Source organism: Pelodiscus sinensis, chromosome 2, assembly GCF_049634645.1.
Source record: "Pelodiscus sinensis isolate JC-2024 chromosome 2, ASM4963464v1, whole genome shotgun sequence".
In the NCBI taxonomy this organism is placed as follows: Eukaryota; Metazoa; Chordata; order Testudines; family Trionychidae; genus Pelodiscus; species Pelodiscus sinensis.
In genome coordinates, this window is record NC_134712.1 from 192284790 (window position 1) to 192573147 (window position 288358).

The window sequence follows — 288358 nt, forward strand, 5'->3', positions numbered from 1 at the left end:
ACAAATGCAGTTATAAGGACCAGTCTGTAGAATAGTGATAGAAATGTAGCCGTGTTAGTCTGGTGTAGCTGAAACAAAATACAGGACTATGTAGCACTTTAAAGACTAACAAGATGGTTTATTAAATGATGAGCTTTCGTGGGCCAGACCCACTTCCTCAGATCAAATAGTGGAAGAAAATAGTCAAAGAAAATAGTCATATGGTTATAATAGTTATATGGTTGTATGCCAGCATGACTACACAACACACAGGCCCAATTTAAGTCAGTTCTGCTGATACTAATAAAATGCAATATTTACTCAGTTTCCACCCATATGACAGCACTTTTAATGAGCAATGACAGTCTAGGAATTTAACTACTAAAACACATGTCAACAGAAGACCATTATATTGACTACTTTTTTGTTTTGGCTCCCACCTGCAGGCTTCATGCTGAGCCCCATGTAAACACAAACTACACCGGGGGCCACAAACAAATGGGCTGTGTTGAGTAGCCCTGGTGTATACTGAACCCTGGTTGAAGTGGCCTGGAAAGAAAAAGTGTTAAACACCTGAAAAACTGTCTGTAGTGCCAGCCTCACTTTTCCTTAACGCAAAAACTGCTCCAACGCTCTTTCCAACAGAATCAAAAGACAGTGAATGAGCATACTCTTTACGATGTCATCATATTTCCACTTATCCAAGCAGAGAGCAGAATCAGTACCATGTCCAAGGTGACCAATCACACAGTAGTAATCACAATTCTTGAGTAATCCATAGGCTGCAATTTGTTTGCAGGAAACATTTACTGAATTGTATTGAATTATGAACACATTAATAAAAATTAAATCTATTTGCAAATAATTCACAGAAAAATAAAAGGTGAAATTCTTTGGACAGACTACCCGCTGCAAATAGTTCATATCTAAAATGTGTGTGTATACATTCTCCATATTATTTATATACATATTTACACATTGTGTGTATACACATACACACAGAGACTTGCATACATGAAGGGTGGGCAAATACTGGCCCACAGGCTGGATCCAGTTCACCAGGGTTAATCTCTTGCATGCCACCACCACTATATTTACCTGCGCTTCCATGGGTACAAGCAAATGCAGCTACCATTGGCTGCAGATCATTGTTCCTGCTGGCCAATAGGAGTTGTTGGAAGCGGTTTCCCAGTCTGCACTGCTTCCTGCAGCTCCCATTGGTTCAGAATGGTGATCCGTGGTCAACAGGAGCTGCAAGCTCCATTACTTGTGGAGGCACAGGTGGATAGAGTGGCGGCAGCCTGCCAGGGGCTAACGCTAGAGAACTGCCCCTATTTTATTGCTTACCCCGGCATACATCACACACAAAGATGGAGTCTAATTTCTCTGTTGTCTTCCATCTTGTGAAGCCTCTTATGTCAGTGCAAAGTGAATGTAAAACATGACACCGTCAGAATTCTGCATTCATATTGATGCATTTTACACACACCATGAGAAGGTCTAGCTGACTAGATGCATACTGTTCAAACAGTCAACCTATTCTAATTATCCATGATTAGATAAAAGATATATTCAGAATTAATTCTAAAACTATAAATAGGAAATGAAAGATAAAAAAATTTCCAACCATGACTTACTATGATGAAGAGATTGTAAGTATTACATATAAGGAGAATTCATACTTTGTTATAATTTGTTAACACTCTGGACACATCATTTTTCATCATATACTTTGAATGAGAAAAAGATACACTTTATAAGAATCCTCAATGCTTATATTACAGCATCATTCTTGCTTAATAGCCTTCTGGCTATCCACATGCTTCAGAGCAGAAATTATCTGCCAAAATCACTTAATTTTGGAGACATCGTGGGACTGCAGGAAAAAGTCCATAATATAGTCTGTCTTCATTTCTTCTTCAATTTCTTTATTTTTCCATTAATCTCTAGTGTTGATTCCTTAATCATGCCCTTGAGAATCTGCACCAAAAAAAGTAAAAAGTCCACAGATTGATTCTCAGTCAAATGTTTCAAGCATACTCTGAGGATCTTGTAAATCTTCTCTAATGCAGAATGGATCATGCAGGTCTCAAAATGTTTAATATAATCTCTCATATAACCAGCCTTTGGGACCCACAAAACTCATGACTGCCGCCCTCCCGCTAATTATCTAGGACTCTGTAAATGTCATGGCTAATCTTATTCCTGTGGGGATTTTTTAAGTTAGTTTCTTGCTCTTTTTCTTGAAGAGATATTTTTATTGATGCAAACCAAACACCAGGGAAGTTATTCACTGTAAATTTTCCTAAATATCCTAGGTTATTCATGGTCTTCATTCTCTCTACTTTCCCTCAGAAGAGGCCTTTAGATTTATGAAAATGTGTGGCTGTGTTTTAGGTGGGGTCCCGGATCATTTAACAGCTATTATTGGTACCTAGGGTTCAGACAATGGCACTAAGATGATTGCAAGCCCCCACCTGGTTCCTTGCCTGCAGATGAAATTTCTTCTTGGCTAAGAAGCTAGTACTGCCTTTGACCACAAGAAAGGGCAGATCAATAATACAAAGCAATGTTAATAGACTACGCAAGTGGAAGAGTAACGGGTTTCTCCATTTTAATTATGGATCTGGCATTGACTCCCCCTTTGTCATTGGCTAAGTCACCCAAAATGGAGTATTTCTTGCTTTGCCTTCTTGTCTACAGGTGCAAATTTAGACCAGCAAAACTTATTGCCTCATATTTATACCTGCATAAGAATTTGCACATTTCCTAGTTGCATTTCTACGCACCCGACTTTCACGGACTGTTAGTGAATGGTACACTTACTTGGATTTCCATCCATAATTAAATTGCACATGGGGGGGAGGGGGGAAAAAGGGGGCAGGTCTGAACTGTGCACACAAAAGACTGCAGTCCTGAAAATTTATCCCCAAATCAATGGTAGCTTGATGACTAGGATATCTTAAACATCACCTTTATTTGGAAAATAGTTATTTGAAAATCTTTTTAAAATCTTGACAACTATTCATAAAGAGACTCTATCTAAAAATGATTGGGTAGTCTGGAATCACAGGTGAATCAGGTGGGACCAGTGCTTGTGTAGGGATAACATATCAATGTATTAAAAATATGATTCCCCCAATGGAAGTGACCCCCCATAATTTGTTCCCCATAACTTAAAGTGTTTTAGATTTATTATTAATTCTTCTTAATATTATTATTATTTGTTAAGATTGTTAAATGTTTAGATTTATTATTATTATTGCCCCTTTAGAATATAATGTATTAGGTCATGTAACTTAGAACTGTTAAGAATATAATCCTATGTAGCCAAAAACAGAGGGGGGCTCTGTGCTCCAGGGCATGCTCAAGCTTGTGCAAGGGGCTGCTTGAAATTGACATTGCAGAGATACATTGTAACAATGCATTGTCAAGCCACTAACTCTGCTATGGGAGCCAAGCCCTGTAATTGACTAAGGGCATTGTTACATAATTGACGCCTGTTCTCTTTAAAACATTGTAACTTTACTCAGCACTCAGAGAATGTTTTAAGCAATGCCACCCAGAAACTTTTGTAACTACACCTTTTATTATTATACAAAATACTGTATGAATGTATGAGAGAGTGCTTGGACGATGAATGAATGGTTCTGAGAGGTGCCAGTCTGAGAATACAGCAACAAAGGGCTGAAGAAGGCGTTAGGTGCCAGTGCAACCAAAAGGTGTCAAGTGGAGAAAACCAAGTACTGGAGGTCCACCCAATGAGATCACTGACGAGCACCTGGCAGCCACCCTGGAGACATCAGCATGATGCAGCAATTTCCATAGACTGGCATAGGAAGAAATTCCTATAAGAACTGGACTAAAAAACTATGGAATCCGAGTCCAAGGTTCTGCTGCCAGCCTACCAGGAGCTTCAGATGCGCATCTGATCAGGACTTCGCTCCCCACTACCATCACTTGTGTACAGAATACCTGGCCAGTATTCTGTCACAAGCAACTTCCAGGCTGGTAACTATAACAAATACACAGAACCTGAATGAATTGATGAATGAATGTTTATTTATTTATATATATATATATATATATATATATATATATATATATATATATATATATATATATATATATAAAGTGTATAAGGGTTAAGTAGTGTTAGGAATAAGTAGTTAAACAACGTTGTTTGCTTCTATCTTTTCTTTATTTTTTTATTATTATCTTTACAATAAATGTGGCTTTTTGCCTTATCCCCCCTCATAAGATCCTGCTTGCTTTTATTGGTACAACATTTGGCACAAGAATCCTAACTCCATTATGTACTTTCTTAAATTCACAGTAATCAGATCTCATTGCCTTTATTGATCATGTTCCCTTCCTGTCAATGGTATGTCTAATATGTCCATCAACATAGTATATCCCGTCGAGTCTTAGGATTCTATGATTCTGTATAGAAACTAATTCAGAACATGGCTCACATTCATGGATTCATAAAGTTTTAAAACCAAAAGAGATTAGTCTCTAGTCATGTAGTCCCCCCTCCTGCATATCACAGGCCAAAACGTTTTATGCAAATACCCCTATGCTGAGCCTAAAGACTTGGGTTAAAATTAATTATTTTAGTCTTTGGGAGACTAAACAGTTGTGTGTCACAGAAAGAGAACAGGAGAGACAAAGGTACCACTAATGCCTGAGGCAGGTAAGCTGATGGGCAGGAAGAGGGAGAACAAAGGGGGCAGTTGCCCTGAGTCCCAGCAATTCAAAAAGGCCCGGGGCTCCCAGCCACCACTACTGCCATTGTCATTGTTATCCATCTGTACTCTCCTTAGAATGGAATCTCTAGCAAGTCGTGGCCCATTCTGGTCAATTACATGGTCACAGGATTTTAAAAAAATCATAAGGAGGGATAGCTCAGTGGTTTGAGCAGTGGCCTGCTAAACCCCAGGGTTATGAGTTCAATCCTTGCAGAGACCACTTAGGCTATGTCTAGACTGCAGGCTTCTTTCGAAAGAGCCTCTTTCGAAAGATCGCGTCTAGAGTGCAGGCGGATCTTTTGAAAGAGAAATCCGCTTTTTCGAAAGAGAGCACCCAGCGAGTCTGGATGCTCTCTTTCGAAGACGGCCTCTTTACATTGAAGAACGCCTTCCTTCGAAAGAGGAACTTTCGAAGAAAGGCGTTCTTCCTCGTGAAACGAGGTTTACCGCCATCAAAAGAAAAGCCGCGTTCTTTCGAAATAATTTTGAAAGAACGCGGCTTGAGTCTGGACGCAGGGGAAGTTTTTTCGGGAAAAGGCTACTTTTCCCGAAAAAAACCCTGAGTCTGGACACGGCCCTAGGGATTTGGGGCAAAAATTTGTCAGGGATGGTACTTGGTCCTGCTGTGAAGGCAGGGGACTGGACTTGATGACCTTTCAAGGTCCCTTCCAGCTCTCGGAGATAGGCAATCTCCATAAATATCATTACTTCAGCTATTTCACCAATTTCATGGTGTTGCAATTGTAAGGGACCTAGACCCCAAAAGTAGTTGTGTGATGGTCTCAAGGTCATTGTAGAGATGGTTGCAGTACTGCTACCCTTACTTCCGTATTACTACTAGCAGCAGCTTTGCCTTCAGAGATGGACAGCTTTAGAGAGGTGGCTGTTGGTCAGGAGCCAAGCTCTGAAGGCAGAGCCACTGCCAGCAGCAGCACAGAAGTTAAGGATGGCCTGGTATCATATTGACGCCCTTACTTCTGCACTACTGCCTGCAGAGCTAAGACCACAGTCAGCGGCTGCCATTCTCTAGCTGCCCAGCTCTGAAGGCAGCACAGAATTAAGGGTGGCAATACTGCAAGCCCTCTAAAATAATCTTGCAACCCCCTGCCTCCACAACTCCCTTTTGGGTCAGGATATCCCTAAATCAAGAATTGCTGGGTCTGCCCCAATAAATCTGTATAGTATAGGGTAAAAGTACACAAATGACCAGATTTTATGGGGGGAGACAAGATTTCACCTTGCCCAACATGTTTTTCATGGCCACGAATTTGGCAGGGCCCTACCAATGAGATATATCAGTTTTCTTTGGCTAGTTATAAGTTGTCCGAGACTTGGGCTTATCTCAAATCTATCTGATTTGAGATGGGCTGCGCTGGTTACACATAGATTAAACTACTTACTAAATGAAACCTCAGACAGTGCCCTTGAAACACTCTCATTGTAGCTTCTGAACCAACCCACCCCTCATTTTCCCACTGTCAACTTTTGGGGTAGAGTACAGCCACAGCTTGCATGTAGCATAGGTAAATCTCAGCCACGCATATAGCTAACCAACATTGTAAAAATGTGTGTAAATGCAGAAGTCAAAAAATCAACAGAATGTTTAGGATAATTAAGAAAGGGTTAGAAAGCAAAACAGAAAATTGCTTCACATTGCTTCTGTATATATCGATGGTATGCCCATATCTTGGATAATGGGTGCAGATATGGTCACCTCATCTCAAAAAAGATATACTAGACTTGGAAATGGCTCAGAAAAGGGTTACAACAATGATTAGGGGTATGGAATTACCACCATATGAGGCAAGATTAACATGACTCAGACATTTCAGCTAAGGAGGATATGATAGAGGTCTGTAAAATCATGACTGGTGTACAGAAAATAGATAAGGAAGTGCTATTTATTCCTCATAACATAAGAACTAGGGGTCACAATGAAATTAGTAGGCAACAGATTTAAAACAAACAAAAGGAAGTATTTTTTTCACACAATGTATAATGAAACCTGTGGAACTCCTTGCCAGAGGATGTTGTGAAAGCCAAAAATATAATAGGGTTCAAAAAAGAACTAAGTAAATTCATGGAGGATAGATCTATTGATGGCTATTAACCAGGATGGGCAGGGATGGTGTCCCTAGGCTCTGTTTGCTAGGAGTTGGGAATGGGTGGCAGGGGATCAATGACTTGATGATTACCTGTTCTGTTCATTCCTTCTGGGGCACCTGGCATTGGCAATTGTCAGGAGACAGGATATTGGGCTAGATGGACCTTTGATCTGATCCAGTATGGCCATTCTTATGTTTTAAAATATATGTACAGAAATAATCTCTGATGCAAAAAAGCAAAGCTGTGCAAAGGAAAACATCTGTAGGGGTAATAGAGCTTGCCAATGTTCCTACATGTATTACATTACAGCCTACATTACTAACACTATGCAACCATTCTATGCTGGTATAATAGTGAATCTGAGTGCCATTCAGAACTGTGAAGTTTCCTGATACAGTATATCTCCACTACAGAAACAAGCATGTTAAAAATAGCTTCATGCTGATCCAGTGTGAAGTGATCCTTAGCCTTCTAAATGTTTCATTTCTTAAATGGAGCTGGGTTTTATGGCTGCATTTTGTTCTGCTGTATAGAAGAGGCAGCAAAACATCTTACATTTTTTCTGTACTTCTAACAAGGTAGAGTACAGCTGCTTAATTACATACCCACATGTATCTGTCTCCATCTGTAAAGATGATTAACAAAGGGCCAAATTAGGATGAAGCCATCTGTACTTGTATCTAATACTGTCTATATGTCTGCCTTCCTATATGGTATACATGTGACGCTGCCCTTTACTGAAAATGATACCAAACCTGCTCAAGATGGTATGATCATGTCACACCATAATGGTGAATCAGTGGGAATTGAGTGTGCTCAGCTCTTCACAGGAGATACTAAGCACCTCAGCGGACTGGATCCTAAGAGACTGGAGGGATGGGATAGTAGTTTCAAAGAATGATCTTAAAGTCCACAACAATTCTTTCCAACAGGTATTCAAATCCCACAAACTGGGGAGAGGAGGCATTCTGGGAAAAATTGTAAAATTGGTCTGAATTCACCTAAAAATACATCATAGTGCAAAACTTGGAAAGAGCAGCAAGATGCATTCCTGAATCTCAGTGCAGCTAAAGGTAATTGCCAGGACAGATTTTCTGCCTCTGTCCTGGTTTGTGCTGTTTGAGCAATGCAAAGGAGCTGAAATCTCATTGTAGCGGCCAGGCTAAACATTCCTCCATTGAAGGGGAATTCTCAACAGATGTAAAAGATGTAAATCTGGCTCCTATACCTACTAGCCTCACCCCAACCTGGTAGGACATGTTGCATGTTGGAGTGGGTGGTAAGAGGGTAGAACTTTGCTACACTAACTCACCGCTCTGTGGTTCTTTAAAAACTAGGCAATGTTGTAAATTAGAGCAACCTAGGAGGCCCTGCTGGGGCAGCCAGAGATTTATACAAACTGGTTATGTCTCCCTGGCACCCTACTTCTCCTCTTTTTTTCCTGAGTGAATCTTAGTGTAGGAGAGAATATGACTCATTAAGTTTTTCCAATAGGTGTAAAAAAAGGCTCTTTCTGTATATGCAATAACATCTCAGACCTAAGGAAAGCTAACAATAATCTTTCTATGAACAACATAGTTTTGATCCTCATTCATTATTTTATCCACCCGCTCTTTTAACTGATTAGTCAAAGGCATACTCCTTGTTGACATCAAATGTGTGTCAAAAACAAGTGTATAAATGAATAATTATTTCCAACACTTGCAATGAGATTAAGCACTTATTGGATTAGGAAAATAACAGGATTTAATGGGGTCATTTATGCTGCAACTCTAGTATAAAGATGTACAGTGCATGCATGAACACCAGATTAATATCTCTATTTCCATGCCTGTACACCTATAGCCATGTAAATACTTTTCTCTTTTTTAAAAAACTGTATTTACAGATAAATTTCCTTGTGCACTTGTGCAATGAACAGAATGTTTCCATCACGGAAACAAGTTACCAGTACAATTATTACTTGCATAGTTGAAAAGGGACTTTTTGTTATGAGCCCCTATTTTCAGCCAATTATACCTTTCCTAAAACTTTTTAGGCCTCAGTTTTTCATGCATCAGTGACACTGGCTGTCTGCCTCCCTTGCTGCTTTTCCTTCTGCATTCTGTTTGAGCGGTCTTCTGTCTGTGGTCTGTCCATACTTTAACTCCTCCATAGCGCCCAAAGGCCAGGAAGGATGCTTTTGGTTAAATTTGAAATTGAAAAAAAGTTCACAATCAATCAGGAAGATAGAATTCATGGTTTCCTCCTCCTTCTTCTTTTCCCCATTCCCTTCCATCTCCATGTTAGAGGGAGATCTTTGAATGTATGCCATTTCAGATGAGGAAACTGGACCAACACCCTGAACTCTGGAATATAGCCAAAGCAAGTGGGGTGGGTAAGGATAAGAGACATTCTGCTGGAGACAGTTCCCGTTTCTGGATCTTTGTAGGACTTATCAAATCTCTGAATAGTAATCAGGGGAGGCCACAAAGCATAACGCTATAGAGCTAGATAGAAACTAAGGGCTAAATCCTGGTTCTGCTAAATCCATTCTGAAGTCTGCATTCAGGAAAAATTTCCAATGATGTCAAAACGGCTTGGGTCCTATTGCTTTATAAAGCCACAGTACAACATTCACTATTTATGTAATATTTATTTCATATTTTTAAGAGAAAAACTGTCAGGAAGAATCAGCAAACACTAAAGATGGCTGATCAACTACCCCACATCTGGATGTGTATGAATAAGATCTAATTTACCTCCTGGTTCAATTCTTAACACAATAGCAGCACTTTAATACCATATTATGAATTTATTTTAACTAAAAATCATCTTCCTCTCTATGGTTAAGGAAGCCAGGATTCCACTATTCAAATCCTTATGCTGCCTTTCACTTCCATTACACATATTTCTGAAACTTTTTCCCCTTAGGAAAGGAACTGCACCAAGTTTGGTCCCCTAGGCCCTGATTCAGCAGAGCACATAAATGTGTGCTTAGCTTCAAATAGCGCTTCAAGCCCCTTGAGTAAAACAAGATTATTCACATGCTTAAAGTTAAGCATGTGAGTTGGGGTCTAAGGAAACTTATGGTATTTTGTATGCCTAATTTGTACTGTCAGTCTAGTTTGACAATTGGTTCCTCAAAATAAGGTCTATGGTCATATTCCTACTCCCCCTGAAGTCAGGGGTATTCTTGCTATAAACTGCAGCAGATTCAGAATCATTCACACCTTTTGAAGCTTGTACTGGCTCTCATTAAATAATAGTAATTTGATCAAACACAATTAATTTCAAGTAGTTCAAATCTTCCTTTGTCTGGATTAATGATGTTTCAATTCATGACATATCAGTATCTCTGTTAAAATTACCCTGTGTTATTTAATAGAGACTAGATGGCGCTGGAAGACACAAACCACCACCAAACAGGTTGGGCAGGGGGGCTGTGGACAAAAACAATTAAGTATCCTCACCACTGGAACACTCTATAAAACAATACAAAAGTCAAATGGCCACATTTTACTTGTGACATTTATCCCAGTAGATCTAGTTACAACTATTGGTGTGAGGTGAGTAAGATTTGGCCCTCAGGCAGTGCCTAAAGAGCATTTTGATGGAAAGGCAAAGCAAGTGCATACAGCTATTTGCGAGATCTTCTAAACACAGAGAAAACTATTGTTTTTTTACACTTTAGGAAAATTCCTCAGATGTTTTCTGTATTCTCAGAATGGCTTGGTGTAAAACCTCAAGATAGGTACATACATATGTGAGACAACAAAACATGCATACAGAGATAGTTATACAGTGACACACCTTTATCCTTAGAACTCTTCACAGACCAACCCAAATCATACTATGTCTTCAAAACTACTTGAATTTTACTACTATAAAGATAACATCAGCAAAGGACCAGCATGCCAGATAAATTCTATGCTGTGTGCCAATCCCCATCCTACATCAACTCCTTTGAAAAAATTCCCACACTCTGGAACTGTGATTTAATCCAAACGTGCTGATTGCTGTTCAGTCAAATACAGATCTTTATTTATTTATTTCTTTTTCTATTTTCTGTAAAATCTAAATTAAATGTAACATGATATGAAAATGCAAAGTATTTTAAATGCACAAACGTTCAAACACAGCCCAGCTGCCTATACACAGACAGATCCCAAATGTAATAGGTTATAACAACAAAACCATACACTGTGCCTGAACAGGAAGTGGTATCTTAAAGTTGCTCTAAATAATAACTTGAATTTTTTTTTTTACTTCTGTGCTTTAAAACCTCAAAGCACACACTGAATTAATTTAGGGTTATTCGTGGTACATAGATACATCAAAGAATGATAAGTCTGGAAAAGTCCTTGAGAGGTCTTATAGTTCAATCTCTGCACTGAGTATTATGTAGGCCATCCCTGATGGGTGATTGTTTAGCTTGCTCTTAAAAATATCTGATGATGGATATTCAAACCATCCTAGGCAATTTATTCCAGTACCTATCTACCCTGTCAGTTAGGAAGTTTCTTAATATCCAACCTAAACTTCCCTTGGTTAACCTCCTCAGAGGTTAACAAGAACAATTTTTCTCTTTCTTGTAACACCTTTTTATGTACTGGAAAACTGTTACTATGTCCCTTCTTACGCTTGTCTTCCATTGACTAAACAAACACAATTCTTTCTATCTTTTCTTATAGGTTAAGTTTTCCAGACTGTAACTAATTTTTGTTAAGGTCTAGAAAAAATAACCTATAAGAAAAGATTGAAAGAATTGGACATCCTCCAATTTGTCCGCATCTTTTCTGAAATGTGGTGCCTTAACCTAGACACAATACTCCATTTGAGGCCTAATCAATATGGAACAGAACAGAAGAATTACTACATGTCTTGCTTACGAGACTGTTGCTAATGCATCCCAGAATGATATTTGTTTTTCTTGCAACCATATTACAATGTTTACTCATATTTAGCCTGTGGTCTGCTCTGACCCTAGATCCCTTTCTGCAGTACTCCAGTCTAGGCAGTTGTTTCCCATTTTGCATGTGTGCAGTTGATTGTTGTTTTCTAAATGGAGTACTTTACCATTTTTTTATTTAATTCTTTTCCCTTCAGACCATTTCTCCAATTTGTCCACATCATTTTGAATTTTAATCCTATTCTCCAAAGTACTTGCAACCCCACCCGGCTTGTTATAATCCACAGACTATATAAATGCACTATCTATGCCATTATCTATCCTTGATGAAGATACTGACCCGAACTGGATCCAGGTTCAATCTCTGCAGGATCCCATTTGATCAGCCTTCCAGCTTGCTTGTGAACCACTGATAGCTACTCTCTGGGAATGCTTCTTCCAGGAAATGGAATCTCCAGTGAGAAATGTTTAATATATTTGTCTTACTACATAGTTTAGAAATGTGCATCTGCCTGTCTGTCCATTCATGAGTCTATTTGTTCAAGAATACCTCCTAAACAGTAAGAGCTAGGGTCATAAAATTTGGTATGAAGCTTCCTCCTATCATAACTTAAAGCAAGGTCAAGGTCTGGTTGTGCCACACTAATTGGATGTGCTTGGAATGCAATTGTTTCTCATAAAATGGAAAGGGTGGGATCTGGCAGGAATGCAAAATGACCACAGCGGGGCAAGCAAGGGGCCAGAGATGGGGACCATAGAATCATCTAAACCTTGGACTGAAAGAGACCTCAGGAGATCATAGAGTCCAGCCCCCTACCCAAAGCAGGACCAACCCTAACTAAATCATCCAGCCAGGGATTTGCCAAGCCAGGACTTAAAAATCTGTAGGGATGGAGAATCCACCTCCTCCCTAGGCAACCCATTCCAGTGCTTCACCATCCTCCTAATGAAATAGTTTTTCCTAATATCCAAGGGTACGTCTACACTTGCTCCCTATCTCGAGATAGGGATGCAAATGTAGCTGACCGAAATTGCTAATGAAGTGGGGATTTAAATATCCCACGCTTCATTAGCATAATCTCGCCTGCGTGCTATTCCGATTGCCAGCTGATTCGAACCAGGAAGTGCGCTCCAGGATGCGTTAGTTCGAGTCAAACTCCTCATTTTGAACCAAAGATATTTAAATCACCGCTTCATTAGCAATTTTGGTCGGCTACATTTGCATCCCTATCTCGAGATAGAGAGCAAGTGTAGATATACCCCAACCTAAGGCAGCTATAACCCCAGCAGGGGGCAATAGTGGAGAAAGGAGACATATCTACTATATATTTCAGAGATTTTATGTATCTGTCTGTCCTCCTTTGGGGGAGGGGAACATACACTTCTCCCCCAGCTGTGCCCACTGGAGCTGTAGCAGCCATGGACAGTTCCTTCCTACCTTTCCCCTAAACTGCTGGGATGAGAAAGAGCTGGGCTGTCCTCTCTCCCCAGGGCAACCTGCATACTTAACCCCTCATCCCCAGCCCCACCTCAAAACAATGATTTAAAGGAAGAAAAAGAAAACTTATTTGAGTTAAGGACCTGAGCAATGTCGGGTTAATCTTCTAGTACATAAATAAACACAGACTCACAGACACATATACATGCTCAAACCCAGATGATTCAGAAATCATGAAAATTTGTAATTAAGTTCATTTCATGCTATCTATTTCATTACTCTGGAGGTGGGGGGGGGGGGGCTTGTGTATAAAATTACACACACACCAGTGTCCAAACTGAAAAATGAAAGTGCTAGTATGATCTTCTCTCCTAGACCAGACTAACCCTAAAAATACTTATCTCCCACTCTGGGCTACAGTTGACTTGAAAATTCCCCTCCCAGGTTGCAAGTAGCCTATGAGCTCCACCCTAGGCTTAAATTGGTCTCTCTTACTTTTCAGATCTTGTTGTCTTCCAGCAAATAAAATAAACTGTATAAATATAAATAAATCAAACTAAATTATTTCACCTAACACTTCCCTCTCTTCTTCCATATCTCTATCTTATGCCCATCTACATATTTTTTTTATATTTTTCTTTTCATAATTTGTCTCCTTTAATTATTAGGTCTTTTCTTTTTTCCTTTCACCCTGCCTTTTTGCTGAACTTTCCTTTTCTCCCTTCTCCCAGATGCTCCCTGCTTCCTTAATCTTCTCTATCAGGCACTACTGCACTGACAGAATCACATTAGAGTAGGCAGCAAAGGTGATCAGAAGAAAGCACTTTGAAGATCTCACCATCTCAATGGCCAAAGTACCTGCCCTCAGATCATTAAAAATCTCAGCATTCACTTTGACTTCTCTTAGGGTATGTCTACACTACAAAGTTAGTTCGAACTAACTTAGTTCGAATTAGTTAATTCGAACTAAGCTAGTTCGAACTAACGCATCTAGAACTAAAAACTAGTTCGAACTAGCGTTTTGCTAGTTCGAACTAGTAAGTCCACATTGAGTGGACTCTGAACAGGGCTTAAGGATGGCCGGAAGCAGTGCTGGCAGGGCATAAAAGGAGGACTTAGAGCATGGAGATGCTGTCTCAGGCTAGCCGAGGGCTGCGCTTAAAGGGTCCCGACCCCCACCCCGGACACACAGTTCTCAGGGGTGCCCCGCTTGCAAAGAAGTTCTGGCTTGGAGTGCCCTGAGTGCCCACACTGGGCACATCACACCACTCGGCCATCAGCCCGGCTGCACTTGCCGCAGGCTGCCATCTGGGGAGAGGGAGTAATTGGGGGGCTGCAGGAGAGCTTCCACCCTCAGAAGCCCACAGAGCCAGCCCAGCCCTCCCCATTGGGGGCTCGTACCCCATTCCTCCCTCACCTCCTTCCACTTACCCTTCCCTAGCCCCCCTTCTTATTGATGTACAAAATAAAGATAACGTTTCTTCCAACATTGACTCTGTCTTTATTGAAAAAAACTGGGGGAGACTGGGAAAAGGAGGTGGGAGAGGGGAAGAGAAAGGCTGGGAGAGGGGAGGGCAACTAACATGATCAGGGGTTGGGAACAGGTCCCAGATGAAGAAAGGCTACAGAGACTGGGACTGTTCAGCTTAGAAAAGAGGAGACGGAGGGGGGACAGGATAGAGGTCTCTAAAAGCAGGGGTTGGGTGGAGAGTGTGCATTCAGAAAAGTTCTTCCTGAGTTCCCATAAAGAAGGACTAGAGGACACCAAAGGAAAGGAATGGGTAGCAGGCTTGAAACTAGTAAGAGAAAGTTGTTGTTCTTGACAAAGCAAATAGTTAACCTGTGGAACTCCTTGCTGCAGGAGGCTGTGAAGGCTACAACTAGAACAGAGTTTAAAGGGAAGTGAGATAAAGTGATGGAGGTTGGGTCAATGGAGTCCTATTAGCCAGAGGGTAGGAGTGCTGTCCCTGCCCAAAGTTTGTGGAAGGCTGGAGAGGGATGGCACGAGACAAATGGCTTGGTCATTGTCTTCGGTCCATCCCCTCCAGGGTCCCTAGGGTTGGCCGCTGTCGGCAGACAGGCTACTGGGCTAGATGGACCTTTGGTCTGACCCAGTACGGCCATTGTAAGCTCAGGGCTCAGGGTCGGGGGTCTCAGTGGACCCCCTTGATTTTCATGCACACCTGGTCCTGGGTGGCCAGGCTGGCAGCTCTCCTGCCCTAGACGGCCACTTTCCTGTGCCTAGTGCGGAGATCGTGGACGAGGTCCACGATGTCCGCACTAGCCCAGGAAGGTGCCCGCCTCTTGCGGTCCAGGGCAAGCTCCCGGGAGCCGCCAGCCTGGTCCCGGCAAGAGGGGGTGGGCTGGGGGGCATCGGGTGGGTGGCTCTGTGCCGTGCCAGGTGCAGGGTCTGCTAGCTGGGTGCTGGCAGGCTTGCACCTGGCACGGGCACCGTAGCCAGCCCGTGCCCCTTTAAGGGGTCCGGGGCTGGGAGGGGGGCATAGAGTTTCCCTGGTGTTGGCCAGAGTGGCCACCAGGGAAACCTGGGGAGGGCTAGCCTCCCACTAGTTCGAACTAAAGGGCTACACAGCCCTTAGTTCGAACTAGCTAGTTCGAACTAGGCGTTAGTCCTCGTAAAATGAGGTTTACCTAGTTCGAACTAAGCGCTCCGCTAGTTCGATTCAAATTCGAACTAGCGGAGCGCTAGTGTAGCACCTATTAAAGTTAGTTCGAACTAACGTCCGTTAGTTCGAACTAACTTTGTAGTGTAGACATACCCTTAGATTCAGAAATTCAAAACAGCCATTGTCATCAGAAATGCTCTTTCCAATCAATGCTGTCATCTTAGAATTGGTCACAGTGATTCATGTGTTCATGACCTCCATGCTGTATTACTGTTGTTCTTGTATCTAGGTATGAAACCGCCAGCCTTAAAAATACTAGTTCAGATCACAACACCCATCTGCTGAATACCATCAGCTGTTGAGAACACGTCACTTCATTGTTCCGCTCTCTTTGCTGATTTGCTATTGAATTTAAGGTCAAACTCCAGTCTTGGCCCTCATCTTTGAAGTTATATGTAGCTAAACTGTAGCTGGCTCTGTGATCACAACCTTTCATGCCAGCCACATTCCATAAGAACAAGGGATCTGCCAGTCTTAAAATTGAAACTCAGGAGTACAGGAGACAGAGCTTTCATGGCAGCTGACCACATTCTTGGAACTCACTTCCAGAAGAACTCACAATGACCATGAACCTCACAGCAACATGCAATCCCATCCATAGCAGGATGTCTGCCCCATCCTGGCCAGAAGGGATTAAAGCAGGCAGGAGGGAGCCTGCACAAAGTCTTGGCCAATCAGAGAGGGGCTTAAAGGGAGCTAACGAGAGAGCACTTTGCTGGGTTGGCCCTGGTTATAAGGAGCAGTTGGGTCTTGACTGAGGAAGGTGGAGGACTGGTTCCCAGAGAAGCACTTTAGAGACAGCAATGCTGGGCAGGCTTAGGGGAGCTACAGAGAGAGTCTCCACAGCCTGATAAACTGCCAGGCTGCTGGCCTTGACACAAGGACCAAGGAGGTGCAAGGGTCACAAGGGAAGTGACTCAGGGAATAGGACAAAGCTGCTGCCAGAGGATCCCTGGGCTGGGACCCGCCCCCCTTCCTCTTGCATCACATCTAGCCAACATTAGTGTGTGACATGGACAGACTGTGACTTGCCCCAAGGGGAGGGGCTAGACTGAGGCCGCAGTTGGCCACGGTGGCAGGTGTACAGATTGAAGACTGATACCCCCAGAAGAGGGGTGGCAGACCAGTCTGGTTGGCAGTGTCAGAGGGCAGTGTCCTGAAGAGGATGCTGTGATCCTGGGAGTGATGTGGGCGCAGAGCAGATGATGCAGACTGCAAAGAGACATCAGGTGAGACGCTGGCCAGAAAGGGGAGCCCTGCTGAGGCCTAAGCTAATTCCCAAGGTGACCAGTAGGGGGCACTACAGCAGTGTGTCCCAATCTATTACATCATCTCTTTCCTTGAAGCTTTCCAAAACAAAAAACAAATAAGTGCAAATAGACAAAATCTACTCTGTTGACTGGAAAGCAAAACAGAAAATTATACTTTTTTTTTAATAGACTTTCTATAAATTTGGGAGGTTTTCACATACCACATAGACAAACAGAGATTAATAACAGCATAAAACACACGTAATTATATGTGAATAGCTGGATTCATGAACCATAAAACTATACCAGATATAGATTCATGAACAGGAAAAATTAATTGTGTTAGATAACTTAAACCACTTGTTCAGATTTTTAAAGAGCCTCCAGTTTTTCTGAGTATGTGCAAAACCCACAGTTACCCACACATGCAAATCAAGTCTTTCTGGGCAAAATAAATGGCACTCAATCATGCAATCCTATATACAGATCATGATAAGCTCCATTAATTTAAGAAAATCCAATCCATTTGGGAATACTTACTTAGGTATGGACTATTTATATAATAAAAGACAGAGTATGTGGGCTCAAGATGTAGGTGTGTTCATTTTGTTTACTATTTTCTCTAATTCATGTTTTAGCTTTGGCCTTAACTCTTGAATTCTTGTTCATTTCTCAGTAGAACAAATGTAAGAGAAATACAAATTGAAGTCATTCATTAAAGGAGATGTTTGGTTTTAATAAAAGGTTTAAAGTTCAGATCCAGGCTCTGTTTTTTGGCTTAGCTTGAACAAATCTGAGATAAGTGAGAAGTGATGTCATACAGCTGGAAACCATGAAGGAGATCAAACACGGAGTATGATTTGATATTGTCTCAGACTCCAAATAAGCAAATTAGAAAGGAAACGTGCAGTGATATAATTTTCTTAATGCCTCATGCCATTAATTTCAACAGGAGTTGCAGGAGGCTTGGCACTTTTTAGGATTAGGCCTATAGGGCCTTCGTGCTGTGAAATGCAGAGCATGTCCTGAGAAGTCTCCTCTCTCTAGAGGGAAGTGCTATCATTACTTGATACATTTGTAAACAAAATCCTAAAAGCTAACAGAAAATATAATTTATCTGAACACTGCTATGGAAATCTCAGGCATTTAAAGGGCATAATTGTGGTTTTCTGTTATTATTAGGCTACAATGATTTCCTGGTAGCATTTCCACCACTGTCCTTGGGGATTATATGAACTAACCTTAGCCATTACCCTCCTGTCCCTTCCAGAGCATGGGTTTCAAACACTACAGAGAATGGGGTCCTGGAGAAGAGATAGAAGGGGTCCTGGAGGCTATTGACCACACTCTCAACTCCCTACTCCTATGATGGGGGAAATCTGAATGGAGCACCACTTCTGTGCTACTCCCCTTCTGAGTACAGTTAGGTCCTATGATAAAATTATAAATGATCTCTCCATCTGCTTCCATTTCAGCTGAATCTGCTACCCTCTGTCACTTAACAGGCCACTGCTCTTCCTGAGTCTGTCTTTGAGAACTTAGCAGAACTGACTGAAAACAAACTGGATGCTGCAGTACAACACATTACCAAACTCCTTCTAGGAAACTGACCCTTCATTTTTAAAGTTCAGTCTGTTTCTTCTTTACCACTTTCTTCTTTCACTCTGTGCCAGTGAAATCTCCTCAACTGCACCACAGCATAAACAAGAATATATTAAGGTGCAGGTTTTAAAGAATACTTGTATTCTAAATTAAATCAGCACTTTGAATACAACTAAAAACGGGGGAACTCTGTAGCCCAGTATTGTCTTAATAAATCTCTGTCCCAAAACATACTAATAGAGATGTAGCCGTGTTAGTCTGGTCTAGCTGAAACAAAAAATAGGACTATGTAGCACTTTAAAGACTAACAAGATGGTTTATTAGGTGATGAGCTTTCGTGGGCCAGACCCACTTCCTCAGATCAAATTGTGGAAGAAAATAGGCATGACCATACATACCAAAGGGATACAATAAAAAAAGTGAACATATATAAAAAGGACAAATCAAATTTCAGAACAGAGGGGGAATGAGTGGGGGGAAGGTAAATGTCTGTGAGCTAATGATATTAGAGGTGAAACATCTGTAGAGAAACTTCAGGATCTCTACCAAGCATTTATAAACCTCAATTACCCACCTAGAGAAATAAAAAGACAAATTGAAAGGGCCAGACGAATACCCAGAAACCATCTACTTCAAGAAAGGCCCAAGAAAACCAACAATAGAACACCACTTGTCATCACCTACAGCCCCCAACTTAAACCCGTCCAACACATTATCAATAAACTACAACCTATACTAGAACAGGATACTACACTCCGAGAGGCTCTGGGAGACAGACCCATAGTCTCCTACAGACAACCACCTAACCTCAGGATGATTCTTACCAACAACCACAGGACATACCACACTAATACCAACCCTGGAACTTTTCCTTGCAACAAACCCCGTTGCCAGCTTTGTCCACATATTTACTCTGCTGACACCATTATTGGACCTAACCAATTCAGTTATAAGATCAAGAACACATATTCCTGCTCATCCAGAAATACAATTTATGTCATAATGTGCCGACAGTGTCCGTCTGCTATGTACATTGGACAAACGTCTCAGATGCTTCGCCAAAGAATCAATGCACACAAAACGGATATCAGACAGTATCACAAAGAAAAAACAGTTTCTTGCCATTTCAACCAGAAAGGGCATTGTCTCAATGACTTGATTACCTGCATACTGCTTCAAAGACATTTTAACACAAGACTTGAAAGAGAAACCTCTGAACTGTCATTCATGCTTAAATTTGACACTTTACGCCTGGGTCTTAACAAAGACACTAATTATCTTACCCATTACAAAGATAGCTTCCCCAGTTGTCACCTCTAATATCATTAGCTCACAGACATTTACCTCCCCTCCCCCCATCTCCCCTCTGTTCTGAAATTTGATTTGTCCTTTTTCTATGTGTTCACTTTTTTTTTATTGTATCCCTTTGGTGTATATGGTCATGCCTATTTTCTTCCACAATTTGATCTGAGGAAGTGGGTATGGCCCACAAAAGCTCATCACCTAATAAACCATCTTGTTAGTCTTTAAAGTGCTACATAGTCCTGTTTTTTGTTCCAAAACATACTGTGAGGAGAAGAAAGTGTTTCATTAAACAACACTGGCGTAAGACCCAGTTTCAACTGGACATAAGTGCCGTCAACCCAAAGCAGACAGAAAAGTGTGGCAAAACAAGATACACTGTTGCCATTTCTGATGCTCTTACCTCAATTCTTATAATATTTGATGATTTATGTAACTCTAACATGTGATTACATGAGAATTTCAGCCTTCATTTTCTTAAAGAAAAGTGTCAAGTGAAGAAAAAAATTAACATGCGAGCTCATTGCATCCTAATGGCTCTAAATCTAGAAAGTAATGAAGCAGAATATAGGTATTTGTTTTAATCTTATGATCTTTTGGGGACTGGGCTCCTGACTTTCGAACATGGGGTTGGCAATATTACATTAGGAATACTTTTAACGGTATGTGATAGAATCATAGAATACTAGGACAGGAAGGAACCTCGAGAGGTCATCGACTCCAGTCCCCTGCTCTCATGGCAGGACCCAGTATTGTCTAGACCATTGGTCTCCAACCTTTTTAAGCACAAGATCACTTTTTGAATGTAAGTGCAATCCAGGATCTACCTCAAGCCAAATACCCTTGCCCCACCTCCTTTGTGCCCCTTCTCTGAGGCCCGACCTCTGCTCACTCCATCTTCCTTCCCTCCCTCCCCGCATCCTTTGTTCCTTTCACCAGACAGAGGCAGAGGGTTGAGGCAGAGGCTCTGGTCTTGGGCTAAGGGATTTGGAGGGTGAGAGGGGCTCTGAGCTGAACCTAGGGCAGGGGATTGGGGTGTTGGAGGGGGTTCAAGGTACAGGATCTGTAAGGGAATTTGGGTCCAGGGAGCTCAGGGCTAGGGCAGAGGCTTGGGATGCAAAAGAGGATTCATGACTGGGGCAAGGTTTCAGAGCTGGCTCCAGTTGAATACTGCTTACCCCAGGTGGCTTCTGGGTGGTGATGCAGTGGGGCTAAGGCAGGCTCACCCCTGCCCAGGCCTACCCCTGCCCAGGCCCTGCACCACTCTCCAAAGCAGCCAGCAAACTCCCTCCATCCCAAGCCCTGTTGTTGTGCCCCCCCCCTCCATTTTGTAGAGACAGAATACAGAGTGGGAAAGGGGCACCCTGACATCAATGCCCTCTCCTCTCCCTACCCTGCTCTGCACAGAAAGCAGGAGTCTCCTGGGGGAGAGGAGGCAAGCTCTAAGAAGGGCAGGAGATCACAGCAGTAAGGGAAGGGGCAGTTGAAGTACTTGATAGCCTCTTGGCCAAACCAGTCAGGATCACTTGTCAGGGGCTCCAAGATCTACCAGTAGATTCCAATCTACTGGTTGGTGACCACTGGTCTAGACCATCCCTGATGGATATTTATCTTTTAAATATCTCCAGAGATGGAGATTCCACAACTTCCCTAGGCAATTTATTCCAGTGTTTAACCTTCTGATGAAGCAGAGAAACTGCCTGTCAGCATGTAATGAGTTAAAGAGAAGCTCTGAGCACAGCTAGTAACCAATGCCAGGCAGAGAAGAGAGAGAAAAGGAGGGAACCTGGCTCAGTTTGGAGCTGACTGGCAAAGACACAGGCGCTAGATACCCCCCTACCTGAGGGGAACGGTCACTAGCCTGCCAGACAAGGGAGTCACCAGGGAACAAGCACCATCTCCCTGGCCGAAAGAGACTGAAGAAAAGGCCTAGGAGCACCCAGACAAAGACAAAAATAGGCGACTGAAACCTTGGAGAATGTATGGGGTTATGGCCTGGTGAAATTTACAGCTGTCCTGCCTGGAGGAACCTGGGACTGCAGCAGGGCACCGCTTAAAGTCTACAAGTGGGCACCACTAGAAATAAGTGACTTGGATTATAGGACGATGCCCCATACTGAAAAGACAACAGCAGAAAATAGACTGCTGACTGATTGGACTTAGACTGATTGGAGTTTCCCTACTTAGGGGTTGACTTACATAGTGCCCTGAGCTGGGACGGATGGAGTAGGAGAGCCTAGAGCTCCTTAACTCCCCTCACTTAAAGACTGAGGTACCTTCATCAAGCAGGAGGATGGAAATCAATTCCTCCAACCACTAGGAAGCCCAGCCCTCCAAGCTCCCTGTTACACAGGGAAGTAAATCAGGTTGTGAAATAATGTGTAGAAATCCTGAAAGGAGCTGACATTTGATGGAATCAAGACAAATCTTTATTTTTACAAATGGGGAGTAGTGGTAGGGGAAATCCTGTATTTGTGCAGGGAAATGGGAACAAATGTGCAAGAGAAAATAGAAAACGTCCCCTTAAATAACTTTAAAATCTATTAAATCTTCGGTCAAAAATATAACCGCAATATGAAATGGAACATCAACGCGATTGGTATCCAGACTCACAGACCAGGCGGGGGAGGGAGGCAAAGGGGGCAGTTTTCCCAGGGCCTGGCCATTCAAAGGGGCCCAGGATTCTTGGCTACTGCCACTGCTACTGTGGCAGTCAGAGCTCCGAGACCTTTAAATCACCACCAGAGCACTATGCCATGCACTCTGTGCGTCTCTGAGGGCTGTCATGCTCCAGGCATTGCTGAGAGCTGACTGACCCCTTCTGCCCAAGGTCCCACACCTTGCTGACACAGAGTCCACCCCACGCCACCTTGCCCAGGGGCCTGCATAGGCTGTCAGCTACCCTGTTGGTATTGGTAAGAAAAGCCACTCTTACATACCAATACTATGCACAAGCTTTTGGAAATCAGTAAAGCTAATGGATTAGTTGAAACTATAAGTCTAAACTGACCTTGAGAACGTCAGACACACAAGACTCAGTTTCCAATAGCATAATGGAGCCACTTCTCTGGTGAAATATTTCTTGCCCTATACTATCCTTCGGACAATTCATGGGTTGTGGGAACAAAGTGAAATGATACGGTGTGTGGGGGGGGTGGGATATGAATTCTTAATCTCAAAGGCAGATGTATTTTTTTTAGCACTTCATGATGTATTTGCCTGTACCAGGAGATTTTGCAGTTTTTAAATATTTAAACAGGGTGACAAAGTTCATTTCAACCTCAATGACAGTCAAACCCCATGACATACCCTTTCCATAATGTGAGCAGAATTTTCTTTTCAGAAATATTCTGTCTCAAAGGGTGAGAAAAAAGTTTGATACTAACTTTCTAGGCTAATAAAAATCTTTGAAATGTTTTTCATTTGGCTACTTGCTCACCCCACCCTTTTTCTACTGCTCACTGTTTATTTTTAAAACCAAGGCATGTATGTATTTGCCTACAAATTAATCAGCTATTTCCGTGTAGAACTACAAGAGCACTGCTGATAATTCTCTGGCTTTGTAAGGCTACAGAGTGTTTAGTCTGAGCACAGGCCTAAATCACAGCACAGTTTCAGTTGAGTCTTCCTATTTTCTTAGTATAGTTTATAATTTGCCAAAGGGGTGTGCCTGCAATGCAGTAAGAAGAGATGAGGCAGCGCCTATGAAATGTGATAGAACAAGAAACACCAATGTTTTCCTCACCTCCTGAAGCCTCTGGGAATTCAGTTTATGCTCAGGCCATTCTGAACTGAGCCATCTTGTGGCATGTGAAGAGAATGACAAGTAGATGAAAACCAGCACATGACAGGGTATTTTTAAGCTTACACACACTTTTCAGCCTTGTTAGTTCTCTCCATTCCCTCTATTTACCCCTTTCTGTGACATTCTTCCAGCTCATTTAATTTATGAAGAGGTGAAATAGTCAGAACTGTCTTTCCCACCTCCCTTCCGTTCAGTATTGACTATCTTCTTTGTTGATGTCTTCACAGAGCAGACAGACCCATTGGTGATATTAATGGCGGTGCAATTTAATGTAAGCTAATGTAACTCAAACAGAAGGACGAAGACTGAGGTAGTGACGCAGGAAGAGCTACTACCAAAATGGTGCAAAGATAAAAATCACTCTGTACCTGACTGCAGTTCAGCAGAGTATGGCTATTTAGCTGCAGTCCTGGGAAAAGAGACAGTGCAGACTTGTCACAAAAAACCCACAGTCTTTTGCCATGCTGCTCCTTGTGCACAGGATTCTCCCCTAGCATATTGGCTTAGCTCTGCAGGACATCTCATAGGAATGGAGCCAGTCTGTGACCTGACCTAACCTCCTCCCAATCTCATTTCCTTACTCCTACTCGCGACCAACAGAACTCTTTGTGCTTGTGAGAGTATGGGTACTGCAGTTTTTCATGGGCCAGATATACCTGCATAAGAGAGGTGGAAGCTACTTGCTTACCTTTCCACCATTTTACCTTTCCACCATTTTATGTTCATGCACAAGCCACTCACAATACACCATGCTCTTCAATGGAAGATTTGCCTGAGTGGGAACTGACCATAGGAAAAAGATATTTGTAAATGAAAACTGTGACTTCATGTTCAGAAGTGTAAGTATATTAAAAGGACATTACATTTTACATTATGATAAATTCTTAAAATACTGACAAATATTCATGGGCAAATATACCCACTCTTTAGATTAAGATATGTTAAGTAAAAGCCAAAGGAAGTTTTGTCTGAGTAAAGGCTGCAGGATTTGTGACTCTGTCTGCTTCAACCAAAAAGACAGATAATTGTATGTAGGTCTTGTGGTTAGGAAAGGGACATGAGCCAAAGAGAGTAGGCTGGAGCTCTTGGATTTTTGGTTTTTAGGCCTGTTTCCAGAGGGTAAATCTGAAATCTTCTATCAAAGAAACATGTGAAAAGGAAACAAACCAACCTGTTCCTTCCAGAGCCAACGTCATCAGAACATTTGCAGTCAGCTTGCTACCATCTTGGTAAAAACTGAGAGCTTAAGGAAATGGAAAATTCACATAATTTGCACTTCCAGAGTGTTAAAATCAAGTACCCAATGGAACCTGTTTTTCCAGCACTGACCTATGAAAAATAGCTCCCTAAACAAACAAAACAAAACAAAACAAAACAAAAACAAAAATTCTCCAAGCAACAGCTCCAGAGCATACAAGGAAAGTGACTGAAGTAGGTGTATAGTTGGTAATTTGAAATGGATGCACATGTTGGCCACCTCCTCCAAAATTTGCCACAGTAGATGTGCTCTTTCACACAGTGGGCCAGATTGTGACTGACCCTAACATAGACATTCAGGGGGAAAAGACCCACAAGTTTGCTCCATTGTTCAACTGCACTAGAGGTACAGACATCATGGTTCTTAGCAGGGGAATGGTAAAGGAGCAGAGAGCATATTCAACACTCCAGTTCCCAAAACAGGTGAGCAGAGAAAGGATTGAGAGGAATGACAGGAATGGTAATTCCTCCCTCAACTCAACTGAGCTGGCAGGAGGAGGGGAGAAGTAAGTAACATTTTTTTTCAAAGCTGTGGTAAATAGAATGTGTAGTTAGGGCTCTAGTCTGTAACTTGTCGATATGGGTTCAAGTCCTTGCTTGACTACAGACATTTTCTGTAACCTTGGGTAATTCTCTCAGTGTTCTCATGCCTCAGATCCCCAGCTGTAAAATGTTAACAGTACTTCACTACCTCACAGGAGTGTTGAGAGGGTAGAAACATTAAAGTTTGAGGCATTCAGATACAGTGGTAATGGGGAGGGGGTGCAAATACATACCATAAATAGATACTTCTATTTACTTACCATAAATAGATAAATACCATAAATAGATATTCCTCCCTGATGCAAAGGGATAGCTGGAAATGAATTGTGGTTTTGAGTCATAATTCCTTCCCAAGATTCCTCTTGAGGTGTCATAGTTACGTGTACTTCCATATACAAGATTCAGAACTAAGGCGGTCTAGCCTCGTTCAATGATTTACATGAACAACTAGACTGAAAGAAGCAGTAGCTTCTTATTAAAAAACCCAATGAAGAACACAAAATATATCCATTGCCACAAGAAATGTTGATCCCTGGAAATGATGAACTGCATGATGTTAAGTGCAAACTGCATCAATGCCCTGTGCTCAAAAAATACTGACACCCCGCACTAAGCCTAAAGATATGTAACCACTCACTGGGAGCCATTTTTATAATCCGCCTCAGGGAGAGGCAACTTGATTTCTCACACAGGGCTCTCTGTGAAGTGGCAAGCAACACCCTCCATGTACATCTGTGCCAATTCTCACTCTCTAGTAACTGTGTTGTAGAAGTTGCATGTCCAGATCACAGTGATATTTTAACCCTGCTAAAATGGTATTAGGTATCATGGACTTATACCTGAAATTTTCTTCTTTGTATACCACACTGAGATTTTTGTGGAAATCTAGATGTCATTCTAATGTATTGCATCAACATGACCTGTCCAGTTAAGATTACCTGTGATATAAAGGCATATAATCAAGAAACATAAAATAATTATTTAGCTTTCAAATTAACAGACAGGCTTTTCAAAGTACACAGTTCCATGCCGACATACCTTGTTAATTGATGTCCATTTAATTCATATTTCTGTCTGTTGAGTTGATTATTGTTTGATATAAAATCAGCTCTTCAGTCATAGTGTTCATTTAATCAGAGAGACCTAAACTCAAATATATTACAATAACACTCCAGCATGTATGTATATACCATGGATGATGGGAAAAAAGCTTTCAGTAGCTGAAAAAATATCAGTTTACATTTCTCAGGGAATTATGATTAGGGCCTTGCAAACTGAGAATCTTAAGGATTCTGAACCTTTTATAAAATCATTATGATGATTTTCAGGATATGCAAGTTTAATTTGAATTTGCCACTTTTTTGGGGGGGGGGCGGTAATTTAAATTTATTTCTTTTCCAAGAGTACGTCTACACTTGCTCCCTAGTTCGAACTAGGGGTGGAAATGTAGGCGACAGAAATTGCTAATGAAGCAGGGATTTAAATATCCTGCACTTTATTAGCATGCTCTTGCTGTCGCGTTACTCTGCTCAATGGCTGTTTCGAAAGTGAAAGTGCACGCCAGGACGCATTAGTTCGAACCAAACCCCTTGGTTCAAACTAACGTTACTCCTCATTTTTTGAACAAATCCCTTGGTTCGAACTAACGTTACTCATCATTTTTTGAGGAGTAACGTTAGTTCGAACCAAAGGGTTTGGTTTGAACTAATGCGTCCCGGCGTGCACTTTCACTTTCAAAACAGCTGTTGAGTGGAGTAATGCGCCGGCGAGATCATGCTAATGAAGCGTGGGATATTTAAATTCCTGCTTCATTAGCAATTTCGGTCACCTACATTTGCATCCCTAGTTCGAACTAGGGAGCAAGTGTAGACGTACCAAGAGAATAGTTAGCCTCTTTTGAGAAACAAGAGACAGGAGACGGCCCCCAAGTAAGTGTGCATGCTGGTCCTACATGTTGTGTATATATAATTTCATTGGGATATTTCTGTCTCCTCACTTCCACACAAGTTTTCATATTGTGTGCAGATTTGTTTCCCAAGATTTCTTGCTTTCTTGGCTCTATTCTTTACCTTACTGTATCCCTGGATTTTATTCGGACTGCTCCCTTTTCAGCTTCTACAAAACAGAACCAAAAAAAAAAAAAAGTAAAATTTCATGTGCAAAAATTATGCCTGGATGGATTTGTAATTAGGTAAAATGAGTTCACCCATCCCTAGTTTTTTATATATAATATTCTCTTAATCATGAGAAATACCTTGACAGAATCCCTTTAATTAAAACATTTAACAAACTGACAGCCTGTGATAGCTGGCTTTGTGAATTTACACAGCAGTGGATGTGCAGTGGTTGGGTCAAATTCAAAGGTGAGTCTAAGCTGGTGTTATTTACACCTGCTTTCAGACCTGAAGAAGTTTGTTACACTGTCTTTGGGTATTTTTCAATGTATTTGGACTTCTTTAGATTTCCTTAATTAACCAAAATCACTTACATTCACAACCATTACCAATGTGTAATTTACATTCCAAACACCATTCATGTTCTCTGAATTTGGCCCATTGTTTTAAAATGTTCCAGTTTTCCTTTAAATAACATTATTGTAATATTCATGGCACTCTCAGTGGTGGTATAGGGATTATCTAGTGAATAATGAAAATATTGCAATTATATTCAGTTACAGAGACAAGTGACAATTTCTTTTTTTACGGATGATCACTATAGGTAAGCACTAGTCTGGTTTGCAACCTTGTTTCTTGGCATATTTCTTTAAAAATCGAGAAATATACATATAAAAATCAAATAATAGAATTAATCATACAGTTATTAAAGATTTTGTCTAGTTAATGACATTTTCATTTAGTAAAAAATTGTTCTAGATGGAAAAAGAAATCTTGCAATAACAAAGCTCTTTAAGCTGTTATGTCAATGTCCTCTAACCACAAATGATCTGAACTTCTTGGAAGAACTTTACTTAACTGTCATTAACGATGCAAATAAACCCAGAAGCGCAATCCTGCCAAAATTTATACCAGCCGCTGTTTATAAATGTGAAAAGAAAATTAGCACATCAAGAAAGGAAAAACACATCTTTGGTGTCAACCTTTCTGTGAACTTCTCTGAAGCTGTAACAGTTCTTTTCCCCATTTTTTGAAGAGGTGCGATGGGCAACGCAGAAGGCACTACGTCTGCAATGAATGGTGCAGCTGTTTGGAGGTATAGGTGGCAGCTGAGCTGGTTCAACTGAGTTCATTGATCGTGATTCCTGAAATGAGCTATTCTTGGCGGTTCAGTTAGATGAATTCTTTGAAAAAGCCACAGCCAGAGTTTCTGAGACAAGAACTGATAGTCATTCTGCAATAGCATGTAAGTTTATCATTTGCTCAGCAAAAGCTTTATGTTCCGATATATTTTTTAAAATGTTGGTCACCTCACTACTTAAGACTCTTTTATCATTGTTGTGGGACTCCCCTTAGGTCTCTGGACTTGAAGTAGTATTATCTTGAATATTAGATTTCAGTTGTTGGGGGGTTTTGTGTTTTGGTAGTGTCCAGAGGCCACAGTCAAAACTAGGACACCATTCTCTTAAATGCTGTATAAGTACATCAAAAAAGACAATCCTTGACCAAAAGAACTCACACTCTACCTGTTATTCTTATTAACAGTATTTTATATAATGTAGTTACAGTGCAAGTATCCTGCCTGAGTTTACAATCTCAGGGTGCGTCTACACTGCACCATAGCTTGAAATAAGATATGCAATTTGAGCTATGCAAATTGTGTATCTTATTTCAATCTTATTTCAAAGTAGCTTATTTTGTAATTTGGCGCTGTCCAATCAGATCCCTACACTCAGTGGTGGTGAATTGCACGAAAATCAATTTTCTAATGGTGATGAATTAAATATATACAAGGGCATCCTTGCTATAAGTCACCTCAGTATACATCCTTTCCTCACTAAAATCATTGACACTTGTAGAAACTGATGCCTTATATGTCCTCCCATTCCTTGTTCTTACGTCACGCAAAAAACCAATTTGCGCAAATGGAAGTCAGCGATGGGAAAAAATTCCTTGCTTTAAGTTGTTTCACTATAAGTCCAAGTTTTTTGGAACATATATTGGACTTATAGCGAGGATGACCTGTATTTGTACCTTCTACCTTGGAGAAAGAGAACATAGAGATACCATTGTCAGCAGCATGTCAGCAGCAGTTCAAAAAAATAATACAATTTCACCTACATTTACCACAGGGGTGGACACAATATAGCCTGCAGGCCAGATCTGGCCCACCAAACCTTCAAATCTGGCCTGTCACCATCCCACGGCCCAGGAGGACTCTTGGGAAGGCACCCTGTCTTTCGCGTCCCCAACCAGTTGTGGGGGCCATATGAGTCTCTGCACACCATGCACTCCAGGGGGGAGGGGATTCATGTGCTGACCCTGCCCCCAACATAATCTTGCATCTCCCATTGGCTGACTGACTGGCACTTCCTCCTGGTCTCTATGAGGATTAGCTCAAGGCTGACACTCTCCCCCCTGTGCTGGCTGGCATGCCATCACTGCAGTTGTCTGCAGCCTCTCTGGTAGCAATCACAGGGCCTTCTTCTTGCCTCATCCTTCCAGTGTATCGCACTCTCATAGTGCAGCCACACCCTAGTGGCAAGCGAAGGGGACTTCACTCTGGGTCAGGGAAGCTGACAGGATTGCTAAGCCCCTGGGCAATGTGGAAGAGAGCCCAGCTTCCTACTCCTGGAAGAGGCAGAACTCAGGTGAAGGGGCAGAGCTGGAGCGGCCAGTCCCCAGCACCACCTGGATGGACAAGTCGCCCCCTCCCCCCCCCCCCCCCCCCCCCCGAGCTGGCCAGAGCACATGGTTTGGGGCTCTGGAGCATGCCATGCAGCACTTCCATGGTGATTTTAAAAGGCCTGGGGCTCCAGCTGCTGCTACTGTGACAGCAGTGGCTGGAGCTCCAGGCCCTTTAAAATCACTGGGCCCTGGGGCAATTACCCTCTTTGCCCCCCACCTTGTTGGTGAGCCTGCACTGAGTCCAAGCCCAGAGACTCTGTAGATGGAAGCCAGGTGTTGTGTCTCCTCTAGCTGCTCATTATGTTTCCCTGGGCCACTTCCCTGTGGCCCCATAACCTTCACCTTAGGGTCTCGGCATATCAGTCCTAGTATAACTCACACCCCTTCTGAGTGTAGTTCGCTGTCCTATGTAGGGGGCACTTAGACCATTTACAGGGAGAAAGAATGAGTGACCTCTACAGCATTAGCTGAGAGCCAACTGGCTTTTAGTGCAAACTGAGCTCCAGAGATCCCCGATTCGGTTCTGCCAGTCAGTGTTACACTAGGAGCCAGTCAGAAGCTCCATCCTCCCTAGTTTCCACCGGCAGCTGCTCTGCTAATGAGGCCACAGCACTCTGAGCCTGAGACCCCACAGTGCTGAGTTCTTGAGCTCCCAGCAGCAACCAACCACCTCTGTGCCTGATAGGTTGCTCCCTGAAGCCTGTCCTCATTTGGCTGCAGCAAAAGCAACCTCTCTAGGCTGCTTGGAGGACTCACCTCCACAGCTCCCACTGGGATTAATAACTTTTAGATCTGCACAGGGTAAACATCTTCTCACTGAGAAATGGGCAGGTAACCAGCCTGAGTGAAACCAGCCTCTAACCCACATGTGAGCCAAGGTTGAAAGCATCGCTAAACCAAGTTAGAGGTCACTGTGCATAGATGGACAAAAGGACAGCAGCAAAACAAGAGCAATAGCCTGGCTTAACTCTGCCATGAAGACATACCCTTTCTTTTGCACTGTCACCTTTACTTACGATCAACTAGCGCCTTGCAACTTGCCTGTTGAGTAGTCTCTTTGGAGATTACTCATGAAGGAAACTATTACTCAATGTAAATACATTTTTCCCTTACAGTTAAAAAAATATGTAATTATGAAGCGATGCTTAGTTTTATTGCTTTCAGGTCAGGACTTTCAATGATGACACAGAGAAAATAATAAAAGGCTTCCAAAATCACAACATTCTTATGAAACTTTTGAATTAAGGATATGTATGTTTAGTGTATAGGTGATATAAGTCCACTGACTTGGGACTATGTTCATTTGAATCTTGAATTTCATGAACATCTTCATAGACCTTCATGATCAATTTACAGAACAAATAAAAAATTGGTTCTATGCAGCTATATAGATTAGCCTTGTCTTTCTATGTCACACATTATTCCTGTTTTTTTCCCCTTCAGACGATCCTAAAGCTGAAGTATCATCCTTCTAGAGCCTTTGTAGAATATTTTTTATCCTCCCCATGCAATGTCTTTGAAATATATAGGACAAACATTGATTAATCATCTTATGAAATTCTAAATAATTAAATAGAATAATGAAACACATTATGCTCCTTCAGATCATAGATTTTTAAAGCCAGAAGTGACCGTTATGATCATCTTAAATGATCTCCAGCATAACATAGGCCATAGAATTTCACCCAGTCGTTCCTGTATCAGGCCCATAATTTCAACTTGAACTAGTACATCTTTACTACATTTGCACAGATCGACTGTATGTATATGGTAACATATAATTAGATATGTGAAAATGTGTACAATGAGCAAAACCATCTGAGGCTGATTCCAAATTCATGGAGAATAAGTGAAACAGATTTTGAGTGAGGGCTAAAAGCTGGCACCTTAAAGTGACAACTATATTGGCAGGATACTTTTAAAAAAACTGCAAGATTGCTGATTTAGAGAAAGAAAGAATGCTTGTAATAATGAGAATACGGGCAAGGAAAAATATATTTACCCTGCTGATACTGCTTGCTAAGGCTGTCTCAACGTAGTTTAAACAGATCATTCAAAAACCACTAAATAATAGAAATGCAGAAGTGTGCATCATTTAAGAGAAACAAGCAACACTGGGAAGGAAGCAGATTACCTAGCAATAAACGCCTGTTTAAATGCTTTGTAGGGAGAGCTGTCAAAGCCAGTTCTCTTGCAATCCAAAAGAACAATAGCTAGGTCCTGTGACTATTCCTTCGATGAAATAGATTTGGGCAATGGCACTTTGGTTGCTGAAGTGCTTGCATTATAGTTAGTCTATTGTAATTCTCTCACTTTCACAATAATGCATATTATGCTATTTAAACTGGAAACAGTTTCTCAGAGAGACATCTCAGAAAGAAAAGGAGAATAGAAGCTGGTGGAATAAATCACCAGGAGTTTGACTTTATCTGTGCCCTGACAGACAAGGTAGTCTCTGCAAAAATTATAGGACTTTGACCTGCCTTGAGGACTGCAACTCTCTGCTATTCACTGCAGCATTACTTCCTGTGCAGGGGAATGCAGTTGTGGAGCAGCTGTTTAAAACTCCTTTTCAATCTTTGCTGCTTAGGAAGCTTGAGGGCAATTTTCTCATCTGTTTCTTCATATCACATTTGCTTTGTTTCCCCTGCTCTGCTTAAGCTGAAGCACGGCCTTCACTGATGTGGTTCCTGCTACTACTTTCTGTCATTGATTTCGAACTTGTCTGCACTACAAAGCTTTGCATTTATATTTTTCTAAATTCCAACTGGAAAATACCTGGCTTTATGTCTTTCCACCCCTCTCAAAAGAAAGCTAAGACAGTAAGAACCATTTTAAAAGTCTAATAAAGATAAACTTTACATGAGGTTAACTTTGCTCTTGTCTTGTTTTAAAATGCTTAATTTTATGACATCTATAGTTAATCAGCTATAAATCCCCTTTTGACTATTAGTATATAGTTAAGGAAAAGTTAAAGGGTCATGCAGATTTCTCCCTAACTCCCACTAAGATTAAATATGTATTCATTTGTGTTACTGTAGCACCTAGGAGCTTTAGTCATGGACCAGGACACTATTGTCATAGAATCATAGAATACTAGAACTGGAAGGGACCTCAAGAGGTCATCGAGTTCAGTTAGGGTTACCAGATGGCTTTCAAAAAAATGCTGGACACACATGATCTCAGAATGGGAAGGGGGGAGAGGGGACCGTTTGGGAGGGGAGGGTAGTGGGGTGGAGCTGGTCGGGAAGGGGTTAGGTGGATCGGGGCTGACTGTGGGGGGAGGGGAAAAGGACGGGACCACTCAGCAGGAAGCAGGGCTGGTTTGGAGGATTGTGGGGGGAGCCGAGTTGGCCAGAGGGAAACCAGCTGGTGGGAAGCAGGGTAGGCCGGGAGGGGGTTGGCGGGAGCGGGGCTGTCCGGTGGAGATCGGGGGCGAGGGGGATGGACAGACTGGCCAGCAGGGAGTGGGGCTAGCCGGGGGAGACTGGGGGAAGGAACTGGCCGGCGGGAAGCAGGGCTGGCCGGGGTAACTGACTGGTTAGCAGGGAGCAGGACTGGCTGGGGGAGATCAGGGGAAGAAACCGGCCGGTGGGAAGCAGGGCTGGCTGGGAGGGGATCGGGGGAGTGGGGCTGGCTGGGGGGGAACTGGCTGGCGGGGAGCAGAGCTGACCCGGGCGCACACAGATCCTGGGGTGCTGCCCATCCCGCTTCCCACCAACCCTCTTCCAGTCTGCCCTGCTTCCCACCCTGGTCCCCGTAGGACGTGTGGGTAAGTCCAGCCCCGGGGATTCCATCCCGCCCCCTCCTCTTGTCTCTACTGCGTAGCTGCATACTGCCTGGCTGGTAGACACGCTCACACAGCAACTATATACTGATACTCATGATAACAATAAAACTTAATTAGAAAATACCAGACATTTATATGTCCGGTATTTCCTCAATTTGTTTCCTGGACAGAAAGCTCAAATACCGGACTGTCTGGTTCAAAACTGGACACCAGGCTATCCTAAATTCAGTCCCCTGCCCTCACAGCAGGACCAGTCACCATCATCCCTGATAGGTATCTATACAATCTGCTCTGAAATATCTCCAGTGATAGAGATTCCACAACCACCCTAGGCAATTTATTCCAGTGTTTAACCACCCTGACAGTTAGGAAGTTTTTTCTAATGTCCAATCTAAACCTCCTTTGCTGCAATTTAAGCCCATTGCTTCTTGACCTATCATCAGAGGCCAAAGAGAATATTTTTTCTCGCTCCTCCTTGTAACACCCAGAAAAGTACTGTGGTCTAGACATAGCCAAAGCCTACACAATATTATTCAGCAGTGGTCTCCTCACACCAGTAGCCTAATAGTTGTCAAGCTTTATGCAGGCCTCAGAGCAAAACTGATTTTTCTAGGTTTTGCATGTGAATAATTAGTTTACAGGAAGCTTTTCCCAAGCATGAGGAGAAACACAAGAATTTGTACTGAACTTGTCAATATGGTAATCAGTGGTGTGGCAAGGGTGTTATGTGCTTAGCGGTAAAGGCAAAATTTGCACCCCCAAAATGGGCCCTCAGAGCTGGCCAGAGCACATGGCATGGGGCTCTGGAGCATGCCTTGCAGCACTTCCATGGTGATTCTAAAGGGCGTGGGGCTCCAGCCGCTGCTCAGCCTGAAACCCTGCTCTGTGTGCTGTCCCCACCAGGCGCTTTGCACTCAGTTTCAATTTCCTGCAGGTGCGGAAGTGGCTGGCACCTGTGAGGTCCTAGCGCCAGCCTTTCCTCCGCTGTCCAGCCGGCATCCTTCCCTTCATTGTCTGGCTGTCAACATAACTTTTGGCAGCTAAATTGGTGCCCGCTAGCGTGGCACCCAGGGGCAACTGCCCCCCCTACCGTCCTTCACTATGTCACTGATAGTAAGTCAACTGACAGAGAAGGTAACTACAACCTTTAATAAAGTTCATTCCTCTTAATAAAGATATTCCTGTGTGAAATGCTTAACTAGCACTGTCAGCTCTTTAAGGGGAAAATTATTCTTGAACATAGCTTCCGTATTTAATAACTTTTGAAGGAGTAATGAGTAAATTAATACTGTCCCTTCAACCCCTTCATCTGTTTTATTCAACATTTTTCCAGAGTTCCGAGCCAAGCCAATGCCACCAACTTCTTTAATTACTGAAAAGGAAGGAATTAAGGCTGATGTGTGGGAGAGAAGCAAAGGTATCATTTCTATTCAAGGAGTAAAATTTGACAAAAATCCAGAAAACTGCATTCATATAAACCTAAACCCAGTAGCAAGGAAAATAGTGGTCATTTTTCCTCATGGACAGAGTTGAGAATGAAATAGGAAGATGAAGATTGGCCCTAGTCTGCAATCTGACCTGTACTGAAAAATCCATTTTGCTTGGGTGGACCCTTCACTGACGGCAGACTGATGGCCTGCCCCAATAGATCAGGTCGCAGGGAGAATCTACTGTGATTCTCATTTCATCCTCTGGATAGATTACATAAATTTCCTAATAGTTTTCCTCCACAACTTCAAAAACCACAACCACAATTTTCTATAGAATTCTTCCACACCTGGACATCAATCTCCCAAACAGCATGATTAACCTCAATAATGGAACTGTACAGACAATATGCAGGAAATCCATGGATCATCACAGTTACCTCCTCAGATGCAGTAATCACACCAGACACACCAAAAAATCTGTTATTTACAGCCACCCACTCAGATACTACAGAAGGTGGTCTAATGAAAAAGTCCAGAATACACATCTTTACACACTTAAACCCACTTTATCAAACAGATACTTCACCTGAGAAGTACAGTGTATCATGAAGTGGATGACCCAAATACCCCAAGAAAGGCTGCTCAATACAGAAAAAATAAAACCCTGAAATCTTCTCAGTCCTAGTTGTTACCTCCAGCCCCACACTGGAATTTATAATTACAATTATATCTTGAAAGAACTCTTTTCTAAACCTCCTCTTCTGGGCTTCAAAAACAAAACCCCACACCTTCACCAGCCTCATCTTCAGAAGCAAGTTCACCAACTCAAGGCAGCATGAGGCCCTGCGCCATAACAACAGATGCAAAATCTGCTAACTCACCTCCATGAGTACAATGATTAATACCCTCCACATCCCACTTTCCAAAATCTATAGGTCTCACACGTTTGTCACAACATGTAGTGTACTTCATCCAACTCAAAGTGCCTCAACAACAGCCATGTGGGTGAAACCAGACAATCTGAGTTCTGGAAATGAAATCACACAGAAAGATTATAAAAGACAAAAACACCCAATTACCTATTAGCAAACACTCTTCACAAAACAGTTACTCCATATCCTCTTGATCCCTGTGCTCAAAGGAAACCTATACAACACCTTGAAAAGAAGAGCTTAAATTCGTAATTATGCTAGACACTACTAATCATGGACTCAATAGGGAATTTGGCTTTATGTCCTGCCACAATATGTATCCCACTAACCCTCCTTTGGCTTATGACTGTGCAGATGTTAGTGTCTCACTTCATTTTATATGGTCCCTTACAACTTGTGTTAACTCCTGAATTTGACAATTAGTTCCTCTTTGTATTTATCTGATCGCTTTCACAGAAGCAAAGAGAGTTGTGCAGCTCAAAAGGTTGTCTTTCTCTTTTCCAATAAAAGTTGGTCCAATAAAAGATATTATCTCACCTGCCTTGTCTCTCTCATTTTAAGACCTATCAGTTAGCCAATTTTAATGCATTTAACATGTGCTATGTTAATTTTATATCATTCTTGTTTTTTAATCAAGATGTCATGTGATATCAAGTCAAACACCTTACAGAAGAAACTGTTTCTCACCTTGTGCAATAACATCTGTTCTTCGAGATGTGTGTCCCCGTGGGTGCTCCACTGAAGGTGTTGGGCTCGTCCCAGTGCTGCAAACGGAGAGTTTTTGCCAGCAGTAGCTCTCTCCAGAGGACCGTGCATGCGCAGAAGTGCCTCGCGCCATTCACGCTCTTTTCTGCGTTGAGCAGTCCGACGCGCCAGTTCCTCCTAGCCGGAACATCTGTAAGATACAAACGTAAGAGTTCCGAAGCAGGGAGGAGGGCAGGTTGTGGAGCACCCACGGGGATACACATCTCGAAGAAGAGATGTTACTGCACAAGGTGAGTAACAGTTTCTTCTTCTTCGAGTGATGTCCCCGTGGGTGCTCCACTGAAGGTGAGTAGGAAGCAGTAGCCCAAACAGAGACGTCGTGCTTCGGAATTATCTGTGCACAGAAGAGAGAACTGCTTGAGCGACTGCTATGTCTGTAGCCCTGAAGCGATCCAGGGCATAATGCCTAGCAAACGTGGATGAAGACGACCAAGTAGCTGCACGGCATATGTCCCGCAGGGGAACGTTCTTCAGGAATGCAATGGAAGTGGACATGCTCCTAGTCGAGTGTGCTTTTGGTCTACAGGGCAGCGGTCTGCCGCGGATGGTGTAACAGCGAGTGATGCAATTCACAATATGTGAGGAGATGCGTTGCGAGGAGATCTGTTGGCCTTTAGAACGTGTTGCCAAGGATAGTAGTAGGCGTGAGGACTTTCGAAAAGAGCGCGTTCTGTCCAAGTAGAATGCGAGCGCTCTCCTGATGTCTAGTGTGTGCCAGCATGCCTCCTCGGAGTTAGCGTGTGGTTTTGGAAAGAAAATGGGAAAAACCATGGGCTCGTTGACGTGGAATGGTGAATTGACTTTTGGCAAGAAGGCTGGGTGACAGCGCAATGTGACCCCCTGTTGGGTGAATAATGTATACGGAGGATCGGCAGAAAGTGCTGTAAGTTCAGAAACGTGGCGAGCCGACGTGATTGCCAGGAGAAAGGTGACCTTAGTGGTGATAGTCTGCAAGTCACAAGTTGCCAGCGGTTCAAATGGTGGCCGAGTAAGAGTGTCCAACACCAAGGCAAGGTCCCAGGTCTCAGGAGTGGGCCTGTATGTTGGGTAAAGGTTGGTAATTCCCTTCATGAACCTCTTCGCTAGTGGATGTGCAAAGACAGAAGATCCATCTACGGGAGAATGGAAAGCTGAGATTGCAGCCAGATGAACCTTAAGTGAAGTTATCGCCAAGCTCTGTGAGCGTAAGTAGAGCATATAGTCCAGGATTGATTGTATAGGTGCACTTCGAGGGTCCGTGTCCTGTGAGTGGCACCACGTGTGGAAGCGCTGCCACTTGTAGGGGTAGGATCTCCTGGTGGATTGGCGCCTGCTTTGTATGAGGACTTCTCTGACTGCTTGAGAACAGGTTGATTACGGTCCTTGGAGCCAGTCAGGAGCCATGCTGTTAGGTGCAGCCAGTTGACACTGGGGTGGAGAAGGGTGCCGTGCTGCTGGGAGAGGAGGTTGGGCTGCCGCGGGAGCTGGAGCGGCTGAGAGCTCGACATGTGCATAAGTTGCGGCAGCCAAGTCTGGCGGGGCCAAAAAGGAGCGACCATGATTACTGTTGCTGTGTCTGCCAGTATCTTCTCTATCACCCGAGGAATGAGGGGAATTGGGGGAAAGGCGTATAGAAGACGGTACTTCCCCCAATGAAGCAGAAAGGCATCTCCTATCGATCCGCTGCCTATGCCAGCTCTCGAGCAGTAAGAACGGCATTTCTTGTTGTCTCGAGTGGCATAGAGGTCCACTTGCGGGTGACCCCATAATTGGAAGAGGCCACAGAGCTCCCATTCGTGTTGGGAGTGGAAAGATCTGCTCAGTGTGTCCGCAATGGTATTGCTCTTGCCCGGTAGGTAAGCAGCTTTGAGCATGATGCCGTGGCGAATTGGCCAGTTCCAAAGGCGTATTGATTCTGCACACAGGGTTCTGGATCTGGCTCCGCCCTGGCAATTGATATAGTATACAGTGCAGATGTTGTCCGTAAGAATCTGTACTGAGGCACCTTGAACAAAGTGACGGCATGCATTGAACACTGCTCTGAGCTCCAGAAAGTTTATGTGGAGTAGGACTTCTTGGTAAGACCATAGACCTTGGACCTGATGTTGTAGCATGTGAGCACCCCAGCCCACGAGGGATGCGTTGGTGGTAATTTGTAGAGATGGAGCTGGAGCGCGGAATGGGACACCGACAAGTACCTTGGTCGGATCGAGCCACCACGTCAGTGAGTCTTTGACACGAGCGGGGATGGATGCCAGCTTGTGTATATCGGTGATGCCGGGAGTGTATACCATCTGGAGCCAGTGCTGCAGACACCGCATGCGGAGACGCGAATGTGCGACGACATACGTCGTAGAAGCCATGTGACCTAATAACTTCATGCATGTGAGGAGCGAAACCGCCGGAGTGGTGCGCAGGACATTCACTAGGTCTCGGATGGCATGGGCTCTGTCCGTGGGTAAGTACGCCTTGGCGGTTATAGAGTCTATCCTGGCCCCAATGAACTCGATGGACTGGAACGGAATCAGAGACAATTTTGGTACGTTGATTACCAGTCCTAGAGCTTCGAAGATGTCTTTCGCGATGGTAACTGCCGTTCCGATCTGTTGCATGGAAGGGGCCCTGAGTAGACAATCGTCGAGATAGGGGAAGATGGTGATGCCAGTGCGTTGGAGGTATGCGGCTACAACTGCTAGGGTCTTTGAGAATACCCTGGGAGCCGCAGAAAGACCGAAAGGAAGTACGGCATATTGGTAGTGGTCGGTGCCTAGGGTAAAACATAGAAATCTCCTGTGTACCGGATGGATGGAGATATGAAAGTACGCGTCTTGGAGATCGAGGGACGCAAACCAATCCCCTTGATGTAGTGATGGTATGATGGAACCCAGAGTAACCATTTTGAATTTTTGCTTCCGTAGGTAGCGGTTGAGGCCACACAGGTCTAAAATTGGTCTCCAGCCGCCAGACTTCTTTCGCGTGAGAAAGTACCGGGAGTAGAAGCCTTTGCCTCTGAAGTGGGAAGGAACCTCCTCCACTGCCCCGGTAGTAAGTAGGCGCGAGACCTCCTGGCGCAGTAGAAGGTCGTGAGAGGGGTCCCTGAAAAGGGACGGGGATGGAGGGTTGGAGGGGGGGAGGGTGTTGAAGGGGATAGCGAGGCCAGAAGTGACTATCTCCCTGACCCAACGGTCCATGGTGATGGCGAACCAACGACAGTAGTAGGGCCTCAGGCGGTACTGGAATAACTTGGTTACCTGCGGGTAGGGTTCCAACAAGGGTATGGCGCGCAGTCCCTCGACAAGGGCGTCAAACCTGCTGTCGAGGTTGTTGCTGGTTGTGCGGCTTATTGGGTAGTTGGCGCTGTCGCTGAGGGCGCTGCCTCTGCCTGTGTTGCTCATATGGTCTAAAGCGTTGGGCAGTATAGGAGGAGGAGGGCCTCTGCCTGTTGTAGGGCCAAGCTCTCTTGCGTCTGAAAGGCGGGGTATACATGCCAAGGGTTCTCAATGTAGTTCGGGAATCCTTTCCCGAATGGAACACTTGATCGGTGTTCTGTGCGAACAATGAGGCATGGTCAAAGGGAAGTGTCCTCCACCTTGGGTTGTAGGTCTTTGGGTACGGATGCCAGGTGTAGCCAAGAGGCACGTCGCATGACGATAGACGTCGCCGTGGTGCTGGAAGCGGAATCAGCAATATCGAGAGAGATCTGGAGTGCGGTGCGGGCCGCTGTATAGCCCTCCTGCACGATGGATTTTAGTACCTCTCTCTTGGACTCCGGTAAATGATGTAGGAGGGGAGCCAGCTTAGAGTAGTTGTCGAAATTGCGGTTAGCGAGCTGGGCGGAGTAGTTGGCCATCCTCAGGGTGGCCGTAGCAGACGAATAGACCTTCCTGCCGAGGAGGTCTAGACGCTTCGCTTCCTTGTCCGCTGCCGAATTTCTAGATTGTGTAGACTTCGCCTTTTGTTGGGCAGCTTTAACGACGATAGAGTTGGGGGCGCGATGGGTGAAAAGAAATTCCGCATCCTTTGCATCAATAAAGTATTTCCTATCCGTGTGCTTGTTTGTAGGAGGTGTGGATGCTGGCATCTGCCAGATGTCATTGGAGATTTCAAGGATTGCCGCATCAAAAGGAAGGGCCAGCTTTGATTTGCTGGATTGTTGAAGGTTCCTAAGGAGCGCGTGCTGCTTCCGAGGTGCTTCCGAAGCATGTAGATTCTGTGAATAGGCGACCGTTTTAATAAGCTCATGAAATTGTTTATAATCATCCCCCAGAGAGGGCTCATCATTAAAAACTGCATCATCTGGGAAGGAGGAGGAGAGGTCTGTCGAGGAACCTGTAGGCTGTTGGTCTGATACCAGGGATTGAGGAGTGCCTCCATGGGAAGCATCACTGGTGGGCATTGGAGGGCGCTGCGCCGGTGGGATGGAGTCTTGGGTTTCTGGCTGTGGTGAATATGATCGACGCTCTTGCAGAGGTGAGGGTTGTGAGAGCCTTGTGGGGGAGCGTGAGCGGTCACGATAGTGTGAGGTGTCTCGCCGGCAGTGATAATCGTGGTGCGAGTAGACAGGTGAACGTGAGGTGGCGCTCCTGCGATGGTGATAATACGCGCAGGAGGGTGATTGTGGAGATCGTGATCAACAGGAATAGTGAGATGGAGACCTCGAATAGTATGAGTAGCGGTAGCGAGGTGAGAAGGATCGCCTCGAGAATTGCCGGTAGTGTCGAGAGGGAAAATGACTGCAGAAATGTCGTCCCCTATGACGAGGTGAGAGAGAAGGCTCAGGAGAGAAGACTGCTCTGCCCAGGCTGGAGGAGGGCATACGGACATGGTGTGTTTTCCTCTGTGCCTTAGTTGAAATACTCTTAGGTGGAGGAGCCATTGAGACTGGGCTGTCCTGGACCGATATGATTGAGACAGAATTGGAGAGGTGTGGTGACCTTGGCACCGAGGTTGGGGATGGCGGTGCCGTATCCCCTCCTGATGCACTAATTTGTTGGGCCGCGGGAGCAGGCTCCGCAGAGGTTGGTGCGACAGAGCTGTGCTGGTGTTCGCTCTGACGTGTGGGTTGCTCCCCAGTCTTTGAATGAGGCTGGGCTGGTCTCGACACCGATTGCTTTCTCGGCGCTGGGACAGATCGGCGCGCCTCTTGACCTCTCGGCACCGGGCTGGCTATCTGTGCCGTTTTAGCTGATGGTGCGGTGCCGCCCGCCGGTGCCGACTCCACCATCGCCGGCAGGTGCTTCGACGGTGCTGGTCGATGCCCCAGTGCCGTGGGCGCCGTGATGGCAAGCAGTGCCGCGTGGAGGCTCGGTGCCGTAGATGACGGTGCCGACTCCGGACGCACTGTCGGTGCCGGTGGTACAGAAAGCGTGGGACTAGGCGCCGATGTACTGCGGGCTTTAGGTGCCTTATCCGCTCCCTGTCTGGGAGAGAAGCCCAATGAGCTCTGTGCTTCTCCTGCACTTACGCTCCTAGAGGGAGCGGAGCTTTTTCCGTCCCGAGACTTACGTGGGACTGAAGCCTCCTGTTGCTCAGTTGACGGAGGTTGGAGCGCCTTATTAAAAAGCAACATCTTCAGGTGCATTTCTCTGTCACGCCTTGCCCTAGCAGTCAGCTTCGAGCAGTGACTGCATTTTTGTGGGATATGGCCTTCTCCCAGACAGCAGATGAAGCGGGAGTGGCCGTCCGAGGCAGGCATAGGGTCAGCGCAAAAGGCGCACTTCTTGAAGCCCGGAGATCCAGGCATGACCACGGCACTAGAGGGGCCGGTTGGTAGAGGCCTAGGAAGGCCGTTAATTCTAACTTTAACTTTTTTTTTTTTTAAACAATTAACTCACTAACTAGATAAAGCTAATAATACGGGGGAGGGGCTAACTGGGAATAGAACTAGTAATACTAATAATCTTAATAATAATCTTAATTCTCCTCAGAAAAGGAGGAGCGTGTTCTAACTCCGTCTGCGACCGTGGACGGTTAGGAGGAACTGGCGCGTCGGACCGCTCAACGCAGAAAAGAGCGCGAACGGCACGAGGCACTTCTGCGCATGCGCGGTCCTCCGGAGGGGGCTACTGCTGGCAAAAACTCTCCGTTTGCGGTGCTGGGACGAGCCCGACACCTTCAGTGGAGCACCCATGGGGACACCACTCGAAGAAGAAGTCTAAGTATATTACTTCAACAATATTATCTTTATCAACTTGTAATCTCACCAAAAAAGGCATCAAATTAGTGGCATCAAACTATTTTCCATAAACACAGATTGATTTGTATTACTTACATGAACCTCCTTTAATTTTTTATTAATCCAATTGCATATCAGCTGCTCCATTATCTTGCCTGGGACCTCTGACGGGCCTATAATTGCCTAGATTATCCTGTTTACCTTTTTTAAAATTGCCACACTTCTTCCAGTCTTCTGGAATTTGCACAGGGGTCCAAGGCTTATAGTAAAATATCAACATGAATGGTTCAACAAGTTGCTCAGCCATCTCTTTCAAAACTCTTACAATCAAGCTATCTGGACCTACTGATTTAAAAATGTCTACCTTCAGTACCTTTAATGAACCTCCATAGATACTAGTGAAAGGGAAGGAGTGTTATTATCACCATATCATACTATATAATCTATTTTCTCACCAAATACAGAACAGAAATATGTATTGAGCACACTTGCCTTTTCTACATTATTGATAATCCCATCATTTCCATCTAGTAGTGATCCAATGCCATTGTCAGGATTCTTTTTGTTTAAAAAATATATTATTTAAAACTCCTTCCTTGTTTAAATTCTGATGGCCATGGATTTCTCCTTATGTCCCTTTGCTTTTCTTATCAATTTTCTACAGTTTAAAGCATTTGATTCACTCAAGCACATTCATGCTGACTGTTGGGTAAATAGCTCTCTGCCCTGCCTCTGAGATTGGGAGATCACTCCATGGCTGCTCCTGAGCAGGGGGTGGAGAGAGGCAGCTGTTACTCATTATATATATAGTATCCTAGTGTCTGAGAGTCTGTAACACTGAAATGCTGGCTGTTCCCTCTGGGGGGCGCTGTTGCCTGAAATGCTGGCTGTTCCCTCTGGGCGGAGCTGTTGCTGAAATACTGGCTGTTCCCTCTGGGTGGCCCATGCTGCATGGGGAGTGTGAGGCCCAAACGGCCGCTTGTGCTGCTTGCTCCCCTGCGGTGGCCTGGCTCAGTGGCGCAGAAGTCAGCAGAGCACCTCGGCGGGAGGCGAAGGGGGGCAGGGTGGTGACGTATGGCGTGACAGCAGCTCCAGGCCCTGCCCCCTGGTCATGAACATCACCGCCCCGCCCCCCCCTTCGCTTCCCGCCATGGTGCTCAGCTGACTTCTGCGCCGCTCAGCCAGGTGGGAGCAAGTGGCACAAGCGACCATTTAGGCTCCACACCCCTCAGGCACCACTCCAACTAGGCAGGCATAGCATGTGGTGGAGCAATAAGAGGAAGATTCATAATGCTACTCTTAGGGCTTCAGGATGCCTTTCCTGTTGATTGATTATTTCTTTGCAGACTTGCTAGAAAGTTAGAACCGATTTTTGAGAGGTTCTGATAAACTTCAGCTCCCATTTGAAAAAAGAAGCTCACCATTTTACAGGAAATATATGGAGATTTTTTTTTCTACTAAAATAAAGAATCTTCTCCTTGAAAGTGCTGATTTTTTAAAAAAGAAAAAGTTTATAATGAAGTAGGCCTGCATTCATTCAGAATTCATTCAGAATTTTTTTTCTGATATACTTATGATGTGAATCCTGGGCACTATTGTCCTTCCAACCACTGCCATTTAGTATTTAAAACTTATAACTTATCAGTTATAAAGCAGGTACATCAGCTCCGTAGCAGGTAAGAAATCTCTTCTAGGTTGTTCCCTACCTATCCAGACCCAGCTTTTCCAGGCTGATGAAGAGGGTCTTAGGCTTGGTCTTTCCCCCAGCTTTTGCTCCCCAAGGAGGTGCAGGGACTGCTATTGTGGGAGACCTACATGCTGCTTCTCCCTTCCCGCTGTTCATTCAAGGGCCCCTTCTCTCACAAACTGACACCGGTGTATAAGGCCTAGTTATATGGACTTAGCTTTAACAACTGTAACTGACATAGTAAGCAGCACCTAGTTCTTACAGTCCATGCCGTAAATGGTTTTCTTATTGGGAGGCATTCTGCTCTACCTTCTGGCCCCTGTATTCTGATATGAAAGGACCATGAAAAGATCTGCAGCTTGCAGGGAAGAATTCCCCTTGCTCAAGTACTGCATAAGAATGGCCTGTGAAGCCTCCCTCACAAGCCCTGGTATAGGGTGAATGTCAAGGACAAGGCTGAGAGTAGGAATTTCATAACACAATGCAGAATGGAAATTTGGGGCACTTCTGGGTTGCAGTCATCCACAGATGGTCTAGCAATTGTGGTGGACAGCAGCTTCCTGGGCTGCCTAATTCATACCAAAGGCCATTTCAGCTGCAAAGCACGCTCAGAATCCAGCAGTCACAAGGTGGCTTTAAAGCCACATTTGCCTTCATATGCCTGAGCCTTGCTTCAGTGTGCTGTGTCTCCCAGAAGTCCAGAACTGAGTTGCACAAGGTTAGTTTGGTTTTTGGCAAATGGATGGAAAAAATAAAATATTTTTAGTAATGCTTACGAAACATCCGAAGAATAACACTGACTGCATCTTCCCAGCATTGACAATCACTGTGCAAACCTCCTTTCACAACGTTGTCGATCTACTTCACTCCTGACTGACATCTCTGCTTGCTAAGAGATGTGTTTTTGATTGCCAGAGGCTGCCTATTGTACCCAATATCTCATAGTGCTGTTTTGTGTTCTGAACTAAAATACACTGTGGAGTGGAACAAAGCTACCAATTTCACTTCACTTTTAAATAGAAATTGCAAGATTTAGACTTGTAGTTTCACAGGTGAAGAATTAACACATTGTCCCACTGTTTTACCTCTTGCTGTTCTTAAAAATATGTAATAAAAAAATTAAAGGTATTGCTCTAGTTCATGGAACCCTAGGTGTGATTTAAAGAATAGTGCCACAAAGCTTACTTTAGGAAAGTTCATAGTTAGAAAGTGGTTTTCAAAATGTTATTAGTAAACAATTGTATGAGCATAGTTTAAAAGTTAAAACACAACAAAAATAAAAGAAACATAGCAGAATATCTATTGTTAGAAGATTTGATTGTTCTCGAATTAAAACTACTATTAAATCTCATAGTTTACATTTTCATTTATGAGGCACAGTTGTTATTCATATTCAATCTTATTTACTGTTAAGTAATAAGTTAGGAAGTTGTCAATTGGAATACACCAAGCAGCAAAAATCACATTGAATCATATCATGAGAACCCCAGAGTTACAGAATAATTTACTGTTACTATTTTACAGCATATGGTAGGTTTAAAAGGAGCCCCTATTTCACGGGACAAAGGATGGTTAACACAAGGCTACTTAAAATGACTGCAGCTTCTAATGTAAAACTGATAAGAAGCTGGGCATATTCATTATGCAGTCATTCTCATTATAGTTTTCAATTTGTCAGTGCTTTACTTTCATGCAACAACTGAGCACTGACTGCTGTTGCTAGTTAACTTTGTTATTGCAGACAAGTTACAAGTCTTGACAAGAGACTGAAAACAGAGTCTACTTATTTTAAGATATAGATGACGAAAGGGTAGGAGGTTCAAAGTAAGCCATGATTTCCGGTGTAAGTCCCCATACTATCATTCAAAATTACTGTAAAAAAAAGTGTGTGTTATTACACCATAAGGTGAGAAGTCACTGAGGTGCTTCTGAAAGTTTTACTCTTTGAATATTTATCCAAACTGGCCCTGCAGCAAATGGTTATATCTAAATGTCTATGTATCTGTATTGCACTGGCTACGGTGCAGTAACTATTAGCTTTAGTTATGATGAATCCAAATTCTGCAAAAAAAGGTATAAAAAGTATGTACATTCTTAACTGTACATGTGTGTAATGGGACTATTTATGTGTGTAAAGTTCAGCACATGAACAAATGTTTGCAGGACTGGGTACGTATCTTGTATGTTTTCTGTAGCATTTGGTGAAGCTGACGTCCAAATGCTATGGGGAAAAAAAATTAGTACCTAAATTTAAAGAGCTCCAGAAACCACCACTCCCACAACCAACAATATAAGCTAAAATCCTATACATATATTTTCTCCCCTCAGAGTTACAAACACCAAAGTTATAAACTGACTGATCAACTATACATCTCACTTGGAAGAGCAGATAACATTAACAACAACAAAAAACCCAAATACAGTACAGTACTGTGTGGTAAATGAATAAAAAGTGAATGCAGCATTTTTCTTCTGCATAGTAAAGTTTCAAAAGTATATTAAGTGAATGTTCAATTATAAACCATTGAAAACCATTGTAATGTTTTGTTCAGCATTACAAACAGTTCAAAGTTATGAACAACCCCTCTACCTGAGGTGTTCATAACTCTGAGGTTCTACTGTAGTACTTTTATGGGAAAACCAAATGCTTTCATTATTACATTTGATTTCTCTACCACCTTTCAAAGCATTTGTAAACTCCACTTATGGCAGTTTATGTGCCTGTGTAAACTAAGAGTGTTTCTTTATGAATCATAAGGGGATGACAGCACCTTGACTCTTACGTAAAGTTCACAGACTTTTGAGAAAACTAAACCTTAAGGGACTTTTTGTTGGGGCTGTAAGAACAGAGTGACATTTAAATAGATTCTGTTTATACCTTACGCACAATGGTGGCTTATTTTTATTTTCTGACACAGCTCAGTAGCAGAGGTGAAACATTAGGAATAATTAGGAATAAAATGGAGTTGCGTACATTCTATCAAGCAAGATACATTTTTGTAAATAACTACCACCCGGCACTATACCAGGTCAATTCCACTTTCAGTTACATGGCTGATAATCCACAGCAGCTTTATTGACTTCATTAACTTTGGGCCAGTAGATTTACATAAACATTTTGGATGAGGAAAAAATTCAAAACAAGTCAGGTATTACTGAAACAAAGGGAATAGCGGATCTGAAGAATGGAGATGGCTGTTTCTCAATTTGTGTGTGTCCAGTAAAAGATGATGTATCACATTTGGCCATTCACTTTCCAGTGGTTCGGACTGAAATCCTACCTTTAAAAATGAGATGGTTGGGCTTTTGAAGTAACCTCAATCAGTAGAGGCAGTCAGTTTTCACATGGAAACAGGATTTACTACTTTCAGTTCTTGAAAGCTTCTATGAATGAAAATCAGATCTCTCAACAGCAGGATATTTGAGTTGTGTTCCCCTCCAGGGGGCTATGATTACTTGGTGGCTGTGTCTAGACTGGCAAGTTTTTCCGCAAAATCATCTGCTTTTGTGGAAAAACTTGCCAGCTATCTACACTGGCCGCTTGAATTTCCAGAAAAGCACTGACGATCTCATGTAAAATCATCAGTGCTTTTCCGGAAATACTATGCTGCTCCCGTTCGGGCAAAAGTCTTTTTCTGAAAGACTTTTGCGCAAAAGGGCCAGTGTAGACAGCATAGTACTGTTTTCCGCAAAAAAGCCCCGATCGCGAAAATGGTGATCGGGGCTTTTTTGCGGAAAACCGCGTCTAGATTGGCCACGGATGCTTTCTGCAAAAAACATCCTGCCAATCTAGACGTGCTTTTCCGAAAATGCTTTTAATGGAAAAGTTTTCCGTTAAAAGCATTTTCGGAAAATCATGCCAGTGTAGACGTAGCCGGTGTGTATTATCCATAACCAATGCAACAGGGAAACCAGAGATGTTAGAGACTGACTCTGTGTCCTACATCTTGGAAAGTGTTAGAAAGTGAACATACTCTGCATAGTGACCCAAAATTACATTCAGGAACGAAGCCAGGCACAGACTTGAAGGGAAAGACATTCATGTCATTTGAAGCTATATGTAGTTTCAGAGTCCTTGAATTGTGAGAGTATCCAGTCATCTAGGTAATCAAAGTGACAGGTAATCCTTTGCCCCTACCAGAATATAAGTAACAAGTGACAAAAAAAAGGCTTTTAGTCTATGCTCACAGGTCACAGATTTGCAGACTGAAGGAGATAGCATCAAGTGAAAAAAGTCAAGAAAGAAAATAGTGCACATTTTAAATGTCTCTTTTCATAATCAAGGAGGTGATCACAGCTACAGTCTGATAAAGTGTGATAATTGGAGGAGTGATCTGGTGCTCAGAACATGAGACTGGAAGTCTGAAGATCTGACTTCTGTGCTCATCATTGATTGATGTAAGCTATAACACTGATGTTCAAAGCATGTGAGAAAGGTGAGAGTTAAAATCTGCACAGTCTACTTTGAGAGACATCTCAATATGGTGCCACGAGTGGTCAAAGCTTGGCAGAGTACCCCCCACCATATTTTCCCTCAGTCAAGGATAACCCACAGGAGACCAGTGGGGTATCTGGTTCCTCCCATACTATACCGCAAAGGGAGACCAGCTCAGCAAGCCTGTTGGGTGTCATGTGAACCCTAGAGAGGGGGGCCTACAGAGCTGTATGGGGTACACAAGATCATATGTCATATGTTTAGTGTGAACACATCTCATTGCAGTGGAGCTTAGTTTGAGGATAGAGCTCACATGAGTACCACTTTTTTCACCTGGCAGAAATCTTGTGATAGGTGGTGACAGGTAGCATTGTTGTCTTCTGTGCCCAGGATGTGAAAGGCAGGCTGTATGTGCACTTCTGCCCTCGCTCAGCATTTTCACTGGGGAGAGGACAATAAGAACCAGAGAGAGGTAACCAGAAGGTCCTTCTTGTTCACAGGTCCTTCTTGAAGAACATGCCAGATAAGTCCATTTCATGTGGTGCAGGCCCAGCACTACAATTCACTTTAGGGCTGTGTTGACCAGTGACAGGCACCTCACATCCACAACTTTTCTCAATGCTGATTTACCTCTACAGAGAAGTCCTATGTTCTGTATTATTCTGGCAAAACTATACATAACTCAAGGCTGAATCTAGTCCATGACATTTGCAAAAATAAAGTGAAATCAGTTTAAGTAAAATACTAAATAAAGGTATAATGGTTTTAAAATGTATATCTTTTAGAAGTGTTCATTTAATCTCCCATAAAATATGCATTCCAAGGTTGCTTTGTACTTATTAAATTATTGCATAATTGTTATAATTGCTCATTGACCACTTCAGAAAAGATCAGGTCAAAAGAGGAGCCATTACAGGCCTGATCCTGCACCTCACCATTGTTCCCTCTAAGCTGCACAGAGCCCTGAGCCTCTGACTGGGTGGAGCTGATTAATCACCTGTGAAGCTGTGCCACTGCACAGCTTAGAGGGAACATTGCACCTCACATATAACTGCTTTGCCATACAAATACCTTATTTCTCCTGACAAAGTAATTGAGAACCATAGCAATTCACAGGAAAACATACTGTAGTGCTGCTGAGCTAGCTGGAACCAACAAGGACTGGGATACTCACCCCCACACCACCTACCAAATTGGGAGAAGGGGGTTAGTTTTCCCAAAGCAAAGCAGGCAGACTTTGGCTTCCATGGCAAGTACCAGACTCGCAAAATGTTGTTAGCCCTGCTTCTCTGGCTAGGCAGAAGAGGAGAGTGACCCCAATGCTCCTGGCTAGGAGTTTCCCTGCCACTGCTTTGTCAAATGAGGGTGTGGGCTGTATTTCTGAAAACCCATGTTGTCCTGTGCCTAGGGAACTGGGTCGTATTACTCTTGCCTTCCTACTCCTTCATTCCTGAAATGGAAAGATGATACCTTTCAAAAGGATTCAGTGTATGCTCTCACCCAAGCCAGGCTAGCTCCATGGGCCAGTACAGTGGGTAGACTGTCCCCTTTTTGATGTTTAAAGGAGGTGCAAACATCATGCAGTTCTCATGTTATCTCCCCTTTTCACAGTCTGGACCTTCATTCCTCCGACTCCCCTGCCCGTTAACACTTTTAAAAGAAACCTGACTGCAAATATTGTTTCAGACACACAATGTGTCTTTGTACTGATAATGGTTAATTTGCAGTGGAGACCCTTGTGCATTATGAGACTCTTGATTTGTTAAATTGAGCCGACTCCCTTATGAATCAGGTTTATGTAAAGGTAGATGGCAAGGTAGATTGTGAACTGCAAATGCTGCTATTGAATCTGTATGTACACCAGCATTTTGAGGGACTTTTAAAACATTCTATATTATCTTTTATAAAGTTATCAACTCCATCTGTTGTTTAAACCACACCCCATAAAATGCCAAATAGCGACAGCATTTACCAGGGAAACAGTAGAAAGCATAATACTTCCATGAATACGTAAAGCTGAGCATGAAAAAAAAACATTCAAATTGCAAAAGATAAGGCTCTAAATAGTGCTTTTCATTTCTTTTTAAATGCAGCCTCAACATTTTAATTAGTATCATTTACTGTGAATACAGTTTAGATTTGTTTTAACTTGTTCAAAACTTTCCCAAAAAAAAAGGATAAACCCAGATTCTTATTTCTTTTGTATTATTCTATTCCACTGCAGACTGAGATATGCAACACCAAAATAGCTATTTAAGAAATGAGATTTGCTTTTAATCTGTTAAAATTAAAAAAATGCCATGCAAAGACTTCTCTAAAAAAGAAGTTAATTTGGCAACAGCAAGTCAATGATCAGCAAATAATGAACAGTCTTGAATGGGTAACAAGCAACAAAACTCAGGAAGGGCCAATCCGAACTCAGAAAAATTCCTCTTGACTTTGGTGGGACTTTTCAGCTGTTACGCACCTACGTAAGTACCACATGCTCATGTCCAATATCTTTACAGATATTTCAAAGCATGAGTTGAATAACCTAGATGGGGAATGGACTAATTTTTCTGTCATAGCATCACACTTCAATCAAACTAATGTTGCTGCCTGGATGTGAGTGATCATGGTGCTGTCTTTTCCATTACTGTATGCAGACACAAGGAAATGTGTTCTGAAAAATACATAACATAACCACACCTAGCACAGCTTAGGTTCTTCAGGTCTCCTACTTCTCACAGTGGCCCCTGCCAGCTATCTAAAAACACTGTTTCAGGAGGAGAATCAATGTTCTCTTGCCTTAGGCCAGAGGCTCAGATAGTCTCCTCTCCTGATTCTACCTTTTTTATGGTTACAAGGCAATGAGTTTCCATCTCTCTGGGGAACACAATAAGAGTTGCACTCCTGCTGTTTATCTAAAAGTAAATAAAAATAACATTTATTTGGTGCAGGTGAAAACAAACTAAGCATTCTATAAAATCCAAACAGAGCTAGACTAAAGCATAATGAAGTGTAAAGCTAGACGGTCTCGAAGCTTAGTCAGGGGCTGCTCTAGCTATAAGCAAACTAAGCAACTATCTGAGGTGGCAATTTGGCCCGAAAGGGGAGGGCAATAATTTTTCATGGGAGGCCACTCCAAGAATGTGGAAAGTGGTGAAGAGCTGCACTCTTGGAGGAGGTGCAGGGTCTGGGATGGAGGTTGGGTGCAGAAGGGAGCTTACAGTAAGCAACTGGGGTGCAGGAAAGGGTGTGGAATCTGGGAAGGAGTTTGGGTAAAGAAGGCAGTTGTGACCTGGGGCAGGGCATTAGGATGCCAGGATCTGGGTTGTGACCTTGGGCAAGGGGAGATTGTAGCTTGGGGCAGGGAACTGGAGTAAAGGGGTTTGAGTTATGACCTGGGACTGGGGTTTGGGGTACAGAATCTTGGAGGGGATATGTGCACAGGAGCGGGGCAGAGGTTTTTGATTATGTGTGGTAGGGGGGAAAGGGTCGAGTTGCCAGAGTTAGGTTCTGGCTGGGAGACTTACCTTCAGGGGTCACGTGGCTTTTGAACCACTATGAGCCTAAGGGAAAACCACCCAATGGGATTGTGCTGGAAGTGGGAGCAGAACCTGAAGCCTCCCCACTTCCCCCCGGGCTCACAGCTGCTCAAATAGAACCCTGTAACGGCCACTTTTCTCAGCAGCATGCGGGGGACAGGCAGTGAGTCTGCGCCTGAGGCTCCCCACTGTGTCTGCAGGCTGGATCTGGCAGCTTTACGGGCTGGATCCAGCCCATGGAGGGTATTTTGCCCAGGCCTGGACCCAACCAAACATAAGTGGTTCTGCAACCTGGAACTTGTTCCCTCCCCTCTTCTGTCATAACTATGAAGCACCGCTCTCCACCACCACCACCCCTATATCCGATACACTCCCCTACTTGAGAACCTCTGATATAGTGGCTAGCAGGGGGCACTACTCTAAAGTTTTGCCTAGGGCAGAAAATCATATTGAGCAGTGAATCACTCTGAGTATGTTATCAGTTAGTTACAGAGAATATTGATTAAGGAAGATGATAGGCCTGTCTCTCTTAAGATGTTCCACTAGCTTTTATACCTCTACCCTTCTTTCATGCTCCCTTTGTGACTTAAAGTCTTCAATGCTAGTCCTGTAAATTCTACTTGCCTGAGTCAGGCAATGGACACTAGTGCAACGGAGCTCAGAATCTGACTCTCACTATGTCTGAGCAGACATTCTCCTTGATACGGTTTCTAGAAGCATGTTCAGGAACATTTCACACTAGCAGACAGATCCAATTCTAGTCTTTGTGCTACACCCAGTGGCTGCCCCAAGGGCCTGACCCAACACTCACTGAGAGCCCTTCCATTGATTTCAATGGGATTTAGATCAGGTCTCAATGGAGTAATTAAGGACTCCCTGCTATTAAGTCCCCTTTCTCAGTTTCCCCAGCAGTGAGGAGACTTACATAATAGGAGTGGGAGGCAACATGGCATTTCAGCAACTCCAACTGCACGGGAGGGGTCACTGAAACTTGGTGAAATTTCAGCACTAGAGATAAGAGGTGAAAACCAAAGGTAACTTAACTGCTCCATGTCTTCTCTCCTCCTCACTTACAAAAAGCTGAGCTTTGACATGGCTCAGGATCTGGATCTAAGGACAATTGCCCAGTTGAATACAGTTAGAAGATTAAGAGAAAATATGAATAACTCTTGCGTGTCGATATACCTATTTTAAAGCACATCAGACAGCAAGACATTGTATTGGTGATGATCTATAGAGCCCCTCATCTCCAGGTAATTAGTTCAAGTTTTGCCCAAGTTAGTAACTCTATGCAACTGACAGTTGCTACCACCTAAGAGTTCAGTTCCAAGTAAGCATCCACACTACAAAATTTCACCACCCCAAATGCTGTAATTGGCAGTCTCAGAAAAACAGACTAAGCACTGACTTACTTTCTTAAGAGATGAGGAGCAGTGGGGAAGCTTGCACTGCTGCTGCTAGGTGTACCCATTTTCATGGACAGTGGACATTGGCATCCAGGACTGTCAAGTCAACACTTTCAATGAGAACACATCCAAACCAGACAAAATGCAAGAACTAAGATGTATGGATAGTCCTATCTTAACAGAATTCCTATCAACTTTACTAGTAGTTAGTGTACAGATTCACTGAGGAAAAAGTATATTTATTTTGCATTGGTAAGATTAAGTACAAAACCTCAGCACGAAAATCTGTGTTATAACACTCTTGCTCACAAGTTTATTGTAGCTACTTACACAATTATTGTAAATCTTTCTAATACCCTGAATGTCTGGCTCCCAAAAACATTTTTATAATGAGGGTGTGGCAGGCAAAACTTTTCTCCCTCTTAATTTATTGCTAAATTGTATTTGCAAGTTTAAATGCCAAAGTGATGAAATCATAATAGTATTCATTGGATTGTGTTTGATAATTTTGATAGTGTGCAGAGAAGGTATCTATAAAATGGCATGCAAAGCAAAGCGACAGAACTGTTTTAGGGTGGTTCCTAAAATGATCTGCTTCACATATCACTTTTACTGTATGACTATCCTGAAAGATTTATGCTTTGTGTTTTGAGGGCCAGATTTCACAGTATTAAAATGTCTTCAAGGAATTTAAAAAATATATATTTAAATATAACTTTAAAAACGTGTGTTGGACCTTTGTGCCTTTCAAAGAGGTCAAGTTCAAGACATTTATAAAAAGACTATTTCCAGAGAGACTGCATGGGAAAGCCTATTAGCATTGCTGCTTTTCCTTTTACCTCCCCTTTGATTATAAAACAAGGTTGTGGGTGGTAGAAAAATCCTGAGTGGGCTCGTATACATTAGCCTAGCAAAAAACCAAAACAAAACACATAGCTGGGGCACAAAACAAGAGCCCATTTAAGTTAATTACGAGGATCTCTAAAAAATAAAAATATAACCTGAGGAGAGGAGTTAAACAAAAAGAAATAGCATTTTTATTCTGCTATGCCTAGTATTTTCAGCTAGATTTATTCATAATGTATCCAATTTAGTAGACTCATAAATGTTTATTGGACAGGATCAATATTTAGCATAAGAGACAATAAGAACCAAAATCTGCCTTCAGTCAAGGCCCTGGCAAATTGCATGGGTTATGATTTAAAATCTTAATTTCATAGGGAGTAAATCCAGCCTCTTCTCCACAGATGAGTTGACAGATGCAAGAGTGGCAGGAGAGGAAGGAAGGACATTTATTGGGTTCACATTCACTTCTTTAGCACACCTTAAGGAATATGTGGCCTAAAATACATAGTTACATTCAATACAGTCTGAGTACCAATTTTTTGTTAGTTACCCTAGTGTAAAACAGAAAAAGTTCTATGGTGTGATTTTCATTCACACTCAAGCTCCTTTACATCACTTTCTCTATGTGAAAGAGCCTTGATATACATAGGAATCACAGCTATCAACTTTAGTAGAATTAACCCTGTGGTGGATAGGAGTAGTGCTGGACAACATCCGGTGACTAAAGGGTTACATTTAGGTAGCTAGCAGGGAGCCAGAAGAACCAATGAAATACAGTGCTGAAATTTGAATTGCATACACATACCTTGCCTGCTGTTTTTGTGTGGGAATTATAAATTAAAGACTGGAAGGAGCAGATGCAGTGATCAGAATTACCATGCCTATAAAAATATTGGATATGGGGGTGAACTGAGCCTTCAAGTATGGATCATGAGTAGAGGAAAAATATATATTTAATTGTGATCAGGTTATTTTTCTTTATTTTGCTGTTTGGTAAAACTTCTCTGTGTAAAATCTGTGTGCTCTCACTCCCCACCCCACCTCACCTCTCCCCTCCCCTCCCCTACATTCACTTTTTAAGTTGTGCCCAGAGATATCATTTTTCCTCTGTTTTAATCTGCTCTTCCCTCAGTTTCTCTGTAATACCTAGCAATCAAGTATGCTTTATTAAGTATATCTTTTTGTTTGTGTTAATAAAATCACCTTTTTTTAAGGTGATGATTTGATTGTGTTCTGGAAGGAAACAAGTCTGTGTCTATGTATGCATGCCTAAGACTGACAAGTCAGCTAGCAGAGACTGCAGTTTGTTTTCTCTTTTTTCCAAGCTCTCTTGTGATAAAAGAGCTTTGGATACCCTCTGGAAGTTCAAGTGCTTCCTTGCTGGTTTCAAGAAAGGGGTATCTTTTGTTTCACTTGGTGGTGGCAGCTGCCTCCCAAGGCCTGGGAATTTGTGGCCTTGGGGAGTTTTTAAGCAGAAGCCTATAGGAGGCAAGGACCTATTTTTAAGGTCTCTTGCGGGCCCCCACATTCTGCATTTGTTGTGCCAGAGTGGGGAACAGCCCTGACATGGGGGCAGAGTCGTGGGTTCATTTTGAACAAGAAACACAGACCTCAGGATTTTAAAAGGACGCTTTTTTTCCTGTTTTGCTGGATGGAAGCTTTGAGACTTTTTTTCTCTTTTGCTGCCTGGGGGAGAAAAGGCACCCAGAAGGTTAAATCTTCACAGTCAGATAGTCCAAATAAAACAGTTCTTTGTTTATTGTTGTTGTTTTTTTACTAGCTTTCAGGGCAACTGGATAGCTAGGATAGAGTAGGGCAGGGAAGCAGCCCAGTGCATGCACTTTCGGTTGGGCAAATTAGCTCTGAAGCAATCAACCCTTCCTAGTGACATACTGAGGTGAAAACAGCCTCAGATCAGGGCAAGATGTCCCCCTCCAGGGAAGACTCATACCCCAAGGAGGGGAACAGGAGGATGTCTCTGTTCAGGAGCAGGAGGTAACACCCATACCTCTCTCCCACCCCGTCTTCAGGGTGGGAGAATGTCCATAAGGCAGGCAGATCTCTAACTCAAGCCGAGACGGAATTCTTACTGCAGATGAAGTGGTTGGAAAAGGACAGAGAAGTGGAAATGATGTTGTTAGAAGCTGAGGAGAAGCAAAAGCAAGTGGAAGTGGAAATGAGGCAGTTAGCAGTTGAAATGGAGAAAGCTAAGCAGCTGGGCAATCCAACTACACTAACTAACCACCCTGCTCCAACTAATGCTCCCAGTCCAGGAAATACCCAATGTACTGGGTAGGAGATGATGTAGAGGCTTTCTTAGAAAGTTTTGAAAGAGCCTGCATTGGGTATAGCATCCCCCAAGGCCAGTACATGGTGGGGCTGAGATCACAACTCAGTGGACCCCCAACAGAAGTGGCAGTTGAAAGGCCCAGGGAAAACATGAATGACTGTGAACTTTTTAAACAAAAAGTCAGAATTAGGATGAGGCTCACCACCAAACATGCCTGTCGCCACTTCAGAGCCTTAAGGTAGAAACCCGGTATGAGAGTGCCCCAAATTGCCTATGAGATTAGAAGGAACTGTGATGCCAGGGTATCAAGAGCAAATGCTAAGACTATGGAAGAGCTAGCTCTCTTGATGCAAATGGAACAGCTCCTAGATGCCCTTCGCAGGAGCTCCAGAGATTCAGCTGAGATAGGAAGCTTAAAGACATAACAGAGGAAGGAGAAACAGGAGCCAAGTGGATGGAGGTAATGAAGGAAAACAAAATTGACAGCCAGTAAAGAGATTATCAGAAGGGGCATTCAGAGATGGCATCCCACCACTGGGGGCAATCCAAGGGCCTACCTTGCAGAGAGGAATGTTTTGCACCACAAGGAAAGCCAAAACACCATTTCAACCCACCACTCCATTCTCTAGCAATCCAACTCGCTCCAGCGACAAGCAAGCTGGGTGATGTTTTAAATAAAATGAGCTAGGGCATGTGAAAGCCAACAACCGCAAAAGCATCAGCAGAGCGCTGTTCATTACACCGGGGTCACACCAAGAATCCTCAGGCCCAGATGCCTGCCATGCAAAGGTCCCAGCCCAGGGCCCTATTGACAGTGGAACGAGGTGTACCAGTAGTTCGGACTAGGAAGCCTAATCCGAATTACCTAGTTCGTGCCGCGTGTAGCCGCGGGCATGGAGTCCGAACTAGCGGACATTTAAAAATGGCGGCGCCCGGCAATATGCAAATGAAGCCCGGGAAATTCAAATCCCGGGCTTCATTTGCAACTCCGGTTGCCTATATTAACCACCCTAGTTCGAACTAGGGTGGCTAGTGTAGACATACCCATACTGATTTATAGTGCGGGACCAGGACTCCCCATTACACAGCCCAAGAGCCAGAATTGGATCGGACCCAACAGCAGAGGGCACCACCAAGCCTATAGCGGCAATTGCACAAGAGACAACACCGGAGTCTGCAACGCAACCCAGTATACCAGCCAAGAACGGTTCACCACCAGAAGAGACACCCGCATCACTTCCAGAACAAGCAACCCCAAGCATACAACCCAGCAGGGAGCTGATGTCTTCAGCATCAAGGGAGCAGTTCCAGGCAGAGCATGAAGCAGATGAGAGCCTCAAGGGAGCTCAGATGGGAACCCAGAGTGAGCCACTGCCTCTCAGCTCTTCTAACATGTCCAGGTCTATGGCAGAAAGAGAACTTTTATACGAAGAGAATCTTTCTGGTGGGCACAAGGAGGACTGGCATCCTCACAAACAGTTGGTAGTTCCAACTAAGTACAGGGAAAAGCTCTTGAGCTTAGCCCACAATCACCCTACTGGCCATGCTGGGGTAAACAGAACCAAAGACTGATTGGGAAAGTCATTCCACTGGGAGGGAATGAGTAAGGATGTGTCTAGTTATGTCCAGTCTTGTAAGGTGTGCTAACAGGTAGGAGAGTCCCAAGACTGGGGCAAGGCACCTCTCCAGCCACTCCCCATAATAGAGGTTCCATTCTAGCCTGCGGCTGTGGATATTCTGGGTCCTTTCCTTAGAAAGACACCCAGAGGAAAACAATATATCCTGACTGTCATATATTTTGCCTCCTCATGGCCTGAAGCAGTAGCTCTAGGGAACACCGCAGCCAAGAGCTTGTGCCAGGCACTAACAGATATTTTTCCCAAGGTAGGTTGGCCCTCAGAGATCCTTACAGACTCAGGAACTAACTTCCGGGCAGGAATCATGGAACTTTTTTGGGAAACTCATGGGGTAAACCACTTGGTTGCCACCCCTTACCACCACCAGACAAATGGGCTGGTGGAGAGATTTAATGGAACTTTGGGAGCTATAATTCGCAAATTCGTAAATGAACACTCCAATGATAGGGACCTGGAGTTGCAGCCGTTACTGTTTGCCTACAGAGATGTACCTCATCCCAGTTTGGGATAGCTCCCTTTGAACTTGTTTATGGCCATGAGGTTAAGGGGCCATTGCAACTAGTGAAGCAGCAACAGGAGGGGGCTACCCCGTCTCCAAGAACTAAAATTGTAGATTTTGTAGGCAACTTGCAAAACACCATCAGAGACTCTTTAGCTCTTGCTCAACAAAACAGAATGCTCAGCAAGAGCAGAAGTCCTCGTATGATAAACATGGCAGAGAGCGTTCCTTCAAGGTAGGTGAGCAAATCATGGTCTTGAAGGTGCACCAGAGCAATATCAGGATGAATCAGAGTAGTATTTCAGTTCTGAGTGTCTTCATCAGAAATCGGTCTTATGGAGATCCTCTTTGTGTTTTAAAAAGTATATTCAAAAGGAGATGAATAAAACTAGTTTCTCTCTCGTGAGTCAGTTGCAAGGAACATAGGCCACATTTGGATTTAGGGCTAATTAACTTTAGTAGGTCAAAAATGTTTAATGAAAGTTGGCATTACCTGAAGATGTCCAAAACTGCTGTCTGACTTACAAGCAAAAGGTTAAAACACAACTATGGTCCTGTAGCATGTTAGAGATTAACAAAAATATATAAACAGTACCATGAGCGTCAGTGGGCACAACCCACTTCTTCAGATGACAACCCATGAACGCTCATGATACCGTTTATATATTTTTGTTAGTCTCTAATTTGCTACAGGACCATGGTTGTTTACATTTTTTTAAGTTACAGACTAACACAGCTGCCCTTCTGACGCAAAAGGTTATTAAAAGTCATTCATCTGCCCTAGACTCTGCCCCCTAGTTCTCAGAGTTGCTTTCTCAGTATTATAACTAACTTCTTGTCATAAGGATGTGAGAGACTATGTGGACATGCAAATGTTGATGAGTCATTAATTACATTTAATTAATTAAGACATTTATGTCTTGGGCCTAGGAAGAAGTTTGCCTATCAACCCCTTATCGCATGGCGCTTTTTTGTATCCTATTTCCAAGAGACATTTACACTGTGATTATAATGAATTGTTGCAAAATATGTACATACTAACCTGGATTACTCAATTTAACTTCAAGATCAAGATGCTAGGTTATTCGCCCATGTCAGATTACATGTCCCAGGCTGTAACACCTTATTGGCTTGTGAATATATTGAGGTCACCACTCAGGCACAGTAAGGGCATATTGATCCCTACCAAAACATCCTAACTGTGTGAAAGGAAGTGGGGGGAGGGGGAAGAGTCTCTTGCATCACCACGGACATATGAAGTTGTAGCCTACTGTCTTCCCTGGACTTGCCATCCAAAGAAAGAGAGATGGAAGATTCTAACCATTGGCTAAGCCAACCCCGACGTTTACAACAGTGAGAAGAGACTGGACCCCCTTCTGCATTTGAAAAGCTTTAAGGCCTTCCTATCACTGATAGAAGTGCAAGTAAATATCAACTAAAGTCCACACTAAGACCAATTATATAACTTAAAGACTTTGAGAGGACAAATCCCTCTGCAGAGTAATTTGAAGATTCTCAAATTGCTCCAGTGCCCATTTGTGTGGTTCATAACAAACAGTTCCCCAAACTAGACACTAAATCACATAAATCCATTTTCTAAAAAGCAAGGTAACTCTGGGTTAAATGAAAGTTATCCTAAAGCTGATGAAGGTGTGGGTTTCTAGAAATCATTCTGTATCTGTGCAAGACTGACAGAAGAATATGTTGAAACTGTTAATTTTTAACAGCCATTTTAACAGCCATTGTGTTAAAAAGGGGCAAATAGATGAAGTAAACAAAAGCTAAGCGACTTCTGTGAACAATGAAGCATACAGGGAGAGAACAGCCAAAGGAAAAAGTTACCACCAAATCATTATAAGAGCAGCACTTCTTTAAGATGAAGAAAAGAATTGGCCTCTACCTTAAACAGACTGTGAGCTAAATGGCTTAAATCAGAGAGAACAACATCTACTCTTAACCTTCCTGCAAGACCTTAAGAGAATTGTTTTCCTTAAATTGTTCATTATCATTTGATGAAATTACTTATTATAGTAATTGGCGAACTAGATAAACTGAACTGATGTTATATTGATATTATTACAATTAGAACCCTGATTTGACTATTGCACTGTATTATCGTAAATTAAGTTAGGAAAACTATACATTAAATTAGTGACATTTTGCTTAAACTCATATTTGTTCTATAACTGCTTGCCTGATCTTTTAATGAATGTATGACGGATAGACCAATGCAGTGTCTCTTTCAAAACTTCAATGATATAAACAGAGGAAAAAAGTGAAAATTAAAAATCATTCCTCAGCCAAACGTATATGTAGTCCCCTTACTAAAGGTGCCTCTGCTTATTCTCTGGGAAGATCCTGTGAGCTGCAATCTAGTCCCAGAGACTACAATTCCCATGAGCCCTGGAGGAAACCAGGAAGAAAGTGACTTTTGTTTGGGAGAGCTGAGTCTCTCCACGTGTGTGAAGGAAGACTCAGCAGTCTGTGGACTCTTCCCTCTGTTTTTGGAGCAGAAAGGGAGCCAGGCTGCTGTGGAGGAGTTTGAGCCAGTTCAGGAGCTGGTATGTTGCAGTTACAGACTGGGACAGCGAGCCTTTGGAACTGGGATCTAGCAGACTGCTTTTGATTGCCCTAAAGGGGAGGCCCTTTGGCTGTACTTGTGGCTAGAAGCTACTCTGTATCCAGCAAACAGGAAACTGTGAGTAACTGGGCATCTTTGGGAAAATGCTGCCTGGGACAGACCTCAGAGATACAGACTAACTCTGGGTTCAAAGAGAGGCAGAGAGGCCAACCCTGTGAACCAGAGCTGCTGCATAGCTTGGACCCACATACTCACTACCTGTAGAGAATCTCCATTACAGCTGCAGTTCCTTCAAGCATGCCCATGCAAACAAGAGTCTGGGACTCTGAGTCCAGGGGTGTGCACGCTCTGGGGTGGGATAAATGTTGATAGTGCAAATGGCAGCTAGATAAGTTCATTTTACTTGTGTACTTTGTTAATTGATGTTATTCACTGTTAATTTGTTAAATCCTGTTTCTTTAAGTTAAGGTTGTTCATTCTAATGCAATCTATTAGATGTATATTATTTATGATTTGTAATTGTTGTTCTGGAGTTAAATCCAGTTTATTGCTGGAATAAGTTTATTCCTGGAGTACAGGGCCAGCCAGGTGGAGGCACCGCCATTATATGTTCTTTATGAGCAAGGGACTGCAGCAAAAGGGTGGATAAGGTTTCCCCAACTAAACAACATCACCACTGGGTTACTCAGGATCTCCTTTTATGTTAAAACCATCAGGTGCCCAGGCACACCTGTGAGTGTGACCTGCTCCTGAGTAACCCAGGGAGGAAAAAGGGGGTTACATACATATTAAATACTTAAAACAACACCCTGCACAATCCAGAAGCAAAGATTAGCAGAAGCAATCAGAACAGATGTTGCAAAATTTCAAGGAAATCTCTGTTCTATTGTGGGTTCAACCAGGATGCATCATTTGCATGTGCGATCCAACTGGTTTACTTTGTTCCCAACCTCTGTTTTGTCCTTCCTCATGACATAAAATTTTTTCAGGCAATAAAAAACTAGCGGTTTTTTTGCATGTATGTAACGATATCACTTACACATGTGGTTTAGCAAAGATAAATAAAATTAATTACTGTTAAAGTGTAGTGATATCTTTCTGCATAAAAAGAGAGGGATCTGCAGATTTTCCCTTATGATTTTAGCTCCATAATATGTGAGACCCTTGTACAATTGACCAAGTTTATGAATCCCACCAGCAGATATTATCATTTCCCTACTATGCTTCGGACATGACTGATGATACTAAAGATGGTAAACAATGTGGCTGGTGAAACAAAGGCTCCCTGGAACCAGTTAGCCAGCTCATAGGCACTGGCTTTCCATGGGGGGGAAAAAAAAGTGAGTGCACAGCACACACCAGTAGGGCTACCATATTTGTACTTTCAAAAAAAGAGGACACTCCTGAGAGGCAGTGTATCTGTATCAGTATCTACCAACTCACGTGTATTAATGTGTTATATAGTGAAGCCGTGTGTGTGTGTGTGTGTGTGTGTGTGTATATATATATATATATAAGCCCAATGTCTGTGACTCTGTAACGCTGAAACGCCGGCTATTCCCTCTGGGCAGCGCTGTTGCCTCCCACCGTGGCGCTCGGCTGACTTCTGCGCCACTCAGCTGGGCCGTCACGTGGGAGCAAGCTACATGGGGAGCGCGGACCCCAAATGGCCACTTAAGCCACTTGCTCCTGCGCAGTGGCCCGGCTGAGTGGTGCAGAAGTCAGCTGAGTGCCATGGCAGGAGGCAATAGCACCGCCCAGAGGGAACAGCCACGGGGCGGGGCCTGGACGAGCGTGCATCTCTGATGTCAGGAAAGGGCACCGGATTCAAAAGGAGGAAAGCGGAGCAGACACAGAGGATGCGGAGGAGACAGAGAGGAAAATGGAGGAGGCGGAGGACAGCGAGAGAGAGAGTGAGAGAGACACAGCAGGAGGAGGAGAAGAGAAACACAGAGTGAGAGGCGGGAGGTGGAGAAGAGAGAGAGGCAGAAGGCGGACAAGAGCTGAGAGAGAGAGAGAGCGAGGCAGTAGGAGGAGGAGAAGAGAGAAAGAGAGAGGCCGTTTGCATTGCTTGCTCCTGCTCAGCGGCACGACTGAGCAGCGCAGAAGTCAGCCGAGCGCCACGAAGGGGGGCGGGGCAGTGACGTACATGCCAATGGGGGGCCTGGACATGTGCATCCCCGACAGAGACAGAGGAGAGCGGCGAGATAGTGAGAGGCAAGAGGGAGAGAAGAGAAAGAGAGAGACGGAGAGAGAGGCAGAAGGCAGAGGAGAGCTGAGAGAGAGAGGGGGAGGCAGTAGGAAGAGGAGAGAGAGAAAAAAAGACATGGAGCGAGAGACGACCAACGTGGAAAAGAGACCTGAAAATCCCGTCTTATGACAGGCTAATTGGCTAGTGTGTATATATATATATATAGTATAGTATATAAATACATTAATTCTGTGTGAGTGTCCTCTTTTTTGAAAGTTCAAATATGGTAACCCTGCACACCAGCCACCTGCCAATAGGCCCGTCCCCTCCCTGCCATTCTACCATCATCCCATTCCTTCCCCCAAGCCTTGACCCTGCTCCACCCCGTCCTCCAAGTTCCCTCCACCATCAACATGAGCTGGGGATTACTGGAGGGGGTTTGATGTGGGGTGTCAGCGGGGGTCATCCCCCTCTCCCACACGCACCATGGTAGCAGGACCCAGAGAGACCCAGCAGCCTACTCTGCCATTTTCTCCCAGCCTGTCCCACTTGGCTTCACAATCAAGCTGAGCAGAGTGGGCTGGGCGAAGGTGACAGACAGAGCAGAGCAGGTGACTGGGTTGCTCCAGTTCCCATCACCACAGTGAGTGCGGTGGGGCCCAATCCTTGCTGCCACCACATCAGCTCACTCCAATTCCAGGTAATCCCTCTGGCCACCCTGGGACCCATCCATAGGATGGTTGAGGCAGCTGCTGCAGGCCTCCAAAGACACAGGGCCAGAGGCTGCTACTCTGAATCATCCTGTGGATGGGACGGCTCTGTCCACCAATCAGCTGTTTGGCAAGCCCCATCAATCAGTTCCTCCCTCCTCTCCCTCACGGACTCCCACCTGCTGCCAATCAACTGTTGGGTGCCAGGCAGGAATCACTGGGGGAAAAGGGCAGGAGGAGGAGTGGGAAGAGGCAGAGTAGAGGTGAGAAAAGGTGGGACAAGGGCAGAGCCTCAGGGGAGAGACTGTAGGCAGGAAGAGGCAGGGTGAGTGTGGGACTTTAGGGAAAGAGGCAGAGTGGTGATGGGCCTGGAGCTGAACAAGGAGAAGTACCGCCAGGGAAAGCAGAAAGTTGGCACTTGTGACCAACTGAATTTGGTAGTGGAGGGAGGCAAGTGTGGGGTTATGTGTTGCTGTTTATTTCCTTAACTTGCAGGTACTCTATAAAGAAGAACCCACCATGGGAGGAAAATGATATGTCACTAAACCATTGCTAACTCTTCCTCCTGCTGCACATGTGGGGTCCTCTCCCAGTTAGGCTGCCACCCAGGCACAGATCAGCTGGAAATGTGCTCTGCATATATTCCCACTGATGAAAGCCAGGCAAGGGGAGACCATTCTGTGTGAGCAGGGCCAGATTAAGGCATGGGCTAGCCGGGCAGCTGCCTGGGGCGCCAACCTATGGGGGGCACCTGATGGCAACTGTAAGCAGCTCCCAGTGGCACCCTGCAGCGGTTGCCTGGGGTGGGGGCTGCGTTAACCCCCACATCGCTAGCCAGCAGCACCCTTCCCCACGCGGCTGCAGAGACCTGCATGGCCAGGCTTGGTCCACCCCGGGCCACACACCAGTGGCAGTAGCCGGGCTGGGCTGGGCACATGCGTCCTGCTGCCGCCAGCTCCACGTGCCTTCCCCCATGCACCAGGCGGGGGTGGGGCCGCGCATGCGCCCTCTCCCAACCCGGAGCGCAATTAAACTGTCTGCCCGGGGCGCCAGAATGGCTCGGTCCAGCCCTGTGTGTGAGAGGCATGTGGATGGTGAAGTGCCTCAGAAATCAGGTTGAGAGAGCTGCAGGGGGATGTGTCTTATCTGCATAGCAGCTGGGAGCATGTGGTGTTGCAAACACTTTGGAGGACAGAGCCAAAAATCAAAGGGATCTGTATAAATTGGAGAACGGGGCTACAGAAAATCATCTAACACAAATGTAAGGTGCTACATTTTGGGAAGAAAAAAAAATCACATGCATGGAAGGTTAAATATCCTGGTAGCAGTACTACTGAAAAAGATCTGGCAGTTGTGGTAGTTTACAACCACAGCATGAGTCAGCAATGTGATGCTGTTACCAAAAAAGCAAATGCAATTTTAGGTTGCATTAACAGAGGTATAGCATGGGCATCACGGGAGGTGTTAGTACTCCTCTGTTCAGCACTGGTTAGGCCTCAACTAGCGTACTCTGTCCAATTTTGATCACCAATGTACAAGAAGGATCTAGAAAAACTGAAAAGGATCCAGAGGCAAGCAACAAAGATGATCAAAGGGCTAGACTGCAAGCCATGTGAGAAAAGGCTGAAAGAACTGGATATGTTTAATCTGGAAAAGATTAAGGGGAGCATGATAGTGGTCTTCAAATACTTGAAAGGCTGCCCTAATAAAGATGGAGGAAAGTTATTTTCTCTTGTCACAGTGGGTAGGACAAGAGGTTCAAAACACAGCATAGCAGATTTGTATTAATTCTCAGGAAAAAACTTCCTAACTGCAAGAAAAGAATAGATCGCCTAGGGAGGTCATGGAAACTCCTTCATTGGAGGTTTTCATAAAAGGGCTAGATGACAGTCTGTCCTGGATAGTTTAGACTCAATAAATCATATATCTCTAGTGGATCCTGGCAGTCCCTCCTAACACTGTGAGTCTGAGACTTCATTGATGCTCCATCAAATGAAAATACCTGCAGGATGTTAACCAAGTACAGGTGCTGCAGCAGTGCTAGAAGAGGAAGTGGCTTTTTTGCAAGGAGACTGATTGCTGACTACCTCAGGCAGCAGGCAATGCTCTACTCCCCAGCCTACTTCCCTACCCAAAGAGTTGAAGAGCCAACATGCCATACTGGCAACAGGAGATGAGGAGCAGACCTCAATGGCTGAGGACAAGGAGTCATTCACCTCCCAAAGCTAGGAGGTTATTACCCACTGCACTTGAGAGGAGCAGATGTTGGTGCTGGTGGTCAGAGACTAACTTATGAAGGGAAGAGGAAAGAGCACGATGAAGCAATTTTGGAACCATTAATGATTATCTCAGAATTCCTGAAGGATGATGGGTGAGGTCCCAGAAGACTGGAAAAGGCAAAACATAATACAGTCACTATATTTAAGGGGGAAAAAGAGGACCCAGATAATTATAAACCAAATAGCCTAACTTTTGATACCTGGATAGTGGTTCAAATTATAAACAATCAGTTTGTAATCACCTGGAGGATGATAGGATTATAATGAATATCCACAATAGATTTCAGAGGAAAAATCATGCCAAAGCAACCTAACATACTTCTTTGACAGGGTTACTGGACTAATGGATAAGGTGGAAGTAGTTTCCTTGAGTTTAGAAAGGAATTAACGTGACATTCTCATAAGCAAAAGAGAGAAATGTGGTCTAGAGTAAATTACTATGAAAGTGGGTGCACAACTTCTCAAACAGTGGAGACTGTGCTTATAAAATTTGCAGATGACACTAAGGTGGGTGGGGTTGCAAACATTTTGGAGGACAGTAGTAGAATTTAAAGACAAATTGGAGGATTGGTCTGGATTCAACAAGATGAAATTCAATAATGGTAAGAACAAAGTAGTTCACTTAGGAAGGAAAAATCAAACATACAAACACAAAATGGGAAATAACTGGCTAGGAGGTAGTACTGTGAAAAGAATCTCAGAGTTATAGTGGGTCACAAATTGAATCTGAGTTAACAATTTGATTCAATTGCAAAACAGGCTAATATCTTTCTGCACTGTATTAACAGGAGTGTTATTTGTAAGACATGGAGATATTTGCCCCATCCTACTCAGCACTAGGAAGGCCTGAGCTACAGGTAATGTTTTCAGTTCTAAGCTTCATACTTTAGGAAAGATGTAGACAAGTTGGAGAATCCAGAAGAAAGCAACAAACATGATTGGAAAACCTGAACTATGAGGAAAGTTTTAAAAAATGGGCATGCTTAGTCTTGATAAAAGAAGACTGAGTTGGGGCCTGATGATAGTCTTCAAATACATTAACACCTGTTATAAAGAAGATAGTGATCAATCATTCTGCATTTCCAATGATGGTGTGACAGGAACAACTTGCTTAACCTGGAGCAAGGGAGATTTAGGTTAGAAATTAGGGAGGAAACTTTCTAAGTATGAGGGTAGTTAAACTCTGGAATAAGCTTCCAAGGGAGGTTGTACAATCCCCAGTATTGGAGACTATTAAGAATGAACATATTCCTGTCAGGGATGGTAAATCCCACGTCAGTGAAAAGAACGCCATGAAAAAGAAGAAGGAGGCAGTCAATGAATCATAGAACTGAAAGGAAACTTGGGAGATCATCAAGTTCAGTCCCCTGCACTCATGGCAGGACCAAGCACCATCTAGAATTACTTGGTCCTCCTCAGTCCAGAGGGCTGTACTTAATGACTTTTTGAGGTCCTTTCTAGCCCTGTTTTTCTGTAATTATATGACTACCAATGCAATAGTTTGACTGCCTAGTTTTTAACATCTCACACTGCCATATTCATATTTGCCACTTCATTCTTGGTTATTGGACACACTGCTGATATTGGGTTAGCATAGTCAGCAGTTATGCTGCCTTCTTTTGTTACTCTAGTGCTTTCTAAGACTGAAAAATCTAATTATTTCAGCTCTAAAAATGATTCAACATCTATTGGCTTTTGATACTCTTCGCTGGTAGTCCAAACTAAAGCACTGTGTGAGACTTGGTGGCTTGTACTCAGAAAGGTTGGTAATGTAATATGGAATATTTTACATGCAAGTCACCAGGTCAAATAAGGCAGATATCATTAGTGGTTGACAGTTATTACTGTAAGACAACTGATCAGAGGCAGTTAGGTAGTGGGTTGGTGTTCATAATCCAATTACTACTGGACTAATATTCATATATAAATCCAATGCCACTTTTACAAGCAACAGGGAGTCTTGCTCAAAGGTTATCCATGGGTTGAATAGGCACAGAGACTGAAAGGTCTAACCCCATAGAATTGGTTCTTCTACAGTAGAGTTTAAAAGTGGCTCATTATAGGGAAGCTTGAACAGCTGTAATTTTGTTCAGTACCTTTCCTGTGAATTTAAAACATTGGTGGTCTTGGATAGCAATCTGAGATTTTCAAAAACTCCTAGATTTAAAAGAAAAAGAATTATTTTAAAAGAATAAAGCTTTGTGGAAGATTTTATTATTTTAGAAATTTACATAACTCTTTACTATGTGGTAATGTGAAACCCCAAGATGTCTTTACAGAACAGTACAAATAAAACACATGCACTGAGGAGCAGTGACTGCTGAATTCTGTTCTGTAGTATGAAATAAACATAGATGTTTACATCTACAGAACCAGTAACCATCTGATAAAAATAAAAAAATGCATAAATCTCAGGTTTCGCATAGCTCACTGTGCAGTTTGCTCCTGATCATTTGATGAGTTGGATGCAACAATTACAATAACCAGTCTCTTTCTAGAGAAGTAGCTCAACAACTTAGAACATGCAGGAATACTGCCAACTGATGAGATCTTAAAAAAGTTCATGCCCAGTACACTTGCCTCTCCTGAACTTCCAATGACTCTACCATACAAAGCTTTGGACCACATGGTTGGAAAAACAATTACTGAACACAGTTTTTCTTAACATTACTCTTTTAAAGCCTCACAGTTATGTTAGTTTAACATATGACATGATCACTGCAAATGCACCTAAGAAAATATATCTTAATTATTCCATCATAGTACTTTTCTGAGCCAGAGAACTTACTCAATAACAAACATTGCTTAACCTTACTTTTTAAAAGCAAATGAAACCCAATGTTGTAATTGTGCCATTTTAATGAATATAGAAGTCTGAATTGTACTGACACTGAAACACAAATGAAGCCGCTGATTACTATAATCATGGCAATGATTGCAAGACAGAAACTTCAGTTACAAGTGAGCATTGCAAGAAATGCACCCACTGGAACTTTCTCTTGTGCCACTAGGTTTTTCATAAGAAAAGAGTATAGTCTTTGAAGTAGAACAAAGAGCCCAAAAGGTTACATAGATCTACACTGTTTTAAAATGTGTTACTTTAAAAACCTGAAGATCCTGAGAAATCTGAGCTGCAGGACTTGCCAGTTTGTGAGAGATGTCACAACTGCCATGAACAAGGCATAGAGTATATATTCTAAGTCCTTCATTCCCTTTGTTTAGAGCAATTGTCTATACAGAAACCAGAAAATCTGCAGTTCATATTTCTCAGTTCATATGAAGGATGAATTCAAACTGTAACAGGTACAAAGAAGGGCCACTAGGTTGACCCGAGGAATGGAAAACCTGTCTTATGAAAGGAGACTCAGGGAGCTTGGCTTGTTTACCTTAACCAAAAGAAGACTGAGGCAAGATATGATTGCTCTCTTTAAATATATTAGAGGGATAAATACCAGGGAGGGAGAAGAATTATTTAAGCTTAATACCAATGTGGACACAAGAACAAATGGATATAAGCTAGCTAGTAAGAAGTTTAGATTTGAAATTAGATGAAGGTTTCTAACCATTAGAGGAGTGAAGTTCTGGAACGGCCTTCCAAGGGAAGTAGTGGGGGCAAAAGACCTATCTGGCTTCAAGATTAAGCTATGGGTTTATGAAGGGGATGGTTTGATGAGATTACATGATCTTGGTAACTAATTGACCTTTCATTATCAGTGGTAAATAGGCCAATGGAGGAATGATAGGAGTTACTATAGAGAACTTTTCCTGGGTGTCTGGCTGGTGGGTCTTGCCCACATACTCAGGTTTCAGCTGATAGCCATATTTGGGGTCGGGAAGGAATTTTCCTCCAGGATCGATTGGCAGAGGCCCTGGAGGTTTTTTGCCTGCCTCTATAGCATGGGGCACAGATCATAGGTGGAGGATTCTCTGTATCTTGGGGTCTTTAAACTAGTTGAAGGCTTCAATATCTGAGATATAGGTGAGAAGATTATTCCAGGAGAGAGTGGGTGAGATTCTGTGGCCTGCACTGTGCAGGGGGTCAGACTAGATGATTATAATGGTCCCTTCTGACCTTAAAGTCTATGAGTTGTTTGATTAACTATAGATGCTAATTACGGACAAAATCTGTATTCCAGTGCACGGCCAGAGCAGTCAGATAATTTGCTGGTGACAGTCCATGGGATTTGGAATATTCCATACTGCAGGATGCAAGGCAAAAGGGGAATGGCTATAATAGTCTTCTCCCTGTCCTAGCACTTCAGGTTGAGGGTGGGAGTAAGAGGAGTCCATAATAAACCCTTCCCCAAGATTCCTTTTTCACTCCCTGATATGTGCACAATGCTGCAAAGCACTGCAGACACCTTCAACAAGTTTATGTAGTCCGTGGTCCCTCTCCCTGGCTCAGCAGAACTAATCAGATGTGTTGTGGACAAGCCAAAACAGTACGCATAGGATGCAGTAGTTGCATTCTGAAAGCACTGCAATATTTCCCCCCTAGTTTTGGAAACCTATAAAACAAATTTTAAAAGTCAAGAAAACTGTGAACTTGGCTGTTTATAGGCTTTTGGTTCTATATCTGTTTTTTACTGAACCATATCTTTAGGCATGCCATCCACCTGTCCCAAACCAAAATGAGGGTATTGCTTTGCTAGCTCATCACAATACAGAATGTCAGCAAATCAAGAATTTTTATTTTAAATGTTTTACATTTTGGCCCACTCTCTGGTGCAGTTCTCAGAACACCGCTAAATACAATTGACAGTATAACACACATCAAATCAAGTACATTGTTTTTTCATGTATGAAAGGAACACAAAAATCATGTGGCATACATGAGCAGCATTTGCTACTGCCTTTTGACACTGCAGCCTTTTATAAATCACACTTAATTTTGTAAAGAACAGTTAATTGTTTAAAAATATTTATTTTTAGCAGGAAAACATGATTCTTTGACAAGCCAATAAATAACAAGTGCACAGGAAGTCTCTGTAGATACAGTCAAGTTGTTTAAGTTCAAATACACAAAATACCCAAACAGTTACACTGGCTAGGTGAAATACGTTTCTCACCAAGAGAAGATTGCTTTACACACACACTCATGTTCATATGCTTCATGAAGCCCAACTCTTGGCACAGAAAGAAACTAGTTGTAAGGATGGGTAGATGTCTCAAAAAAGGTGTTGGAGAGCTTAATGTGAATAACATTATTTTTCAATAAAGTTTCTAAAACTTAACAGAATGGTTACTAGCAAATATTAAACAAACTTCAGTGTACATATTATATGAACAAACAGATGTTGACTTTCAAGATTTAGTGACAAATATTGACTGAAACATCTTTGTACTCATCAAAATCTCTCATTTTTATTAATGTAGGAAAGTACCCATCATGTAGCCTCTGCATACCTAACAATATTTAAAATGTATATACTTAACTTGATCATTGTCATCACTGAGACTCATTTACTATTACACTACATACCATAACACTACATACCATAATTACATGTCCAGCTCAGCTTATGGTTCCATGAATTCAAGCAAATAGTTGGGAAGCAAGTTGTAAAATTAAGGACCCCTAAACTAAAAATGCCCTGACAATTAATGTATGCTATTCAATAAAATATCCTTCATATTGTTGAGTAAAATGTTTATTTTGACATTGATTAATTTCTTCCCACTGCCGGTCTTGCGAAGTACATTTGCTAGGCTCAGGCAAGTTTGATTTAAAACTTTGAATGATGAACATAGGCAATACATTGGTTCATCTTTATCAAAGAACTGTCCCTAAAGCCTAGTGGGGGTTCTCTAGCCAACTCCAAGCACAGCAGTGTTTTAGTGTTTAAGATGTCACCACTTATGGCATAGAGAGCCATTCACGTGCTTAGGACTTGGCATGTAAGTGAGAAAAAAGCTGAATTTCCAGTATTTCTTCTCCTCTTCCAAACCCAGTTATGAAATTCTAGTGACACACCTTGTGCCTTCTAGTTACATATTCAGACTAGTATTATCTAAATGAGTTTAAGTATCAGTTGAGAAATATATAAGTAGTTCTACAAACAGGGCTAGCAGAATCATGTGATTTAAAAAAAAATGCATAAATGTAAATCTGTATCTATTCCACATGACGTTAAGTTGAAAGGGAGGCCAGTCATTTAAGCAGCTAAGATAGATCAGGCACCAAGTGAAGAGACACAGACATATCAGCACAACTTAATCCATTTCTTTGATAAAAGATTCAAATTGACAGCAGGCCGAGGAGGCACTCAGAACAAACGAATAGGAGTTGAATGTGTTTTGTTTATGAACCTGCAGCAGGTGGATCTATCTTCTTTCAGCAGAAGATTGAAGAGGCAGTCTGCAAGATGCGACTGTCTTTCTAAGCAAATCAGAAGCATGTTCTGTAGTAGAGATGTTGACCAAAAGGAGGTTATTGTTTGGGGCTGTTGATGGACCAAGGAGATGTATAGAATCAAGGAAAGGAAATATGGTTCTCTTGGAAAAGAATGATTAGTGGAAACTAACACCATTTGGAAGAGGAATAACTAACCTCCTTATAGGAAAATGTTAGATCTCTCACTGAATGGGCTTTCCAGAGAGATATAATTCCAGTTGAGGTTAGTGTTCATCATCCCCACTTCAGAATAGCTGGTCCAATAAGATCACTCCAGCAGATTCCAGTATAGTAAAAGGACAACAGCAAAAGCTGAAATCCCAGTGAGAGTCACCTGAAGTCCCTTCCACTGATGCACTAGTAGGAAGGAAAAAAAATGCATGAGTTCTAATATTTAGTAGTTCATGTAGACCAGTCAGAGAAGGCTAAGCTATAGTAGATAACAATCCTTAGAACTGAACCTGTACTGTCCTGTTTATATGTTCAATACTCTTACTGGGAGTGGTCATTGTCTTACCACTTCATTAAGCTATCAAAACAGCTATGGATAAGTGTTGATATTGAATAATATGTTTGCACTAAGAGGTTTATGTGATGTTGCTTGGGTACTTCAGAGCAAGAAGCTGGGGATGTGGCAAGTCCAGGAGTCCAGGGCGCTCCCCCCCCCCCCCCTCCCCCGAGGCCAGCTAGGACCATCTGCCAGCTGCAACCTGAAGCCAACTCATGTCAGCAGGGATTGCACAGCCCTCCCCCCTGGCTGTTCCCTGGGGCCAGCCTAGGGCTGCACTGGCTGGCTGGTGATTGCTTTCAGGGGATGGAGTACTTGCTGCCCACACTACGGTCATTCTGGGATATAACTGTGCCCTAAGCTTGCTGCCCCGTGTCATTAGTAAGTATAGCTGTCCCTGCTATCGCACCCTTCCCTTTCCATTTGATGAGAAAGGATCACATTACACACACATCCCATTGTCTTGGCACAACCAAACCCTGACTTTGCTTTAAGTTACAAAAAGAAGCCATATACCAAATTTGGTGATCCTAGCTCTTACCATTTAGGAGGAGTTCTTGAACAAATGGACTCACAGATGTCTAGATGGACATACAGGTGCACACACTCTTAGATATATAGTACATTATTTCAGAAGTTCTAAACATGGTCAAAAAAGCCCAAGAGCAGCCATTTATTTTTAAGTATCAGAGGGGTAGCCGTTAGTCTGAATCTGCAAAAGCGGCGAGGAGTCCTATGGCACGTTATAGACTAACTGAAGTGTTGGAGCATAAGCTTTCGTGGGCAAAGACCCACTTCGTCAGATGCATGTAGTGGAAAGTATAAATATGCAGGCCAGAATCAGGCTGGAGATGACGAGGTGGATCCAATCAGGGAGGATGAGGCCCACTTCTAGTAGCTGATCTGGAGGTGTGAATTCCAAGAGAGGAGAAGCTGCTTTTGTAGTTAGCAAGCCAGTCACAGTCTTTCAAAGAGAAACTGCTGAGCTACAGTTCATCTTCAAGTTTGACACAATCAACTCTGGATTAAACAAAGACTGTGAATGGCTCGCTAACTACAAAAGCAGCTTCTGCTCTCTTGGAATTCACACCTCCAGATCAGCTACTAGAAGTGTGGGCCTCATCCTCCTTGACTGGATCCACCTCGTCATCTCCAGCCTGATTCTGGCCAGCATATTTATACTTTCCACTACATGCATCTGACGAAGTGGGTCTTTGCCCACGAAAGCTTATGCTCCAACACGTCAGTTAGTCTATAACGTGCCATAGGACTCCTCGCCGCATTTATTCTTAGATGCCAAAGGAAAAGCACAATGTGTTATTTTCAGTTTCTGGTATGCTGAGTTTAAATCAAATCACAGTGAGAGCAAGGAATCACAAAACAGATATCTTGAGCTAGTGTTTCTCTACTCTGGCCTCACTCGTACTTTAGGATCTGGGAAAAGAATCATATTTCTATTAGGCACAAATTGCTTGGGAATGATTCAAGCAATTCATTTGATTCAGGATCAGCTTGCACATTACTGAGGCTGTGTCTGCATGGGCAAGATTTTGCACAAAAGCAACTGCTTTTGCGCAAAATCTTGCTGCCTGTCTACACTGGCCGTGAGTATTTGCGCAAGAACACTGATGTTCTACTGTATGAAATCAGTGGTTCTTGCACAACTACTCTGACGCTCCCGCTCAGGGATAAGTCCTCTTGCGCAAGTGTTCTTGCGCAAGAGGCCAGTGTAGACAGGTAACATCAATATCTTGAGCACGAAAGCCCGATGGCTAAAATGGCTATCAGAGCTTTCTTGCGCAAGAGAGCGTCTACACTGGCACGGATGCTTTTGCACAAAAGCAAATCTTTTGCACAAAGGCACATGCCAGTATAGATGCTCTCTTGCGCAAATACTTTTAAGGGAAAAACTTTTTCGTTAAAAGTATTTGTGCAAAATCATGCCAGTGGAGACGCAGCCTGAGAGTTTTTCTTTGAGAGAAATTTGCTTAGCAGTACTATGGAGCGATGTTTGGACTTAAAATTATACTGAACATCTATAATGCTGGATAGCGTGGCCTTCTTTATAATCCAGAGTTCAACTTGTATCTTGAGTATACTTATAAATTAAGATATTTCTTATGACTTTTGATGGTCTCATTTCAGGATCCTGCCAGTGAAAAAATATTTTACTGCTCCCAAAATCTATGTGGATGCTAATAACCAGATGCTACTGTCAGACCAACCTTGATTGTATTTATATATCCCGTTAAGCAGCTGACAATGGCGTCTTCACTGAGGATCTGCTGGTTTCTCTTGCACATACAGACATCTGTAAATCAGTATGTCCTTCAGATTTATTATAGTAGAACCCCAAAATAGGGCATGTCTGACCAAAAATGGGTGGAGATGGCAAAAACAGTGTCTGACACAGGAAGAAATAGCAATATTTTTGTTAATGCCAGTTATCTTGAAAACTTTATACCCACAATTCCCTTTAGAAGTTTGGTCAATAGGAAACTCTGAATACTTATATATTTTTAATATCTATATGAAAAAAATCTAACACCCAGGAAGGGCTATCATATGGATTTGTGACACTCCCTGGAAGACTCTGAATCCATAAACTAATGAATGGATTAAGATAGGATTCATATGCCATTTTAATCTGTGGCAGATCATCTTATTCTAATAACATTCATGTTACTTAAACAGAACTGCTCCTGTTTCCCTAGCATCACTCTGACATTTCAAAAGATAAAATATAGCTCTCAACATTAGTAAACTGATAAATATATATGAACACTGACTTGCAGAGTCTCTTCTGAAACCTGCAGATTTCAGGGATGAGCAAGAGGAGAAGAACTTTCTGTTCATTCTTATATGAAAGCAAACAGAGAATGGACATTGCTTATACATACCGTGAGAGGAAATTTCTGTTTGTCAGTTAAATGAAAGTTATATTGTACACCTGCTTTTCAGGCATGCCATCTGTGCTCTGTCATACTGTAAAATAGTAGTATGATGGCACAGTCTCATCATGATAGCAGTCAAAAAGCATGTGATATGTTCTCGTTTCACTGATATGAAAGAAAGCTCTGTGAAACTCGCTGCGGACCTGTATGTTTTTCAGTGTTGTGAAACATTGTAAACATTTATGCTGAAAACATTGAAGGAGCCCTAACATATTATATATTTAAAGTCAATAGATACCTCTTGTTGCCTACAGATTAGCAACATTATGCTAGCCATAATATTGTACTGCAGTCAAAGGCCATTATATTGTTTAAAATAATCCAACATAGAGCAATCTTTCATTACAAGATCAAGTGTGCTTTGGATCATGTTTTCCCCACACCTGGGTCTTCTCTTTTCAGGTACAGGGAATCTCCGCTATATGTCCAAGGTATGTTGAGAAAAGTGGATGAGTAGACAAAGGACTTAAAGCAGGGAATTTTTTTCCCACGACTGACTTCTGTTTGCACAAATTGGTTTTTTTGTTTGTGAGATAGAAGAGCAGGGATCTAGAGGACTTGAAACAGAAGAGTTCCTACAAGAGTCAACAATGCTAGTGCAGAACCAACATATACCGGGGAGACTTATAGCAGGAATGCCCTGTAACAGAATCACTAAGGAACCCTTTCTGTATTTTGAACCCATATTGAAGAAACAAACAAAATACAGTCCAAAGAAAAACAAAACACAGTTCAACATACAGGGCAGCTTGTTTATTAACCATTTTCATGGCCCCGCATGGCCACATTTAAGGTTGAGATCCATGTTCTCGGAAGCGTAGGCTCTGGGAGAAATTCTATTTCATTTATTTCTGTAATTTTGATGTCAATTGTTTTCTTGTGTTCAGAGAGAACTCTCTGGTTATGGAATTTGGGTCCTGCTGCAAAAATCAGATATCACCATGTTTCTGGAAAAGGTGAGTAGTTGTCACCTGTGAAATAAAAAGATAAGCATTTTGTGAGGGGATCCACTCACCACCGTAGCGGGGGTCTGCCGTCTGCCTCCGGAATCAGCTCCTTCTGCTGGCAGAGTACCTTCCCTCTGGTGGGGGTTCCCCTCTTTCCTCCAGGCCGTGTCGTCCTCTTCACCACACTGCCCTTCGGCAGTGCCCAAGTCCGTCTCTGAGCCCCCCTTCCAGGGGTTGTTGTTTATCTACCGGGCCATTATGCAGGCCCTGCAGTCTGGGGGTTTGTTTGGCTAGAGCTCCCCAGCCCAGCCCAGCCCAGCCCAGCCCAGCCCTGCTCTAGCTCCAGCGAGCCTCCTGCTTCCCCAGCAGCCAGGCCCTCACTGACCTTCCTCCTGGGAGCTGCGGCCCAGGTTCTTATATAGCCCCCAGCTGGGCCCTCATCCCCTAATGCAGCCCCAGCTGGGGCTAAACTCCCCAGCCCTGCTTCAGGCTGGGGTTTGCCCTTAAAGGGCCAGTGCAGGGCGAACACCCTGTCACACTTTTACATTGCCTTTTGTTTTTATGCAAATATCTGTTTCTAAAACAACAAAAAGATTATATGCATATAACTCTAGAAATGTCTTGTAAAGTAATATTTTCCATGAATCATCTTTTGGTATTTAGGAGGCAGTGTTGTCTTTATACAGGATTAGGAGGAACCACTAACTCCTGAGTTCTAGACCCATCTCAATATCTAACTCAATGTGTGGCCTCAGGCAAATTGCTTAATCAATCTTCTTTCTTCCTTCTCCCACCTGTAAATTGGGGATAATATCACTTACTGAAATAGCTCACTGGGGAGTTGAGAATTAATTATTTATCATGACTTTGAAAAAGCGAAACACTATATTTTATTAAGAACCATTGACCAGCAAGTTAAAAGTGACTGATATAAGCAAAGCAAAATATTTGACAAGAGAAAATATGCCACACTCTGAATGCTAGGAGCTCATCTGGTAGGCAGCTCCAAGAAGTGTTTAAATGGACATGTGTGAAGGGTTCTTTGCTTCAACACGCTATTTTTCTGTAATGCCTAAAATTGTTAACAAGTCTAAAATTGTGTTGGGATAGCATAGTCACAGGCAGAGAAGTCTGAATATGCTTTAAAAAGCTAGATATTCTTAGATAGGAAGGCCAGAACTGGGCAGAGCCTTCAGCATTTCTATTTAACAAAAGCCAGAGTTTGATACTCTTGGAAAGGGAATGACATTACTTGAAGGCTCAGCTAGTAGGCCAAATTCATCCTTGTAACTCCACTGAAGTCACACCAGGGCTGATTTTGCCCCAACACGTCTTATAGGCATGGGAATGTCCTAAAAGAGTTCTCCCTGCTGGCAAGGTCAATATTATTCATTATTATTTTATTACTATCATGTGACATTTGGGCTTCAGAAATTCTCTGTGGATTAATAATTATTCAAAAATTGTGCCACAAAGGAGCAGCTTTTCATGCCAATAAACATAGTAGAATAGCAATGACTTATTAATGAACGGTGTATCAGCTTAACAATGTCAAGGTTTCTTATTTCAAAATGCATATAAAACTGTCTAGAGGATTTTCATTTGCTCTAGGAACTGAGATATCAAATCTGCTGAAGACTGAAGAATGTGACTGAATTGATATTCAGTATCCCTAATGTTCATAAGCTTCTAGAGGAAAAGAAACGAACAGTCTTGGCTTTCAGGAAAAACTGAATTCGCTGCCAGGTTCACTTTCCAGGAACTTTACTTACAAACTGTGCAGCAACTAAGGAAGGACTGCAAGTCTAAAGGCTCTCCAAGTGGTAATAACACTAATGAAGAAAAGTCAGAAATACAATTATTTAAGGGCACTTTTGGCAAGATAAAGCATGCTATGAAAAAACTACAGAATTAAGGACAGCTTCTAAAAAGCACAGAGACACAGAATAAGTAGCTCCAGCTAGTTACAAACTGACACCGTGCATGAGTCTGACAAGTGGAATGGTTGCAAAAACAAACACACATCCACACAAACTAAAAAATCCAACACCCCCCCTCCTCCTTTATCTAAAGTCAATACAAGTTGCCTGCTGTCATATTCAATACAGATTGCAGAGTCACTTCACCGTGCACACACTTTCCATTAACTTTATCTGCGCCAGCTTGTTCTTTCCCCACCCCGGGTCTCGGCGGCCGGGGCAGAGGATCGCGCACGCGGCCCATCTGGAAAGAGGGAGGGAGCCCTGAGCTTTCCCATCTTCTCCGGTCCCAATTGCGATCTGACCCTTAAAATATTGATCACCTTTGTCAGATCCTTTTCGGAAACTCCCCTGCTCGCTCATCCTTTCACTCGCACGAAGCCAGCAGCAGCTGACAGCCAAGCATGTGGGGGTATAAATATTGAAATAAATGAGTCGGAGGGAGGGGGGAGGGAAGGAAAAAGAGAGTGTGTGTGTACGCGCGTGGAGGGGGGGGTGATCGGTGCTCCTGTGAGGGGCGCTGCTCTCCAGGAGCGGATGGGAGGGAAGGGGGGGGGGGGAGGCAAGATAATAGCATTAAAAACAACAACCAGCAGCAGCCCAACAACAACAGTGATTAGCTCCTACCCATCGCACAGGGGCTGGGAGGGGATTATCTGTCTCTCACCTGACTTCCTCCTCCACCGCGAGCCGGGGGGAGGCAGAGACACGCGCGCACACAAACCACTCTCCCCAACTCAGCCCCAAAACACACCGGCCAGAAGAAGGGGACCGAGCAAGCGCCAGACGCACACCCGGCTCCCGCGGCTGCGGCTCCCGGCTCCGCTCTACGCCGGCGCTCAGCCTCTCCCCGCCCTAGCCCGGCTCTGCCGCCACCGCGCACCCGGGGAGGGCAGCAGCAGCAGCAGCAGCAGCCGCCGCGGCTCAGCTCGGCTCCGGCACAGGCGCGAGCAGCGTCCGCCAGGGGGAGAGAGGCAGCGAGACACGGCGCACGGGTGCGGAGCCTCCGGCCGAGCTCCGCTCGCTCGCTGGAGCCTGCGCCCGGCGTCCTTCCCCGCCCAAGGGCTCCAGAGAGAGGAAGCCGGGCACACGCCGGCCCCGCGCTGGTACCTTGCTGCCGACCCCGGCTGCTCCTGAGGAGCTGCTCGGCAACGGGGGCGGGCGGGCGTGCGTGGCTCCCCCCCTCCGCCTCTCCGTCCTCTAGACGCCCACTCCCGATGGGGGAACAGACAACTTGAACTTCAGCGCGATTAACTTCGCCGCCGCCTGGGAAGCTGAAGGTGTCGCCCAGCCTCGCCCGCGGCGCTCTCATGAGTGAGTAGGTCTCTTTTCCTCCTTCTCCGGTTTCCCGCCCCCCCCCAGCGCGCCTCGGGTCTTTTATTAAGTCACGTTGTGGGTCGGAGCACTGCTCGGGAGCGTGGAGGGGAAGCCCTTCCCGAGCCGGGCTCCACACACCTGCTGCCTTGGCAGGGCTGCGTGCCATAAACGCGGGGTGTGCGTGGGGGCGGGGGGAGTCTTGCCTCGGCTCCGGCTGCTGAACCCCTGCGGAGGGGCAGAGCCGAAGTCACTGGCCCGGTAGCCCCCTTCCCCTAAAGGCAAGTTCCCTGAAAGTTTGGCAAACTTCCCCCCACGTTCCCCTGAGAACGCGCTGGGCTCGGGAGGTGCCAGCCGCCTTGGCGACAGGTTGCCTGGGTTTGGCGCGCTGCGAAGATGCATTTGTTAAACGTGCGTGGGCTGGGTTGTGTTGAGGGGCACTTGGCCGACGTGTTTAACCTGAAACGCAAAGTTGTTGAAGACCGTGTGTTGCGAGGCTTCATGGGGGAAGGGGGAGGAGAGAGGCGGAAAAGATCAACTTTGGCAGTGATCTCTGAGAGGGGAAGGTTTCTCCTCGCAGCACGCGTCGTGGCAGCTGGCGTGTCAGTGACCTTAGTGGTGAGGAAGCACAGTAAGCCCAGGTACGCTATCTCTTCTCCTCTGCACCTCCTTCCCCTGGCGTTCTCCATTTCAGATCTGGTTTGGTCCATGAAGAGGCAGCGAAGGGCCCACAGGGGAACAGGCACTTAGACAATCCCCCCTAAGTTGGTAGTTTTAAGTACGTTAGCCAAAGCGTCCCACCGAGATACTGCCAAAGTTTAAAAGACCCCAGAGCCTCATTTGAAACGACGTTTTGCAATCTATATAAGGTTCATTTAGTTCAAAGGAAAATAATTCAAATCAAGTATTTTATACCTTAGATATTTTTAAAAGTCCAACAGAAAACTTCCTCTAATAATCACATTTTTGGTGAAATCTTTGATTAGTTCTAGGGTGAAGAACCAATGACAGACACCTGCAAGTTTCCAAGTTTTATACTGCTAGTCCCAGAAATCTAAAGTGCTTAGGTTACTGACAGAGAAACCCTTATTATCCCATTGAAAACTTGTGTTAAAATATTTTACAACAGCTTTTCACCCAAAATGAAGAAAAAAATGGAAAAAGCCAATAATCAGTTTTATTCAGTCAAACCTAATGTAATTGTCCTATGGAAATAATTCACAATTTCAGATTCAACAGCTCTAAGGTTCTAGTAGTAGACAGTACTAGGGTTAGCAGCAGGATTTAGCAGCAGCCCTTTATTTCTACTTTATATCATTTGGTATAGTACATTAGTATATATTTGTCTGCTTCAGTATGCTGGCAAACATTAGCATTCAAGCTTACATTTTTGACAAATGTGCAGACAGGAATAGCATGAATAAGCATCTTAAATATTAACAACCTAAGCATCTGTTGTGAAACAAATTTAATATATTTACTCTGTTTTTCTCACATTGTTAGAAAAGGTTACAATAAGTGTAAAATTGTAATGTTAGTTAATACAGGGATTGGATTGGATATTTCCCTATCTCTTCAAGTCTTTCAAGCAATCACCAGATATAACGATATTAATTCTGGTGCATTATTTTATAAAGAAAGTTGAACTGTATGCATACTGTGTAAAGACTTGAATATAGTACAGTGGCTGTAATGTGCATCGTATACACTTACAGTGTTAATATTATGTATACACTTTATATACACATTTCCTATTTCAGATTTTAATATCTCCCTTATCAAGTGGAAATATTTTATACACAAATGTGTAAACATGTACAGTAAAAAGTGAATGTAAAAAGATAGCGTATGTATGCATACATATGTTTTGTGTATATACATATCAATTGATAGCCCACATACATTACAAGGCTCTATAACAAAAATAAAATCATTGTCTGCAGTTGTACCCCGTCCTGAATACCAACAGCTAATGTAAAAGAAACAACTGACTTCAAGGAATTCCTCTTTTCCCTGGAAAAACAGTAATCTAAGTAAAACAAGAACATAGAGGGAAGTCTCCAAAAAGCCTGTATAGTATTTTCTTTCTAGAATCAGTGCATTCCTCCTTTTCCCCACAAGTGCAAATGTGTAATAAATAATAGTTCTTTGTATGCAAAATGAGTTTACTGGGACAAAAATATTTAAGTGGAATGTTTTTTGTTCATGCATTTTTAAAAAGTTAGTTTCTTTTTTTATATTCTTTGTTCTTGAACTGTTAAATAGCTAAGTTACTCCACAAGCATTCCTCCTTGTCTTCTGTTCTTTTAACAAGACCTATCTAAGGATAAGTCCCCTTGATACTTATTTCTGAGAGAGAAATATAAAACAGGCAAAGTCAATCTGTGATTTGTTAATGGTACATGTTGATTTGCAGAGTAAGAAGAAAGAGAGAATCTCCCTAATTAGCCAAAGATTGTAATAATCATTTTTATCTGAACAGGTTACCGTTTGCAGTGTAGGCCCATAAGGTCACCTGATAAGCACCTGTCCCTGTATTATTATAGAGATCTTGTGGTTACAAATAGTACTAAACTAAATACAAGGTGCTGTCTTCAAAGCACCATAATTCTCTAATACAAAATTCCAAAGGGATGTAGGCAGGTGTGCCCTTTCAAACCACAGAAGTGTTTCTCTGACATGTAATCAAGTCATAGATAACCACAACTTGTATTGCATTAATATTTTGGTTGGAGAAGGCATTAAATGCATATTACTTCCATTTTTGCAATCATCAATTAGAGTTTAGCCTTATTATTTTTTGAAAAATCTAACTTGATCTGTTGAATTAAAGGAAAATTTGATTTCAGTCAGGTAATATATTTGTTGAACTATAGCTGTTTGCCAGTTTTGTAACTGAATATCATAAGATTAATGTGAAATCCTTGTTATGCTTTCTAGTTGTATTCCAGGACGGAGACAGATTACCAAGTTTTAATAATTTCATATATTGATCAATTTATTAATATTTTGTACCTAGACTACAGATAAATTGTTATAGATGATAACACAACATTCTAGGCTACTTAAATCTCTCTTAAAATTGGGAAAATGTGGTTTAACAAATGTTTCCAAGGGCTGTTCTGTTTTAGCATAGATACTACTGCGGAATTCTACCCCCCTGTTAATGCATACCTGTCATTGCTGTCTCTAGATATATTTATTAAATATCTAATGAAACCACAACTTTCCTGTTAGAACAGTTTTAAACATAAAAGGAACATTTTAGTTTCTTTTTAATTTATGTTAATAGATGTAGAGTGTATATGCAATTTCCTTAGAAATCATTGCTTTTTCTAAAGCGGAAATTTTGTTGTTGGCGTGTTTTTTTTTTTTTTTTTCAATGAGGGAACACCAGGAGAAAAAAACTGAAAGTGTAGGTAGTTCTATATATCATTTTAATTTTTTTTATTATACTAGGATGATGATTTGAAGTTTTCATTTGGAGCGGGATAATAAAATTACAGAAGAATTTTACTTTTTTCATTATTCAAACTTACAGATACCAAAATGAATCTTTTTGGTAAAGTTGTTAGCATAGCATATTTCATAGAATTTTGACACTGATTTAATAGAAAAGCTACAAATCACTTAGCATGAGAGGACATATTTTTCTGTTAAAATGGAAGTTCTATTTTTGCCATAATGGGCATGAGGCTTTAGTAATCGGCTTCTCTTGTGGAGTGAACACTTTCTACTTAAAGCTATCATGCACCTACTGTTTATTTACACTGCATTAAACTGACAACACAGCAAATCAGAGGAAAAATATTACTTACTTTCCTGAAGTAAATACCAGTTTATAGGTTAGTGTATGTATTTATATTGCTCTTGCCACTAAATAATGGTTTTTGTCTCCATTTTAATATCTACCTGTGGTGTTATCCATGGCAGCTGGCTCTTCCTTGTTTGAAAAAGAAGTTTGTTGTCATTCCACACCATGAGGAACTTTAAAAAAAAATATGATTCCATCTTCTTTTCTGTGGCATGCAGAAGCCAGTTTTAAAGAAACAGTATTCAGTTTTATCTAGTGTTCCTAAGTTTTTTCAAACGGTGAAAACATTCCTTAAGAATATATGCCTACCAAAACACTGAGATTATATTTTCGGGCAACTGCAGTAAGGACAGGGACATTTTGTCAATAACTGAAAGACAGATGTTGTGCAACTTTTTCACGATGCAATGTAATGCATTTTTAAACTTTATTTTTTCCAATGTTGCTGTACATTATTTAACAAAAAAACCAAACAAACCGATTTTCCAGTTTGATTGTTAAATAAGAACTTGTAGCATTTTTATGTAAATTGCACAAATTCTTAAAGTCTATTTCCTACCTCAGAAAAGCCCTTTATGTTATTTTAATCTTTGTTTCTGGCTGATAACATTAGTAAAAATAGCTTCCACTTTGAAGAGAGAGAGAGAATATAATGGCAGTCAGGACATTCCGCATAAAATCTTTGCCACTGAGGTTCAAAACAAGTTATAAACTTACTACATTTAATATTAAATTAAAAGTATACGTCCACTTCCATATGTGTGGTACTAACAACTCTAATTTTCATCAATAATGTACCACCATTTGTGATTGTTGCAACAAAAGGATATACAATGGCCATTTTTAAAAAGTATCTGTTGATCAACAGTTAGCATTTTTTGGTATCACATATAAGTAGTATCTGTTTACTGGTTAGAAAATGTTTACTTTTTTATCGTTTCTACAAGCCCTCCATCGGGGCCTTGTACAGATCACTGAAACACTGGATGAAATTCTGAACAAAGATTAAAGCTAGATTGTGGCCCATGTGTAGAATATTGAATCAGATCAGTTATACAAAGTGATTCTCCTTAAAATTATTCTAGTTTGATAACATACTTTTCATTCTTAAGCGCTGTTCTGAATAGTAAACATCTTTTAAAACTTGTTGGGCCTAATTCTCTTCTCTTCTCTCATGTTGATGAAAATCAGGAGTAATGCAGTTTAAGGCAATGGTGTTAGATTTGCATATAACTGGTGGGAGATTACTATTAGATCTTACCTATATAGTACGAACAAAACATAAACAATGCTTAGTTCCACAGAATGTATGCTAACTATACCTTTTACTGTTTATTTTTAAAAATACTTTTTCTGAAATCAGTTATTCTGTTCCAGAGTAAATATATACGGATTGTGTCTATACATGTAAGAATTGAGGATACCATGTGATAGTATAACGTTTCTTTTTTTGATATTGGCCTATGTATACCATTTCAGTTATTTTGCCGCAACTGTGCTTTGATAACAATGGTTCATGAAATAAACCCTTTTCATCAGTGTCATGATTCTTTCATGAACTACATACATGGATTACGATTATGTGGAACTGAAAATTGTTCTTTTCAGAGAGATGTTAGTGTGTACCACATATATCAGCAGAGTTGGACTTTTACCTTTGCTCATATTATGACATGAACTGAGGTGTTCAGGCAGGACCTTTAAACCCAGAGTGCATCCACTTCAGCCAGGCTCCTGTTTTGGTAGTAAGTTCTTGGCCAGCAGTAGTAATTTGTGTATTGTGTTGGGGGACACAACAGACTATTGGGACTGCACTTTAAGGATCATCCCTTAATCCTTTCCTGGTAGACAGAGTAACATGTCAATATTCCTTGGTTCCATTTGCATCTCTGCTACTGACTCAAACTGTGTCCTTAGACAAATCACAGTACCTAAATAATGGGAGTTAAGTACTTAAGTGATTTTGAAAATTGCACAACTGGGGCCTGATTTTCACATGAATTGAGAGTTCACCACTTCAGCTGAAATCACTGGAAACTGTAGGTTCTCAGTTTCTTTGCAAATAAGACTTTTATTTTCCCTATCCCACAAAACTGATATGATAATGCCTATTTGTATGATTGGTATTATAAGGCTTAGTTAGTTTCTATTTGCATAGCACTCTGATATACTTGGATGAAAAACTCTATACTGTATAAGTTCCCATTATGATTGCCCCCATAAGTAATCTCTGAGCAAAAGCAGTCATGTTACTCTGTGATCCAAACTAAAAAGATTTTACTTTTAAGTATTTTAATATGCCTGTCAGTAACTAGAGTATAACCATTTGCAATGAAAAATAAGTTTTGAACAGAATAGATTTCAGTGTTTCGAATTCTAATACTGTTTTATGTAGTAGTTTATATTCATGCGTATAGCAACAGCAAGCAAAAACATGTAATTTCAACCTGAGTGTTAAAAAGTTTATAATTAAAGTATAAGCAAATAAGTTTTATATGGGGAACAGTGGTGGAAAGTGTATTTAAACTATGACTGTTTTGATTCATAAGTTGGTTCTCTTGATTGGTATCAATAGTCCCAAGAATAATTAAAAACATCTTAAAAAGACAGTTTTATTTTCTAAGGATTCATTGTAATATAAATACCATATGCTTATTAGCATCACTAGTGCACTAGACATTTAATTACAGTCTTTGTGAGACATGTTATCTATATATGAACTATCACATGAAAAGAATTATATATACTCTTACTTACAGGCTCTGACTTGCCAACACTTGTTTTAAGAGTATAGATTCAGACCTTCAATCCAGAATTTTCAGGACTTTTAGCCACCTTCAATATCACAAATTTTTCTGTAGGAACATGTCATTTCTTTTAAATTTATAAACACTTTTACTTAAATAAAATATACTTAAAAATTGGTGTTTATCAGTTTCATTTTCTTTCCAGCCTTGTTCATGGAAACAATTTCTGTGTCTTTGCCCACAGAAATCAAATATATTCACAAGCGTTTTTTAGAAATTAAAACCTATTTTAGTTGCATATTGAGTATACAGACTTCAAAAATAATCTAATTGTAGTATGGTAGGTTGTTCTTTGTTTGCTCATTAGTTTTTGTTTAACATGTGGAATCTTCTTTTCCAACATTAGCTCTTAAATACTATTATTGTCTTAAATACATTCTATGTAAAAAAATTATTTGTGACCGATGATTTGGCCTACTACATTCTATAAAAATGACCATAACCAGAGGCAAGATAATATATTTATATAGTGCCAGTTTTTCCCGTGTGTCCAGTTTACACTGATTACACTGATCCCCATAATTAAGCGTTCCACATTCAGAACTCCCATGGTTTCCAATGGCCATTTTGCACTGAGAAGACTTATAGAGTCAGGCATAATGGGAACTGCACATGTGTAACTGAGGGTAAAATGGGTGCTTACATCATTTATGTTTTCTATGATTAAAAACAAAACAAAATCAACACTACTGTATTTTGCAGGAATAGATCTAACCACAGCAGTATTGCTAACTTAACCTAATTCTGACGTGGCATCTGACAAAGCGGGTTTTTGCCCACAAAAGCTTATGCCCAAATAAATCAGTTAGTCCTGTGTGTTAGAAAATCCATTGAAGTCATTCTGTCCCACTGAAGTTGTAATAGCTAATTTGACTTAATGAAGGTTGGAATTATTTGGTGACTGCAGAATACTGTAGTGGTTTTTTCTAAAGACATAAAGGATGTGTTCACTTGAACAACATTTTCACTTATTGAACTTGGAATCCTATTAAATGTTCTATTTGGGTGATTTATCCTGTAACAGGCTTTTTCTCTTTTAAACCTTTCACTGGTTGTGTTATTAGTAGGATAGTTATAAAGGTGCTTATTATTTTTTATTATTCTGAAAAATGCTTTCAGATACCACCTAATAAAGTTATACTAGCAGAGTTGATAGTTTTAATATATTTCTTCCATAGTTAAGCAGAGTTATTTGTATGGTACAAAGAAAGATATTCCTCAAGCAGCATTTTACTGTTTGACATGCAGTATTTCATATTGGTTCTGTCTCTTTAAAAATGCAGTCTCCTCTATTTGCCCTATTAATTGTTGATATGTTGCCATCCACGAGACAAAAATTAGAGCTGTAATTAAATAATCATGTGATGCTCCTTAGTGCCAGTGAGAGCAAACTCATTTTTCCAGGCCCTGATGGTCACTGATTATTGTATTACTACTGGCTTGCTTTATTTTTTTTTTTTTTTAATGATTCTGTTTTACTAGGTTACTTAACCACTGCCCTTCTTTTCAAAATTACAGAAAGAGGGGAACATTAAGTCAGTTAATTGGCTAGCCATCCACAGACACACAAGGTAGACATACCTTTTTCTGCTTTTGGTCATTCGATTGGTTCTTCTGGGAAAGCTACATCAGTAGTGTGGTTGTGTGCCATTTAATTTACACTGGTGTTTTGGCTGGGCTGGATGCATATGGGGAATGCCAGGAGAATTACAAAAGGAGCAGGGTATTAAAATTCAGAAATGATTAAAATTGAAATAAAAGGATGCTGCAGCTTTGCCAGTACTCTGGCAGTCATAATGACACACAGAGATTAGTTTCCACCTTCATCTTTTTCTTCTTTCTCATTTCCTCTTGTTTATTGTTGACACATTTTCCTTATGTCTCTGCTTCTCATCTTTCTGTATCTTTTCCCCCACTGTTATATATTCCTACGTTTTCCTCTTTCTTTAAGCATGGAGCAGCTTTTAGCCATACTGTAACAATAACAGATTAGGTTATTAATATTTAATATTCACGTGATTAAAATTGTCAAACACAGGTCAGCTGTATTATTAACTGACATGTAATTTTTCATTAAAAATCCTTATTCTGTTCTTATTGTTTTTCAAAAACTGTTTACTGTAGTGGAGTGTTAGGCTAGAAAAAGAAGAACTTATCAGTCATTGATAATCAATTATGCATAGATTCAGATTTAACAGATGGAAACTTGGTGAGTTAAAGTTTCTCTTTGACTTCATGATTTTTTTGTTTGTTTTTGTGACACCTGTCTCTTATGTATAGTTAAACATCTAACATAGCATAGTGCTTTTCATGCATCTTTGTATTTTTTTCTTAGCATAAACTCATTTTTTCTTGTTCTTAACTTACTGTTCTTAATTTGTTTGACTGCAGGGGTTTCTGCTCTGACTTGGGTTAAATTATCCTCTCATGAAACTGGCATTTTAACTAGATATAAATTACATAATGTCATTTAGTCTTAAAATTGTGTCAACATAATACACTAAGTTGAATGAGCCATATTCTGGCTTCAACTACGCCCGTGACCCTCAGCAACATGACATAGATGCAACAGGATAGAATCTGGCCGTGTATTACATATACATACAAACGTGCTCATATTGTTATAATACTTAAATAGGCATATACTTCAGACATCCTTACATTTCTCTGAGTCATTTGATAGTACAGAATACTATTTTTATTCCTTATTTTTGAGAGTCCAGTATGGACTGGCAGTAACATTCCTTTTGTACATGGAAAGATTTACACGCATCTAAATAAAACAGAAAAGACATACCACTTTGCTGCATTCTGACAATGGCAACAAGCTGGTAGCAAATGAAAGAATTGATAAATATTGTGTGCTTTTCCCCCAAAAGCTATTTTAACAGAAAATTATATAAAAGGAGACTTAAATTTTGGTGTTGAGTGATGTAATCCTTTTAAAGCACAATTTGGTGATGCTAGTAGATTGGTGTATGCTTGTATATGAAGATATTCTGTATATCAGAAACAAATGTTTATTCTGCACTATGTGATGTACTGTGTGACACAATATTTGGGAGAAATATAACTTGTAATAAATAGCTATGTAAAATAGGGGCAACTTGGTACTGAAGGTATTTCTGTGTGACTACACTCACTTACACCAGTCTTAAATAGTTTGAAAGATGATGTCCAAATGAAAAAGCATCTTTCCATATCTGGTTCCACCCACATATGAAACTGCAGATCCTTCAAGAATAGCGCAGATAAATTCTACAGCTATACACTGTACCAATAAAATTATAAAGAACTGGAAGATAACACAAAAAGTACCCTCCGTATTTTTCTTGAGTAATGTATTTCAAAATTTTGCACAAAGGTGCTATCTATCTCTATAAATGGGAAAAATCATAAAGGGAGATTTAAGAAAACTGAACACAAAACATAGTATATCACTGTGTACTATGGAAGGGATTAAATATAGACACTGATAAGAAATAATAAAATGAATAATAAATGTGTTTTAACTATTGATGCTTGATGGTGGAAGTTAATGCACACCAGTTTTCATATTTCTTTAAAGAACTGTAAAGATATCAACTAAAATATAAACTTATTTTCCCCAAAATATTGTATTCATTTAGAGGGATGTGTTTGTTTTATTTCTTTTCTTATGCTGAGGGCTTTGTATGTATAAACTTTCCCATCTATTACCTGACTTCTAACCACAGACCCTAAAAATACTCATTTTTTTGGTGGGATCCCATCTCTAATTACTCTCACCTGAATTTCTATTCAGGTTATGAATTCATTACCTGAATCAATTGCTCAACCAAGTCTTTACCATAATTTTTACCAGGAACTAGGAAGCACTGTTTTGGTGAGTAAAAAACATTAAAAGTATTGTAATACCACGTTTCTTTCATTATTAAGTGTTCTGATTCCATTATTTTAGTTATTCTTTTTATTTGGCTAAGTCCAGTGTTCTGGAAGCTTATACTGACAGAAAGCAATATTTTAAGGTTGCTTGCTTTAATGTTAGGTTCCTTTATTGCTCTTGTATTATGTTCCTGTGTACTTCTATAAATTACATATAGGATAGTGGCACTGGATATTGTAAAAAGAACACCCTTTATGTTAGTACCTCCATATTGCCAGATAATGGTGTGTGATCATTGTTTGTCAATGGAGCTTTTCAAAACTATTTCACGTAGTGCAACATTTTTTCTTCAGATTTTGTTCTGTGAAATTTTCTGAGCTCTCAATTGGAGCAAACTTCAAAATTCAAAGCAAATTCAGTTGAAATCATCACATTACCTTGTTTGAACTAAAAGCACATATTTTGAATGGATTTTAGATCCAACCTAATATTGACCCCATCCATGTTTGATCAAAATTAGGTGCACCCTTTCACTTTTTTTGAACCTTAGAAAAAGTGTGGCAGAACTTGGGCAGAGTTTTGAGTTAATGAAACTTGAAACCAGTACATTGCATGTGGTTTTGGGTTTCATACTGAAAGTTTGACATAGTTCAAGTCATCAACCAGTTCTAACAATTTTTTTTAGACCTAAACTCTTCCCTGTCTGTTTCCAGCCAACAAGAATTATCAGTAGATTTTCAAGAAAGAGAATTATTAGCACAATGAAATCTGGGGGGAAAAAAAGATTGTTTTATTGTTGATGAAGCAAGCTTCTGCATAACAAATTTCTGCATTTGGAAATCATCAGAGCAAGCATCAAACGTCTTGCTAATAGTATTTGAATGGTCCTTGTGTAGTGATAACTGTAGTGGTAGGGGCTGTTTTGCATTGTAATAATATGCAGCTTTGCTTGGACTGTGTGAAAATCTCATTCTTACTCAAAAGTGTTGGATTAAACTTCTGGGTTGCTTGGAAGCCTCTTTCTTTATTAGCTCAATGTTTACTTAAGATCAAGAGAGAAATTCAGTAGTTCGAAAAAATAACACTCAACTGTGTTGCAAAATAGTTTGGAAATACCAATTTAACTCTGACTTTAGTGAATAAAAAGATCTGAGTGTTTTTGTTGATAGTTGCTTACATCTGTGATATTAAGCTCTTCTATAATATTCACTGTAATGTTTACAGCATCCCAACAAGCTCCAAAAAGAATACAGGTGCTGCTTGAACATGTCCTTAAAATAACACTGCTTATTAACCAAGTCTTTTGACATAATTGTTTGCAATTCCAACCCTCCACCCCCATCCCTTGCCTACTAATTATCTAGTGTCTGGGAAAATCAGACTTTTAACAGAGAGTACCCCTCAAAATTAAATTTCTTTCCTGGAGATGTATTTTGAAAAAGTTACCTTAAAACAGTGCCTTCAAACTGTGACCTGAGGGCTACTGGTGATCTGTGGAATGCTTGCAAGGTAAAAGACCAGGCAGATCATATGATGCTGGCTTTCCTCTTTGCTTCAAGCTGCTAAATTACATTAAAAGAGTATTTTAAATAATTTCTTATTACAAATTTCCATGCAAGTAATTATTGTAGTTGCCCTTATGAAGGAGACAGATCTATGGAGGTCTCTTTTAAAATGTGGCCCACTCTTTGCAAACCCAGTGCCATAAAAGCATTCTTATATAAGGTGATGTAAATTAGTTACACTCAATTCCTTATTTGTCTATACAAAGGGCATAGATTGAGCAGCAACAAGGTCCGCTTTCCCACACTACTCCAACAAAAAGCATCTTCTAGTAGGACCATTTTTAGGGTTTTTAGTTTGCATACCAATTCTGTCCAAGATTTCTCTTCTGAGAGCCAACAAGAGTGCCCATTAGTACTAATTTTGTGGGGGGGTTTTGTGATGTGTACTCCTGTCCACTAGCATTGCAACTAACTTGGATTTGAATTGGCAACCTAAAGGTGAAAGACTCCATGTTTTACCATTATTCGTCTCCTTAGCCATCCAGTCCCCTCTCTTAATTTACAAAAATGTGATATGTTTGTACTTACGCCATAATTTTCTCACAGTGATTTGCCTTGATGTGACTTGTGGCAGCTATAGTCAAACCTAAATGATGAGACTGGTCACATCAACTAAAGTATGTGTTTTTCCCAATCATGCAGTTATCACAATCCAAACGAAAATATGACTATCGAGTGCATATATGCAAAGGCATGTAGTGGTATGAGTAAAAGTAGATTTAGCCCTAAATTGTATTTGCATAATCTTATCCATTTTATCAAAAGAAAGTTCCTTGATTAAAATATATTGTGGAACACATTTGCAGGAATAAACATGGGCCTCATTAGGTAGGTAGGCAGTGGGAGAGATGGATGTCTGCCTGCGTGTGATTTTATACATTTGTAAACTAACTGAAACATCTAAATGTAAAATACAACACTACGGGGCATCATGTAGCGGGAGCTGATATTTTCTAGGGAATTTTGAGTACATAAATGAATAAGTGAATCATATGTAGGTTTTTCACTTCCAATAGATATAGTAAGGATAATTTAGTTCAATTAATAAGCAATTAATTGAAGTTGGATAGTTTGCTATTATACGTGAAAGTCATTTTATACAATGTTTCAGAATATCATATGTGAAAAAACAGATAAAAATGAGAAGGGACCCTATAACATTTTGTGATATGCTTCTCAGTTAAACAAAACCTACAGCATTTCTACTTTTTTGACACATACTGTCCACACTGATCAAAATGCATGTTTCACACACACTTTTCACTTCTTTGAGAGAGATGATACCAAGTGCGGCAACCCTAATTCCAAAATGTTGCAGTACGTATTGGCCACACACACAATACGTAATTTGTGTTTGTGGTAGTCAGGTCAGGGAAACTGTTTGGACTGTAGTTTCAGACAGTGATTTTTCATTTCTAATGTGCAATTCAGGGCTACGTCCAGTGGAGAAGTAACTGCATTAAACAACCAGATTTGAGCACATGTTAATATAAAGGTATAAAATATGCATGGTCGTAGGTACGAGTTAAACACCATTGACTCGACTGTGCCCACCTCTGCACAGGAGCACAAGGGATAGTGTGAAGGGAAGTGCAGTGGCCTTCCCACCTCTTGTTTCCCTTACCTCTGAGAAGCATTGCATACAAGCTCCTGCAAGTGGGGAGCCATTCTAGTGACCATGGATGCTAGTTTCTTGAAAGCCAGGACTTAGTATTCTCTCTTCCCATACTAAGCAGCAGAACTGTCCAGGCATGGAAGAGTGCACACTTCCTCTCTTGAAACAGAGAAGGAGCTGCCATTCTGATGTAACACTCTGGGAACCAGCCAGAATTTCCCTATTGATGGCTGCTGCAGTGCAGCCTCTCTGCACTACTTCCAACACAGGTCATTACTTGAGCCATGCTAGTGCCTCATCGTTCTCAGAAATGCAAATGTGGAAAATCCAACCACAACCAGATTTGTACAAAAATCTAAAACTAAAGGATCAGTCTCTATAGCCAATTTTGTGATGCTTCCAGGTTGTGTCCTGTTTGCTTTATACATGAACCATCCTACCAAGTTCCAGATTTTGACTCTAAGCGTGCAGATCTATACCAACTTACCTTGAATAAAGAGAAGATCAGAATAAATCCTTAGAAAGAACTATAGCAACACTCCACTCTAAAGGCATTCATTCTGTAATCCAGGTACTAACAAAGGCACTTCACTTCATTCCAGAGTTCAAAAATGGGATACAAACTTTCCTTGTGCCCCTATACAACTTTGGGAAGACACATTCTAATTTGAAATTTTGACTTCTGATTACTATAATGAAGCAAATTTAATATCAGTATTTACCTCTTCACTTGACATTCAACTAATCTGAAAAGTGCAGTTGTACATTTAGACTACTAACTGCATACAATCCACTGTATTTATGTATCTTTTGCCTCTTTCCAGTAGGGCATTATATTAAAAGTTGATATACTTAAGCGATCTGTTTACATTTACATGTTTTTTCAAAGTGTTAGCAATTTTTGATGTGGCATTGGTATTGTAAACCAGGGAAAGTATTTCACTAGTCAAAGTTCAGAGCCTGTAATTAGTGTGTTAAGAGGGGTAGGTGATGTACAATAATTAAGTATGTTAGTGTGGTATGGCATTTATTGGGTATATGTACACATATGCAATTTCACACCAGTTATTTTTCAAAACCATTTATCTCAAGCCCCAGACACACATTCATTATTATATAATTCACAGAATATTTGTCAGTTTGGTTAGTATCCATAACCATATCATTTAGGCTCCTGTGTTAAAATTTTATCGGATTTTTACTTTCGCACACTTCAAATTTACTGTTGCTGTTTTAAAACAGAAAATTATTAATCTTGTGCATTTTAAGGGTTTTTTACATGTATTTTAATATTGAGGCTAATGTATTTTTAAAACGCATTTTAATTTTGTCTTAAAATTGTTTTAATCTCATCTGGTGATCAATTTACAAGGTGTTATAGCCATGATCCTAGTTCAAAGGATTTGTTAATAGCTATTTATTAAACTACATCTGTCTTTCCCTAAGTTTTGCACTTCCCTTATTCTTGATGATATAAAGGCGAAGTATATATGTGTTGTCATTTGACGTATTCTCATTTGATGTGTTCTCATTTTTCAACATCTCCTCTGTTCTTTAGTGTACTCCAGTGGTCAGTCTTTTTCATCTGCTAAACTTTAGTACTATTTATTCTGAAAATGTGAGAACTGATCCAGTTGTAGATATTCTCCACCATTTCCAGAAAATTTAGGCTCAACTATTTAAATGACATTTTTCAAGTGTTTGCATTTTTACCCAAAACAGTCTCTCTCAAAAAGACTAAAATAATTTCAATCTATGTGGCGGAAAAAGATGTTTCTATATAAACAATCTGCAAGATGGTAATCCCTTTCTCATCTGTTACAGAAAGTGTCATCTGCATTTTTTCTTTTTTTCATTGTAAAGCATGCTCTCTTTTAGTAATTTTAATAACCTTATGAAGCACATGGGTACAATTTTGGGTACACTTTCATGTCTTTGAATATTATATTCATTTTCAAGCATTGCCTTTCTTTGCTTCCGTAATTATTTTGTGCATTGCTGAATATATTTTATGTATTTCACCCTATTTCCATTTTCTTTTTCTGTGTGCCCTATGTGTTGCTTGCATTAATTTCAAGAGCTGTCAGCTTATTTTGTTGTCTATTTTAGATGCCTTACTTTTATTATAGCAACATATATGTGGTGATATTTTTTTTACTCTTCACAGCATTTGATTTGTATTTTCTTTGTTCAGAAATTCTATTGTAGTTTGCAGTTATTATGTTGTGATTAATATTAGCTTCCTGTTGCCTAGTTAAAAAATAACTCTTCCTTGTTTTACAGCTTCTCCGCCTCTTTAATACATTTTTTCATAACATTACCCTAAAGTGCTGTTTCTGAAGTTGGGTACATATTTTAATGAATCAGTTAATTTTTTCTTCACTTCACTTATATGCAGTATTTCTAAATTTGTGTTATTTAAAATTAAACTCATGTATTGATACTGTTTCTCATTGCTTGTGCAGACTTGTTGCTTTCAAGTCTATCTAGTTAGTTTGCTCTTCCCCCGGTGCATCATGGGAAAAAAATCTCTTTACATTACCAATTTATTTTGTATATAATTTACCATTTTTAGTAGTTTGCATTGTGGATGGCTTTGGACTTAGTAGCTACAACTGTCTTATACTGCATTTTGATCAGGTCTCAGAGGGGTAGGCCTGTTAGTCTGTAACTTTAAAAAAGTAGTCCTGTGACACCTTAGAGACTAGTATCATGAACTTTCATTGGCAAAACCCACTTCTTCAGATGAGATACTATTTCCAGTATATTGTGATTTAATATAATATGTGATATAGGGTTGTTTGATTCTTAATGTTACCTATATGTCCATTACCATCATCCAGGAGGTAAAACTTAACTAGATTATCATGCAACTGACTATGGTTCCATGTACAATTTCAATAGTTCCACCACCTGCCTCGTACTGTCTTTTAAAGAATTTCTGGTGGATCTTTCATCTGGGATAATATAAAAGAGAAATTTATTTCTTTCCATTCATTTGTTAGATGAGTTCATTTCTTCTCTGGTATGCTTCCAGACTGCAACTACTTCTGAGAGGAGCATATTTCATGTTCGCTTTTCAAGGGCTGGGCAAGCCTCGATTAAAGTGAAGCAATATTAAGTCAGAGCATTCCTCTTCACTCTCCTAGTAATCTGAGTGCACCCATCACTACATAGCCACTAACTTTTTTTCCAGTTTGTTCCTTGTCAGGAACAAAAGCTCTTTCACTCGAGGTAGAGGGGAACTATTTTTTCTGCAAGGGTTCACCCACGCTGGACTCTGTATTCTCCATCTCGATTTGTAAGCTGCCTGCCATATGCTCCTGCTACTGGTGTGCACCATGCACCTGCTTTCCAGGCTGCATCTCTCCACCCTGCCTCTTCACCGCCTCTCGGTCTCCTCATCGCTCCAGCCCCTGCGCGCACTTTCTTTGGCGAAGCCTCTGCTCACTGGAGGGTGCCTCTGTAGCTGCCTGGCTTGGCAGCCGGAGCAGCGTCACCTGCAAGAAATACCTCGTCCCCGCGCTCCTGTGGTTCCGGTGCGCAATCCCCTCGGGGCCCGTCCCTCGCCGCGTGTTGGCTGCTTGGCACCAGGACAGCGGAGAGGGAGGGGTGTGGACTATTACGTACATCTTGGCATGTTGTCTGGATATTGTTCAGCCTTCCCCACCCCCGCTTTGTTTCTTTCTTCTCTCTCTCCCCCTCCCCCGGCTGGGCTCCCCGCGACTCGTCCTTCCTGCTGCGTAACGAAGGTGGCTTTGCAGGCGCGGCCGCTCTGCCTGCGCCGCGCGGCCCCCTCTTATTCTGGCTATTGTGTGTAATCAATGCAGAGCCGCCTCACCCTAATCAAGCTGATTACAAATTCCTGCGCGCCCTGGGCCGGAAATCGCACCCCTTTCGCTCCCCCCCCCCCCCCTTCACTCCCCCACTCACCTCTTTGGATCTCTGGTTTCTAATCCCCCTCCATCCTACTTCTCACTCCGGTTCCCATTTCCACCCCTGCTCGCTGCCCTCCTCCGGTCGCCCCCACCCGCTGCCGCCGCCGCCTCCTCCTCCTCTGCCACTTTCTCTCTCTCTCTCTCTCTCCCAGGACGCGTCGGATGATCCGGGGCCGCCGGGGAAGGGCTCCGGGCAGCAGCAGGGAGGCTGCGTCCTTCCTCCTAGTCCCGGGCTGCAAAAAGGCGGCTGGCCTCGGCGGTGGTTGTTGTATTAAAATGAGGAGGAGGAAGAAGAAGCCGCGGCAGCGGCAGCAAGCGCTAGCGGAGAGGAGGCTCTGAGCAGGGGACGGCGGCGGCGGCAGCAGCAGGAGGAGGAGGAGGAGTGATGAGTCAACTAATAATTTAATGGGGACAGAAACACGGGGGGTGGGGGAGAGAGCGAGGAAAGCGAAGCAGCTCCGTCCGGGGACACACACACACACACACACACACACACATCCATGTAACATCCAGCCACAGCCGCCAAATCGGCCTAAATAAATAGCCAGGCAGCCAAGGGGAAACAAGCCTCAAAGCCAGGATTTGTTTTTTGTTTTTCTTTGCAACCTTTGTTTTTCCTTTGCCATTTGCAGTAACTCTCCGTGGAGTTGTCTGTTTTTAACACTCTTTTTTTATTTTTATTTTTAAATCTCTCTGTCTCTCTCTCTCTCACACACCCGTGGTGGACTCGGTGGGAGTGAAATCTCTCTACTTTTGGTGATAGTGGTGTCTTGTGTGCGCGTTTCCTTCCTCCTCCTCTTTCTCTTTCTCACAACAGCCCCGGGTACATAAGAAGAGACAGGTTCTCTCTCTCTCTCTCTCTCTCTCTCTCTCTCTCTCTATTTTGTTTTGTTTTCTTTTAACAGTCCGGGAAGACGAATTTAAAAGTGGCATTTTGGTGCCTTTTCCTGCTGTTATCTCTACAGTACCCCTAAACCCCTATTACTGATTCATGCAGAAAGTTTAGGGGCTGTTAGTGGTTTTGGGGGAGAGGAGCAGATTGATTTTTGTGTGCGCTGTTCTTCCGTATGCTTGTTGGAGAATAATAGTGTGACAGCCTAGAAGTAGACTTTCTACTCTTCATTCTGGTTAGGAAAGCTTCCTCTCCTCCCACCCCCACTTGCTCTTGTCCTCATTGATGAAATTTTTGAAAGGATAGGTAGTCTCAAGTCAGCCCCCCTCTATTTAAATCTTTATTTTTTTAATTTTAGCGTTACACTTACCTGTTTAATTTTTATCTTCACTGACTTCTTCACTTTCCAAACCCTGAAAACTCTGTTCTCTTCAACATATTAAATATTTTTGGCCATTACCATTTTGCTCATGGCTACTTTGCTTCTTGCTATTTATTTTTGTTTCTCCCCTGTATAGAGGAAAATAACAAAATAAGGGGGGGGGAGCATAGTAGAATTTGTGGGGAAGTAGCTTTAAGGACTGGTGGCTTTTTGTTCTTTGGGGGGGGGTGTGTGTGTGTGTGTGTGTGCATTTTTTTAAAGGATCTAGACAACATCAGTCTTGAACTTCTTCCTCTTCAAGAGCTCGGGCTGCAAAGGAAACCTCCTTTGTTTTTGTTTTTTATATGCTGTCAAGTTTTGAAGTGGTGAGTTTCGGGTTGGTTTTGCTAATTTCACTCAGAAAACTGCAGTGTTTCTGTTTCTAGATAGTACTTTGCTTCTTTGTCTCTTTAAAAGGTCACAGTGAAAGCTTGGCCTGGATTGTGACAGATATATGGAATGGATAAGAACAGAGCCTGCTTTAAATGTGATTATGGGGTTTTATTGGGGAGAGGGAAGAGGAGGGCTGATGAAAAGGGGAGGGGGCTAATACATGAGGAGTTAAAGAAATAAAGTAATGGTGACTCCTTGTTTCTGGAATAGGAATTATTATAATGAATTCATTCATAAATTAGTTGATGAGTGTCTGCCCCATGATCTTTTAGAAACTATATGTCGAAACTGTGATTTTTATATAATGTCTGAGATGGAAACTTGTAGCTAATGTTAATGTAAAGGAAGTCTAAATATGAAACCTGAATAAACTCTCTGCCTGCCATCTGTAGAGATAATGGTTACTAGTGCTGTCATTTTGGCCAGGCCATGCTGATTGTTGCTCATCACTATTCCAAACTGAGATTTCAGTGAACTTTAGCCTTGGGCATGGAGTTTAAATGAGTAAATTAGGTATTTTATGTGCATGTAATTTTTCTTTGTAATTTAAAGCTTTTTACAAGATGACTAAGTGGTTAAATTAAGCCTATGGGTGGGTATTCTAAGGCCAAATTGGAATGACCTATTTGGTGTCTTGGTAGCAGTCAATACACTAATTAAATTATGATCTATCATTTTTATTCACTGTATATGATGTAGTACTACTCTGCTGATGATGACTGAATCCTTTTTTTGGAGTTGTGGTCTGCTTTTTAAGTTGCTAGAAGTGACAGGGATTTTCTTCTGTAAGGGTTTAAGTGAATCCTCTTATTCTCAAGAAAGACTAGTTTCAGAACAGCAACCTTATAGTAAAGCAGTATTGTAAGGAAACATAGGTAGATGTCCATAATTTGAAGTCTGCCCTTTTTGGTTAGACTGCAGTTAATGAAATGATAGAGTAATCTTAATTTTAAAAAGTGGATAAAATAGGCACATTTATTGTTTAATGAGACTCCTAACCAAAAACAGATGAGACCACGATATATGGTAAACCTTTAGTACTTAGCATGTCACCCTACAGCATAAGAATAAATAACAATTATTTTCTAAACTTTACAGTTATTCAATCAGCATTCTTAAGGTTGCAAGTAAACATCCAGTTTGAGTTTTGGTTTCTGTTTTTTGGGGGGAGAACTGGAGGTTAGTAGGACAAATCAGTCTGTGTTCAAACACGATGGAATTGTTTACAGAATTATCATTGGAATATATGGTGTCTCCCAAGAAATCCAGACCTAAATGGCTTTGCAATGAAAAATGTACAAAATGTGTTGAATTACTAGGCAACTGAAAGAAAGTAGCAATTATCAGATTCATGCAAGTCTTTCTAAATATGACTCCCCTAGTATTAGTGTTTGCACTCAGTAATGTAAATACTAGTTCATAAAATGAATGTGTAGTCACCTGTTCTTTGTGATTACATTATCTATATAATGTAATTGACAGTGTGACCATAGCTTTCTCAGTCAGCAAAAAGATCTTAAATAACTATGATATTAATCCAGAATAAAATCACTGCCACATAAGTATCTGTTTTCAGTAACCAATTGTTTTATAGTGATAAAATAAATTTGTGTGTGGTGTGTGTGCGTGTGTGTGTCTAAAATCACTAAAGCTTACTCTGGGTCTTACACTAGGGATTTTAATGATCCAGTCATTTAGCTGAAATGTGTATTTTTTTTCTTCAAGTTTTTAGAAGAGAAATAAGAACATGCTAAAATACCCATTTTAAATTGATGATATAAAAATTCTCTTCTTTTTATTAAACTTTGAATATCTGTATCCGCACAACTTTTGCATTGGCAAAGGTGTCTCTGTGTTGGAGGGTTTTTGAAAGAGTTCCACAGGAATTGGTGGTCTTTCGGCATGTGATATTTGAGAGTTGTTTATACCTCCTCTGTTTTGTTTTGAATTTTAGAAGACCCCATTTATGACCTAATATTTAAAACTTGATTATCTTTAAAATTATCTGCATATTTTAAGTTTTCAAAAGTTGATAAATCATAATATAAAACAGCTTGGAAGAATGCAGAAAACAAAACCCAACCTGATCAAAATTATAAGGTAATTAAGATTGTATTTCTAGGGAGAAGATGTACATTTACAGTATTTCATGTTGCTAATAAATCTGTTGCATGGTTACCTAAAGTTTCAGTCTTCTTTTCATTGTTGTACTTGCATTTATTTGCTAACAGAGAGAAAGCACTTCATAGTGGTTTTTTTTAAACAAATGCTTCCATGGTTTACAACAAAACTTGTGAGGTTTGTAGCCAGAGGACAGATTGGACTCTATAACTTGGTAACTACCTCCACCTATTTAATTCTCCTTAGTAATTCAAATTACTACCTAGGTTACATAGTTGTGTTAGTATTCTGAGGGTGACATTCAATATATTTTTACCAAATCATTCAGTCTTTGGAGAATGGGAACATTATCTGAGGATAAAGTCAATATTCTTTAAAGCCATCTTATGTCTTCTTTTAAAATATTAATTTACTTCTCATGGCTGAGCTTACCATACATATGTATCTCTGTGCATGTGTTAACTGTCTACACACACGCACACGTGTACAACATGTGTATATATACATTTTTTTTTAAATCATGGCAGGTGATCTTTAGAGGCGGGACTGAGTATGGATCATTTGAACGAGGCAACTCAGGGGAAAGAACATTCAGAAATGTCTAACAATATAAGCGATCCAAAGGGTCCACCAGCCAAAATTGCGCGTTTGGAACAGAATGGGAGCCCGTTAGGAAGAGGAAGACTTGGAAGTACAGGAACTAAAATGCAAGGAGTGCCTTTAAAACACTCTGGACACCTGATGAAAACAAATATTAGAAAAGGTAACATTTTTAATAATTCTGCATCAGATAAATATTAAATTTATTAATAGATTCATTGCCATTTAGGTGTGGAAACATACTATTCACAAATGTTATTTACATTTCAGTGCCGAATCACAATTCTAAAAATATTTTATTCCTAGTTCTGATGTAAATCACATTTGGGAAATGTAAGCTTCATGTTTGGGTGGAGCATCTTGATTCCCAGGGTGGAGTCTTATTTTTGTTGAGGTCTTAAGATTAGTTGCCCTCATTCTACCAAATTCAGTTAATATAATAAACTGAATTCTACCAAGGACAGTTAATATAATAAACTCTAGTGCGTTTGTTCTGTTAATCAGCACTGGAATAAATAAAAAAATGCACAGAATTCCCAAAACCCAATTCTTGCCTTTGCTCTTAATGATAGTCCAAAGCTTGGAACGGTCAATTGTATTTCATTAACAGTTGCAAGTTGTTTAAAGAAGAGAGTTTAAATCACTAGGTATCACACTGGAAAAGTAATTTATGATGTCAATCTTTAGTTTATTTTCTTAAGTACAATTCATTATTGACAATGAACATCTTGGGTGTCATATTTTTCAGTGGTTGGTTTGCTGTAATTAGACATTCTCACAAGGAAAAGGCATGTTTAGAATCATTGATTGGTGTGTGTGTGTGTGTGTGTGGCTTTTGTTGGTATTAAAATACTTCAGAATTCTGCATAATATATTAATCTTCTATATCAAAACATCTTTTGACTTTATACTACAGATTTGCTAATTTAAATTAAAACATGCTGTATGTGATTTGGCATTTGTTTAAAAATGACCTCTACTTTTTCTCAGTATAATTACTATATGTTTATAATTCAGATTTTTCTTGTATTTGCTAAGCAAAGTGTAAAATGCAGCCAAGACCATTAAACACATAAAGTTAGAAGACAGTGGAATTTCATTGTGTCTGATGCATAACATTTATCATACAATCATTTATTTTTTCCTCGGTTTGGCGAAAACAAAGAATATATTGATCCCGAAATGAACAGACACAGCAGTCCGTATTGTTAGATCTTTATCTATTAAAAATGGAAAAACAGCACTTCAGCAAATTCTTTGGCCTCTGCTCATGATTACCCTATTTATTGATTGTTTGCCAAGAATGTATGCATCTTAAGAAAGCCAGGGTAAGAGCATTAAAAATATAATTTATTATGGCTTTCCAAACAGAGTGCATTAATATTGTACTGTGAAGCACTGGGGCTATATAAAAAGGACTTTCTGACGCCTGCAAACATATAAGTTCCATAAATTCCTAAATAGGAGATTTCAGCTGTCTCTGGTATTATGTGATATTTGCACAGCAAACTTTAATGCCAGGACAGTTTTAGACAAGGATTCTACAGACTTCACTACTCCTTATGGCAGACGTGCTGTTTACACAGACTCATAAACCTTCAGCAAAAGCTCTAACACTGCCTTCATGTTTAACTCATGTTATATTTTTAGCACTGACCAGTGCTCTCCCCTTTAATACTAGAAGGTTATAAAGTTGCTGTACTTGAATGTCTTGCCAAAAAATAGCAAGAGTGATCAGCCAGCTAAGATTGTACTCTTCTGCGTAGCGTTTTTCACATTAGCAGAAGGACATTAGTAATAGTTGCTAGAAGGTTTAACAGTTTGATTTGTAATCAGATGATACCTGTTTCACACCTCCAGGATATACCTTTTGATATCTATAATTTAATTCAAAATCTGGTCAAGTGGTCCTATCATGGTTTACAGTAGTACATTTTTAGGAGCGCTGCAACTTGTGGGACAACATTTGTACATACAATGAAATATCAGTACATATGTATTTATTGTAATAGTTCTACAAAAATTAGACTACAAGAGGTAGGGGAAAGAGGGAAAATGAAGAAACCAAATACAGTATTTCACTCCCTGCCTTTTGTTGGTTTTTGAAACAATATTATGTATTTCATATGCAAAATTTACATCAGGCTTTATTTTCCTCTAGGTATTTAACAGTGATCATTTTTGTCAGGTAGTGATAGGTCAAAACTTGAACTGTGAGAGAGAGAAAAGACATACTCCCAAGTGAAGTGTGTGTGTGTGTGGGGGGGGGGGGTTTGGTTTTTGTTTTTGTTTTGATATTTTTGGATATCTCGACAAAGCTCAGATAAAACCAATGAAGAAACTGTCAGTTTACATTTACATGTGCTATTTTTTTATCTTGTCTTCCTGACTTGTCTTATTCTGTCATTTAACTACAAAAACAGAACCCCCTCCATGCAACTCTGTATCTCTCCCTCCACCCCTCCAACTGCATAAATGTTGGCAAGCATTTAGTCTTGTCTTTCATGCTGAGCCTATTGGACAAACCGGGCTGAGTGTGTGAGCTTTTCCAAATGAGCCTGAAGGGATTTGTTTCCCAGAGACTGACTCTCTGGTGAGCAGCTTATTGTAGATGTAGTTTAAATATATATATGCTCAAAAGGAATCTTTTAAATTTAATCTTTTGTTACAAGCAGGAGTACAGATGAACAAAGGGGGTTTTAAAGCATATATTATCAGCAATAAATTAGTTTTTCAACTGTAGTATCTTTTCTGCACCTTTGCAGGTTAGAAAGCCAGCTGACATGGTCCAGCCATGGATGTTTAATTGCAGTGTAGACGTACTCTATAAGTCTAGAGGGCAGTGCTGCAGAGGCATTAACATTGCAGGACTAATTGGAGATCCTGGGTGCCCTGTTAAAGTAACCCTTGTCATCATTTATACTAAAAATGATACCCCTCTGGCAATCTGCCATAAGCTAGTTCTTCTGCATCTGCTTTTTAACCATTTTGCTTCCTCTCATTAAGGATCCTGATTCTGCATGTCACAAGCCAAAAGGTGTTTTGCTATTATGCGATATCACCAAAGCCAAGCTGGGGGCTGCAGTTCAAAGGTCTTTTTGTAGTACCCTGCTTTTTTGTATAAAATGAATACAATTTTAAAGAAATCCAGAATTCTCATGTCCAGAAGACTGCTTCTTCCCAGCAGTATGTGTTTCTGGGCTCTTCCCAGCAGTATAATCTTCTGGTCATGGTGTAGAAGATTGCACTGAATTAAGCAAAAGGTGTGCAGGAAACATTTAACTTCAAGTACTAAAACAATTTTTTTTTTTTAGTAATAAAAACAAGAAAATGACTTTTGGCCATATAAATCCTATCTATAATAAAACTAGAATTATATGGCCTGAAACAGCAAAATACATGTTCCAAAAATGTATTAACTGCTAGTAAATTTGAAACGGGATTAAAATGATTGTTGTTTCTTAAAAATACAAGTATTGGAATTGCAGTTTGGTAGTGATCTGGTTACACACAGACTCTGAATGCTGCATCAATTAGCAGTAAGTTTTGCTTTGTTTCCTGATACAATTTTTTAGCATGGAGGTTTGACAAAAGACAAAGGTGACATTTTTAAAACCAGTGTAATTAAATATTTTGGCACAATTAGAAAAGTTTTACCATTAATGGACAAAATTATGTAAATGCCAATAGGATGGCTTACTCTGAAGACCTCTGCAGTATGTATTTAGGTTCTCACGCTGCATTCTACTCACAACAAATCAGACAGGACAGAGACAAACAACTTATTTTTTTCCCTGTCAGCCTTATTATTTATTTCTCCAGGCAGGTAATTGTGTTCAGTAGCAAATCAAGTAGTGGTAGGGCTATATTTGTATTAATACTTTCTATGGAAATAATATTTATTTTAGAGTACTTTCTTTGGGGGGAGGGGAATGATGTTTTTCCCAAATACAGGATACCCCTAGACATTCGTTTGTAAGTTTGCAAGGCTTTTAGTCATGTAGCACTAGATTTCTTCCTTACCCCTACAATAATACCAGTTAATATTGTATATTTTACCTTTTTAAATAGGAACTATGCTTCCAGTTTTTTGTGTAGTGGAACATTATGAAAATTCCATTGAGTATGACTGTAAGGAGGAGCATGCAGAATTTGTGTTGGTAAGGAAGGACATGCTATTCAACCAACTGATTGAAATGGCATTGCTATCACTTGGATATTCTCATAGCTCTGCTGCCCAAGCAAAAGGTAAATATGATTACTACACTGTACTGTTTATTTTATGGGGAAAATATAGGGGGTTTTTTCAGCGATGCAGTGTAATCATTGTTTTATTCCTTGTAGATCGTCTCTCTCAAATTTTTGCTTAATGTATTTTTATTTAGTTAACATATGTTTTGCTCATGGAATGTTGAGGTAGATTATAATTTTTAAAAAATGACTTCAACTGAATCATTAGTATGCTTATTGACCTTAATAATCTGCTCCACTGAGAATCCACAAGGAAGTGTAAAGCATATTTGAGCAGATGGACTGTTGAGAGTCAACTTGCATTTATGACTAAATATCTAGCTCTGTTTCTTTTATTCTGTTACTGATGGGTTTTGTGAATTGTGGGGTATTTTTCAGCACTGAGATTTTCCATTTATAAAATCCTATATAATGTGTATGAAGACTGCCTCATTGAACTGTCAGAAACTTAATTAAAAGTGGTTCTACACATTTAGTTTTGTTTGGAAGATATTTTAAATAATTTTCTATATTACATTTATATAATTTCATAGCATGAAGATATGACTTGCAATTTATTTGTGCTTGTCTTGAAATAAATGAGCGTGGCTCTGCTTAAAATCACAGGTATTGTTTAAAGTTTGATAAAGTACATTTATTTAAATAATTTACTTTCTCTGTCTGGCACAGGGCTAATCCAGGTTGGAAAGTGGAATCCAGTTCCACTCTCCTATGTGACAGATGCCCCTGATGCTACAGTAGCAGATATGCTGCAAGATGTATATCATGTGGTCACACTGAAAATCCAGTTACACAGGTGAGTCACACACATGCCAGTCCTTGGACATGGACAACTATTTGTCTACTGTTACAGTTAGTAATATCACTTGTTTTTGATTCCCACTGTGCTGTGTGCTTAAAGTTCAAAGGCTTATCTACATTCCTTTTAGTCACTATAATTTTGTTACAATATATTGCTCTGGAAAACTTTTAAGTATATAGCTCTGAAACATAGATTTTTCTCTGCATATCTCATTAAAAGTATATTACATTTTAGTCAATTAAATGATGCATTACAAGAAGGCATTTTACATAAAGTTTACTTAAGAGAAAAATATTTTTGCATATCATGAACAGTACCATCTGTGCATTTTGTAAAAGAGTGACTTACTCACACTTATTGTTACTGTCTAGGTTCTTAAATTTCACAATAACAAAAAAGAAAAAAATGGTTAATATATTAATGCTTTTCATGATCAGTTGTGAGAAAGCATTACACCTTAAATTGTTTTACCAAGCGCATCAGAGCAGGAAGGTAGAAGTAACATGAAAAAATAGTCGCCACATGCAGCTGATGTATAATTCATGCATCAATACAGCAGATGTGTTGTATAAAGTAATTAACTAATCGGAACAATCAGGAGACCGAGAGCAATCTCCAGATGCATCTGCTTGATGCGCAAAATGAAATCTGTCTGTCTTAAAGGAATGTTCTGCAGCAGGATGCAATCTTGTAATAATCCCTTTTCTAATCTATGTCTCAAATAGTTGCCCTAAACTAGAAGACTTGCCTCCTGAACAGTGGTCTCACACAACAGTAAGAAATGCTCTGAAGGACTTATTGAAGGATATGAACCAGAGTTCATTGGCCAAGGAGTGTCCCCTTTCACAGGTACTTAGCATAACATGTAATAAATAATGAAGCACTGTAGGCAACACTAATTTGAGATTTCTATAGACTGTCCCAAGTAGTATCTGAAAAGTGAATCTGACAAAATAAAATTAATTTGATCAGTTTGTAAGCTTTTAAAATATGCTGAATTCATCTTTTATATTGTCTTTCATCATTTCCCCAAGAGAAAATAGTGACTCTCTTCACTGCACTGGATGCACTAGGATAGTCTCAGATTAAACTGGATTTTTACTGATTTTTGTCTTCAGTCTTTTGAACTGCTTTGATGTAACTACTTTTTTCAAGCACGTGTTGAAGTTATTAAAAAGGTCTTTACTTACTGCTGTCAAAAGTACTACTGAATTTAAATGCTTGTTACATAACCTATAGTAGTTTTTAAATGCTAATTCATATGCAGTCTGTTTGCCTCACTGTATGGGCGAGGGGAAGAAATCCTCTTCGATGGTATGGTGGTGATGGTTACAAACAACGAAAAAAAATTAGTCTGTTATTAGAACTAATCAAAATACATTTAACAAGGATGACATTTTATATTTACCCATTACTACGTACTGAATTGCTGCTTACCTTGAAGCTGCTTTGCATTGTTCTTTTGCCATTGATTTAAATTGACTTGTAGGAAAATTTATTCGTCTTTATTGTACGGTGTCTGGTGGTGATGAGGGGGGAAACAACAGATTTATTGCTCCCTTTTAATTTTCAAATGTATTTTGTTGTGCTACAGGTGAGACTTCAGACAGAAATTCTGTTTATAAATCAGAGATATTGGTCAATGTGGGTGGAGGGAAGGAAGAAAGGTTGTTTTTAAAAGTGTTTACTTCCTTTTCTCAGAATTGTGGAGTTTTTGAGAAACAGGGCCCTTAATTCATTTAGACAAGATATCTATATATAGAATATTAGCAAAGACTGTTTTCCCATCACTCTTTTTTCCTATAGTAACATTGTCTTCAATGATGTGGCTCCGATATAGGAATTTTTGGAGTGGAAATAATCAAAATTATCTTCACTGGTTGCAAACCATTCTAGTAATATGTTTGCAAAGCTATCTTTTACGTACCTACTATACAAGCGTGCAAGCTCTTGCACTGCTGGCTCATAGAAACTGCAGATAATTTAGGATTCGCTCTACTTTGGTTCACCAGCTTTATATTTTAATTTGATACTGATGGAAAGCAAAGAAGATTGTCTGGAGACAGAATATTTAATTTACATTTTGGAACATTTTTATTGCAACTTGTCCGTGTGTGATACAATAATATAATATGAAGTAAAGTAGACATAAAAGGAAATACATCGTAACATTTTTGGGGAGGATACTATAAATACTTCCTTCAACTAAATGTAGCAAATTCAGTGTCCTCTGAGTAACAATGATTTAGAAGAGTAATGTCAGGTAAAACATCACATTCAAAGGTCCTAAACAATGACAAATGGAATTATTAAAATAAAGAATTGCGAAACCCTAACTTTCCTCCTGATCATTATTTACTGTTTGCATTTCTTTCAGCTTGGAGAAAGAGATGTCTGCTCTTGGTTTCATTTTATTGCAGATTTTGCTTTCATTACCTTTTGATGTAGCCCAGTGTTGTAACATTTAGTTACAAAGATTGAAAACAAGCAGGTTTCTTTTTTGTTTTAAAAAATTGATTCCATTATAAGGTTTAAAAATATAAATATATAGTTTTGAGTCTTGTAAAAATGAGCTGTGATGGACTTTGAATCAGTCCTTTTAAAATTCCATGTAAATTTTCCATTCCTTTTGAGTAAGTTTTGAATCAGACTCTTGGTACCTAAATCTTTGACCTGCTCATTTCCCCTTAAATTGTCTAGAAATGGTTAAACATTCAGACTGGTATAATGAATTGTATATTACTTCCTTATGTAGGAAACACTGGTTTATGAGCAACATTGGACATTCACTGTTTCTTAAATCAATTGAAATTGGGAGTGCTTCAAAACTGATGTGTTTGCAGTCTGGAGATAAGAAAGAAGAGTGTAAAAAAGCTTAGAAACCTCCTCTCCCCTGGGATCAGCTCCATGTGAACAATGCAGAGGTATCTTCCCACTATATGCTTACTCTGGCATAGTGGAGATGTCTGTGGCATCAAAGCAAACAACCATATAGACAGCTAATTATAGCTTTTTAACACAATCATCTAGTTTATTAAAACAAAAATAACTCAAAAATAATCAGATTTTGTCTGTCAAGCTGTCCTTGCCAAGACACATTTTGTATAGGCATGGAAGCTTTTTTCATATACTATGTAAGATGTGAATATACAGCATTGCCAATGTACAATTTGAGAATTGAAAGCTTCAGAGAGTGATGTCCTTAACTAAAAGCTGTTTACTTCAGTCAGTCAATCTTGAGTATTTGTACATAATTTCATTCAGAATGCAAACTGTTCTTTGCTGCAAAAAACCCTTAACCAACTATATTTCTTAGAAAATGCTGACGTCGTTATGGACGGTTGATAATCTGAAGTCAAATATAAGCTGTGCTTGTGATGCAGTTTTACCCCCAAGTTATTAGGCTCTATTTCTTGATTCTTTTTCCTCTTTTTATTATCTTTTCTACTTTGCCATGGATTTGCTTGATCATTTGCTATAACTGAGGGCATCTAGGGATGAAGAGTTGCCCTCATGTTTCTTCGTACCTTCTTCCTGCATTTTCTACCACAAAATGACATAGTGACACTGTTGTTTTGGTGAAAAGGACGGAATGCATATCTGTTTCAAAGTTACTGTCACTATCTTGCTTTGAGAATGTTGTGACTTACTCCTGATTTCCCACTCTTCCAAGGAGGCCAAGTTTCACTTACTATACTGGCCTTGATTGTAAGGAATTTTCATTGACATAAATCATGTTTTGTGGGTGGATAGGATCTTGAACCTAAATTACTATTCAATTAAATACTTAAGAGATCAGAGATAGTTCTCAAAATCTGGCCATAAGCAGGCAAGCAAAAAGAACAGCTACTAACTTCAGATGGTGAATTTTAAGCCACTGGGTATTTGCGTTCAGTTCCCTAGGTTCGTGAATGTCATTACCATAGACTATATTGTGACTTGTAAGCTACAGGCAGGTCTTATACCACTGCAGCATGGCTCACAAGCCCTCTGTGCTCCCCTCCCCCATACTCTGCCTAGCATCCTGGGAATGAGGACACGCTTCTAGATTGCAGGTGGATATAGTGAGATAGGCATTTCAGCAGGAAAGAAGGCTTCAGGGTATAAGCCCTGCAGGGCCTCAGGGCTTCAGCAGTAGCGAGTATGCTCCTGCGTCTGAACTGCTGAAGATTATTGTAGCAACTCAGAGGGCCAGTAAGTTTGGCCAAATCCGACTATACAAAGTTGTACCTCCCACACCCTGTTTTTCTAATATTCTGGGACTAACACCACTACTTTTTTTTTTAATTGGACCAGCTTTTGTTAGTAAGATTGACAAGATTGAAGAGCTCTATGTAAGCTCGAAAGCTAATCTCACTAACAGAAGCTAGCTCAGTAGATGTTAGCTCACCTATCTTCTTTCTCACTTGCCATAGACCAGTGTTTCTCAATCTTTTTTTTTAAATAAAGTAACCCTTAAAAAAAAGTACCCCCAGTACCTACAGTTTTCAGATACACAGAACTTTTTTCTACCATTGCAACACATTTGTTTAAAACAACTTAATCGTAGCTGGGTGGGTGTTGAAATTTTTGGGTGTAAAAATTACGAAAATAATAAAGCGCTGTAAAACTTAAAACAAAAATTCAGTTTTCTCCAAATTTCAGTTGTTGATGTACCCTCTTCTCCCCCCAGACTTCTCTCGAGTACCCCTAAGGGTACTCATACCACTGGTTGAGAAACACTACCATAGACTAGCAGAATATGTTCATGCCATGCAAGAAACTTTTCATGTTTTACTCACCAGGCTTTCATAATTTTTTGCTCACTACCCCCAACTTTTTTTCTTAGATAAGCTGATCTGTTAGAGTGGCAACATGAACTGTTGGCCTGAGTCATGGCCTAAGGCTGCGAAACAGGGGCTCCTGAGTTCTCTCCATAGTTCTCATTGCATATTGATGGGCATATGACTTGCATTTAGTTTCCCTTTTGTGTGATGAGGATAACTAATTTCCTACCCACAGAGGTGTTTATAATGAGTATTTGAACATGATCTTGAAAATGTGTTTGTCACATGGCCATTGTTGCAATGGGTGTGTGTGGTTATACGAAGTGCTTGGCTGTTGTCACGCCCGCCAAGCACTTCACCTGAGCCCTGCCAACTTATCAGTTTCCTCTCGGACTACTACTAGCATTTCAAGCCTCTGAAACAATTCAGATAGCCACCAGCTGCTGCCCTTGTGAATTATGTTATACGAACCTGCCATAAAAATAGTTGAGGAAAATGAGGGCTTCTTTCTTCTGCGAACATGGAATTTCTCTTCCCAGACTGTCAGATTACACTGGCCTACGGATCAGGATAAGCAATATCAGTTCTGCTATCAGTATCAGAGTTAATGCTTGATATCTCTCAACCTTTCAGGGATTTAGTAAAGGAGCTTTATATAATTAAAAAAGGGGGAGATTCCCACTTCTGTAGTGAACAAGCAGTATTTGCTTTTAGCTCTAGAAACATCTGGGATCTCTTCATATGTCATATTTTTATGCAAATTAATATTATTTAGGACTTGTATTATTTACATATCAGTGGAGTGAGTTTGGCTTCTTCCCTCCCTTCCCCCTGCCCTTTTTCATAGAAACCTTTCTAGTTTCTCTTCTGGAACTGACTTATTAGGTGATAGGAAACAAAGTAAAAACAAATGTGCACACATTCAGAAGCATTTCCAAAGTTATATTTTCATAAAATATGCGGCGCATGCAAAATGGTACATAGCATTTTAATAGCTGGAATTAATGTAGTTGTTGCAAATGCATTTTGATCAAACCTTTCTACTGTATCACTGTATTGTATATACTTCACACAAACACAGTGTGCATATAAAATCACATTTCCCTTTTGTTCAAATGTCAAACCCTGAACCTGCCAACTGTTGCATGTGGGCCCATGCAGGGTTAGAGAGGTTCTTGCCTAGTGCCAGGGTTTGCCTACTCAAATCATTTTGCAGGATCTGGGACTGAAGTGATTAGGAGATGTTTCTTTCACCAGCATTAAATAGTCTTTACTGAGATTAGCATATGCCTATATCCTGCCCACTTCAGAACTCTGGTTTTCCACAAAATACCAGTGTATTAGACTGCTTTCTCTTTCATGTTTATTCTAAGCCCAAATATGTAGTATCACAAAATGTTTACAGTTCCTCACTTTTGGAGGGAAATGACTGTTCTCAGTTACAATCAGAATGTAGGAGTTCTCTGGGCAACATATAATTTATGGTTTTCTGGCTGATATCACCTCAGTCTCAACATCTGACAGTTTCAGGCTTTGGCTAGCTGATCCTCTCCCTTTTATCTCAGCCTTCCGAGGGACATCCAATAATTCGCTTCCAGATTCACCCAGGTATCTTCAGGGATCTTGTGTCACTCCCTGCAGTAGACAAGGGGTGTGTGGGAGAGTAGTAGAGAGTGAGTTCTGTCCCCCTCTCTATTGAAGTGGCTGGAGCAATGGAATCCAGCTGCTGCAGAGGCTGGGAAGTGGAGGAAGAAAGGAAGTAGATTCGTTTTTCATTTAGGAAGACCAAGACAGTTAAGCAGCTCTTCCTTAAGAGTTCTTTTACTCAAATATCTGGCAGCAGAATGTTGCCTAATAATATCCAGCTACTAAAATGCCAAGTAATTGTATAGCTATGAAGATCTTGTGTTCGGTGGGCGCAGGAATTAAGTATCTTAAAAACTAGTAGATGTTCTATCCATCTCAGTAAATAATAGGCATTAAAAGGTCCCCCTTTTTATTAAACTAAAAATGAACAGGTAATGTTTTGTTTTAAAATGCTGAGAAACTTTGCAAATAATTAACCACAATATCCTGATCCAGTGAACCTATGGGAAGTTTAGCTTCTGACTTCAGTGGGACCAGGATTTGGGTTGACCATAATGCTTGTTTGTGTAAACTAATATTATTTTCAATAATGAACTGAAAGATGGATTCCTCCTTTTTAACTTTATCTGCGTAAATCTGAGCTCAGTTCTTCAGATTTCTGTTTCTTTTGCAACTGTTTATGGTATCGCTAGCATCTAAAACAGAACAGAGAGCTATGTTCTTTACATTGCTCTAGATTTTAAAGATGTCCTTGATTATTGCATATGAAACAAAAACCTTGAGGGCCTGGACTCAGATTTTGGCAGGTTAGTGAAAGAAAAACTGACTTAAAACATTTTGTGTTTTTATACTTCTTAAGTATATACTCTGACTTGGTATCTGGTTTATGGGGTGGGAGTTGTTTAACATTGCTAAATAGTTTTATTGTTTTTGATATCTTTTCTGTCATCTCTATGGCCTGGATATTTTTAATGGGATACAGAGCCTTTAGCTTCAAGGACAGTAATGTCTGAAAGTTAAAGAGCAACTCGGTTAGCTTTTATTGGACCAACATCTGTTGATAGAAGACAAGCTTTCAAGCTATTACCTCACTTGCCTTGACTCTGTAATATCCTGGGACCAATACTGATACAGAAACAGTGCAAATACTAGGTTGTATGTACAGTAGCTTAGGTGAAATGGGTACTGCTCTTAATCTAGTTATAGAGGGCAAATGTCAGTGGGACAGAAGCCTCTATCAGTGGCACACCTTGTGACAACATTTTGCAGAGAGGCGAAGGATCTGTCAGATGCTGACCATCCCTAATTTTCCATAATCCTCCTGATATGTACATAATCCAGGCTTAAATCTACTAATTTTCTAGGCACACGCGCGCGCGTGCACATGCACATATGCACTTACGTAAAATGTGTGCATTATTCACAACCACGCTGGTCCAGCAAATACAGCCAATAAGCCCATGGGGAGAGGGGAGCGAGTAGTGTATTCGCTATCCCTTTGTCACGTGCACAAACAGCATGGTGAGTGTCTGAGAGGAGACAAGCTGTGAAAAATGTGAAGGGGTTGGGGAATTAACCACTCCAACCACAGGCTGCATATAGCACTCTAGCTCCTACGTATAGACTTCTGGACTGCATTCATGTGCTCTAGATATCAAAACCAAGTCAGGAGGGTGTGCACGGGGCAATATGGCTACGTCTACACTGCAGGTATTTGTCGGCAGAGAGTATGCTAATGACACGCTCATTAGCATTTGTTGCGCTGTCATTTGCATATCTCTGCTGATGCTTTTTGCGCAAGAGGTTTTTGCACAAAAACAAGCAGCGTATATCAGTCCATCTTGCGCAAAAAAAAACTTCTGCGCAAGATCCTGTATACCTCCTTTTATGAGGCATAAGAGATCTTGCGCAAAAGGTGGGTTTTGCGCAAAACAGACCTTTCTACACAGCTTGTTTTTGCGCAAAAACCTCTTCCGCAAAAAGCATCAGCAGAGATATGCAAATAACAGCACGACAAATGCTAATGAGCGCTTCATTAGCATACACTCTGCCAACAAATACCTGCAGTATGGACATAGTCTTAGAGCATGACATGCAGCATTTTGCTTGGACTGTAAATCCATCTCCCTCAGCCCTATTGCCAATCACCTCTATTTGCCTCCTGTCAGACCTCCACTTTGCAGGCTGTAGAGGAGGCAACATGCATTGACTGGATGCAAAAGGGAATGATCATTTTGAAATGAAGATCCAGTCTTGGGACTAAACAAGGTAATTAGGGGCCCTAAGGACAAAGTGTTTCTATGGTGTTTTTTTTTTTTTTTTTTTTAGTTTAAATCAGACTCCACATTGATTTAATGTTTGTTTTTGAATATTTACAATATGCATAGATGTTTCTGTGCGCAACATAAAACAATTTCCTTTGAGTTTAAAATTTTAATAGAAAGAAAATAGAATTGCTGTGAAGAGGTAGAAACATATTCATATCTGAAACATTGTAATTAAGGGTCAAATCATCCTTCTCAGAAAGAAAAGTTATGAAGTTGCCTAGAAGTCCATTTCTGTACCTGGGTTGACTGACTGGGGACAGCAATGTCCCTTATCAAATTAATGTAGGCTCTGATATAAAAGGGTCCCGTTAGTATAGTGATGAAGGGACCTTCTGTCTGGGATCCCCATGTGCATCTGCTTCCACATTGGTATAGGGACTCCTATCTTGGAAGGGTGTGTTCATGCAAGGTAATACATGACACTTCACACTATTGATTCACAAAAGATAAATGCTGATAAATAGTTGTAGGCAGCAGCCTTTTACTCACCTTTCACCCTAACATTGCAGAGCCCTGCACGGATACATAATTTGCATCCATATCCACAAAAATGAGATGCAGATATCTGCATCTACATCCTTGGATGTGGGTACCAAGGATATAAAGCAGCTATGCATGGATTTGCGGGGTTCTACTAATATCCGAGGAAAAGTTCTATGGCTTGTTGGCATGTGATATTGTTTCTGTGCTTCTTCCCATTCTTCAAGTAGTGGCCAATTCTGATCTATATTTATGTGGTTTTCAGCCTGTACCCGTGTGAAGGATGTCTGCATAATATGGCTGTGAAGTTTTAGGGAAGTGGAAGGAGTAAAACAAGGAACACTGCTAATTTCGGGGGGGGCGGGGCGGGGAAGATGTCTTGTGTATATATATTAGAAAACTGAACTCAGTTTATTTCACTTTCACTTCAATGAGAGTCTTGACGGAGGCCATGTACAATAACTATTGTTTTAAAGTGTCACATATACATATCTTTGTAGCATATTTAGTGACAGTAAATAATATACTGCTCAAGAACTGCATTTTATTATAAATGCTTTCTTGTGCCGTTTCTTAATGCACCACTTAAGCATATTGTGTCTATAGAAGTGTCTGAATATGAACCCTGATTTTTCTTAACTTTCACTAGAAGGTTATTCCCCAGCTACTCCCCCAGCTTTCTTTTAAAACAAGATTTGAAAATAACACATACAATTTTTCTTTTATTGGAAACTGGTTGCTTGTGAGTACTATAAGAGTATAAACAACATCAGAGATCCTTTAACATAACATAAGAGAGCCTTTAGTCGCTTTGCTCTCTAGCTTTGGAACTCATTGCCAATTGAAGTAAGGAACGCTCTGACAGTTGGGACTTTTAAATCTAGACTTAAAAGTTATTTGTTCTGTTTAGCATTCTTAAAATGATTCTATTAGGAATTGTATGTGCTCCAGTTTTAATTTTAACTCATAATGATTGTAAAGCACCCTGGGATGCTTGCATGAAGGGCGCTACAGAAATCCAAGATTGTATTGTATTGTGTTGTAATGTATTGTGTTATTACATGGTGCTGGAGTTGGACCACGGACAATTCTTATAGAAAGCATTTGAATACTTAGCTAAAGATAAGGAGTGGGGGTTGGGTGTCTCTTCTTGCTTGTTTCTCCCCTTTTCTATGTCAGTTATTTTATTAAACAAAATTAACATGGCAGTTATTCCCTAAGAAATGCCAGCATAATTTACTGTCTGTGAAGGCGCTCAAAATGTAAACCAGATGATAAACTAAAAATAAAAAAGTCCACATTAAGATTTAATTGCACTTCCCTTTCTATATTGTGTTCTTATGTAAAACACATTACTAACAGTATTTTCTTTCTCACTTCCTCCACTTTTAACTGAATTTCATTAACAATGAAGAAATATATGGTCTCTGATACAGTTATGTTAGTCAACAGTTACTCCCTTAACTTAATGTATATGTCCCTTGGCTTTTTTTTTTTTTTAAATAAAAACAAGATAGCACTGATTAGAGCAAGGTATTGCACAGATATATGACTTACATGTTCTTCAACTCACAGCTTTGTTAGTGCAGGTCAGTTCCATATTCTACACTAATACCAGTTTCGTCCTCTATGTTGCGTACCCTTAGTAGTTGCGAGTGATAAAGTATTTTTCCAAATTCAGTAATGAATTAGTGTATTGTGACTTGTCAGTTTAAGGAATTCAAATAAAGCTTTATTTCTGTCCATTAAAAAACTCTTATCTGGGCTGACAACTTAAGTCCTCTTCAAAAGGCAAGTGGACAAAATTAATCTGACTTATCACATGGGTTTTTTTCATCATGCTGCCATAACCATGTCCATTTTGCCCTGACTACAGGTAAACATGGCTGGGGGAAGAAGGGGAGTTGTCACAAATGTTTGATATAATTTTTCCCCCCCTATAAAATGTTCCCAGCATATAGAAGTGACTCAAGTGTATTAACAGCATATTCTGGTCCTCATGCAGAGTGCTGTGCTGGTATGCATTGTTGACAGTCTCGTGGAGAAAAAAAAAAGAAGAATTGGACTCATAATAATCCTTTACACCTGACAGGAATGAAAGCACAGTGAGACCCAATTCTTGAGTGGCTACATAGAGAGATAAGCACTCTGATTTTGACAGACCAAATACTTCCTTCCTTGTCAGATTGATTTCAACTCTGACTTGAATGCACACTGAAGATTATTTGAGAGGGTGAGAGAGGTTTTTTTTTTTTAAAGGTTCTGATATCTACAAAACCTCTTTTATAAAGCTTATTTTTTTTTAAATAAAAAGGGATGTGTAGTTTCCTCTTTTCTTCCCTCTTGGACTCCTCAAAATACATATTAGGGAAAGGTGAGGTCTCCATCTACTTCCTTGCATGACTCCTCTGTAGGAAAAAAATAGTATCAAATTCCTTTGATGCCTTGCAACATTGATCTGAAGACAGGTTTTTTAGTCCTGAGAACTGTAATCAAACCTCAAACACCTGCCAGCAGCCTGAGACCTGTCTTCCTCCAATTCTTAGAATAAACAATCTAAAGAAATCTGTGTTCCCCAAGGGTGAGAAGATATAAAAGGTCTCCACCATGTATGGGAGTTTAGAGAATACGCTAAACATAATATACCCAGAGCCTCAAAACATTTACAAGCTTGCAAAGTTATTTCTTTTCTGTGATCTTGATGTGGCGTAGCTTGCTAAAAAGGATCCATCTCTTAAAGATTTGGTAGCTCTAAAAGAGATTATCAACAGGAAAAATGTACTCCGTGATGAGAGTGTGAAACTTCTGCTAAGACCCTTACTACTAACATCTATTCTGGGTCAAGGAGGAATAAAGCACTCTCTCAGCTTGACTAGTGCTTAGCATGGAAAAGTGTATCGTGTAAAGGTCTAATGTTCAAAATTCTATCTCCCTCTCCAAAACTGTTTTCCCACGTATCAAAATATTCTCTAAAAGTAGATGGCCTAAACACAGCTCTGTTCTCATGGATGTTCTCTGAATGCCCCTTCCAATAAACTCAAATATATTTTGCAGTACTGAGGACTCCAAAAGTTGTCAGGGGCTTATTCCCTAATCTTTGTTCATCCAAAAGAAAAGATGCCAAGTGTATGATGAAACCCACAGGCTACGTCTACACTGGCCCCTTCTCCGGAAGAGGCATGCTAATTTACAACTCTGGAATAGGGAAATCCGCGGGGGATTTAAATATCCCCCGCGGGATTTAAATAAACATGGCCGCCGCTTTTTTCCGGCTTGGGGAAAAGCCGGAAAAGAGCGTCTAGACTGGCGCGATCCTCCGGAATAAAGCCCTTTTCCGGAGGATCTCTTATTCCTACTTACTTACCTTGCAAGTAGGAATAAGAGATCCTCCGGAAAAGGGCTTTATTCCGGAGGATCGCGCCAGTCTAGACGCTCTTTTCCGGCTTTTCCCCAAGCCGGGAAAAAAAGCGGCGGCCATGTTTATTTAAATCCCCCACGGATTTCCCTATTCCAGAGTTGTAAATTAGCATGCCTGTTCCGGAGAAGGGGCCAGTGTAGATGTAGCCACACTGTCTGTTAAAAGGGTATTCAAGGAATTAAAATAGTAGATTCTCTCTAGGAAGTAATTGTTGCTGCAGAGCCATGGGACTTTTGGAATCAACAGTTGATCAATATGCATGTCACTCTGGCAAGTGGTTATCAAAAAACAATGAGGTGTGTCTCAATGTTTCCTGTGTCCTGTCTGGTTTTGTTTTTCCAGACTAGGTGAACTTTTTGTGAAAACTTTCATCACTAAAGCCAGTAACACAGATGGGAAAGATCCCTTGTAACTGGCGCACTTTAACTCTGCCCTTTCTGCCCAAGTGGACTTTATTCTTCCATGTTTCCTTAATAGAGCTAAATATACATACTTGAATGGGGTATTGTTTGATTTGGGGTCATTATCGCTAAACTGAACACAAGCTCCTAATGTAGTGCTGTGGCAAAAAGCCTAACTTAATTATTTTATGCAGTATTGTAGCCATATTGCTTCCTGGATATCAGAGGGGCAAGTTGAGGGCGAGAGTGTCTTTTATTGGACATCTTCTATTCATGAAAGCAACACGCTTTCAAGCTTAAGTAAAGAAGAGATTTGAATAGCTCCGCATGCAGTTGGAAGCTTGTTCTTCTAGCAGAAGATATTTTCTGACACACCTTATCGCTCTAACATAATTAATAATAATAAAGTTTACCATGGGTCATGGCAATAAACCCCAAGTCATGAGAGGGTTCCTTATTGTTTTAGGCACTGTACCAATACAGAATTATAGATGATACCTGCTACAGAGAAAATTAAAGATGTCGGACACACAGGATCGAGAAAGAAAGGTTTGTAAGCCACAAGCAGAGTCAACTATGTGATAGTGACATGATCCAAAATTGGATCTAGTTAGGAGAAGACAAGGTAAATGGAAAGAAAGTTGAAGGGAGAGGGAACATTGAAGGGAAAGGTGGGCAGAAACAGCACAGTGGGGAAGAGAGTATAAAGGCAGATCAGAAGAGAAGTTGAGAGAGAGAAAGGGAGATTTGGGAGGAAATAGCCAATCAGGACAAGGCAGAGAAAGTCCTGCTGAAACTTCTCTGAATGTCCAAAGGTCCCTGCTTCTGCAGTTGCTTCTACAACTCCTTTGGGTGGCTGGTTCCTCCTCCCAGTTTTTCTGCAAGGCCTGGTGGCAGGGAGAAGCAACCATTTGGCTCTGAGTGCCCTCAGAGAATGGGTGAGTGTCTCCCATTCAGTTTTGGGTCCCAAGAGGTGCTGAAGGGAAATGTGGCCCCATTTTAGACACACTCAGCAGTCCCTGCTTTCACAGCTTGGATCTATCAACATACAAGTATCTTGCAGGAGTAAGGAGCTGATATTCTCATTTTATATGGTATCAGTTAGACCTCTCCTGGAATATTGCACGCACCTCTGATGTGCATACTTTTAAAAGGGCATGAAAAATTGGAAGTAGTTGAGAGTAGAGCTGTAAAAAGGATTGGTGGTCTGGTAAACACGTCTTAGATTAACTCCTTTTAGTCTCTTAATGCATCTATTTTGATTTTTGAAGAGAGAAGGTTAAGAGGTAACTTACACTCAGCCCCTGAAACTTCATATGGCAATGATAGCATATTAGTGGCCTTTTCTTTTTTCCAACCAACTAAATTCAAACTGGGAAATAAGACAAGTTTTTAAGGGTAGTTAACCAGTGGAGCAGATTATCAAGAGATGATGTTACAAATTTACCCGCTCTTGAAGTCTTAAAATTACAATTATATGTCTTTGTGGAAATCTGTAGTTTAATGGTGAGTTGTTGGGGAAGATTCCAAAGTCGATAGGTGAAATTCTATGGACAGCTTTTTGTTGTGGAAACCAGATGCCCCAAGCCTTCCATTTATACCAGTGTCTTCTAGCTCTAGCAATAGATGTGTTTTCAGTATCCATAACCCAGAGTTTTCAGTTTGTTCCCTCTTTTTTTCTTCTTCTTCTTCTCTCATTTCTGAAGACCTGAGAGCACTATGCAGACAAACAACACATTTAATCTTAATTGAGGCAGAGTGGCATTTGAAAACCAGGGTTCCTGATTGGAAATAAATAGTAGCTCAAGCCCCTTTCCCTAGTCATATGCTCCTTTCATGGGTTGCGCTGCTGGAAGCCAGCCCAGAAACTCAAAAGTTGAAGTTACTGGAAGGTGAACACTGAAGTTAAGTCTTCTCATATGAAACAGACTCTACTTCTAAATACCCAAGGCCATTTTCATTCAGTAAGATAAAGCTAGGAACCTGTCTTCTATTGCCACTATTTTAGTCATTTTTTAGATTTTTATCCAGCTTGACTTCAGGAAGAGTCTAGTCAGCAGGATGCTTAAAATTCAAGCCTTTGCTATTTGGAGCCCTAATACTTTAGGTAGTGGGCAGTAATTTTAAGATTAACTCTTGATATTTTGGTATCTCAGAGTATGGGTGCCCAACTTGAAACATTTTAAAGGGGAAGGGATGATTTTCAAAGGGTGGTGCTTGCTCCTTTCTGAAAGTCAATTATTTTGGGGTGCCCAACTAGGATCCCCAAAATAAGATGACAAAAATCACCATTTTCTTTAAAAAATGTTGGTGTCCTTTGGATTTCTGCCATTTTCAGTATTCCCATTATCTGTGAACTAGCATTTCCTTCCACCCCTCTATTTTTATTTTTGAACCTTTAGCCTCTGTGGATATGAGGCTGGTATCTTGGAAAGCAGACTTTTTTTTTCCCTCGGCTTTATTTATATCCATTAGGAGAAGGGGAGATGGCTTCTCTGTCATTTAAATTTCCAATCTTCACATTGCAAGAAGACAGCAGTACAAGAATCTGTAGTTAATTCTTAGAATGGAAACTACACTTCAGATTACTTGACTAAAAACAAGGACTGCCACAACCTACTAATAATGGAGGTAATTTTCCATTCTCTCTGTAATAAGACAGCCTTTAGAAGCAATGGGAAAGGGGGAGGAGCTAATCTAAATTAAATTACTTGTATGATGTAGGAAGGGATGCAGAAGGCAAAGGGTGGTACTTTATTTTTTTTAAAACCTCATTTGATAATTTTTAGGACCGCCTTTATGCAATTTTTTATTTATATGGCCAGCACTAGTCCTACAGATCACTGTAGTTTTCATGACTTTGGCAACAGTACAGGAGTCAAATCTTCATCCATATGCACTGCCAAAGGCACGGACAGGTTTCTCACCATCAGGAATGTATCTCTGTCCATCTATTTTTTTTCTTCAACATATTTATAGAGGGAATGACAAAGCAAACCCCTGTGTCACTTATATTTCAAGGTACTAAAGAATCTAAGGGGGGGTGCATGTGTCTGTTAACCCAGCCCATTTTAACATGTCCATGTCCTAAAAACAACTTATGGTGTATGGATGTTTTGCAGTTGTAAAACTAATTTTAAAGAGACAGAATTATTATCTGGATGTCAGTACATCAGGCACCAAGTTGCACCTTCCCAAGTGTGTGGAATAGCATAATCTCAAATGATGTGATAGATCTTGGAGCCAAGGACTATTTCTGATAATGTATTTACATGATTGGGCCTAGATGCACAATTGTTGTATTCATTAAGTAATATGTAAACATGATCTTAAACTTCCTTATTGTTATCCCCTGTTGATGGCTTTTGTTCCTTTGGGTAAAGCACATATTGAGATATGCATAGTACCTCCTCTTTAATACCTCTCCCATATCCAGAGCTATACTCTGTTCTTAAATTCAGCACCATTTAAACGTTATCTAAGTACTGAAATGGAGATTCACAGTTTGAATATTTGTTAGGCAGATTATAGTGACAATAGGAAGTATCTTTCCTTGCCAAATATCTAGAGATCTAAAGTGGTGAATTTATGGAAGCGAAAATAGATAGAACTCTAAAAGTTGAATTTAAAAAAAAAATTGGAGCCAGTACTTTGACAGATTGTTCAGTCAATGTTCGTTTTATTGAGAATTATAAAAAAAGGTGCTTAACGCTTCTGTACCATTAATATAATACATTAAAAGGTTACTGTCAAGATTAGTGTTTCAATTCTGAAAATTGACTGTAGGGGTTTATGGGCAGTACTATTCATATTCTGCTTGGCAGATATATCTTTTACTTTCCACTTGACAAAAATCATTACATTGTTATAAGGCTTTATATTGAAGAGCTTGATAAATGGCAAAACATAAATAAAATTCCATTGAAAAGGGAGAGAATAAATGTGTTCCATTTATGGCAAACCAAATTTAACAGATGCAGATTACATGCAAGACAAGGTTGTTGAAAATAGCCAGTGTCGAAAAAGTGCAGAATTGAACTTGTTTTAATGTTCAGTGTGCAATGTCTGCTATCACTATAGTACTCCATTTCAAAAGCATACATTCCTTCCTATAGAAAAAATCAGATTCCTTGGTTGAAAATAATTAGCATTCAGAAACCAGATAGCATGTTTTTGGGTATTCATGAGATCTCTGTTTGAAAAAATGTTTTTAACTTGTAGAAATGTGTTGCAACACACAGATGGGAAGAAAAAGAAAAAAAATCTCTTTAGCAAGCACTGTGTGTAAAAGGAGTATTACATTTTGCACGCTCCTGATTACCCTGTATAAACAGTTTTTGACATCTGTCTTTATAGTTTGCGAGGAGAAGAAGACTTTGTTAAAAGAACCATTTTTATACAGCAGTCACCATTTCAGTCTTGCTTTACCTGTATTATGAAAGCAGATGGTCTGCATGTCTTTTGAATATTTATAACTATCAAAAACAATCTCTTGCTATTCACCCTTAGGCTTATGAGATGTCAGGACTGTTCTGGTTGAAAAAAAATCATCTTGGGTGTTTACAGAAAGAGGATTACATTAAGCTGAAATGACTATACATTTTCTAGTTTAATATTTGTCCATCAGCTGTTTAATCGTATTTAGATAATTGTGTAAATAAGTTGTTGCAGCCCTTACCCCCTCCACCGATAGAGCTTGAAAGCTTTAAACACTGATGAACCAGTTTCATAAATGATTCTCTTCTCTCCCACCTCCTGCCCTTCCAGTTAAACAATCAGAAAGGCCTAAATAAGTTTTGGTTATGATACCTCTTTGACAGGGACATTTCATACCAAATAATCCCTAATATCTAGCTCAGAGTATTGTAAGAGAACTGTTGTCTCTTGTTCCCTCTGCTAAATCTGTTACCATGTATTTGTTCTGTACAAATACTGCATCCCAAATACCCTTTGATGAGGTTGTTTCCTATGCTTCAGTCTTGCCATCTAAGAGTAAGTTTAAGGTTATTTTGGGGGAAGTTTTGGGACTGTGTGGCTTCAATGTTTTCGACTGGAAGCTGAGCAATCACTGATAACAGATTTTGCTGTGGTTGGTTGATTTGGCAGGAAAGCATGAACCATTTTGGTTTGGATGATTGAATTAACCTGATTAACACTGTTGTTGTTTTGCAAAAAGGGCAAAAATAGACTCTTAGTCATAACCGATCAGGTTTTGTTTTTGTTTTTACCTGGTTAGTGAATAGTGATACAGGAAACAGTAAAGGAATACTTCCTCGAAAGTACGTACGGTGGCTGCTACCATGACCAGACAGAATCAAATATATAATTGTTTCTCTTGCCTAGTGAAACACCTCAGCTGCATCTAGACTGGCATGATTTTGCAGAAATACTTTTAATGGAAAAGTTTTTCCGTTAAAATTATTTCCGCAAAAGAGCATCTAGATTGGCACGGATGCTTTTGCACAAAAAGTGCTTTTGCACAAAAGCATCCATGCCCAGTATAGACGTGCTTTTGCGCAAGAAAGCTCCGATGATCATTTTAGCCATCGGGCTTTTTTGCGCAAAAAATTAAGGTGCCGGTCTACACTGGCCCTCTTGCACAAGTATTCTTGCGCAAGAGGGCTTATCCCTGAGTGGGAGCGTCAAAGTATTTGTGAAAGAAGCACTGAATTCTTACATTAAAACGTCAGTGCTCTTGCGCAAATTCAAGCGGCCAGTGTAGACAGCTGGCAAGATTTTCCGCAAAAGCAGCTACTTTTGTGCAAAATCTTGCCAGTATAGACGCACCCCTCATGTATTGGCTGTTAGGATAAAAAAATGGCTGACACTGGCAACTTGTTTTTATAAAGCAGTGGACATTTTAAAAAAATAGTACTTTCTAGAGAGTGCTTGAAACTTCTTGAGGAACACTTCATGTCTATTATATCTATGATATTTAATCTTTTCAGGGGATGAGAATCAGTTTTTAAAACTATGTTCTAAGGAAAACTAAGCAGAAATGGTAGACCAATTCTAGTCCTATTTCATCACAGTTACCGAAGACTTAATTATAAATAATGTATCTGGCTGAAAAAGAAAGCGCAGACTGCGACAGATGGGTAGTAGTGGGGTTTCTGTCAAGGTGGCATCATTTCAGATTAGATCTTCATCAGAATCTCAAAACAGAATTGTAAGTACTGCTAGTGTACTTTTAGGAGGGCGTGTGTGTGTGTGGTGGATTGGTGTGTGTGAGAGACTTTGTATCCAAAAGCAACTTGGTCTGAAGCATACGGTTGTGGGAGGTACTCTAAGGTTTTGAGATCTATGGCCAACTTATACAGTTTATCAATTTTCTTTCACAGAAAGTGTGAAAGCTGTGGCCAGATCATGGGGGTGAGTACTGTGATGCATTTGAATATGTCTGAGATTTATGCAGGCTGCACATTGTGCTAGCTCCTCTTCCCTGTTCCTGGGAAGCATCTACAGCTATAGCCTGTATATAGGGTGTATCTGGATAAGGAATTTACATGGTTCAGCCTCAGACCACAAGACAATCAATTTTAACACTTGTGGACTGTGAGATCACAGAGGAATACAAGGCGCCAGCCAAGAGTTTGAGGGGTTTTGCATGTAGTGTGACCTGTGGTGGAAAGAGAAATCTCAGTGTGCCTAAGATCAGGACTGTGGTTCCCTCAAGGATATTGGGAATATCTTCCAAGACACAAACACACCATGAGCTTCTGACAACAAGGGCAGACAAATCAAGGATAGAAACAGCGAAGAAAAGATTTGATGAAGGTACTTGATAGAGTAGGAAGATATGAACATTTTACAAATCTAGTAAAACTGTTACCTTAAAGCTTTATCCATCCATCCTAAATAAATAATTGTTACCACTTGTTTTAAATTACACACTGACACGGACACCCCTCTGAGACTGTTACCTTAAGTGAATTAGCAAATGAATCCTAACAGTTTGCATATTAATGTGAAGTGTTCTTGAAGAGTCCACTGTTAGAGGAACTTATAGACTGGGAATACTTCAGATACATCTACATTATTTAGTATCAGAGGGGTAGCCATGTTAGTCTGAATCTGCAAAAGTGACGAGGACTCCTGTGGCACCTTATGGACTAATAGATTTATTGGAACATAAGCTTTTGTGGGCAAAGAAGTGGGTCTTTGACCACGAAAGCTTATGCTCCAATAAATCTATTAGTCTCTAAGGTGCCACAGGACTCCTCGTCGCAACTACATTGTTTGTGTCTTTCACTGTTTCTCTTGCCATGCTTGCTAATTCTCAGATAGGTGGGGTGAAATAGTGATCCTATTGAAGTCAGTCGTAGTTTTGCCATTAGATTCAAAGGGACAAGGATTTTACTCATGACGTTAACATAAGAGTTTTTGCTCAGCATATTGGTTCCTTTTGTTTGGTCCTACAGTAAAGTCACAGTGTTGAGCTGATGATATCATATTTCTTTGGTAACAGACTGTGATGTCATAAGCATAAGATAAGAATTTCATTGTGAGATGAAGCTGAATGACATTTGAGTAAAGAGGAGGATAGCAGATCTTAGGCAGACCTCTTTAATGGCAGGAGGCACCCTGAAAGTGGTATTATTGACACTTTTTAATACTTGGTAACGGTCTCCTATTCGAGCACCCCCCAAAAAAATCAGAGTAGACAGATTTTTAAAAAATTAAAAACTAAATTGCACCCCCCAAATTTGTACATGTACACGCAAATAGTTAATTTTGTAGACAAAGTATCCTGTTCAGTTACTGATTTTGCATGTACTGAGGCAGATTTTACATGCACTATAACCTGTTCATTCAGTCATGTTTTGCATGCGCATATCACTTTTTTTTATAAATGTTGTCATACAGCCACTATCCCCATGGGGCGTGGCCAAATTAAGAGAACCTAAAACCACTATTTTATTAGTATTGAACATTAGCAATATTGCCTTGGTCCTGGAAATAGAAATTGGATTCAATTAAGCTTAGTGTAAGATGATTCGGGCTGTAGTTAGTGATCAATCCTTACACTGTTTAGTAGATTTCTAGTTGACTTGAAAAACTCTAGGTTAATATAAAGGGAATAAGAAGCACTTGGACTATGTATTTTTGGTGATTTATAGCCATCCTCATGTTTTTTTCCTAAAGTAGTAACTGTCCGATGCATTCATTACAGGGCTTCTGTACCAGGGTTTCCGTATGTTTGACTTATTAACATGTCAGCATAACTGTTTTGGGGTCTAAGAAATTCACATTACTGAACAGTATGTTGTAAAACAAATGCTTATAATGGATTTAAGTAGAATCAATAATCACGATAATACTGTGTTAGATTAGGAATATTTTGTAGTAGACAGACTTGGAGGAATATGTACTGCCTTTGTCCCCAAACTGGCTTTTCTACTGGTTATTGCAATTCATATAACAAAAGGCTTCATGCTAAATGTTGATTTCACCATAGCACAACTATAGGTAAGCAAAGGAAACTTAATAATCAGGATTTTGTCTTCTGGAGAGTCATTGTTTTCTAAATGTGCTGGACAGTTCCTTTAGTATGCTAATAGAAGTTATTTTCCACATTAAATACTATTGAAATCCATGGTCTATTGGATTTGCACTCTGATTTTTGTTGATCAGACATCCTATCACAAACATATTGCCTATATTGAGTGTAGTGCATCAGTGTGTGAGAGAGTACTTTATTGAATGGTTTTATAAATTAATTTGATTAAAATTTGGCACATTTTTCTATCTAACCAACTTTTTTTCTCAAGACATCCTTAAGTTTATTAATGTCTGCTATTAAGTGTGTGTTATAATTAATCCAAAGTCCTAGATTGAAGAACTTGAAAGCATAGTACCTAGAGTTGAAACTGACAGAGTTGGTTTCTCAAATGTTGTTCTATAAGGAGTTGCAGTGTGGTTAAGAAGAGTGCGTCATTGCTTAAAACCACTTTTCTGCAGTGCAAAAGACATTATTATATCTTTTATCTTTGGCCCCAGGAGTCTCGCAGTTCTGGGCTTGCATATAGGTTGACATGAAGGGAATGGGCATAACCTCAGCAGTGTTGTCAGTCTAGGATGGGTCAATTGCCGTTGAAAGCCGTAGAAGTACTAATAAATGATACTTGACTGGATTTAGGATTTTAATTCTTAATCTTTTTCTTAATCTATTGAAACAACACCATCTCTAGTAGTCTAAGTTTCTTAAAGTTGATAACTTCATTCTTTTCTCAGTGGATTTGTTTTTTGTTCTCGTTTATAATGTATTTGGTATATGGTTGTAAGCTTGATTAATGGATTTTAAGGAATTGAAGCTCTGGACTAAAGGATTAAAAATGCAGTATGATGCTCAGACTCTCAACATATTGTTTCAACAACTGAAATAATTTGTTTCTCAATTTGTGCTGCTGTGTGTTACAGATGATTTTTTCCCCCCCCCTTTTCATGCAGAGTATGATTTCTTCCATTGTGAACAGCACTTACTATGCAAATGTCTCAGCAGCAAAATGTCAGGAATTTGGAAGGTGGTATAAACATTTCAAGAAGGCAAAAGATATGATGGGTAAGCAAAAAAAAAAAAAAAAAGTTGCAGTGGTTGTAGCGGCTACATACCATTACATGTGTGCCAAGGTCTGTCTCAGTCTTAGAAGCTAGAGCTCTTCAAGGTCAATGTGTAGTACACTTTTTCTGAGAGCATGGGAAGTATGCATATAATCAGAGAATTAATTTCAATAAGTATTTGTTATTAAACCAGCCAAACTGTCTTGGCTTGTCTGACATTTGGAAAATTGGAATAAGATATAAAGTTGTCATTTTGTAAATCTCTGAGACCTACCACAGACTAGAATAATTGTTTTTTTAAAAAAATCTTTATTTAGAACTGTGAAAGATTGATTCCCCTCCCCACCCCCCAAAAAAGCTAAAATTATATTTTAAAGAAGCAATTTTGTAGTTACTGTAACAAAGACTAATCTGGTCTCCATCACTCTCCTCCTGCAAGAAACTTACGAATTAACAAACTGTATCTTGTTGTAACTTCAGTTCATTATGACAAGGGCCTTGTTATAGCTTTTGGGACAAGTTTTTGCTGATTATAAGAAGACTATTGTGCGTGTGTATATATATTATAGGATTATAATAAATTAGTTTGTGATATATTAATTCTTTAATGTGTTAATAAATGGGTTTTTTTTAATCAATATATATTTGGGCATTTTATATCAGTTTCTACATAATTTTCAAACAGTTTTTGTAATGAAGAAAATAGTTTAATTTTGTTTGAATTTTGAGCATGTTCTAGCTTTTAATATTTAAAGCAAAACCATTCATCTGCCAAAACGGGTTCTTTGCCTTCTATAGCTTAAGGCAGTAATGAAGACAATGCATCACTTTTGTGGTAATTGCTTGAATTACTGTTCCAAGTGAATGGTACACTTGGGTTGATCTCTGCTTTCAGTTAGTGAAAACAGAAGGCTGTTTTCCCTATACTTGTTTGTAGCTTCTGTGTAATGTTAACTTCAGCAATGTCTGGTGTCTCAGTATGTGTAGAGTTTGAAGCTGTATTGCCTTCTGAGGTCTGTGTAAAGGCTTGATCCAAAGCCTATTGTGTTATGTTGATGTTGATGGGCCTGATCCTTGAGCCAGTCTTTCCACTTCACAGAAGGGGATTTGCAATCTCTACAGCACCACTCCCTCCTTATGGTCTTTACCTCCCACCCCAACAGGGAATCTTGCTGTGAATTCTGAGTCTACAGAGGAAACAAAATTGAAGAGAAGGCAAACCAGGGTTAATGGGTCTCATTATGTGAAAGGAGAGCACAGCCATGAGGTTCACACTACATCCCCTCAAAAATCCCAATAGCTACTGAAACTAGAGGGAGAGCTCTATGAATGACAGAAAGCTATAGGTTCTCACTGGAGTTAGGAGGCATGGGGCTTCTTTGTAGAAGAACCCCTTCTAGATACCACTCTTGATAGTGTGAGGGGAATCCATGTATTCAGATTTCTTCCTACAAATTCCCTTCTTCAGAAGGATGATCTGCTGACTAATGAGTGAGGAACATTAATTACTGTGAAAATTGAAAATGATTTTTCCCCTTCTGGTAAACTGGGATTAGTTTCTTACACTGATATTTTTATTTATTGCCCTTTTAGGAATATTGCCAGTAAATGAAACACATTCGAACAAGGATCTATTTCAAATAAATCTGGCTTTTTAAATAAATCTGGCTTCAAAAATTTGGATGGGGAAAAGAGGGCTTATTAATAAAACCTAAATGAGTCTTGATCTAACCTGGACTTTTCCAGGTCTAAGTATGTATTTTACTCAGCTGTAAGGGAACCTAAATTGTCCACTGAGGAGCTAGGCATTAGAATAAAAAGTGTCATTAGCTCATACAGAGGAAGTGTCAGAGGAAGGCTGAACTGGAGAAGCTAAGGGTATGTCTACACTACCACCCTAGTTCGAACTAGGGTGGTAATGTAGGCAACCGGAGTTGCAAATGAAGCCTGGGATTTGAATTTCCCGGGCTTCATTTGCATAGGTAGTTCGGACTAGGCTTTCACGAGGAGTAACGGTAGTTCGAACCAGGAAGCCTAGTCCGAACTACCTAGTCCGTGCCGCGTGTAGCCGCGCGGCACGGAGTCCACACTAGCGGACATTTAAAAATGGCGGTGCCCGGCTTTATGCAAATGAAGCCCGGGAAATTCAGATCCTGGGCTTCATTTGCAACTCTGGTTGCCTACATTACCACCCTAGTTCGAACTAGGGTGGTAGTGTAGACATACCCTAAGGGAGGTAGAGAGATATGTTGACGAGACTTTCCAGGACACTGTAGTACTGTCCCACCTCCAGTCTGAGAGCCCCAGTGCTCTTAAGGAGGATGAAAGTCTCAACAGAACAGAGGATTCAATGGGAGCAGCGGGAAACCATCCCATAATTGGGATCCTCCTTCCAGAGGATGTTGTGGTATCCTCTCGCACTGAGGATACCTCTGAGGGGGAGGGAATGCCAGTTGTTAGGAAGAGGCAGGTGTTAGTAGTGGGCGATTTGATCGTTAGAAACATAGATAGTTGTGTTTGTGATGACCGGGAGAACCGTATGGTCACTTGCCTGCCTGGTGCGAAGGTTGCGGCTCTCTCGAGGCATCTAGATAGACTTATGTGTAGTGCTGGGGAGGAGCTGGTGGTCATGGTACATATAGGTACCATTGACGTAGGGAAGGGTAGGAGAGATGTCCTGGAGGCCAAATTTAGGCTGCTAGGAAAGAGACTGAAATCCAGGACCTCTATGGTGGCATTCTCGGAAATGCTTCCAGTTTCACGCACAGGGCCAGGTAGGCAGGCAGGCAGAGCTTCAGAGTCTCAATGCGTGGATGAGACAATGGTGTAGGAAAGAGGGGTTTGGATTTAGTAGGAACTGGGGACACTTTTGGGAGAGGGGGAGCCTATACAGGAAGGATAGGCTCCACTTAAACCAGGGTGGAACCAGGCTGCTGGCACTAAACATTAAAAAGGCTGTAGAGCAGTTTTTAAACTAAGATATGGGGGAGAGCTGATTGGTGCGGAGATGCACATAAATCTGAGGGAGACTTCTCTTAGAGGAGAATCCATTGATAGAGATTCTCTAAGATATAGTCAGAAAGAGAGGAGGGGAGAGGACAAACCATGGGCCAGAGCAGACAAACAACCGCATATAAAGGAATCCAGTGCATCAGGGAAGGGCAGACAAATAAGCAGTGGCAAATTTTTAAAGTGCTTCTACACAAATGCTAGGAGTCTGACTGATAAGATGGGTGAACTAGAGTACCTTGTATTAAAGGAGGAGATTGACATAATAGGCATCACTGAAACCTGGTGGAATGAGGAAAATCTGTGGGACACAATCATACCAATATAAAATATATCACAAGGATAGAGCAGGCCGGGGGTGGCACTGTATGTGAGATAATGTAGAATCAAATGAAATAAAAAAATTAAATGAATCAACATGTTCTATAGAATTGCTATGGATAGTAATTCCATGCTCCAATAATAAGAAATTAGCAGCAGGGATATATTACCGACCACCTGACCAGGACAGCGATACTGACATTGAAATGCTGAGGGAGATTAGAGAAGCTACCAAAATAAAGAACTCTATAATAATGGGGGATTTTAATTATCCACATATTGACTGGATACATGTCACCTCAGGAAGAGAAGCAGAGATAAAATTTCTCAATGGCTTAAACGACTGCTTCTTAGAGCAGCTGGTGCAGGAACCCACAAGGGGAGAGGTAATTCTCGATTTAGTCCTGAGTGGAGCGCAGGATCAGGTCCAGGAGAGAACTGTTACAGGACCGCTTGGGAATAGAAACTATAATATAATAACATTTAACATTCCTGTGGTGGGAAGAACACCTCAGCAGTCCAGCACCCTGGCATTTAATTTCAAAAAGGGAAATTACACAAAAATGAGGAGGTTAGTTAAACAGAAATTAAAAGGCACAATGACTAGAGCCAAATCCCTGCAAGTTACATGGAAACTTTTTAAAGACCCCATAATAGAGGCCCAACTTAAATGTATACCCCAAATTAAAAAACATAGCAAGAGACCTAAAAAAGAGTCACAGTGGCTTAACCACCATGTAAAAGAAGCAGTGAGGGACAAAAAGGTATCTTTTTAAGAAGTGGAAGTCCAATCCTAGTGAGATTAATAGAAAGGAACATAAACACTGTCAAATCAAGTGTAAAAATGTAATATGAAAGGCAAAAAAAGATTTTGAGGAACAGCTAGCCAAAAACTCAAAAAGAAATAACAAAATGTGTTTTAAGTACATTAGAAGCAGGAAGCCTGCTAAAAAACCTGTGGGTCCCCTAGATGATCGAGCTATAAAAGGAGCAATCAAGTACGATAAAGCCACTGCAGAGAAACTAAATGATTTCTTTGCTTCAGTCTTCTTGGCTGAGGACGTTGGGGAGATTCCCAAATCTGCACCATCCTTTGTGGGTGATGAATCTGAGGAACTGTCATGGATTGAAGTGTCATTAGAGGAGGTTTTGGAACAAATAGAAAAACTTAATGTTAACAAATCTCCGGGACCGTATGGCATTCATCCAAGAGTTCTAAAAGAACTCAAATGGGAAATTGCTGAACTATTATCAGTGGTTTGTAACCTATCCTTTAAATTGGCTTCCGTACCTAATGACTGGAAGATAGCTAACGTGACACCAATATTTAAAAAGGGCTTTAGAGGCGATCCTGGCAATTAGACTGGTAAGCCTAACTTCAGTACCGGGCAAATTAGTCGTAACAATAGTAAAGAATAAAATTGTGAGGCATGTAGAAGAACATAATTTGTTGGACAAAAGTCAACATGGTTTCTGTAAAGGGAAATCATGTCTTACTAATCTATTAGAGTTCTTTGAAGGCGTTAACAAACATGCAGACAAGGGGGATCCAGTAGATATCGTATACTTAGATTTTCAGAAAGCCTTTGACAAGGTCCCTCACCAAAAGCTCTTATGTAAATTACATGGCCATGGGATAAGAGGGAAGGTCCTTTCTTGGATAGAGAACTGGTTAAAAGACAGGGGGAAAAAAAGGGTAGGAATAAATGGTAAATTTTCAGAATGGAGAGGGGTAACTAGTGGTGTCCCCCAAGGGTCAGTCCTGGGACCAATCCTTTTCAACTTATTCATAAATGATCTGGAGAAAGGGGTAAGCAGTGAGGTGGTAAAGTTTGTGGATGATACAAAACTGTTTAGGATACTCAAGACAGAAGCAGACTGTCAGGGACTCCAAAAAGAGCTCACCAAACTGAGTGATTGGGCAACAAAATGGCAAATGAAATTTAATGTGGATAAGTGTAAAGTAATGCACATCGGGAAACATAAACCCAACTATACATACAGTATGATGGGGGCTTATTTGGCTATGACAAATCAGGAAAGAGATCTTGGAGTTATCGTGGATAGTTCTCTGAAAACTTCCACAGTGTGCAGCGGCGGTCAAAAAGGCAAATAGGATGCTAGGAATTATTAAGAAAGGGATAGAAAATAAGACACAGAATATCTTACTGCCCCTTTATAAAACTATGGTACGCCCACATCTTGAATACTGTGTACAGATGTGGTCGCCTCACCTCAAAAAAGATATTTTGGCCTTGGAAAGGGTTCAGAAAAGGGCAACTAAAATGATTAGGGGTTTGGAATTGGTCCCATATGAGGAGAGGTTAAAGCGACTGGGACTTTTCTGTTTAGAAAAGAGGAGACTTGGGGGGGATATGATAGAGGTATATAAAATCATGAGTGGTGTGGAGAGGGCGGATAAAGAAAAGTTATTTATTAGTTCCCATAATAGAAGAACTAGAGGACACCAAATGAAATTAATGGGTATCCGGTTTAAAGCTAATAAAAGAAAGTTCTTCTTCACACAGCGTGTAGTCAACCTGTGGAACTCCTTGCCAGAGGAGGCTGTGAAGGCTAGGACTACAACAGAGTTTAAAGAGAAGCTAGATAATTTCATGGAGGTTAGGTCCATAAAAGGCTATTAGCCAGGGGATAGAATTGGTGTCCCTGGCCTCTATTTGTCAGAGGCTGGAGAAGGATGGCAGGAGACAAATGGCTTGATCATTGTCTTCGGTCCACCCTCTCTGGGGCACCTGGTGCTGGCCTCTGTCGGCAGATAGGATACTGGGCTAGATGGACCTTTGGTATGACCCAGTACGGCTGTTCTTATGTTCTTAAGGTGCCATTAAAAAAAAAAAGTTAAGCAGTGCTTCAAGCTACTGAAACAATGATACATGCCTGGGAGACTATAAGATAAAACATCCTGGCTTTCCCCACACATCCAGATTCCTGAGCATGGCTGAAGAGTGAGAGGGATTAAGGTGGTCTTTGTCCTGATCCTGCTGTGTGTGCTTGTACAGTCCCATATCATAATTCAACATAAATTATTCTAGTTTCAAAGAGGTCATAGAATGGATACATTATCCAGGAATTAACAGGGTACAGGGGTGTCTAGATTGCCCTTCTCCATTCGTCTGGGAACTGCTAATACAGTAGGGAAGATTCTTCAGGAGTTAAATGTTCATGGTGCAACATAAGCCGTCAGTGGGTCCATATGCCAGTGAGGCTGCTCTGTAAAAGTAACAGCCACTGCTAGCCTTTTCATGCCGGGATGCAGAGTTGTGCACTCTGATGCTTACAGGGGAGGAAGAGACTCTCTGAGGGCATGTCTACACTAGGTAATTATTTCAAAATAAAAAGCCCATTATTTTGAAATAACAGGCTTGGTAATGTGGACGCTCCCTTTTGTTTCGAAAAAAGGGAAGTAATTTCAAAATAACTCCCTAGTGTAGACCAGGACTGAGTTCCTTTAGATCAAAGAATCACTGCTTCCCATTCCCTCTTCTCTGCTCCTTCTCTTCTCTTTGTTTAGTTGTTGCTTCCTGACTTTTGGCCCTTAGTTATTAACAATGCTTTTAGACTCCTATTAATATGAATGTCTATCTTCACTGCAGTTGTGATGGTGGTATTTAATTTGGTGGCTGTTATGTTACTCTGGCCCTTCAGGAAAGGATCCCCCTTGTCATACTTGGACTAAATAAGATAGTTTTACTGAATCCCACCAGTTCATCTTGGGTACTACTGTCTGTATGTGTGCATGCATGAGAATTCTTTCATTTTCTTGAAAGGCTAAAAATGTAAAGTTAGGCAGGAATGGTGTTGCTGCTAAACTTCTTATGTAATGTAAAATAAAGTAAGCAAAAACCTAAATGAAGTGACCTTCTGCTAGAGAGTTTTAATTTATAGCATGTCTCATGAAGAACATTTAGTGTACTATTTTCAGTTCATCTGTATTTAGTGGTATTTTGTCTAACTAAATGTTTCTTTTCCACTCTAGTTGAAATGGATAGCCTTTCTGAACTATCCCAACAAGGTGCCAACCATGTCAACTTTGGTCAGCAACCGGTCCCAGGGAACACAGCCGAACAGCCTCCATCCCCTGTTCAGCTTTCTCATAGTAGTCAGCCATCTGTTCGGACCCCACTTCCAAACCTGCACCCTGGACTTGTATCAACTCCTATTAGCCCTCAGTTGGTAAATCAGCAGCTAGTAATGGCTCAGTTGCTGAACCAGCAGTATGCAGTGAACAGACTTCTAGCCCAACAGTCCTTAAATCAACAGTACTTGAACCACCCTCCTCCCGTCAGTAGATCCATGAACAAACCGTTGGAGCAGCAGGTCTCAACCAACACAGAGGTGTCTTCCGAAATCTACCAGTGGGTGCGTGATGAATTGAAAAGAGCAGGAATCTCACAGGCAGTATTTGCACGTGTGGCTTTTAACAGAACTCAGGTCAGACTTTTTTTTTTTTTTTTAAATGCAAGATTCTGTTCTTTTCAGTATTTGCCACCATTTCCGTCTTGTTAATTTCCTCCCCACTTTTCCTCCTGTGAAGGAACCACCAGTACTAGCTTGCGCTACTACATCTGTATCTAAGTTGATATGATAGATAACCCTTAAGTTATGTAGAATAGTGATAGAAATGTAGCCGTGTTAGTCTGGGGTAGCTGAAGCAAAATGCAGGACAATGTAGCACTTTTAAAGTGCTACATTGTCCTGCATTTTCCTTAAGTTATGCACAGTGTGTGGAAATTCTCACTATTTTTAAGCAGCTTTAATGGTTCCTTTCTCGCTCTAGCTGTTGTTCTTGAATGAGTAGTAAGTTTCAATACTAGAGAAACCTAGCAACTCTATCTAGAGCCAAGCTCAAAGCCACTCACTGAATCCCTTTCCATGTAGTAAAGATGCAGCTGTGCAATTAACGCTGTGTCTATCTCACATCGTACTATGCTGAACAAACTAACCACAACATGGTGCAGACTGTGCTGCTCCATATCCCGAATGTATTCTCAGGCTCTCTTTTATCATTAGCTATACTTAGCCTCCACAGCATGCTACTGGCTGTTACTATTTTCTTTTCCTGCTAAGATTTGTTCTATGACTACTACTAAAAATTTTAAAGATACCTTGACAAAAAGCCACATACATTTTTATTATATATCTATTTGCTTTTTTGATTTTCTACTTTTTCAAATTAAATTTCATATTAAAACACTAATTCTTCTGAGTACCAGTATCTAGACCACAGTGTGTACTGCAGTTGTCACATGCCATACAAACTTTAGCCCTAGAAAATCTGATAAAACACTAAAATGTGTTAGCTTTTTAAACTTGATTTAAAGCCTAATGCTGCTATAATTTATAAAATAATAAGATTTTAACTGAATCCCATATGACTTGAATTGAAACAAGACACACTATGAAAGAAATGCCAATATATCGAATAAGCATAAGAAAAAATAAAATTTTTATAGGTCACGTTAATGATATTTTACCTTAAAGAATGAAAAAATAGCTAAATGGGATTGTGATTTTTATATTTTAAAAACATAGTGGAGAGTTATCTGTCTAGTGTGTAATTAACAATTTTATCTGCATAAAGAACATTTCTTGAAACTTTTTTTATTTGTCTTTCTTTTATAATTTAAGAAGGAAAAAGACATTATACTTTAAATTTACTTATAATTAGGTTTATATCGACCCATGATTTCCCATCATTCTGAATTTTGGGAAAAAAAACCTCCTTTACCTGAAATAAAATATAGCTTTTGTATTGTATATTTTGTATTATTGTAGTTTTACTTGAGCATGAATTCTTAAGAGTAGTTGAGATTTTTAGACTTGGGCTTTATCACGCTGAAATAATGTGGAATAGTGTTTTTGGGTAATTCAGGGTATGTGTTAGTTCAGGGGTGTGAAATTATGTGGGGGGGATTTTTGAAGCGTTTTTACTTAACACACTTACAATCTTTAACATTTCTAATTATTGGCACTATTTCCTGTTGAAATAAATAATAGCTTCCAGTTATGGTGGCCTGGGGCAGTTATTTTGCCTGTGAATTATTCTTCAGAGAATAATTTATTTTGTAGATTTTTCCTCTTTCTGTTTGAACCGATGAGCAGCTTGAGATCTATACCTCTCAAAAATAGTTCATTGGTACAGTATTTCAAAATTTGCTAGCTAATTTTTGTACACAATTTTCAAGCTGTAGATTGCATACAAATGGTTCGTTGTTAGTATTTTATATTTGAAATTCAAGCTGAGATTTGGTTAATTTTGATTATACACGGAGCTCAGATAGTACAGTATATTTCTATTTTGTGATTGGATTTGCATAACCACAGAATTAGGTTTCTAGTACAAATACTCTCACAAATTAGAAATTTGTTCAAAATTTACTGTTTCAAGGAATATTGCTGCTGATAAACTCAGTAGGATATATTCAAAATGGTCCAAAATAAGAGCGAATACAGTCCCAGTGAACTTGTTTTAAAAGTCAAATGAAGAGGAGAATCTCTTCTTCTCTCTCCACTTCCAGTGTTCACCCAGCTTGTTTGGGTGAACAAATAATAGCTGTCCTTAGAATCTTACAAATTGCCTTACATATTAAATAAATAAGTGCCTTTACGTTATCTGTGTATGTATAGTACTTTTGGTATTTGATATAGAAAAGGTGGGAAATGATAAAAACAATGTAGCTATTGAGGGAACTTTAGATACCTCATCTTGCAGAGAAAGAGGTACAAGCCTTCAAAACCCCATTCAAGTCAATGGTACCACACACTCACACAGACAGACAGAATTGGCAAGATTTGGGCCTTAGCTAGTTAGTAGAGCTGTTAGTGTATAATTGAATAGTCATGCAACTGCATCAAATTTTAGTAGTTACAGGACTACTTTATACTCGCCAGAGTTGGGGCGGGTGGCCAATGTTGCTCCTGGCACCATTCCCAAGGAGCCCCCTGTCATCCCACGCTGCTGCCTCTGATATAGCAGCCCCCGTCCCTATGGAATCAGAGCTCCCCATAGATAGAGACAATAGCTGGGGGCTTCCACAAGCACCAGCTCCTGCCTGTCCCTCCTCCTCGCTTCCCACCCCCCCATACACACTCTCCCTCTGCCTCTGTAGGAAGCAGCGGGGAGAGGGAGAGAAAGCTGGGTCTGCAGAGCCAGCACACGCAGAGAGCCAGTTTAAAAGCCGGCTCCCCACGTTTATCCATTCCCGCCTTCCTCCTTCACCCTCCACACTGCTGCCTCTGATACAGAGGCAGCAGTTGGGGGGTGGGAGGGCTGGCAGATCTGGTGCTTGTAGGGAGCTCGTTTAAAAGCTGGCTCCCCACAGGCACCAACCAGCTCCCGCCTTTTCCCCCTACTTACTGGTTAATAAGCCCAGGCTTATTGGTTAATCGTGTAGTCATCTACATGTCAACATCCCTACTAATTGTCTTAGGTAAAACAGACAAGTTAAAGGATCACTGCTGCATTTGATGTCTACCTTGTATATACAAACCCATATTTTATAAACAAGTATGCTGCTTATTTTTAATCAGTATATGCAGAATGTATTTTCTTTAACTAGACTTAGGGGCAAAAATTGGATGCTTTACATCTTTCAGAGGTTATTTCAGAATACAATATATGCACAGTATAGTACATTGTAAAGATGCTCTTTATATTTTTCAGTAGTACAAAGTGAAAACGTTAAATTTTAGCTACTAAACTCTGAGATAAAAACTAACCCAGCTTTAACTGGGACATTTTAAAAACTGTCATAGGTATATTTAAACCTTGTTCTGAAATTGCTCATACCATCAGTTTTTAAGCAGATTTCACCAAAAACAACTGAAGCTCTGTGTAAAAACTGATAGTCTGATATGACCCCCAAATCAGAGAAGAAACTTGATTTTCAGTATAGAAATTAAAGAAGGAAATGACTTACACAATGAGATTATTGCAGCATAACCGTCTGGCATTCAAGATGGACTTTAATTGTGGTTAAATGTGTTGCTGTAGGTGTCAGCACTTCCTATCTTGAAACTTGAACTCTGTCAGTAATACATTGTCATACTGATACAAGTATGCTTTAGGAATTTCTTTTGTCTTACTATTTGAATAGTTGGTCAACACTTGGCTTCATTTCTCTGGGGAATTTTCTTTCAGGAAAACTTTGCTGTGTAGCCATACCCTAAGAGGAAAGTTATTTCGGGATACCAGAGGTCATCCACTATTTCAAAATATAGCAGATGTGCTATTTCGCCATCCCTGTAAACCTCATTCTATGAGGAATAAGGGATGATTCAAAATAGCACTTTATTTCAGAATTTGGCACTGTGTAGACAGCGCTAAATGATTAAATAAGCTACTCAATTTACATCGCGCAAATTGCATATCTTATTTCGAGTTTGGGGTGCTGTATAGATGCTTAGAACTTCTTGTGCTTAGTCCTAGTCCATAGGAGAGAGGAATCTGGTCAAATTATAACTTTTTTTAAACTATCTGAACATGACTTTTAGAGGACAGTGTTGAGGTTTTTTGCATAAGGAAATTGACAAGATGCTTTTATTTTTTTCTTGATTAATCAAACACAACTTTTTCAAACTTTAAAGTTTGGTACATATATAGATCTCTGTTACGAATACATGTTTGGCTAAGTTTTAAAAAAGTGAATAGTTGATAGAGCTATAATCGAATGAAAATTAACCCGTTCACCTATGCAATACATCATTTGCCTTATTGATTTAAAGTAGCAAAGGAGTCAAAACCCCTTTCTATTGCTTGAATATTCTCAGAGATCCTTAAGGTGGGCTTCAGTGCAATACAAGTCTAAGGTTCTAGTTATTGTGTAGCTTGGAACCCATATTAAGGGGATGTGAAAAAGAAGACATTACCATTCCAACCCAGTGTCTGAGAGCGCACTAGATTACATCCCATTGGCTCTTTGTAATGCCCCATGTTAAGCTCATTTAAATGAGATTTGTGTGAATTTCATCCCAAGAGTGGCTGTCTAGATATGTGCACAAAAATAAGCCAAGCTGTATTTCAATCGTGAGTTGTAAATGGATGACTAGATTGTATTCATACTTTATCTAAACTAAGTGCATCTTACAGATAACACACATTTGTATAGTTAGTTAGTCCCATTTAAATACATAGGTTGGGGTTTAATCCCTCACTGGGCACAGATGAGACGGGGGAGATAGAAGCCAGTCAGTTGTAGTTTCTTGAACTTTGCAAGGGTGGAGTAATGTAGAGAAGTTTCACGTCTAAAACCATTGTAACGGGCTACTCACTAGCTAGAGTTTGCGGGGGTGCAGTGCACTTTGGCCATACCCTTTACGTTGGCAGTAAGGATAAGGGATGGCATAGGGTAGTCTCACAGGCATTGTATCTATATGGATGGGAAGCTCAGACCCCCTACAGAGGGGGGCTGCTGCCATGGACCAGCCTCTGCACATGGTGGGCCCAGCCTCATGGTGGACTAAGGTTGCTTCACAGCAGCCTCCCAAGCCCCTCCCCCCACAGGCTGCTGTCTCTATCAGTAGCTTTTAAGCCGGCTCCCCCCAGTACCGGCTCCTTCCTTCCCCCCCCCCCCTCCCCCGTCTCTGTAGGAAGCAGCAATAGGGGCTGCAGGTGGGTCTGTGGAGCTGGCATGCACAGGGAGCCTGCTTGAAAGCCAGCTCCCCGCACATATCAGCTCCAGCCTACCCCCCTCACCCTCCACACTGCTGCCTCCTATATCCAAGGCAGCAGTGCAGGAGAAGATAGGTAGATCTGGTGCTCGTGGGGAGCCTACTTAAAGCCAGCTCCTCACGGACAGCGAGTCCCTCTCATCTACCCCCCGCTGTCTCAGATATAGAAGCAGTAAGGGGGGAGGGGAGTGTGTGTAGTCGATAGGATTAACCTGTTAGCCCGGGCTTATCGGTTAATCATTTACTCGACTATACGCTACCATCCCTACTCCTTTTGAAAAATATTTCCACCCAAGAACCAATCAATGTAGTAAATGTAAAGATTGATACATAGGGTTGCTAGGTGCTTTCAACAAAAATACTGGACACACTTGACATTACATCACAATCTACATTACATCTCAGTTAGAAAATACTGGACATTTATATTTTCTCATTTATGTTTTCTCAATTTATTTCCCGAACAGAAAGCTCAAATACTGGACTGTCTTGTTCAAAACCAGACACCTGGCAACTCTATTGATGCACAATCATTTCAATAGTCTTATTTAAAAACCCTTTTTTTAAAAAATGCAGCACTACACATATACACATTGGTCACAGCAAAGGTTAGGTTCCGAAAAATAAGCCTGACACATTTTGCTTTAAGGCATACATTGAATTGTGTATAGTATAGCAATCAATATACATTTCAAGAAAGGAGCTATTAGTTAGTTATGGTTTGACCACAACTTTGGGTTTCCTTTCTCTTTATATACAGTCAACCATAATAATCATTGCATAAACTCAGGTTTTGTTGTACCACATGACTGCAAAACACATTGTTTTCATCTACCAAAAACCCTTTGCATAAAGAGAGGCTTGCTTTGCTGCTTTTTCCATGCCCAAATGTACATTATTGTCTTTTTAAGAACAGCAAGTGACTTTTTTTAAAAAAAATTTGACCATGACAACCTAAGAATGGCCATACTGGGTCAGACCAAAGGTCAATCTATCCCAGTATCCTGTCGTCCAAAAGTGGCCATGCCAGATGCCCCAGAGGCAATGAACTGTACAGGTAATCATCAAGTGATCTGTCTCCTGTCATCCGTTTCCAGGCTATGACAAACAGGCGGGGAACACCATTCCTACCCATCCTGGCTAATAGCCATTGATGGACCTAACCTCCATGAATATAGATAGTTCCTTTTTAAACCTTGTTAAAGTCCTGGTCTTCACAACATCCTCTGGCAAGGAGTTCCACAGGTTGACTGCTCTGTGTGAAGAAAAACTTCCTTTTGTTTGCTTTAAACCTGCTACTTGCTAGTTTTGTTTGGTGGCCCCTAGTTCTTATGTTATGGGAACAAGCAAATAACTTTTCCTTATTCACTTTTTCCGTACCAGTCATGTTTTTATAGACCTCTATCATATCCCCCCCTTAGTCTCCTCTTTTCTAAGATGAAAAGTCCAAGCTTTTTTAATCTCTCTTCATATGGGACTGGTTCTAAACCGCTAATTGCTTTTGTTACCCTTTTCTGTATCTCTTTTTGAGATGAGATGACCACATCTGTACACAGTATTGGAGATGTGGGTGCACCATGGTTTTATATAGAGGCAATAAGATATTCTCTGTCTTATTCTCTATCCCTTTTTTAATGATTCCTAATATTGTTTGCTTTTTGATTGCCGCTGCGCATTGAGTGGATGTTTTCAGAGAACTATCTACGATGGCTCCAAAATCTGTCTCTTAAGTAGTTGTAGCTAAATTAGTCCCCATCATATTGTATGTAGAGTTGGGATTATTTTTTCTCAACTTTACATTTATCAACATTTAATTTCATTTGCCATTTGGTTGCCCAGTCACTTAGTTTGGTGAGATCTTTTTGAAGCTCTTCACAGTCTGCTTTGGTCTTAACTATCTTAAGCAGTTTGGTGTCCTCTGCAAATTTGCCACCTCAACCTTTTACCCCTTTCTCCTGATCATTTATAAATAGGTTGAATAGGATTGGTGCCAGTACAGACTCTTGAAGGACACCACTAGTTACCTTTCTGAATTCAGAAAACTTACCATCTGTTCCTACCCTTTGTTTCCTGTCTTTTAACCAGTTATCAATCCATTAGAGGAACTTCCCTCTTATCCCATGACAATTTACTTTACTTAAGAGCCTTTGGTGAGGGATCTTGTCAAAGGTGTTCTGGAAATCCAAGTACACTTAATCCGCTGGATCCCCCTTGTCCACATGCTTGTTGACCCCCTCAAGAGCTCCAGTCAATTAGTAAGGCATGATTTCCCTTTACAGTAAGCATGTTGACTTTTCCTCAACAAATTATGTTTATCTGTGTCTGACAATTGTATTCTTTACTATTGTTCCAACTAATTTGCCCGGTTACAGATGTTAGGCTTACCAGTCTATAATTCCCAGGATCACCTCTAGAGCCCTTTTTAACTATTGGCATCACATTAGCGGTCTTCCAGGCACTGGGTACATATATCTGAACATATCTGAAAGTTTTTGATGGGTACCGTCTCTTCCTCACCTTCATTCGACCTGTGTTTATTTTGTTTAAAATATCAGCTTTCATTGTGCCATTATTTTCCCAGAGAAATGAAGCCAAGTGTTGATCAACCATTCATTTTTATGATAAGAGTACGACAAAAATATGTGAAGTCTTCTAGATATTTAAGACTATGCATGTGCTAATCCTGGGCAATTACTGTTTTAAAGGAAGAACATTTGGGTGCAGTAAAGTATAGACTGTCCTTTTAAAACAAAATCTGAAGTTTACGCTGATCACCTTCCTAGGCTTTTTTCTTTTTTCATTTTGTCTTTGGCACACTTTATTTTCCAGTAAAATGAAGAATGAAGATGGATTATTCAAAATTGATAACAGTAATGGACCATCATGTAATGTTTTATTGAATTTGAGTTCTGTAAATTATGTGATGGAGGGAAATTTGCCTGCTTAAGTATAACAGAAATTGCCGCTGTGTTCATATAATTCTTCATAGTGTAATTTAAGAAAAAGCACACTATCCGTATCACTATTGAATAAAAGGTAAAAAGGTGCTATTACACTATCATGACAGCTCTCCTCTTGCTACTAAGCGACATAGATAAATGTGTCTGCTTATAACTTACTTGGCAGGATTCCAGACTTGTGGGTGGAGTTTGCAAATAATCTTCCACCTGGACATGTGATTTAAGAACGCTGTAATGGAGACAGATCACATTCGAGGACGTTCTGCATATTTTGGGGAGGTTTCAGCAAATCACATTTTTCTTCTGTGAGCTTTGAAGTTCCATGAGGCTGATAAAATCTATTTGAATCAGTGATTACGTTCAAAGAGGAGACTAACTGGGGACCAGACAGGCAATGTTTTTGTTCATATTGGCAGACACTTTCATTTCTCTCCCATTTTAAAGAATTCATAATTAGCTTTTGAAAGCACTGATAATATTTATTGAACATTTTTGTGCAATTACTAATGAATTATACTTGTGATGACTTGTAAAGTTTTTTTTTTTTTTTTAAACAGACTTGGTGTCTTAAGAAAATTCATTTCCATTCAAGGGTGGGGGAGAGAGCATTGGACAATCAGGCTGACAGACTGAAGCTGAACATGCAAAACTGCATTTGGTTATCATGCACTCTGAAGTATAGTATCAGGAAAGCACACTACAAATTGTATCTTGGCAAATCACTTCATGTCTGGGTCTAAGTGGATGGTAAATCTATCCATGTTGATATTAGACAGGGTGTTAGGTTTGACATACAGTAATGCTCATTGGGATTTACCTGTTCATATTTTGTCATACAATTTTTAGCTGAATTTTAGCATCCAGAAAAGTGAAGGACTAGCATTACCAGCTCTAGCAAAATATATTGCAGGCAGATAATGCTATAGTACGTCCCAATTCTGTTGATGCACCTTCTGTAGTCCTCTGTATTCATGTGTATATACTAGAATTTTCAGTCTCAAGTCATTCTAGGGACCCCTCCCCCATGTCAGCATTTCCTTTTCTAGCTTATGGGGAATGCCAGAGCTACACTTGAAACTTTTGTGAATATAATAATGTTGATTAGGTGTGTGTGTTTACCATTTCTAATCAACAAAATCTTTAGAATTTATATCGGCATAAAAGCATTTTTTCAGTATAATATAGTTTGTTCAAGGAACTGGTATAGGTTGTACCAGCAAAAATATCCTTTCTTGCCATTTTAATCTGTGTCTGCATAGGGAGATGTTGCTAATTATAGCTGCACTCAGAAACGTTGTCTATTCTAGGCTAAGCCTAAGACTTGCCGTTTTGTCATCCTTATCGCTTCATAAGTTGCATCATCTCCAGTCAAGTTGAACCCTTGTTAATAGTAGTTGTGAGCAATGGTTCTCCATTTCTGCACCTGGCAAATTAAAAAGGCCCAGGGGTGTGTCTAAACTACAGGTATTTTTCGAAAAAAAGTGGCCTTTTTTTCGAAAAAACTTCCCCTGCGTCTATACTGCTGTCGTATTCTTTTGACAGTAAATTGAAAGAACGTGGCAGTTTTTTCAACTGCGGAAAACCTCGTTTTACAAGGAAGAACACCTTTTTTCAAAAGTGCTGTTTCAAAAAAAGGCATTCTTGAATGCAAACTGGGCTTTTTCGAGAGAGAGCATCCAGACTGTCTGTGTGCTCTTCCGAAAAAGTGGCTTACTTTTTCGAAAGAAATGGTTGCAGTCTAGTGGTTGCAGAAAAAGCCTGTTTCTAAAGAGGCTTGTAGTCTAGATGTAGCCTGACTGTGCTGAAACTGGCTTTGTATTCTCTATACATAGCAGTTCAGTGTCATTGAACAATTATTGACAAATTACAGGGACCCATTTCTAACTAGCATTCTTTGCACTGGGTCATTTTTTGTAGCATCCAGAGATCTAGTAAATGGATGGATAGATATGAATGGTAAACATAAGAACAGCCATATTGGGTCAGACCATCTTGTCCTCCAAAAGTATCCAATGTCAAGTGTTCCAAATGTTGAAAATTATTTCAGAAAATATTGACTCCAAACATGAGGGGAGGGTAATTTTCAGCTTTCCCTATAACACCTCTGTTTGTAACGCTGCTATTCTATGCTGGTTCAGTTCTTGAGTAAAAACTGTCAAATTATGCTTTGGATCATCCCCACTTGCAAGAAAGCCCATGAGAGTGTTTGGGGTAGGGATGAAGAAAATTCCATGTGGGTTGTTCTCCAAATTATTCCTTAGGATTGGGACTCATGGGATGGGTTTGTATTTGCCTCTTCCCCCATCACAAATAACTGAGGATTCGGCCACTAGTTCCTGTGAATCATGGAGAATACGACAGAGGGATAGGCAATTATAGAGGCACACAGCTGTTTTCTGCACTAGCTTCTGATCTGCGGTGCTTCTACAGGCCCTGCTTTTCCCCCCACCTCTACTTCCATGTGCTAGAAGTTTTCTTTCTGTGCTACTGAGGACTCCTCCATCATCATCTGCTGACATTTGCATCTTTAAAGGACTTGTGCTCTTCATGGAGGACCTTCTCTAACTTCTTTGGTTTTACCAACATCAGCATGCTCCATAGCGTAGATAGGAGCATAATGTCCAAGACTGTTCCTCCTGTCCTTGCTTTAGAAAAAAGGATATCTTCGCTTCAGATTGCCTTTCTCTGTTTCATTGTCTATATTGCCTGGTTTTTTTCTTTCCTGTCCTGAAGCAAAAATGGCATTCTCCCCAAATTCCCCTCTAAGAAATCCATCCAGCTGCTAAAACATTACAAGTATCACCAGTTTCCTTTCTTCATACCCCCATTGCATGAGCTTAATCAACTACTTTAACCTCACACATGCACACACCCCTGGACTCGGGTGACAAAACATTTCCCATTGAGTATTCTCCTATACTATTCTGAAGAGGATAGGTATCCTGGGGCTTGGTTTCCTAAGTGCAACAGCTGTTGCAAACTGTATCTTGTCAGTGTAATTTCCTTCATATTCCAGTTAATATTGATTATGATTTTTCCTTTAATTATTTTGGGTGGGGGGGGCATACTGATATATATTAAATAAGGGCCTTAATCAATTAAGTAATGCTTTAAGAACGTTATTAACCCACTTAGATTAATTTTCAAATATCACTTATTTTCAAAGTGCTGCTTGAGTTTCTAGAAATGGCTTTCCATTGCTCAAGATTGAACTGATGCTTCGCTACAGTCTTTGTCTAGCTGGCATGAGAACTACACAATCTAATGCTGTTGTACTGTGTGGATTTCATTTATTCTTAACTTCTTGTGATTGTCTGACTGTGAAAGATTTCATGGCGAGTTAAGCCAGTAAAAGGAAGGAGACCAATTAGGCAGATTCAGTTTATGTTGTATGTAAAACAGATGCTTAATAAAATTAAGAATACAATTGAGGCTCTCTTCTCCACTACCTAAATTGTCATTAATATATTCCTATGCAGTGTGAATGCCTTTGACTGTTCATGTTCTAAACATCATGGAAAAGAAAAAGGAATGATTAGGAAAGGATTTGCAGAGCACATTTACAAAAGATTGTGCGGGCTAATTCTTCAGTGTTCGTTTTTGCTACAGGGCTTGCTCTCAGAAATCCTCCGAAAGGAAGAAGACCCTAAGACCGCCTCACAGTCTTTACTAGTAAACCTTCGGGCTATGCAGAACTTCTTGCAGCTGCCAGAAGCTGAACGAGATCGAATTTACCAGGATGAAAGGGAAAGGAGCTTGAATGCAGCCTCTGCTATGGGCCCAGCACCTCTCATAAGCACACCGCCAAGCCGTCCTCCACAAGTAAACCACTTTTTCAGTCTTTCACATCTGCTTGTTGTGCCTTCTTAATGCCCCACTGGCAGCCTTTATTTTAAAAAGAGAGAAGCGTCTCAATACAATTAAGTTAAAATTCTAGTCAAATTATTAACTTTAATGCATGCCACACACTAAATTTAGGAAAAATACAGTAGCCTCTATTTGTTAAAAATCTGGACTTACCATTGCAGCAAAAATAGTATATATTTCTTCTAACTTCAAAATAATATAGTATTGGTAATATATTCCTAGCCAAAGTATAACTTTTGTGGTACCAGTTATGAAGAATCCTGGATTTTGATTTGGTGCTTTTGCCTCACTTCTTCTGTAAATATTGGACTGTTATATTTAACAGCTTAAGTAGGTACTATCTAGGATTGAGAATCTCATCCTGTTCCTGCTGACTTCAATGGAAACGAGCAAACCCACATTTCCTGTCATTCCACTCAGCAAGCAGCATTGCCTCATTAAGGACCTGATCAGAGGTTCTTAACGCAGAGATGGGTTCAAGAAGCTGAAAAATGTGGGAAATTTCCTGAAACGTTTCATGAAATTCTCTCCTGTGCATCAACATTTTGATCTTTTTCCAACTTTCCAGTGATTTGTACCACTGAACCTTTATGTCCAAATGGAGTCCCTTCAGCATCTCCAAGAAGGCATAAGGTTCTTTTGAAAGATTGCAGCCCTATGGCAACATCCATAAGTCTTTATTCAGCCCTCAGTCAAGTGAAGCACCTACTGACTTCTCTGAAATCCAGGGGAATCACTTTTTCAAATAAGAACTCCTCATTAGAAGGTCTGTCAGAGACCGAAGTTTGAATTCTCAGCAACAACAGACCCATATTTTCTGTCCTACATAAATGGCATTGGTAGTAGTTTTGGTGAGTGCAGGATTTGACCACAGGAATGCAGTGTTTTTTGCAAAAGAAAATTGGTTTTTGTGTTGAAATCTTACTAAGAAAGATTTCATGTCTACTGAAATTTCCTGTGTTGCTCTGGCTCAAAGTTGTACTACTGCTAGAATAGAATAACACAGAAATACAGATATCTGCACTGCTCTACTAATATCTATAGGATATAGATCTGTATCTGTATTCACAAACCAAAGTAATTGTATTGAACAGGGCTTTGGGTCATGGGAATTCTGTTGTAATGCCTTTGATGGGTAGTAATACTGATTACGACAATACACACACTTATTGCTGTGTGATGTACACATTTTGAATATAGTGTACTTTGTGATGAATATTTTTGTAAAATTTTTAGCTAGTGAATACTAAAAATCCTGATTGATTAACAAATAATTTGTAGGAAAGGATGGAGCAGAGGTAGTTTCTGATCTGCTCTAATGTATTGCATGAGAGGGAAAATGTCTGTAACAGAACAGATTGTGTTTCTAGCCTATTTTTGTTATCATTAATGGAGTCTGTGTAGGCCCCTATAGATACCATTAAAGATGAAGGATGAGGGTCACTATTTACATAGTAATGTTTTAGTGGAAGAATAGTTAAATACAGATAACTGTTAAAATAATATCTGACTTCTGTTTAATTCCCCTGCCTGTTCCCAAAAGCCAGGTGATTCAGGATAAAGGCAGGTTCTCCATTCTTAGCTTATCCCTTTTATACTAAGGTCATGCCACTTTGTCTCAAGTACTCTTGGACCATTTGATGATCTGAGGAATTGGGTTAACTGTGATACTAACTAGTAGACTGTTAAGTGAAAGAAAAGATGAGCTTTAACTTTGAATTTGTTTTATGTTTTAAACTCACATAAGCAACCTCGTGCATTCTTATGAAACCTTTTTGCATTATTTTTATCTTTCAAAAAGTTAAAAATAATGCTGTGAAGACAACACATACTATTAATCACCAAGTTATTCAGTATCTATATTGGGCAAGGCACTGAATATACTTGTTACATGTATCATTGATTCTCATTGAAGAAAATGTCAGAATGCTGCCATGGATTAGTATTTGTGTCCTATACAAATGATCATTAGACCATTTTCTAAATGTAATATTTTTTTTGTTGCCTTACAAAATATACAGGGGTTTTACCTGAGGGAGAGATGTAGTCTAGCGATCAAGGCAGAGAAATACCTAAGTTGTGATTCTGGCTGCTACTAACGCTCCCTGGAGTAACTTGCCTCAATTTGCCCATCTAGACATAGCCATATGGTGATGTCCTGAATCCTAACTTCAAAAATGAAAAGTCCTACATTCTGTTGGTTACCTTGAAAAATAGTACAGTAATTCCTCATTTAACACGTGCCTACTTAACACATTTTTGCAATAGCACGATTTTTTTTTTTTTAGGGAACGTTTTTTGAATTGCACAACCGTCCCCGGAATAACACAGTTTCCCCAGCCGGCCTGTTGCCGGTGGGTGCGCGGGGTTTCCCCCGCCTCCCTGCAAAGTGACGGAGGGTTCGCCACTTGCCGCGCCATTCCCCGCTGACTTCCCCTTGCCGGATGCCTTGCCCCCTTTCCTCCGCCCCCGTTTGCAGGCCGTCTGCTGGGTTTCCCCAGCCGGCCTATTGCTGGCGGCTGCTCAGGGCTTCCCCCGCCTCCCTGCAAAGCGGCGGAGGGTTCGCCGCTCGCCACACCGTTCCCCAGCGACCAACCCCCTCGCCGGACGCAGTGTGGGTCCCAGCAGACCTGTCACAGGGGCATACTCCCAACCCAATCCCCTTCCCATCTCCTCTCCTTCCCTTCCTCAGAGCCAGACACCTCCCCTCCCTGCTGTAACCCAGTCCTCTTTTTCCCCCAACCTTATGTCCCGGTCCCAAGAGACGCCACTTCTTGAAACGCAACCCCCACCTTTTCCATTATTTTCAATGGGAAAATTGACCCCTCATAACACGTTTTCACTTAACACGATCATTTTCTGAAATGTATCTCTAGTGTTAAATGGGGAATTACTGTATAAATCCTATACGTTGTAGGAGAAAATAATTCATAGTAGTATAAGTGCCAGAATTATGATCTCTCTCTCAGATGGATGAGAGTAGTGACTTAAATATTTATCATCAGAAAATTTGTGTCCAGTTTTAATTTTACTAAATAAAACTCAATGAAATTAATAACATCATCACTATAGCATATTTATGACAAATTATCAAAACAAAGTTAGATAGTATTTTGCTCCTTCAGCAATGAACATCTTGGATTATTGTTTAAAGGCAAAGCCGATCATTTAGCCTGACAACGTAGTTACACAGCAGCAAACATATTTTGATACTAAATTTTAAGACTAGTAAGATTTGAAACAATTAAGACATGAAATCATGAAATTGGGAGTTAATGTGCCAGACAGGAAGGTTTATTTTGCAATTGTGAGTATCTATTTGGGATGGATGTGAAAATAAACATCTTGCAAAGGATCTCTTCTGCATTTATTCTGTTGCCAACTGGCGGCCCAATGTTAGAGAAGACTTAACAGTTAATGGCCAAGCTCATTGGGGGTGTGAATTGTGCATAAAATTGCATGCAAAAATCCATTTGGGACCCTGATGTTCTAATGGTAGTGCAGCAGCCCACCAAGTGCAAATCCTGATGCCTGAGCTAAGAAAAGCTATGCTGAGTTTCTCACTAGTATCACATGCTCACTAGTTGTTACTGAGCTAAGGTATCTGTATTATTTCCACCTCTTTCTTGATAACCTATGAGCTCTTCTATCCTTTACCCCTGCTCTTCCTCCTTCGAATAATAAACCCCCCGAATACTCCCCATCAGACTTTTGAAGATTACCTGTGGCCTAAGTTATATCAGCGGCAAAGCGCTTGTATTGGAGAGTTGTTGAACTCTATGTATTCTGGCGAGTAAGTTTCTGCTCGTGTAGGTGGTGGTGTTAATTAATATCCTCCTATAACAGTGGCTCTTAAAAACCCTTACTGAAAGTGTGATCCCATTGCACTAGATACGTAATAAGACGGTCTGTGTCCAGACAAATTTGCAGTTTAAATAGATAAGACAGGCAAAGCGTGAGAGGGGAGATGACTTGCTGAAGTTCACATAGTAGGGAACAGAACCTACAACTCTTGCATCCCTGTCCAACGTCCTGTTCACAGCACCTTCTCAGTTCTAAAAATGCTCCTCACATGAGCCCCATGCTCCACCACTCATTTTCAGACCTGTCCATCGCACATCCCTGGACTTATGAAACAGACGTGCACCACCTTAGAAGTGGGGCGTGGGCAGTACCAAGACAAGCCAAAGGAATAAGTGGCTAAGAAGAAATTAGTTGTTTGGAAATGAGAATGAGGAAGTAGGGGTAACACATACATGCATCATTAATTATTTTCAGTGAATGTACTTCATTCACAACTCCATCAGGAAATTCCATCCTGATCAGTGTCATGGTGTGTTCCTTCCTCGAAGTGCAGCTTCTTGAGTGGCTGCTTCCTATTGCCTAGTGTAGCTAAAAGAACGATCTCTAGGATTCTAGATTTATTTATTTATTTTGCTGTGCTGAGAAAGTGAGAGCATGATCAGACCAGAGTTCCTACAAGATTCTACCCTAGCTGATTGTCATGTTTCTCTATCCCTGGCTGTCCTGAGCTGCAGGTTTTCCTTTGCAGTATGTTTGAGCCACCCTGCAGCCATTATGGGTTTGCGTATTTCTCTTTCAAAACAGTAAGTCATTCTGAGCTCTACAGAGAGGATCAGGATACTTTTGGCCAGACACTGCCTTTTCCCCCAATCAGCATTTGTGAAATTGAGTGTGTGCAGATTAGGGATGTTCGCAAGTAGTCGACTGGAGTATCGACTACTCTCTTCCCCCCCTTGCTGCCTCTATGAGAAGCAGCAAGGGAGAGTGGACAGGATTCAGTGCTGGAGGGAGCCAGTTTAAAAGGGAGACTCTTCCTTACCCTCCACCCCTACCCCCACCCCGGCCTGCTGCATCTATCAGAGGCAGCAGGGGGAGTTGGGGAGGCTGCTCCGGGGATCCAGCTAGGCTCTCCAATGGACAAAGGCTGGCCATGTGCAGGGACTGCTCCAGCAGCAGCCACTGGTTGCAGCCACCGCTGGCTGCTGCGAACATGGGTTGCTGCCAGATCAGCCTCTGTTCACAGCGGACAAGGCTGGATGCAGCTAGGGGCTGGTGCTGGAGAAGCCCCTGGCCATGGCCAGCCTTAGCCACTGCGAACGGAGGCTGCTCTAGCAGTAGCCCCTGTTAGCAGCGGACAAAGGCTGCGGGACTCTATGCAAGCCAGGACCAAGCAGTCCTGGCTCGCTCTGGTCCAGGATGCTGTGCCGCTGCATTTTAAATGTAGTGAGAGCCTGGCAGCCCTTATCACATTTAAAATGCACAGCTGTAGCTCAGGTGGCTCCTGGAGCTGGCACGAGCCAGGACTGCTCAGTCCTGGCTCGAGCCGGCTTCTGGAGCTACTCCCGCTGCAGCTCTGCAGAGCAGTTCTTATTGACTAATAGTGTAGTCAATACAAACTGTATTGTCTACGCGATTGGCCTGATAACCACAATTTAACGTTCTTAGTGCAGATCAAGGGTAAAGTCTAATGTACAAGGCTGGCATTTTCAGAAGCCTCCTCAGATTTTATGTGACTCAGTGTTTTGTATTGATTTTTTTTCTCAGAAGTTACAAGCACTCCCAGCTTCTTGAAGTCATGATTCCTTCATACTTGTGAAAATCAGGGCAAAAGTAGTCTCAACTTGAGTACCAAAAAACAAAACCTACAGGCCGCTTTCATAGTATTGCTGTAGATGTTTTCATCTTGGAATATGAGGCCTTATCTTAAGTGTTTCAGATTTTTTTGTTATTGGAACAACTTTTGTTGAAAGGGACATGGTTTCAAGATTGATTGAGGTCTTCCTGTCTGGAGAAGGAAAACAGCATTTGAACAAAATTACAAGGTGGAAACAAATTAAGCATAAGCGTGTACATGGTGAAGGAGACAACTTAAAAAGAAGTTGGCAGTTAATATCTGTGCGGCGGTATGACAATGGAGAGTTAGTAGGCAGCAGGTGAAGTTGCATTTGAAGTTGTTGCAGTAGGCCATATAATCAATGTCTCTGTTAAATCCATGCTGTTTAGTGTCCAGCAGAGTAGTGTATTTAAGTACACGGGCTTGCATCTAATGCCCAATAGTAACTATAGGGGTAAAACCAGATAATTACTGTGCTCTTGTATGAACTCAGAGACAAATAAGAAGTCTAAAACACCCTGTTACCTGTGGGCTACCACTCAATATCTGACCTCTGTCATTCCTTGTTCTCAAAGAAAATCTGTATGACATCTTCAAAAAAATGAGCTTAGGAACTTAAATTCACAGCTCTACTGCACCCTAAAAACCATAGACATAACAGGGTCACTGTTCAAGGGCCACTATAGCAATTTGTAACACTCTGCTGCCTGCTAGCCATCTATGTTTTATGCTCAGCAGTCCGTACCACCTTGAATTCACCTTGAATGCCCTGGTTTCCTTCTCCGGACCTGAAGAAGAGCACTATGGAAGCTTGAAAGCTTGTCCTTTTACCAGCAGAAGTTAGTCCAATAAAAGATAATACTTCACCCCCTTATCTCTCTGGCTATGTCTGCACTACAAAGAAAAGTTGGAAAAAGATATGCAAATTGCAAACTTTTTTTCCACTTTTCTTTTAAAAGAGGCTTTCCAAAATTTGGCGCATCTACACGGTGCCAAATTTCGGAAAAAAACCCTTTCGAGCCAGCCCTTCTTTCTCATAAAATGAGATTTTTACAGGGATGACAAAAGAATGCATCCACTTTTTCAGAAATTTCTCCTGGAAAAGAGTCTAGATGTGTAGCCTAAGTGCTTACACTTGAAAGTTGAGAGGCTGAACAAAACAGTTTCTGTTTGTTAGAGAAAGAGGGTCCTGAATTTTAGGAGGCACTGGTATCTTTTAGTTCCATTAACTAACTGTGGGTGCTAGGCATGCCTGAAAAAAATTAGGACACTTTTAACAACTGGTGAAACTTGCACTTTTTGGCCCACCTTTAAAATAAAACATGATCTCTCTGATTTATGTTGACAATCTTTGTTTGTTGCTCAGTTTCATTTTTATTAAAATTTAAAATGGACAAAATATTAAATGAAATACTCTACCCTTACAAAAACCACCCTGGAGGAAAATTAATGGAAACACTGGCACTTAACTATAACTCTGCTTCTAGGCGCCACTATAATAATGATGTAGTAAACCTTGTCCTGATAAAAGCAGTTCTGAAAGCAACTGCATTTATTATACCTCCTGTGCTATTTCCAGAGCAGAACTGAAAAGTAGTTTGTTTTGCCTGGAATGAACTACTTCATGAATTTTAATGTACGATGTAATATTAAAAGCTAAACCAGGATTAAAGAAGATTTTTTTTCCTAAGCTAAAACAGTACTTATGAGAATGTTTTAGAAAAGATTTTTGTTTCGATTTTTTCCGGGGGAGGGGGGCGTGGGAAGGCAAGGGAAGGAAGCTTCTATATTTGTGAAAAACTGTTCAGATTCACTATTCCATCAATCGCTTGTCCTTTGTTTAGGAAAAGTGAATGATTCCATAACTTCTCATGACTGTAATCAATCTCATGTGATGAGATATAGATATATTGGCAGACTAGTTGTTGAGAAGGCCAAAGTTTTTTTCCAAATATTTTTGAAATGACTAATGTATGGGGGAGAAGGAGGTTAGTCTTATGATATTAAACATTGTGATAGAACATTTTTCACCTTCATCAAGTATAAACCTAATTTGGTCACCATTCAAAATGATTAGTTAGTATCTACTAACATTAAATTGATCTTGATCTTTTTAAAAAAAAATGGAAGTTGTGGATAATTTATAAAAGCTTATTCCTAAGGAGATCCTCTTTCCTTTCTGCCCACACATCATATTTTCCATCCAGAATGAAAATGATAGTAAGTTCAGTTGCAACCCCAGCACAGAAGCTTATCTCAAAAAAGAACTGAAGCTAATGAAACCTTTCTCTTCTGAATACATTCATAGAATGTCACATTTTAAGATTAGACCAGAAGATTGCTTATATAAATTATGAAATCATTTTTCTATGTGAATATTCACCAAAAGGTTAATTAGCAGTGTTGCTTAGTATTCATCAGACCAAAGCAGACCAATGGTCCATCTAATCTAGCCGTAGCCTACAACTGACGTTTTAAGAGAATTGTTGGGGAGGCAGGCGAATATTTTTTCACTCAACCAATTATGCAAGTTTGCAAGGATGAGGATTGTTGGAGGATAAAAATTCTCTTGAAACCCAAAAATCAGTCCATTTTATATAGAGAAGTGTTGTTTACTTTTCTTCTGACATTAATGTGGGCTACTATGGTATTTTAGTTATCTGTCAATGGATCACGTACTGACCAATAAAAAATGGAGTCTTCTGAAATCAGTGGAAGTCTTTCCGTGGGCTTTGGATCAGGCCTTTAGTCAATATTGTGCTGTTAGCAATAGGGTTTTCAATTGTTCCTATCACAATAGCATTGAGCATTTATTCTTTATAATTCACATATCCATCTACACCCTGTATTTCCCTCAGGTTTTGCTGGGGTTCTTTTGTGGCAGTACACTTCACTGATTGAGTAATGTCTGCAGTAGTATCCTAAAGCATCACTGCATTATGCAGCCACCTTTTCAGTTGAGGATGTGGAACAGTGAAAATTGTGACCAAGCCCACAGAGGCAACCCTTGACCTCTTACAAAACACACCATGGAAGCTTTAATGTCCATGCAGAGTAGGCAGGACATCTTTATTTTATCCCACTCCAATGAATTTTTGCATGCCTCAGAAGTATGAAGACTATCTTGACAAGATTTGAAAGGATGGTCACAGTGAAGACCCGAATTTCGGTGTAGCTATTTAGGCTATAAAACCATCCACTTTTTGTTGTTTAGTCTTAAAGTTCAGTCTGATTTCTGCAATAATACATTTAACATGGTTTCAGTTGTAAATAGCCTTTTAGTATCCATCCTTCTTTTCAAAATGCTAAAGGATTACTCGTGTGCACGTAACTTTTCTGAATGCTACAGAACATCCATATGCTCTTCCAGCTCCATCCCAGTTCAATGCAAATGGCTCCCAGTGAGAGCATGGCATGACTTTTCTCATGTGGCAGTGTGAGACATGAATGTTCACACTACTGCTTATGCTACGCGTTGCCAGGCATCTCAGATGTTTCTTAGCAGTTGTTGGCACAGCCTGGTCATCAGGTACTTGAAAGTCAATGGATGAAATTCACCACTGTACAAAGACAGCACAAGCTTGTTGTCCCATCTAACATCTCAATCTGTCACCCACTAGGTACAATTTAAATTCTAATTATAAAAATGCACACGCTATGCTGTAAAGGAGGCATTTTTAGCATATTTTCTTTCATTTGTGCATCCATACTAATATCAGACACTGAGTTCATACTGAGAGGCACTCATGCCTCAGAGTGGAAGGCAAGTACAAACACGTGCATGCTTTTTTTATTGCTGAGACTCATGGTGCTTAGTAATAGCATCTCCAGTTGCAGCTCATGTGTCTGCACTGTGACTGAGAAGCCTTGTAGGCATATCCTCAGTGGTGCTGCGCTGATGTACGCTCTTAGCTTATGGGCCATATTTGAAGTTGAATATCAGACTCTCCTGGAGGGTGCATAATACGAACTATCCACAAAATTGACCATTGTTTGTTCAGAGGCCAAGGAGTTTACCTAAATTGCATTCCCCGCCTATCGAAACCCTTCCACTCAAACTTTTTGGACTCTGCCATTCATAAGAGCTCCTGCAGTGGGGAGAGGGTGGTTAAATGTATGCCATCATCATCTCCCATCACATCCTTGGGAGATTTACAGGCCAAGATAAAGCTGATTGGCCTTGACCCTGCAAGTTGATTTATCTGACCAGACCTCTTTCAGCTCTGGGGGCCCTCAGTGGGATTTTGTGTGGTCTAAAGGTTCATCTTCACGTGGCTCAATAGGAGCCTCCTGACCCCATCACGCTATGGCCAGTAAGAGAGAGAAAAGCATTACCAGCATAGGGAGCAATGATATCCTGAAGTGGGGAGGCCAGATTTTCCCCACATTTCTGCAGACTTCTGTAAGTTAGAAGTACCGTACCATACCATATTGCCTATTCTGTAGAGGCATAGTGCACCTTGTATGGAGTGGTGTAAAAACAGCTTAGGCATACACAAGTAAAATACAACTATCCAGACATGATGCTGGCTAGAGAAGGTCCTCCTTATTTCCATTTCGTGGGTGAGGAGACCATTCCAATGTGTAAACTGTTGTTTATAGAAGATAAATAGAAATATAAATGGAAAGAGCAGGTTAAATCTAAAGTGACACCTGTATTACATTTGCATGTTGAAACTGGCTGCACTGGTCACCCAGCAAGATATTTGTCTGAATTTTTATTTCATTGATGATCCTTTTACACTGCAGTTACATTTTTTACTTTAATTGTTGGGGGGGGGGGAGCTCATTTCAGGATTTGCAAGCTTCTGTGTTGCTGTTTCCAACTAACTTGTTTGGTGATATTGTGATTTGTAGTGATCAGCTGATGGTGACTATCTTATTTTAGGTACAGTCACTGTGACGATGCATAGGATTTTATTTACACCCATTTGCCTGAGCCATGGCTAATTGATCATAATAAAATACTGAAAGGTTGAAAGTAAAAAGAGAATATGATTAGGGCTAAGAATAAGTGCCCAAAGGAGGGAGACACCACCTGGGGGAAAAAAGTCATCCTTTTATAATGAAAACTGACAATCTCATAAAATGTTTTCTAGGTAAAAACAGCTGCTGTTGCAACGGAGAGGAATGGAAAACCAGAAAATAATACCATGAACATTAATGCTTCCATATATGATGAGATTCAGCAGGAAATGAAGAGAGCAAAAGTGTCACAAGCACTATTTGCAAAGGTTGCAGCAACTAAAAGCCAGGTAGGGATTCAACAGTTACCAACCATTTGTATGATTTTTTTGCAGTCTTTGTGTGGTTTTCTGTATGAATTCAATAATTTGTTGGGTTAGCAATATGTAGTATTACAACTATTTACATTTATTGCAGAGTCCTAAGGTAACTAAAGGCTACCTTTTGTTTGCTAGAATTGGAAAAAGCAGCTACCGAAGATATTGCCCTCAACAGCAAGATAGGTTTGTTGTCTGCAGAAAGATTAGATCCTGGAGGGCCAAAATTGTAAACTTTCATAATTTCATAGTGGCTGTAAATGAGTAAGTGGTGTATGCTCTCTATTTCTCCAGTGTTGATCAGGTGACTCTAGATCTGGCAATAACAGGTGCTATAATTAGAGTGTTCAAGCTTTTGGTGTTTTGGGTATGGTTGGTGCAGCTATTGGCAGTGAAATGTCAGAAATGAGGTTTGGGGAAACAGGGACACAGTGTAGCTGTATGGATATAGATACCTGTTTTGTTTTCAAACAAAAGTGGCAACTCAGCGTCAGAAGTCCACAATTCCAAACCAAAATGCAAATTATTTTATGAAATATTATGTACAAATTTAAAACATGGGTAACTAGCCATGTAAATTAATCCTGGATTGACATAAATTATGGCCCCCGTGAAACCGTACTCACACAGAAAAGACTGTATTCCATTTAACCCTGTGGTGTTAGGTGTATTTTTATAATAAGTTCTTAAAATGAAACAAAATATTAAGTTTAATGCCGGCAACTATGTTAATTTTACGCCAGGAAGGGAAGATGGGAAAATGAGACACTCCAGTCCTGTGAGTATTATTGTCTCAGACAGTTGCTGCATTATGATCCTAGGTAACATGCTTTCAGAAAACCCACCAATGTGCTCAAAACCAAGACTCAAGTGAGAATGTGCTCACAACTAAAGTAGAGTGCAGGATGGTCAGATGCCAAATGGAAAGGAATGATACAGTAACACCAACACTGGAAAAACATTGAGGAAAGAGAAGGGACATCACTGGTTGCTGGTTTGTCTGCTAAATGTTTAGTTATTGTCTTAGTTCCCCAAAACTGCTTCTGAGAGAAGGTTGCTGTCTTTCAGTGCCCATTGAGCTGCTGATAAAATGTGATCAGGTTTGTGAATGTTTATTTGGACCTGCAGTGCAGTACTGTGCATTGTTTTTTCCTTTTAGAATTTTTCTTCTTTGAGTTTGGAAATGCATGCATTTGGACTTGTTCCATCTCATTGTAGAGAATGGATGTTCTTTAAGTTAAATATCCCTTGAATTACTTCAAGGACTATTTTGAAAATGTTGTATCAAAATTATTAAACTCAAGCTGTGGACTGTAAAATATATTATGTATAAAAATATGCCACATGCCTGCCTCCCCTTCTAATCTGTCAAAGTGATAATTTCTACAGTAATCTGTTTCTTTTATTGTGGGATTCTAAACACCAAGTGCAGTTTAAACATTAAATTGAATTGTTTATGTTAGTACTGTACTCAGTATGTCATACATCAGGCCACTATAATCTCCCATGGAATGTAAAATTCTGTCATGAATCATGGCTGGTATATCAGAAATAACTGTAATTTTGATTGGAAATTACAGGGCTCTTGCAATGTTTCTAATTACGATAGAATGTTATAGCAGCTTCAAACCTTTTGTGCTTCTTCAGATGTCTTTATTAACACATCAAAACTATAGGTTAGAGAAATGTCCATTTTGTTTATCTCTGTATCATCTATCTTCTTTTGCCTTATGGTCAGAATTATGGTGTGATTCTCATATACAAGCCCATGTAATTTTTAAAAAATCTTTTCACATTTACATGTGTTTTTGCTTAAATCTATCTATTCTAAACTATTCAGGAAGGGTAGCCCTTCCATTATTTGCTTTTAAAAATGCACAAATGGCCAGAAGTGGTAATAGAGACAAAAAAAAGTCAGCATTATTCTTATTTATGTTAATTTAAATGTTTGAGACTTGTACAAAACATAACAGAGAGTAGTGGCCATGAACTCATTCTCTTGTGCCAGTGATGTAGGCAGGTACTGCATCAGTGGCCCTCCATCTCAGTGGGGCACAAGATTGTTGTAACCAACATGGTCTCCCAGGATAGGGTAGTCTTGCTAACTGCGCTTCCATACCTAGAATTTGCAGGTTGTGCTATTTGAACGGTAGCAGCACTTTGATTGGATATAGAGGGAGCTCTTGGCTCTCACAGTCAATATTATGTGCAGTTAGCATGTACCTCTTTTCATGTGCCCTTGTTTGACATGAGTATCGCTTTAGTAGTACCGGTAGGAAAAAACTAGATGGATGGAAACCAGCGGAAAGGCAACCCTATGTGTGTGCGCAACAGTAAACAAAATGTCTTGTGGGGCACTCGATGGGCCATGTGGACTGTGGGCCACAGTTTGCCCACCATTGGCTTACACTGTAGAGGTGGGTTTTTTCTGGGGGGTTATTTCCCATCTGTTTCAGACTGCATCAACTTAATTTAGATATAAAACAGCCTCATAAGACTGTTCTCTTAGGGACAGAATCACAGGCTCTATTTAGCTGGACTGCTCCATGTGGCAAAACATTAGCTCATGGCAATAATATCCCAAGATGCAATGAGTATCTTGAAAGAAGTGCCTTCCCTAGCTGGTTGACTGTTAGTCCCGTCCAGTTACACATAGCTCCATTAAAATGTGTAATCAGGCCTACAGCTTCTAGGCTTATAGCTGTATTATGAAGCTTGACAACTATGCAAAGGAGAAATGTATTGGGACCAAAATCTTCCTCATCTTCAAACAAAAAGAAACTGATACTGTTGTGAGGTGCTTCATTACTCGAGCATCAACAAGAATATTGTTAGAGCTAGGACAGGATACCACTCTCCATTGGTTGGGAGGGAGCAGGAACTTTCTTCCTTCTCTGACTCCTGCTTGCAAGTAACATATTTGTTTAATTGGGGGTATTAAATGGTCAAAGGTCAGAACTTATTCTCTCCTCTCACTCCAGCAAACTCACACACACTGGATTAAGTATGCAAGGTAGGGACTCACAGGTAGTAAGGATCGCCTTTACATGACCTCTCCTTCTTCAAGCAGTTTCAGAAATGGGCAAAGATAATTCTTTATAGGAGGGCACTTTACAACAAAATAAGTTTTCTCCTCAAGATCTTAGGTTGTATGTAGGCTGTGTGGGACTTGCATGGCCTAGAAGGCTGCAGACCTATATTAGAGAACAAAGTGTCTATTAAGAGAAACTAAGGAAGTCTATGATTAGGCAGACTTAAAGTACATATTCAGTTTTTACTGTATTGTATTCGGGCCTCTGAAAACTTAGGAATCTATATGGGAAAATGCTTTTTGAATAGTTGACTAGTCGCTCTCCTCCTCCCCCCTTGCTGCCTTTATCAGAAAGAGGCACTAAGGGGGGAGAGGAAGGATTGCTTCAAAGCGGCAGTGCCACATGGAGCCTGCGGCCAGTCCCTGGGCTCCATGCGGCACTGCCATTTTGAAATGTTGTGTGCATCCGAGGGCTAGCAGGGAGCCTGGGCAGCACGCAAAGTTTCAAAGCGGCTGTGCCGCATGGAGCCCAGGAGCAACTGGGGACTCCCCCGTTGACGCTGGGCTCCACAAGGTGCTGCCACTTTGAAGCACTTGTGGAGCCTGATGCCAGGCTCCTCGCAGTATTTCAAAGCGACAACGCCGCATGGAGCCTAGAGTCAGCTGGGGACTCTCCCATGAACCTAGGCTCCATGTGGTGCTGCCACTTTGAAATACCACATTGGGGAAGTCCCCAGCTGACCCTGGGCTCCACGCGGAACTGCTGCTTTGAAATGCCACGAGGAGCACAGGGTCAGCAGGGGACTGCTTGAGTCCCCCGTTGGTCCCATGCTCCCCACAGCACTTGCACCTTTGAAGCTATACTTCAAAGGTGGAAGCGCCCTTAACGACTAATCAGAATTTGACATCCCTACTTACTAGTTTACAAAACAGATGAATATTGAATCCCACTTCAGCAGAATTTACCGTACAAACTAAGGCAAGAACGTAAGTAAAAGTGGAAGAGATTAGGGTATTAATAGTAATATGCTGTTGATTAGATGAGGGAATATGCATTTCTTAAGTGGGTTTTGTTTTTTTTTTTGGTGGTGTGTGGGTGTGGGTGTGTGTTGTTTTTTTGTTTTTTATAATATAAACTATTCAGAAGCCTTCTGGAAGATATGAGTCTGTCAAGTAAGACTAAATGATCACTGAAATTTGGATGATAGGTAGAGAGGGATGGCGTATTTCCAGGTTTTGAGGTTTTTACTTGAATATCTTCTATTTATATCAATTTTATTTAGGACATATCAATGCATTATCTGAACAATGAATATTGGATTCAGAATGTACAGTTTTAAAAAATGCATTTATAGTGAGGAGCTAAACAGTTTAGAATTTTGTAATTGGCATAGTAACTTTCCTGTATTTCTTGGAATTGTAACCAACTAGAAAAGCATATTACAGAGTAAAAAACAGTTACCTTTTTATATTGTTTGGAGTATAATAATAAAATCTGATCTAAAGTCAGAAAACACTATGCAAATATGAAACATTTTGAACATGTGATATATGCCAATTTGTGCTCTTCTTGTGAGGTTAACCACATTGTTTGCTCAAATTTAAACAAAACAGCCCCAAAATAGGTCAGAACAAAATACAAAAGAAACTTCTACATGTATATTTGCACTCTACACAGTACTTTTCTGATTTAATCATCTTGAGATATTAAACTTGTAATGTGATAATCTGATTTAAATAATCATGAAAGCACAATTCTGAATTTTATTGTTTCAGAACCTGTTGATTTGGTAATAATCATTAAGGTACTATGGTTCAGTAACTGCTAGTTGGTTACAATGTTTTCATATGGGAGCCAGAGATGGAATTTTTTCTTCGTGGTGGCAGATGTGTACATCTAATTTTATTCCACACAAAAACACTGGAGAGCTCTGAGACTTAAGGTACCCCTCCCTCTATGACATTTCCTGAAAAGGTATGACCTGCATATGTTAAAATGAAATGGGAAAGAAAAATAGTCAGGTGACATCAGTTCATATTTGGAGGGGATTTTTACATTCAGGAAACATGGTGTGAAAAACCTGGGTACTATACTTTAAGTATTGCTTTCAGTTACTGTAAATGCTTAATATATCATAATTTAATGCTGTTATTTAGGAGGAACTAGGCTGACTCTGATGCCTTACTACTGGAAGAAAAAATATAAATGGGGAGATAATGTTCTGCGCGCTCAATACTGCAGGGTTCTGGGCTTTTCATTTTGAGATGCTCCCACTGAATAATATCATCTTGCTGTTGAAATTGGTGGGAATTGAACTCTGATTTATGAGATTTAATTTTGAAATAGAAGGAAAAGATGTCTGTACTTCTAAAATTCAGGTATAGTCAGAGATCATTTTGACTCCTTTCTTTTGCATTGTGTTGTACTGTGTTGCCTAATTTCCTGTCCGTCTGTGTTTGTCATTCCAGTTGGTTAGGCAGTTAGCCCCTTTGAAATTGATAAGTTTGCATGCATACGCTTTGAGGTGAACCAGTGGTTAAGGACATACTATAAATTCTATTCTGGGCTGTTAACATGATTATTTTGTGTTGTGGCATTTCATGCAAACTGTCCAACTTCTCCTTGTGGCAACTCAGCTCCCTCCTTTTTAACCTATGCATATTAAAGATTATGGTACAGGGTAAAAATAGAAATGGCAGACAGAATTTTGGGGTTTGTGACATGGACTTGGAAAGAGTTAATTTGGGAAGGGCATGCTAAACAGTGGCACTAAAATTGATTCTGACAAGAAATACCATGCTTTTCCTGACACAAATATTGTCAGAATAGGCCATTAGACTTCAGGTACATATAAAACATTGCTTTTAATGGAAATTTTAATGTTGTTGTAAACCTAGTGATTTACAGTGAAACATTGATGTCTATTATCTCACTTTCATCTTTTTAACCAGTAGTTTTATAAATTCTGTATCTCTGATCTATTTTTTTACACACAGAGACTAACCTATATTCGCTAATAAAAAAGTCATTTAAAACCGTTTCTCTTGCTAAACAAGTATTATATATTGTTTATCTGGCAAGAGAATGCCATTGCCACATATGTAATGATCTAGTTGAATAGTTTCTAATAGGAAGGTAAACCTTCTAGCATCAGGACATCCCTGTCACAGTATGGGAGCAAGGGAAGGAGGGGCTCTTTGAGTATATATTTGGAGACACCACCCCTTCTGCTCATATTCTGCCCAGATAAACCTTTGTCCCTGCTTTGGGCAGGCAATGAGTCTCCAGAGTGGGTTTGATCTTATAATTGTCATGCCCCATCTATATGAAATTTACTCTCTCTGAAGGAGACCAAGAAGTGACTTTCATTTCCTGTTTTTAAATCTTTACTTTAGAACTTTTTTCATCGCTAGCTTACAGTGGATTATCTCACGTGTGTAGGGATACTGCATATAAAAGACACTAGATAAAAATAAAATGTACTGTTACGTCTTTCATTTTGAGGTTCCTTCAAATCTTTGCTCCTATAGGTAGTTATTTACAGTAGCTAGAAAATGTTAGCAGCATAAACACCTCATATAATGTGTCTCCTTTTTTTGGACTGCCCTACTGTGGTTACTCAGACAGTTGTACTTGTGCCATGGGCAGCAGGAGTCAGGACAGTATTAGGTGTCAGCAGGAACGGAGAGGGGAAAAAGTATGTACTGGAATGAGTGATGGGCTTCTGTCTGCTATCAAGAATTGCTCCATAAAACCGTATGGTGTTCAGTGACACTGTGAAACTTGGCAGATAAGGCTAATTTTGTTTCTTTCACAAAACATCGCATTGCAAGTCATAGAATTCTCTCTAAAAGGGGTCATGGAGAGTGAAATTTCCAAGTTGGATAGCAGAAGCAAAAAAAGTCCTAAACTTTTCCTCTGCCCAAATTCTCTCACTTTCACAGTCTTTCTTCTCAGAAGCAAAAGCAAGCACTTCAGAAATGAGTAGCCTTTTAAAAACATTTCTGGAGAGACTGTAGGCAATAGTAAAATGGGGAAATAACATGACTGCCGTTTAAACTGGGTGGAACTCAGGAAATTTTGGTTCTATTCTGGCTACATCACAAGCTCTTTCTGTGACCCTGGGCAAGTTCTTTGATTTAATGGTGCTTCAGTTCCCATCTGTGAAACAGGAATAGTAATATTCTTCACATTACAGGGATGTTGTGAGGATAAACTCCTTAATGTTTGAGGCGGTCTGTTCACTGTGGTGCTGATTGCCCTAGAAAAGCTTAATAAATAAAATTAACTAAACAACGCTAAAATTCTTTAAGTCAAAGAAAATGTATGAAGTGAAAATAATGAAAAGCATTTCAATATGCTATACAGGGACTAGCCTGACCACTCCACAGATCTTTGGGGATCGCTCAATGCCTCTACCAAATAAAGATGAAAAAACTCTGCCCTTATCTATGCATAGACTAACACTGTTTCTGAACTTGCTGTACATGTGGCTTTCAGCAGATTCAGGTTAGCAGCACATGCCTGTCCACTGTGGATGAGGCAATATTATGCGTTTTAAAACAATGTTATAAAATAGCTATCTCACTGTATGTCTGAATACATTAGCCTGAACCAATTTTAAGTATCTACTGCAGTTTCAGAAAATATTGTGTACAAGATCAAAGGAGAGCTTCTCTAGAAGTACGAGTTGAATATCTGTCATACGTTATTCCTGAGTTAAACTTTAACACCTTCATGGCAAGACATCCATAGAGATTTGTGGGAGTTCAAGGTACTCAGTATCTTGCAGGATGCGGCCCTCCATTAGCCTTTTGCAGAACAGCATGAAAACAGCAGCAGCAAAGTACAGTGCCTAGTTGAATGACTCTGTCCAGAGGTGGGGGGAGAGAATTCCTTTGAAAATTAGAAGTTAGGTGTGTGAATGTGTACAGAGAAATTGTCGTATGTGGGGGAAGCATTTTGTAAAATCTAAAGTCCTATCCAAAAATTGAACAGTGTTTCCTGACACTGAAACATTCAGCTTATTCATTGCAGTTGAAACCAAAGTATCAAGTAAAACGTAGTTTAACATAAATGTACTGTTCTCATTTTATTTGATTACAAATAATCAGATCAACTGACAGTATTTTAACCATCTCAGTAGGTTTCTGTAATAAAGGGGGAATGTCTTAATTATTATGAATTCACAGTTTTGGAATCTTTATGTATAATATTTCTGCGTAATTCCTTTTCATAAGCATGGTTTCAGACATGCATTGTGTACACGCTGTTTCCACAACCCATCAGGCTTCACTGTTGCCTCAGTACCTCTGATTCAGTAAATCAGATCATAGGCAGCATGCTGTCATATAATAAGGTGTCTGATCCTTATTACCAGTTTGTTGATGCACAGACTCCTTCAAATTGACCATTGCAACACATGGTTTCCCCTGAAACTAGCTGTGATAATTAGCGTGGCTCTAATGAGACAGAATGTCACTGATCTTGTGCTGAACTGTCGAGTATCGACGCTACGGATGGGAACTGTCAAAGCCTGCCATCTGTGACAGAGCTTGGCTTATTCCATTTGCGAGATAGAGCATGCTCAATAGAATGTTTTTAAACAAATGGTCCATTTCTTCATCAGGGCTCTATGTTCTGTTAAAATGGAAGACCTATTTTGTTAAACTTTTTTTTGCTATGCTAAGCCTATTAGGACATCAAAATGTTAAAAATTTTGAAACCAGTGTAATATATTTATCAAGCTTTGTTTATATGGTTTCCCTCCCCACCCCCTTTATTGAACCTAGTCATTTTAAAACTAACCATGAAGATGCCATGCATCTAGTTTTAAACAGTGAAGACGTTTGCAGATATGAGCCCCTTCCTACATGAAACAGGAGCATTTGCAAGTTATATGGAAGAACTGAAATGGTCAGGACAGTAGGATTTCTAGACTCCTGAGATCAGTACAGCATTTTGCAGGGCTGAAAGTCCAGCACTGCTTATCATTCTAAAATATGCTTTGTTGCTTTTTATTTCCTCCTCCTTTGGCAGACCACACAGGGCTTGTTCTGAAGAACATTTTCACTAATCTGATCAGGCAGCCAAATACGCCGGGAAAACTGCTTTAATGATCCCACTAATTACCTCAAGTCAATATGAACTGTATTATTAGACTGAGGGAAAATATTCCATTAGGTCTCCCCCTTGGGAGTTTCTCCGCTTTGTGATGTCACTGAAGCCTTCGCCCTCTCGCTTGTAATTAATTTTATTTACACACGCAGGCACGCACAAGGTCACACCTGCACAACCGGAGCTGGCCAGGGAGCTAGTGGCACTCAGGCTTAATCAGATCTGTCATAATTACCATTCTGCATGTTTCTGACACACGCTGTGAAATATTTCAATTTAACTGCCGCTACCAGCACAACCAGATGTAGTGTGAGTGTGGCTGCATTGGAAATATTATTCCTCAGGATAAACTCTCTCCTCCTCCTTTTTCCTCCCACCCCCTCTCCCTTTTACAGCTAATGTGGCACAGAAGCTGATGTATCCTGTAAATCTTGAATGCAGCGCTAGATTGATAACAGCAGATTAGACAGTTTAACCACAAACAGCTTGTTCATTTTTCACAAATGAAAACCACATGTGGTGTAACTAAAATTTCAGGCCTTTTTTTGTTGTTGTTGTTGTTTTGTTTCCTCCCCTCCCCCCTTTTTTAAGGTGTGGTTTTCCGTGTAAAGAAGGTGAAATCAAAGCCTGTTTAGGAAAACAGACCTTGTCTAATTTTTCAAGATAGTTTTACTTAAGGTCATTTGCTCAAGACTTTTATTGGAAATCCTCCTTGCTTACATACACAAATGAGACAAGAATATGCTTTTCATCTCTCATTCTTACTTTTTAATCTCTGCTCGCCTTTTCTTAAATATGTGCTTCTAACATGATGTTTTACAAATGATGATGCTAGCAAATTTCCAGTTTAGATTTTGAGGTGTCAAAAACTTTGACAAAAGAAAAAAAAGCAAACTCTGATGGAAAAACTCAAATGTTTTCAAGAAAATGAAAGATAGCAGAATTTTTTTTGTCAACCCCCAATTTTCAAATTAGATTGAAAAAAACTGATGTAGTTAAAGTTTTCACCATTGTTAGATTAGTTCTAAGTGGACATTTTAAAACTAATGATCTTTTTGGCTATTTTGTTCCATTTCGCAATCGGTTATATAATTTTGAGATGTTATTTATAAGGATTGAAACAATTCTTATAACAAGAAATTTATATAATGGATAGGAATTAAACTGAATAGACTCATTGGATAGCTGTGACTGGTAGATGTATGGGTATACTCTCAAGGTGAGTGGCATTATACACAATACCATTTTCATCCAGCATATCCTCATTTAAACACTGCTTCTAAGTTAGGTGAACATTTGTCCTGAATTAGAGGTTCATTTAGGCTATGTATCTCATTTAGTAGTGGAGTGATTGCTTGGGTAGTATAGGAGCTGTGACACAGAGTAAAATATTCAATATGAGCCACATGGGTGGGTGGAGGAGAATTTCTAGGCTGTACAATGAGTGGAATCTTAGGGCCAGCCAAGTTTCACATAACTCAGCATACACGACAAGTCCGTCTGACCTGAATTAGAACTGCTGGAGGGCTGCTATAATGTATATGGGCTGTTCCTGGCAGCAGTAGTGCTGAAAGCACAGCTAGGAATCAGTGGGTGTCTCAGCCATGTCCCCTTTTTTCCAGCCATTCTCACCACTTAGATAGCAGGAATGGGCAGTGATAAAGGAGCTTATATGCTGACTATCACTGAAGGATAACCTAGCTATGAGATGATCCTAGCTATGAGATGTGCCAGCTGTATGACTAGAATCCCCCAAGGGGGTCGTGTAGAATGGCTGCACCAATGAGGAACTTGGCCCAGTGGATGCATCAGAAGAATCCATGTGAAAAAACTGTTGGAGGTTCTGGCGATATAACTAATTCACAATTCAATTGGTGATGGAGTAAAGCGGAGGATAAGGGGAGGATTCAGCTGAGAAGAGAGAACAGAGAGAGGTTGAATTGTTTAAGGTTTCTACAAAGGTTCAGAGATCTTGCTCTCATCTCAGAAAATAGCTGAAACACATCATACAATCTGAAGGTCCCTTAATGCCAATAAAAAAGTGTGACGCCTTCCCCCCCCCCCCCCCCGTTGTTTTTTTAGTTGTTATATTTTAAATTTTTTCCTGTTTGGGTAAAGAGTTTTGGCTCCCCACTTCCGAATGCATAAATCAGCTCTTCCCGAGGCAACACCTGCTGTCTGACTGACGAGATGCTGTTTCTGGCAGGATGAATTTTCTTAATGTCTCTTCCTATTTTCTGTATCCTCACCTTCTGTTTTGTTTCCCTTTTGTCACCCTTGACTAATTCCCCAGTAATGTCTGTCCTCTTCACGTTATTATGTTTCCCTGTTTCTCTTTTACACCCACCCTTACAACCAACTCTGCCTTTCTCTCTCTCTCTCTCTCTCTTTCTGTTCCCCTCTTGCCACATATGTGCACAAACCTGCCTGTGAATGTCACCCCACCTGATGTGCATGCTTATTTTGTACAAGTATTCTCTACCCCAGCAAACATTCTCACAATCGCCCTCATTTCATTACAGCAGAAGCTCTCCTCTTAAAGTGCCTCTGATTGGCATTGTGCGTACTGTTCTGCTAGATACACATGCATCAGGCAGTAGAGAGAGAACAGCCCTAGTCAGAGGCATGGCTGATTTTATAATCAGACAGGTTGGTGCTGCATCCATATTAGAGATGGAAGCAACACAGCAATCTGTCAGTTCAGTTCAGAAAGTGTATATGTGTTCAGGATCACTCTTTTCATTATCTCCCTTTTGACCACGCATCAGTGACTTTGGGCCTTCGCGTAGTAGATGTGAAAAAAGAGGCTCATAAGTGTATTAGTATATTATTTTGATAGAAAGAGATGAAAAACAGAAAAAGCCACACTGGTATTAATGATACTATACTAATGTTAATGATACACTGAGGGTTAGATGCAAATATAACTAAATATTCTGAAAAGAAGTTAAGGAGCTAGTGAGCCTAATCAATAATGACCAGAAATAATGACTAAGTACTAGATTTAACTGAGGATTTGTTCAACTCTTGTTGTTTTCTATACAGTTTGAGGGAAAGTAGTGACCAGGGAAATTATTTATGAGACTGATAAATTTGATTGTATAAGTATATTAATACAGCGAGGGAATTTCCGTGAAAGTGATAGTATTGGCATTTTGAGAAGCAATTTGATAGAGATTGATAGATCTGAATTAAAGTGAATAGGTGGAGTTGGAGGGTAGATCTTTGTTCATATTGCAGAATTTGGATGAGACACATCCAAATTGTTCCAATGAATAAACTAATACAAGTTACACAGTAGGTGGGTAGGAATACCAGCTCACAAATGTTTATCCAACGTGACATTCAGGGATCAATTAATCTTTATTTTGTATAGTATAATGTTCTTTGACTTCTCAGGTTAAATGAGGGTGGCCTTTGAGAGGCAAATACAAAAATCAGTGGAACCTTATAGGCTTAAAGTTGGAGAAATATTTGGACTATGTCCTCAGTAGACTTATCTAAAGCTTTAGGCCCCAGTGAAGGAAGGTATTGAAACATCAATAACTAAAGTGGGATTAATTCACATGCTTAGGCCAGGTCTACAATAGACCTAGTAGCTCGGCTTAAGGTACGTAGAATATGTAGTTGGAGTTGATTTACCTTAAGCTGAGCTTAGCAGAGTCCCCACAGTGGGAGGTAGATGGGAGCAAACAATCCCATCAGCTTCCCTTATTCCTTGCAAAAGAGGAGTACTGGACTCCAGTGGGGCAGCCCTCTGAGTTTGATTTAGCAAGTCTTAACTAGATTTGCTAAATCAAACTCCAGAAGGTTGTTCTCAGCAGTGGCAAGCTTCCTTTTAGTGCAGACAAGGTCTTAGAGTTAGACACATGCTTGAGTATCCTACTGAATCAGGATATTCATGTTGAGCGTGTGTAATGGGGAGTTTTGTAGATACAGGAACTTCTTCCAACTATATTCAAAACAAAACCAGCTCAAATGTAACTTCATTTTTGTTTTTTTTAGTTCACCTTTAATGATTTGCTACCTTGATTTAATAAAAGAAGGGAGTTGACCTTGATTCACTTCATTAGCCTTCAAGTAGCACCTACCTGCTCTTGATTTTTAAGATTTATTATCAGACTATTCACTTGTGCATGCAACACCAAATAAATGCCATTGGGTGGAAATAAAGTGTAAGAAAGAAACCATACCTGGATCACCAACACCAGATGAGTGACTCAGCAGTGGAAATATTAGAGAAGATGCATTTGTGAATACATCCAGAAGTGATGGTGCGAGTTGGTAGGCAGTGTCATTAGCTACAAAAGGGAAATAAAGATCCAAGCATTAGCCTTTTTTAGGGGCCTTTCCTCCGAGCTTGTATTAAGGTTCACAGACCAGAAGCAAAATACTTGGAAACACTGAGGAACAATTATCATAGGCTTTCCATGCCTGGGCCAGCCTGAATATGAGAGAACAGATTATTCCTCTTATTTCATTTTTGCCCAGTTTTCCACTCTCCAAGTCACTATGTGTTACTACAGGACTTTTCTTTGTTGTATGTGGGATATGTTCTCATCACTGTCCCCTTCTCATCTCTTTGGAGTTTTATCATCTCTTAATATGTGCATTTTAAAGGAGTTCTAAGGGGCCTTGAGATAGAGAACTTGTCAAGGCCCACTAACCTTGTCTGTAGTAAGATTTCTGTATCTGCAGAACCTAAACAAGAAAGCAGGTGAATATTTTCTTTTTTCCAATGTTCCCCCTATTGTCCTATTTTAATAGCATTACATACCATTTATTCAGAAACTGAAAGCCACTGAACATACCTTGTTCCAAAAGGGTATATAGAGGCCATTTTTGTTCCAGAATATTTAAATAGGACAAGAAATAATGGGCTTAAATTGCAGCAAGGGAGGTTTAGGTTGGACATTGGGAAAAGCTTCCTAACTGTCAGAGTATTTAAAAAATGGAGTAAATTGCCTAGGGAGGTTGTGGAATTTCCATCACTGGAGATATTTAAGAGCAAGTTAGATAGGCATCTATCAGGGATGATCTAGATGGTGCTTGGTCTTGCTGTGAGGGCAGGGGACTGGACTTGACCTCTCATGCTCACTTCCAGTTCTAGTATTCTGTGATTCCAAATGTCTGATTTTAAATATGCATTTATGAAGCTTTAAAAAAATAGACAGTTGGGTCAAAAATATGGCATGTGATAAATGGAAATATATTTTGAGACATGCACTTTTTGTGGGTGATGAACGTACTGGATATTTCAGTCATTGAATGTTATGGTTAAAAATGTTTTGAAAATTGGAGGAATCTGGACTTGTTCTGTAATTTGTAGTTCATTTTTCTATGATCAAGAATGAATTTCTAGACAGAAGGGGATTATGAGCCTTTTTTAGTTTTAGGGTGTTTGTGTTTGTTTTTAAGAACAACGTGTAAGTTATTATGAAAGTAGCTGTTCTGTCCCCAAGGTCTGTTTACTAAAGGCACTTCCAAAGAAGCAAATGTTAAACCTCAATAAGTAACTTAAGCTAACAATAAGTGTTTATTATTGTAAGTTGTTAATGTAAAATGGTTTGGAAAAATTGCCAGACCCCTTCTGCTGAAGACAGACTGTTGCTTAGCTCAAATATAGGTATAGCAGCCAAAGAGAAATGCATTGCACAGTCAAAAAATAAATATATGGGTTACTAAGCATATTGTTAGTTTTTTCAGTTATATGGAAGAAAGCCATGCCATTGCAGTGAAATCAGGCCCATTTAAATGCAACTTTTCTCTTCGCTGTATGTAAGGGATATGGGATTGTATTTTCCAGTCACCCTTTTTGAAACCCAGTAACCGATTGTATAGCCCTGCACTCCAAGGGGTAATGTTCCAACCTAAAACAGACTTTATTAACAAATTGGCAGTTTTTCCTTGTTTTGATTTTGAGCACATTTTTGTCCAATGTAGTTTGCGCTCACACTGCCATTTGTATTGTATGTGTGGAAGAAAAAAGAATGAAGGAAAAGAAAGATAACGCATCACCTACCTTTTTTAATAATCCATTTTTTCTTTTCTCTCTTTTTACATATGAATGTAGTTGCATTTTATGTAAGATTTGCAAAAGAATGCTTATTATATTTTGATTAGGGCTTGTGCCTATCATTGCTATTTGTATTGAAGGGAAGAAAAATATAGTTGGAAGAGGGAGAAAAAGGTGGAGGAGGCTGAGAGATAGGGAGCTAAGTTTGGGGGCAGCTCTTAATTTAGATTACTTTTTTAGCTTAGTACAAAATGGGTTGCATAATTCCACTTTTAGGCACAGAATGAGGATTTAAGAAAAAGAACTTGAATTCTAGCCCATAAGTGTGTGTGTTCATGGAGTGTACATATCTGATAGCTGTAGGCTTTGATTCTTCTCCACAGGACTGATGTCTTGCCTTGGTGGAGCTCCCCTGATTTCCTTATGAATCCAAGTAAATACAAGGGTCTGCCTACACAAAGCAGCTTGCAGAATCAGGACAATAGCCAACTAGCTAATAATGTGCAGCTTATTTCTTTTCTTTCTCACTTGATGGCTGTAAATGAATTTTCTACTTTTAAAAATATTCCATATCCTTATTTGGTGGCATTTTACTAAGTTTCTGGCGGACCAGTCTTGAAGATGTAAACATTTCCCCTCCAGTCCCATGCGTATTTTGATAAATACTAGGGGGAAAGTATACCATTATGTACCACAGAATATGGTTATATACCAATATTAGTTGGGGGGTGTTTTCATATGGAAGGGAGGGTGCAGTAAGAGATTACAAGTGCAAGATGGTGTGTCTGGTTAATAGATTAAGTACCTCAGGAAACAGAAACATCAGTTTCTTTATCCTTCCCTAGCTGAGAAGAGTCCCTTTAACTTTGAATCTTACCTCTCTTCCCACAAGCCCTACACATTTGTATACTCATACCCAACAGTTTTACTGACCGATACAGATGCATTTATTATATTTGATCACAGCTGATCACATTTAGACTCACCTCTGGCAACAAAAGCCAAAACAGGAGATAAAGAAACCAGCCTTTTTGGCAGAAATGATCCAGTTAAACTATGGATTGGTACAACTGAGGAGTTAATAAGTAACGAATCAGTCTTCTAGTGATTCATTCAAGCTGTAAAATATGTGCATTGATGCCGTTAACACTTCCATGCAAGCAGTTTAAATGTCCTGATTTAGGTCTTGAAAAAATCCCAGTAGCTGATGTAAAAGAATCAGTCTGTTTATGTAATAAACAGCTTTAGTCCAGTTTTGGACTGGAGAAAGGTTAAAGAGCAGAGAAGAGACCCTCAGGTTGTCTCTATTAAAATTACATTTGTAAGATGGTCTTTTTATTGTGACACCTCTCATCGCTGCTCTATTGAAGGCCTACACTCAAGAGGAAACATGAATTCTTGTTCAGCTGGATCAATGGAGGTCATATAATATACTGAAAAGTAATCTCTATTCACTGAATTACAGCTGTTCTGATGGATCAGAAATGAATGAATTTTGCCCACTTGAAAGTAGGAATAAGAAATCCTCCGGAAAAGGCTTTATTTTCCGGAGAATAACGTCTAGACTGGCGCTTTTCTCCGGCTTTTCCCCAAGCCGGAAAAAAGCGGCAGCCATGTTAATGCAAATGTCGCGGGGGATATTTAAATGCCCCGCGGATTTGCCTATTCCAACGTGCTACATTAGCATCCCTTTTCCAGAAGGGATGCCAGTGTAGACGAAGCCTCAAAGTATAGTAGGGGAGGATATGGCTGTTATGGGTTCATAAAGCAAATAAACAGATGGTCAACAAGATTATATATATGTTTTTTTTTAACTTTAAATACCTTTGCAAACCATACTGAATGACAGGTGAAATATATTTGTGTCCACAAAGTCTTAAAACATGAGGTATAAGCCTATGGTTTTCCTGACATGCTGTTACGGCAAGGAAAAAATAGTTGGAAAATTCAGTGCTGCAACAAGTGCTGCAAATGTGTGCAGATACAGGGAAGAAGGAGGAGACTGTACAGACAGAGCAAAATACAGTATGAGAAAATAGATAATTAAAATGTAGTTCAGATTTGGATAACTCAAATACTTTAGATGCTAGAAACTTCAAATTTGACTTGTTTAGATGAGACATTTTTAAAAAATGAAACAAAGAAAACTAGTTTTAATCAGTTTTAAAAAATTATGTATCCTTTTTGTGTTACTGGTTCTACACTTGTGCAGCCACATTTTATTTTCATATAGTGCATTTCTGGGTCCTGACCACACTTCCCAAATGAGGACTGGGGTAACATTACTCTTCTTTAAGTTCTATACAGTATACTAGTTTAGGCTTGTTCATGAGTTTCCAGGAATTAGTCTGGCCCCTTTCTACCCTCACCACAGATTTTTTCATCCTCTTACTCCTTGTCTGTATTCTAAAGCGGACTGAGGGTCACAACAAGCAAAATCATTTTTGCCATACTTTTTCCCCTAGGAGCTAAAGTTTCAGGGGCTTTATTTCTCAAACAAGGACCACTTGCCAAATTCCTCTTCTAGTTCCCCCATGTCAGAGCAGGCTAAGTGGAGAAAACCCAAAGTCAATATGTGCTGTGACCAGTGCTTTTTTTGTGATGGTACTACCCAGTACGCAATACCGGCGCCTCCAGTCAGAGCTTACCTGGAAAGAACAGAGAGTACCGGCACCTCTGCAATGAAAATGCAGCTGGGTCTTAGAGTACTGGCACTTTTTTTTTTAACAAAAAAAAAAAAAACACTGGATGTGACTATGTGAACATCCTCTACTGAGAGCAGGAAGGGAGCTTTGTGATGGTGATTTCAATGGACTTTTTCACTTTGCAAAGGGAAGAGGTTCACAGCACCTACAGTTTATTGTGGCTTTTCTATCCCATTTCCCTTACTAGGACTTCAGAAATACCTGCACAAGGGAAGGGCTATTTTCCTCTGCTCTTAAGACTGTAAATAACATCTTCACCAAGTAGAAGCCTCCAGGGCTAGGATCAAATTCCCCCTTTACTTTAGTCCAATTCATCTCTAAAGATAGGGATCCCAGTGTGCCAAACCAGTTTCTTGAATTTCCACTGCACTTCCTCCAATTTACTTTGGAGAATAAAGAGTACTCAAATGCACCTCTGTCTGCCTCTTCTCCACCCCCCGCTCTTGGGCTAACACCCCCACCCACCCACCCTTGCCCACACACACACACAGGAAAAGTGACCAGATGTCTGATGGAGATATCTACCATCCCCCAAAGAGCAAAAGAAAAAAATCCCTCCAGATTCTCCTTCTATGAGCTCTTGATCAGTCGTTTCTGAGAGCCCTCAAAAACATTTCTGCCACTAGAGAGAAGATGGTTATGGGCAAAACCATGATGCATCCGTAAGGAGAAGGTGAACAAGATAAAGACAAAATATTTCTTATACAAAGCTAAAACAATTTGCTGTTCCTTTGTCAAATACACATTTGCAAGGAGAGGAAACCATGGTGAATTCAAATCAACAGTAAAGAAAACATCCCTACTGTTTTAGTGGGTGGATCCATATATTCTAAGAGCTAGATGGTGAAAACTAGGGCAGCTAATTCAGGGTACATCTACACTGCAGGCTAAAATCGAGTTAAGATATGTAACTTCAGCTACGTTAATTGTGTAGCTGAAGTTGAAGTACTTTAACTCGACTTTTAGTGCTGTCTACACATCAGGAAGTTGAAGGAAGAACATTTTTCCTTTGACTTGCCTTACTTGTCATGAAATGAGGGTTATTTCTTCCAAGTAATGGGCTTGCTCTGTAGACAGGCACTCTGTTATTTCAAAATAGCATGAGTTCTTTCAAAGTAAGCGTGCAGCATAGATATAGCCTCAAGGGCGAGGCTTAAATCTTCGTCAGCAGATAATTCAAATCTTATGCATGAGGAAGCTCGATAAAGTGACCAGACAGATATGTATCCCTTGCTCCATCATAGCCAACTAGCCATCTCAAGAGAAGGTGCTCTTTTCCATTCCCTCTCTCAAAGTTAGCAGAGAAAAGGTAAGTCTTATTCAAGGAGGAAGACCTAGACACTGGGCACCATAGACAAGCTTGTATCAAGGAAGACTGTCCAATTTCTCCTTCTAGATCAAACCATTAATGGGACTACAGCTAGAACTGCCTTTATTTGGAAATAGGCTTTCAGGTGTCAGAAAATTTCAAAGGTACATTCATACATTTTCAGTCCATAAGGAAGCATTTGTGATCATCTAGTGTGACCTCCTGCGTAAACCCATAGGATTTCACCCAGTAACAAGTAAAATTTACATGGTCTCAGCCCAGAAATGAATTTGTGATTAACTCTAACTTTTGACTACTTGTTCTTTTTACTAAAAATATAATATCATAATTCTCAAATACAAAATTCATGCAAACTGAAATGTTTTATATAACTTTCAAGTTTATAGTTCACTTTTATGATATTTACTAATGTTGTAGCAATATACGTAATAACACTTTTTTGTTTCAAAACACTATGTACAAATTTGGTTATTCGGAACTCTGAATATCTAGGTTCTGCTGAACACTGTGAAATCACGGTTGAAGGGTTTAATGGATTTTCTAATCAATGTAGAGAGGAAATTCATCCTTATCAATTTAAATGTTGGGGAGTCTTTGATTACATTATGGAAGAATCTTCTCTAGCAAAGATTATTCTTAAGAACTTCATAACATTTAAAGGTTAATATGTTAGGTAAAGAACAATATCTTAAGACAAACATTTTTATTACAGGACATGAAGGGATAGTTCTGATTAAATTACATGATTATTTGAATGGGAAAGAAGACAAAGTGCATCATTTCTTGCCCTCAACTTTAATGCCTTTAATCAAATAATGACCTTCTGGAAATAGTTAATTTTAAGCATTTGGAAAGATCAATACCACTTTGCCACCAAAAAATGGTCCAGATGATGAAATTTGATGTATTTAAAGTATCATTTCACCCTTTTAACCTAGTAAATAATTTAAAATGCTTTCAGTACTCTTTTGCCACCATTATGTATCTTGTTGTTCAAAGTATTATGACTTCTTTTTCCAAAAGCAACCTTCCTGCAAAAAAAGAACTCAAAAGTTAAAGCCCGAGGAAAACATATTCACTGTAATAATACTTTCCACCATGTGTTTCTTCTTTTCTCTGCAGGGATTATATCCTCATAGCTCAAAAAGAAATGGAAGTATCAATGATGATTAATCAATCTATTTTAACAAAGATGAGACTTGTAAAACACGTTGAATGATTCAAAGGGAGAAAGTCAGTCTTAAAAGTTTAGTTCATCAGTTTACATCTATTGTTCTGTCTTTAAGCCTTTGTGTTAAAGGTGAAGGATTTTGGTGGCTCAGACGATTAAGAGCCCATTTTACCCAGTTTATAGAACATTGTTATGAAATTACACTTGAGTGCCTTCAGCTTTGTAAATAAAAAAAAATTGCCCTCTATTAGCATGTTTGTGGGCAGATTAAAAACGGTCTTCATTAGCATAAGTAACACTTACAGATTCTTTTAAAAGTAGAAAATTATTTGCTGAATGATAAATTGTTAGCTTTATAGTTATTGCTGAAAATGTGCTCATTCAAAATGCCTACTGTAGTTTAGTTTATAATACTGAATTTTTTGTTTAGAAGTACTGTTTAATGGATTATGTGCTTAATCCTTATTCGTACTGGATGCAGAAATGTAATTCATGCTTTCCACTAAAATCTTTTGTATCAAATACCTCTCTATTTAGGCTGATTTCTTCTCATATCATATAGATTTTATACTATATATCCCAGAGATTTCAACAAGATACTCATGCATGTAATACATGAAAGAAAACCTTCCTCATATATATACACACACACACACACACACGTTTTGCCATTTAGTATTTATTACAGCTATTTTTAATATGTATTTGATTCCGAGTTAGTTAATACAGTAGAAATCTGACATTTATCATTAACAGATTTACCAAACAAAGAAGTTTAGTTGTTCTTTACTGAATTCCTTTCCTTTTATACTGATTATGTTCAGCACAGTCAAACATAAGGTGATTGTCCCCTAGCATGCCACAGATCGAGAGGGATTTGCATAACAAATGTTCATTGGTCGCAGAAAGGCAATCCTTCTTGATTTTAAAAAGAATTGGTACTTACCCCTTCCATGTTGAACTGACTTGTATCAACTTCAAAAAAAAAAAGTAATATGAAAACCAGAAATTGTTATGTTGGAAAGGTAGGAGGCGAGAGTAAAGGAGATGGTCAGGATTTGTATTTAAATGTGGTACAATTAAAATGTTCACAAACAGACATCACTGGGATATTGAAATTAGAACTTCTGAATTTTTCTTTAAAATAAGAATACAATGGTGTGAGTTGTAGACAACAGTATTTGTCATTATCATCTTTGTGTTTGCTTTCCCTTATTCCTACAATATTTTGGCAGTTTCTCTGCTTTCTAATGTCTTGTGTTTCTTTAATACAATCCTAACAGAGAGCAATCAGAAGACCTATATTTTTAAATAGTTAGGTTTAATGTATTTTTTTAAAACATTTTTTTATTTTGCTTATTGTAGCAAGGCCTTTACAGATGGTTCTTGGTTACTCTAAAGTGCAATACAGTATTTCCTTTGTGGCAGATGGATTTAAGACTTTTAGTTCTCAATAAATGTAGGTTTACAATACATAACTTTACAGGATTTGTGTTGTATATAACAGGTTTGAACATATTATCTCAGAATTCATCTGCATGGCATTTTCAGCTTATCCAGGGCCCATGCTAGTATTTTAAGTAATAGGGAGAGCATAGTGATTGATAGCAGCTAAAGGCGTGATTTTGAATAGAAACAAAGGTTTTAGAACAGAAGGTGTCACATTAAACTTTGTCAGTTTGAAAAGTAGTAACATCCTGAAAGTTCTACAAATGTATTTACATGTGGCTAAATGTTTATATTTTGTCTTATACCTTCTTTATATTCAGCGTAATATTGCCTGGCAAATGTACTATATTTAAAGTTTAGGTTGTTCCCATGGATGTTTGGTTATTTTTTTAGGCTTGCTGTTTTTTAATTGGCCTAATTTTTAAAGGCTGCTTCTTCACTGTTCTTTGTACACACTAAAGAACAATTGTGATCTGATTTGAGTAGTGAGTCCTTTGCAAATTACCTTATTGTCCTATAATTTGGGGAAGCAATAAAACACAAAAAAGCTTTGAACCAAATTCTGCCCTGTTACACTGGTGTGAATAAGAAATACTCTGATGAAAGTCAGTAGAATTCTCCAGATATATACCATCATAGAAGGGCAGAATTTGACTCTGTTGGGTTCATGTCTAAATTTAAAACCTACATTAACTACATAGGTTCATGTTTTGCTCCAAGAAAAAACAGATTAAAAAAGTCATAGGTTTTGAAAGTCCATCCTATTGTTTATCTAAATGCCATACAATCATTTCACATATCCTTTCTCAAAGTGTTGAATTTTGCGATCAAAGTATTTTATCTGGTACAGAACACTGAACCTGGAAATATGTAAAATACTAATGACTGTTAAAAACGTCTAAAAAGTGGAATTTTGACCATACAACTTCTGTTAGTGCCCATTTACCCCCTGCTGCATTTAAACATTAATACAATCAGGCTTTATAAATGTATTCAGAAACAGATAGTAGTGTTCAGTCCATTTTTTTTTTTAACCCCTGGTAATTTTAGAAGAAACAAATTAGTTATTTCCATATTGCCACACAGATGTTGCAGCAAAATATCTATCTGCTCCTTTTTAAATATGTGAGGAATAACATGGAAAAATTCGATATTTTTGTTAGAATAGCAGTCTATGGCTGCAAGTTTAAATAATTTGTCAGAAGCATCTGATTTCAGTGTCTTAAAATCACTGCATTTTTTGAAAGGCTAAAGAGATGTGCTTCTATTTACAATTCATCAAATTATTTTTAGATAAACTAGAAGTATTATTTTAGGGCAAAGGCTAATAGCAAACTACTGGAAATGTTATGTTCATCATGGGTAATTAATAAAAATAAGAATCAATCTAGTATGTATAGAAACACTGAAGTGACAATATGAGGAAAAAAATATTTTGCTAAGTGAATCAAAGCTCTCTTTCTGAAATATCTGTTAAACCACCATAATTGTGATGAATCTTTTCTAAAGAACATCTGTGGCTCGCATGTTCGTTAGATAGAATATGCCTGTGTTTTAATGGACATTTTCAGGTTAAAAAATGTCCTTGTTTGTGTTACTTACACCTTTAGATGACTACCACTTGATTATTTTTCTTTTTCATTTCCTATCATATAAATAGGCCATATCAGTTCCATTTTCTGCTTCAGGAATGGGAAACATTGTAGGCTGCAAACATTTGAAAGATAGTTTTCATTGGTTTATTACAATTTTCAGTATTTTTATTAATATTAGGGTTGAAACTTTGTAAACAAATCAGTATTGCCCATCAGTTTAACTGATGTACAGTTTTCCTCTGTCCGTGGAATAAGTGGAAGACTGGAAGGAGCAGCATGATGCTGAGTGCATGTGTGGTCCCTCATATACTAGGATGATGTAAGGTTGTTAGGAGAAATGCAGAATCGGGTTCACTTTTCTGCTTTAAAAAAGGAATTGTATTCTACCCCCATCTAGCATGTGCTGGACATCATGGCATATGTGCTAAGGGAAAGGTCTATATTCCTAATCAGCTTCCTAGACTATTTAGCTGGTGATACACTGGACACCACAGTGGCCAGTCTTTCTCACTAGCACTCTTTTGAGCAAGAGGTTGGATTTCTATCCTGTTTTTTACACAAAAGACAGTTTTCTAATACATTGTCTTCTCTACCCAATATACTTATTGAACACAAATCTAGACTTGGCCCTGTTTAAGTTCTCAGTTTCACAGCTGTGCTACCACCACTTTTATTTAAAGCATGTATTTTTCATTATTTCCATACATTTTCTTCCATATTTGTTGTTTAATCTGCCACCTGTGAACAAGACTCTGTATTTGAAAGTTTCAGCCCTCCAAAGAAAACAGGGATGAACTGAATTATTTACCTCTACTGTTTTCTTTAATATTTTTTAATTAACTTCTGGACAAAGTATGCATGGAACCAAGAGAACATAAATCTCCATTATTAGTGTAACCACGGAAAATATAATAAACTGGTTTGAATAAATCATGAATATCTGAAGAAAGAGTCTAAACACTTCTGAATTATTTGTTGGTCCAACAGAATATCATATTCTTTTTTTACAGCACTATGAAATAAAATTGCATAGAACTATTTTTTTAAAAATCCTTGAGCTAAAAAATAATTATGAATGGTATATACTTGTAATGTTTTCTGTCTTTGCAAAATGTGAAGACAGTTACAAAGAAATGAAAAATTGCTGTGCACTATATTAGCCAGTTCATCTCTGTTATTTCTTTCAAACATCAAATACAAAGGCTGAATGTATCCCCAGATTTAATGTTAAGGTATCATAAAAAGCAGTGGCTAACTCTTCAAGATAAAACTGTGTGTCTCTTTCTGAAGCAAATGTAGCAATTGCTAATTTGGCATGGACAGTCTTTCGACACACAAATAGCGGTAGTCTGTTTGCCTGGAACATGTTTGAGAATTGGAATGGGTGCAATCTTAGATAATTGCTATAATCTAGAAATTGTGTAAAGGACGTGTTCCTTTCAATGTCTATGAGCATATCCCCCTTTTAAATCAACAATATCAAATATAAAAAAGAGTTTGAATTTAAAGTCTGTTTTAAAGGGAAAGGGCCTGAAAGAGAAAAGTTATCACCTGAGGTAAGTTCACCTGCAGAGCCACCTCTGTACATAGCAATGAGGATGATGATCTGAAAGTCTTACAATGTCTCCTCAAAGGATTTCTCTCTCTTAAAAGGACATTATGGTAGTTCCTTTATCATAATTATTTACACTAGGCAGATCTCCACATAAGACATATTTTGAAGTATTTTTACTCTGAATAAGAAAAATTGTCATGCTAGAATTAGGGGGGAAAGTAGCAATAGACATCTACCAGCTACTAAAATATATTCTAAATACCCTGAAATGGGTATTGGCTTACAAAAACAGAAAATAGAAGAAAAAACATACTGGAATCAGATGAAACAGAACACTAGCTCTATATATCTGCAGTATATGAGGGATTCTGCCTTGATCAGTTTTTTTCTTAATGTCCAACAACTATGTGAAACTACTGAAAACATGTAATGCAGAAAGTTCCCATTTTGTGATGAGCCTGTAAAATAACATAACATAGATTCTTGACACAGTGGTGTTTACTTTAGATTTCAGCAGAGGCCTTTAGAATGAATGAAAGTAATTTGACTCTGTGGGTGGGTGGGTAGGCGGGGATGGTTAGGCAACGTTAAAGTACAAATTCCGCCCTTTACCCCTGTAGAATTCCCATTCACTCCAAAGGAAAAACAAGGAGTCCTGTGGCAACTTAAAGACTAACAATTTTATGATGACTTTTAGGGATTGTAAGTGACCAGTTGACTATCCGATAAGCAAAAGCTTATTGGATAGTCAACACACTAGTCGACTAGACTCTCCTCTCCCCTTCCGCCCCTCCCCCCCGGCCTCTATCACAAAGAGGCAGCAAGGGGGAAAAGAAAGGGGGGGGCTGGAGGGAGCCAGCTTAAAAGCTGCTTCCCCCCAGCTCCAGCTCAGTGGTAGGGGGCAGGGGCGCAGCAGCAGCCAACTTTGAAATGTACAAGAGTCCCCAGCGGGGGCTCTTGTACATTTCAAAGGCAGAACGTAGAAGTTCTTATTGACTAATCAAATAGTTGATGGAAATCCCATCAACTATTCGATTAGTTAATCGAAATTTAACATCCCTAATGACTTTAAGCTTTTCTTTTACACTTCCAAAGCCAGTATAAGCAAGAGCAGAATCTATCCCTTATTAAATAAGGAAAACTAATATTTTGATGTTATCTTCCAGGGGTGGCTCTGTGAATTGTTACGTTGGAAGGAAGATCCCTCACCAGAAAACAGGACCCTATGGGAGAATCTTTCAATGATCCGCAGGTTCCTCAGTCTTCCTCAGCCTGAACGAGATGCCATTTATGAACAAGAAAGCAATGCAGTTCATCACCATGGTGACAGACCGTCCCACATTATCCATGTTCCAGCAGAGCAGATTCAGGTTAGTTTACCTTGGCCAATCCAATATAGCACTAAGTAAATAACACTTTAAATGCAGCAAAGGAAATTAGTATTTCTTTTCTTCCTGCCAGACTAAATAGAGGCTTCTTAGTAAGTGATAACAGTGCACTGCTCTTTTCCTTCACAATTAAATGGAGAGTGTGAACACACACTTCATTGTTTTAAACTCATAGACCTGGTGGGTCAAGTGTATCCAAACGGAGGAGAAGGAATAATTAATGACTTCGCTTAGATTTTCATAGCTAGGTTCACGTAGTCTGTTGGAAAGTCAGAAAGATGGTGTTACTCTGTTCAGTTCCGATAATTACATAACCCACAAAATGGAAGGAACTGATCATTTTTAAGTATGGTCTTTTAAAATCCAAGTACCGTGCTCTCAAATCCTTAAAAGAATCATTCATTTCAAGCAGAACTGGAGGGAGGGGGACCAGATCTAATTCTTCATCCCATTTAACCCCAGTTGAAACTTGGGAGGAGTCAATGTTTGTTTGTTTTTCCTTTAGAGCCCCTCTCCCACCACGCTTGTGAAAGGAGAGCATAGAGGCGCTTTCTTACCAGGCCTGCTGACTACTGGACCTTGGCTGGGTGCTGCTCCTCAGGTGAGCTGGCACAAGTTAAATGTGTCAGGGAGGGGGGTTTTAGGACCCACTCCCGGATAACCAAGAAACAGTATATTGATATACTTAGAAAAGATACACTCACTGAACTAGCCATGGTAGGCCTCAGAATTCACCTATGGAAGAAAAGTTTTCCCTCTGCTCCACTGCATCCTTACACATGAACCAGATAGCTCATAAACTTCTGAGCAAGATAGACTATTATGCTAAATGTAGTAGAATAGTTCCATTGTGTCCATTTGAACTGATGAAACTATTTAATGCCTTTTTATTAAAGATCTGGTGTCAGCCTTTAACTACTGCTCCAAAGAGCAAAAAATACCCATAACTTTCAGATTTCCCAACCTCCACTGAAGCTTAGTGGATCATTTGTATTACCAATATGGAAAAATATTTACAAGTCTGAAGAATAGAGTCATCCGGCAGCCAGAAACAACATGAGTGTGTATTAAAGATAAAACAAACTGAACAAGACAATCCCTTAGGATATTGAGTACCAAAATAATTGTGAAAGCCTAGAAACTTACTGTTTGATTTAGCAAAAAAAGCTAGAAGAATATTTGAATCAAGTAGTAAAGCAACATTTGTTTGAAAATGTATATTGTTTTTAATAACATTAGTTCTTAAGGGGATAAAAGGAAAAGCTTATGCACAGTATAAATATTCTAATATTACGCCGCTTGCTCAGCTTGGCTTGCTTTGTGATAAAAAATTATGTCCTTGATCTTTGCAAACGTTACTCATATGAGTAATTGCATTATACTATGAGTAAGGGTTGCAAGATTGAGCATTTTGTATATGTATTTACAGTATGGTAGGTAATGTGTTTTTATATGCTGGAATTGTTTGTAGGTGCATCAGTTGGGCAATTAATATATATGCTTACTCTGAAAGATGTACATAGGCCATGATTGTGAAAAGACTTAAGCATAAAGTTAAGTGGTTTAAATAGGGGCATATGTCTATTTGGAATGAATTACGGTGCATAAAGATAAGAATATACATACGTATTAGCAGGACTGGAGTGCTAATTATAGAATCTATATCTAAATTTACCATTTTATACGAAAAATTTAAATATTCTATTGGAGAAAATGGAGATATGTCTGCTGTTTATTTTTAAAGCAATAAATTACACCATATGACAAGAAACTTGCTGATCCAAAACATCTTACAAAACTATTCTTTTTGTGTTGTAAAAACATAATTCTCAACAAAAGCAGTGGCTGATGAATTCACTTTTGATTTAAACATTTACTTATATTGTGCTGTGCTCCAGCCGGTGATGAGAAAAACATTTCTGTCCCTAGGGCTCAGTGTATCACCTTTTTAAAGTCTTTGAATTCCTTGCTTCCAAACCTTCATTTTAAACTCTTGTTAATTATTTACATCATGATTTGTTTTATCTCATTCCTCTGTGATGTACATCCTGGGTCATTTTATTGCTTGACATTTTGGAATGTTGGATGTTCACTTATAATAATTTCAAAATGCCAAATAAGTTGCATTATTATCTTAACACTATAAAAATATGAACTCATTTGAGGTAAGTAAGTATGTTTGTTTCCAGTTTGCAGATTGGGAAATTGGAACACAGGTAGGATACAGGATCACAGAAAAAGTTACTGTCAGGGTGACGAGTTGTTCCCAGCTCCTGATTTTCTTGTCCTTATCTAACTAAGGTTTTAAAATGCCATATCAGAATATTATTGCTAATATATCCTAACACGTTTTTAAGTCTAGTATAGACTCTAACGTTGAATTCTAGGTTCACTATAGGCTACAACTCACCACATTCAAATTAGCCTAGCTTATTAACACTTATTTTAAGAGTCAAGTACAAGGTAGCACTTTCTACCACCATATCTTCAAATCTTAATCTAAACAGTATTTTGAGTGTTTTACTGGTATTCTTCCCCTTCCCTTCCTTTACCACCTATTCACAGAGAGGAGAACTAATTTGTATTTTAATTTTGATTCACTTGGATGTGGCAGTGGTGAGTCTTTTTTCAGATCTCCAGGGCCATTCTTTTTAGCTTTGCAAATTATATTTAGGTATCTGGATTTTGGGGGTAGGATACAAATATCAACAAAATACATTTACCAAACGATTTATTTTGTCTTCCAGCAACAGCAGCAGCAACAGCAGCAGCAGCAACAACAACAACCAGGTCCCAGACTACCGCCAAGGCAACCAACAGTGGCATCACCAGCTGAATCTGAGGATGAAAATCGTCAGAAACCCCGACCACGAACAAAGATTTCTGTGGAAGCCCTGGGAATCCTACAGAGTTTCATACAAGATGTAGGTCTCTATCCAGATGAAGAAGCTATCCAGACTCTCTCGGCTCAGCTTGACCTACCCAAGTACACCATTATCAAGTTCTTTCAGAACCAGCGGTATTATCTCAAGCACCATGGGAAGCTGAAGGACAATTCTGGTTTGGAGGTGGATGTTGCAGAATACAAGGAGGAAGAGCTGCTTAAGGATTTAGAAGACAGCATTCAAGACAAAACTACAAATACGCTTTTTTCAGTGAAACTAGAAGAAGACTTATCAGTAGAAGGGAACACAGAGATTAATGCTGATTTGAAAGACTGATCTAAAAAGTATTATTTTCATTCAACAGTGCCACTGGTATTCAATAATGAAATGAAAAATCCATCTTGCGTTGTCAGAAACCTTTCATATTCATTGTTTGGTCAATGAATCTTCCAAAACTTGCACAAAAGTTTGAAAAAAAAAAAAAGGATAATGCAGACTGCACTAGATGTTTTACTCTGTTTTACAGACTGCTTCGCAGAGCTACAGATGAAGCGTTGAGGATTGTTTGATATTAATTTGTGTTCACTGGATACACTGTGGTGTACCCAATAAGCATGATACCAGTGATTTTGATTCTGGAGCCTTCAGACAAGCATTACAACTTTTGTGATTTGTTTCTTTTTTTTATTATTATTATTATTATTATTATTACTGTAACACTCCACACTTGGTCTTTGGAAACTCACGTTTATTTAAAAAAAAAAGAAAAGAGTTTGTTACTTTTGCTCTATTGTATGTTACAAAAGAACTATAGACTGTGGAATGCAGTTTAAAGATAACATATGCCAACAAATGCCTTGTATTATATGGCACTGCCGTAATTCAGATTTGTTTTTTGTTTTGGAAATAAAGGTCACTGTATTTTTTCCATTCCCATTGTTACATGATTTTAAAAAAATGAAAAGAAAATGTGAAACACAACTTAGTCCTCGTTATTTATTTGTAGATCCTGCAGCATCATGTTGTAATTAATTTTTTTGGAAGTTTCCGTTAAATGTAATATTGCTTCTCTTGTTATCATACTGATTTTTTTTCTATTTATAAATGTATTTTGATGGGCAGTAAAACAAAGTGTCTTAAAAGTTTTAAATAGAGAAAATGTGCTTTACACAGTTGCCTATAAAAAGTGCTCTATGTTATCCAAGCAATTCATACTATAAGCTTCACTCTTATTGTTGTATGCAATTTTTACTATCATGCAAATAAGCTTAGGTAAATAAAACTAATAGATCACCTTAGAAACTTATGCAATTAATGTGAAAATAATTGATGTTTGCAATGTGTCTTCCTTTGGTTTACAATCAATTTTAAAGCTACAGCTGTATAAATTTTCTGTATAAAGGTGTATTTCTTTTTTATGAGTTTATTGCTATGAAAACACCAGTTATTTTGTTACAGCTGGCTGTTTTTATAAGTGTATCACAATTTTCTTTATGCAGAAATGTTCTGACTAGGAGTGGTTATTGACTGTAACTACACAATTAAAATTGTTTGTATGGTATGATATGGCAGCGTTTGTCTGCTTATGTGTATATCCTAAAGAAATATCTCTGCTTTAAGTGCATGTTGTAGCTTCTTGCCACCACTTTAACTGAAAAGTAATCTTCTATCACAAACAGGCTTTTTTAAATTGCCTTAAAATTTGAATATAGTAACATACTTTAAAAAGAAAACATAGTCGGACTATGAAAATCATAACCTGTCTTTACTTGGTTAAAAACTTGCCTGCCCAGCAGAGATAGCAGGATATTACTGAGTCAAGAGGCTATCAGGCAAAAACATATTTACAATTCCTGGCAGTAATGCACATATACTAGATGCAGCTGATTTTATTTTATGCTACTTGAATTATGTTAAGTGTTCCTTACACTAAGGTATAATCTTTAAAAAGACCGTAAATAGTCACAAAATAAATAGGATAAATGGCCTTGTGTACAATAGTCCCTTACTAGGCAAAGCATTTTTAATTATCATTAATAAAATGGTTGTTAGAGCGGTCATGATTAGAGAGCATTGAATTCATGCCTACGCTTGTATGATCTGTACTGGGGAGGGGAGTTCAAACCACACAGTTGAAAGTTGCAGCATAATACTATACCTAGTTGATTAACCAAAATAAAGTGCAAAAAACCCAGCGAGTTCCATTTTTAATGTGAGTTAACAAATTCAGTGTAGTCATTCTAAAATGACCAAAACTTTAGAAATCTCTCCAAATCTGATTTGCCGAAGTGTAACTAGGAGTCTGTCATTTGGGCCATTGAAAATTTCCCCTTTGCTCTAGATGTAATTCTTTAGAGAGACATGGGGTAGATAGCAAAAGAGCAGTTTGTCTGCATGCTTAAAAGGAGTCAGACACAACAATCTGCGTATTCCTGGTCTCTTGGTACGTGATTCTGCTGTCGCTAAGGAAATTGGACACAGCAATAGCAGTTGGTGGCCAGAAATCACTCGAGCAGCATTTCTGCAAACCACTAGCATAGACCAGCAGAAGCCACTGTTTACACTAGTGGAACTCCCCTTGGTTTCAAGCTGGGGCAAATGTTTACTGGTTCAAATTGCTATACAGCAGGCTGGCATCAGGTCACTTTCTGAGTATGTTCACTGGTATAAATCAGGAATAACTCTCATAAGTCAATGGAGTTGACCTAGTGGGATGAGAATCAGACCTTGAATATATTAGTGTGAAGGCTAACTTCAACTGCCTTTAGCTGCCTGTGAAGTGTACCAGTAGTGCTGACTATGGCTGCATAATTTACAATTTTGTGGTGTGTTTAGAACAGGAGTGGTAGTTGGCTATGGAACATATATCTTGCCACTTGATTAACTAGCATGTATTTCTAATGCCTTGCTTTAGGCAGCAGATACCACACCTCATAATACAAGGATAAGAGCAAATACCATCAACAAGATTATTAACTGCTTTTCCCTACTGTTAATAAATTCTCCTTTTGAGTTTTCTGTATGCTGATGAATGGGCCTCTGCTCTTGCAGGCTGTTGTTTCTAGCTGCCTTTTTCCCATTACCCCATGTTCCTCCTGCCCTCTATCTTTTGGGTAGCTGAGCTGCTTTAACATTAAAGTACTATTGAGAACATGTGACAAGGACTCCTGTGGCACCTTATAGACTAACAGATGTATTGGAGCATAAGCTTTCGTGGGCAAAGACCCACTTCATCAGAGGCATGTAGTGAAAATTTCCAGAGGCAGGTATAAATATGCAGGCCAGAATAAGGCTAGAGATTAAGTTAATTCAGTCAGGAAGGGTGAGGCTCACTTCTAGCAGCTGCTGTGGAGGTGTGAACACCAAGAGAGGAGAAACTGCTTTTGTAGTTGATTACCTATTCACAGTCTTTGTTTAATCCTTAGGATTGTTACATGATGTGTCAAGACCCACTGAGCCCTGCTTTCTCTGACATACTGGCCACTTGTATCTTGAATTAGACTCACTAGCCTGCTGCAACAGGGTCAGAGCCACACACACCAGGCCACAGACACAAACTGAAAGCAGAGCAGTATGAGACCTTTTCCCAGTACCCTCTGGGAGCTGAAGCCTAGATAAATCCATCTTATGCTGTTTAGAGATCTGTGAAATTTGCCCTCTTTTTCTATGTAAAAAGAGAGATGCACAGACTTGTCCTCCCTCACCCCACCCCTGGTTATAATTACTTACACTGGGTTTATTAATAAACAGTGATTTTATTAAATATAGAAGGTAGGATTTAAGTGGTCATAAGAGATAGCACATAGCACAATGTAGGTCACTAAATAAAGTAAAACAGAACATGCAAGCTAAGGTTAATACACTAAAGAAATTAGTTACATGTACTATCTCACTCTTTAAGTTCTACTAAGCTGCTTTCGCAGACTGGAACACCTTCCAGCCTGAACTCAATCCTTTCCCCAGTTTAGTCTTACGTGTTTCCAGCAGTCTTCTTGGCTTACAGGAAACTGACAACCTAGGGGACGTCACTCCCCACCTGTGCATAGGCTACTGTCATCTTGTTTAAACTTGTTTTTCTCCTTTCCAGTGGAAAAATACAGCATCCAAGATGGATTCCAGCATCAGGTGACATGGCCATACGTCTTGGTAAGAGCCGCCACAGCTCCTTCTCCCAGGCTTACAAGTCTATTGTCCTGAGTCCTGGACTATTAAGTTCTTTGAGCATTGCTAATAGCCCTCATTTAGCCTGATGAATATACAGGTTTATACTCCAGATTTCTAACTTCAGATACTGGAATGATACATGCATATAAGTGGGTAATCATATTTGGTAGATTACAACCCTTCCAATGATATCTCACATGAAGAATCTTACATATTCCAGTTATGCCCTATTCATAAGCATATCCCATAAAGAATATGGCATACCTTGTCATAACTGCTACTGATCTTCCCTTGTGTTGTGACATTCACACACTAAACAGCAGTCACTGTAAATCAGGGACCAAGAAAGTCTTACTCTAGCACCAAGTGTTAAAGAGTTTTTTAGCATACACAAGGCACTGTAGTATATCCAAATATTGCAGAGGCTTCACACTGCATGATTTTACATAATGTTCTACTATGCCTGGCATGCCCGCAGTGGAAGGGTGATATAGGCACATTGAGATGTTACTTCAGAGTGTTCACCTTACAGTAACCATGCTCTTGCAACTTTTTTTTTATCATCAGTTATTTCATGTCTCAGGTAACACTCATTAATCTTCATTGGAACAGAAACTTTGCAGGGAGTTTGTTCACTTAAAGTGTGGATGACTCCATTTGTAATTACTTTGCTGCTGCTAGTCCACCCTGCACTGCTTCACATTTGCCTCAGTCTGTCTGTGCTTGTGTGGTCTTAGCTGCTCCAGTGCTTTTTTGTCATATTTCTTATAGTGTTGGCAGTCAGTCAATCATAGCCATGAGTTCACGCACCTGGAATCGTGTAGCCATTATAGTCCCTCATAGGACAGCTGCACAATCAATCCCTTCTCAAGAAGAGTCACAGAAATGCAGACAACTACAAGGCTCTGTCAGAGCCAATGAAGTTGAGGATCCTTCCCTGAGCTATCCAAATGCAGAGTCAAAGCAAAGGAGATCAGGCAGAAGTGCCAGAAAAGATGGAAAAGGAACAGGACCTCCAGAAATGATTGCACTACTGGCCCATACTATGGGGAACTGGACTGCATTTTTACAAGTTACAGTTTTCCAGCATGTATCATTGTCCCTATGGAAATCAAAGTTGGTCCACATATATCATGGGAACCAAACAAAAAGGAACTTTTTCTAGGCAGCCAAGAATGGTACTATCTGCCCAATTATACAAGTACCCCATATGACAGCCATACTGAAACTCTACCAGAGGCTAGCTCTACCAGCAGCCAGCCTGAAAATACTGGAGAGGTGTACACATATTATGTTCTGTTCTACATACGATTATAGAGGGGTGGGTCAAATCACTTTTTTTCTGGGTAGCCACTGTCTGCTGCCATGTTGAGTAGAGCTAGGATCCCCTCTCTGCCTGCTTGGTTTTAACCCCCTTCTCCTTCCCCTCATGTGCTCACAATGGTGTTTTGCCAGACAAGTAAAGCTATGAAGTTTTCTTTCCCTGCAGTATCAAATCCTGCAACCATCAGCCTCAATTGCTGCCTCCAAACCCCCTTTCAAAATCCTATTCTGTCACTTCCCCCAAGGACCTTCCCCCATTTGCTCAGGATGTTGCGCCACAGAGTTTAAAATTCAAACATGTTGCATGGCAGGCATGTTTCCCGTAGTGACAGATGCAGAAAAAAATATTTGGTTGTTCATGGTAAAACAAAGCTGAGTGGCAGAATATTGTGCTATGGCTTCTGCCCTGAATGGTGCACGGTTCATTCAAAAAAAGTGCAGAGCAGTGTGGACACAATGCTTAACAATGAAAGTACTTTATTTGGCATAAACAAAGCACACAGGCAGATGTCACATCCCTGGAGCCTTGGAATCTCTGCTACAGCCTGTTCCAGGACTTGAGGCTCAGAACCAGGGCCTGCACTCTATACTTGCTCTACCTGCACCTTCTCCACTTTGTTTGGATAGTACCAGCCTTGTACTATCTTTGATTGCACAAATGCAGATTGGTCCAGGCCCTTTCAGGAGTACACATGAGAGGGGGAACTGACTCTCTTAGGCTACGTCAACACTGCAAGTTTTCTCTGCAAAAAATATGCTAATGAGGGACCATTTGCATAAGCCGTTATCTCATTTGCATATTTTCTGCTGATCTGTTTTTGTGCTGGGGTTTTTGCGCAGGAGAGGGAGGCAAGAGCTGTTCTTGTTCTAGAACAGGATAGGTGCTTGAGCACTGGTCTAGACTAGGACCTTATTCTGAAATAACGCCCCCGAGTTTGAATTTGCAAGCAGTGCGTCCACTCTACCAAGCCCATTATTTTGAAATAGCCCTCAGAATTCAAACTCTGAATTTCCTGCTTTTCACAAGGAGTTACACTAATTCTGAAATAGTAATTTGAAATAACGTTACTGTGGACGTGCCAGTGCCACTAATTCAAACTTAGCTCGTGGGAGGTTTCCCACAGCTCCCCAGCTTGCTTCCTGGGGCTCTAAATCCAAGGTAACGTGTCCACATTAACGGAACTTGCCTCGGACTAATTTCAATTCTTCACCATAGCGAGGACACGCTAGTTCGAATTTCCTAAATTGAGAGTTCTTAAGTCAAATTTAGTAATTTCAAAATAGTTTCCTAGTGTAGACATGGCCTGACTGTCTCTTACGAGACTAGGGAGGCCTAGCAAAAGCTGGCTTTGCTCCCTCACAGACTCCCAGGAGGGGTAAAAGGTGACATTGAAAACTACTAACCAGTTACAGCACTCTGATTCTCTGCCGCAACCTCAGCAAGGACATGGATTTGTGTAATCTGGGGGCTGCTCTAAATTGCACCAGCTGGCCATTGTGAAAATAAAGTGAAACAAGGTACAAAAACTCTCCCTAAGAGTTTATATGCCTTTGACATGTTGGAATAATAGGGTTAGTCCACAAGCTAGAAAGGTTGGACACTAGTCGTGTACAGCTTCTCTTTGGCTAGTGCAATTCTGTGAGATGCTGTACAGTATCTTTGAGAAGAAATTGACCCATCACTGCTCCTGCCATGTTCCATATACAGCAGTTATTTAGTTACAAAGGTTCTAGAGGCTGTATATACCGCTAGATGGTACATCTGTGAGGGGGAAGGACATTTTAGAACCCCAAAGAACACTCAGTGTGGTACAAAATATGACGTAGGACAAATCCAATGGCAAGTAAGGCCAGTTTCCACACACAGAAAGAAGCTTTAGGTCAGAGAAGCCCACATTCCTACAGCAGCCTCAGAACTTCAGTTCCTACAACTCTGCCACAAACACTCCTACTAAAACTAAAAGGTAGCAATGTCTTTCAAACTACCTGCCTGCCCAAGCAAGAAAGCCTGCTCTCACCAATAACTGGCTGACATTTTTCCTTCAAAAATAAATTTTCAGCCTAAATAAAAACTTTTGCTTTTGTTGAAAGTTCCCCCTTTTTTGATCCACAAACCCTAAACAAACACAAAAAATTGGAAGGGTGAGAAGGAACTAGCTCCTTCCCTTTCCTATTAAAATGGGGAAGGGAAGGATAATGCCTTTTTGTCCATCTTAATTTAGTTAATTAAAACAGTGCAAACAATTTTTCCTTCTTGAAATTTGTCAGATGAAAAATATTGATCAGTTCTTAGAGAAGCCCATTTTTCACTTTTCCTCTTTAAAAGGGCCCTGGACTGTTGCTGTGTCATAGCTTTCACATTAGTTCAGTATAGGCTGTGTGTCTTAAAATGATTGCATAAGGAAATATAAATGATTACATACAGAATATTGAATAAGAACTAATATGGTGATATTATAGTTTATGTGACAAACTGCAGTAGCCTGTTACAGATATTTCTAGGTGCCTTGTGCTGCAGAAGCTAGTGCCATTCCTGATCTAGCCTTTGGAAGAATTAGAATCTATCTACAATTTAATAAACATGTCCCTTATACTAACTGTAAATCCATGTGCGGTTTACCTGAAAGAGGGGGCTGTTACTGTTCAATGTGTAAACAAGTGGTTTTTGCATTCTGTTTTGGAAACTATTTTAATTACATACCTGCCTTTTTTTCCTGAAAGCAACAAAAAATATTGACAAAATGATTCATTTCTAAGAATGGCAACAAAAATGTGCACCTGCTCTGAGTCCTGGCATGCCATATTTCAACTCAAAGCAAACTTTCATCTGATATAAACCCTTTAAAGTGGTTCATACAGAAAACACTGGGGGAAATGTGCCGCTGTAATCCAAACAATTAGTACTTATGGTGACAAGGATTAAGATTCTGCTACATGTCTCCAAGATGGATATATGCCCCCTATGCACTGTGCTGCCACTTCTAAGCTCCCACATAGACGTGTCAAGGGAAAAAGGAAGTCTATGTCTATCCTGCAGAGTCCAAGGAACGCGTCTGCTCTTCCAAAAAAATTTTCGGAAGAGCAGACGTGCTTTTTCAGCATCCCCGTAAACCTTGTTTTACGAGGAAGAAGGGATATTCTGAAAAAGGTTTTTTTTCTGACTTTTGGCCCAGTGAAGGCCTCTTCTGAAAAAAGAAGTGGAAAAAGCTACACAAATTGTGGTTCGCAATTCGCATAGCTTTTTCCGGAAGAATAGTGCAGTGTAGACATAGCCAAAGTGACCAGGAAGCAGCTAAATTAAGCTGATCCTTAGCAGCTGGAATAGCCCTGCTATGGGTCATAGGCAGCCAATGATAAACTGGAGCAGCATTCATGCTGTTCTAACTTATGTCAGGGACTGGCCTTGTCCTTGACTAGCCCTGGGACCAGGGCTGTGCAATTCTGGTTTCAGGCCACTTTCTCTGTTCTTCAGGTTCTGCACCAAGGAGAGCCCAGCTACAGGAGCAAATCTGGTCTGTCACATTGTAAGGTTATGAATAGCCATCTGGTGACATAGTTGTAAGATTTGTTTCATTGCTGGCAACAGGTTGTTTGCAGTATGCGGAGCGTCCACAACATACTAAGCCCTGAATTGCTTGACTCCATGTGGCTGTTTCAGAAACCCATTCTTCCCCCTGCAGACAGTAGCAGTGGTTGCTGTTTATTTGCAAGACCTAGCTCTCAGCCATTGTAATTTAACTCTTAGTGATGAAGCATAGGGTAGTCCCAATGGGGAGGTCCCTCTGGGTATGTCTACACTGCGGGACAAAGTTGAATTAAGATACTCAACTTGAGCTGTGTCAATTGCATAACTGAAGTTGAAGTAGATTAACTTGGCTTTTGGTGCTGTCCATGCAGCAGGAAGTCGAAGGGAGAACATTCTTCTTTCAACTTCCCTTACTCCTTGTGAAAGCAGGGTCATCGGCATCGACTGGTGTGCCCTTCTCACTTTGAATTAGCTGTCTTAATTAGACCACTAATTCAAACCCTAGAAGATCGACAGCAGCAGCTTCGAGCCTCATTTGGGTGATCCGTTGCTCTGAAATGCAAGAAATAAATGGCTTATCTGTTTTCCTCCCAGGCAGTTAAAAGTGTGGGGAACTGTAACCCCAGGAATGGGGACATTGTTTGAGGAAGGAGGGAACTGTGGAAGCTTCTCTTACATGGCTGTGCTCACTATGCACTCTTAAAATTACATTCACACAACAGCATATGGATAAGCACCCTTAGCCAACGTGTGCTGAGTGTGTTTTCTTTGTGTTATATGCATCACTGAGGTCTTTGTACCCTAGCATTTGAATACTTGCACAGGAATTGGAATCTGCAATAATAAAATAGCAAAAAAATGCAATATCAATAATACATGCAGATGGAAAGGAATTCCTTGGAACTGGAAGGATGGCAGAAAAAGACAAACAGAATGTGGGAAAAGGAACCCAAAGGAAAATATAAACAAATAAGAACATAAGAATGAGAACACTGGGTCCAACCAGTACCCTTCCATATCCTGTCTACTGACAGTATAGCCACTGCCAGATGCTTCAGAGAGAATGAACAAAACAAGGTAATTATTGTGTGAGCCGCCCCATCATCCAGCCCCAGTTTCTGGTTGTTGGCATCTTGGAATCACCCGAGCATGGGGCTGTACATCCCGGCTACCAGCCATTGATGGACCTATTCTCTGTGAACGTACCTAATTCTTTTTTGAACCCAGTTGTTCTTTTGGCCTTTGCAACTTTCCATGGCAATAAATACCAGGGGTTGACTGCATTGTGTGAAGAAATACTTCCTTTTGTGTGTTTTAAATTAGATTCCTATTAATTTCATTGACTGACTCCTGGTTTTTCTGTTAGAGGAAGAAATATACAATGCTCTGCAATATTCATGATTTTATGGACTTCTGTCATATCCTCCTCTTAGTCATCTCTTTGCTAGGATGAACTGTCTTTCTCTTTTTAATTTCTCCTAGTATGGAAGCTGTCCATACTCCTAATAATTTGGGTTGCCCTTCTCTGTACTTTTTCCAATTCTAATAGTACTATTTTCAATATTAATTTTTTTTAGATGGGGTGACCATAACTGCATGCAGTATTCAAGGTTTGCACATAGCATGGGTTTACATAGTGGCATTAGGATAAAGGCTGTGAGTCTTTTCATGGATTTCTTGACTTTCCAGAACATCATCTTCAGTGGACATGCAGCTGTCCTCAGGGCCACACTGAGTAGCCAAGCACTGGCCACTGTTCAGTTGGCCCTGGCGCCAGCTGCACCCTCTGCTGCTAGGGTAGCTCCAGGCTTCCCCAAGCAGCAACCCGGGAGCAATAGCAGGGCACTCCTCCCTCTAAGATTTAGTTAGGTGTATTTTTAGTGAAATTCATTGACAAGGCAACGGCCATGGCTTTTTGTTTATTGCCTGTCACCTGCGCATGACTTTTATTAAAAATATCCGTGACTAAATTGTAACCTTAAGAATGATACAAAATAAATGAATATCTGGAATCCCATGTACCGATAGTCCATAATCTCTCTCTTCCTCATGTAATTTATTTTTATACCAAAATTCCACCCATATTTTATTCCACCCATATTTTAGATTTGCCAGTTCATTATTCAGCTGATATATCGGCTTTTGAATAGCAGAGATTCCGCCTTATGCAGTGGAAGCAATATTTTAATTCTGGGGTTTGGATTTAATTTTGGATTCCTCTGTGGCCTTTTAATAATTTGGACCCAGAGCTATGATACTTATCTCATCAATGCAGATGAGTGGGAGAAAAAAGGGTGAATCTGGCTGGTTGGCAGCAGTTTATGTTTGTAATATGCATCTAAATAACTTGCGGATGAGCACACCGTAAATACACATTCAAACAACCATGCATTATTTTATGGCTTAAGTTACCTTGAATTTAAGAAAAATACACAATTTTGTTTAAGCCTTTGGGTTGCAAATCTTGGTCTCATTGCTTCAAACAAAGTCCGAAAGCCAAAAATAGTTCATTCCATTTCCACAAACTAGTCAACAAGTAATGATGTTTTTGCAATAATGAGAAAATTATTGACCAGTGGCCACACCCCCTTTCTGATAAACTGTAGAAATTTTAATAGTCTTGGCAAAATTGTTTTTGCTCTAATTACTACATCCATCTGCTCCGTAAGATTGATTATACTGGGGAAATGTTTGTTTTCTTGTCTCCAGCAAGGATGGGCTGCTTCTCAGGGTGGTCCTGTCTTATCTTTACCCAGAGAAGGCTATGCAGTTGAAATCAAATGAAACCCAAGCATAGTTCAAATAAAGCCAAACCTAAGTTCTTTAAAGGAGTTAAAAAAACTGGCTGTACTGTACCTTGGAAAACTATTACCCCAAGCCAGATGAAAACAGTTTCCTATTTTATGCCCAGACTCTAGTGAATGGTCCGTATCCAGCACAAAATATTGGGGGCTAGAAAAGCCACTACAGCCCTAAAGGCATACAGATGCTGACACCTCACCCACGTCACTGATTCATTCAACCAGAGGGAAATCTAGCTTGCTGCAAAAGCCCACCACCCTCTTCCCCATCAATTCTTTAACAATAAGTTGCAGGGATATCTAGGAAGTGGAGAGCTTCCCATCAGTTAGCTCTCTGCTTCTAAACTCCACGGGAAGCTGCAGAGGCAAATTTTCTGTGGCTTGCACTTAGTATTGGATACAAACATGTATATTATCTGTGACGTGATAAAATAGGTTTGGTGTTAAGTAGTTATCATTACAACTGCTTAGAAAACCAAATGTTTCTGATGAGAAATTTCAAACAATAAAACCCCTTTCTTTTCAGTTTTTTTGTTGAAAAATGTTGGTTTTCCCAGGAGAAATTTGAAGATGACTGAAAAATATTCAAAACAAAATAAAAGTGTTCATTTCATTTTTATTTAAAGTGCCGCATGGGGCGTATTTGCTTTTAATTTTTGTTTCAAAATTTCCTGCAGAAAAATGGTGGGGAAGGGTTCTTTTATTGGAAATGACATTTTCCTACCAAAAGATACAATTTAAACTTTACGCTTTTTTTTTTTCAGCTGAAATACTTTCAATGCCAAACACTGGACCCAGCCCCAGTCATTATTATTTAGTATTTATTTGCAGTAACTTCCATGAGGCACCAAGAGCTTACATACATTCAAATAGGGATGGGTCTTGCCTCAAGAACTCAGTCTAAGGACAGTCAAAAAGATAGACAGTGTTGGGGGGAACACACAAGGGTAAACGTCAAGGATAACTTAAAAACTTTAATTCGATTTACTGCAGGCAGCATGGGAGAAATGGATTTTTAAGGGTGACTTTACCTGTGAAATAGAAGAGTAACTAGCCTTCCTGCCATTACAGGTTCTTATGCTATGTCCATCACATTTATTTTTGCTGTTTTTCCTCCTTAATTATATTTATATATATATTTCATATTCACCTATATTCAGTTCTAAAGTCCTCACCTCTGCTCCTGCCTGTTTGTACTTCATAAAGCTGCTGGAGTGCCGTAAAGGGTCCCTAAAAACCCTGTGTGCATCCAGGGACAGATTTCTGTGGTTCAGGTATTGCAGACAGAGCGTTAAGCCTGCCTCCTAAGCCCCTTGAAATGCCCTGGCACAGAGCACTTACCAGGACTGAAGCCACAGCACACAGTGCTGAAGAGATTCCGTGCAGGGGTGTTCTAACAGGCAGCTTGAAGAGGCTGCCATAACTTAGGCCACTAGAGCTAAGGGATGTCTATACTGCAGTGCAAACCCAGGCTCAGACTCAGGCTTATGCCCACACCCTCTATTGTTAATACAAAAAAAAAACTTATTTAGACCAGTAAGTCTTCAGGACTCAGGCCGTTGGGCCCATCTGGGGAGTGAGGTAGAAGGGGGAGCATCAGAGCCTGAGTCCCACTGTGACTCAGGCCCAAAATGCATCATTTTGCAATGTGGATGCAGCTCAGGCCTGGGTCCAGAGAGCCTGGCAATGCTCTCAGAGTCCTGTTGGTTTAGTGATCCCATCCTTTCCCAGAAAATGGAAGCAACCGCCCTGAGTCAAATATAGCTGCTCTACATTTAACCCTTCCATTTTTATCTCGACCACTGTTCTGTGCCCAGAGTAAATTGTGTCCTGTATTAGCCCCATGGGCACTGACAAGAAGAAGTCCTTTGCCAAGCACACAGCTAGTTGATTATAGGAGCAGTGTAGGACAAATCTCTTAAATGAAGAGAGGAAAATGTTTGACATTAGTAAACGTACAAGAAATAACAGGTAGAAAGCACTAGTGGACAAGCTCCTTCACCTTCTCCTAGACTCCTATCCTTCAACATCCATCCAGGCACCTACCACTCCTAACCAATGCCCTCAACATCCCCACCCCAAATGTTGCACTTTGACCGTTTCATCCATTTTGGGAGAGATGACTAGCTGCAGGAGAATGGGAGCTGCTGACTTGCTTTCACACTGGTGGACATTTTTAAAAAATAACCCAGAGAGAGAGAGAGAAGATATATATATATATATATATATATATATATATATATATATATATATATATATATATATATATATATATATATCCATCCCTTGTTGGAACAGGATTGTCAATCAACAACCAAATCATTTCCTGAGCTACAGAAGAACAACAACCTGTCATTAAGCTACTTGAAGTCAGTGGTTCAATCCCATTGGCTCTCCGCTCTCTTGAAGTTCAAGCATCATGTGGAAGAAAAGTTATCACGTGATGGTTGGCGAGGCTGGTGATGAACCCACCCCTCCACCCAATATGTTTGGCAGGCACTCTGTACACCTATTTGAAGTGAAGTCTGATGGAAACACGTGCACTCAATTAGCTAAAGGCATAAAATCAGATTTGTACATGTAACACTGGGATAAACTCAAAAAACCTGTTTGAAAAATGAAGGGCATCTTGCTTCAGTAAAACTGGCACATGGCAACAGCTCTTAAGCTGTCCAAAGACTGCAGGATAAGAGCAGTTTTTTGGAAAGAAAAGTATTGTTGCCAGAAGTGACGACAACGCTGTTTGACCCAGGAATAAAATAAAAGATGAAAGAAATGCAATAATTCTAATTAGCAGCAGATTTAGGCACATAACCAGGATTTTAAGAGGAGGCTGGGAAATCTTTTTAATGAGCCTTTGGGCTTCAGCAGTGGTTCATATTAGCTGCTTCAGAGGTGCAATTTTCTAATTGTTATAAGTTTAATTCTATTCCAAATTTCCACACAAGCACTAAACACTGAGGGATAAAAGCCGGATACCGACTCAGACTTTCATTGACTTCAGTGGGCTTTCCAGTTGGCTTTAAATTTATAGCAACTTTGGAGTCACTTTAACTTTCAGCTGTTTTAAGGTGTACATGAAAAAAATAGTCACAAGTTTAAAAAAAAAAGCCCCACACCTTACTCACATTCAGAGATCCTCAAATGGTTACAAATCCATCTTTGGAGATGGGCATGAGAAATACCAGTGTATAGGACAATTTTAAAAGCTCAGATCCTCAGTAGAAAACTGAAAGAGTTATACACAAAATGTAAGCACCTGGGAAAAGGGTGCTTATAATAGAGACCCTACGCTAGAACCTCATCCATTGGTAAATCAGCACAAAGTGAACTTAAAGGTGCTTGAAGGCAAAAGATGAGCTCCCATTGTTGAGAACACTGTCTATGCAGATGGCTGATTCCCAAAGGGCGTAAACCTGGTATAATGACTCTTGTGACATCTTCCTTATTTGGGATCCAGGAACTGAGAAACTGATTCCAGGTGTCTGCAGACATCAGTGCATTGCTTTACATTGGATGACTATTTTTAATGGTCTCTTTACCGAAAGAAGGGCTGGAAGATGGGGATTTTTAAAAACAAAAGCTTTGGTGATGGCACATAATTCAGGGTGAGGGTGGATGCTGCAGTGAGCTCTGCACCTACCAAATCATGGAATGCGTAGGGGACCAGGCTTATTACAAAGGAAGTGCCTTCTCAACCAGACAGCATCGCTGCTGTGCCCTCTCTAAGTAATAACTGCAGATGAAGAGCTTTTAATGCATTGATAAAAGTAAAAAGCAGGAGTCACGGCCAGCTGTAATGAAGCTTATTATTCTGCAGCTAATCTGCCCACAATATTAGAGTTTTATTACGGAGCACATGTACCATAAGGCAGTGTTATGAACACAAGCCCTAAATGGAGAAAGTCACAGGAAGAATGTTGATAAGATGCAATGGTGTTAAGAAAGGGCCTCCAGCGTTAATAGAAATAAGCATAAATCTACAACAGCAAGATGGTCTCTTCCCTGAAGGGTTTTGTAGCAGAGGAAAAATAGTTACCAGTTGAAATGTAACCAGGGAGCCATAGCTACGTTATGTGTCACTTATGGTAGCTTTAATGAGGACAAGTGATCAGGGCCATTATTTTACCTCAGCATTTTCATTCACCTTCAGCATTTCAGGGTAGGCTGGGATTGGAGCCTGCAGGGATGGATTGGGCACTAGGAACCTTCTATTCCTTCCTGGTCCACTTCCCACCATTCTTCCCCTTCCACAACATGATCCAGCCACAGTTGTGCTCCACTAGCTCTTGAAGCACCATTTCCTGAAATAGGAGTGAAATCCCAAGCAAGGCAAGTTCTTCAACAGAGTACCTCATCCATATGCAGTTGGCAGCAGCATACAGGCCCCGAACACGGTTCAGCTGGCTGTGTTGGACACAAGACATCCAACAGCGGCATCATTTCAGAAAAAATCAGTTGGAGCGGGAGTGGGCAAATGTGTATCAGCAGCCTCACTTCCAGCTCCCTCTTGAAGGCCACAGCTACTCTTTCACAGTCAGTCTGAACCCAAAGGAGGGCATGGAGGGGGCAGGCCAGTCTTATTCCAGGGAATAGAGAAGGCCAGGCTAGAGCAGGGATTGGGACCCAGCTCACTCTGCTCTGAACTCCAGACCAGCACTGCTGCTTCCTGTCTGCCACTGTGGAAAAGGTTCAGAACTGTGAATATAACATTTAGGAGCCTCAGCTCAGCTTGCTCCACAATAACTCCCCGCCTACCCACACACACACACACACTGTCCCATCCCCAACCTCCACCCCCCACAGGCCTGAAGACATTGCAGCATCAGTGGGCAAGGAGGGGACAAAGTCAGAATGGTGGCAACTGCCCCCATTCCCATAGCACACGATGTCCCTGTGCCCCACAGTGGGCAAGACACTCACGGCTGCAGCCCCGTCAACACTAACTAGTGTAGCCGGAGAGATGTAGAAAGGAGATAGGCTGCGTCTAGACTGGCATGATTTTGTGCAAATACTTTTAATGGAAAAGTTTTTCCGTTAAAAGTATTTGCGCAAGAGAGCGTCTACACTGGCATGTGCTTTTGCGCAAAAGCATCCGTGCTAGTGTAGACGCTCTCTTGCTCAAGAAAGCTCCGAAGGCCATTTTAGCCATTGGGCTTTCTTGAGCAAGAAATTAACGTTGCTGTTTACACAGGCCTCTTGCGCAAGAATACTTGTGCAAGAGGGCTTATCCCTGAGCGGGAGCATCAGAGTATTTGTGCAAGAAACACTGATTTTGTACATTACAACGTCAGTGTACTTGCACAAATATTTGTGGCCAGTGTAGACAGGTGGCAAGATTTTGCGCAAAAGCGGTCGCTTTTGTGCAAAAACTTGCCAATGTAGACACAGCCATAGAGTTTGGATGATGTGATTATATACATGGGGCCTCATCCTATACATAGACAGAAGTGGAACCAGTTACAGGATGAGCGCCATAGTCTGTAACATACTTTGGGAGCTTCCTATAAATATATATTTTTCCTTCCTAAAAATCCTTTGTCACGTCAGCTGCCAGTATCAGGTGTGGCTCTGTGTGGCAGGGAGTTTATGTAGTCGTAGCGTAGACTTAAAAAAACAAAACCTGCTTGCACTCCCACTGAGGACATGCAGCTTCACATCCCAGTACACGTCTGTAGAATCAGACATTCAGTCCTGTTTCTGGGGCTTTCATTCTGGACAAACTCAGTGCCACCTACACCACAACCTCCTGCTGAGGCGTCAGTCATTAGGTCTCCTTGAAAGAGAAAAAGGGGGGGGAACTATATAGACTGTAGTGCTTTACAAGACTGCACAACTACACAAAACCTAAAGTGTAGAGAATGCAGAGCAGAGAGGAATATCAGTGTGCCAGGAGTTAGAAGAAGAGAAACGTCAGCAACTATTTTGTTGTTAGACAACTTCACAAGTATTTCTATTTATTGCCATGCTTTGGAGCAATGACAGCAGCCAGTCAATCATTGGCAGTTCGGAGGTAGGCATACACATGTGGAAGATCAGTGCTAATGAGGCTAATTTAATCAGAGTGGATGAGGGCTCACTTCTAAGGGTATGTCTACACTACAGAGGGTTTTTCCGGAAAAAAGGCTATTTTTTCGAAAAATCTTCAATTATGTCCACACTGCAATCACGTTCTTTTGAAATAAAATTGAAAGAATAGAAAGGTTTTCCAGCATTGGTAATCCTCTTTCTACGAGGAAGAAGCCTCTTTCGATAAAAGGCAAGTGTAAAGGGGGAAGAGGGTATTCTTTTGGAAGAAGAGGAAAGAGGATAAAGCACAGGTGCTAATCACAGTTTAAATGCAAGGTAGCATCTATTCAGTGTGGACGCAATCTTTCGAAAAAGCAGATTGCTTTTTTGATGCGCTTTGGTAGTGTGGATGCACTCTCTTGGAAGAAGTTTTTTTCAGAAGATCTCTTCCAGAAAAGCTTCTTCCGAAAGAAGCCTGAAGTCTAGATATAGCCTAACAGTTGATAGGAAGGTGAGGATATTGTAACGGACTGGGCCTGGTCTGGGCACAGCTGAGGGCATCCGTTCAGGGCGAATTGCTCAAATTTGGGGCTCCTTACAGCCCCCAGACTGGAGATGTTCCCAAATAGGCCACAAACCAGTCCCACAGAGTGCTTCAGCTGCCTGCCTGGCCATCCGGAAGCCTCACGAGCAAAACCAGCAATATCTGTGCCCCAGATGGCCCCAGGCCTTATACACAGGTGATCGGTTTTAGAGCCCAATCTCACGTACCCCAAACAAGTTCTGTCCAGTTCCAAGAAACTAGCCACAGATCACAGGTCAATTTACCCTCTGGATCTTACCCACAAGATCACGCTGAGCAATCCGTTAGAATCTGAAATCTAAATGTTTATTACTCAAGAAAGAAAATCATAAGAGTAAGGTTGTTAAAGTATCATACATTACATGCATCGAATCTCCCAGTTCTCGATGCAGGCTTGCAGCAGAGATGTTATAACTGCTGGCTTAAAAGTCTTTGGTGTACATCCTATGTCAGGATGGGTCCACAGTTCTTTCCGGCTCATGATTCCCTGCAAGGCCACATCTAGGGTCAGGAGCAGATCTAAAGACCAAGAGGGAGTCGGCAACATGGCATATTTATACCCTCTCCAACCCCTCTCCGGCTTCTTCCAAGCTGGAGAGAGTCACATGGTCTCTGACCAGGCACCTAGATTCCTTCATAGATGGGTCTCTGGTACTTAAGAGACCTATTGTCCCTGGAGCCTTGCTAATTAGCATGTCCATAGGTTGAGCCCATTGCTCAACCACATACAGAGAAATTTCCAGTCTCCATACAGAGTACATATTCATAACTCCACACACAGACATTATACAGATATATGAAGCGTATATACAGAATCAGTAGAAAGTAAGCTTTTGTTTGACACCTTACATGGCCCCCTTTGTACCAACTTTTGGGGCAAACACCCCCAGGGGTGCAACAGTTGCTGCTCCTCTTAAAATCCAGTAATGTGACAGATACCCAAAGGGGAAAGTAATTTTTTGTAATGAGCTAGCTATTCCCAGTCTCTATTCAGATCCTTTCTGATGGTGTCAAGTTTGCATATGAATTCCAGCTGAGTAGTTTCATGTAGTAGTGTGGTTTTGGAGGTTTTTCTGCTCAAGTTTAGGAACTTTCGAGCCATTACTGTGTATCCATGGAGAATAAAGTGCTCTCCTATTGGTTTTTAAATGTTACCATTCTTTATGTCTGATTTGTGTCCATTTACTCTTTTGTGTAGTGACAGCACAATTTGTCCAATATACATGGCAGAGTGGCATTGCTGACACATGATGGCATATATCACATTAGTACATAGGCAGGTGAATGAGCCCCTGATAGTACAGCTGATGTGTTAGGTCCTAAGAGGCTGTTATAGGGGTAGATATATGGACAGAGTTGACAACGTCGTTTGTCGCAGGGGTTGGTTCCTGGGTTAGTGTTTCTGTTGTGTGATGTGTAGTTGGTGGTGAGTATTTATTTAAGGTTGGGGGGGCTGTTTCTAAGGGAGGACTGGCCTGCCTCCCAAGGTCTCTGAGAGTGAGGGATCATCATCTAGGATGGGCTGTAGATCCTTGATGATGTATTGGAAAGATTTTAGCTGGGGGCTGTAGGTAATGACCAGTGGCGTTCTGTTGCTTCCTTTGTTGGGTCTGTCCTGTAGTAGGTGACTTCTGGGTGCATGCCTGGCTCTGTCAATCTGTTTCCTCACTTCCCCAGGTGAGTATTTAAGTTTTAAGAATGCTTGATAGAGATTCTGTGGATACTTGTCTCTGTCTGAGGGATTGAAACAAACGTGATTGTATCTTAGGGCTGGGCAGCTGACAATGGATTGTGTGATGTGTTCTGGATGAAAGCTGGAGGTGTGTAGGTAAGTATAGTGGTCAGTAGGTTGCTGGTATAGGGTGGTGTTTATGTGACTGTCACTTATTTGCACCATAGTGGCCAGGAAGTAGATCTCTTGTGTGGACTGGTCCAAGCTCAGACTGATGATGAGGTGGAAATTGTTGAAATCCTGATGGAATTTTTCAAGGGCCTCCTTCCTCTGGGTCCAGATGATGACAATGTCATCAATGTGGAGCAAGTAGCAGAGGGGTGTTTGGGGACAAGAGCTGAGGAAGCATTGTTCTAAGTCAGCCATAAAAATGTTGGCATATTGTAAGGTCCCAGGCAGGGGAGAGGGGGCAACAGAATGACCAGGTGAGAGGGCAACTCTGTGCTTCTGGAAAGGGCAGGGCCCCATGTGGAAGGGGCAGAGCTGGGGCAGCCAGCCCTCAGTGCTGTCCAGAGTGTGTCATCCAACTCTAGTGGTGATCTAAAGGGCCTGGGGCTTTAGCCACTGCTGGGAGGCCCAGGCTCTTTTCAAATTGCTTGGCCCTCAGACAATTGATCCCTTAGCCTCCCCCCCAGCCAGTGGGGCCAGGCAGATACCCATAGCAGTGCCTCTGACTTGAAGATATACTTCATCTCCAATCTGAAATGGTTGTGGCTGAGGACAAAGTCACAAAGTTCAGCAACCAACTGTGCTATGACATCATCAGGAATACAGTTCCTGAGAGCCTGTAGTCCATCTTTATGCAGAATGTTGACATAGAGGGTGTCTACATGCATAGCGGCCAAAATGGTGTTTTCTGGAAGATCACCAATGGATTGTAGTTTCTTCAGGAGTGGTATCTCAAAGATATCTGGTAGTGCTGGTAGCATAGAGCTTGAGGAGAGAGTCTATATAGCCAGGCAATCCTGCTGTAAGGCTTCCAATGCCTGACATGGACTAGATGGACCTTTGGTCTGACCCAATATGCCCATTCATATGTTCTTAAAATCCAAAGGCTACTTAATCTGACCCTCACTTTTTTTCAGAAAGGACATTTTGATCTCCAGAACAAATGGGCGTGCTTTAGCAATGAAGGCTCTCAGTGCAGTAGATACACTGAGTGCCAAAGAGCTATGGGAGAAATGTATATGATTGCAATGCCTCCTGATCCCAGACCACAGAAGGGGGTTCCACAACATATCCAGTTCAGGACACTGACAGTAAAGCTACAGTCAAACTCAATGGAAAAACCATTACTTCTGCAATATAGGCAGAAGGCTAATTTCAGTAGGTACAATCTTTTCAGCTGATAGTTTCTAAGGGGTGGGAAGTTATTGAGAAATAGGTCAGGAGGCAGGCTATGAAATCAGACCCCTTACACAGACATATATGAACCCAGAATAGCAACACCTCAGTATGGAAAGTTTCAGTAGAGGGGACCAATTCGTAAGACATGTTGCACACCGATAACCAGAGACAATCTCAAATCCCCAGGGAAACAACGTGTGCCAACTTAGGCTGATAGATAGTAACTAAGTGAGTGACAGGCTCAACAGGGCCCTCTGGTTATTCCCTGAAACATTTCGTTCTCATTTCTTAGCTGCTGCATAAACTTCAAATCTCTAAGTAGGTAAAGCAGAATTTCCAAGGCTCCTCTCTTTCCAGTCATCAGTGTCTCTCTCTTTGATCCTTGTGTGTAAAGCTCAGCATTTTCAAATGTAGTATCTAAATATTAGGCACTTAAATGTCTAGCTATGCACCTAAATAGGTTAGATCTGATTTTCAAAGGACCCTCCAGTGGGAGTTTCAATTGAGAAGGAGAACTGAATAGTCACTGCAGAATTTCTCCAAGGGACTGCTTTAAGGATGGCTTTATTACAGAACTCTGCACAAGTTGTGCAATTAGCAAATCTTTCTTTAGTTGTTGTACATGCTTTGACATTAGCCTTGAGAGGAAACTATTTTCTTGACAAACTTAGCACTGTTGCAAGTATTACTTATCCTGTTACTATGCGTGCATTATGGATGGCTTGTTGTCAAACATACAAAACAATAAAAATGTAAGTAAAAACAGAAAAGTTGTAGCTTTTCCTTTAAACTTTGTTTAATTGCCTAATTAATGGAAGTAGCTAAAACATCTCTAGATAAAGAGAAGCTAGTTTGGCATGTGATGCATAAGTCAAATGCAAAGTGACTATGCACCCATTCCCAGGTTACACTGGTTATCTCATCACACACAACCTATATATATGGCCAAACACAAAATTTCTACTTTAACCTGTGTAAATCAATGTTTCATCTTAAATTCAGTGGAATGACACTTACACGGGGAGCCAAGATCTCAGGCTGTGTATAAGAAAAAGTAAGTGGAAAAACTAAATGTATCCTGTTTCTACAGAACTAATTAGAAGGATCCACATAGCAGAAAATAAGCGTGTGGTAACACAGGCAGCTACATTGCTGCTTAACAACCAGGAAAATTCTCTCTGGAAGGTCAGTGAAAAAAAGTTAACAATGAAACTTTAAAATATTAGCCTAACTGAATTTAACTGCATAAACATACATTTCAGGAGTTATTTAGCTGCACAAACAGAGGGATAAATTCAGAGAGTTGGCATCAGCCTACACTGTAGTAACTTACACCTTCATCTGGCTTATCATCATCTGTGTCTGCCTAGCTAGGTCCATTTAAGGTCCTGTCAGCATTTTCTTGGAGTGCCTCACAAGCATAAACACATTGGCTACGTCTACACGGCAGAGCTATTTCGGGATACCGGAAGTATCCCGAAATAGCTATTCTGCATCTTTTGCAGTATAATGAGCTCACAATTCAGACGTCCCTCTACACCTTGTTCTACGAGGAGTAAGGGGCATTTCAGAATAGCGCTCTGTTTTGAAATTAACTTGAAAATTGCATAGCTCATTTCAAGCTGCAGGTGCAGTGTAGACGCATCCATTCTTAAGTGTTTTGATGTTTGCTCATTGTTACACTGATGCTGACTCTCTCTAGATTTACTTATTCACTGAGACTCACATCCACTGACTCCCACTTGCCAACTTCCAACCCATGCTGAATTTAGTCTAATTTGCTTTACTTACAACATGAGTCCAGAAAAGATGTTTAGCAAGAAAAGCAACTAACAGAAGAGTGTAAGATGATATCAGTTGAAGCATATGAGATAATTCCTCCCCCCAGTGCCATTCTTCTAGCCTTCTTTGGAGAACCTCACATACCAGTAAAGGGGTTAAAATGGGTCTTTCAGAGTCTGAGGCTACATCTACACTGCAGGCTTTTCGCACAAGAACAGCTGTTCTTGTGCAAAATCTTGCCAGGTGTCTACACTGCACATGCGTTCTTGCGCAAGTAAATTTACAGTACAGTGTTGGAAAACAGGGCTTCTTCCGGAAGAGTTGTTCCTCTCCTCACGAGGAATAAGCCCTCTTGCACAAGAGCTCTTCCACAAGCAGGCAGTGTAGACAGGCAACATGATTTTCTTGCGCAAGAAACCCCTATGGCTAAAATGTCTGTGATGGACAGACTGCTTATGCCCCTCCAAGGCGGATCTGCCCCGCACTGACCCAACAGTCACCCTCGCGCTCGTAGGGGCAGACTGGGAGGCGCGGAGACTTTGTCCGCCATGCACGGCCACGGCGGCCCAGCGGAGCAGTGGGGGCAGGGTTAGCCACACGGGCAGAACACGGCAGCAGGATGCACCTGCGGGGCCTGCAGGTGACGTCAGCATGGCGAGGGGGGCACGTCCGTGTCAACAGGGTCGGCGGGTGACATCAGCAGGGTGGGAGGGTTTAAAAGGAGGCTACCGGGCAAGCGATGGAGGAACCCAGCAGGGAGAGGTAGGGCGCCAGTTCCAGAGGGGAAGGAGGAGGATTCAGCAAGAAGGGGGAGGAAGGAAGGGAGAGGAGACAGACCGCAGGGTAGGAAGCAGCCCAGGGCAGGGCCTGGAAGTGTGGCCGGTGAGCCGGCGAGTTGCGGGCTAAGACCTTCACCGGCTGTATGGGTTCGATCGAACCTGATCTTAGGGCCCTGGGCTGGGGCCCTGTCTCATCAGTGGAGACACCAGCGTGCGAGACTCAGGGTACTTGTGACCCCAGTGCGGGGGAGACCCCAGGACTAAACCGACCCCCTTTGGGGCGGCAGGACAGTGAGTGGCGGGCCAGACGTGCACGAAACTGGCACCGGTAGGCCCCTCACTCCAACAATGTCATCAGAACTTTCTTGCGCAAGAGAACGTCCACACTGCCATGGATGCTCTTGCGCAAAAGCACATGGCAGTGTGGACGCACTCTTGTGGAAGTCCTTTTGCACAAGAACTCTTGCGCTAAACAGTTCTTCTGCAAGAAGCCTGCAGTGTAGATGTAGCCTGAGAGTCTGAGTAAAAGGAATTCAAACTGAGTATAAGGGAGCCTAACCATGTTTAACTTGCACCACGTGATTTCTGATTTTGGCACTGACTATGCTGTGGAATTAGATGACCTTATGGCAGTGCAACATATTCTCCAATTCCTGAACTAAAGATGCTCCAAGACATCACTGCTGTGAATATCAGTGGTGGAGCAACCTCAGACACTGATATTCACAATAGTTGAAACACTGATTGCACTACTTACTAATGAATTCCATCATAAAAACATACTGTAGGAGTGCACAAATATATTTCCTACAGGAGGCATAACATGTGGATTCAAGAGTTAAAACTTTCTTGATCTTAGCTGTGTAAACAGGACAATGAACATTGTACTTTTAAGCAGCTGATGAAGGTGCAACTGTAACAACTCTTGCTTTAGCTCCAGCACATAAGATGATGTACCTTTAGTACAAAATGCAGATTTTCTTGGTAACAGTTGCTATGTGAAATGTTGTGAGATAGAAATTACTGTCATAATTAATAATAGGTAAAGGTTTTACTTTTGATGTGCTAAATTCCATGTTGTTTGATGAGACTTAGTGATTGTATTTATTATTCTAACGTTCCATGTTGGCCTATTATTTTTCTTACTATTTAGGAGTGGAGCCAGGTAGCTGTTTTTACAGTATTTAGTTAGTGCTATTAATACTTTTTTTTCTAATTTAAATCTAGCGGAAACATTTCCTTCCTAATGAAATTAATAAATTCTTTTTAAGTGAAAGGGGAATTATAAAAAAACAGGCCTACGTTTTCAAACCTGGGTGTCTAAAGTTAAGCATCTGTGTTCTTACATGGGTATTTAAATAAATTAGTTTATTGAAAAAGTGTGCACGGCCACAGCGGCTCCCCTGGAGTGCAATGAAACTGAAAATCAGATCATGTATTTAGGTTTGTTGGGCACCATTTGAAAAATCCTATTTGTATTTTTTTGTATTAGCTTTTTCTTTCCTGAAGTTGCTGAAGTTGAGCACTGCCATTTACTTTTCAACACAATATCTCACATAAGGAAAAAATATTGAGTATAAGCTACATAAAGCATCTAAGCTACAATAGAAATGGCTACAGTACATGTATATATTGTACAGAGTTTCTATTCTATAAATTACTACAATTACTACTAGATCATTTGAAATCTTCATTATAATTATACTTTGTAATATGTTTGGCATATTGTTTGTTAGCTGTAAGGCTATGAGGCTTTGTACTCATGGGTCTGAGTTTGCATCTCTCTTGGAGACAAATCCTGCCCCCATGGAAATAAATGGGAATTTTGTGATTGACTAATCCAATTGGCCCCTTGTTCCTGCAAACAGAATATAGATTGATTTACTGTATAAAGAAGAAATAGTTGTCAAAGAGCCTTGACTGACGGCATAATCTGCAGACAGGACATTTCTATGCCTATGACCTAAATAAATTAATAAAATTAATGCACTGGAAAGGTCAAGGCAGTATGAGACATGAACACAAGCAAGTCACTGAACAAGATGGTCATACTGTTGTAGTAACAAATTGTTGTATTTCTCAAGCTCAAATTCTTCTGTTGCAACATATCTGAAATTCCCGCTAGCCAAAAATGGTGTCCCGCAAATTTAAAAACACTTCTATTAAACAGTAAGTGTAGAAAAAACATAATATGTGTATTAATAATAGACAGTTGTGATTTACCTATGTTATGTATTTTCTCACAGTAGATAGTCTATCACAGATACTCATTAGTGAGACTGCTGTCATAAACAATGATAAATAACTCCCACTATGGTTTTGACTTGGGCTGCTGTACTCATGTCTAGGTCTTAGGCACACAAACATTAGAATATGTCTGTAATGTGGCAGCTTCAAAGATATATCCTTGGCTTCAGTGCAGGTCCATGGAGACACTTGCCTCTTATATTATCTTCTTGACAGTGGTGGCAGCCTCTTGGATGGGAGCAGCATAACTTTTTTGAGAAACAACATATGGTACTTAGAATCTAGTGGTTGCCAGCTTTTCATATAATTAGCGATGATCCCTGAACATCTGTAGCTACTATTCTATGTTGGTGAGCTACTGTTTTACATCAGAGAGGAGGACCATTTCTTGGAACTCACTTCCTTTAAGTATGCATTAACAACTTGATTTAGAGTTACTAGCTACAGAACCCAGTGGGTCCTTTAGACACAGACATCTTTTTACAGCTCTTGAAAAAGTTTCCTATGACTGGAGAGAGACAACTGCATAAAAATTCATCCCTTGACAACTAACAGAAGTCATAAAGCATGATGGTACTCTTAATAGAGAAGAACATGCTTCAGATTAGCATCTTTCCTAGAACCAAATTAAGAGTAAGGTATTACAAAATATATGAGATCAAGCACTGTACAAACACAGGAGCTATCTAATAAATGCACTTTAGAAATACCATGGCTAGAATTCGTCAAAAAATATGTGGAAGCATTTATGAAATTTCCTTGAAGTTTTGGGACAATTTTCTGTGTGAAGTTTTTCATGTTTAGATTGATAACTTTATAAACTGATTAAAACAGTTGTTTTGGTAGTATTTTTAGTGCAAGTATCATAATATTTACTTTTAAAAAAAAAGCTTAAATTTTGGATTATTAGATTGAAAAAGACACAGGGAAAGTAGCCCTTAGGCAAATGAACTATTTTACTGAAGCTATATGGACTACTCAGGTGATTAACAATTATTCCAGTATACAGCAAAATTACATAAAAGAACAAATGGAGCCTTTTTCGACAGGAAATGACTGGCAGGAGGGAGTTGACAAAGGCAGGAGAAACCCAAGGAATAACAATTATAGCCAGAATAACAAGCCAAATAATAAATTAACTAAGAAATAATTTCTCTGTCTGAAGGAGGATATGAGGCATCCTATTCAACTAATCTCAGAAGAAGCAGATTAAAAGAGAGCAATATATCACGGATGCTGGATATTCATCAAGAAAGAATTCTATTTTTCAACTATATTTCTACATTCCTTGAAAGTACTAGGGGATACCTCATTCAGGCCAAGGTAACTGCTAATTGTTTATTTTGCAGAGTTTACTGTAAATTTCAAGAAATATTATCTAGATCCCCACTAAAGAATGGAAGTCTGATGTAGTCTGTTTTCTTGGGCCTATACCACCTGAAACCACCTGAGATAGACCAAGGCTGAAATCGCTGAACAAATAATAATATTTATTTTGCAACAGAACAATAATCCTGAGGTTCACCATATCACTTCACAGGCAGCACTAAATTATATACTCTGAGTAAACGTAGAATCTTAGAGTTACAAATACCAGAGACCTCATTTGGAACCAGAAATATTCAACCAGACAGCCACAGAGATGAAAAACAACAATAACAACACAAACACAGCACAGTAGTGTGTTAAATGTAAACTATTAAAAATAAAAGGGACGTTTAAAAATATAGACAAGCCCTTCTGTATTTATTTCGTTTAAATTTGTTTCTGTATTAGTTTCATTTAAATTAAAATGGTTAAAAGCAACATTTTTCTTCTGCATAGTAAAGTTTCAAAGCTGTATTAAATCAATGTTCAGTTGTAAACTTTTGAAAGAACACTGATAAGGTTTTCTTCAAAGTTCTGAGCATATCAGACTTATGAACAATTGCAATTCAGAAGGTGTTCATAATTCTGAGGTTCTGCTGTAGTTAAATTGGAAAATGAGACAAAAATGTGAGAAGCCCCTTATAATGAAATGCTAAATTGTATTACACATAATTCAGCCATTAGGTGGTAGCCATTAGGTGAATGACATCTTATTTAAACAAAGGTTTGCATCTGGCAAAGCACTAAAGGATCTTATGATGAAGACATCAGGGATATATAAGCAAGCTCTGTGAGCTGGCCATATCTGGAATAGAAGAACATGACATGGTGTCAGGAGTAAACTAAGTAAAGCCATAGAAGGAAACCAGTAACAAAGGTTGTGTCTAGACTACATCCCTCTGTCAGCAGAGGGATGTAAATGAAGCACTTTGAAAGTGCAAATGAAGCTGGAATTTAAATAGCCCATGCTTTATTTGCATAATCATGTAATGGCGCTCTTTCAAAAAAGCTCTATTTCAAAATTAAAACCGTAGACTAGATGCCGTTCTTTCGAAAATGGGGCACTTTTTTGAAAGATCCTGTAAACCTTTCCAAAAAGTGCCCTGTTTTCAAAAGAACTGCATCTAGACTGCGGTTTCAGTTTTGAAATAGCGCTTTTTTGAAAGAGCGCCATTACGTGATTATGCAAATGAAGCATGGGATTTTTAAATCCCGGCTTATTTGCACTTTCAAAGTGCTTCATTTACATTCCTCTGCTGACAGAGGGATGTAGTCTAGATACACCCAAAATGTTGCAGTATCTCAACAGCATGTCACTCTTCAATGCTACAAAGAACATCAGCTTTGGCAAACATTCTCAATGGACATCCAAGAAACCATATTTTGCAAAACCTCAAATTGCAAACACCACCAAAAAGTGGAAATATAGATGTATCTTCTCTAATTTCTGTTATGGGCAAGCAGGCAGAACACCCCTTCAAGCTTGTGATTTTACTGACGACAGAAACACAAAGATGTCAATGAAAACATTCTGGATGTATTTGATGCCTACTTTATACCTCTGAGAAATGTGGTCTATAAAAGAGCATGTTTTCACTAGACAATTCAAGGGGAGGATTGGTAGAATTTTTTATGAAAGTTCTATGTACATTGGCTGAAAATTATGATTTTGGGAATGCAAGCCATGAAGATATCAGAGACAGGCTGTTTATTGGTCTAACAGATAAAAATCTTTCCTAGCAGCTGCAACTGAAGAGAGCTTTAACCCTAACCACTGTTTGACTAGTTCTGACTGCTTTTGCTATCTCTCTAACAGAACAAAAGACAGGAGCAACTTGAAAAACCTGAAACTAGTTTAGAAGCTATAAACAGAGTATTTAAAGGCATCATAAAAACCCTGAGGCAAGGAGAGAACTCCCAAGCTAAGAGGGGCGAATTCCAGACTACATTTACAAGGGGTGGAAAAAAGTTATACTCCAAGAGATGATGCACGTCCAGCTAGAAGCATACGGTGTAATATATGCATGAAATATGGGCATTTTGCAGCTGTTTGCCTCAGCAAAGCGGTCAGGGCGCTGACTCATATTACAGACAATCAAGAGCCATTGTTTCTGAGATCTCTCATTTATGATGACATAGAGCCTGCGTGGAGAGGGAAGCTGAATATTCATGGCAAGATTAATGACTTTAAAATTGACTGAGAAGCTGACATCATGGTAGTCTTAGAAGAAACCTACAATCACCTTCAATCCCTCCCAGTCATGAGGGTGCTGGTTAAAGTCATCTGACACAGCTCCTTCTTGCCCTGGAGTCATTCTGAACTGCATGGACCAATTTACCACAGAAAGCAACTTACAAAGACAAAAATTAGAGAGACAAGGTAACTGAAGTAGTATTTTTATTGGACCAGCTTCTGTTGGTGACAGACACACACACAGCTCTTCCTTTGGAAAAGGCACTCAAGAGCATCACAGTTAAATACACGAACAGATAGTTTTGCATAAATAGCAATGAAAGGGACCAATTTTAAGTTATTCATTCAGTCTATGTCTATACCTGCAACTTCTTGCGCAAAAACTTGCCGGGTGTCTACACTGCATGTGCGTTCTTGCACAAGTAAATTTACAATCTAGTGACGGAGAACAGGGCTTCTTCCAGAAGAGTTATTCCTCTCCCCACGAAGAATAAGCCCTCTTGCGCAAGAGTTCTAGCGCAAGAGGGCAGTGTAGACAGGCAACATGAATTTCTTGCTAAAGGAACCCCGATGGCTAAAATGGCCATCAGAGCTTTCTTGCACAAGAGAGTGTTCACACTGCCATAGACACTCTTGCGCAAAAGCACATGCTCGTGTAGACGTGCTCTCATGGAAGACTTTTTGCACAAGAACTCTTTTGCAAAACAGTTCTTGCACAAGAAGCTGCCAGTGTAGACGTAGCCTCAGAATTCATGCTATCAAAGGGCCAAAGGCCAACAACTGTCTCAGCCACAGCCTGGCAGCCATGATGGACTTGTGAGAAAATTAAAAGAAGCTGATGAAAGATTTGGTTATTTTGGTCTTCTGACTCAGTGCAAATCAACTTAAGAGACAATGTTGAACCTTACAGTGTAAAAAAACATCCTTACCAGAGGGATTGGCTGCAGATTTATGTAAATTCAGAGGACATTACCTCATCATTGTGAATTATTTTTTGATATTGTGGATTATGTGGATAGGGACAAAAATATTTGAAAGACCTCACATTAATACAAAAAAAACCCCTCAAAGTACATTTTTGCTCATGTTGGTATTCCAGAATAATTAGGGAAGGATACTTCACCATAATTTACTGCAGAAGTCATTCTTAGCAAAATATGGTTTGATCATATTTGATTGCTCAATAGCAGCCCACATTACCCACAAGTGAATGGAGAGGCTAAAAGAGCTGAACATACTGTCAAGAAAACCCTACAGTAGGAAGATCTATTCTTTGCTTTCCTGAATTACAGATCAATGCTAATAGTGACTACTAGATATTGCCAAATACAACTACTGATGGGAAAACTCAGACAAACTGCTCCAACTTTGGAAAAGAACCTATTTCCAAAAAAGTGGTCAGACATGAGGAGAATAGGCAAAGTGGATAAAAAGGCTTAAAAGAACTTAGGGTATGTCTACACTACCCCGCTAGTTCGAACTAGCGGGGTAATGTATGCATACCGCACTTGCTAATGAAGCCCGGGATTTGAATTTCCCGGGCTTCATTAGCATAAGCGGGGAGCCGCCATTTTTAAATCCCCGCTGCTTCGAACCCCGTGTAGCGCGGCTACACGGGGCTCGAACTAGGTAGTTCGGACTAGGGTCCTATTCCGAACTACCGGTACTCCTCGTGAAACGAGGTGTACCGGTAGTTCGGAATAGGCACCCTAGTCCGAACTACCTAGTTCGAGCCCCGTGTAGCCGCGCTACACGGGGTTCGAAGCAGCGGGGATTTAAAAATGGCGGCTCCCCGCTTATGCTAATGAAGCCCGGGAAATTCAAATCCCGGGCTTCATTAGCAAGTGCGGTATGCATACATTACCCTCCTAGTTCGAACTAGGAGGGTAGTGTAGACATACCCTTATTGACACTACAGCTGTTACTCAGAGAGCTGTCAGGTCTAGAACCTGATGGCTTTGTTCATGTCACATTAGATGAGAAAAAGGGATGGATAACTCAAGCTGTCATGAAGGTGCACCCAGGCCCCAGATTACATGCAACTGGGACCAATAATGAAGAATTTACCAGAAACAGTCAACATCTACAGTTTACTCTTCAGAAAGAACAAAACAAAGCAAACTCTGCAGATGCAGAAGGATTCCAAACCAACCACGGTTGCAACTAATGGAAATCATATAATTAGAAAACCAATATGATTCAGAGACACTTAACAGCTTGATACATATTGCAGGGCTCTGTATAAACAAGCTCTGTGACCAGTGCACATCTGATACAGATGAACACAAGACAAATTGGGAGGGGGGGAGGAGAGGAAAAGAACCTGAAATATATTTGAGCTGATAGTTACTAGAGGGTGAGACATACTAGCTTTCCCAACATTTTTTAGTTATTTATAGGGAAACGCAAACATTATTTTTTATCAGGTACAAAATATCCTTGTTGTAAGGACTTCTATAGCTGGAGTCTAAGTATGATTCAGGGTGGCAACTTGTAATGCAGTACAGAAACCCTGCATAGTGACAAATGGATTAAAATACTTCCAGATGTGAGGGGTGGAAACTTCTCCCTCCCCCAAAAAGTTGTTCCTGCTGTCAGGAACAGAGGCAATTCCTTCAGATGAGGAAGTAATCACACTGTATAAAGAAGACCTGGAAAGTGGGAACCTGCTTGAACTTGGTTAAGATAAATTGGAAATAAGAGGGAAGATGCAAATGTTTATTTTATCTGCTTCATAGTGTCTTGCTATCTTTGGAACAGACACAAAGAGCATTTCAAGGAAAGAAGACGATAGCTTTGCCCACCTAAGTAGAGGCGAACCTGGGTAATTAATTCTTATTTCTATTATAAAGATTTTTGTTTTATGACCTGACAAAAGACCAAAGGACATTTAAAACATATACTTTTTCAGGCTGTGTTTTCTAAACTGCCACGAAATTGGTCAATTTATTGCTCTAACAGTGGCTGGTCAACAGCTCCCACATCAACTATCACAACATGAAATGCTGAGTTCAGAATGGTGAAGTACTCACTCACTATAAATCTAGATCAGGGGTGTCCAAACTTTTTTCAAAGAGGGCCAGATTTTATGAAGTGAACATGCGTGAGGGCCGACCATTTTGCCTGACATTCTTTGAACCATTAAAATTAAATGCAAATTAACTATTTTATGCAAAGTTTATTGCAAACAGCATACTTTTCATTTCATCACATGGATGACAAATCTAAACAGGTGTTAAATCACTCTGCCTTTCATATCTGAAGGCCACATGGAAAAAAAAAATCCAGGAAGCTGAAATATATGTCAGGAACATTGTAAAGTACATTACATATTATTGGTAATAAAGATTGTCTGTCAACTTTTAAGTTCAAAAAATATGAACAGGAACATAACACCAAGTATACATGTTGTGTCCAAATATATTTATAACTGATTTAGACCAACTGACATTAACTGAGATTTTACAATGTATTCATCTCAATACATATGGATTCGTTGGGGGCCATAAAAGATAGATATTGCCAAATTACCTGTGGGGCCGTATTAAACCGGAACACGGGCCGCAATTGGCCCGCGGGCCGGACTTTGGACATGCCTGATCTAGATAGACCGAATGAAAACTTCCTTAAACTCTAGCTGTTCAATATTAAGATCTGTGTCAAAAATCTTAATGTTCAAAGCTATCTCTGTTTAAGTGAAACTCATCACTGGTGCAGTACTTTGCACTGGTAAGCTTAGTGATTATTCTCACATGGCAGCCACAATCAGCTATGCTCTAAAGCCAGGTCTACACTAGGAGATTATTTTGAATTTATTAAGCTAGACTTCTGGGCAAGTGATTTTACAAATTTAAATTCTGTGTCCTCACTACGGGGAAGAATCTAATGTAGTCCGAGGCAGGCTTTGTTAATGTGGGCACGCTACCTCGGACTTAGAGCCCCAGGAAGCACACTGCGGAGCTGCGGGAAGCCTCCCAGAGGCCAATTAGTTCAAATTAGCAGCACCGGAGAATCCACACTAACTCTATTTCAGACTTCCAAGTTCAGGAATAGCATAATTCCTCATGAAAAGCGGGATTGTAGAGTTCGAATTCCATGGAATAATGGGAATAATTGGCATGGTAGTGTGGACACATTGCTTATAAATTTAACCTTCGAGAGCTAATTTCAGACTCAGATATTAATGTAGATTAGGCCTACGAGTGCCACACTATCTACACTGATTGACTTACACAACTGGCCTTGTGCCACTCATTCTGCTCATTTATTCCATTGAGTTAGTCCGATGTAAGGGGAGTGCACTCTGCAGGGAAAACTAAGGCGTTTTCCGTAATCCTGCAGGGATTTACTCTTGGAGGCAGAATTTCTCCTAAAGCTTTCCTGCATATAGGTGAAACATGCCTACTCTAGAAAATGTTACACACTTGATGATCCTATCTTTTTGGTGGCAGAAGCCTTTGATACCATAGACCATGTGGCACCTGTAGATTTTACCAGGGATCTGTCTTTGAGAGGGCAATCTGGTGGGCAGTTGCTTCAGTAGGCCAAAGCATTTTCATGAAGGGTACCAAGGCAGATTTGTTTTGCCAGCCTCCTCCTTCAATGTGTCTCTAACTTCTAGGAGAGTTCGTGAGGGGACATGGAGTTTGATTCACCCAGCTCTACACCTCTGAGACAGTTATTCCAGTGGACTGGACATGTCAGGAACTTTGAGGTCAAGCTGGCTAAGGCCTAACAAAGACAACATGATAATGTTGGTGAGTGGAAAAGGACAACCAGAGGAGTTTGTAGAACCTACAACTTCATATATTCCATGGCCCAAAGGGACCACTGGGATCATTTGGTTTGACCTCCTATATAACACAGGCCACAGAATTTCTCACCATTATCCCTAGATTTTAAAACTGTCAGTTACAGAGTATCCACCATGACCAAAATTAATTCACACTGTCATAAAGGTGCATATTTTAACTGCCAATGGCACCATTGATAACACAAGCACTAACATGGGTGATTTGTTAGAGCCTGAATAGCACCTGAGAGGGGCAGATGCTAACCACCCTGCTTGATCTGCACTTCATGAAATGAGCAGAACCTGTAGTTGTTATTGAGTTCCTCCACACATTCTAAAAAGCACCAAGAGGTGTTGCAGCAGTCACTGCAGGAAGCTTAATTAGCAGGGGAACTTCCTGATCAGGGAGTTTTCTAATTGTTGCTCAAAGCCTGACTCTATGGCTGCATCTAGACTGGCAAGTTTTTCCGCAAAAGTACTCGCTTTTGTGGAAAAACTTGCCAGCTGTCTACACTGGCCGCTTTGAATTTGCGCAAGAGCACTGACGATCTAATGTAAGATTGTTAGAGTTCTTCTGCAAATACAATGACTCTCCCTTTTAGGAAAAAGTCCTCTTGCGCAAAAGCTTTTGCGCAAGAGGGCCAGTGTAGACAACTGAGAACCGTTTTGTGCAAAAAAGCCCCAATGGCGAAAATGGCGATCGGGGCTTTCTTGGGCAAAACCGCGTCTAGATTGGCACGGATGCTTTTCCGCAAAAAGTGCTTTTGCGCAAAAGTGTCCATGCCAGTCTAGATGCTCTTTTCCACAAATTCTTTTAACGGAAAAACTTTTCCGTTAAAAGCATTTGCGGAAAATCATGCCAGTCTAGATGTAGCCTATGTGTTTATGTCTTCCCATTACTGATTCTGTCACCATTATCTGAGCCTTTGCTATCTCAAGATTACTCTGCTGCAATATGTCCTTCCATAGTTAATGCACTTTCTATGGGCTAGCATCTGCCAGGCCCTTATGTGGCCCTAGAGGAGATAGGGGTGTGTGACAGAGTCCTTGGTAGTTCCTCCCTCAGGGAATGGAGGGAATTTGACCGCACCCAGTTATCTACATGGGGTGGTCACATCTCCAGCTTCACTTCCCAACTATTCACTATGGGGGAGCAGGAGATTCTTCCCTTTGTGAGTCTGCTTAGGTCTCTCCAGCTAAGAGATCAAAATGATAGACACCACCCGCTCCACATACACACATACACCCAGGGATACTTCCTCCTTGCAGTCCCATGGGAAGAGGGCAAGTCTGAAGTGCTACTAATAATATAGTCCCCAAGTCATGGGTTGGTAAAAATCACTCTAGCTAGGTCAGTCTTAGCCTGGGAATCCACTAGACACTCCTCAGCATCAGGGGAAATCTCTTTTGCCTAAGGGTACGTCTAGACTACATGCCTCTGTCGCCAGAGGCATGTAGATTAGGCTACCCGACATAGTAAAATGAAGCGGCGATTTAAATAATCGCCGCTTCATTTAAATTTACATGGCTGCCGCGCTGAGCCGACAAACAGCTGATCAGCTGTTTGTCGGCTCAGCGCGATAGTCTGGACGCGCGGGTGTCGACATCAAAGGTATTTGTCGACCACCCAGGTATGCCTCCTGGGATGAGGTTTACCTGGGTGGTCGACAAATACCTTTGATGTCAACACCCGTGCGTCCAGACTATCGCGCTGAGCCGACAAACAGCTGATCAGCTGTTTGTCGGCTCAGCACGGCAGCCATGTAAATTTAAATGAAGCGGCGATTATTTAAATCGCCGCTTCATTTTACTATGTCGGGTAGCCTAATCTACATGCCTCTGGCGACAGAGGCATGTAGTCTAGACGTACCCTAGGAGTTCCTGCAGCCTGAGGAGCTGTTCCTGCATTCTGGAGCTTAACCAGTCTTCCTTCTCCCCCACTGTCAGCTGCAGCTTCCTCCCTCTTAGAGCATTCCTCCTTATCATGTATGACTGACAGTGCCACAGAAATGGGGTGGGCCCTACCACCTGGGCCTCTCTAGCCCCTTCATCATCCATGTGGGGCATATTCAGTTCTTCACAAGGTCGGAGAGGTGGATAATCTATCATGTTATAGTGCCACCCCATAGCTAAAATCCAGGCAGAATTACAGCCCCTGTGCTCTCATTCTCTGCTCCCCTGAGGACAAATGGTGCTCCAAAAAGGATGGGGGCCTTGATGCTGAGGTCATCACTTGGTGCCAGAACTCAGGGGAGCTAGCTGGCTACAGGCAACTAAGGAAACAGTGATTATCATAGAATCATAGAACTGGAATCAGGAGGTCATCAAGTCCAGCCTCCTGCCCAAGGCAGGACCAATCCCAACTAAATCAACCCAGCCAGGGCTTTGTCAAGCCGAGACTTAAAAACCTCTAGGGATGGAGATTCCACCACTCCCTAGGAACCCATTCCAGAGCTTCACCACCCTCCTAGTGAAGTAGTTTTTCCTAATATCCAACCTAGACCTCCCCCACTGTAACTTGAGACCATTGCTCCTTGTTCTGCCATCCATCACTACTGTGAACAGCCTTTCTCCATCTTCTTTAGAACCTCCTTCAGGAAGTTGAAGGCCCTTGCCAGCTGCAATTCCAATTGTACTTTCACCTTCCTGATAATTCCCCTGCATTCTCGAGCAATGCATTCTCCTCCCTAGTCAACTGTCCAAGTTTCCACTTCTTGTAAACTTCCTTTTTGTGTTTAAGCTCACCAAGGATGTCCCCGGTAAGCCAATCTGGTCACCTACCATATTTGCTTTTCTTGCTGCACAGTGGGATGGTTTCTTCCTGTGCCTTTAATAAGGCTTCTTTAAAATACTGCCAGCTGTCCTGGACTCCTTTCCCCTTCATGTTAACATCCCAGGGGATTCTGCCCATCAGATCTCGGAGGGAGTCAAAATCTGCTTTTTTGAAGTCCAAGGTGTGTATTTTACTACTCTCTTTTCTTCCTTTGGTCAGGATCCTGAAATCTACCATCTCATGATCACTGCTTCCCAGGTTGTCACCCACCTCTACTTCCCCTACTAATTCCTCCCTGTTTGTGAGTAGCAGGTCAAGCTGCGCATGGCCCCTGGTCAGTTCCTTCAGCACTTGTGCCAAGAAGTTTTCCCCAGCATTCTTCAGAAACTTCCTGGATTGTCTGTGTTCTGCTGTATTGGTCTCCCAACAGATGTCAGGGTGATTAAAGTCCCCCATGAGAACTAGGGTCTACAATCTGGAAGATTCTCTCAGTTGTTCAAATAAAGCCTCATCTACCTCATCTACCTGATCCGGTGGTCTATAGCAGACTCCAGCTACAACATCACCCCTGTTGCTTCCACCTCTAAACTTAACCCATAGACTCTCAACAGTCTTTTCTCCCTCTAAATACTGGAGCTCCGAGCAATCATACTGCTCTCTTACATACAATGCATCTACTCCTCCTTCTCTCCCCGACCTGTTCTTCCTGAACAGTTTATACCCTTCCATGCAAGTGTTCCAGTCATGTGAGTCATCCCACCAAGTCTCCGTTATTCCAATCAAATCATAGTTCTTTGACTGGGCCAGGGCTTCTAATTCTTCTTGTTTGTTTCCCAGGCTTGTCGCATTTGTGTACACACACCTTAGATAACCAGTTGATCACCCTACCTTCTCCATCCGAATCAGGGGTCCTCCTTGTTGCTCGTTCCTCCTTGGTGTATGTTGCCTTCCTGCTCCCTGAACTCAGTGTTCCTGTTCCAGGCTAAGGGGGGGGGGGGAGGAGGTGTACGCATATTGGTGAGTGTATGCAGTTTCTCAGAGCCCATTGATACATAGCTCCTGTTCTGCTTTGTTCAGACAGTTGTTGACCTAATGTGCTCCAGCATGTTGCTGACCTAACAGCCTACCTGCATATCTTGCCTCAATTTTGATGTCTTTTTGATTGCCATTCTGAGGTGCATCAGAGCTGGGGAGTGGTGGCCAGAATGCCCAGCGCTTGTACCCCTCCCCCACTTAAACTCCTTCCCCTGCATTCCTACGGCTCTGGGAGGGATTGGGGGGGAGGGGGTTCCAGGCTCTGGCCCAGGGCAGGGGGTGGAGGTGCACGAGAGTGAAAGGGTGCAGACTCTGAGAGGAAGTTTTAGAGCTGGAGGGGGTGCAGGCACTGGGGGGTGGATCGGGGTGTAGCCTCTGGGAGAGAGGAAGGTATGCCAGGACATGTGGGGGAGAGGATGCCATGCTTACCTGGGGCACCCTACTCTGGCAGTGGCTCCTGAGGGAGTGGGAGTCTCCATGCGCTGCTACCCTCCTCCCCCTCCTGTGCATCCTCCAGTCCTGGGGGCCTAAAACAGCCTAGGTGTCCCTGCCACCAACACTGGTAGTGCAATGGGGCTAGAGTAGCTTCACTCCTGGTGCATTCCTGTGCCTTGGGGGAGGGAGCAGACGTGTCCTGCATGCACTTCTCCTGGGACTCCCCACAAGAGGAGCCTCACACAGATGCCCAGAGGCTGCAGGGACATGCTGGCAGCTGTGTGGAGTGAGAGGACTGGAAACCTTTCTAGCTCCATTGTGCTGCCAGTTGTGGCAGTGGGGGCCCCAGGCTATTTTAAATCACCCTGGGGCAGCAAGTGGGGCTGGGGGATGCACCGGCAGAGCGTGCAAGAGTAGAAGGCTAGAGCAGTGCCCCAGGCAAGGAATATTCCTGTTGCCTAGGCACCATGGGCCCATAGAACTCACCGTCTATCATCAGAGCAGAACATAAACACTCCCCTACAAAGCATGTGCAACAATGGGCAAGCAGTCTGTAAGCCTGGGAGTTCTGAGAGACATTCTGCCGCTCTGAGACAAAATGTCTCTCTATGCCCTCCCTTGGGGAAGGGCAACTCTGTACAGAACCTTCCTATGGGCTGTCACTAAATGCTACAACCTAGTCCTATGTTTTTAATTAGTTTACACTCCAGTTCTGTTCTTGGAGCATCAAGCATTCACCATGAGTATCGAGCTACATATGGTACAAAATATACATTAGTCCACTGGCAGCCATTACATGTCAGTGTAACTAAAATGAAATAACAGGTAGGTGTATTTTTTCTTGTTAATTAGAAACCTAATTTTCTATTAAAATGTATGAGATGACAAAATCTCACACTCTTTAAAACGATTACTAGCAGATAAAGTATTCTACCAAAGTATTAATATTAACATCATTAAAAGTGTTTTATCAAGTGTGCCTTTATCTCCAGATTGCAAGCAATCGCAGCCTGAAGGAGAGAGATGCCCTTGTGTATTGTGGTATGAAAACCAACAGCAGTTTTAGAGCCATATAAAGTCTTCTTGTGGCTTCAGCAATAGAAAAAAAAAGTCTTGGAACCACAATTATAAGGAGTAATAGAGTAAATGAATCTATTTTTCATCACCTTGGGCTTCAAAAAGAAAATATTTGAGCATTATATTGATATGAGAAAGAGCTGAGATATTCAAATGCATTTAAAGTTGTGTTAATTGATTAAAGCAGATCAGGAGCATTTAAAAATGTAAAAAGGATTTCCTTTTGCATAAACATTCAAAATATATCTGCTTTAGAAGACTAGTTGCTGCTTTGTAGACTGGTGTGATACAGCGTCCAAAGACTTCCCATATATCTGATAACTCTCAGATATTCCTTAAAATCCAGAATGTAAATAATCTTGTGATTTTATTGCTTCCTTGAGTTGACCAGGATATTTTTTCATCTTCCTTTTGACCGACTTCTTCATGATACCACATAACAGTTTTCCTTCTTCTTCTACCATTTTGATAGTGTGGTCCAGTAGGCAATTTTGTGGATTTCTTTCTCCATAGTCTTCCTTCTGTGTAATACCACTTTGTTTTCGTGAATTCTCATGTTCATGTATTTCATGTAATCAGCTTTCAGGGGAATAGGGGAGAAAGGTCAGTCAAATTTGAGTTTATTTTTATTCACAATCTTGACAGCATCTCTTTAAATGTTTCTGCATTTCTTCATCAAACACAAAAAAATCCCCTTTGCCACATTGTTCTGAGTTGAGGACAATGTGAGACTATTGTACTGTAGATGTCTGTCTCCCAGCTGCATTGAGTGATGAGAATCTTGCTTCCCTGTATGTTCATAACAGGTAATTTCTTCTAAAGTATCTCCATAAAAAACTCCTTACAGGGGGTCCACCATTAATCTTGAGCACAGTAAGCAATAGCTAATCTGGTAAAAAGAGCACTGGGGGGGGGGGAGGGGAGGAATCTTGTCCCTAAACGGTAGAAGCCTAAATAATGACAGTAATAGTATAATCTCCCACACCCGAAGTTGTAGCTGACAAAAATAGAGAAGTCATGCAAAGCTGGGCGTACAATTACAGCTGAAAACTCCAGGTTATTTAATAATTCTCAGATAAATAACACTGAATATCTTGCCTTTAAGTGCTTCACTTGTTTTAAAGAAATACTTCTTAAAGTAATATTCCTTATGTCAGCCCTTCAAGAGCACTTTATAAAAGGATATTAATTATATCCTGAAAGTTACAAGTGTCACAAAGTAAGAGAACTGCTTTATAAAACACCAATACACCATCTTACTGAACTACTAATTTAGGCTACTCCTGATCCTGAATTTCCAGCTGAGAACTGGAATTATTTAGCAATTATTTATCCGAGCATAAATATTTAGAGACAAGTTCTGCTAACAAATCTTGCCTCTAGGAGCCAGGCCCATAACAATATTCTTGGCACTAGATTTCCTCAGATAAATCAAGTCTCTAACTTCACACTTTCCTTATTTCAACTTTTTTATAATATCCCAGTTTGTTTATCTATGCATCACTATTTCTAAGATTCTATCCATGATGGCTGTTGTTAGAATTAATTCAGGCTACATCATGGTCCTTCCATGTAATCATACAGTGTATCTTTAGATAAGGATTGGTGGAATTCTCAAAATATTGGTGGTAAGAAATATTAACATTTTTAGTTGAGAAAAAGTGCTCTTAAAAAAAATCTGTGTTCTTCTCCCACCCTGTCCATCCTCAGCCATTTTCTCCTAATGTTTCTATCCCCTCCAATATGTCTGCAGATCTCTACTCAACATGGTGGCCAAAATCAACCAACTTCATGGCATTGCTCCCTTGAGCCCCTTCCTGGGACCCCCTCCACCAAATAATGTCCATAGGGCACTTTGGGAAAGCAGGGGGTTCCAGGCAGACAACAGTGGGTGGAGGACAGAGAATGGCAGGCCTCAGAATGGGAACCAGAGATTATGTCTGCCCTACAGCTGGGAATGAGTCACCAGCCCAGGTAGGCAGACTCATGCTTAGAGCCCTGCAAAACCATAGAGATCCACTTTATATCCACAGGTATCTGCATCCATGAATTTGGACGTGGATCTCCACCACTCATTTTTGCAAATGCGGCTGTGGATACGAATTTCATATCCACGCAGGGCTCTGCTCATGCATGAATATGACACAGCAACTCATACTCTCAAGCCTCCCTGACCCACTAGGCTTGTGAACCTGAGCCATAACATCTGCACTGCCATTTCCAATGTGCTAGGGTGAGTCTGTCTACCCAGGCTGAGAGACTAGCTTCCAGTTAGAGTGCACACGTACTCAGAGAGGCCACATCATCCCACAGCAGCCCTGTGCATTTAATCTTCTAAGAGGGATCCCTGGGGCAGCCTAAGTGGGACCAGCTACAGATCTGCAGCTGATTGGTGCTGTCAGAGAACTGGAAAGAGCCAGAAGAGGCTCTGCAGTCAGGGGCAGCCTATAGAATGTGTTAGGTTAAGAACTAAATTGATATGAGGTTTTGATTAAGTCACGCCAAGCATAGCGGAGCATGGGAAATTAGGTTTGTTGGCATGAGTAAAAATTAGAGATAAGGGGGAGATGGTAAGATGGGAAAATTGAAGTTAGCAAAGACATGACCTAGGGCCATGCCTCAGCTAGGTTCTGGGTATAACTGGTTTTAGCAGGGTTTGCAATGAGTGTTTTTGAGAATGGTAAATGTTTTATTACAATGCTATCTGTACTGATAGCCTGGGAAGAACATTGGTGCAGATCTTAATTAACACCATGTGTTATGTACAGAGTCAGTAAAAAGGTGGCAGACATGTGAATATGGCAAAGGATAGGTTTAATGTTAATTAGTATGACAATGGGTTATAAAAGGAGTGGCCTTGTTAAATTGGGGAGAGCTCCATTAACAACAAATGAGCACTGTTAATTTACAGTGTTACACAGCTATCCTTCATTCTGTTATTATGGCCTGATCACCCATTGATACTCATTGCATCTTTGAATGTGAGCATAATCGTAGGACCTGTGTAATTGATAATTGTTTGCCTCTTTGTTTAACTAAACATTTTTACTTTTCAATAAAGTTTAGTTCCATCAGTCAGAGTGTCATCCAGGGCCCTCTACTAAATTAAATTGTCCATAACTGGCTTGGAGGCATAAACCTTAGAACTGAATGTGTCTCATTGCACCGGTAGCATTAACAATTTAATATTAGCTGGGGAATATTTTTAAAATCAAGGTTGCCTCATGGAGACCTTGGAGGAGCAGCAGCACGGGGAGGGGGATAGAACTTTGGCTCATACTATAGAGAACAAGCACACTGGCAGTGAGTCATATATGAGATTAGTGAAGCAAATTATAGCAATTCACTTAATCTAAGGAATAAAAACATTATGTATCAATTAAAGCCATCTTAGATGTGGCATTAAAAGCACAAGTTTCCTTTTTGTTAAACCGTACAGGGGAGCATTTCAAGGAATTGTGTTGGTTTTAACTTGGGCTTTGTGAAACACAGTCCTTTTGCCTCCCAGGAGTTCATGGAAACATTTCCCTCTTACGATATGCACTCAGACAAATCCAAACACTCAAACAGACATAAATATCAGGAATATTAATTAATTACATGGTACATTGCACTTTTAATCCATAAACAGCAACGTCTGTAAGAATCCTTATCCCAGTTCTACAGATGAGATAACCAAGGCCTAAATGATCAAATGACTTCTGATACAGGGTTCTTTAATTTTTGGGGTGCTCAGCTTTAGATGTGCGGTGAGAAAACCAGCATCGTATAATGTCCCTCTGATACTTGTGCAGATCTCCCCTGCACCGTATGGTGGCAGAGATCAACTATCTCTGTGGCACTACTTCCTTGACTCCTTTCCTAGGGCAAGAGAAGCCATGTTTGAACATTTGAACTAAGTGGTTTACCTGAGACTACATAGTGAATCAATGGCAAAATCAAAAAATCCTGGAGCTTGATTCTCTGTTCCTTCTGAGATACACATGGTGCCTTCCCGTTTTCTGTGCCTTGCCCCCAAACCAAAGTTAGCAGGGACTGTTGTTGCAGCTGAAAATAATCAGACTGCAGCAGTGCTCCAGCCAGCTGGGTTTGAAAAGGAGTTGTATAGTGTCAATAGAATTTAGAGTCATCTGGCGAAACTGCAGAAGGGGCATTTCACACTAGTTAGACCTGATGGGTTTAGTGCCCCTTTATGCATCTGGAGTTGCTTTAAGGAACCAGATCTCAGACAACCGGGCTCTATGCCACCTTTGTGCTCAGTCCACTAGGACTCAGATGCTCCTTGCAGTTTTTACTGGATTTCATGTTCACAAAAGTTGTATAGTTGTGATCTGTAAATAGCCAGACCACATTGGATCAAAATGGCCCAAAGCTTTTTCTGACCAATTTGCATACTGTAGTGATCCTTTTAACCACCAATCTATGTGAGTTTTGAGTTTGAAACAAACCACAAAGCCAGACACCTTTTGCACACATTTTGGGACTATTTTGGCATTTCACTCTGCTCTAGCTTTAGCCTCCTGATTCCTGCCGACTTTAATCCTTTGAAAACATGCCATTTAGAAGAGTTTACTGGTTTTTTTCAAACACTAAATGCAGAGGAAGAAAAGTAGCAGCAGCAACAGCAGCACCACAGCTGAGTTCTCTATAGATGGTAAATAAATCATGGGAACAACAATCCCCAATTTCACATTAATTGTTTGGAAATCTCTACAACATCAAACAGTTTGATAAAAATCTAGAAAAAAATAAGTATGGCCCTTTTGTTGTTTCTGTTGTTGTTTTGCTTTAAAATTATTTGTTCTAAATACAGCTTAACATGCAGATGACTGGTTTGAGAGGAGAGTATCTCTCCAAGTTGAAAAAAAGCAGCAATGACTTGCACAGGGATGTCAGCACAGAAGCAGTTTTATAAAGGAGGTACCTGGGAGCCCACTCAGCATTAGACCAGGCTAGGTGGGTCTCTCTATAATAGCATGGCAAACACAGCTATAGGGACCAATGGGAACATTATTACTTTAACAAACAGGTTGGTGGTATTGATGGAATGGGAGCATTCACAATTTCCAAGGTCTTTTTTTTTTAAACAAAAATTACCTTCATATTAGCTTGCTAACCATAGGCGCTGGAACTTGTGATGCTGGGGGTGCTTCTGTCCCCCACACTTGAAGTGATTTCCACCATACACAAGGTTGACTGGTTAATGACTCTCAGCACCTCCATTATACAAGTGGTTATTGGCAGAAGAATCATAGAAGATGACTCTGACCTATTAGAATATTCAGTCTTTCCTTTTGCTAATGCAGAGTTGTTCCTTATGAATCCTTGTCCAATCTCACTGGGGCATCCCTAGCAATGGAATTTAAACTGATTCCATTGGCAAATGGTCTCCAGTTCAATACGGCTTACTCCCAGGAGACTTTTCTGTTTTTCCACTCTTAATTGCTAAATTATATTCCAAGCTATCTGCTGTCCTGAGTAATTCCCCTTCAAATCCAATATCCACACCATTCAAATATTTGTTGGCTCCCTCAATCATAGTAGACCTTTAGCCAAATAATCTATGTAAATGCTGTGGTGTATTGAGGACTGTGTTGGAATTGCAAGCTATCAATTGGGCTCTGGGGGCAGGAGAAGCAGGTTTCCTGGTCCTGTGTGTAGAACAGGGGATTCTGTAAAGAAGTTTGCAATCTAAGTCAGTTGGCAGCCAGCTAGTCAAGAGGAAGGTAAGGTTAGTGGTACCACTCTGTTTGCAGTAGCAGCCTTTCTCTCTCTGTTTTGTGGGTTCTTGTGTGTCATTTTTCTAAGTTCTAGGAAATAACAGAATAGAATATTACAACATTCCAGCTAGAGCATTTTATGTTACTAATTTGAGTGTGTGCATGTGCATGCTGTAAATGTAACATATAGTTTTAATTCTTGCTCCTTCCTCACACACTAAGTCAAATCCTTCAGCCTCCTCCTCATTTTCTCTGATCTCACTTAAGTTTGGCAGCAGCTTTCTGCCAATGTGGTGCTCAGAAGAGAAGAAAAACTCTAGTTTCTGAAGAGCTGTTACCTCTGTGCTCTATAATATAATGTCTCCGCATATATTGCCCAGCATAGCACTCGCCCTTATTTGCAGACATAATTGCAGTTCAAAGACACCTAATATATTGTGGCGGTGTCTCTTTCTTCTACCATTACTTCTTCCCATTGAATTTCAATTATTTAGATTATTACCAAACAATGTTTTGAATTATTTGATCTCTTGAAGTTCCTTTCAGCCCTACACTCTAAGTCTCTTTTTTTGCTGATGATTCTAGTTTCTTTATGTCCCTTTCTATTATTTCTGTTCTCATTGATATTTGTAATTCCTCCCATTTACTAACAGCTGACTGTGAATTTTATTAACATGTCATTGATTTCCTCTTCCAGACTGTTAGTGGAAAGTGATAAATAAGACCATGCCTAACATCAGTCCCTTGGTTCCTAGCCACTTCCCACAGTGCTTAAACCATTACCACTGCTCTTGTTTTTAGGGTCCTTTAGGCAGTGTTCCTACAAAAGCAATTTTATATAATTGGGAGAATAAGATTTTTTCAGACATTGAATCTGAACTCCCAGGTATCTTATATAGTTTTTTGCCTGTGCAAAGTGAGTATGAAACATACAATTCAGAAAAAAAAATCCAAAAGAAAACACATTTAATTGGTAAAGACACATGAGTTATTTTCTAGTATGTAGTTGTTTGTTCCAAAAAAAAATACAGGCATACCTATTATTGTATTCACCAAATCCACTTCTCTGAAAGAATTATGTCACAAACTTTTACTCCAGCAGACGAGTGGGAACACTGCCTCTCCAGTTAGTCATTTCTACCTAATGCATTAGCCAGAAGGAGCAATTAAGGAACATGAGATAGTTCCTCCTCCTCAGAGAGCATAGGGCAGAATTAATTCCTGGTACAGCTCTAATAATTTCAATTAATTTACTGTTGACAATAAATTGCAGGTAAATTTTTAGCTAAAAACCAGGATAATTTAAGTACTCCAGAATTAACTTATAAAGCCCTAAGGCCACCTGCCACACCATTAACACCACACCATAGCTTATTCCTAACAACAATTCAATCAATACTAGTGCAACACCCTCCATGGTAGCCTCCCACAATGCTTTGCAACACAGCAGAGCAAAGCCTGATAAATGAAATGTCCTTTAAAATGATATTTGAACTTTTAAATATTCCTTATTTTAACTTTCCCCTGCACATTTAAAATAGAGTTTAATAACAGTTCAGTTGTACTGCTGAGTCACCAGTCTCCTCCCACTCCTTCCAATGAGCATGCTCCAGCTGGGTGCTTTTAAAAGCAGACTCACCAGCTCCTGAAAAACACACATTTGCAGATGTTCCCTATCTCTTCCCCCTCCCTCCTCCGCCACACACACACACACACACTCTGCAAATGGTGGCTTTTTATTTATATTCCCACTAGGAATAGAAAGTATTTTTCTGCAAGAGATTGTAGAAGGCATCTTGCATACCTGCTAAATGGAGAATTCAAGTTCTGGACAGAATTCAAGTTCCCGAAATAGTCTTCTTCCAACATATGGTATCTCAGATGTGTAGAAAGATGAAAAAGAGTTGCAGTTTTATATCACTTAACAAAAAGAAGAAGCAAACTCCGAATGAGAAACATTGAGAACCTCATCACTCTTTCCTGACAATGTTTTTAGAGAAGTCGAGCATAACAAGTCAGTTTTTAGTGAAGACATTATATTCTAGTAATGGAGCTTTTTGGTTAGGTGCTACAAAATAAGTTTGTAAGTGTGTTGGACTTAGACTGCACTTGAAATCTTTGTGAGAAAATATTAAAGTTTCACTTGTATCAAAATATCCACCATCTGGGCCACTCTCCAGTAATAGTGCAATGTCTGTTTCTCAGAGGCATTGGACCCATTTTAATCTGTTGCAGGATAGAAAGCCTCTTCCACATATCATGTTGCAAAGGAGTAACGGACATTCCCACCAATGACATGCAGTGCAGCCAGAAAAAAACTGAGGTTCCACATTGTCTTGGTGATTTAATAGCACTCAGATGCCCCTCATCATTAGACCTTATTTCCTATCTGGTAGTAAATCCCAAAGCTAACACAACAAGCAATGTGCTAACCTCAATTACCTCAAAAAGCACCACCAAAATAGCAAGGGGCATTTAGAAAAAAAAAAATCTCTCCTGTTGAGAACATGCATTTCTCCTTCATTATAAGTCTGCTTGCAAAACCAGTTAGTGCCTTGAGCCAACTGCATCTTGGCTGCCAGTTACATACAATAATGTATGGGCCCAAAATGAATGGAAGACTGTAATTCACTTGAGGGACTCTGCTGATGTCATAAAGGGCTTGAGCAGTTTATGAACAGCAGCAGAGCCTTGAGAGTGAATTACAACCCTGCATTCACTCCTAGGACATCTGGTGTTCAATATAGAATGTACTTTTTTGTAAAAAAAAACCTACTCCTTCACCAAGTCATCAGTTTCCACAAATTTTTTTTCTTACGCTGAAATCAAATTGAGGAAGTTGAAGTTTTCTATAGCATTATCTTGCCAAAGTGGCCATTAGCATTTTAATTTTCTCTTTCAGAGCTGTCATTTAAAGGGTACAGTTGCCTTTGTGACATTAGTGAAAAGATGTTTTCACTCTTACTTCTATCCATGAAGGGCAATTATAGGTTTGTGTTCAGATGCTGGCAAGAGATGGGCAAATTCTGCTCTCAGCTCCATTGGGGTAAATCTCCACTATCTATATACCAAAGTGCCTGCCATTAAAGGATTATGACCTACAATCTATTTTCTTGTATTCTGTCCTATCTAAAGTTAAAAGTGCATTGTGAATCTTTCAGTATTTTCAATGGGAGACACAACCAGGATAAGTTGAGAGTAAGCTTTTGCATTCTATGCTCCCTGCCAATTCAAATGAATAAAATTTCCTGTTTTACACTGATGTAAATTAAAACAGAATTTGGCCCAGGAAATCTAGTTAGCATGTATGCTGTTACAGAGGTACTCGTGGAAAACTTTATAAAACATTCCATTTAGGAACATTTTTGTCCATCTGTCATATTTTCTGTAGGTTTCTTCCCTCCTTGTATTTTATTACTAAGGACATTTGCCTGAAAACAGACTATTTGTTACTTAGCAAGTTCATTTGCTCCTGCTGCTTATTTCTCACTTGAAGTCACTCCTGTGAGTGTGGCATCATAATTAGTGGATCTGGAGATGATTATGATGTCACAGAGGACTGTGTGTTATATGGCTTCAAGTGATGAATAAGCAGCAGGAGCAGATGATCTCTCAAGTGATAAAGACCATTTCTTTATGAAAATGTCCCTAGTAATGGAAAGGCTGAAATTATATATTATAACAACAGAATACTTGTTCAGAATGTGTCAACACTTTCCACATTATAACAATGATCTTTTATGCCCTGTTATTGTCAGATGTATAAAATACTTTTAAAATTAACTCTGGAAACACTTGTCCTCCAGTTATTATGTTATGAGGAGGATAATTTATATAAATCAATAGACCAGATGTGACACATAACAATAGCATTTTTTTTCCTTTTGATAACCAATAAGTTACTTCTCCAAATCAAAACCCTCCTGTCAGATGAAGATATTTCTTTTGCAGTAAGTTTACCAACTCCTAAATGGCTCTAACATGCATGTTGAACCACTATGTTGTCCCTACTCCCAACCCAACCAAGGAGCTCACTGTAAGGGGGTTTCTTATAGCACTATGGAAGAAGCATGGAATCCATGTTCACACAGGACATGATTCTACCATGCTCCTCTCTAGTCTTCCCAAAATACTGACACCAAGATCTTTTTTCTCACCTGCTCCTCTTACTGTAGTAACCCTCTCTTTGAAGCTGTCTACTGGCATCTTGTCCTAATCTGTAAGGCTGCTCACTAGTCCATTCTAGTCTTCATCTCCCCCAGCTCTCACTTTGCTCCACCAACACTGCCCATATCACTCTTCCCTTTGTATCCTCTCCCAGAGTATGTCTACACTGCAGAGTTTTTTTCAGGAAAATGACTGTTTTTCCAAAAAAAAAAATTCACTTACGTCCACACTATAATCGCATTCTTTTGAAAAAAAAAATCGAAAGAACAGAGGGGTTTTTCCAACATTGGTAAACCTCTTTCTACGAGGAAGAAGCCTTTTTCTGAAAGAGCTCTTTTGGAAAACGGCATGTGTGGATGGGGAAGAGGGAGTTCCTTTGGAAGAAGAAGAAAGAGGAAAAAGCACAGATGTGCTGGTGGCCACTCCATCCATAGCAATCACAGTTTAAATCAAGAGAGCTTCCATTCTGTGTGGATGCTATTTTTCGAAAAAGCACTTTGGCAGTGTGGACACTCTCTTTCGGAAGAAGTTTTTTCAGAAGATTTCTTCTGGAAAAGCTTCTTCCGAAAGAAGCCTGCAATCTAGACGTATTCTTACTCCCTACCTATTATAGACAGGAATTAAGTGCTACAAAAGAGTGAATGACGACTTGTTTAGGGAAGGATAGGTTACAATGGATAGAACTCTGAAAGATGTAGGAAGCATGAGGAGGCACCCAAGATTCCCTCTATTCCTTTAGTTCTGAGCCACTTGAGCCACCATTTTTTGTCACCTCCAGAGCATTTCAGTCTTTCCAAATATCAAAGCTATGAATTAAGCATTCCTAAAAAACGGGGTGTTAATTTATCATTTGATATGTTCAGGGTTGCTCTGTTCCTTAGATTGGTTAATGTAACTTAATCTAGCAGGACAAAAAAAATCTGCTTGGCGCCACACAATGCTTCCCCCCACCCTGATCCTGACTACAAAGCTTGCTGTTTCATTGTACAAATATTTGTGGGTTTGGCTAAGGTGAGTGCTAATTTGTTATTTTAGCAAAAACTTCAAATCATCTAGGTTATGTGGAGAAAATATTCCCTGCCTTCATACATACGAAGACGTGCTAAATGTTTAAGAGAAACCACTGTGCTACTGAGAAACCATTGCAAGTAGATGCTTGCAAGGAAAATACAAGTGACATTTTCAGGGGTTATTTACTGGTATGTTGAAAAATACAGCTTGCAAGAACCTGCCTGCTAGCAAACACGCTCTCTCTCTCTCTCTCACTCTCTGTTTTTATTGAAATTCTTTTTTACCTCTCTGTTACTTGTGAAGATTCTGCCATAGTAGATTTCAGGGAGTAAGGAGTTTTTGAGTGCTTAACTCAGGGAAGTAGGCATGAAGATTCTTGGTTCCTTTGGTGCAGTGTTTTTTAAACTTTTTAAGACCGAGGAACACCAAACAATATATATATTTTTTTTAATGAGGAACACCAAGGATTTTTGTTGAGGGGGAAAAAAAGTCAACCGCCTCTTTAAGGGCAGCCATTTTGAACTCTATTGTTCTCTGTGGCACACCTCTGATTGCCTCGTGGCACACCAGTGTTACCCAGAACACGGTTTAAGAAAACATTGTTTTAGTGACTAGCTATGTGATCCTCGGCACATCTCAGTCAAACATATGTAAAGTGGATATAATAGGATTTGCTTTACTCATAGGCTTCCCACTAACAAATAAAATTATAAAACAACAAATAGTCTAGCAGCACCTTAAAGACTAACAAAACATGGCTCTTAAGTAAAGTAAGTTGTCATGGAATAAAGGGAAAGTCCTTTCATATATTGACAACTGGTTAAAAGACAGGAAACAAAGGGTAGGAATGAATGGTAAGTTTTCTGAGTGGAGAGAGGTAACTCTGAGTGGGGTCCACAATGGTCTGTTCTGGGACCAATCCTATTCAATTTATTTATCAATGATCTAGAGAAAGGGGTACACAATGAGGTGGCAAAATTTGTAGATGATACCAAAGTGCTCAAGATAGTTAAGACCAAAGCAGACTGTGAAGAGCTTCAAAAAGATCTCACCAAACTAAGTGACTGGGCAACAAAATGGCAAATGAAAGTTAATGTTGATAAATGTAAAGTTATGCACATTGGAAAAATTAATCCCAACTATATAAACAATATGATGGGGACTAATTTAGCTACAGCTACACAAGAGAAAGATCTTGGAGTCATTGTGGATAGTTCTCTGAAAACATCCACTCAGTATGCAGCAGGCAGTCAAAAAAGCAACTAGAATGTTAGGAGTCATTTAAAAAGGGATAGAGAATATGACAGAGTATATCTTATTGCCTCTATATCAGAGGTCACCAACCAGTAGCTCGGGATCTCCTGGTAGATCTTAGAGCCTCTAACATGGGATCCTGACTGGTTTGGCCAAGAGGCTATGTCACGTTGCTGAATTGGAGGGAAGCAGCCAGATCGCTGCTGCACCCCTAGGTGGGGGTGTTGGCCCCAGAAATTGGTATGGGGGGAGCCATGTGGGGTATTGAATGGGAGCTTATTGTTTGTTAATCTTATGTACACTATTTATGTGAGTATATAATGTCTGTGTGTGTGGGTAGGAATCTGTAATCTGTGTGGAAGCTGAATATTTCTGTGAATGTGCTTAAGCATGGCTATGGACAGGCTGAGTAGCAAAGCCCTGTGGAACAATGACTCTCAATAGGCTATGGACACACCCAAAGAATGGGATTTGTCACCTGAGGGCAGCCAGCAGGAAACATAGAGATTCGCCTCTGACCAGGTGACTTGCTGCATACAAGAAGAGGCCAGGAAGGGAATAAAAGAGGCCATGTGGTCGAGGCCATTTTGTTCTCAGCTCAGCACTTCATCCCAGAGGCAGCACTGCAGGGATTGAAGAGCCCGGAAGACCTGGGAACCCATCCTGATCGTAGGATGTGCAATAAGGACTTTTAACCAGCAGCTGCAACATCTCTGCTAGAGCCTGCATCGAGAACTGGGAAATTCGGTGCATGTAACGTACTGTACTTTAATAACCTTACTCTCATGCTTTTCTTTCCTGTGATAATAAACCTTTAGATATAGATTCTAAAGGATTGGCCCAACGTGATTTGTGGTAAGGTCCAGAGGGTAAATTGACCAGGGATCTGTGGCTGGTTTCTTGGAACCGGACAGAACTTGTTCGGGGTAGGTGGGATTGGGTGCTAGGACCCCCCACCTGTGTATAGGCCCGGGGCCATCTGGGGCACGGATATTGCTGGGGTGTCGGAGGGGTTTTGCTCGGGAGGCTTCAGGCAGGCTGCTGAAGCGCTCTGTGAGACTGGTTTGTGGCCTGTGTGGAGAGGTCGCCAGTCGGGGGCTGTAAGGAACCCCGGATTTGAGCAATTCGCCCTGAGCGGATGCCCGCAGCTGTGCCCAGACACGGCCCGGTCTGTGTCAGTGGCGTAGTCGGCAGGATCCACAGATCTTGGTCAATTGAGCTTTGGGATCAGGACCCCACGCTGTCTAAATTTGATTTTTGGTGTTGAGAGTTTGGTTGATTAAAGAGCCGCTGCGATGAACCCAGAATTATATGAGAGTCTGGGCAAAAGTGCTCTGAAGGATTTGTGCTTGGGGAGAGGCATTGCCTTTAGGAAAAGGGCCTCTAAACTAGATCTGGTAGTGCTGTTATTAACCAGAGATGTGGATGAAAAGGAGCAGAAGCAAGCCAAGGAGGCTGCTGAAAGAAGGCAGAAGGCAGATGAAGAAATTGCTAAGAGACAGAAGGAGATGGATCGGGAACTTGAGGAGAAAAAGGCAGAATATGCTGAGAGACAGCAGAGGGAAGAGCAGAGCATGCAAAGAAGATGGCCCTAGCCAAGGAGGAAAATGCTAGACTTGACCTCCAACTTAAGAGACTAAAAGAACAAGAGAGACTGTATCCTCCTGAAGGTTCAATGTATAACTCTGTGGGTATGGGGTATGCTTATGATATGGCAGACGTATTTTACCCAGCTGATGTGATGACCCAACCCCAAAGCATGTATGAATGCAAACCTTTTGTGTTACCTGTAGCTAACAGGGAGGTTTGGGAAGGGGGTGCATGTGGGTATGGAAAGTTTCCTGGAGCTGGTCAGTCTCCCTGTAACCAAGGGGAAAGTGTCTCTACATGTGTACCTGTGGCCGATAGCTGTGTGTCTGTTCAGGGGGGCAGTGAGCCTGTGGGTGAGGGCCCGTCTGATGCCTCAGAGGTGAGGCTGGAATCAGAACCAGGGCAGGAAGAGCCCAGAAGTCAGGGAAATGTTTCTCTGAGGCAGCCTGGAGTGGCTGGCCAGAGTGAAGTTTTAGTTGAGGAGTTGGTGGCTGGTGAGGTTTGTGGAATTGAACCTGCACAAGCTGAAATTGAGTTGTGTGAAGCACAGTGTGTGCAAGCTGGCAATTTGGCTGGTGGAAGTAGCAGTGGGGCTGTAAAGGAAGCTGTCCCAGTGGCTAGCTATATGCCTGAGATTAGCCAGGGGTGTTGGGACAAGGGAGAAGCTGTCTCTGGTTGTCTGGCTGTGTGTGGGGAAGAGTTTCTTCCTGTGTCTGAGGAAGGTGCCCCACAGCCTGTGAAGGCTGAGAGCAGTGTTGTTGTCCCAGAGTTGGGTCTGGATATGGCTAAGGCCCAGGAAGGGGGTGGCCCAAGGTTTGTGTCTGCTGGGGAGAGGGATGAGGTGACTCAGGTAGAGTCAGTCAGTGTTTTACCAGAACCCCAGAGACCAGACAGTGGTGACCCTGATATTGTGCCTGATGCTGCTGTGTTGCTGGCAGAGGGGGGAGCTACTCGGTGGGAGCAGGGAGACCCCTTAGCCCGGGCACAAGGAGAGAATGAGGGTGTGTTAACTCTGGTGCCTAATGATGGTGTGGACGTTTACAGCCATCTAGAGAGTTGCACAGGGAGTGAAGGTGCTTCCGACCCTGTCTCTTGTGGGTCTGTCTGTGTGCCTGAGAGGGGATTGTCTGTGAATCCACCAGAGGGGCTGGAGATAACTCAGGGAGTTAGGGAATTGCAGGAGGAGTTGGTTGTGGGTCAGCAGGGCAAGGCTGCTGCAGAGCCAGGGAAGGGTGAACTGCTGCTTAAGGAAGCTCATAGGGAGGAGAGTCCTGGCAGTGCTTGTAGCAAGCAGTTTGCTGTGACTGAGGGAGGTGACAGGGCCTTGCTGGGAGAAGGCATTCAGGAGAAAGCTCTGCCTGTAAACGGCAGCAGCTTCTTGTGTGAGGCACTTGTTTTGGTGCCTGACAGACAGAATTTGTCTGTTAACAGTGACTCCAATGACTTGGGTTTAGGGAAACCCAGTGTGGATGGTGTTGGAGAAGTCTCAGAGGGACTGAGGGTTGTTCCAGATGAGGCAGGAACATCCAGAGAACTGGAGCAGGCTGCTAACCCAGTGACTGTGGGTGACCAGCTTGCTGGGAAGTCAGTGTGTGTGGGACAGGATTGTTCCCAGGTGAAGGAGGAGAGTGGGAAGTTAGTGTCTCAGATTCAGGAGAAGGACTGTGTAGCCAAGTATGCAGAGCAGAACAGCTATGTGGTCACTCTCCCTAGGATGCAGGAGATGGCAGTTATGCTCCCATCTCTGGACACGGTGGACACTCATACTCAATCAGGGAGGTTGATATCTGGTTCCATGTGGAAACAGAGGTTGGAGGTGGACAGAGGAGAGTCTTGGGAGTCTACAGCTCACTGCTGTTACCCCACTGAGTGGGGGAAGGGGGAGAATTCCAGGGCCATTGTGAGCCAGGGAGTCACGCCCAGCCAGCCCTTTGTCTTGCTCAGGCCAGAGGCTTCAGGCCTGGAGCCCAGAGGACAAGGGGGAGGGGTAGGACTTGCTTTGGCCAAGAAGGTTTGCAGTTTAAACCTGAAGGGCCAAAACTGCAATGGTGTGGGGCCAGAGAAGGGGCCTGACGGAGAATTTCAGTATACACCTGGTATAGGATTGTTCTTGTTACTGATGTTAATTCTTGTAACCAATGGATTATTGTTGCAGAGAATTGTAACGGTATACAGGGTGCATGAGCTTATAAAAATACCATGTAATCTGTCTGGAGATGCACCAAACGACAGACAGTATGTAAGGGGACAGTGTGATGTTGCTATTTCGTGGTTAACACTTGTAACTGGTCTTGGAACTTCTTACAGTACAAAAAGGGTTCCAGCCAGAAGGTCCTGTGTAAGAAGGGAAACTGAGGCACACCACCATTTTGTTGGGGGAGGCCTGTGATGCCCTCAGTGATGTTACTGGCATCACTTCCTGCATCAATTTTGCATTGGGGGTGTCACGTTGCTGAATTGGAGGGAAGCAGCCAGATCGCTGCTGCACTCCTAGGTGGGGGTGTTGGCCCCAGAAATTGGCATGGGGGGAGCCATGTGGGGTATTGAATGGGAGCTTATTGTTTGTTAATCTTATGTACACTATTTATGTGAGTATATAATGTCTGTGTGTGTGGGTAGGAATCTGTAATCTGTGTGGAAGCTGAATATTTCTGTGAATGTGCTTAAGCATGGCTATGGACAGGCTGAGTAGCAAAGCCCTGTGGAACAATGACTCTCAATAGGCTATGGACACACCCAAAGAATGGGATTTGTCACCTGAGGGCAGCCAGCAGGAAACATAGAGATTCGCCTCTGACCAGGTGACTTGCTGCATACAAGAAGAGGCCAGGAAGGGAATAAAAGAGGCCATGTGGTCGAGGCCATTTTGTTCTCAGCTCAGCACTTCATCCCAGAGGCAGCACTGCAGGGATTGAAGAGCCCGGAAGACCTGGGAACCCATCCTGATCGTAGGATGTGCAATAAGGACTTTTAACCAGCAGCTGCAACATCTCTGCTAGAGCCTGCATCGAGAACTGGGAAATTCGGTGCATGTAACGTACTGTACTTTAATAACCTTACTCTCATGCTTTTCTTTCCTGTGATAATAAACCTTTAGATATAGATTCTAAAGGATTGGCCCAGCGTGATTTGTGGTAAGGTCCAGAGGGTAAATTGACCAGGGATCTGTGGCTGGTTTCTTGGAACCGGACAGAACTTGTTCGGGGTAGGTGGGATTGGGTGCTAGGACCCCCCACCTGTGTATAGGCCCGGGGCCATCTGGGGCACGGATATTGCTGGGGTGTCGGAGGGGTTTTGCTCGGGAGGCTTCAGGCAGGCTGCTGAAGCGCTCTGTGAGACTGGTTTGTGGCCTGTTTGGAGAGGTCGCCAGTCAGGGGGACTGTAAGGAGCCCCGGATTTGAGCAATTCGCCCTGAGCGGATGCCCTCAGTTGTGCCCAGACACGGCCCGGTCTGTCACAGGCTATCAAGTGCCAGCACTTCAGCTCCTTCTCCCCCCACTGCTGCACATCTCCTGCCCTTTTCGTTGGAATTGTCCCCTCAGGAGCCTCCTGATTTCTGTGAAGGGCAGGTGGGGGAGAAGAGGGACACTGATATCAAGGTGCCCCCTCTCCCACCTTCTATCCTATCTCCAGGACTCGGGATGGAGTTTGCTGGCTGCTTTTGGGAGTGGTGCAGGCCCAGGACAGGGGTAAGCTTGCCTTAGCCCCACTGCACCCAGGAGTCATTTGAGGTAAGCAGTGCCCAGCTGGTGCCCACATCCTGGAACCGTACCCCAGTCATGAACCTCCTCCTGCACCTCTAGCCCCAAGCAGACCTTCCAAATGCCCTCTCAGAGCCTGTACCTAGAACCCACACCAACTACCTGCCCAAAGCTCAGCTCAGAGCCCCTCCAAATCCCTTAATTCAAGACCAGAGCCTGCACCCCAACCCACTGCCCCTGCCTGGTAAAAGTGAGGGTGGGGGAAGAGAGGGAGGATGGAATGAGCAGGGGGGGGGAGCATTGGAGAAGGGGCATGAAGGAGATGGGGCAAGGGGATTTGTGTTTGAGGTAGATCTTGGATTGTACTTAAATGCAAAAAGTGATCTCATGTTTAAAAGGTTTGGAGATATATATAAATCTTGACTACTGCGTACAGATGTGGTCACCTCATCTCAAAAAAGAAATATTAGCATTGGAAAAGGTTCAGAACAGGGCAACAAAAATGATTAGGGGTTTGGAATGGGTCCCTTATGAAGAGAGATTAAAAAGACTTGGACTTTTCAGCTTGGAAAAGGGGAGACTAAGGGGGGATATGATAGAGGTCTATAAAATCATGACTGGTGTGGAAAAAGTGGGTCACCAAATGAAATTAATAGGCAGCAGGTTTAAAACAAACAAAAGGAAGTTTTTCTTCACTCAGAGCACAGTCAACCTGTGGAACTCCTTGCCAGAGGATGTGGTGAAGACTAGGACTTTAACAGGGTTCAAAAGAGATATATAGATTCATGGAGGTTAGGTCCATCAATGGCTATTAGCCTGGATGGGTAGGAATGGTATCCCTAGCCTCTGTTTCTCTGGAGGTGGGTGATGGTGGTGGGGGGGGGGGGTTAAATGTTGCAGAAATCATCCCTGTGTCAGGATAATTCTTTAACCTCTGATATGTGAACCTTTGTTTTTGATGTAAAAAAATGTTTCTAACAGTAAAGTTTAGAGAGGACACTACATTTGCGTGGACTGTGAGTAATTTTGTAACAAAAATGAGTGGAACCTCTTAAAATGAGGGGCCTTTGCAGCGGGGATGTTAACATAGTTAACCAGTTAAATGATAGCACTAAACCAGTTAACCATTTTAACCTAGCACCTGCCACCTGGCATGCTGTCCAGCACTGCCAGAGCCATGAGGTTCGGCCACTGGCCCTGCCACAATCATGAGGTCCTCCTGCTTGTCCCACTGGGCTCTCTGTGACAGGGGCTGCTCTGGCCTGACATGGCAGGACACCTCCAGAGTTTATTGGCAATGGCCAGTTAACCATTTAAAATCCCTACTTTGTGGGCTATCTTTTCCACTGTATATTGTCCATCCCACTTTTACATATTCCCAGTGAGGGGAGTTTCAACACTTCCATTGGGTAACTATGGCACAGGCAAATTCCTTCAGGAAGATTTTCCTGACATTCAGCCTACGTTTAATCTTAATCATGCTAACCCTAAAACATTCCTCTTGTAGCCAGACAGACACCCCCTTCCCCTCCCATCACATCCATCTTATTTGCCTTCCTGAAGCATACAGGACAGAGAAGGAGCAATAAAATCAGCATAGTCTATGCTGGCTCATCTGATCCTGAGAAGCTGAAAAAACCCCACAGATATGTGGAGAGAGAGAGAGCGATTAAATCAATCAGTAAGCTGGCCTCGAGGCTGCGAGAACTGCCCCCGGCTGGCACCTATGTTGATTCGAACACACACAGTCCCTGGAAGAGAAATTTCCCACTGAGTAAAGAATCCCCAGTAATTCCAATTTAGTTATCTCTTTTACAAGTGTAAATTAAGTTCACAACTCCCTTGTAAGAACTGGTCTCACAAAAGACAGACCAGCCCCATTTGGCATGACAGACAAGAAAGAGAAATACGTGACCCCATGAGTATAAAAGATGGGTCCAGCTCACACTCACTTTGAGTGTCATTCTACCCTATACCTGCTGGTCGGGTTAGGTGTTTGACCTCCTGAGGTTCTATGGGTGTTTGACCTCCTGAGGTCCACCTCGTATTTGGACCTAGGAATTGAGGGACTGACCCTGGCCTGACCTGCTGGAGTTGAGAGGCACAGAAGGGGGTAAAAATTGTACCTGGATGTGGTCCTCTGTCTTAAGTGTACACATAGAAAGAGTAAGCTGTTACTTGGTACCATTATTTCTATTTTTCTATCTTTATCTTCTTTGTAACCATTTTTAAGATCTATATTTTGCTAGTAGTTAAGAAATAGAGCAATAGCCATTGTAACCATATGATTTATAAGCTTCTCTAATAAACCTGTAACTGTTTAAGTTTTAACCTGACTCCTTCAGTTGCTGTAACAGAACCAAGCACAATTTAAAAGAACTTCAGCAGGTCTTAAGGGACAGATATAGGGAGCCCTGACCGTCGGCTATGGCACAGGCAAATTCCTTCAGGAAGATTTTCCTGACATTCAGCCTACATTTAATCTTAATCATGCTAACCCTAAAACATTCCTCTCTATTCCTGATGTCAGCAACCATCAGATGATTGAAGACTGTTAATCACATCTTATCCTTTTCCCTTCAGATTCTCCTGTGAGGAAAAATATTAATAAAACAGATGAATTTGTATCATTTCTCTTAAAAAATTAATAGAACATGAAAGAGAATGGACAGCTAGAGGGCAGAAAGATTCTAGAGAACACTTAGGGTGTGTCTAGACTACAGGGTTTTGTCGACAAAAGTGGACTTTTGTCGACAAAACTAAACCTGCATCTACGCTACCGCTGAGTTCTGTCAACATAACATCGACAGAACTCAGCAGTTTTGTCGACGCTGGTAAACCTCATTTTACGAGGAATAATGCCTTCTGTCAACAGAGTTCTGTCGACAGAAAGCGTTATTGCATCTAAACTCTCCTTTGCGTCTACACTGCCATGTCGACAAAGCAGCTTGCTTTGTCAACAGAACTGAATGTAGTCTAGATGCTCTTTGTCGACAGAAGTTATGTCGACAGTATCTGTCGACAAAACTTCTGTAGACAAAAGCCTGTAGTCTAGATGTACCCTTAGAAGTTCCCCCATGTCTATGAAAGCTGTAGAGCCTCTTTCTCCCAGTTGTCCCTGTTCTCAGTAAAAGTGCTGCTCACATGGGTGATCATATGGGTGTCATTGCTTCATAAGAAGGGCCATACTGGGTCAGACCGAAAGTCCATCTAGCCCAGTATCCCGTCTGCTGACAATGGCCAACACCAGATGTCCCAGAGGGAGGGAACACTACAGGTAATCATCACATGATCCCTCTCCTGTCGTCCATTTCCAGACAAATAGAGGCTAGCAACACCATTCCTACTCATCCTGGCTAGTAGCCATTGCTGCACCTAACCTCCATGAATCTATTTATATATTTTTTGAACCCTGTTAAAGTCCTAGTCTTCACCACATCCTCTGGCAAGGAGTTCCACAGGTTGACTGTGCACTGAGTGAAGAAAGTCTTCTTTTATTTATTTTTAACCTGCCATCTATTAATTTCATTTGGTGACCCCTAGCTCTTCTATTGTGGAAATAAATAACTTTTCCTTATTCACTTTTTTCCACACCAGTCATGATTTTATGGACCTCTGTCATATCCCTTCTTATTCTTCTCTTTTCTGAGCTGAAAAGTCCAAGTCTTTTTAATTTCTCTTCATATGGAACCCATTCCAAACCCCTAATAATTTTGGTTGCCCTTTTCTGTACCTTTTCTAATGCCAGCATATCTTTTTTGAGATGAGGCGACCACATCTGTACGCAGTATTCAAGATGTGGGAGTACCATAGATTTTATATAGAGGCAATAAGATATACTCTGTCATATTCTCTATCCCTTTTTAAATAACTCCTAACATTCTAGTTGCTTTTTCACTATTCACAATGTCTCTAAGATCTCTCTCTTGAGTAGTTGTAGCTAAATTAGTCCCTATCATACTGTATGTAGAGTTGGGATTAATTTTTCCAATGTGCATTACTTTACATTGATCAACATTACATTTCATTTGCCATTTTGTTGCCCAATCACTTAGTTTGGTGAGATCTTTTTGAAGCTCTTCACAGTCTGCTTTGGTCTTAACTATCTTGAGCACTTTGGTATCATCTACAAATGTTGCCGCCTCACTGTTTACCTCTTCCTCTTGATCATTGATAAATAAGTTGAATAGGATTGGTCTCAGGACAGACCATTCTGAACCCCACTAGTTACCTCTCTCCACTCAGAAAACTTACCATTCATTCCTACCCTTTGTTTCCTGTCTTTTAACCAGTTGTCAATCCATGAAAGGACCTTCCCTCTTATCACATGACAAATTACTTTACTTAAGAGGCTTTGGTGAGGGACCTTGTCAAAGGCTTTCTGGAAATGTAAGTATACTATATCCTCTGGATTCGCCTTGTCTATATGATAGAGGTATATAAAATCATGAGTGGTGTGGAGAGGGCGAATAAAGAAACGTTATTTATTAGTTCCCATAATAGAAGAACTAAAGGACACCAAATGAAATTAATGGGTAGCAGGTTTAAAACTAATAAAAGAAAGTTCTTCTTCACACAGCGCGGAGCCACCTATGGAACTCCTTGCCAGAGGAGGCTGTGAAGGCTAGGACTATAACAGAGTTTAAAGAGAAGCTAGATAATTTCATGGAGGTTAGGTCCATAAAAGGCTATTAGCCAGGGGATAGAAATGGGGTCCCTGGCTTCTGTTTGTCAGAGGCTGGAGAAGGATGGCAGGAGACAAATCACTTGATCATTGTCTTTGGTCCACCCCACTGGGGCACCTGGTGCTGGCCACTCTCAGCAGACATGCTACTGGGTGTGACAAGGTCCGTACCGTCCTGTCTTATGGCCCCCTGACTTTTAGTCTCTCTCCCTAAATCCCCAGCTCACTCCAGCCTCCTCCACTCGCCGGGGCCACCGCAGTCCTCCGTCTGGCTGCTTGGTCCGGTATGGGCCGGCTCCGGGCCAGGCCCGGTCAAGCGCTGGCCGGTGGGCAGCTACGCCGGCTCCCTGCCTCTCCCGCTCTGTCGGCTGCTGCGGCATCTGGGGCACTCGTGGCCCCGGGCTCCCTCTGCCCTCTGTCCGCTCCGGCTCCGGCTCCGCCTGTGGGGGTTGAGAGCACAGCCAGCTCCTGCTCTCCCCCCCCCTTCCGGCTTCCCTGTCTGACCTTTTGGACGTCCCGGGCAGCACCCCGCCCACCGTGCTCCAGCCCCCGCCCTCGGTCCTAGCGCCCTCCCGGTGGCGCCTACACTCGCCTGCGTCTGCGCAGGCAGCCCGCTCCCTGGTGTCTGCGGTGGCTGCCACGCTCCCTTCGGCAGCGAATGCTGCCGGGCCGCCGCTAGTCGTCGGGGCTTTCAGCTCCCCTTCCCCCTGCGTTTGCCCCCATCCTGGGTCTCCCGGGTCGGGACTCGTCTGCGGGCCACCTGCCCGCTGCTACGGCCGTTCCCGGCCCCTCTCTGCTGCCGGCACCCGCCAGCCAGCTGGGTGTAGTGCAGGGATCAGCTTCCCCGCCACACTGGGCTAGATGGACCTTTGGTCTGACCCAGTACAGCCATTCTCATATATGTTCTTATGATTGTTAAACCCCTCAAAGAACTCTAGTAGACTAGTAAGGCATGATTTCCCTTTACAGAAACCATGCTGACTTTCCCCCAATCACGTAGGTTCGTCTATGTGCATGACAATTTTATTCTTTACTATAGTTTCAACTTATTCGTCTGGTACTGACATTAGACTTACCGGGTTGTAACTGCCAGGATCACCTCTAGAGCCCTTTTTAAATATTGGTGTCACGTTAGCCATTTTCCAGTATTAGCTATGGAAGCTGATTTAAAGGATAGATTACAAACCACAGTTAATAGTTCTGCAATTTCACATTTGAGTCTTTTCAGAACTCTTGGATGAATGCCATCTGGTCCCATTGACTCTTTACTGTTAAGTTTATCAATTTTGTTCCAAAACCTCCTCTAATGACATCTCAATCTGGGACAATTCCTCAGTTTTGTCACCTAAAAAGAATGGCTCAGGTTTGGGAATCTCCCCAATATCCTTCAGCATTTCCAAAAGTGTTGTATCAACCAATACTCTTTTTGAGGTCCTGATAAACAGTGGGATGAATGCTACATCAAGCATTCATTTCACTTTAGTCTGAAAGGCTAGACAACGTGAATGGATTATATCCCTTTTCCCCTGCTGTGTGGAACAGTCCAATATGCAGAATGGCTTTAATTTGGAGGAAGCCATTTGACCAGTCTCATCCCTGTGAAGTAACAGAGGCTATGGCTAGACTGCAGGGTTTTTCAGGATACCGACCAAAAAAACTCCGCCACATCCAGGGAATGTGTTTGCTTTTCTGGGTTTTTTTGCGGAAGAGCAAATGTGCTATTTTGGAAGCCCCAGTATTCCTTGTTCTACAAGGAAGAAGGGGGCTTTCAAAAGAGGGTTTTTTTTTTCTAATGGGCCAAATGTTGGAAAAGCATCTTCTGACAAAAGAATCGGAAAAAGGTGCACAAAATATGGAGCGCATTTTGCGTTCCTTTTTTCAACATAAAATTGTAGTCTAGCCATACCCAGAGAGCTGTAGATAAGGGGGAGTCAGGAATTAAGGCTGAAATAAAAATCTTTAAAAGCAAATGGACATTTAATAGGCAGCAGTTTAAAAAGGGAGAGAAGGAAGTATTTCTTCACACTATGCACAGACAACCTGTGGAACTCTTTGCCAAATGATGTTGTGAAGGCCAAGACTATAACAGGGTTCTAAGAAGAACTAAGTAAGTTCATGGAAGATAGGTCCACCAATGACTTTTAGCCAGGATGGACAGGGATGCAAAAACAATATCCCTCTTATACTTATCTCTGTCTTTCTAGATCAGTCAACTCTGTTAAATATGATACATGCCCATTAATAGGTTCCCAGAACAGACCATGAAACTATCCTTTACTTTGAACACTCTTGATTCTATCTCATTCTCACTAGGGCATATATGTCACCAAATATATGACTTAAAATAAGAGTAATAACAATCATTGGAAACTGGCAAAAGCAATGTTGGATTTAGATTTTATGTGAAGTCATTGGTATTGTAGGATGATCTAACCACTGGCTTCCAATCCAGCTCAGTTATCTACCACATTAACATTATTTTTCTTGTAGCAATTACCACAGTAGTCCCAGAAAGTGTGTATTATGTGAAAATAGCACCAAATCTCAAAAATGGCTCACAGTCGGTTTTTGTAGGCTATTTTGGAGGGCCTGCTGTTTGCTTTTGTTAGCGCACATGACCTTTATGTTTATTTTATTCCTTCCTGACTTGACTTGAGCAAATTTTGTTCTCTGCAGGTATGAGCGATTACAAACAAGAGACATTCAAGTTTTTGTTTGTCTACAAGACAAATACAATCATACAGCCTCATCCAAAGCCCATTACAGTCTATGAAAAGGGGACTCACACCTTATATACGTGCTTAAATATGGGTTCTACTGTCCAACATTGAACACCCATATGTAAGAATTTTGAATATACGCTTCATTAGAAAGAAATGGGCTATTACTGCCCCTATTTTTCCTTTTCTCCTGAGGCTTTTTTAAGCAGAGACTTTCTGTTTGACTGAACTTATGTATTAAACTAATATGTAGCCAAAGGTTATCCCCCAGATCTGGCCTGAGACCAGTTTTCCCTTCAAGGATTTATGAAGTCATTCTTTCAATGATTCTAAGCAGTATGTAAGCTAATTCTCTGACCCACTAATCCTGCTGTGGTGTGTGTCACTCGTAATTTGTTTGTTTTTGGTGTACATAAAGAATGCAAAACAGATCAGTATCTCATTTGCCAGCAAGAGATGAAACAGAGAGTCATAGAGTAAAGGGGCTTGACAAACAGCAAGGGAAGATAATGAACTAGGAACAACACACACTATACAGCATAGAGATAGTCTTTGCTTGATATATGGGAGACTTTAGCATGTATATCACCAGAGGATTGATAGGAGATAAACAAAGGAAAAGCCCCTGAACAACACATAATCATACCCTATTCAGGGCATGTATGGAGGGTGAATTTATTAAAAGTGAACATATAGCATACTAAGTAAACAAAGAAACAGCTGAATATAGGTAAATTAGATGAATGGTTTGTGTATAGGAGACAGGAACCTAATAAGTCAAATGATTCTAGGCTTCCAGAAGGATTTGCATATGAGGTAGGAATGTCTACAGGTATAGTTCAGCTACCTGGGAACCTGCCTGGGATAGTGCCTTTATGGATTGAAAGAGCAAATAAATAGAATCCAAAACAATTGAGATTTTGTAATCATACATTACTGTAACATTAGCAGGGCAAAAGGAAAAGGACTATGGCTCAAGACTCGGGAGATCTGAGTTTAGTTCCTGGCTCTGCTAAAAACTTCCCTTGTGACCTTGGCTAAGTCACTTAATCACTAGTCTGTATTTCCATTTCCCATTTGTAAAATCCAAGATAATACTTATCACCTTTTGTTTATTTAAACTGTATGTTCTTCAGATCAGAGATTTTCTCCTAATATATGTATATATAACACCTGCCACAGTGGGATTCTCTCTAAAAGTTGGGGCCTCCAGACACTATTGTTATACACATAGGCTACGTCTACACTGGCCCCTTTTCCGGAAGGGGCATGTAAATTTCACGAGTCGTCGTAGGGAAATCCGCGGGGGATTTAAATATCCCCCGCGGCATTTAAATAAAAATGTCCGCCGCTTTTTTCCGGCTTTTAAAAAAGCCGGAAAAGAGCGTCTAGACTGGCCCCGATCCTCCGGAAAAAGTGCCCTTTTCCGGAGGCTCTTATTCCTACTTTGAAGTAAGAATAAGACCCTCCGGAAAAGGGCACTTTTTCCGGAGGATCGGGGCCAGTCTAGACGCTCTTTTCCGGCTTTTTTAAAAGCCGGAAAAAAGCGGCGGACATTTTTATTTAAATGCCGCGGGGGATATTTAAATCCCCCGCGGATTTCCCTACGACGACTCGTGAAATTTACATGCCCCTTCCGGAAAAGGGGCCAGTGTAGACGTAGCCTTTAAGCCCAGTGAACAGGCCATTTTGCATTTCTGAGCACCCACCAGCAAGCCTTGTTGCTCCCTTTTGAAAATATATTTGCTGTATCTCACCAATATCTCCTTGCTTCAGCGCACTGCCTATAGCCTGCCGTCATGGCCACTGGACTGAAACAAAGCTCTCAGACACACTGAACACTGGCAAGCGAGACAGTATGCCAAACAAAACAAAACAACAGCCTTTAGTTACAAAGTAGTAGAACTAGAAAGGTGTGCATCCCAGTTTCCCAGCTCACTTTGGGAGATGGAGTCTCTCTCAATAACTACTGTACTAGAGCTAGACTCTCCAAATGGGTGAGGCCTAGGTATTTTTAGATTGAAAAATGGTGCTTAATCCCTGAGCCCTGTTTTATCCATTTTGTATTGTTAGGGCAGCAAGAGAGCATCTAGGTAGGAGTGATGAAGGCAGCTGAGGATTTCCTCTGACACTAGGGAATCCCTAGGTAGTTTAAATCCTTCCAGCCAGGCCCCTCCCATCACAAAATGAGTGTGACATGCGTGGGGAAGGAGTATGCTGTCAGAGTGCACAACTGACACTTGGGTGGTAGCAGTAACTAGCTGTAGCTGGTATAACTTACAGTCGCCCTAAGACTGTGCTAAGTCACCCTTGAGGTCATTTCAGGTATAAACTTGGCCCAAGAGATGACTGAACTTTGTGATATCAATGTATCAGCAAATCATTACTAGGCAAATCTATGAAGTACTGTGATTAAGTAATCCTACTGGAATGCCTATTAAGGGCATTCAGGATAGGAGTGGACATCCATCTTATAATCAGGCAAGGCAGGCTAAAAACAATTTGCATCTTACCATCCGATTACTGAACAGTCCTTTGATCTGAGTTACCCCACTCTAGGATGGATATGTGCAGCCCACTTCTATTCTTAACACCTGTGCAATGTTCCATAAAACAATCCCACAAGCCCTGTTTGGTATCTCCAATGTGCACTCTGCTACATTTTCTGGCGATGAGGCAGCACATCATTCATTTAGAGGGGCATGCGAAGTGTTCATGAATGACAAATTAAGATTTAGTTCAAACATCCCTGATGCGGTCCTGGTGCATTTACCAGGCTTATAGATCTGTTTCTTGGGAACGTACCTTATAAAGTTGAATTTGTGGGTTGTTTATTCAATGAACAAAGTGATCCATTATGTTTTTGTCTTGGTATTAGACAGGTTGGAAAATAATTTCTGTAAAAAGCTCTTCTTTCCAATTTTCACAAGATTGAAAGTTGCATCACAGTAAACGGCATAATCTGTTGAGGACCACAAGCTATAGCACAAAAAGTGGTCCAATTCATTTAATTTTTTTTTCCACATTTTCCTCCTAGGGTCTCAGCAAAGTGTAAACATTCGATGGCTGGTAAAATCTATTAAAAATGAAATAAGACACAAGCCTAGCATTAAATGAAATCTTACTGTGACTGGAGTTTAAAAGTTTTGCTTACATTTTTCTCCTTTGAATCCTGTTCTTGTCAGATTTTTTTCCCTAGTTTATTGATCAAACAAGTTTGGATAATTTGCCTATAGTTTGTAGAAGCATCCAGCTCTTTTGAGTTTTGCCCATCACTGGTGAGAACTGTGCACAGACAGCATTACAACAAGCATACTTATGGCTACAATTTACTAGAACACCAATAATGTACTCTCCGATAGAGAGGACAGGATTGGACCCATTGCAAACCTTAACATTTTCAATCACAGATGTTTCTCTGTAATATCTTAATGACTAGCATGATAGCCAAAATTCTCAGTCTTTACTCAAATCAAGCCCAGACGAGTGGGCATCAGAGGTAAGCATCATGGGTTTGCCTTAGTTCTGTATGAACAAGTGGGACGAGACCTCCAACATGAAAAGATGGTGACTGCTCAAGTTTAACAATAATGGGAGCAAGAATTTCCTCTGCCATTAAAGTGCTCTTGAGCATCACAGTCTTTGAGAATTTCAGAGCAGAGAAAGAGTGAATAAGAACTCTTTTACAGTCCCCAAGTCCATCAACAGAAGGTTTGTGCATGCACAGCTATTTTACATGGGCATTATCAAGGACTTGGAAGTCATTGTTTACAAAAGGTTTTCCTGGGGAAGGGGGGCAAAAGACCTAAAAACAGCTCTTGGTATCTTGGTATCTCCATGCATCCAAATAATAGCACATTCCTAAGGCTGTACTGGAAAAAAGAGTGCTATATCAGGAGAGGCCAATGGAATTTGGCCTGGGGCTCTCTACCATGGTGATGAGACTGGAGAGTTATCTTCCAAAGTCTCTAGGAGTAAACATGCTCATTTATATAGATGACACAGGATTGAAGCAGCATCAGGAATTTTCCTAGTGCTGGTGCTGTATAATTCACTTGTCGAAAGCCTTGGTCTTTGTGGTAAACATCTATTTTCTTCCATCTCCCAGTATGGACATTTTGGAATTCATAGTATAGTAAATGCCATAGCTCTAACACGACATATTCATTATTTAAAGGGGACTTCCTACATTAGTGCCAGAAGGTTTATATCAAAAATTTGTAACAGGAAGTGATGTCCCTCTGCTACATGGTGGTATGTGACACTGTTGTATGGAGTCTCTGGTAGCTTCTCTCTTTCCTTTTCCTATGTCCCTTTCTCTTCAAAGCACATCCAGGGGTGCTTGCAAGACACCAAAGTAAAATTGTTTCCATTTGGCCAGCAAGTAGAGCTAGTCTTTTCTCCTAAGCTGAAACTTCCCACAGGAACATGTCAATTTCAGTGACATTTCATTTTGGAATTGCATTTCAAAAACATTTTGATGAGGTTGAAATGTTCCATTTCGACATTTTGGAACATTTCTGTTTTGTATCAAAATCAGTTTTCCTTTGGAAATGTTTTATCTAAATTATAAACATATCAAATATGCCTAAATTGATTGACCACAATATTTTTTCAGAAATGTCATGTCCCAGGAGATTTCAATATAATCATTGTTTACTTTCCACTTTGGAATTAAATGAATTTTGAATCACAGAATTTCCCTCAAAATGAAAATTCTGCTTCCTGCTTAGCTCTGAACAACTTAAATGGAACTAGCATGGTAGAGTGTAAAATTTCTCTGTCTGAGCATTCTGCAATGGCTCTCAGCAGGCTTAAGCTTGATGAGTAATTCCTGAGCCAGAGAGTGTGATTAGTCATCAGAGGCAATTACCTGAAGTTTTGTGACAGCTATTCAACCAATCCACTGGAGAGGTCCAGAGTAAGGATGTTAAGTATAATGTAATTCACTAATTCAGTGGTTCCCAACGCAGTGCCTGCAGGCGCCATGGCGCCCGCCGGGCCATTTATGTGCGCCCACGGAGAATCTGGGCTGGCCCCGCCCCCGGGCTTGCGACAGGTGCCAGCCCCGGGTGCATGGGCGGCCCCTGCCCCGGGGTCACGGCGCGTGCCGGTGCCGGCCCTGGCTCCGGGATCACGGCACATGCCGGTGCCGGCCCGGGTGTGCGGTGCATGCTTGGCCCCGCCCCCAGTCACGTGGCCTGTGAGCGGCCCCACTCCCATACACGCAGTGCATGCGTGGCCCTGTCGCCAGGTGCCCGGCAGCCCCAAAACATTGGGGACCACTGCACTAATTGAATACTTGATGCATTTTTTCATTGGCTATTCGATTAGTCAATAGGGGGATGCTGCCCCTTTGAAATGTCACCCATGGAATTTCAAAGGGGCAGTGCTGCCCAGAGACCAGCATTTGCTAAGGACTCCCCAGCTGACCCCAGCTCCACACAGCACTGCCACTTTGAAGCACCGCAGCAGTGTTTCAAAGGGGCAGGGCTGCACAGCTGATCCTGGGCTCCCTGCAGCACTGCCCCTTTGAAAGGCTTCTGTGGCATTTTAAAGCAGCAGTGCCACACTGAGCCTGGTACCCCAGGTGCTGCCACTTTGAAGTACCCTTCTTTTCTCCCCCTTTGCTGCCTTTATCTGATATAGTTGGGGGATAGTCGACTAGTCCTTACCATCCTTAGTCTGGAGGCAGGCATATGGGCTCCCTGAAGCAGTCTCTTCAACGTGTTCAAGCACTACCTGCCCAGGAGCATTCCTATTGCCAGACATTTCAAGAGGTCACCCCTGTATCAGCTGTTCTTCTTGCCAGCAATGGCTCTTGCTCCTGTTCTTTGTCCTGCCTCAGCTGGCTGCCTGGTGGTGATTCTGATGCTCTTTCTCAGCATATACAAGTGGATAGGACATGAGAGTAAAAATGGGAACCCGAGGTTGAGAATAGAAGAGTCATTTTGAAGCTGAAGTCAGGACAATGTCAGGAAATCCTTGCAAAATGCTGGATTTCTAGGAACAGAGTGTTATACATTCCTGTCTTCATCTTGGGAAAACTGCAGCCAATCAACCATAGACCTCAATTTACGCAGACTTGGTGGGAGCGGAGTAAAAGCAAAACAAGGTTTAAAGATTTCACTTTCCAAAACTAAAGCTCTGTTCTTAGACTATTGGGTCCAGTTAGCTGCAGCCAAGAAATATATTTTCACTGTTGAAAATAAAGTGTCTCCTTTGTGCTGCCAGAACTCTCTACATTCTCCTACTACTCATTTTAGCCCACATAATAAGAGGAGACTCTGGCCAGCTTGCTAGAGCTCTTCAGTAATTCTCCTCTGGTCTAATGACACTTTGGTGCCATAGACAGCATAACTTAGAGCAACCCAGGAGCGTCTCTAAATTATTCCAGGTTGAGCTATGCAGAGGCCTGACAACCCACCATCAGGGAACTGGGATTAGGAAAAGCAAGATAAAATCTAGTTTAATAATTTCTGATTACAGATCCCAGATCCCATTTCAATATTTTATGGATGCCTCTCCCTTGTTTGTCTAGATGAAAGACAAATACAGTAAGCTTCCACCTCTCTTTCCTTTTCTTGGTGTATAAGAAGAGAAACAACAGCAGACTGAAGAAGACCAGTGTCTCTCCTTCATCCATTAATAAAGACAAACATCTCTGGCTGTGGGCTTACTGTGAGAGTTGAGAAATTTGGAAATGAATGCTTACCTTGTTTTTCTTAGTTGCAGGAATCACCTGCCATCTTCCGCCAAATGAACCAAAGAAAAATATCTTCCATTCCTCATGTTCCTGCTCATAAGTTATGCATCCATATGACTTCACACATATTCTAGATTATACTATGCAATTGGACCTTTCTCCCCTGCTGGGAATTTTAATCATACTATGTCAAATTCAGACCAATTGTCATTTACAAGAGCCTTAGCATTTGTTATGTTAATTTCTCTGATTCAGAATCATTTATGGAAGTAACCTACCTTTTGTAGGAGGAAAGAAATTTGAACTTTTCTGTGGGAGGGATCACTGGGACCTGACACTGATGGCTGCTAGCAGTGGAAGTGAATAAATGTTATGTAGAAAATTTGTATCATTATTCCCAACAAGTGAACTGAATTGCCTGTTTCTAGAATCAAAAGAAACGCATTATAATAGGTCAGAACTTTGAGCTACAAATTCTCCAATACCACTTACAATCAACAGAGCCAGAAGTGATGATCCATTACAATGTACTTACTTCGGGGCGGGTGGGGTAAGGGGGAGAAGGCTAGCTATAGCCTATATCTGATAAGAGTTGTGTGAGCTGCAAACCTCTTTCCTGCTGTGGGGAGAATGCAAAATATTCCACTAAATTATTCTACTGGCCCTGCTTGCAGCTATTAGAGGTGACTAAGATATTTGGAGACTATAGTTTACGTGTAAGGCAGACAGATTGCATTTGTACCATTTAACACATAATAGCAATAATAAAACAAACTGACGTGTGTTTTCTATGTAAACAGTTTCTTCTGAGGATGGAGCCAGTGAAATGTTTTGAGAACTTTGACATTTATCGCTGTATTTATAATCTCTTTTGGATAATTTCTTCATGGAGTCACATATTTGTATATTTTAAATTCTCTGGAGAAATAAAAATGTTTAAACATAAAATAATGATATGATAGTCATTTTATGAGGGCTTGTTCAGCATCTGCACATATGCATGTTGCACTACAATGGTTCTTAAGAGACTAGGTGGGAATATTGTGAATGTCCAAGGTCCAAAAAAGGGTCTCGGTGTTAAAATGATTAGAAAAAGAGACACAGGGATATGTCATAGTAATTTCTGAAATGTTTTAAAATAATGTTTGATGCTCTCACGATGTGGAGAAAAGATACCTAAAATCAAAGATATGCACACACATCACATACATGTATATCAATGAATTCATATCCATCTGTATATGTATATTGTATATGCACTTGTAGTGTTATTATTATTGCAACTGAGTTGATAATATGCAACAGACCATTTATTTAATTAATTCACTCTCTTTCTGCTCCTGGTACATCTGTGAACAGATTGTAGTTTGTTTGAATTTATTCAACATTCAATAACAGTTGATAATTTTTTTACTCAGTGGTGTGATCACAAACAGCCCAGTATAAGTATTTGATACTCGATTCAGAACTCTAGCTCTATCCTCTATGATTGGACATGTGAGTCACATGGTATTATTCTTGTTATCAAGCTCAATGAAAATAACCCTCATAGTAAGGAATTAAAGGAAGGCTAAATTTCTAAGGGTATGTCTACACTACCCCGCTAGTTCGAACTAGCGGGGTAATGTATGCATACCGCACTTGCTAATGAAGCCCGGGATTTGAATTTCCCGGGCTTCATTAGCATAAGCGGGGAGCCGCCATTTTTAAATCCCCGCTGCTTCGAACCCCGTGTAGCGCGGCTACACGGGGCTCGAACTAGGTAGTTCGGACTAGGGTCCTATTCCGAACTACCGGTACTCCTCGTGAAACGAGGTGTACCGGTAGTTCGGAATAGGCACCCTAGTCCGAACTACCTAGTTCGAGCCCCGTGTAGCCGCGCTACACGGGGTTCGAAGCAGCGGGGATTTAAAAATGGCGGCTCCCCGCTTATGCTAATGAAGCCCGGGAAATTCAAATCCCGGGCTTCATTAGCAAGTGCGGTATGCATACATTACCCCGCTAGTTCGAACTAGCGGGGTAGTGTAGACATACCCTAAGGGAGAAACAGTAGATTAGCAGCTGGTTGTACCCAAGGCATCATTAAGCTACAGAAAATTTTCCTGGCCTGGTTGTAAAGATTATATTTAATTTTGTCTCCTCATATTCACACAAAGTAATTGCAGGTTTCTGCTTAGCCCTGGCTGTGAAGGGGACAGTTATGCTGTTGTCTGGCTCACTTAAATGTCTCTGTGCCAGGGCTCCTGCAAAGTGTTTTGGGAACCCGGCCCTTCTGCCCTGTTAAGCAGTGCCCCATAAAAAAATCCTAAATGCCATTACTGGTCATCAGTATTCAGTGAAGAAAAGTAGCCAATGCAGCAGAGGATGGAGAGACTCTCTGTCAAAAGACACGTTCAGGCAAAGACCAACACAAGAGGCAAGCCCCTTTTGTTCCCCACCATGTAGAATTTGTGCCATCTACAAGTACTCTAATGCAGGAGTTTAAACTTCCCCTTCTGAGAGCATAGCTGAATCTCAGTGGCTCGAAAGGCAGAGAAAAAGCCGCACAAGCCCAGACAAAGGACATTTGTTTTTAAATATGAATATTTGTGCAAAAGGTGTCTCAGTGCTCACACCTCTTTCCCCATCAGTATTTCATATTTACACCACACTGTAGGTCAGGCATGGTTATTTACAGAAGGAAAAGAAGCCACAAAGAGTTTACAATCACTGGAAAATGTTTCCCAAGACAGCTTCAGATTTGTCACGAAGGGTTAGGTTAAGAAGCTTGACAGAATGGTACCAGAAGCTCAAAGAGAAAATTGATGGTTCTGTAAGGGCCTCATGTAACTCCTATTACGTTATGACATAGATTATGACATAGGTTTCCCTCTTTATCAGTCATGCCTTAGATTTAGAATGATGAAAAGGAGTGGCTTTTCTATAATCAGAATTGAAGGGGTTTTTTTCAACTGTCATAATATGTCCTTATGTTAGAGTACAGGCAGTCCCCGGGTTACGTACAAGATAGGGACTGTAGGTTTGTTCTTAAGTTGAATTTGTATATAAGTCGGAACTGGTACATATTGTAGGGGAAACTCTAGCCAAACATTTCTCCAGAGCTCAGTTTTATTCTCCCACACCTCACTTCCCTCAGTCTTTTATTCTCAAGCTAAGGTGTCTGCTGAGAAAAGCCGCTCCACATCTCCCTGGTCTTCTGCGGGGGGGGGGGGGGGCTAGCTTCGCGTCTCCCTGGTCTGCTGGGGGGAAGCAGCTAGTGCGGGGTTGCCTCACCCCGTTTGTAAGTAGGGATCCGATGTAAGTCGGATCCATGTAACCCGGGGACTGTCTGTATCTTTATTCTCAGGATTTACAAATATTAAATAGTTAAGTTTCTCAATCCTTCCCTGCGAGATAAGTTACTAAAATGTTCCTTCTCCTAAACTCTGCTGTTATGCTGGAGCATGGCAACAAAAGTCAGTCTTCATTCTGTAGTACTCTATATTGAATCCCAAGTAGAGCCAGGCAGTGGGGGAAAGCTCACAAAAGACAAGAAATGCTAGTGGCATACTTTGGCCTGATGAAATTTCTTGTAAAAGATGACATACTTTGATCCAAGCTTGTGGATGGAGGAATATTGTCACTAGAGTAGTACTTCAGGATGTGAAGTGGTTTAGGCAGTGATCCCTGGGGAATGAAAGTGAAAGCAGGAGGGAGAAGTCTAGCATATAAAGCTCACGTAAATAAAGCATTGACCTTTACTCCTGACACTCTTTTTCAAATCCAACTTGCTCTCTTAAGTGAAACTGGAGAAAGGTTGGTGAAGGTTTGCACATCTGGGACTAGTATAGGCCCATTGGACGTCCCATGGGAAATAACTGGAAAGGTCATACATAGTTGCTGACTTTCTTTTAGCTCTGCAAAGGCACCCCCAAAACTGTATTTGAATTAAGAGTCCTGACAATTACAAATTTCTATTTCCTGTGAATGCTACCTCTTGACATGTGTTCAGCTCAGCTCCAGAGCATTCAAAAGAGTAGGAAATTACATATCAAATGTAAATGACCAAAGTCATGACTTTTGGCAGTCTCCGCTAAATAATATTTTGCTTGTTACTTTCTGCAATCTATCAGTCCACCCATGAAAGATCTGCTGTTGCATAACTGTTGCTTTCTTTCTCTCTGAAATTTCTTAACCGCTTCTGTGCATGCCATTAGTCATAGGAATCCCCAAAGTAACCTGGGAAAATCAACACAGTCCAATAGCGTTTCTTAGCTTATTAGGTAAGCATGTTGTGAAATCTAGTCCATCAAAGATAGCTTTGAGGTCCACACCTAGAGGATCAATATGAGAGATTAAATATTTTAGGAGTCACATCAAATGGTTATAAGTAGCTTTTGTATTCTGCTATAGTAAAATTATTTCCCCAATCCTTATGTTTCCCCCTTTCACTTTCTCCTCCTTTCACTTTCTCTACTTTATCCTTTATTTTTGACCTTCCTTCCTTCCTTCCTTCCTTCCTTCCTTCCTTCCTTCCTTCCTTCCTTCCTTCCTTCCTTCCTTCCTACTCACTTTCATTTAATTTTTGTGTTCCTGTACCTTGCTTCTCCTCCTCCTCTCCCTCTTCTTTTGTCCATCTTAGACCAAGGATCTCCCAGAATGCACTAAACTTTTCAGGACAAAATGTCCTATAGGCTAAGGTCAGAAGTGCTGCTTTGTGCTTGTTTTAACCAGCAATATCTGGTCATGTTAAATCAGGTTGAGATTAAATTGGGGATCATCTACTGTAAGGCATGTAATATTTCTCAGGATCACAAGCTTGAACCCCCATCCTCATCACTGAGCATGGGATAAATATAATTTATTTTGACCACCATATATCAATGTTAGTGTACCATAAATTACTGAACTAAGTGAATCAATAAGCAAACTTTTTTCAGGTTTCTGGTCAGAAAGAACTGATCAGTAGTAATATGATTACTTTCTGTAGAAAGTGGCTAAGTTATGGAGTGTTGCAATTGAGTCAGGGGCAGCTTTAATAACTGTCAATATTCTCTACTTATTGTGATGATGCTTTATAAATCCTTGTTGTGTCTTTGGTGCAATAGAGTCACCCAAATCCACTTGCGTTTCAGATAACACATTAACATAAATAGCCAAGTAGGAAACAGGCAACCCAACAACTTCATTTTAAAAAAATTTACTATTTAAGAAACAGTGCATTTTCTTCCATGTTTGCTACAGGGCTTTTTTTTCAGTGAACAATACACACAGAGAAAAGGAGCAGGTATATAAGTTATTAATGTATTTATAGCCTAGCAATTGGGAATTTAACATTCCTATGGATAAGATGTATTCAGTAGCATTACAAGTATTTAAAATATTTAAAAGAAATAAAAAATCTTGTGTATATTAAGGGGTTTTTACATTTATTATGAATGCCTCTCAGATTATGTGTTTCATCCTAAATTAAAGTCATTTACTGTATCACACAAGCTCATAGCTTGTGCTTATCATTCTATATTATGGGCATGATCCTCACCTGGTGCGAATCAGTTTACACTAGGTGAGGTTCTTGCTGTTTGTTCTCAGACTTTGCCATGATTATTTCATCCATTTTCTGTGCCCATCCCAGATCTGCACCAGAAACGGATGACAAAAAATATAGGGAAAAATAACTTTTCATGTCTGAACTAAGTTATTTTTAGCCATGTCAACATAATGCAAATGGAAGAATGATATATGGAGTCAGTTACAATCTGCATCAGTTATAGTTCTGTAACAATCCACCCACGAATGCTAATTCAGAATTCAAAGTGATCTTGGATGCAACGTGCTTGATTGGTTCTGTAATATTGCCACCCCTTTGCTTTTTGGCATACCACCCTTCCCTTCCTGAGCATTCCTTAGCCATGTTGTAAACTTCACCACATAATAAGTACAGCTCTCCATAAAAAGAGTCCATTAGCCAATGTGTCAATGACCTTATTCAATGTGAGTTTGGGATGGTCATATACTCAGAGCTTAAGTTAATATTCCCACATTCATTTTCATTTTTAAAGTAGTATTTTGAACTCAAATCCCCATAGGTAAAAATACTAAGCCACTGCATCTTTTCTTGCTCCTTATAGCCCTTAGCAACTGCAATATATAGAGTAACCATAGAATAATCTTTTTAAAAAATAGCATGGAACTTTAAGCCTGTATAAACACAGGGATTGTTTTCTGAAAGGAAACATTTGTCCTGTGTTATAACCCTTTAATTTACAAGGCACATGTATCAGGAAAGAACTATTTCATTGCATGGTGACTTAATAAGACATATGGTAAATACCTCTCCATAACTGCCTGTGGGGTATGTGTGTATGTGTATATGTGTGCATATGACAGAGAACAGAATATCTGTATGATTAGACTTGTGCACAAAAGTAATTACCATGTTGCCTGCACTCTGGGTTTGGAGGACAAAAATAATCATGTATCTCTCTATAATAATAATAATGAGTAAGGTAATTACTATGTAAATACCATGTCACTACATGGTAATTACTTTGGGCTAGATTCTGCCACTCTCGCTCATTTTGAGTAGTGTCTTATTTAGTGAATTGACCCATTGATTTCAGCACAGCTACTTTGGGGGAGTTTTGTATTCAGTATGAGTAAGGGTGGCAGAATCTGCCCTCTTGTAATTAAACGGTCAACAAGCAATTACTGCATAAGTATCACATAACAGAACCCTGTAAAAATCTCTAACAAGAACAACAAATTTATTTATATATTTTATTAGTAGAATTGTAGACTCATAGATTCATAGAATCATAGAATCATCGGGTTGGAAGAGACATCAGCAGGTCATTGAGTCCATCCCCCTGCCCAAAGCAGGACCAGTCCCAACTAAATCATCCCAGCCAGGGCTTTGTCAAGCCGAGACTTAAAAACCCCTAGGGATGGAGACTCCACCACCTCCCTAGGTAACCCATTCCAGTGCTTCACCACCCTCCTAGTGAAATAGTTTTTCCTAATGTCCAGCCTAGACCTCCCCCACTGCAACTTGGGAGGATTGCTCCTCATTCTGTCACCTATGACCACTGAGAGGTTCCATCCTCTTTTGAACCCCCCTTCAGGAAGTTGAAGGCTGCTATCAGATCACCCCTCGCTCCTCTCTTCTGTAGACTAAATAAGCCCCAATCCTTCAGCCTCTCCTCATAAGTCATGTACTACAGCCCCCTAATCATTGTTGTTCCCTTCTACTAGACACTCTCCAATGCAGGGGTGAGCAATAATTTTTGAAGAGGGTCCACTTCACAAATTTTTGAAGAGGCCCCTGGTGGGGGAAGAGGCTTCACGCGTTACCCATTCCCAGGCTCTGATTGGCCTGGGTAGCAGCAAGGCATCCGTGGGCCGGATCAACCCACAGAGGATTTCTTACCCATCCCTGCTCCAATGCATCCAATGCATGGATCCAGCATACCCTACTTCTATTAGCATTAGAAGGACACTTTGTACTATACCTCAATCTCCTTTTCCCTGTTCCCTGGCACGCCATTTTTTGTTTGTATATTTGAATCACAGAACAAAAGAATGACACAACAATGGAAGAGAAGCATCAAAATAAAAATATGCCTCTTTTCATCCACCCATCCCCATAGATGCCTGGGAATATCCTGGCAGATACCCTGTTGAAATAGTCCTATAGAAAAAGCTGTAAGTACACTGCAAAGAGGAACAATATTTTAGTAAATGGGGAAATGGACTGGGACTCAAAAGACCTACATCCATATCTTGGCTTATCTATCTGCTTCTTGCAACTACATATGTCTGTGTGGTGTACAGCAAGTTACTTAATCTACATGGCAGGTTAGTAAAATTCAGGTAGTACTTTGCTACTTCACAGGAATGTTGAGGATAAAATCTATGAATGATTACAAAGAGCTCAGATTCTTCAGTAATAAGGACAATATAAGTAGATAGATAATTTTTTCCATTAGGTGCTAAGTCCATAGGTGCTCTGGGGCTGGCATCATACTCACTCACACCACTGATGAGTTTGATCGTCTGTCTGATGCTCTATGCACCAGGCTCTACGACAATGGTTAACAGAGCAGATAAAATGAAGATGAACAATCAAGAGGCCAAAGCGCCATCCCTCTCCAACAATAACAAAGCTACGATAGTGTACCTAAAAGAGGCTTCTGTTTCTGAAGCAGTCTGTCACACAACCACGGTCAGACTCATTACAGATGTAACTCACCAGCATCTAATTGGCATTCGAACAGCTTTTAGCTGTGACCTAGAAAGAAAGAGTGGAGCTGAAGAAAGTGATACAAAAAAATTCTTGTTATGGTCCTTGAGTTGTAGGACAAATGCCTTTCCCTATACTGTACATTCATAAACAGCTCTTTCTCAGCTGAGATTTAATGTCACTATACCTTCAATTGCAATTACATTGAATCACATTGCAACAAATCTTTGTAATGCCAATCTCATCTTTCCACCTCATTGACAGCTCTAGAGATGCATCTGAAATTCATAGTAGCCTCATAGCCTATGGCAAGAGAAATCCATGCTGCTAAAATTTTATTTTAGAGTTCAAGCTGGTTTCCCTCAGACTAGGACTCTCCGTTTTTAATCTTTTCCTGCCTAGCACATTGTATCAAAATAACCAGCCAATACTGTTAAACTGTCAGGGGTCTCTGCTGCCTCTGAATTTTATCAGAAGAAATAAATACTGCATCATAAAAATAACCAATAATCCATCTTGATAGGATTTTTAGCATTGATAGAAGTAAGATCAGAAAAAAAATGGGCATCAACGTTGACTTGGCGCCACTGTTCACTTTCACTGAAAGAAAAAGGTTGGAGTAGAATATTCAGGCTGATTTAGTGCTCAGGCTGATAGGGACTCCAGGCTGGAGCCCAAATTTGAACACCATTCAAAGGGAGAGAGATTTAAAAATCTCAGAAAAAGAGATATTTCCAAATTAATGGCATTGCCCGAATGCCTTGGCTCCTTGCACCCCACCAGGAAGGTTTATTATTTTCTGGTAAAATGTTGCTTGAATGGGGAGTGGTAGTCAGTGATGCGTCAGAGCTGCTCTTTGAAGACATTAAAAAGCTGAATGCACAACAAAGAACAGATGTTCCAGCATGCTTTATTTATGCACCCATCAGCAATCTTCCAATGACCACAAAACACAGGCTTTTTTTTTTACTCTTCACAATATTATTTTCTGATCAACTAGCGCTCTATTTTTTCTACAGCTGAAGTCCTCAGTGTGTGTGAGTGTGTGTGTGTGTGTGTGTGTGTTTCTGTGCTTGTGCTTGAAAGTCTGTTTCCATCAAAAGCAGGCTTCTATTGAACTATAGAACAGGTGTGGATTCTGCAATTAGATCACATTTCAGAGAGAGAGACACTGAGGGTAGTAATGGCGGTGAATTCTTCACAGTCAAATGCAGCACCATAGCGACCAGTAACAATGAAGAATAAAAGGTATTAGTATTAGGGTGATTATTTTTAGTTTATGGAACCATTTGACTGAATACTGCCATAAGGCACGGATAACGTGTGCATAGTACACGCCAGCTGTAGAGCAAACTTGTTTTACTGGCACTTATCTGAAATTCTCATCTCTCCCACCCTCTCTGCTCACACTTGGAATGAAAGGAGCGATTCGGAAGTGAGTTGTAATGCAGATTAAATGTTATGATGTACCAAGTTCCTGATAGGTTATTAAAACTCACTTGCATTCATTGTGTTAAAGGTATAGCACTGGCAGATTTTTCAGCCAGCCTACATCTTTTAAAGATCAAACAAAGGGACATTTCAAAACTCCTTTTGTAATCAGGAGTCTTTTTAATAGTAAGCTGCCATATTTATGAGTTTGCCGCGTGCATTTTACACCTGCATGCTGTAAACATACATTAAGTATGGAACAACTTGTGGTGCTGGCATTGGTGGAGCTGATTTAAACTGGTGTCAGGCCTCAGAGCTACCTTTGCATAATGGGCCAAATCTTCAGCTGATGTAAATTGGCATTGCTCCATTGAAGTCAAGGGAGCTATATCAATTTACACCAGCTGAGGCTTAGGAACAAAGAGTATCAACTAGAAAAGGACAGCCCTCACTTGGAATTTCCTTGCCTTTGGTGGTATAACTTAGAGGCCGGCAGTGTTTCCTGTAAGTTGCGTGCTTGTGCAGCTGCTCAGGAGAGATTCAAATGCCACCCAGCTAATTAACAGAGCACCCACAGCTAGGTTTTGTGTTTCTATCGGTGGTGCACATTCCCACACACCTCATGTCACATAAAAATATTCCGCACATGGATGGAAACAATCCACACATGGATGGAAATGATCTGAAGGAACACTGGGACACTGCACAATGAGACTTAAATAGATGCTTAGAATTTTTAAACACTGAGCAAACTTTTAATTCATCTTTTCCTCTTTTCCAGTTGTCCCCATTTTGCATTCCAGGGGGCATGGCTCACTGCAATATTCAACAGGGGGCAAAATTCCTATCTCTTTTCATAGATCTTGAAACAGGCATTGTGTTCTCCTTTCAGGCTGAGAATTTTTATCAAATGTATCAGTATTACTCGTGCTCCTTCCCTTCTTTGTGACTTGAGGACACTCTTTGGCAAAAGAACACCCTGTTATCACCCATATTCTGACTCGTCCATTACGCCATCTTCAGTTATCATTAGCAATAGTAGTAGTAGTAGAAGCTATAACATTTGACAGTGTCTAAACCACTAGAAGCCTCATAATACAAATGCATCCTCTAATCTTATCTTTGTATATTAAGCCAACTAAATCTAAATCTTACTCAAGGGCTTAGCTTGCACTCTGTAAATATCATAGTAACATTTCAATTCCCTTTGTTTTGTTAATTATAATATAATTTAAATTGATTAAAAGGAATTATTTTTTCAAAATTCCTTTTATATTGGATCCATGATTTTTTAATTTACATTTAATTCAATGGGTCAAAAGCAGCATTACTACTATTTTCTTTGACATAATGCCAGTTTATTTGCAGATGGTGAATACCAACCATTTTTGCTATGATTTTGTATTGCAATCTTGCTGTGCATGGACACCCTTCCATTTATTTATTTGATTGAATACAACCACAAGACACAGATAAGATATGATAACAGTGCACAGCATGTATTACCTTGCATTCTTATTTCACAAAGATGCTGGCAAATGTAGTACTTGCTGCACATACAAAAATTTTGCACTGAATTTTGGCAAAGGCTGGCAAAAACACCTCCAAAGGGCACATCCTGTGATGTAAACCTTGATATTCATTATACGAGTCTCAAGAATAGCAACGGGATTCCATACTGCATCCTAGCACACGCTGAGCAATATGTTACCAAATCATTTTTGAAAGTAACATTGCAGGATTTGTAGCTTCTTTTCAAACATAAACAATTCAAATATATCATTTACTCTTATGCTTGCTCTTTGCTTTTCTATGAAGGCTAGTGGTTTGAAAGGCACAAAAATAGACTCACTAGTTTTTGTGCCTGTTCCATTTTTTCAAAAATAAGTCAAACTAATTTAATTTGCTTTAAAATTGCATCTTGGGTGAAAAGTTGCATGCCAACAACTCTTAGCCGACTGAACAAAAGAATTGCTGAGTTACAATAGTCTATTCAAATAAGGTTTAAACTAGAAATGCGGATGTCTGCAAATTCATCTTCTCATTTACCAGTCCATATTAGAATTACCCATATCTTTGTAGTACAACAACCAGAACTGAACAATGTCTGTTGAGGAGACATGTAACCATACGGGCCACCTGCTTACACAAGCTCTCTATAATAATGTTCTTCAGTACTCTAATAAACACTAACAGGAACAGTCAAATTAAAAAAGCACATGGAGAGAAACCTACATATTAAAGTAAAAGCCAAAAACATTCTTGTCTGTTCTTTAACGTAAAGGGAGAAGATCAGTTATATATGTAGGTTTCCTATGAAAAATTAGCAGGTAGAAAAACAATATAATTTCCTCAGGTGAGAAGCTCATCCCAACATTCTCACTTAAGGAAGGAAGCCAACAGTGAAAAGCATTATCAAGAGAGAGACAATGGGGATGACCAAACATATCCCAATGCATGCAGAGAAATGTTTGTCAACCAAAAATCCAGGGTCATTCTTCTACCACTGACTGAAGGACTTGCTTGCCAAAATCTGCATCGGAGGAAGAAATTAAGTCAAGTTTATAATGCTTCTTGAAAGTATGCATGTTTGACCATATTGTGGCTAGCTAAATAATGTGTGTGTTTCAGGAATGCTCAAGCCCTGTATCTTGTTGAGTGAATTCTAATGCCTTCATGAGGGAGAGGCTTCTGGTTTTGCATGCTTCCCTAGGAAAAAAATCTTTGGATATTGATGACACAGACATGAGGATGGATCCTTACAAACCATTAATTCAGTCTTGAAAGTTGTCATGCTGCTGAGGTAAATCTTCATTGTCCATCTTGTACCGCTGAACTCTTTTGAATGATTTAGCCAACATCAAAATGATGGCAGGATTATATCCTGTAACCTGTTTTAGGAAGGAGTACTATGAAGTAATGATGACAACATTGTTTTGAGGTAACATGCCATTAACACAGATACCCTCTTGCAGCAATAATGACTTTTATGATGGTTCCGGTTACATTTCTAGTCATAAAAGAAGATGGATGTGTGGTTTTATAGAGTTGAAGTAACTGATTGATGCTATGCGAGGTACTTTATGAGTTGTTTACCCTAAAACAACACATTGTAGGCCTATCTTGAGATATGCTGACCTCTTTCAAATTCTATGGCCATTAGTAAGAGTTCTGGACACTCAGCATCTCACAGGATAAGAACCTATATTTGGAGAAGACAACATATAGTTTTCCTTGGTATCCAATAAACACACTTGGTCTATCCATAAAACTCTTCATTTTGGAGAACTGAACACAGGCATCAGTTCAGTTTAGCTTTGCGGAAACCCTTAATTATACTTCAATGCCAGTGTCCAAGCTTTCACTACATTGCAAAATTAGCTCAATTGATTGGAATTTTCTCTCTGTAACAAATAGAAGAGTATTAATACCAGATTCAGGATATGTCTTGCTTACTGTGTTCTGCCTTTCATCAGCCATGTGGTCCGTGAAGGGCAGCTCAGGTGATCCACTGAGAAATGTGAAGAGATGGCTCTGCTATAAGTGCCACTATGCCTGGAAACCACAACCTTTATGCCCATCATAATAAAGTAACAATGCCACAGCATTTTCTCTACAGATTTTAGAAGAACTCTAGAGGGAGAAGGTTAGAGAGGGGAGCTGGCTCTGCCATTCCTGAAATAAGGTATATATGGTTACAGTCCAGGATTGTTTTTTTCCTGTAAAGGTGTTATGACATTTGTCACTGTTGAGAAGTGATCTCTGCATGATAAGTCTCATTGTTATATTAGTGCATGAAAAATTAATGCATTCAAGCTCCTGAATGAATTGACCTCTGGCTGAACCATTCTGCTGTTTCTGAGAATCCCTCCTTCATTTATTTGGGGACAGATGCTACCATTCCTATTCATGAAAATAATAGTATTTTATACTTGTTTCATCAGAAGAGACAGTTTAATGTGAAAAAGGACCTCAAAACTAAAAGGTTTTGCCACACTGAGATAGTTCAGTGAAATTATGTTTTCACTTTAAAATGAATATAGGTGGCTGTGGCAATGGAAATATTTTAGTTAATAGTGCCCCAAATTGTGCTAGGCACTTTAAAACAAGCAAAAGAGATACTCCCTAGTTTGTATTTTACATGTTATGTATGATTCAAATGACAATTTCCAACATTAGTGAGGGGCTGAACTAATGAAAAACAGGATTAGAGTACCACAGTTACTTGATAATTCAGTTTGTAAAACAGTGTCTGATTCTTCAGTTCTTATTCAGGCAAAACCTTTGTTCCACTGGAATCATTTTGAAAAGTCTGAATGATAATAATGGGCAAGTGGTGAAAACACTCTGGAGATACAAGGATCGCATCATATAATGTGAGAAAAATATGTTGTGAAACTAAATATGAGAGTTCACCTGTATGAAGTTAGATGTATTTACTTAACATTAGTATGAGATGCAGCCACAAGGAAATATCTGGTAAACAGAAAATACTAACCACCTGGTACTTAAAGAACTGTTATATTTATTTCACACAAATGATACAAATGTAGAAATTATCTATATTATTCACCCTTATGATACATCATATGTTAAAACAACATGTTATACCCAGACAACATATTCATTACCACTTCGTTTGAGAGGGAACTATTATTGTCATCATGTATTGCTTTCACAGCATGTATTATTAACATGATGTTCATAAAACAGTTTCCTCGTGAATTGCCACCACCTGATTTCTTGGCTATTAATGTCCCCACCACCAAACACCTGGACAACATCTTCCCACTAATGTTCTTTACAGTGTGACATAATGACTAGATATGCTTTAGAATGACAAACCATGATTGCAGCAAAAGACTTAATTGATAAACCCATGATGAAGAAGTAACAACTGTGGGATCGCCAGGGAATGCATGTAGTCATTTAATATTCCTGCTTGATGTTTAGTTTCTATCTAGGACTACCAAAAGTAATGTAAACATGAATATTTTGCAGTCTAGAAGAAATCTTATGTCATGTAAGAGATCTACATCTGAACCAAATTCAGTCCTTCAGAAAGAAGAATTAAACCTAATTGTTTCTTAGAAAGCAGAATGATTGGATCCTAAAGAAGGGAGATTCTTGAATCAGCCTGCAGAGAGTCCTCTAACCTGTTTCCAGAACATCATTGATGGACTCTGGAAGGATCCTAATATAACCATCCTCTGCTGAAGAAACTACCTCTGAGCTCCTGAAGTGTGGAGAGTAAGTAAAAATTAAAATATGTGGTTATTTCTTGGGGCCCCCATGCAATAATACATGGTGTAATGTGCATTATAGTCAAGTGTAACCCCCATCTCTCTAAGGTTGATATGGGTTTTGTGAAGTCAACAAACAGTCAAAGGATAATCTTGGGATTCTTGAAAACACTTGTTTTGTATTTCCATCAGGATGGAGCACATTTCATGTCAGTTGATGCTGTTATTATTCAATTCCCAGGCACAATTCTCTGTCACTTAACAAGATGAAATACTAGGTCATCCACATCAACTTCCAAATTTTATTTATTCAAGAACAGTTAGATTTTATGATTTATGTTTCTTAATGGCTGACGGAAACTTTTCCAGAAGAAAAACGATTGGCAAGCACTAAGGAAATGTATCCTTTTACAGGCAATTTGGTTTTGAAGGGAAAGTTTAAAATTATTAATATGATAATTCCTTGTGTCTAGAAATATTTCAAAGGCAAAATATATGCTACTTTGAGATTATATATACCTTGAGATACCGACAGGTAGGCAAGTAACCTTCAATATTTTGTAAAACAAAAAACACCCAAAACAATCCTTCTGAGATTGGACAAAGTATTGTTTCCTTAGTTCTTATTCAGTCCTAGCATTGTGGTAGAAAGAAACATAATAAGGAGAAGAAATAAGAATATAGCAGTGGGAGAAAAATTAGAAAGCTGTGGATTTGCTCTGCCTCATGAGTCTCTCTTTGGGTACGTCTGCACTAGCCCCCTAGTTCGAACTAGGGAGGCTAATGAGGGCGACTGAAATTGCAAATGAAGCACGGGATTTAAATATCCCGCGCTTCATTAGCATGTTCCCGGCTGGTCGCCATTTTGGAAACTGACTGGTCCGGAATAACTGCCCGTGTGTACACGCGGCAGTGAAACGGGAGTTCGAAGTAAACCCCTTAACTCGAATTAGCTGTTAAACCACATTCCACGAGGAGTAACAGCTAATTCGAGTTAGGGGTTTACTATTTCGAATTTGGCATTATTCCTCATGGAATGAGGTTTACCAAATTCAAAATAAATGCTCCGCAATTTCAAAATAGCGGTTTGGCTGTGTAGATGCTATTAAAGTTATTTTGAAATAACAGCTGTTATTTTGAAATAACTTTGCTGTATAGACAGACCCTTAGTTAGGTCCCTAGAGTTACAGATGAATGCATAGTGGGATTTAAAAAGCCACTTAAATGAGCTAAGTATCAGAGGGGTAGCCGTGTTAGTCTGAATCTGCAAAAGCGGCGAGGAGTCCTGTGGCACCTTATAGACTAACTGAAGTGTTGGAGCATAAGCTTTCGTGGGCAAAGAACCACTTTGTCAGATGCATGCATCTGACGAAGTGGGTCTTTGCCCACGAAAGCTTATACTCCAACACTTCAGTTAGTCTATAAGGTGCCACAGGACTCCTTGCCACTTTTAAATGAGCTAGTTGCATAACACCCCTTGCCTTAAATTGGGAATTGGACACCTAATCTGTTTAAGCAGGTTTGTTAATCCCATAGAGCATATATCTGCATCTTTTTAGGTGCCTAAATTCCTTTGTAAATCTCACTCAGATTCACAAGACAATGATCCCATTTCTTGCTTAGAAAAGGTACCTATTTTAGCAACAAATTTTTTTTTTTTTGCAAAAAGTACCCATTTTGTAGATAAATGAAGAAAGAAATCTTTCATCAAATTCTTTAACCCACTATAGAGGTGTAAGGGGATTGCAAGTCAACTTAATCCTCTTTAAAGTAATTCCCCAGCGCAAGGAAATCACTTGATAGTACAGAGTTTGAGGACTAAGTCTGTACCCCCACATACACATCAGCGCCTCCCCCGCCACCTCTGAAGATGTGTCCAGGAGGAAGTAGAGGTGGCCGGAGAGGCTGTGCATGCCAGCTGTTTCCTGCCTTCAGAACTTTGGGATTGAGGGCAGCTGGAAGTAAGATGGAGAATATTTCACTAATGCATGGTAGTTTGAATACTTTTGTAAGGGAAAAGCAAGATCTATAGATCAGTATAGCATGTAAGGACATTTTCCATTCTGGACTATCTCAAAAGAAAGAAGGGTTTAGCCTGAAAAGCCAACCACACAATAAAAAAAAAAGGAAATGATAGAAAAAGTTTTAACGTTAAGGAAGAAAACAAGGAGAAAATTGGATTATTTTATCACACCATGGGATTTACCTGACATTTATGACACCATGAGATTTACCTATACTGCAATATTTAAAGAATTCCCTACTCAGACTGTGGGATACTGAAAATAACAAATAGAAATGTAACTAATGTGAGCAGTAAATGTCACATTTTTAATACTGCCTACAGGATGCCAGTTGGTTAGACTGTACAGCCATCCATGTGTGTTAATATATACAATCAGATTCTCACCTCAGTTACATCTGCATAAATCAGGATTAAATGATCAACTGATCACTGAGATCAATCTGTGTGAAACCCACACAACATCAGAATCAGGCCCTATTCCTCTAAAAAATGGGGAAAGTTGGGATCATAATGTTGGGCTAAATCTAGAGGTCTTCCCTCAATTCTTATTTAAGAAAATCTCTCCTTGGAATCAATGGACAGAACATGGCCTCATGATTTGGCCCATTGTTCTGATGATGGATATGCTGCTCAAGTCTCTACAGTTAGGGCAGAACTGAGTTTTGCACATACATCTACAGCAGATTCAGAAAACCTTCTTATCCATTAGGACAGAGCTGATGTTGCCTCTCATACAGTCAGAATCAAAATGAAATACCAGCTGCAGAATCAATAAGGGTATGTCTACACTACCCCGCTAGTTCGAACTAGCAGGGGTAATGTAGTCATCCGCACTTGCAAATGAAGCCCAGGATTTGAATTTCCCGGGCTTCATTTGCATGAAGCCGGCTGGCGCCATTTTTAAATGCCGGCTAGTTCGGACTCCGTGCCGCACGGCTACACGCGGCATGGACTAGCTAGTTCGAATTAGGCTTCTAATCCGAACTAGCTGTACGCTAATCTGAACTAGCTAGTCCGTGCCGCATGTAGCCGTGCGGCACAGAGTCTGAACTAGCTGGCATTTAAAAATGGTGCCGGCCAGCTTCATGCAAATGAAGCCCGGGAAATTCAAATCCCGGGCTTCATTTGCAAGTGCAGATGACTACATTATCCCCGCTAGTTCAAGCTAGCAGGGTAGTGTAGACATACCCTAAGAGAGTTAAGTGAATTTCTGTGGTCGCTGGGGATTTTTTCCCCTTTCCCCTTCAGTTCTTAGTATTGAAATCTAAAATGTTGGGAGTTTAGTGCTTTAAGGAGACTTCTTCCCTCCCCTTCCTTGATTATGTCTTAGGGTATGTCTACATTTTCTATTTCGAAATAGCTCGTCTACACTGATAGGACTCTGAATCACATTTAAGGCCGGCCGTTCTGGCAGATTCAGAACCGGTTCTGGCAGGGCTTCAGGTCAGGAGTTACCTTGTGTGGCTGATGCCTGAGGCTGAGACCTGTGCTTAAAGGGACTCCTCCTCCCCCACCACCCCGGACAGCCAGTGCTAAGGTTTCCCTGCTTGCTTGCCTACCTTGCTGAGGGGGACAGCAAAGCATTTTTTTCTCTTCCTGCTCTGGTTGCCCTCACTCAGGACACCGCAGCACTCTGCAGGATGGAGCCGGAGCCACCCCTGGGCACTCTGGTGCTTCTCCTGGACATGTTGCTGTGAGCCTGGCAGCATGTTCTGCAGGCAGTAACAGTCTCCCTGGCTTGTGCCTCATTCCTCTCTCATGTCCTTCCACTTACCTCTCCCTACCCCCCCCCTCCTGATGTACAATAAAAGGCACGTGTTCATACAACAAAAACTCTTTATTGAACAAAACTGGGATGCGGGGGGGAATGACACTGAGGTGAGACTGGGGAAAGAAGGTGGGAGAGGGGAGGGGGAAACCTGGGAGGAGGGAGCTGGCAGGGGAAGGCAAGGGGAGGAGAAGCTCAGGGTCTCACTGGCCCAACTGTCTCCCAGCACCACGGGTGTGGAGGCCTAGGCATCCCTGGGGGCGTGGGGAGGAAGAGGCAGGAGGGGGAGAAGGAGTGGGAGAAGGAGCTGTGGCTGGGGAGGCAGCAGGGGCTGGAGCAGCAGGAGGCAGCAAGCTCTCCCCCATGGTCATGACCACCTGGGGGGCATGGACTGTCCTGCCCCCCAGGATGCAGTCCACAGCATCAAAATAGGAGCAGGGGTCTGGGTCTGCCCCTGGTTGGGAGCTGCCCCCTGTGGCCCTGGCATACACCTGCCACAGCTCCTTTATTTTCATGCAAACCTGCTCCTGGGGTCGCATGTGGCCTTGGTGGCCAGGCTGGCAGCCATCCGCCTGTAGACGGTTGCATTCCTCCATTTAGTGTGGAGATCATGGATGTTGGAGACATCCCCCCAAACCTGAATTAGGTCCCTGATCTCCGCACTGGACCAGGCAGGTGCCCGCCTTCTCCAGCCCCTGGCAGGCTCCTGGGAGCTGGCAGACTGCTCCTTGGGAGCGGTAGAGGGCTGGCTGCCAGTGGCTTGCTGGCTCATGTTTTGGGGCCACTGGGTCAGGTGCAGCAACTGCTGGCCCTGGGCTGGTAGGCTTGGAGCTGGCACAGGCACTGTGGCCAGAGTCTACCCCTTTAAGGGCTCTGGGGAGGGCGGGAGGGAGATGAGTTTTCTTGGTTGAGGCCAGAGTGGTCACCAGGGCACCCTGGGATGGGCTGGTTTTGAAATAGCGGTTTGGCTGTGTAGACACTGGTAAAGTTATTTCGAAATAACTTTTCTGTGTAGACATACCCTCACAGAAAGGCAGGGAGGGACAGCAACACTTCTACCATATGATGTAATTATAGCACAAAAGGGTGACAATTAGTGATGCAAGGAGCAGGCATTTTCTCTCCATCCAATCCCCTCCATGGTCTCTGTTAGCTATCCAGGCAGTTTAATTAGCTAGTGAAATATGTATCCTGAAACAAAGTGAAACGGGGAGTCACTTCAAAATAAACCACTGGAGCAACATGAAGAGCCTATTTTGTGCACCGGTGCTTACTTGATAAAAGCAACTGGTCTGGTAGGATTCAAGAGGCAAAGAAATTTCTATTTAATCAAAAGGACTCTTGTGATCAAAACTCCTGTATGGTTAGTTCAACCTGTTAGACCAGTGGAAGGCCATTTGCAGCCCGAGGGCTACATGTGGCCCGTCGAGGTTCTATATGTGGCCCACGAGACATTTTGTTTACCATTCCCCCTGCGCAGGGTTGCCGGAGTCTGCTGGTTTCCATCTGTGTAGGTTTTTTTCCTACTGATATTACTAAAGCAACACAGATGTAAAGCAGGGACATACAAACCGAGCTGCACTCTGATTGCACACAACTTTGACTGTGAAAGCCATGCATTCCCTCTGTGTCTAATCAAGGTGCCGCCATAGTGCAACTGGCACACCCTGTACATTCTAGGCACAGAAGCTTTGTTAGCAAAACTACCCTATCTCAGGAGACCATCTTGATTATAACAATCTGGTGGCCCACCAAGATAAAGATGGGCCATTCATGCAGCTCACTCACTAGCTTAGGTTGCCCAGCACTCTGTTAGATTATTGCAGATGACCTAAGCAATTACTAAGCATAGATACAATAGCAAACTGCCTGCCAGCCCCCAGGAATCTTCCGTCAGAAGAATAGCCTGGGCAGAGATAATAGTTTCTTCAAAGCACCAGCCTTCCCATAGCCTAAACCTTACAGGCTGCAGATGTGAGACACTGCATAGTCCCACAAAGGTTAAACTTTTCCAAAAATAGCACATTTGAAAACAATTCTGAAGTTTCTCAAATTCTATTAAATATGAGGGAAAGTGCCAGGTTGTGTGTTTTTCTCATGATTGTGATTTTTCTTATATGAGTATGAGCTAAGGGTTATCCAATTTTTATATTTGATTTGAGTTTGACTTTGAGTTTTGGACATTTTCTGAGGGATACTCTGTGATTCCATTACACCACGGAGAGGCACTCCAGACCCTTCCATTTTCATTCTGCCTCATTCTAAGTACCCATAATTTTATTACACATAATAATTGTAGTTGCATATACTAAGATAATGGTAATTATGTCTCATGCTTCACAGTAATTACCTGCTGAGGTAAGGGAGGGCTTTCCCCCCAGCATTTTACACCCAGACAAGTTGCATTATGGGGTTATTCACCTTTCTGAGACATATTAGATATTGGTATTTCCAAAAGCAAGATAACAGATTTAATGGATTAAAAGGTCTGATCCATTATCAGACATCTTATAATCATATAGAACCATAAGTCTTAACTGTAATTAATCAGTGAGAGATTAGTGTATATTCCCAGTGGGAAGATACTATGTCGGAGAAATAAGTTTAGTTTGGTGATGTCCCTAATTAGCTATTAACTGCATTATGCAGAATTGTTTGTGCCTTTGGACACAACCGCCACATATCACAAAATCCTATTTGGATGTCGTCCTACAACATAATAATTCCTGTCTCTTACATATGGTATCTCCAGAGTCTTCTATACATGTGATGGAGGACTTTGATTGAGGCTTCTTTTAGTGAGCTAGTGGCACACGGGCATATAGTGAATCCAAATCCTGTTCCCACTATGCAGCCTGAGTAAATATGATGAGTGTTGGGAGTCTATAAGCCCTGGCCTCCACTCAAAAAAAACCTCAGCACAGGGAACCTCCATGAAGCTTGACTCCCTACCAGTGTGCACACCTCTTTTGAGTGCTCCTGAATCCTGTCCACCCAGGGATAATGCATCGGTTTTTCTGGGATCTTCCACACCCTACATGGTAGTGGATATAGAAACAGCCCCCATTTGTGCGTTGGGGCAGAGCAGTGGGTGAGGACTCAGGGAAAAGAGGCCAAACAGAAGCAAGACGTAGGGATTGAGAGGCAGAGAGTCTGGGAATGGGGGCCCACAAAACATTAATGCAACCCCTCTGAGTGGTGAGCACCACCACCACCATCTTTTTTTTTTCTTTATTTTTTTTTTGATGAGTGCATGAGCCCTGGCTCATCCACAGATTCTTATGCAGAGATCCATTTTCCTTTACACAGTGATGATTGCTCACTTCGTGAGTTTGTCTTTAACGATTCCTGTACCTGTCTCTGACTTTTTATCATGTTGATTATCAACTTCAAGAATGAACCACTTTGATATCAGCTTTCACTGGGATCCATGTGTTAGCACAACACTAATGTGACAGAGCCACATATATGCAGACTACAAATATCCTTTCCTTTAAATCAGTGCCTCTTGTACATTTCATTATTTGTTATCTTTGGGGGGAAAGAAAACATTAGGTCTTTGTGAGAACTCTGATGATATTCTTATACACACACACACATTTTCATTTTGTGCAACTTATTAGGACATACGGGGTACGACTACACAGTGGAAATATTTCAGGATACCGAGGTATCTCAAAATAGCTACCCCACACCTTAGAAATGTGCCCATTGTGTTAAAGTAACGGGTGTTCTATTTTGCCATCCCTGCAGCCCTCGTTACACAAGGGTTAAGGGATGGTTCAAAATAGCATGTTGTTGCAAAATAGACTTGAAATAAGCTATGCATATTGTGTAGCTTATTTCGAGTATAGGGTGCTGTGTACATACACCCACGGAGAAGAGGATCCCATCATTCTTTTTATTCTTGTCATTGTGACTGTATATTTAAGGGCATGAGTAATATGTCCTGTGATACATGAGTGATATGTATCACAAGCTAATGGACTACTGGCATGAGACAGTTAGGGTATGTCTACACTACCAAGAAGATCGAAGCTGCCACAGTCCATCTTCCAGGGTTTGAATTAGCAGGTCTAGTAAAGACCCACTAATTTGAACTGAGAGGGGCACTTTGGTTGATGCTGGTAGTCCTAGCATCCATGAGGAGTAAGGGAAGTCAAAAGGAAAATGTGCTCTCTTCGACTTCCTGCAATGTGGACAGCACCAAAAGTCGAGTTAAGCTCCTTCAAATTCAGCTACACAGTTAATGTAGCTGAAGCTCTGTATCTTAATTCAGCCTTGCCCTATAATGTAGACATACTAGTAACACTATGTACAAATCAATACTATTCAGTGTATGATATGCTACCCATAGTTATAGAAAGTCGATTATATTCCATTCATGAATTTAGGTATGTTATTTCTACATTCCCTGAAGGTAGGAATAAGAGATCCTCCGGAAAAGGGCTTTATTCCGGAGGATCGCGCCAGTCTAGATGCTTTTTTCCGGCTTTTCCCCAAGCTGGGAAAAAAGTGGCGGACATGTTTATTTAAATCCCGCGGGGGATATTTAAATCCCCCGCGGATTTCCCTATTCCAAAGTTAGAAATTAGCATGCCTATTCCGGAGAAGGGGCCAGTGTAGACACATCCCAGGAGTGTGAGCTGGCCCAGGACTGTACCCATGCCCCTGTGCTGTATATAGTGTGGGTGTGGGGGGGTGGAGGATGATGTGGCCTGCATCTGCGTAGAGGGGGCTTGTGGAGGGAGGGCATTGTGCAATGTCCCTCCCTGGGGTACGGAGCATGTCATGTGCCTTCATACATACATGTATGTGGGTAACGGGCCAGGGCCCCTGTGTGGCAGATAGCCAAGTCCACGTGCCCTGGCTGGCATGGCACATGCACAGGTTGCTGCGTGATCTGTGGTCAGCAAAGCCCACACACACGGTCCCTGGGCTCCCTCTCACCCCTACCCCCCCACCCCGCATAAGGGGACAGTGATGGCACTCACATGGGGTATGTCTACACTACCACCCTAGTTCAAACAAGGCGTACAGATAGTTTGGAATAGGAAGCCTAGTCCGAACTATCTAGTTCGTGCTGCGTGTAGCCGCGGGCACGGAGTCCGCACTAGCGGACATTTAAAAATGGCAGCACCCGGCAACATGCAAATGAAGCCCGGGAAATTCCAATCCCGGGCTTCATTTGCAAGTTTGTATGACTACATTAACCACCCTAGTTCGAACTAGGGTGGTAGTGTAGACATACCCATGTTGAGGCCTCCCCGGCCTTGGAAAACAGTGGTGAAAGCACTGGTGGGTTGCCTCGGGGGTCCAGAGTGAGTTCCACACTCCCTCCAGGCTCCTGCAACACCTGGCCTCCTCTTCCTCCTCCTGCTCCGTGCCCTGGTCAGAGCCCTCTGCCCCAGGGTCGATGACCACCTGGGGGCCTGGACCATCCGGCCCCCCAAGATGCGGTCCAGGGCCTCAAAGTAGGGGAAGGGGTTTGGGTCTGCCCCTGGTTGGGAGCTGCTCCCTGTGGCCCTGGCGTATGCCTGCCTCAGCTCCTTTGTCTTCAGTCGCACCTGCTCCCGGGTACGCATGTGGCCTTTGGTGGCCAGGCTGTCAGCCATCCATCTGTAGACGGCTGCGTTCCTGCATCTAGTGCGGAGATCATGGATGTTGGAGGATTCCCCCCAAACCTCAATGAGGTCCATGATCTCCGCACTGGACCGGGAAGGCGCCCACCCTTTGCGGCCCCTAGCAGGCTCCTGGGAGCTGCCAGACTGCTCCTGGGGAGCAGTGGAGGACTGGCTGGCACTGGCAGGCTTGCTTATGCTGGCAACTGGGTCAGGGGCAGCATCTGAGGGCTCTGGGCTGGCAGATCTGGAGCTGGCACAGGCCCTGTGGCCAAACAGACTCTACCCATTTAAGGGCTCCTGGGCTGGTGGGGAGAGCAGAAGAGTTTTCCTGGTTTGGCCCAGAGTGGCCACTAGGGCACCCTGGGAAGGGCTGGAGGCCCTCTATTTTGAAATAAGCGTCTACACAGCGCTTATTTTGAATTTGGCGTTATTCCTCGTAGAATGAAGTTTAACTAATTCAAATTAAGCGCCCTGCTATTTCAATTTTATTTTGAAATAGCAGTTTGACTGTGTAGACACTCTTAAGGTTAATTCGAAATAAGGGCTGTTATTTCAAATTAACTTTGCTGTGTAGACATACCCTCATAGAATGAGGTTTACAGATTTCAGAATAAGACGTCTGTTATTTTGACATTATTTTGAAATAACGAAATGGCCATGTAGATGCTTGCGTTGTTATTTCGAAATAACACTGGTTATCTCAAAATAATGGTGCAGTGTAGACACACCCTATTAGTCTCAGTCATGGTTAAAGGCTGGATATTCAGTTGATGTAAATCAGCATAACTACATTAAAGTCAATGGAACCCTGATGATTTACAACAGCTGAGGGTTTGATCCATTGCTAAGTTATCTCTTGGGACTCCTGTTGGGGTTCCATATCCTGTCTTCATATGTTTATAATACTTAGTCCAGCAGTTCTATAAAATACATTAAGCAACAAGAGAAACAGGAAGCAATGTTAAGGTGCCTGTGACAGACATTTTGATGTTAATCTGTCAGTAATTTGATAAAGAGAAAGATTAATGTTAAGAGTAAATTAAGCTTTATATGAACCCTGCTTTAAACTCAGAGGCAAGCCAAATACTGAGTTGGATTTCGGTAAATATCTCCAGACAAGAAAATTAGCATGCAGTAGGCTGGAAGGGCAATAGGTGGTTGGAATAGTAGGTGCTTATTTGGGGGGGGGGGGGGGGGGGGAAGCTGTGAAAATAGGCAGGGGGAAC

General features: G+C 40.9%; 1 protein-coding gene and 2 long non-coding RNA genes across 12 annotated transcripts; 1 reads left to right on the forward strand and 2 right to left on the reverse strand.

Moving 5' to 3' along the window:
* Positions 1-69999: 69999 nt before the first annotated feature.
* On the reverse strand, positions 70000-81598 carry LOC106731783 (uncharacterized). Its single transcript, XR_012901963.1, has 5 exons — positions 81462-81598; positions 80675-80742; positions 78167-78396; positions 76697-76875; positions 70000-74320 (listed from the first exon to the last, which is right to left on the reverse strand). It is a non-coding gene; the product is annotated as an uncharacterized LOC106731783 (long non-coding RNA).
* Positions 81531-192863, forward strand: SATB1 (SATB homeobox 1). Of its 10 annotated transcripts, XM_075922091.1 has the most exons (13): positions 99405-100908; positions 102930-103075; positions 103624-103859; positions 107768-107944; positions 108617-108743; positions 109475-109598; positions 131179-131290; positions 138617-139071; positions 150879-151091; positions 161874-162029; positions 188193-188396; positions 188920-189015; positions 191162-192863. In XM_075922091.1, exons 3-13 carry the CDS (start codon positions 103649-103651, stop codon positions 191633-191635), a joined length of 2349 nt encoding a protein of 782 aa, XP_075778206.1. In that variant the 5' UTR covers positions 99405-100908; positions 102930-103075; positions 103624-103648; the 3' UTR covers positions 191636-192863. The 10 variants fall into 10 exon arrangements, with proteins under 10 accessions (XP_075778208.1, XP_075778212.1, XP_075778213.1 ...); XM_075922093.1 differs by lacking the exons at positions 99405-100908; positions 102930-103075 and adding an exon at positions 81531-81665; XM_075922094.1 differs by lacking the exon at positions 102930-103075 and having other exon boundaries at positions 99406-100908; positions 191168-192863.
* On the reverse strand, positions 88072-99394 carry LOC112545308 (uncharacterized). Its single transcript, XR_012901964.1, has 3 exons — positions 99265-99394; positions 93598-93713; positions 88072-90259 (listed from the first exon to the last, which is right to left on the reverse strand). It is a non-coding gene; the product is annotated as an uncharacterized LOC112545308 (long non-coding RNA).
* Positions 192864-288358: the final 95495 nt, after the last annotated feature.

Coding starts and splice junctions, on each gene's coding strand:
- SATB1 (XM_075922093.1), top strand. CDS start 103,649: ATGGATCATTTGAACGAGGCAACTCAGGGGAAAGAACATTCAGAAATG. Junction 108,744..109,474: donor CTGAAAATCCAGTTACACAG/GTGAGTCACACA, acceptor TGTCTCAAATAG/TTGCCCTAAACTAGAAGACT. Junction 188,397..188,919: donor TTCCAGCAGAGCAGATTCAG/GTTAGTTTACCT, acceptor TTTTTCCTTTAG/AGCCCCTCTCCCACCACGCT.